Source organism: Equus przewalskii, chromosome 18 (assembly GCF_037783145.1).
Source record: "Equus przewalskii isolate Varuska chromosome 18, EquPr2, whole genome shotgun sequence".
Taxonomy (NCBI): domain Eukaryota; kingdom Metazoa; phylum Chordata; class Mammalia; order Perissodactyla; family Equidae; genus Equus; species Equus przewalskii.
In genome coordinates, this window is record NC_091848.1 from 13,507,209 (window position 1) to 13,795,566 (window position 288,358).

Consider the following 288,358-nt stretch of genomic DNA (forward strand, 5'->3'; position numbering starts at 1 on the left):
CATTAAAATGCTGACCTATGGCAAGGAGGAGAAAATGAATGGGGTGTGGAGATAAAAATACATTAACAAATGAATTAAACAAGAGGGGGTCTTAATGGGCCTTGGGCTGAAGACTGTGATTTACTAAACCCTTTATACTAGAAGTCTAAAACTAAAGTTAAAGAAAAAAAAGCTGGAAAACAAGCCAGACTTTGAAAAGAGAGGGCATATGAAACAGTGACAGAAAAAGAGAAGAGTTGCATCCAATTATACCTCAGACCAGTTTTGAAACAAAGAGGAGTCTGTGATACAGAGAAGGGTTGTTCTGGGCACAAGACCAGGTAGTTGGTTGGGTGAGAGGAGGGTGATTTAAGCTGCCCACCGAGAACTTCCAGATTTTGCCTTCGGCCTTGGGGTCCCTGTATCTTTTTCCAGGGAATGCATCATAATGTAAAGTTTCTTATGAATGAAGAGGGGTTATGAACAAGAGGCTCAGAAAATAATATCTTTATTTTGAGAGACCTTAAAAATAGTACCACTCCTCCTTAACGTCGTTTCTCCTAAATCACCAAGTGTTTGCTGACTAAGTTATCTGGTGCAATTCTGAACCAGTTCTTTGGTCTATTACCTAGAAAGTGAATAGCCAAATGTCATGGGAAAAACTATTTAATTTTAATTTTTTGTAATCTTTCAAATACAATTTTCTTTTTTTTTTTTTTGAGGAAGATTAGCCCTGAGCTAACATCGGCCACCAATCCTCCTCTTTTTCCTGAAGAAGACTGGCCCTAAGTTAACATCTTTGCCCATCTTCCTCTACTTTATATGTGGGTTGCCGCCTCAGCATGGCTGGATGAACGGTGCTAGGTCCACACCTGGGATCTGAATCAGTGAACCCCAGACGGCCAAAGTGGAACATGTGAACTTAACTGCTGCCCCACTGGGCCAGCCCCTCAAATGCAATTTTGACCTGTCATTTAAAGGTTCCATTATCACAGCTTTAACTCTATTTTATATTTTTAAAAAGTGCCTGAGGCTTTACAAATACTAAAGAAAAATTTAGAAATTCACTTCTCACCATATTACTCTAACACAAAACCAACTCATTTCTTTGGGTTCTCTCCCAGCTTTAGGGATTGGCCTGTGAATCCTACATATCATGAACATAGATAGCCATGGGGAAATAGGGCAGAGGGGGTAATTTTTCAATTTAATTTTCCCATAATCTGAATAATACGCTCCACACCGTGATAAGTACTCCAATGTGGAGAACAACAAAAGTTGGAAGATCCCTGTGTTCAGGGAAATTACAAGCTTCTACAACAGATGAGAATTACTACATCATGAAAAATCAGAGGCCCATTCTCGGGGGCGCTGTTGATGGCCCACTGTGTGAGCCCTCAGCTGTACAGGGCAGTAACCCACTTGCAGCCTTGCCCCTGAAAGGCTTCTCTCTGCTTCTCCACTGGTTCTTTCCGCCCCACAGCAGCTTCCTGAACCTGCTTGCAGAGAAGGTCCAGAGTGCTGAGAATTTGACACGCCCAGGGGCAACATGCAACCAACGAGAAATGGAAGTTTGTGAATAAGGACCTCAGCTTCCTGCTCAGAGGCCCCAGCAGGGCTGGGCTGATGTCTTCAGAGGTAACTCCACCTTTAATGTGATCACTGGCTTTGCTCTTCTGGCTTTACCCACCCCCACATGTACTTCCTGAGAACGAGTCCTAATGAAACCACCTGTACCCAAGTCTTTGTCTCCGGGTTTCCTTTGAGGGGGAACCTAAATAAAACATCATCTCAGACAGATTATAGTCAAAAGCCAAGATTTGTAGCAAACAGAATTTTCCTTCCCTAGCACACAACTCTTCCCTCCCCTCCAGCTCCAACGCTGCTTCCCCATTCCCTCGTCGCAGAATAGGCATAACACCCATGCAGTCAGCGCAGGTTCCCACTTGCCTAACTTGTTGCTGGTTGCCCTTGACCATTTGGGAGGCTGGCTGAGAAGGTAGCTGACTTGGTTGACAGCCCTCCAGTAAACCTTGTCCTTTTCATCCTCAATTTAAGTTTGGCCTTCCTAGCTCAGGCAATGACGCAGTCTAGACACTTATATCCCTCCTATAGCTTGACAAGTACCTAGCAATCTGCTGTCTTTCGCTTTTCCTTCCATTATTTCCCTGACTTATTTATTTTCTCCACCAACTATCTGGTATGTATGGTGTACGCTAGGCACTGGGGATGCCCCAGTGCATAAGACAGGCACGGTCCATGCCCTCTCATTGCTTAGAGCTCAGGGTAGTACTTTATTTATTTATTCTTTAATATTTGGATGTCTTTTTCTATTGTGGTAACATTGGTTTATAACATTATATAAATTTCAGGTGTACATCACTATATTTTAATTTCTGTGTAGATTACAACATGTTCACCACCCAAAGACTGATTACACTGCATCATCACGCACATGTGCATAATCACCCCTTTCACCGTCCTCCCTCCCACCTTCCCCTCTGGTAACCACCAATCCAATTTCTGTCACTATGTGTTTGTTTCTTGTTGTTTTTATCTTCTATTTATGAGTGAGATCATGTGGTATTTTAGCAGGCATTATAGAGGGTATGGGAATGTCATGAAAAGGACAGCATGCTGGGGAGGTTCTCAGGAGGAGACGGCACTAATCAGACTTGGGGAGGTCAAAGACATCTCAGCAGAAGACAGATTCCTCTGCCCTCCCTCCACCTTAGAACGTCCACTGGGAAATTATGATCACTTGATTGTCTTCTGGAAGTGTGAAAGGAAGTCCGGACCACGAAGGTGGGCATGGGGTGTGCTGTCCTCTCCATTCAAGATGACCTGACCCACGTTTGGAGAGTGAATGAAAGGCACCTATTGCAGCTAGCGCTGATTTGATAGAAAACACCTACTACGTGCAGGGGCGCTGTGCTTTTACCGGGGTATCCCATTGGCCGTCATGAGTGAGGCCTTGTGTTCGAAGACCTCAGAGACGTTCCTCTGTTCAAGGAGCCCCACTGGTGGCAAGCGGCAGGGCTGAGCTTTTTGGTGAGATCTGTCAAATGCTGAAGCCGGTGCTGTCCCCACTGGCACTTGCTGATAAAGTCCCACACCTAGATCTCATGCACCTGGGAGTTGTAGGTAAGGCTCCAGGGGCTTGAAAAGGGGGTAAAGGGCAGTCTCAGGACCACAGCCATGTCCTGAGCATGGAGTTTGCTTGGCTCCCCAAGCTGCAGAGCCGCAGCTATTGGGCTATTGAATGAGCTGAAACATGAAAGGGGCTTAGAAGAGGCCCTGCCAAGAAAGCCACTAATATTAGCAATTATTATTATTGTTGGTGTTGGTAGTAGTAATAATATTGTTGTCTCCTAGTTCCTACTCTGAGGCAGCAGCATTTATCACACTCCAGTCTTCGCTGTTCTCTTTGCGTGATAAAATTCCCACACGCGCATCCAAATACCTCTTATTTCAGTCATTTTCTTACTTTGAGAATGGAAGTGGCTTTGCCCTCTCCATTCATTAAAACGTGAGCACCGCGAAGGTGGGGCCTGGTCTGACTTGTTCACCAATGCACTCCAGCACACCCACTGGGCCTTGCTCAGTATGGGCTACTGAACAGCATACTGATCTTTTAAAAGAGATTCGCTGCATCACTGTATCATCACATCTCACAGGTGAGAGAGGACCAGGGGCGGCAGGGATGATGTGACTCTGGAACCAACCCTCGTGGGGGCCCACAATCAGGGTGCGGGGGAGGGCTCCTCAGGGACATCTTTCTGTCCCTTGCTTGGCACAGTACACTGGATCTAAAAACTCCATGTGAAGAATGAGGAATCTTGTTTTCAAATAGAGGGACACTACTGATTTCACACTTTTAATTGTTTAATTAATGAATATTTACATTTAAAGAAAAAGTGGTTAAAAGACCAGGCCTAGAAAGCATTGAATGTGAAGAAGGGAATGGATTCATGTATCATTTCCAACCCTTCACAGAAAGCAAATTCAGGGAAACTGAATTTCTTGAGTTCACAGTTCTCATTCTGAATACAAACCCTTACACCGATCCACCCTCATTTATATGACAGTTTAGTTACAAACATTATCAACCATGCTTGCCTGTGAGCGCTCAGCTCCAGAAGCTGGCTTTAGCTGACGACATCTTTTTCCAGAACCAAAAGACATGAGATTTTCATTCCTGAAAGGATGTGAGCTGTTCTTAGAATAAATCCGTTCTAGAATGTTGGGCTCTGGGACAGGAAGACTTGAAAACTCTGTTTGTGGAAGAGATTAAAACTGGCCCAAATCTGTTTGGTTGAGTTACTCTAGATATTCTCTGCTCCCTCTAAAGGAAAAGTCAGCAATCTTTTCTTAAAGATAGTAAATATTTTATGATTTGCAGATCATGTGGTCATGAAGGCATGTAAATGAATGGACATGGCTGTGTTCAAATCAAACTTTATTTACAAAAACAGGAGGCCCAGCCTCAGTTTCGCAAACCCTGCTGTGAAGTTCTGTCCAGAATATCTGAATATTCTGCATGGATGTTCACCACCAAGTACTTAGGTTTTGGGTCAAAGAGAAATGTGCTCTGACACCACCACTTTGGAATGAACTTTTAGTCTAGTTTAGGAGACATGAGTACCTTTGGCCCAGACTATTTTGTGGGAAAATGCAAGTGGAATGTGCATTAGGAAGGCACGATGTTCTATTTCCCAGCGTCAAGCAGAACTAGGATGACGCTCACTTAAGTGCACTTATCTGGAATAAAGGAACCATGACAGCTGCTTGAGAACAGGAAAGAGTAAGGAAGCCCACATTTTGGTTGGATTCCCATCCCAGTCTCTGACTTTAAAATGTAAAAGTTTAAAATGGTTAGTAGGACAAATTTTCACGTATCCCATGCCTGATTTATTTTTATTTTTTAAATTTTTTTCTAAAGATTTTATTTTTTTTCCTTTTTCTCCCCAAAGCCCCCCAGTACATAGTTGTATATTCTTCCTTGTGGGTCCTTCTAGTTGTGGCATGTGGGACGCTGCCTCAGCGTGGTTTGATGAGCAGTGCCATGTCCGTGCCCAGGATTTGAACCAACAAAACACTGGGCCGCCTGCAGTGGAGCACGTGAACATAACCACTCGGCCACGGGGTCAGCCCCTGATTTATTTTTAAGTTAAAAATTTTAAATGGTATAAAGGAAAAGTAAAATAACCTATTAGAACTTAAGCCATAAAATTTTTGGTTCTTTTAACGAATGCTTCCAATTTCAAGTCAAAGCCAGTAATATATCACGTGAATTAAATAGCATTAGCAATCCTATTATGGTCCATGTTCCTCCTTAAAAATAATGCAAATCCACTGGTTCTTCACCTGCAAATTTTGGATAGATGCTAGTGAATCCCTTTTCCAGTGAATTTCCAAATGTAAGAATTTCTTAAGTCCCACGCCTGGTGAAACTCATTTTAATCCTCCAAACTTCTGGTAGTAATTAGTCTCAGAGGATCTTCCAAGGAACTAAATATGTATTCCTAAGCACACTTAAAATCCTGTAGCATTTGCTTTTTGCACAGAAGATAGAAGAGAGGGGCGAGAAGACACGAAGGGTCCTCTTCACCCCTGCCACAGAGGGACACAGGCATCTGAGAACGCTCACGTGCCACACCAGATCAGGGACGTTAAGAAGAACGATTACCTCTGTTAAAAAATAATATTTTGTCAGTCACTTAGAAGTGTGAGTTTAACTGAAGATTTATTGTAGAGGCCTAATTTTGTTTTCTCTGGAAAACTTTTTGTTGTCTCCTAGAATGGTTTACATAATAAGGAGGTCCTTTGGGGGTAGAGGTTGAAGGACTAAGGAACGAGGAGATGTAGAAAGAAGGGCAGGTGCTTCACGCTATATGTAAAACCTGTTCTGCCTGTAGTCTTACATCTGCAAAATGGCTTCTCGACTTGCTGGTTTCACGTGGAAGACTGTCAATTCATGATATATTACAATTTCCCAAGTTATTACATAAGAGATTAACTGCTCATGTTTTTGACTACCAACAAAGTTTTCTTCCAAATCCGCTACTAAAATAATACCAATATTTTGTTTTACAGTATGCCACTCAATTTTCTAATGACCAGCTCTCCCAGCCTCTCTGTGATGCTTTACAGCTGAGATTAGGACCATCCCACCGAAGGGTGAGTCACTGAGTGGACACTTGATCCAGAGCCTGCACCAGATCTGCCGTGTTGAGTGTCCTCCGAAGACCACGCCTGGCCAATGGGAATACCTTTGACAGGCCATGACCACTTTCTGCCCTTCATTTCTTATAATCATAACATTTTTCCTTCTGAAAAACAAAAATTATTACAGAGAGTATCAGAGTGTCAGGTACAGCATTTATAGGCATTTCAAAAGATTATAGGCAATTTGAAACATTAAATAGATTCATAATAGCTTTCCAAGGCTTTGGGTCATTTGCATTTTAAAGTTTATAAATGACATTGCAGTGTTAAAGCTAAATTATCTGAACATCTATTAGGTGGTAACGGTGAGAGAAGGACGAGTAATCAGGCCACACAGTACATTTCTTGTCCACATCCCATGTGATTTTTGCAGAATGCTGCACTATGTAAACTGCTATTGCAAACAGGCAATTATTGCACTGAAGTTTCCATGAAATCCATCCAAGTAAATCTTGCAGCCTCTCATCTTTGCCGATGAGCATCCTGCCTTTGAGAAGATGCAGTAGAAAACACTTGCCACAGAACCGGCAGTGAGATCACTTGTCTGAGTCTGAGACTCCATAAGTTTCTCATTTCATTAGCTCGCTCCTCCACCTCATTTATTCATCCGACAAACAGTCATTGAGCACCTATGTGCCAGGCACTGTCCCAGGCTCTGGGGATACACTGTGAACGAAACACAGGAGAGTCCCTGGCCCGTGGGGCTTACATTCCAGTAAGGCAGACAGGCAAGCACATAATTACACAATACCACAGGGTTCAACACAGCTTGGAGACACCCTGTCTGAAATCTACGTGCTGCCTCTCCTCATTTTTGGGCAGGGATGAAGTGAAAGGAGAGGCCGACAACGGACTGCAGCAATTTCACTAGTCTCAGTTCCATCATCTATAAGTTGGGTGAATTTAAGTGAGTCCTTCAGCCACCCGGGGCCTTAGTTTCCTCATCTACAAAATGGGCAGAGGTTGGATTAAGTGATTATTTTAAGGGAAAGGGCCCTTTCAGCCTCTTATTTTTCATGGTTTTATGGGACCATCTTGCACAAAATCTAGAGCCAGTTTGTTGACCGTTCTATGGTTTAAAAATATTTTTAAAATGAAATGTAAGAAATATAAGAAATCCTTAGTTATCCCACATACACTCAACACTTTAAATGCCAATCTAAACTTCTTTCACAAATAGCAAATGTCTTATTTACAACTGCTGCAGCATGAAGTTATTTTACCATCTTCAGCCATCTGAGAAATAAGTTATTTATTCATAAAAGCATACCCCTTTCCACTGTTGGTTACATAGTCCCACCTCATTTGTGAAACGTTCTCTAGCTGTGAAACCCTCTCCTGGATGTGACACTGTCTCTCTCTTATGAACCCAGATCAGTGACTTCATGCTCCTGTTCAACCGTTTCCACCGGACTATTAGCTCCATGAAAACAGGGATCGGGTCCTCGCTTCTTTGAAGAACAACTCAAATGAGATTCTGTGCAGGTACCCCATAGACGTGTGATCCATGCACCTACACCATGTTTTACGGGCACAGGCCTTTTAGGAACCCACATTAACCCCTCAGGCTGTAAGAATAGTTCTGCTTGGTGAAATCAGAGCCATGGTCTACCAAAGGGCATGTTAACATCCAAAAAGGAAAAACGGGTTTCCAGAACGATTCACAGACTCACACAACGTGAATTCATACATATCCTAACTTCCTTGGAAGCCCTGGTGGAATGTTAATGTATATTTAATAAGGCAAGCAAAGCAGCACATTTTTGCCATCAATTTTCCTTAAAGAAGACAACATAGCTGGAGAGCTGGACGTCAAATAAGGTTAGGTTCACACTTATCAACTCGGTAGGAGTTAGGAAGTCTCTGATGCTCGCGAAAGACAAATCGCATTCACTGGTTTGATTCTGAAATGTGGAAACTCCAATTTCAATCAGTCCAGCAGCTGAGCATGACAGGAAATTCTACAGGACTGTAAGGAATCTTCTTTTCTTATTTGGATCAGATCACTGATACCCTGGGGGTTTCTGAAGGCAGCCTGCTGTGTCTCTGAGTTTTATGGATTTCTGTGTAATCAAATATCCTATGCTTGTTTTCGAATTTGATCAGGTGGACCTATCGAAAGGACACAGCTTGGCAGCGCCTTTGGGGAACACGTGAAACCCCTGCCTCGATAACCGAATTTAATTCCTTCCTGTTGCCCTGTGGTGTCAAGATACATAGCGTCAATGTTATCGGAAGTGCCTAACACAGACTGCTGTGTAGACTAAAGGCTGTCCTGTCCTTTCAATCACCGGAAAGCAATAAGGACCATGTTCTTGGTTGGGCAAACATTATAACTTCAGGACCAGATGGGCAGGAGCATCCCAAGCAACCTTGCAGAAACTTGAAGCAGTGTCGCGACATCTTCTAGGAATAAACAGAGTCTCAAACAGAGTCTGTATGGACACGGGGGCAGGTCCGGCAGACATCAGCCGCACAGAGGAGGGTCAGAGAAGAATAAAGAGGTTCAGACAATTTTCGGCAACCTAGATAACAGTTACAGGTAAGTTCTTGTTAGCAAAGGAAATGCACTTTGGTGTACATCATGGAATCTGGGTAAGTGTGTAAGTTGTTGAACATATGCTGCCAATAAGAACACAGTCCCTTTTTCTCGAGGCTAGGCAGGAGGGATTAGATGTTCAGGGCTGATGTTCAGTGTCCTATATCAGTATGACTGCAGCCCTTCCCAGCCAACCCAAAGGGTCTGTAGGTTGGATACAAAAGTGGATCAGGGCTGGCTTTGGCAGTGAGGGTCTCCACAAAGTCACCGTGCGCAGTGTACTCTTCAGGCGGACGTGCTCGAGCTGCAAACCCAAACAACTCTTAAGTCCAAACCTCTGTGGGCACTATGGCTTCTTTGGTTCCAACAGAAGGCAGTAGGCTTTCTGCAGACAAGAAATAAAATGGGAACTGCACCAAGAACCCACGGATCTTTTTCAGTTCCTCCTCTGCTCTGACGGGATCTTCCTTGGCTAATATGGGTTTGCTTATAAAGTCTCTCAGTTGAATTAAGCTGTGTACTTCGTCATTGGGCAGGCACCGGAACACCTGATTAAAACACAAAGAGGAAACAGACTGATAAGTTTCAAAGAAAACAGACCCCCTTTATGGAAAATACTCATTCCAACATCCAACACCTTTGTTTTATGAAACACATGTTAGTTTTCTGTTATAGCACAGGACTGACTGAAGAGGTGCTTTGCTTATTTGCTACAAAACACTACTAGATTTGCTTCCATCAAAAAAAATTTATAGATAAATCCTTCTATCTGATTGATGCAAGTCATTTATCTCAGGATAAAGTCAGGCTAGTGATAAGGAATTTCACTGATGTTTCTGCACGTTAAGGTTAAGTTTTTGGGTAATATCATCCCTGAATTTCACTGGAGGTTCTGGTTTAAGGGGAAAATTGTACATTATATTTTCTCTAACTTTTTATTTAGAAAAATGTTCATATGTGTACCTTTACTTAAAGTTATCAATTGTACACTTATTTTGCTAACTGAAAATAAGTTTCACACATCACAACACTTCACTTCTGAACACTTCAGCACGTTGTTCTAAGAATGAGGACATGTGCCTGTATAACCACAATCCCATTCTCATCCCTCAGGAGACCAGTTCCATGTCATTTAAGATATGTTCCTCATTCAGATTGATCCTATTATTCCTCAAATGTCTTTTATAGCTGTTATTCCCCCAATCCAAGATCCAAAGTAGGCAGTGCACCGCATTTTAGAAGACTCCATGCACGTGACCTATTTGATCATGGCCTCGAGGTCTCAGTACGAGATAAAGCTACGCAGATAGTTGTCATGTTTCATTAGGAATGATGAATTCTCCGTGCTGGAAGGGGCTCTGGAAGTCATGATGAAGAACACACTCTTACCCAATTTCTGACAGGTGGTTAACACATCCCAGCTTGAATATTTTCTATGATGGAAAGCTGGCTATTTTATGAAGTAAACTTTTCCACTGTCAGACAACTCTTAACTCTTGTAAATTCTTTATCATAACCAATGGATATAACTTACCAGAAGATGCATTTGGCCTCCCTAACAAATGGAGCTGGTTTTAAAACACTTTTCCAAAATTAGAGCTGTGCGACAAAAAACGTATCTCATTATTAATAAGCTTCATTAAAATGATGGATGCCATTTACTATGCACTATGTGCTAAATACATTTAATAGACTATTCTTTTTTGTGTGTCTGTTAGGACGATTGGCCCCCAGCTAATGTCTGTTGCCAATCTTCCTCTTTTTGCTTGAGGAAGGTGGTCCCTGAGCTAACAAACATGCCCATCTTCCTCTACTTTGCATATGGGATGCTGCCACAGCATGGCTTGATGAGCAGTGTGTAGGTCCGCACCCAGGATCCAAACCTGTGAACCCTGGGCCACTGAAGCGCAGCATGTGAACTTGAACTTAACCACTATACCACCAGGCCAGCCCCTAATAGGCTATTCTTTATCCTCATAACCACCCCAGTGAATATCCCTCCCAATTTATAGGAAAGGAAAGAAAGGCTCAGAAAGTCAAGTCACTATACACCATGTTATATCACCAGCAACTGGGTGAGCTGGGTTGAACCCAGGTCTGACATTTTTCAACTCCACCTCTCTTTTCTCTTTGTCACCAGACAGGTACGAAGGCTAGGTAACCACCTGCTGAGGATGCTCATGATGGAATTCCTGAATCAGATGAGAGATCAGAATACCACTAAAGTCTCTTTTAAAACATATCCATGATGCTTTTTGACTCTGTTTTTCAAGGTCTACGAAGAGCTATTTTATTACAACTTGGAGGTGTGTTTGTTTTCTACCTTCGCTAAGAATACTCTGTACCAATAACATGCAGAAATAATGATGTGCTTTTGTGATGTGAGTCAATCAAAAAAAAGGAGGGGGAATATACGAACCTCACCTTATCATAAATCGTAGCATTTCGAGCTGCTGTTGAAACCCACACCTCCTTGAAGAATTTGTCACTCACTGGATCCTGAATGTCTTCACTTGGGTCCGAAAGATAGCCAAGGACAACTCTGAAATACAAGTGCCTCCCAAATGAGTAATCGAGATAAAGCAGTTTGCTGTAGGCATTGTTTCCAATGGTAACAATGATGGGAGTCCATTTATTTATTTATTTTTTAGGAAATCAAAGGAAGCCTTAAAACTAAGTGTGTGTGTGTATATATACACAGGATAGGATTAGCATTCAAAATAAGTGCCAGCAAATGTGCTAAGCCCCTTCCTCAACAACCTTATGAAGAAGCAACTATTATTATCTCCATTTTACAGATATAGGAACTAAGGCACAGAGAGGTTAAGTAACTTCTTCAAGGTCATACAGCTGGTAAGCAGCAGACCTGGGACTCCAACCAGGACCATGTGACTCCCAGAGCTGTCCTCTTAACGTGACTTGATCTTCGCTTCTTCCTCCCTCCCCTGACCCTGGGCCAAGCACTATGCTGAGCTCTAGGGTGCAGAAATAAATGCAAAAGGCATGGAGCCTCTCTGAGTAGTTAAATTTCGTAGGTGAGATCAATAATAAAGAAATAATCACCCTCAGAGGAATTAATGAAAATTCTGATAAATACCAATGTGCTTTAAGACTATGAGATGGGAGTGGTCAGGGAGAATTTTCCTCCCCCCACGTGTTTGCCTAACTCCACCTACCACCTTTCAGGATTCAGTACAAGGTCACTTTTATAGCACCGTTTGTGGCTCCCCCTTCTCCTGTCTCCCACTTCTCCCCATCAATCCTGGGAGACGCGAACATTCTTCCTTTGTTCTCCCACTGTCCTTCATATGAGCTTTGTTTTTATCAGAGCACCTGCAATTCTTTATACACTTTTTGTTTTCAACAAGTCCATATGCCACATCTAACATGTAAATTCTTTGAGAGAACATGACCTGGCTATTCTCATAAACCCAGAATGCCTGGCAGGAAAGAAGTCACATACTAAATGCTGTCTGAATTGATCATATATAAACAAGGGACTAGAAATAACAAGCAACTCTCAAGGAAAGCAAGGCAAGTTTTGGAAGTCATATTTGAAAATTTGAAAATTAGAAAAACCTTGGTACTTATAGAAGGCTTTAGGGTTAAAAAGCATTTCCGCCTTAATCCTGTGAGGTAGATGGTACATGATTCCCATTTTGCAGATGGGAAACTAAAGTTTGGAGACATACTGTGATAGAGTTAGAATTCAAGCTGAGTCCAAAGCCCTTTTCTCATATGCCTCGTCGTTTCAAGGAACCCCGAAAAGGCTTGTGCTACATTGAAAATAGAAGTGGGGAAATAGGCCTTTGAAGGACTTGGCTGTTACACTGAGGGAAACTGGGACATATGGTAGACACCGGAGCAGAGCAGTGACAGCATCCCACTTACATAGTAGAATATGGCGGCTGCATTGAGAATAGACTGTGCAGGGCAAGAGTTGAAACAGGGAGCCCAGTTAGGAGTTACTGCAGTATTCCAGGTGAGAGATGGTGGTGGATGTGGTGGCGCAGAGGAGGGCAGAGCCAACAGGGTTTCCTGATAGAGTAGATAGGGTGTGAGAAAAAGCGAGGCATCAAAAGTGACTGGCAGGGGGTTTGGCTTGAGCAACTAGAAGAATGTAGCTGCCATTAGCCGAGAGGGGGAATTCTGTGGGTTGAGCCAGTTTGTGGGGCAAGACCAAGAATTCAATTTTGTACCTGTTGAGACATCTATGAAACACTCAAGTGGCAATGCAAAGTGGACAGCTGGATAAGTGAGTCTGGAGTTTGGCAGAGAAGGCCTGCTTGGAGATAAAAATTTGAGTGTGTATATACATATATATATATGCATAAAGCCATGTGACTTTAATTGAGTTTACCACAGGAGTGAGCAGAGATAGAGTTGAGGACCCGGTGTTCCTCAACAGTAGGGCAGAGGAGGAGCAGCCGGGAGGCTGGAGAAAAGTGAGGATGTGGCACCTAGAACCATACGCAGTCCGTCAAGGAGAACTGTGTCAGATTCAGATGAGAATGGACCAGTGGATTTAACAGTGTGGAGGTCATTATATTGTCACCCTCCCTGCATTTAAATAAATGTAGATTTACATCACCATTTGTAAAAGCTGCAGAATTTCCCATCATGTGAAATTTCTTTAACCAATTATTTTATTATGACCTTTTGGGTGGTTTCCAGTTTTCCATTATTATGAACAATGCTACAATGAACATAATTTATTCACTACCTATAATACTTTGAATTTCTATGATTATTTCACTAGGATAAATTTTAGAAATAAAATTCCTGAGTTAAGAAATACGCAGAATTTACTTCAAGAAAGGCTGTTCCAACACATACGCTACTAACTATGCATGTTCTCCTCAGTGATTTTCGACATTATCAACTTCTAGAAAAGCTTGGCCTGTTTTATAGGGATAAAAGGGCATCTCATCTCAGTTGTAGGCTGCACTTTTCCTGCTATATAAAAATTCTTTAAAGTAAATGGATCTGGCACCATGGGCTTATGAGGATTCTTAGAGTTTTATAACCACAAAATTCTATTTCCATTTCAAATAATGTCTCCTTCAGTCTACACAGGAATAACTTTTAAGAAGGATTTAAGGGATGATGTTTGCACACAGATGCTGGCTGCCCATTAAGACCAAAGCAAAATTTACTGCACCAAATTTGAAAGACAGTCACGTGATGACAATAAGTCAATTATAATAATACCTTTGATTTGGGTTGGGCCTAACCAGCTAAAAACTGAGCAAAAGGAACATTTCTATAACTTTCTTTTAAATTATAACAAGAAGTGAGGTAATGTGTCCACCAAGTTATCAGTTAAGAGCTTGTGTGTAGAAAAAGTATTTAAATAAGTCTATAGCAGATAATATTTAGTAATAAATTTTCTCTCAGCTTTTTTTTTTTTTTGGAGGAAGATTAGCCCTGAGCTAACTACTGCCAATCCTCCTCTTTTTGCTGAGGAAGACTGGCCCTGAGCTAATATCCATGCCCATCTTCCTCTACTTTATATGTGGGACGCCTACCACACCATGGCTTTTGCCAAGTGGTGTCATGTGCGCACCTGGGATCCGAACCGATGAACCCCGGGCTGCCGAGAAGTGGAACGTGTGCACTTAACTGCTGCGCCACTAGGCCGGCCCGTCTCAGTTTTTTAATTATAAGAAATTTACATTAAAATGCATAGTAAAAAATATGAAGTACTCAGTATTCTTTTGAAGACTAAGATTTGAGAGAAACCTAGTTTGATTTTATGCTGATGTGTATAATGGCAAGTATCCAATGTTTAGTTGTTTATGCATCAGTGGAACTGTAGGAAAACTGCAGAAAATAGTTTTCTGTTCTCTCCATTCCTCATGTCGTTCACTTTAAATGATCCTGAGCTCTTCTTGTGTGGATAATGGTTTCTGTTGAGTGATGGTTACATCGGGAAAGTTTGGATAATTCTCTAGTACTTAATGAACTGTTCGGCACATAGCTGTGACATTTTGTGCAGTACCCTGATGGCTGGTTCTATTTAGAATTGATTTCACATTGAAATGTGTCTCTCTATTTCTCTTTAAAAATAGCCCATATGGAAAAAAGACTGAAGTTGCATTTTTTCAAGGGAGAAAATGGCTGGGCTGTAGGCCACAATATTTATCTTTGAGAACATTTCCTAATAAAAAGAGCTAAAATCCACACAAGGTTTTCCTGACGATTCTTAATACACTGTCTGTGTTTGCCATTGCGGCAAGGTGAAACTGATGGTTCGAGAACAATTGCCTCTTTAAGACAGTTTGAAAGCTGCCAGGAAAAATAAAGGCACCAAAGAAGAAACTTAGCCTGAAATGTATAGAATCAGCAAAAAAAGGTAAAATAAAACTCAAACGATTACTGAAAAACCACCCCCCCAATAATGAAGACCCTAAAGCTTTATTAAAGAACAAAAAAATAATTTGAGTAAATTGAAGCCCATACCTTGTTTTTTAATAAGATGACTCAATATCATAAAGATGTCAATTATTTTTGTATTAATCTATAAATCCACTGTAATCCCAATAAAAAACTAATGAGATAACTTGAATAAATAACTCTAAAGCTCATGGGGAAGAATGAATATTTAGAAGTAGCCAAGATTATTTTGGAGAAGTGTTATGGCAAGAAGTATTATTAAAGTGCCCAGCTACAATAATTAAAATGGTATCATATTGGCAAGCAACTAAACACACTCTGGACAGAACATGAGAGACAGACTAGAGATAAGTCAGGATATATGGCAATTCCGTGTTTCATAAAGAGGCATCGCAGACTAGAGAGGCAAAGAGCGCTGCCTATTGAACAGTTCTGGATCAGTTGGTAGGGTGGGGGGAAAAAGTTAGAGTCCCTACCTCATTCTTACAGTAAAATAAGTTGCAGATGTTAAACGTAAAAAGTAACATCAAATAAGCACTAGAAGAAAATAAAAGTAAATATTGGATCTTGGGCTGGGCAGGCTATTCCACACATACAAGAAAAGGGAAAACTAAGAAAAAATTGATAGATTTGATTAATAAGAATTGAAGTTTCCCCCAAATATTCTAAATATGGTTAAAATGCAATTGACAAATCAGATTTGCAACAAATGTGACAAAGGAATTAGCCTCCTATATATTTAAATTACTTATAAATCGTTAAAAGAAAGTGAAACATTCCAACAAAATGGGTGAAGGACACTAACAAGCTAGGCAATTTACAAAAGAACAATTACATACAGCTAATGAACACATTTTACAAACCTCAAAAATGCAAATTAAAATAATGAAATTCCATTCAAAATCCAACAAATTGGCAAAGATTAAATAAAGTGAAACTCAGTACTAGCAAAGATAGGCGGAATAAGCCCTCGAAAACATTACTAGTGATACAATAAGAAGTTAGAGGGCAAAGGTGACCACAGGCTTCCTTTGACTAGAAATTCCAGAGTTAGGATTTAGTTACGGAAACAATTAAGAAGGTAAACAAAATGCTATCTACAAATACACTCATTTTTTATATTAGTGAAAAATCTGCCATGAGGTACAGTCAGCCCTCTGTATCCACGGTTCCACATCCGCGGATTCAACCAACCAGGGATGGAAAGGTCTAGATGATGGTTGCCCGTACGGAACATGCACAGACAACTTTTTTTCTTGTCATTATTCCCTAAACAAGACAGTCTAAGAACTATTTACACAGCATTTACATTGTATTAGGAGCTATTATAAGTAATCTACAGATGATTTAAGTATACAGGAGGATGTGTAATAGGTTATACGCAAATACTACGCCATTTTATATGAGACTTGAGCATCGCGGATTTGGGTATCCAGGGGGGTCCCGGAATCAACTCCCCTGCATACATCGAGGGAGGACTGTGTTAGTTAAAGGAATTATGGCATACTCCTATGATGAAATACAATGCAGCCACTAAACGTTATAGAAGAACACTTGACAATACAGAAAAGTGTGTGTAACATTGTTTAAATAACAAAGAACTTTGTAGAACTGCAAGATCCTAATTATGTTTTAAACAAAGAAATACAGTATAGTTATATATGTATAGAAAAACAGTTAAATGACGCACATTAAGTGTTAAAATTTTTAGCACTGGGTGGTGGGGTTACAGATGAACTTAATTATCTTATTGCTTTTCTGTGTTTGCCAAATTTTCTACAACAAAAATATGTAATCAGAACCCTCCACCTCTACAGTTATTATACATTTAGAAAGTTACAAAGAAGCTCACCACTTTGAAGAGAATACTTAAGTTGTCATGGAACTGAAAAGATACATTATATTTCTAGTTTACACGAGGAAATATTTGTTGCCTGCTACATGCCCCAGTAGGCAATCAATGGGTTGATTAGTAGGGTATTAATTTCAAACTCTTCTCTACTAAACAAAACAAATGAACGTTAGAAGCTAATTGAAATATCAATCGTTTGAAAAAAAATCTTACCGGCAAAACAATTAGTAACAAAGGCAATAAATACAGCAATAAAAACTGTGAGAAGGTGTTGACAGCCAGATTTGGGGGGATGGATTTGTTGAGCTTCTGGGGCAGAGAGGGCAGAATGAACGTCTCTGGAACTGAAGCTTGTCTTCGCTCTTGAAAGCCGGAGCCTGCACTGCGAGGTATGAGGAGATGGCTCCAGTATTCGCATGGAGCGAAGCGCTCCCTGTGCGCCCACCTCAGGCGAACCAGCGTCCACGAGCTGCAACGCCTGTCTGTGCAGTGCTTTCCCCAAAGAGCTTAGGGCTTCATCAGGGACACCTGCTGCTCTTGCTGTGGAAGCCACAGTGACATCTCACCCTGGCAAATGCAGTTCTAGAACCACATGGTCGGGGGGAGCTCCACGTGTCTGCGAGAGTGACAGCAGATGAGGCAAGAAGCCATCGGGGAGCGGTGAGTGGAGGGACAGGATCTGACTTAAGTTCTAGAAGGATTGCTGAGACTAGACTACAGGGCCTGGGGTGGGGCTACTTGGAGCCCCGCCCTAGAAAGTTCTGTGTAACCCTTAATTCAATGGAGGACTCATTTAGGGCCACACAGCCTTTGATTGCTAGCTCAGTAGCGTTCTCTCAGCTGGACCACAGATTTGTTTAAAACTCACATATTTTGCAGAAGATCAGGAATCTTCCATGTCTGAGAACCGAAATTTCCACAATTAAATTTTAACACCAGTATTCACTGGCATCCTCCTTTCATAATTTTTATTATATCCTTGTGTTTCTGGGACTATTACAATTTTTAAAAATGGACTCATTTTAAAAGACTTAAATCGACACTGGATGGTTTGACCTGGCCAAGCCCTAAATCAATTAGATTTAAAATGCTAGTTTTCTCTATTACACATAAAAATAATAAAAACTACTAAAATAGAAAATGATTGTGTCTCTATAAAGTCATTTTGCACACTACTGGTGATTCACATCCTGTCTTCTGGGAGACACTGCGAGACAAGGAAGAACCTGGGGGTGGCATGTTGCTTAGGGCAAGTGTCTGGGCTGGGTTCCAGCGCCACTGCACAGGAAGCACTAAGAGAGACGCAGCAGGAGGACCCACCTGAAACACTGCAGCCGAAGGCCCTGGGCAAACCGGCCAGCTTGGTACTCCTCTCCATCCATCACTGAAGGGACCGTCTCTGTGTCCTGCACGATGACAGCCATTTCACTGTCCCGCTTTCCCAGCATGCTTCGGTCATTTATGTTAGCAGAGCCTATAAGGAGAAACGGTGAAACTGAACAATCTTCTCATCACGGCAGACACTGTTGGTTGCCCTCCCCGCTCAATTCTTCCTTGGCAACAAAACCCACAGAGTTCAGGTTATCAAGAGATGCTGTGCTTTAGGGAGGCAGGGCCCTCCCTAACCCAGGGGTGCATCTTGATCAGTCTAAGCCAGCCATGGTAATTTCATTATTTTTGCCAGTGATTTTGCCAGGAATGGGCACTTGACATGTTTCTAGCCAGTGTGACATGAAGGAAAGTCTGCTAGGGACTTCTGAGAAACTTTTTCTCCTTCTAATAAAAACAGACACAAGAATGGGATACTATCTCTTCCAGGGTTTGAATATTTTGTATATTTTGAATTTAACAGTTGGATGAGGATTTGATTTCTGGAGCTGCTGCAGCCACTTTGTAACCACTAAGGGACAAACAGACAAATTGAAGATGGCAGAGCAGAAAGAAGAAAGATTCTGGGTCTTTAAGTCACTTAACTAGCCAGCCCTAGACCTTTCTTACCTTCTGTTATGTGAAATAATACATTTTCCTTACTGTTTCACATACTTCTAGCTGAATTTTCTATCTTGTGGCTCAAAAGATTCTAACTGATATAATCATTAAGCAAAAAAGAAAAAAGACATGCTTACCAGTTCAGTTCAGTCAGCTTTTAGACTTAAAAATGAGACTCCATAGACTTTAACTCAAGATCATATAATTTGAATGTCAATATCCAAGAGTACCCTCACAATCAATAGAGTCCACTCTCAAATACGGATCCTCATTAGTGGCTTTGGGTTTTCCATTCTCTTGCCTCACTTGTGTGGCATGCCAACAGCCTCTGTATCAGCTTCCCTCCTGCTATTTTTAAATCTAAATGAGTTGAGAACGTGAAGGGCCTATGAGTTCAACCTGTGCTTTCTGTGCTCCTCTGTCACGTACTCAGAAACCCCATCACGTTTTCTGTGTTAACCACTGCAGAGTCAGGCTTTTGAATCCTTGCATCCTACACACTACACATGGGGCCTGACTGACTTTTTTCTTCTTGTTCCTCTTGCCCTGGTCACACATTTCCCTGCTCCTGCAGATGTGCAGCAGAAGGTCGGGCTGAACAGGAGCACTGGCTACTCTCTGTGTTGGGGACAGTCAGGGTGTAAGGCAACAGCCCCGAGCCCAGGTGGTAGGATGTTGTGCATGAGCAAAAGCTGGCCCTGCCTGAAGATTTGCTGCCATTTGCCACAATACTGTCATGTAGTTATTATCCAAATCTGTGATAACTATGGATGCCAGTGGTGCCTCACAGTGACCCCAGGTGACAGAGACAGGATGCAGCACCTCACAGAAATCTGGGAGCATTATTGGAGTGCTGTAAGGTGGGAACCATGGAAACGCTGTGTTTTGTTAGCAACAAATAGTCCTTTCTACATACGCTTACATTTTGCTTACGCTATAAAATTTGCAGCCATATCTTTGGGCTTGGCAGTTAGCCCAGCATTAATTCGGGCAAAGTTATTTAATCTTTCTCAGCTTTAATTTGATCTTTTACAAACTGAGACCATAATATAGACTTTGTAGTGTTGTTGTGAGACCGTGTGAAGGCACTTCCTCATCTCTACACTGTTCTACCAAGGTGAACGATTATGGGCATAATTAGCAGATCCTTCTTAACTCTCTAATATCTGCACTAGAGAACTCTGCCATATGAAGGGACAATTGGTTGGCAGGTAGAATTTGTATCAAAGAGACCTCCTCTCTGGGTTAATCTCCCCTCACCCCAGGTGTGAGCTGTAAGGAGGCGAAGACAAAGTCCCTCAATGTTGCTTCGTGGCTTCACTGTGCCCAGGGTCCCGGCAGAGGCTGCTCTTGGGCTGGGGTCTGCTCTTCATTATCAGGAAAACTGGGGGTGTGGGCCCCCCTGGAGAGCCCCCTCTACACGCACACACTTTCACACCACTCCCCCAGCCTCCCTCCCATCAAGGCGGGCCCCACACTCCCAGGGGAGGAATACGCTCCTGGCATTTTGAGCTGGAATTCTTAGAGAGAGGGCGAGGTTCTCCTACTTCAGTGACCCATCTAGAGTTACCCGGAGCACTGACTCTCAACGCCTTGGATAAGTGAGCTGGCTGCTATTTAAAAGGAATGTGAAGAAAGGGATGAGAAAATTTCAGATGAATTTAACAAATGAGACCCTGAAGAAGAGATATTGATGGATGCAAATGTTACCTTCATTCCATTGTTAACATTCCCATATTCTGAAAACCAAATTCGGAATAGCAGATATGGTATTACCCCATTTCCATGTAACATATGAGGAAGAAGAGAGAGCAACGTCTCTAGAAAGACACACGCTGGACTGTTAAGAGTGGCCACTGCCCTCTGGCAAAGAAAGGGAGGACAATAGGGGAATTGGGGCCTTTTTCTCTATATGCACCCCTAGAGTTTGAATCGCTTACAACAAATACGCTTTGTATTCAAGAATTACTTTTTATGGAAACTGCAATCCCTTATTATTATTAGAATGTTGCCTTAATAATTTAAAGCCACTTAATTTTTAGAAAATGACCTTTTCTAAGTCTGCTATTAGGGAACTTTTTAAACATTGCAAAATATAGCAAAATACAAAAGAGTATGTGAAAACATAAATGTATAACTTAGGCAATAATAAAATCAACATCACTGAATTCATCACTCCGGCTGAAAAGCAGAACATTGCCACGTCCCAGAAGCCCTCAGGTGTCTTCTGTGCATGTTCTTCCCTCCCCGAAAGAGAGACTTTATAAAGGATTTTGTATTCATCACGCTCTGCATGTTTTCCTAAACAAAAAAGCAGTTTACTTTCGGCTTGTTTTTAATTTGTATAAATGGAATCCTATAGTAGATACTCTTTTGAGATTTGCTTCTTTCACTCAATAGTGTGTCTTTGGGATTTACGTGTGCATAATCGTAATGTATTATTTTTCTTGAGTGAGCACACCAGGACTTCTTGATTCATTCTGCCGGTGATGGATGTTTGGGCTGTTTCCAGAATTCTGCTGTGATGCAAAATTATGCCTACCTAGTTGTGTATGTGTTTCCTGGTGCACAAATGTGGGAGCTGACCTGCGCTCCCTAGGCAGGAGTGGAGGCCCTGCAGTTCCACAGCCTGGCCGATATTTGGATTGTTCAACTTTTAAATTTTTGCCAATTGGTGTTTTTGTTCTTTGTCTTTTTACTATATGAATGAGGATAAACATCTTTCATTTGTTTATGGGCCTCAGGTATGTCCTTTTTGGTGACATTCCTGTATAATTCCTTTGCCCATTTTTCTTTGGATGTTGTCTTTTCTATTGATTTTAGGAGTTCTTTATATGTTTTGAATATTAAGTGTGTTGCAAATATTTTTTTTTCTCCTTGTGGTTTATCTTTTTATTCTCTTTGTAGTATCTTTTTATTTATTTATTTATTTATTTTGGTGAGGAAGATCATCGCTGAGCTAACATCTGTGCGAAGCTTCCTCTGTTTTATGTGGGATGCCGCCACAGCGTGGCTTGATGAGCGGTGCTGGGTCTGCACCCAGGATCTGAACCTGCAAACCCTGGGCCACCGAAGCTGAGCATGCAAACTTAACCATTATGCCACCAGGCCGGCCCTGTAGTAGCTTTTAATGAATGAAGTTTTGAGTTTTGAAATTTTTGAAGTTGGATTTATCTTTGTGGTTTGCGCTTTTTTTAATGTCTTGTTTCAGAAACTGTGGCTCTTTCTGCGGTAGGCAGAATAATGGCCCCCCAAGATGACCACGCCCTAATCCCCAAAGCCTGTGAATGTGTGACATTACACAGCAAAGGGGAATTAAGGCTGCAGCTGGGAATAGGTTGCTGGTCAGCTGACCTTAAAACAGGGAGGGCATCCTGGATTATCCCAGTGGGCCCGGCATAATCACAAGAGTCCTTAAAAGTGAAGGGGATTCAGAGGGAGACGTGATGACAGAAGGATGGGTTAAGGCTTTTGGGAAACTTCAGAGAGATGGAACATTGAACATTGCTGCCTTCAAAGATGGAGGGAGGGGGCCGTGAGCCAAAGAATGTGGGCAGCCTCTAGAAGCCGGAAAAAGCAAGGAAATGGATTCTCCCCTCCAGCCTCCAGAAGGAACACAGCTCCGCTGCCCCCCTGAGTTAGCGCGGTGAGACCCATGGTGGACTTCTAACCTGGACAACTGTTAGGTAATGAGTTCGTGCTGGTTTATGCCACCAAGTTTGTGGTCATTTGGTACAGCAGTAATCGACAGCCAATACCCCAGCTCTACCCTGTTTCAGCTTATTTGTCTTAAAGGAAAACTGATTCCTCTATCGAGCCCGAATGGGCTACTCAGTCCTTTCTATCCACTTGTATTCCCTCTATGTCCAGTTCAAAGTTCTCAGCTCAGACTGCACATGTGCCACACTCAGGAAGCTTTTAACAAATATTGGTGCCAAAACCAAAAACAACCCAAAAAACCTTTATGCCTTGGCCCCAAACCAGACCAATTAATCAGAATTTCTGGAGGTAGGAACTAGGCATTAGTATTGTCCCCCAGTACCACTCGATCCCTTTATCTATCCATTAATCATCCTTTTTTTAAAATCTATTTTAAAGTAAATTGCAGATATGAATAAACTTCCCCCAAACAATATCTCTCTTAAAGCTCCCCAGGCAATTCTAATGCAGCCAGGATGGAGACCCATGGGACTAGATCAAGTGTAATCCCTCTTTGTGGGCAGCCCTTCAACCACAGGCTCCCAGCAGCCACTCTCAAGCCTGCCCTGTAAGCACTGATGCTCATCCCCTCTTCATAGTTTCGCACCTACCCACCCTGGTCAATTGCCTCTGGACCTTCTTGCTCCAGTTGGACAACGTCCAAGCCAACGTTTCTGGTGTTTGTGGAAAGAGTACCTGCCCCCCTCTAGCCCGTGAGCTCCATTGGACAGTGGCACTGTTTGGTTCAGGCTGTGTATCTCCCTATTGCGCTTTGCAGTGGATTAGTGAACACTAAAAAAAAAAAATCATCTCACTTGGTCATCAGGATAGACGTAAACTCTACTTAAAGATAACCTCTTTTAGTTAGGAAAGCAAATAAACGTTAGTTTGGTTAAGTGCCAATATTAAGATGGATTAGAAAACTGGACTTGGTCACCAATTTCACGACCAGCAGGGCCCCCCAGGGCAAGAGATAATTCAAGCTATACATAAAAGAGATCTTCAATGTGAGAAAACAAGCATTTGCTCATGAGGAAAAAGTGAGGATAAACAATTAGTCATTTTTCTTTATGTCAAGTATTCAATAATTCTGGTATAAATTTGCCATGTTAGAAAAATTAATCACAGATTACTTGAACCTCTTTTAAGCTCTCACATACATGCTTAATACCTGAAAAATATTCTCAACCTGACTTCTCACACTCCTCTGTGAGAATGTTAAACATGGTTCTCTGTGCTATGAACTTAAACAGGGCTGATGCGTGAGAGCAACGACAGAGCTGTGTCCCGTAGAGCTTCCACTGAGAGGAAGACAACAAAGAACCCTTGGATTTTTCCATGGAGGAAATCTGTTCTGCCCTTGGGGAAGGAGAAAAAGAAATCCAGTATCTAAAGACTAGCAAGTAAGATCTCTTCATGTTCCCAAGGCCACATCTTCAGTTTCAAGAAAGCGGCTAAGAGTTATGTGCAGAATTGATCAATTATTGCTAGCCTAAATAAACTGTAGTCTTTGAGGATTCAGAGGACTTTCTAGAAAATACGTCAATTAAAAAACTCAACAAAGTCATTTAACTCTTAGCTCTGTTACTGAAAACTACTTTGCATTTATACTTCATGTAAGGTAAAGCTGTCTGAAAGTCAAAATGACCTTTAAAAGGAAAATATTGACATCTGTCAATTTTTACTTCAAGTATTCTGAAATCTTGCTGAAGAGATCAATTTTATTTGGCTTTGTTTGTTTGCTTTTCCATTTCAGTGAACACCAATATTTTTCCCTAAAGAGCTTTGATCCCTACAGAGCAAGAAACAGAAGATACAGGATATTTTTCTTAAAGGCCCTGTGTAAGTATTAAAAGAACGGTGTGTGTGTGTGTGTGTGTGTGTGTGTGTGTGTGCTCGTGTGTATCACCACACTATGGTCTACATATTTTCTGGCTTCAGAACGACTTTTCTTTCTTTTCAAATCATGTTCCAGATAAGACAGTCTCATTACTCCTGGATATGAGATTTTTTTTCCTTTCTCAGTGGAGGATGGAGATGGAAAAGAAACATTTTTCTGCCAAAAAATTTCAAAACACTCCATGACATTTAGTTTCTTAGAGAATCGGGAAGTATCTTATTACAGCTGAGAAACTATATTTTATTTAAAACAGATGAGCGGGATTCCCAATAGTGGGGCGTATCATATCTCTAAGTTAGATCCCTTCACCCTTGTCAACTCATTTGTCTAGCTGGTTATTCTGTTTCTCCTCCTGGCCTTTCAGTGTTCGTATAACGTAATATCAGAAGGCAAAACCATTCAATGATGGGAAATCGAAGCTTTCCGTGTGTATAAAAGAATGAAACTGAACGTCCGCCACTCTGGTCAAGTTGATCCAATCTGGGTAGATTGTATAACCAGTAACTCTCTCCTGGGTCTGTCAGTGGGGAGAGGACTTTGGAGAAACCTACTGTGTATCCTTGACAGGAAAAGACTGCAGATCTTAGTCAAGGGCAACATCATATCATCCCTACACAATTTCCACCTCACCCATCCCCCCAACTAAAGCTGGTCTGCTCTGCACCCTGATTAACAGCATCCAAAACTCCAGGGGAAAAATGGTAAGAATAGAGGCAGCAATATTTTAATATCCTTCCAATTCTGATTCTTGCGTAACTTCAGATCCGTGGTGATGGTTGGGTGGCTGCAGTGCAAGCCATACAACTTACCACCGGGTACTCATTTGAGACACATTTTCCCTCTCCACTTCTCCCCCTCCAATCCTCAAAATCTAGCTACTTGGGTTCAAAATAAAAATAAAGGAACAATAAAGAATTAATGAGAACAGGCACTACTGGATTAAACTGCTGCCTCTGGATACTGTCATTTGCACAATGGCCGCTTAATTGCTCTGTGCCTCTGTTTCTTCATAGATAAAAACAGAGATTAGAAAGGATGGACATAAGCCAAAAAGATTGCTTCAGAAATGTTTTAGATATTGTGTTACTGTCCCTCTGAGCTGCAAAGGCAGCTTGGGAGGAATAGAAAGAAAGATTTTTGCATGAGGTACATCAACTAGCAAGGAACACGATAGACCACGTACTTACCGATAATGACAGTGTTGTCATCAGCAATTAGCAACTTGCTGTGGACATAGATAAGCTCAGTGACTAGGTTTCCTTCAAGCTCTGCGTGTGTTCTAAGACCACAGAATGATATGTAATTTATCCACTGATTGCCAACTGCAAATTGAAAAAGAAGTTACTAAAGTTAATATGACCAAGCTCAATAAAGACACATTGAATTTACTGCTTTTCCAAATAATATATTACTTAAGCAGGTTGCTAAAAATAGATTGTAAATAACGTGTGTGTGTGTGTGTGTGTGTGTGTCTGTGTGTGTATAATTTAAGAATTCCCCTAGGATCTATTTTTGCTATCTGAAGAGTTTTCTACTGTTAATATGGATGAATGTATCTTTTTTTTTTTTTTTTTTGGTTTTGCTGAGGAAGATTCACCCTGAGCTAACATCTGTGCCAATGTTCCTCTATTTTGTATGTGAGTTGCTGCCACAGCATGGCTGCCAACAAGTGATATAGGGCCATGCTGGGGAACTGAACCCGGGCCACCAAAGCTGAGTGTGTTGAACGTAACTGCTAAGCCATGGGGCTGGCCCCTGGATATACATTTTTCTTTTCTTTTTTGTTTTGGTGAGGAAGATTGGCCCTGAGCTAACATCTGATGCCAATCTTCCTCTTTTTGCTTGAGGAAGATTGTCACTGAGCTAACATCTGGGCCAATCTTCCTCTATTTTGTATGTGAGATGCTGCCACAGCATGGCTTAATTAGTGGTGCATAGGTCCACACCCAGGATCCAAACCCATGAACCCTGGGCCACTGAAGCGGAGCACGTGAACTTAACCACTACACTACCAGCCTGGCTCCTGCATTTAAAAAAAAATCATATGGAAGTGCTTTCCATGAAATTGCTTTGCTGAGGCAATCGAAAAATTTATTCACATATGAACGTTTTATTTCAAGGATTTGGTGAGTAACTACTGAAGAGTGATAATTACAGCAGAGCCAGGGTAGATACCCCAAGACTTCAGTGTGACATTTGCATCTATCTTGGTTGACACTTAGCTGTGGTTTAAATCAGATGCAAGATGTGTGCCCAGACGAACAGATGTATGCATGGTTTGCAGCATATCCAGCACAAAGCAGCAGTTAAGTTTTATAGACTCTGGGTAAATAAACATGTTGGCAATTAAATAACACCCCTCCTTCTAAATCATTAAAAGTAGGAAATGAAAAAATCTTGACCCAATCTGACTTTGGAGAATTTTCTTCAGAGCAAGCAATACTGGGTCTGTACTTTAAAATGTATTTTAAATGCCTCTCATCATGTGAGGGTCATTCATGTGATAAGAAGAAACGCATTCCATACCAAGCCAACCCATTATCATCACCCCGGCACGAGTGTTAGTCACAAGATTTTATGGTCCCTCTCCAACACAGCAGTTGTCCTGGACAAGCAAAGTCGGACACCAAGAATAAATGAAGTGGAACCAAAACATCATGAATTCTAATAGAAAGAGAACATAAATCATTTTTTTTCTTTGCGAGAATCTGAAGCATACTAATGGAACCAACAGTAGTTCATGTTCTATTTACTGAAATTTCTGTTTTCTATTTTACTGATGTTTTCTATGTTACTGTCGATATTATTCAGTGTGTCTATTACATTTGGGTATCGTGGAAAGAAATTCATCCATAGTTTATGTACAGAAATTCCCCCGCTGGCAGATAACCCTTACCTTATATATATGAGTGACCTGGTAGCCGTGTCTGCCAAGAGTTGATGTGCTGGTGTACCAATACACCATGTGTAAAAGAAGCAGTGCTAAAAAGTTTCACCTAAATGAGATTTTTTTCAAATCAATTTCTTCCCCATTTGTTAATGTTATACTGGAACGAGGCTCATCGAAAGCACTGTTTCCTCTTTAAAGTCTTCTCTGATCCAGGAGAGAGGAGCATTTCCTCTTCTAAGCCCTTCATGCCCATAAAATTCCTGGAAAATATTTCCAATATGATGCCTAATATATTATTTTACAAACACTTCTTTAATCCTCCATTTCTCCTACTTTGGTGGACGTCTTATCCATCTTTGTATCCTCAGTCCTTGCATAGTGCTAAAAGAAGTTAACAAATGAGTGGATGAATGAATGGAGGTTTCCAAATTATATGCCTTGAGAATCTTGAGGTTTATATAGGCCCCTAAGGATAAATCTCTTGTGAACATTAGTGCATATTATACCCCAAAAGATGAGAAATTCAATACCATAGACTCTTGATGTTTATAAGGAAATTATGTGAAAGCACTTGCTACAGGCTTTTGTTACTTAAAAACTGGTAGCACTTTGTACATGTACATTTCTAATCCTGATTGAATACCTCTAGACCTTGTGGTATATTATACTAAATTGGCTGCTAAAATGCCACAATTCACAAAAGTTATAAAAATGATAAAGAAATGCTTTAAATTAAACACTAAACCCCTGAAGATTGGAGTATCAAGATAATTATACACTAATAGCTGCTGGTTTTCTTTTTGGGAATTTTAACATATTCATAGCAGCAGTTCGGCTATTTCTAAAGAATGGAAACAGGAGAATACTACAGTTCTCTATCCAATTAGAGATTAGCTAGCTCATGTATTTAAAACCCAGCACACAGTTACAAAAACAAAACCAACAATACAACATCATACCTCAAAAGCGGGCATCACGTAATTAATCTGCTCTTCCTTGTTTAGAATATGAACATTTCCCCCCGAGATGTCTGATTTTGACTTGTTCCCAGGGTACGTGGAAATCTTTTCATAAGAGGGCTTAACATAGAAATTACTTCTTGTGTTAAAATCCAATTTTTCCCCTGAATAGGCAAAGACAGGAAAAGGATCCAGAGCCAAAGGATATGCTTCATTATAAGCTCAGGGCATTTCTATGGTTGAGAACGAAATAATAGGCTTGTTCTGACTTTTTATTCCCCTATGCCCTCGCCTTTGCATTTTTTCTAGCCACTAACAGCACTGAATGGCTTTTCTGATTTTGTTTTATCAACATATCTTTTAGAGACTTACTCATTCACTATCATCTTCATTTTAGAAAGTAGAGATAGGGATAATGCTCTAGAAAATCTTACTTGTCCTGGATGCAATTAGCCAACTATTGAAAGCACTTATTATTGCTGATGTACTTGTCTCCTGTCTAAAGTGTTTTAGACTGAGCAGATCATTGTGCAAAATGACTGAACACCCAACACCTATATATATATATTTAATTTAATTTAATTTAATTATTAATTTAAAATTATACAAATGTACTAAAACCTCAATTCATTGTGTGTGTGTGTGAGGAAGATTAGCCCTGAGCTAACATCTGTGCCTGTCTTCCTCTACTTTATATGCGGGATGCCTCCACAGCATGGCTGATGAGTGGAGTAGGTCCGCACCTGGGATCTGAACGTGTGAACCTGGGCCGCTGAAGAGGAGTGCATGAAACTTTAACCACTCAGCCACGAGGCCGGTCCCCTTAATTCATTATTTTTAGAGCTTCCAAATCATTTAAAAATCCATATACCATAAAATTCACTCCTTTACAGTATACAATTTAATGTTTTTTTTAAAAAGTGTATTTACAAAGCTATATAATCACCACCACTCTCTAATTTTCAGATATTTTTATTATCCCCAAAAGAAACGCTATACCCCTCAGGAGTCACTCCCCATTCCACTCTCTCCCCAGAGCCTGGCAATGGCTAATCTATTTTCCTGTCTTACGGATTTACCTATTAAAAACATTTCATAAAAATGGAATTATACAATATGTGCCCTTTTGTGTCTGGCTTCTTTTCACTTAGCATATTTTCAGGGTTCATCCATGGTGTAGCATCTATCAGTACATTGTTTTTTATATCAAAATAACATCCCATTGTATGGATGTACACATTTTGTTACTACATTCATCAGTTAATGGATATTTGTGTTGTTTAACTTCTGGTTATTATGAATAAGGCTGCTATAAACATTCATGTGCAAGTTTTTGTGTGGATATGTTTTCAATTCCCTTGGGTATATACTATGGAGCAGAATTGCTGGGTTATATGGTAATTCTATGTTTAACTTTTGAGGAACTACCAAACTGCTTTCTGAAGAGCCTGCCCCATTTTGAATTCCCAACAGCAATGCATGAGGGTTCCAATATCTCCAAATACTCCTCAATATCTTATTTTTTAAATTATAGCCATCGTAGTGGGTATGAAGTTGTACCTTGTGGTTTTTATTTGAATTTCCCTAATGACTAATGATGTTGAGCATCTTTTCCTGTGCTTATTGGCCATTGTATATCTTCTTTGGAGAGATGTCTATTTAGATCCTTAGCCCATTCTTAAATTGGATTATTCTTTTTATTGTTGATTTTTCAATGTTCTTTATATATTCAGGATACAAATTCCATAACAGATATATGATTTGCAAACATTTCTCCCATTCTGTCACTTTTTCTACTTCCTGTATAGTGTCCATCAGAGCACAAAAGCTTTCATATTTGGTGAAATCCAATTTATCTAGTTTTATATTTTTGTTTTTGGTGTAAAATCCAGGAAACTATTGCTTAATATAAGGTCATAATGATTTATGCCTATTTTTTTTCTGAGGGTTTTATAGTTTCAGCTCTTACATTTAGGTCTTTGATTCATTTTGATTTATTTTTGTATGGTGTGAGGCGGGGGTCCAACTTCATTCTTTTGCATGTGGATATCTAGATATTCCATCACCATTTGTTGAAAAGATTATTCTTTCTCCATTGAATTGTCTTGGAACTTTTGTTGAAATTCAGTTGACCATAATCTTAAGAGTTTATTTCTGGATTCTCAGTTCTATTTGTTTGATCTGTACGTCTAACCTTATATCAGTACCACATTCTCTTTATTATTGTAAGTTTGTAGTAAGTTTTGAAATTGGGAATGTGAGTCCTCCAATTTGTTCTTCTTTTTCAAGATTGCTTTGGCTATTCTAAATGCCTGTGATTCCACATGAATTTTAGGATTGGCTTATCAATTTCTGCTAAAAGGCAGCTGGGAGTTTGATAGGAACTATGTTGAATATGGTGATCGGTTTGGGGGGTACTGTCATCTTAACAACGTTAAGTCTTCCAACCCATGAAAACGGGATGTCTTTCCATTTATTTAGGTCCTCTTTAATTTCTTTCAATGATATTTTATAATTTTTAGTGTAAAAATCTTGCACTACTTTTGTTGTTTATTCCTATTTTACTCTTTTGATGCTATTGTAAATGAAATTGTTCCCTTAATTTCATTTCAACTTACTTATTGCTAGTGTATAGAAATACAATTGATTTTTGTATATTGATCTTGTATCTTGCAACACTGCCGGACTCATACATTCTTTCTATTAGTGTGTGTATGTGTGTGAATTCCTTAGGATTTTCTATAGACAAGATCATGACATCTGTAAAAGAGATGGTTTTGCTCCTCTCTTTTTTATCTTTTATTTCTTTTTCTTGCCTACTTGTCTTGACCAAAACCTCGAGTGCAATGCTGACAAGAGTGGACATCCTCACTTTGTTACTGATCATAGGGAGAACGCTTTCAGTCTTTCACTATTAAATATGATGCTAGCTGTGGTTAATTATAGATGCCCTTTATGAGGTTGTGGAAATTCCTTTCTATTCCTACTTTGTCGAGTATTTTTATCATGAAAGGGTTTTGGATTTTGTCAAATGCATTTCCTGTGTCTAATAATATGACCATGTGGCCTTTGTCCTGTATTCTATTAACATGGTGTATTATGTTGATTGATTTTCAGATGTTAAACTAACCACACATTCCTGGGATAAATCTCATTTTGTCATGGTGTATAATCCTTTATATATTATTGGATTCAGTTTACTGGTATTTCACTGAGCAATTTTGTGTCTATATTCACAAGGAACATTGGTCTGTAGCTTTCTTTTCTTATGATGGCTTTGGTTTTGGTATCAGGGTAATACTGGTCTCATAGAATGAGTCAGGAAGTATTCTCTCCTCCTATATTTTTTTGGGGAAAGATTTGTAAAGAATTGTGGTTCATTCTTCTGTGGATGGTGGAATTCACCAACAAAGCCATCTGAGTCTGGGCTTTTCTTTGTAGAAACATTGTTAATTACTAAATCAATTTCTTTACCAGTTATAAATCTATTCGGAGTTTCAATTTATTCTTGAGTGAGTTTTGGTAGTTTATGTCTTTCTAGGAATTTTCCCATCTTGCCTAGGTTAACTAATTTGTTGGCATATAACTGTTCATAGTATTCTAATATACTCCTTTTTTGGTAATTTGAGTTTTCTCTATTTTTTACTTGGTCAGTCTAGCTAAAGGTTTGTCAATTTTGTTGATCTTTTCAAAGAATCAACTTGTTTTCATTATTTTATTGTTTTTCTCTTCTCTCATTTATTTCCCCTTTAATCTCTATTATTTCCTTCATTCTGCTTTCTTTGAGTTTAATTCACTCTTCCTCTTATAGGTTCTTAAGGTGTAGAATTTGGTTATTGATTTGAGATCTTCCTTTTTTTTTTTTTTTAAGGATTGGCACCTGGGCTAACAACTGTTGCCAATCTTTTTCTTTTTTCTGCTTTATCTCCCCAAACCCCCCGTACACAGTTGTATATCTTAGTTGCAGGTCCTTCTAGTTGTGGGATTCCTTTTTTTTTAATATAGGTGTTTAAGCTATAAATTTCCCTCTGAGCATTGCTTTAGATATGTCTCATAAATTTTGATATGTTGTTTTCATTTGAATTCATCTCAAATATTTTCTAATATCCCTTGCAGTACCTTCTTTGGTTCTTTGGTTATTTAGGAATGTGTTTTTTAATTTCTATCTGTTTGTGAATTTCTAAAATTTCCTTTTATTATTGATCTATAACTTCATTCCATGGTGGCCATCTTTATATGATTTTAATCTCTTTAAATTTATTGAGACTTATTTTATGGCCTACCATATGGTCTGTCCTGGAGAATGTTCCATATGTACTTGAGAATGTCTATTCTGCTGTTATTAGGTGGAGTCTTTCATAGTTGTCCTGTCAGTCAGGTTGGTTTATAGTCTGAAGTCTTCAGTTTCAGTGCTGGTCTTTTGTCTAGCTGTACTATACATTATTGAACACGGGGTATTAAAGACTGTAACCAGGGGCCGGCCCCATGGCCGAGCGGTTAAGTTTGCATGCTCTGCTTTGGTGGCCAGGGTTTCACCTGTTCAGATCCCTGGGTACAGACCTAGCATCATGAAGCCATGCTGAGGTGGCATCCCACATAGCTCAACTAGAAGAACCTACAACTAGAATACACAATTATGGATGGGGGGTTTTGGGAGGAGAAGAAGAAAAAGAGATTGGCAACAGATGTTAGCTCAGGTGCCAATCTTGAAAAAAAAAAGGACCCCAACTATTCTTTTTGAATTAGAATTGTCTATTTCTCTCCTTGGTCCTGTCAGTTTTTGCTTCACGTACTTTGGGATCTGCTGTTAGGTATATATATGTTTAATTTTATATCTTCTTGATAGGTTAAATTTTTTATCATTACATAATATCTTCTCACCAAAATTTCTGACTTAAGGTCTATTTTATCTAATATTGGTATAGCCACTCTAGCTATTTTTTTTCTTATTGTTTGCATAGTATATATTTTTTCATCCTTCTACTTTCAGTCTATTTGTGTCTTGAATCTAGAGTCGCTTCTAGATAGCATATCGTTGGGTCATATTTTTTTTAATTCATTCTATCAATCTCTGCATTTAATTGGAGAGTTTGATCCACTTATATCTTTTCTAATTACTGGTCAGGAAGCACTTATTGCTGCCATTTTGCTGTTTGTTTTCCATGTGTTACACCTTTTTTTGTTCTTCAATTTCTCCATATCTGCCATCTTTTGTGTTAAATATTTTTAATGTATCATTTTAATTCCCTTGTTGTTTCTTTTACTATATTTTAAAAGTTATTTTCTTAGTGGTTTTCCTGGGGATTATAATTAATATCTTAATTTATAACAATCTAGTTTGGATTAATACCGACTTAATTTCAATAGTATGCTAAAACTTTTCCCTTACATAACTCCATTCCCTTCTTCCTCTCTTAGGCTATTATCATCATACAAAATAGATCTTTAAAAATTATATACTCATTAACACAGATTTATAATTATTGCTTTATGCAGCTGTCTTTTCATTTAGATTGGAGAAAAAAGTTACAAACAGAAAATATATCTATGCTGTCTTTTTTATTTACCTGTGTAGTAATCATTATTGGCACTCTATTTCTTCATGAAGACTCAAGTTACCATCCTGTAACCTTTAATTTCTGTCTGAAGGACTCCCTTTAGCATTTCTTGTAGGGCAGGTCTGCTAGCAATAAATTCTCTCAGTTTTTCTTTATCTGGGAATGCCTTAACTTCTCCTTCATTTTTGAAGGATAGTTTTGCCTGATACAGGATTCTTGGTTGACAGTCTTTTCTTTCACTAGTAGTAAAGTTGTTCACTTTAAATACGTCATCACATTGCATTCTGAACTTCATGGTTTCTGATGAAAAACTGGCTGTTAATCTTAACTAGGATCCCTTGTACTTGATGATTTGCTTCTCTCCTGCTGCTTTCAAGGTTCTCTTTTGTCTTTATCTTGTCTTTGTCTTTCAATATTTTGATTATGATGTGTTTTGGTATGGATCTCTTTAAGTTTATCCTACTTAGATTTTGTTGAGCTTCTTGGATGTGTAGATTCATGCTTTTCATCAAATTTGGAAGTTTTCAATTGGTATTTCTTTAAATATTCTATCTGCACTTTTCTCTCTCTCCTCTCCTGGGACTCCCATTATGCATATGTTGGTATGCTTGATGGTGTTTCACAGGTCTCTGAGGCTCTGTTCGTTTTTCATCATTCTTTTTTCTTTCTGTTCCTCAGACTGGATAATCTCAATTGATGTATCTTCAAGTTTCTGGATTCTTCTGCCTGCTCCAATATGCTACTGAGCCCCTCTAATGTATATTTCATTTATTATACTTGTCAACTCCAGAATTTATATTTGATTCCTTTTTTAAAAAAAAATTTATAGAAACTTTTTAAAGAATTCTATTTTTTATATTCTTTATTTGAGGAGACATTGTTTTTATACTTCAGTTATTTAGATATTGTTTAGATATTAGCTCTTTGAACATAGTTAAACCAGCTGTTTTAAAGTCTTTTAAACCATCATACAAGTCAAATTATGACAATTCACTAAGAATTGTCAGAGCACAGAAGCTTGAAGTCCATCTAGCTCCCTCTAGTGACTGCTAGGCTGCTGGTTTTCACAGTGCTGAGGAGCTGGCTTTGAAGACTACTGTGCAACTGAGGAGAGGGGGATGGGTATATGGCGAATTAAAATGCCATAAGGCTTGTTGCTTTTACCAAGATTTTGCTGTCTTTTTGAATAAACACTCTTCAGATTGTTACAAGCCTTTGTATAACTTCCAGACTTCTTAAAAAGTTGATTTTGACAATTTTTGTCAGTGTTTTTGTTGCTTTTACGTGGGAGTGGATTTTTGGAGATCCATACTATTGCCATACCTGTTGATGTCCTAATTCTTCATGTTAAGTGAAAAATATACATACATGGAATGATTAATATTTTCTCCCCACTTTCTATTACATCATCCAGGACACTCCATTTAGAAGATTAGCAGTGTAAAAAAGAATCTTCAAAAAACTCAACTGAGGTTTACAGTATTTCTGAAGGCCATACCACATGGCATCATATGACTGTGATGGCTCCTCCTGACTTTTCCAGACCTCCCTGTGGCAGCTCCATTCTCCTGGTCAGTTGGATTGACACTCAGGATTATCTGATACTTCCCTTACTCTTCTGCTCCCACATGCTCTCAAGTCTTCCTTCACAGTCTTATTCATATATAACCTTTCTTTCCATTACCAATGCACCATTTTCTCTCACCTGCCACCAGTCCCTCTCTACTTTGCTTACCAACAACAAGTGAATCTTCATATAAACACCACTTTGATGAGTTCACTCCAGGAATCAGAGGATTCCATCAACCTTACCTTGTCTTCTTCTGGATAAGATCTAGTCTTTTTAATGTGGCCCTCCAAGTTTCCGAAATCTGGACCCAATCTGAACTGTCTGAACTGGTCAGACAACTTGGATTCTGAATCCAGCTGTCCTGTGAAACCTTCCACACCTATTTTATGGAGTATAGAACATTATTGAGCACCTACTACGTGCTGAACTTAGAGTCAGTTCATGGAGTTATAGGTAAGTAAACCCACAGTTATAATATATTGTAGCTAAGAACTATATAGAAGGATCAATTAAGAAGATATTTGAGAAAGTACCTTTGAAGAATGGCAGAAGTGAAAGGTGTTACTGTGGTTTTTTCTTATTTATTTACCTCCAGTATAATACCCTCAAAGATTTAGTCAAGTGCTACAGTGGCAAAACGATTAGATAATCTGTTTTCTTCCCAAAAATAAGACATTGTTGTGAGAACCCTGGGACTTCTGCACACATAGAAGCCACATAAATACCTCTTGACCTTGTAGTATTTATGTCCTCATCTTTAAAGCAGGGACAATACCTGTGCTGCTCCCTTCCCAGGACTGCGGTGAAGGATCACATGAGAAGACACATGTAGGGTCCTTGCAAAGTGCCTTACAAATCCTACTTACTATCAAAACAATTATTATAAATAAAAATATATTATAAAAGCACTCTCATTTTTTAATCACCCATGCACCTCAAGTCGTGGCGTCTTCATTTGAACATTGGTTTGGGCAATTTAATGAGAATAAGTAACTTGTCTCTATTAAGAAGTTTTTGCACTACCTTTTGAGTCTAGTGTTCTATAATCACACTGTGAAAACATTAATGATTACTGATATGTCATCAAAAACAACCATGGAGGAAAAAAAAAGTAGTTACTTACGTTCTGCTTTTAACTGTCCAAGGATGGAATTTTCTCCTCTGCACATCGTTCTGGACACACATAAGGGAAAGAAACAATTATGGAGGTTTCAAAGGAACCAATTCCAATTGCAATATTTGTGGGGTACAGTCTTAATCCAAGTGAAAACAGAACAAGTGTTTTTATGAGAAGATGCTACATAGATTTTTTAAAAGCTAAAAAACCACACGAATATCACTTGTAATGTTACTGATGGGAGAAGGTAGTTGTTTTGAGTTGGGTAAATGGGAAAGTTATAAAATTGATGTTGGATTTCAGAAAGAGATGCTATTTTTAAAAGATGGGTTATAAATTAACTTTCCCTCTTAGAAAATTTGGTGACAGTAAAGATAAATGTGGAATGCCTCGATAGGTAAGAACACTGACAGAATCACATTACTTCCAGAGGTGAAAAGGGCAAATACTCAGCAGGGTAATTTTGAAATTAAAGAAACTATTATACCTGGGCTATCTCTATAAAGTCGGCAAACCCCTTAGACATGAAAAATACAGTCTCAAATAACTGATTCTGCTAATGATTTTGTTTCTCAAGACTGATAATAGTCAATGAATTATAAAGACCGACAAAAAATTTTATGCTCCATCTGCTTGCTTTATGAAAGTAATTAAAAATACAGTTATGCCAGGAAATGCTGATGTTATTAAAGACGATGCCAGCAAATAGAGATGTTTTTGCATAATAAAAAGTTACAGTTTTGGTTGCTGAACAAAAGCCAAGCATGTTATTTCATTCAGCTGGTTCAAACCCAAGAAAACAGTCATAGAAAATAATTACAATTGACAATATTCCAAAAATAATATTAGAATGGCAAATGAAGTGCATAAAATCCAATTAAACATATGTCAGTGCCTTAAATACTTGAAAAGTTTTGTTTTTCATATTATAAATCAGATAATATTAGAAATGGGCAAGTCTTCAATCCAATGTATGGACCAGAGCACAGCTGAAGTTCTCTCATACTGTAATCAGGCAAAATTACCCCAGAGGAAGCAAAACATCTTTACTTGAAACCGTGGCAGATAGACAGACACAAGCTTCAAAAGTCAGTAAGGAACAAGAGGATTGAAAAAAAAAAAAGATTTCTACAAATGGTGCACTCAAACTGTGCCTGGCAGACCCTCAGATCCTGCAGGGGGTGTCTCTAGGAGGGGACTAAAGCAGGAGGCCATCTAAGCCCCCACCCCCAATTTGACCAAGGCTCTGCTTTACACACCGGGGGTTCTGGGTAAGTTCTCATTTATTCCTCCCCCACTAAAGGGTTTCATCAGAAAGGTGGGAAACTACAGGTGGTTCAGAAAAACAAGGGCTATTAAAAGAGGCTATCCAGGGTCTAGTCCTTGCCTTGACTTAGTAAGAGTGTCTCCTGAGTAGGGATCTTTTGTATCTCAGGTCACAGAGCCTCTAACTGGGAGCTGGATTCATGCCCAGGCCTGTCCACGTACCTCTTCACTCCCACTCTCTTTTCCACTGAGTGACCCAGAGCCAACGTCAGGGAGGCCCTTCCATCGCTTCCCACCCCACCTCTCTACCCTCCCACTAGCTAGTACCTCTCAACCCTCCTCCTAATGCTCTACTGGCCAAGTCTGAGCTTCATGCACCTTTTTGAGTGAATATGGGAACTCTGCTTTTTAGAATATCAAGACTGGGACTTACCATTTTCCCTAAAATTTTAACCGAGAAAACAGAACTAAAATTCCAGAAGGTAGGAGAGAACCTTCATGCTTCATATGCTAGCAGAGGCCATTTTACCAACCTTGTTGAAGGACTGGCTACCCAAAGAATCATAAACAAACGTGCATTTTAAGCGTTTAATTTTTTTTTCTCTACTTACTGCAAAGAATATGGAAAGCTCAATAACTCTTTGGCAGTGTAAAGATAATTTTTAAGTCAATATTATATGTATAGTCCTGATTATATATATATTTAAGATATATACGTACATATATATTAGTTTAAAAGATATATATATGTATTTGTTTAAAAGATATGCATGCATATATATTAAAAATACTATATATGTATATATACATAAGATAAATGTATATATATAAGATATATATGTATATATTTTTTAGAACATATGTATATATAAGTATATATACTAAAGAACTAAAAGATTAGTCTCTTTTTTACTCATACATATTGTATACATGTCAATATATACACATATATATCTAATAAATGGAGATAATGACTTTAGATATATATACAATAGGCAATGATTATATAAGAGAGAATAATATTTTAGTTCTTTTATAGTTGCCATGTGTCCTAGGCCCACCATTTATGATTTTAGTCTCTATTTGAATTTTATCAACTACTAAATAGGCTAAGATTAAAAAGTAAAACAAAGAAAAGTGTTCATCTGTTTAATGCTCCACTGAATAGATGAGGAGACACATTTCCATTCCTTTCACCAGCTTACATGCACGACCGACTGAAAGCTGAAAACAGACGATTTGAGAACTTTGGCACCTGTAGTTGAAGTGCATGATTGCCTGTAGAGCGTTTCCTCCACCCGTTGAAATGTCTCCTTCAAACCCTGGCAGAAGGGGTATCACAACATACACCCGGTACCTCTGGCCTTCCCTGCAAAAGTCAGATGCAGAGAGATTCACCAAAAAAGATAGAGATCAGCTTAACGTGACAGCCAAGCAGTTCACATGGTTTTAGAGATTGAGTGAACGGGTTCCTATAATACCTTCTATCGCATTTCAGGGCTTGGGGGGCGCTGCTGGATTTGAGGCCAGAAGCTGTTATCCAAATAGTTCATAACAACCCGAAAAGTAAGCCGAACTTGGCAGTATAGTGGGTGTTGTACCCACTGTCTCTCTACAGCATAATCCTTCCTAGGACAAAACTCACTGTAAGAAAGCTTTGCTTGAATCCTCTGGAGGTGGGGGGAGGGGGATTGTAACACAGTTTTAAAAAAGATGTTATCATAATAGTTTTAGGTATAACAAGCTGTATCCACAGTACTCGGCTCAGAGCCTGGAGAAGAGCAGGCATTCAGTTAATAATTGTTGAGTAAATGAATTTCCATAGCCTAGATCTAAGGGGCAAAAAGACATACTGGACCCAGTATATGTTGCAATGCAAAGATCATCATTATTTAGAAACTCCGATTCTGCTCTGGAAAGTCTGGTTCAGCTGCAAAATGTTCCCCTGGACTCTCAAGAATTCGGAGCAGCTGACGTTGATTTTCAAGTCCTCTGCATATATAATATAGTATTTCTTGGCTCACTCTCCCAACTTAATAACAACAGCCTTTGGAAGAAAAGCCTTTGAGTTGCCTTTACTACTCAATGATGTAACAAATAGAAGAAGAAAGTGCTGCTCCTTACTTTGATCTGCATTCAGAAAGTGAGAATGTGGAAAACTATGTTCAAACAGTGATCGCCTATTTGGAGGCAAAGCTGTTAAAGTCCTTGTCTCTGTTTACAAGATACGCAGGAAGAAGAGAGAGCCTGGAAACGACTGGCTCCACTGTGGTCAGGGAATCGCACTCGCATATCTGAGAGTCTATATTCATGCAAAGGTGCTGCTACTGGTTAATTTTCAAATCTGATCCTACTTCAACTTTTCATAACATTTATTTTCTAAAGCTCATTTTCCTCTAAACAACTACATTTTTCTTTCTGGTGAATATTATTACTATTCTCTGAGGGGTCAGATTTCATTACTGATGTCTCTGAATGCCAATGTACGTCTCAGTGCACGTGGAAAGTAAGGTTCAGGGCAGAGGGACGGCCCACAGAGTGGAGTCTGGAGGCCTGTGCGCTTAACCGCCGTGCTGAGGACAAGGAATCTGCAGCGGTGGTTGTAATGGCATGCAGTCATCACTAGATGGCAAACGCAGTTTGAGTTGGGAAAAAATTTTTTTTTTACATGTAAACTGTTGAAGATCTCTGTTTGATAAGGGTAAGTGGCTCACATCACTAAATGGCAAACCAGATAGTGGAAAAGCAGAACAGAAAGAACATCTAAGCTATTTCCCCACAGCCAGGATTTAAAAGTCCAAACGAATTAAACCAGACACTTAAAAATTGACATCACTGGGGGCTGGCCCCGTGGCCGGGTGGTTAATTAAGTTCATGCACTCTGCTTTGGCAGCCTGAGGTTCATTGGTTTGGATCCTGGGTGCAGACCTACACACGGCTTGTCAAGCCATACTATGTGGCAGCACCCCACATAGAACTAGAATGACTTACAACTAGGATATACTATGTACTGGGGCTTTGGGGAGGAAAAAAAAATTGATACCATCTGGCCTCAACTGCCTTTCCAGAATCACCTTCAGTATGATCCTCCCAGACCCCTACTCCAGTGACAGGCGACCACTGCCCTTTGCTCAGATGTGCACCCCGCCTCCTGTGGCAGGTTGGCTCATCAGCCCTCTGTGCCTAGAATGCTCATCTCCACCTTGCGGAATCCCACTTCTTCCAGGGCAGTAAATGGCTCCTTCCCTGGTCAAGCCATCCTGGATTTTCCAGTCAAAATTGGTGTACTCCTCCCTCTCACTCCCACGGCACATGGCAGGTATGTCTATTCAGCACTGTTTTTGCTTTACACAATAGTTATATACTCGTCTGCTGCCTGGGCTACGTGATAAGCTCTTTTGAAACACAGGATGTATGTCCACATATCTTTCTATTTTTGCCGGTGCCCAACAGAGGACCCTGGCACACAGTACACGCTGATACTATTTGCTTTGAGAGGATGGGGTCGGGTTGGAAGAATGTTTCTGGGAAGCCTCTGGTAGACATAAGGTTAAGCTGCACAGGACTTTTTTCTTCAAATTAAAATACGCTTTATCCGAATTGTTTTTATTGTGGTAAAATATACCTATATAACATAAAATTTGCCATTTTAGCCATTTTTAGGTGTACCATTCAGTGGTATTAATTACATTCACATGTTGTGCAACCATCATGATATCTATTTCCCAAACTTCTTCATCACTCCAAACAGAAACTGTGATAATTAAGCAATAGCTCCCCCATTTCCCCTCCCTATAACTCCTGATAACCTCTAATCTACTTTCTGTCTCTATGAATTTGCCTCTTCTAGATAGCTCATCTACATGGGATCATACAATATTTGTCCTTATGTGTCAGACTTATTTCACTTAGCATAATGTCTTCAACTTTCTTCCATGTTGTAGCATGTGTCAGAATTTCCTTCACGCTAATGGCTGAATAACATTCCATTGTATGTACAGACCACATTTTGCTTATCGAGTCATCTGTCAATAGGGACTTGGGTTGTTTCCACCTTTTGGCTATTGTAAATAACGCTGCTGTAAACATCAGCATATAGTATCTGTCTGAGTCCCTGTTTTCAGTTCTTTTGGGTGTACACCCAGGAGTGGCATTGCTGGCATATAGTTATTCTATGTTTAGTTTTTTTGAGCAACCACGAAATAAATCACATAGTCTAGTGGGTTATATATACTCATGATACAAAAAAATTCTCTTTCTCTCCTTTGTCTTCAGACCTTGTTTCCCCTCCCTGATGGCAATTCCTGTTATCTTCCATGTTCTTTTAGAAATGAATTAATCTATGAATTTATAAGCATATATACATACTCTCCCCTTCTAACAAATGTTAGAATACTATAGACACTTTTCTGAACATTATTTTTATCATTTACCAGTGTATCCCGGAAATCTTTTGATATCTGCACATAGAGAGTTGCCCATTTTTCAACAACAGCAATATAGTACTCCATCCTACATTCGCACTATAATAATTAAACCAGTTCTCCATTTTTGTGGGCATTTAAATTGTTTCTAGTTTTTAGCTATTTCAAAACAACTATTTCCTATGCATGCTGACCCACATAAGTCATTTTTCAGATTTTTGGAAAAATCATAGAGGTGGTATTGCTGGTATTGTTTGTGGTTCTGTTTGTAAAAGATGGTTCTCTTTTATCCTTGTATTTTATAACAGCAAAAATGACTTCAAAATAGAGACCTCATGTGTAGGATGTTAAGAAATGTCCTATAAAAATCTTACATCTTTAGATAAAACGTTCTTGCAAATCTAGTTTGTAGGAATCAGAATGTCCACATTTTCTTGTCCTTGGGACTCTCTTAGCTCCATATCAAGGCCTTAGCTTTCGTATAAGGCTGCAGTTCCTGAATGTCCTGAATGATGAAATTTTTAAAGGGTGTTCCGCAAATTAGCAGGTACCACTTAGATTTCCACTGCTGTAGAAAAAAGGGCTCTAGAATTTCGAGCCACAAAATTGTCATTAAGTTGAAGCCAATGAAGAGAAAATTCTTTGTGATAGTATGTCTGATCTCCTTCCTTGATCTCATCCCCAGAAGACAACAGTTCTCAGCGGCTGAGGATCCTCGTCTTTTCTGAAACACTGCATCCTCCTAACGTGGGGGTGGGGCAATTATAGCAATCAGCTTAGGGCAGGAACCCGACCCCCTAATGTGCAAAATTATTTATGATCTTAAAAGCAAGATATGAGCTAGTGGGCACCAAGCCATCATGCAGGCAATCGCTTCATCCACTTTAGTTCAGAACAATTTTATAAAATTGCATTCTCAGACTTTTTGTTAAAATAAGTTTTTCTTTCAAAACTCACTAACTCTTATAGCAGTGCTATGTGTGATAGCTAAAAATGGGACATAAATGTCCCATAATAGGGGGATGGTTAACTAAATTATGCGATAGCCACTCAATGGATATAACTTTTTTTGCAGCCATGAAAAATGCCCACCATGATGACTAACAGGCAAAATACTTCCGTGTTAAAATGGCCCTGATGCAAAGTTACAATCACAAGACAATTACAAATGTGGCAGGCTGATACTGTGAAATATTAAATAATTTTTCCCCTTAAATGTGTTAACTCTCCCCACTCTGTAACTGGAGATATGAAGCAGGCATTGCTCTCCGCGGGGCACTCTCACCAAGGAACTAGGAGACAAAGATGTCAACTTTTTAGATTTAGGGGAACCAGATAGAGATCCTTTGAGCTGAGGCAGGAGTATAAAGAAATAAGAGTGAGACTCAGTACAGGGACCCTGTCCTTTACCCTGAAGCTGAATTCCAGGGAGAACATGGCAGACCCTGTCCCCTTTTAAACATGAGGATATGGAGCTATGAGGATCTGAGCCTTGCTTCCAGGGGAACCCCAGAGAAGTGCTAAGTGTAGTCTACCAGCCCACGTGATATGGCAGTGATAGAGAAGTGGCAGAAGGGCAGGGCTGAAAGGAGAAGGCTGAGGCCCCCAAGTTGCAGTAAGCAGATGCCAGAACAGACCCGAGATAGGTCAATACTGAGAGCTGGTGGCCTCTTCCTGTAGGTCCAGGACCCCTTAGCATCTATACCAAGGACGGCGTTGTGTCAGGGAGAGGTGAAGCCAGGTAGCACCCTGACTGAGTCCAGAGCAGAAATAAAGAGAGATCACTGGATTTGGCCACATATATCAGGAAGTGACTAAATTAAATTTCCTTCTATTGTGTGGAAATGGGACTTGAGATAAATCAGGTGAGTTATACAAAAAGGAAATAAGCTACAATTCAATAGAAAAGTAAGTATGCATCTTAATATGGACAAAAAGGAAATAGGAAAATAAAAAGTGAGTTATTTAGGGTGGTGAGAACGTAGGATCTTTAAAATTAGTATTTTTCATTTCTGTAATTGCTGTAATGCTGCCTGTACCTTTAAATCAGAGGACTAATGCACCCTGTAAATGGGTCGTAGCAGTGGCTTCCTGCTACTTTTCCCTCTTCGTTCTTCTCTCCCCCCAAATCTGTGCTCCCCCACCCCCACCCCCTTGGTCCCTCCTCAGCACGGAGAGCAGTCAGAGAGCTCAGAGTGGGGTCTCAGGATCTGTAAGAAGGCCCCAAAGGAGCTCATCGTGCTTCTTCAGTTCTTCAGACGAGACATTTTATTTTTTGAGAATTTGAGATTTGTAGATATATTTCATTGTCGTAAACTTCAAGAGCTGGTATAAATCGTTTCATTGCAGCAGCAAATGCTGCCAGAAGTAAGAAGAATTGTGGTTGGGGCGTGGTGTTTTTGTGGAGAGAACTTTATACGATAGTGGTATCAGTTATGTGAGAGCTGGATCTGCAGCTTCTCAGCGGTTTGGCACATAACCCATTTCATTCTGGGTTTGGCAAATCTTAAAATGCCATAGACCTTTCTGGTCTTCTGTGGTCTCACCTGTAAATGGGGCAGTCGGCTAAAATCATTACTAGTCCACTAGAAATGCTGGCCCCACTAGCAATGACTTTGCGTATTATGTGTGTGACTTTATAGATTATGACGTATTATACATTGTGCACACACACGTAATTTCTCTTGTCGCTGATCTTTTGAAAATGGCAAGCTTTTAAATGTAAGACTGTTCAGGGTTAGCCGAGCATGTTTGACTTAGACTTCACTCCAGACTTGATAACCTTTGGGAGGCATGTCCCTCAGTAGCCCCCAAATAAGATTCTACAAAATCTTTTATTAAACTGGTCCCACTACAACCCAGCTGTTTTCATTCTCATTTTTTTTTAGAGCCGTCTCCCTTCCTTCCTCTTTCTGCCAGGGCACGTGCTCAGGCTCAACGTGATTTGATTGCTGGCCTCTGCCCTGTGCTAACCTTTACATCTATCTGCTGAGATGACCGTTTATATCATTCTGGGCATCAAATGAAAGCAATTAAATGATCTAAATCAGAAGTTCTCCTGCCATGATGTGCTGTCATTTGCTGCCCCAGTGTAACCTCTTCTCCAGGAAACTCATAGAGCTTGGAGGTTATCTCACGCGAGAAAAATGTGAAACCCACAACTGGCATACTTAATTTAAATGGTTTTTATTCAACTGCAGTTTAAATTTCTTTAAGATGGTGCTTCTGAAACATACTCAACATGTCCTCTCAGCTTGGGATACAAATTATAGGATATGGTAATTATAGGATGTGGATTTTTCTTTAAGCCTAAGAAATTTCCATCTTTCAAGCAATTACTTTAAGAAATAAAATGTTCATGTGGCTTTTTTTATTTTAAAATAAAGTATCCCTTGTAGATTTCTGGGAGGCTTAACTAGAACATTTCTACTTCCCCTGAAATGAGGGAAGCTTTGTAGCTGAGTGGTGAACCCAGGCTGAGGGCCTAAAGACACGGTCTGAGTCTCAGCTCCACTCGTCCACAGTCTGTGACTCAGGCAAGTTACCTAAGCTCATGTGGCTTCAGCTGCCTCATCTGAAGAATAGGAATAATTACGCCTCTGCTTCCTAAGGTTGACACGAGAATTGAGCGAAGTAATGCAGACAAAGCGCCTTGGATGTGGAAAAACTCAAAAACTATTCGGTAACATTATTATTCAATTAACAACCAGTGATTTAAATGAGAAAGTGTGCGCACCTTCAAAGCATAATGAAGTAAATAATGCCTGAAATTAAAATAAAACGAAGCGTAACTGAACTCATGTTATGCTTCAGAATACCTTTTATTTGATATTTTGGGGAAGGGTGTTATCCCATCAATAACGGGAAATCCAAAAATTGCTTCCCAGGAGGAGACAGCTATAAATTTCTGGCAGGACACCTCTGGACGGTGTTTTAGTAGTGTGCCTCTACTTGTCACAGGGTGAACAAGTGCCAGCGGTAGGAAGCCAAAGTAAGTTTTTTTAATCCAGCAGTAGCCATCTAATAACTTAAAATAAGGCATGTTAAATATCTCTTTAATTAAAACATTTTTGTTTTTTCTAATTTAGTGTTTTAATTAAAGGATTTTGTTTAAAATTTAATGTTTCTGTTTCTAACATAAATATTAATTAATTCTGAAACAGTGCTTCTTTATCCTCCCTCAGTTTACAATGAGCTAGCATATTTCCAGATGATGGATTTCCTGGGAATAACATAATAATTTCTTACATAAACTGGTACTTTATTTTTTTTTTAAATTGCTTTCACATCCATTCATATGAGCTAGGTAGGGCAGATATTATTTTGTTGGTGAAAAAACAGAGTGTCAGAAAGGCAAACTGATATACAGTTGTCCCTTGGTATCCGTGGGGGATTGCTTACTGATACCCCGTGAGGACCAAAATCCGTGGATACTCAAATCCCTTAGCTGGCCCTCCGTAACCCCGTGTTCCGTGTTGTGCAACCCACAGTTGGCTGAATCCACAGATACGGAACCCATGGATTCAGAGAGCCAACCATAGTCAAAAGGCCACGGACCTCTAGATAACAGAGTTGGAAAGAATCCAGGTTGCCAGACACCTGGTCCACAGCTAATTTTAGATTCCCCAGAGGAGTGTTCCCCATAGCACCCACTTACGGGCGAACCGCACGCACCATCTGGAACCGCTCTACGGTTACAGGGAGAACGAAGAGTTTGAGAAATTTTCAAAATTGTGTATTTTTCAGTGTAGTTTAATAGTGTGTTTTTCAATACAGTTTAATATTAAAATACAGAGGCATTAAATTAACTGCCTATTTTTATTGTATGTGTCAACTTTGTGGTGATTAACAGTGCAAAATGCACTCTCTCACTTCTTGACTTTTTACCAAGGCAGAAAAATTACGCACGTCAAGTTTCCATAAACAAAAATGGTTTCATCCTCAGAAAACATTCATTCATTAAAAACACAGTGTTTTTAAATGTTTTCTACCTGGGTCACTTGTTTCTATTCTGTCTTTTGGCTTATTCAAACATAGTATAAACCAGTTGATTTTGAACTGTGGATTATGATTTCTTCTCCCTGATCTATAGTCAGATTTGAGTTGTCAAAACAGGCTTCAAGTGGGTTGGGAGCTGGTCTCAACTCTAAGACAGGTGTACTTATTAGAGCAGACCTTCTGTTTGTGTAGAGATTTCCAGTTCAGCACGAGATGAACAATATTCTGAGGCTCTAGGTCATGGATCAGAGCAAGGAGGTGATGCAAAAACCTGTTTCTGGGAAGAATTATGGCTATTGAGAGGGAACCAGGAGGAAGTGAGGGGAGCAGAGAACTCGCTTCAGCAAAGTGGTGTGGGGCTGAATTCCAGCAATGGCAGAAAAGGAAGGGCTCAGCCCAGTGGAGGGAGTTGGTAATTTAAAGACTGCCATCTCTGCAGGGTGGGAGGGACCTGGAAGACAGCCTGTGCTCCTTGGTCAAGCCTGGCTGAATGCTGGCTGTCTTTTCCCTCCATCTGCTTTGTGCTACGTTCTATTCTTTTTCCAACAGCCGGAATTATACTTGTTGCTAGGCACGTGACTTTGGTAGGGAAGTTCCGAATCTCAGAAGAGTGGAGAGCAGAGAAGTCAATGAAGGAGGAGAGTGGGGTAAGCTTGGGCATGGCACATCATGGCTTTCTGTGAAAAGTAGAGCCCCACTACAGGCAGCCTGCACGTTGAGTTTTTTAATTCTGCCTTTACCTTTCCTAAGAATACAAGTTAAGAGGACAAGAAATTACTAAGTAAAAATATATTTCACAGTTGCAGTTAACACAGGAGATGAACAATAATGTGGAGATACAGAGGAGGGGAAAAATGTAAAATATGTTTCCAGGATACGTGTGTATATCTACTAAAAGTCTGAAGGCGTGATATACATACTACTTTGAAACGTGACTGTCAAAGAAAGTGAGACTATTCAGAGATCACAGCTAAATGGCACACAGTTAATTTGAAATTTGATGGACTCACTTTCCATTTTCTGCAAAGTAAGCTTGAAATAGCATCTTTAATGTGCTCTGTGAACTTCCAAGCGTGAGATGCAATCTACAACAGATGCGATCTTACCACACTCTCCTACCATGGATCCCTTTTCCCCTTAGGAGCAGCTCATAGGATCACTGGGAAATGTTCAATCAGAAAATATCTTAAAGCCCTAAAACGCTATGATTTTAGAATAAGTCCAAATTTTCAAGGACAAATTAATATACTAAAGAAAAATATTCTTTCAGACTCCCAAACACTTAAAACCAAATCTTACGGGTACCTAATAACCCTCTATTATAGGCAACTAATAACTGGGATGAGCAAAGTAGAGATCGAAGGTATACGAGCTACTCTCCTTCTTAGCTGATCACAGCTCCAAAACTCATGATTCACTGCTCAGCCCAATGAGCTCATTTGTCAACTTAATGTATTTCCGCAACTTATTTCAATTTCATGAAAAAATTATTTTTCTCTTTTGTCAAAAGTGCTTTATAGACAAAGTGGACTCTCTTGCATCAATGAAACGCAAGAGTTGACAGAAAGATAATCCAATGTTGTAAATCAGACATAAATTGGTGCATAGAATTGGGAGAGTGGCAAGGATGCAAGAAATCTCCGTGTGAAGATGTATGTTTAACTGTAAAAAGACTGTTTGTAAGTCATCTCAGAAACAGATCCTATGGTGACTTTATTAAAAAAGAGCATATAAGAAAGCAAAGGATAAAAGCCACCTGTAAAAGCATAGAGCATCATTAATATTTATGGTCATATACACTCTTCTAGGTGAGTACTAAGGACTCTCGGCTATGCTCTGGAGTTACCCGTGGAACATTATAAAATACAGGTGCCAGGGCCCCACTCCAGGAAATTTGATCCAGTAAGCCTGGACTTGAGTCCAGCTCTCTGTATATTTGTAAAGGTCCAGTGGTGATTTTGATGTGAGTAAAGGGTGAGATCCAGTGTACATCCTGCAGGATGTGGTGGGTGCTGTGGTGTGCTACCCAGATGCCCTCACTGCTGGACCAAGACAGCCATTCCCTCAGCTGCTGAGAGTGTTGGCCGCTGAGTACTCGCTCACAGCGAAGTCCTTCTCCAGGAATTGCCCTCTGAATCACCCTCTATAGGCCAAAGGGACCTGCCTCACCCAAGGTCATGCCCATTCCCTGGAGGCAGCCTGCATCCAATGACCAGTCAAGGGGAGGAGGGAAAAACAAAGGCCGATCCTGCTTGTCTCAATTTGGGGCAAATCCTGAAGGGGTCTTTAATCCTAACCGTCAATGAATCAGTTACATAGGGGGAGGCATTGTGCCAGAGGTCCAAAGACTTGGGCTCAAACCTGTTTTTGCCTATTGCTCTTAGTGGCCTAGGCAAGTCACATGACCTCTTGAATGTTGGTTCTTAACTCTAAAAATGGGGACAGCAACAACAACAACAAAATTATATGATCTACTTTCAAGAGTAGTTGTGAAGATTCAGTAAGAGTCTATAAACTGTGAAACATATAAAATGCTGGTAGTTACTGCATAAAATGTTCTTACATCTAAAAATCCCCACATATTATGTGAAAAACAGATATCAAAGTACCACATAACTCTGGAAATCAAAAGTGTTTTGTTTCTTACATTTTATGTTTGGATTAAGTCTAAAGCATTTTGATTTTTGGCAGGGAAAGATTCACCCTGAGCTAACATCTGTTGCCAATCTTCGTCTTCTTTTTCCTCCCCCAAACCCCAGTGCATGGTTGTATATCCTAATTGTGAGTCATTCTAGTTCTTCTACATGAGCTGCCACCACAGCATGGCAACCCACAGACAGGTGGTGTGGTTCCACGCCTGGGAAGCAAAACCGGGCTGCCAAAGTGGTGGGCGCTGAACTTTAACCACTAGGCCATCAGGGCTGGCTCCAAAAAGTGTTTTAATCCCCAAATGTGTATACACTTAACATTCTCCACTGTTCTTGTTCAATGAATTGAAATAATAAAATGTAATGGTTTTGTTTGTTTGTTTCTTTTGCTGCTCTTACACAGAGCTAAAATTAGTCATAAAAAGAAATAGTCCCAGGTGCCAAGACAATTCAGTGGGGAAAGAACAGTTTTCAACAAATGGTTTTGGAACAACTACACATCCACATGCCAAAAAATAAAATTGGACTTCTACATATAAATGAAATTAGACACCATATACAAAACAACAAAATGAATCAAAGGCCTAAGACCTAAAACTACAAAATTCTTAGAAGAAAACAGGGCAAATCTTCATGATCTTAGATTAGGCAGTGATTTTGTGGTTATGACACCAAAGTACAAGCAATAAAAGAAAAAGCAGATAAATTGGACTTCATGAAAATTAAAAACTTTCATGTTTCAAAGGACAACATCTTTCAAGAAAGTAAAAAAGAAAATACACTGAATGGAAGAAAGTATTTGCAAATCATAAATCTGATATGAGACTTGTATCTAGAATATATAAAGAACTCTTACAATTCAACAATAAAAACACAACCTAATTGAAAAATGGGCAAGAGATTTAAACAGACATTCTACAAAGGTAATACTTGATTGGCCAATAAACAAGCAAAAATATACTCAACATCATTTGTCATTAGGGAAATTCAAATCAAAAGCACAATGAGATACCATTTCACATCAACTAGGATGGCTATAATAAGAAAGAGAGGTAATAATAAGAATTGGTGATAATATAACGAAATTGGAGCTCTTATACCCTATGGGAATGTAAAATGGTATAGCTGATTTTGAAAACATCCTGGCAGCTCCTCAAAATGTTAAACATAGAGTCACCCTGTGATCCAGAGCCCCATCCTCAGAGTAATGAAAACATGTTTGCATAAAGACTAGTACAGAATGTTCATAGCACCATTATTCATAGTGGCCAAAAAGTGGAAACAATTCAAATATCTTCCAATTGATGAATGGATAAATAAAATGTGGAATATCCAGATAATGGAATATTACCTGACAATAAAAATAAATGAAATTCTGATACCTTCTATAACTTAGATGAACTTTGAAAACATTAAGCTAAGTGAAAGAAGTCAGTCACAAAAGAACACAGACTGCGTGATTCCATTTATAAAGAAATGCCCAGACTAGGCAAATCTACAGAAAAACCAAGTAGATTAGGGGTCGCCAGGGGCTACAAGCAGGGTAAATGGGTAGTGACTGCTAACAGGTCTGGGGTTTCTTTCTGGGGAGATGAAATGTTCTAAAATTGATTAGGTGATAGTTGTACAACTCTGTGAATATCCTAAAAATCAGTGAATTGTACAGTTTCATGGGTGGATTGTATGGGATGTGAACTCTATCTTAATAAAAGTGCTATTAAAGAAATAATCCCATGAGCTGGAGACATAAGACAGAGGGTAACAAGAATTTAAATATAACCCATGGAAAAATATTACGACTATTTTGCTTTATTTCTAAGTGAACACAGCTCACTGTCTGCGATTAAATAAATCAAATCAAAAATCTAGTGCGTGGGAAAGAGACTGGCCAGGAAAAAATGACTGTGCCTGGAAGAATTCCCTCAAAAATGGACTCAAAAATTCCCAGCAACTGACTCAGACTTCAGGAATCAATAACCTGTTGCTTGCTGAACCAAATTCATGCCTGCTAGGAAAGAGCATTTTCAAAATGGGCTTTCAAAAGCAGTAAGGACACCTCCCCAAATGCCGAAAACGTTACCTGTGAGCTTTCAGTATCCTCTGGGCGATGGCGTCACCTATCTTGTTGAACACGACCTTGTCATCAGCACAGCTTATGAAAAACTGGTTCTATGAGAAATAAAAAGGACAATCATGTATGTCTTGCTTATCTTAGCAGTATGTGTATAAGGAAAATGTGGTATATAACAAAACTACATTGATATTTTAAAAAAACGTTTCGCCTAGCAGACGTTCTGATTACTGAAATGGCTTATGAAACCGATGACACTGAGAAGAGAAGCAGCCGCCCCTCACTCTCATGCCTTTCTAGTAATATCACGTATAACAGCTTAGTCGAGTGGAAGCCTTAACTATTGTGTCATCATGCAAATTCCTTGTAGGTTACATTCTCAGAACGGTAGAAATGTTCCAAATTTAATCAACAGAGAAATTAGTTTTTTTTCAAGTTCACATGTTGTGTAAATGCTTATGATTAAAAATTCTATATTGGCAAACACCCTATCTCATACAAGTTTACTTTTTTAACAGGGTAGATGGCAGAATCCTGGTCTAATTTTCTCCACCCTTCCTCCCTTATTTCCTATTACCGGCTTTTGCCTTATCTCCAATTGTTTGGGTCTCTTATTATTCCTGAATGTCTATTTTAAGGAGCTTCAAATCTCTTCTGTAAGCATGGTGCATGTATATAAATAAACCAATAAAATGGAAAAAGAAATATTTTTATTTCTTTTTTTCTTTAAGTACTTCTGCTATTCTACCTATCTCTAAAATATTCTTCAAAAGTCTTACTAAAAAACAGGGTACAACATTATTATCATAATGGTATAAAAGATTTAGTCGCTGCATAAAGGGATGTTAAATATTAGGAACAAATATTATGACCATTGCATGTCCTATTTATACAAATTGTTATAATACACCTTTAATTTATAAGTATAATCATCACAAAGTAAGCTTTGCTAATCATCTTAAGGTAAAGAGACATATAGGCAATGACTCAAAATGTGGCTGTCATCCCTTTGCAACATTATCACTACTATATGCATTTTTACACGTAAGTGCATAAATCTGTAAACTGCCTCCTGAAGACAAACTTACAGAATGACATGGTGCAGAAACTCATTTGAGAATGTGTTTCCCCTGAGGGCATCAATCAAAATCTCAGCGGCAACCAAAGCAAGTTGTTTTTCTGAATTCATATTACGGAGAAGCCTAGTATTCCTCAGCAGCCATAAACACTCCCTGGCCACATGTCATGACCTTTATGCCTCCTTTTTTGGAGAGAGCAGGGTGAACACTGACCACTGACCTCCGCTAGAGGTGTGTCAACGAGGTTTGTGTTCATAGCTGTGTGCATCAACATGGCATTACTGACCTCATTTAGCACTGTGGTAGCATTAATAAGAAAAACTGACTTAATGCTAGTAAAAAGAGATAAAGCAAAAAGATCCTGGGTAATGGATGAGCCAGCTGTTAACATCTTACATTGTTCTGGTATAATTGTTGAAATTAATAATATTAGTTGTATTAGTATTACTAAGCTCTAGACTTTATTCGGAGTTCACTACTTTTTCCACTAATGTCCTTTTTCTGGTGCAGGGTCCCATCCAGGATACTACATTGTATTTAGCCCATTAATATATATATATTTTTTAGGATTTTATTTTTCCTTTTTCTCTCCAAAGCCCCCCGGTACATAGTTGTATATTTTTCGTTGTGGGTCCTTCTAGTTGTGGCATGTGGGATGCCGCCTCAGCATGGCCTGATGAGCAGTGCCATGTCCGCGCCCAGGATCCGAACCAGCAAAACCCTGGGCTGCCGAAGTGGAGCGTGTGAACTTAACCACTTGGCTACAGGGCCGGCCCCCAGCCCGCTAATATTTTTAATCAGCTTCTCTTTCTCCAGGTTTGTGAAATAAATAAAGCTCCAATTCTTTACTATCTGCCTTTCATGAATGGTCACTGCATGGAAGAGCAGACGGCCAGGACTCAAGGGAAAGGAAAATAGGGCTAGGATGTCCCTCCATACATTTTTAAAAATTTAAGGGGAAAGAAAAGAATAAAATAAGGAAGGGAGAAGTGCTCTAATTTGTTTTTCAATTATCACGACTTATTGTTTTTTCAGGATTTTCAAAGTGCCCTGAGCTAGCTTGATATCTACCTTATAGCACAATTAAGCTTCCCAAACTAAACCCAGTATCCCCAGATTTTCTCCCATCCTCTGAACACAAACTCTGGGATCTGAAAAAGCTTTATAATGAACAGTGTTCACACAGGATTGAAGAAGGTGGTCCCTGCCCTCAATATTCTCCCATCTTCCTTATCCACGTTCTTCTCCTTGCACGCTCCGTACTCCAATATCCCAAACCAGTGGCATCCAGTGGTCTCCATTTTAGCAGCTTACCCCTGTGTGTTCTCTCCTGAAGCAGCACATGCCTTTCACTTAACAACCTCCAAATAAAGCCAAATCAAAACTTACTCATCCATGCTGGGGTATTTCTGGCTAATAATATTGCAGTGAGTTGATACATTTTAATAACAAGGATTTCGGGGACTCCTATTAGAGTCCTGGTTAATGAAAATGCAAAGCAAATGGTATACTGGGGAGGTCAAAATTCAGGTGACCTGAGGTCTCTTCACATCTCAACATACACTAATCTATCCAGCAGGTCCTGAGTTTGGGGACCCTCCAGATGAGGGGAGACTCTGGATGTTCTTTATGGGAAGGCAGGTTGTCACACTAATTTACATGAGCAGGACTTACTTCTATATAGATGTAGTGCTTGCTGTTCTCTATCACATGGACGTAAGCGGTGTGGATGGACTCTTCATGGTACTTGATGCCAGCAGACCAATCAGCAGCAGAGCGGAGCAACTACAAGGAAGCAGCCAGAAATGAACAAACAATGAAGTCGATCCTTTTTCTTCTGAACAAGTGAATGAGTACAGTGGTTTGGGGGTCATGTGTGGACCAAGGGAGAGTAGGTGGGTGGGGAACTGGTCCTTGGACGTAATCCATAAGGAAGCAGTCCAGTTAGAAATCAAGTTCTGAATAGACCTTCTTCCACCCAGGATTATTTTCATGCAAAACTGGAAACCACAAGGTGTGGTTTATACTTGTGTATTCCAGAAGTACCTCTTCTGGTGGCTATGAGTGGGGTGACAATTTGTATTCTTTTTCCATGATGGTTCTGTAAGTACACCAGACAGCCTGTTGTTCTGATGTATGTATTAACGGTTCCACGTCTACTCTCAAAAGTGTCCTGGTTTGAACCATATGATATGGTCACCCTAGCTCTGACTTGATAATGTGATTATTCCTTTTCCCAAAACAATAGACTTATTTAGATATATATAATCTTGATTCTGCCTTTAATTAGCTGTCTGATCCTTGGCATATCTCTTCAACTCTCAACTTTCTCACTCATGCTGGCTCCCTCTATGCACACACCCCCCTGCTCCCGCCTGGATTATGGTAAGAGCTTCCAACTCAGACACTTGAGTATATGGTAAATACACTGACACAGAGTGGGACTGCCTGGGTTCAAGGCTTAGCTCAGACACTTAGTGGCTGTGATCTTGGTCAAGTTTCTTAACCTCTTTGTGTCTCAGATTTCTGTTCTAGAAAATTGAGTATCTACTTTACAGTCTGTAGAGAAGATTAAATGAATTACTCTGAAGTGTGCAGAAGGAGGCCTATTCCCTAGTAAGTGGGATATAAGTGTTTGCTATTATTAATGGGAACATTAGAGGATACACTCGAGCTGTGGTGGATCACGTCAGAGATGCTGCAGAGCAGCCTGTGTCTGTGCACGGGAGGTTGGCCTAGATGACACAGAAACCTTTTTCAACACTAAGAAACCACTGGTTGTCATTTTTTTCAGCATTCTAACTAGTCCTGCAGTACAATGTTGGGTATATAGTAGGTAATCAATAAATACTTATTAATTGATTTTCCTTAAGCAATAGCATTACTATAAAAAACTGATTTGCTATTCCTAATTTCAAATCAATATTGAAACTGTCCCTTAAGGGGTCAACTGAAATTGAAAATAAAAGAATGGCCCCAAATTATTAGGAATATATAAAGTGATCCAATATGTAACCAGTTTTATATCTGTTATATATAAAAGGGCTGGTAAAATTCCTGCTCTAATCAATGACTTTAAAAATTGCATCTATTAGGCTAATGAAACTCAAACTTAGTACTTACTAAAATCATCGACTGTGCCATCCACAAAATGCTATTTCTTTATTCAGTATGAGGTATTTATTACAAAATAGCTTTGAAAGCCTTTATTTAATTTTATCAGATGAGTACGTGCAATGAAATTGGAAAATTTAATTGTGACCAGGAATAGTCAAATATATCAAAAGAAAACTCATAAGAAAAATTTAAATAAATATGATCCACATTCGGAAAATATCTTGATGTCACATCATCTTCAAAGAACTGCATTATCGCTCATCACTAGAAACACAAAGGTCGCACAAATAGAAGTTTCAGTTCTTAGTCCACTCAAACACATGTTGAATTTTTTTTCCTGAGGGGCATAGCCCTGAAAAAGCAGGCTACCTTGAGAAGATTCTGATGGCATACATACTGATCTAATTCTATATAACTCTGGGAACAACGCATAAAATTGCAGAGTATATCGGAAAGATAACTCTGAAGATCTGTTTTACAGTAAATTATAGCACTTACTAGATCTTTCACCTTGAGTAAGTCATTTTAATGTCATGAGGCTCAGTTTCCTCCACTGTACAATCGAGATCTCTCTCTCTCTCTCACATACATACACACACAAACACAGCTGCTGTGAAGAAAAAATTGGCATAACATCACAAACAGCTATGGCATGTGGCACGTAGTAGATATTCGATATATGGAATGTCTACCACCTTTGTAAAAAGTGATAGGCAGGGCAGGCCCAGTGGTGCAGTGGTTAAGTTTGTGCACTCTGCTTCAGCAGCCTGGGGTTCGCTGGTTTGGATCCCCGGTGCGGACCTACGCACCGCTTATCAAGCCATGCTGTGGCAGTGTCCCACATATAAAACAGAGGAAGATGGGCACAGATGTTAGCTCAGGGCCAATCTTCCTCAAGAAAAAGAGGAGGATTGGCAGCAGATGTTAGCTCAGGGCTAATCTTCTCAAAAAAAATAAATAAAAAGTGATGGGCAAAGTTTATGTACCACCTTTGGTGGTAACTTAGTCTTCCCCTCAAATCCAGAAACCTTATACTTTCTTTCCCTTCTCATGCTCAAAATTTGCTCTGCTTCAAAGATTTAACAAACTTGTTCACATAAGATATAAATTAGGAGTGAAAATAGTTTTCAAGTCTAATTGATTCGAAGTGGCTTCCTGGACACCTACATTAAATTCTTGGAACTAGAGGATTCTTGGAACTAAACACACTGGGAAGAAGTCTACGGTTGATGGCCAATGGCTGCCACGAAGGGAAAGCAAGAAGGTCACATGTTTGCTATCTTTCCTGTGAAGGATAATGCTAAATGTTTCCCTTTCTAGAGGTATTTAAATGTTTAAAATAAGTATATTTGTAAGCCAAAAGAAGAGAATTTTATTACCAACCTGAGGGGGAGCATAAGCAAAGTGGAGGGAGCCCCTCTGATGCCTATAAACCCACGGCATGTGGGAGGTCGCCCACCTCCTGAGGGGGCCTCAGCATCATCTATCCCATCTTCTGAGGCCAAATCTATATCATTTCTCACAATGAAAACATTTAATTTTAAAAAGTCAACATTTTTGGCTAAACTTGAAGATATCTTTCAAGCAATAGAGAAAAAAATCACTTGAGATTATTATTCATTTACTATTATTCTAATTAGTTAAAATCTGTCTATCACCACAAGATAAACTGAAAATACGAATTTCCCTTTTGCCCTGCCTCGACCCCTGAACCACCAAACCCTGAGGTACGTACAAATCAAGTCAACTGCTTTAAATATTTGATGGTCTAGAAAGTTTACAAACAGCCACATAAGTCAAACACATTTTGATTGACTTCCTTTTGTTTTAAACTTAAGGTTTACTCTCTCTTTTTTCTTAACTGGCCTGATCAACTTGTCTTGCATTTCTCTTCTAAACCAGTGTAACGGAGACAAGCCCAGACTCCTCCTTACACACACACAAACCTGGTTTATCTTACTGCCCCAAGTATACTGAGAATCAAATCTAACCCACACTTTTCAAACCACAAGTTTGAATACACAATTTTAAAGTATGTTGTAAAGGGCATATTTCTGATTTCATGTTTTAGCCTCAAAATTGTAACTAGAACCAGTCATTTTCCTCTGTACTGTGTCCTATTTTTTAACCTTAAAATACAGCTTTCTCTTTATCCACAAGCCCTAACCCCGTTACATACAGTGGGCCCTCCCAGGGCATCTCCCCCATTTCAGCAGCTCTGTCACCCCCTCCTCCTCTGCCACACGCATTGCTCAGTGCTCAGAAAACTGTGCCTTTTGTCATTTCAACACGTGTTGGTTGACTTGACTCAAAAAATCCACCCTAGAGTTAGGATGAGACCACAGTGGAGTCCTGGGGACATCAGCAACACTCATCTGATAACTGGCGACTTCGAATCCAGCTTTCTCTGCAGATGGGTGTGAGGCTCTATACACCGAATTCACCAAAAAGTTATCAAGCACAGCTGTGTCCCATGCACTTTGCCTTTCACTGGGGATAAAAAGAAAAATAAAAAACAGTCCCTGTGCTCCTAGAGCCTGAGACCCTAGAGAGAGAGACAGACGTGTAGATACCTAATTTATAACTCACTAAGGTGCATGCGGAATCAGGGTTCTTCCTGTTCAGTTGAGTGCTGTGGCTGGCGCAAGCCAGATTTTCACCAGTAGCTATTTCGTCCATTTACCAAACGCACAACGAGCAACTGCTTTATGCCAGGCATTTTGTTAGGTTGGAAGAACACAGAGACAACTAGAGCAAGGGCCTCATCTTCAGAAGCCCGGGGTCTTTTTTTTAGATGTCTTCATCACATGGCCCAAGTGGCACATTAATGTATGAAAGCACATGTTCTAATAGTAGGCGTGGATTATGAATGTGAAAGGAATAAATTTAGTATAACTTGCAGATCCTGCCCAAAGATGCAACAGCAGCCAAATAAGACACAGCAGGGCACTTTGTTAAGATCACGGGCTCTGCTGTCAGTCTGGGTACCAGGCCTAGCTCTGATCTTCACTGCTGTGTGACTCAGGCATGTTACGTAACCTTTCTGTGCCTCAATATCTTCATCTGTAAATGGAGATGATAATAACATCTACTTCACAGCATTGCTGTATCAAATGACTTAATTTATATAAAGCGCTTAGAACAATGCCCGGCCTGAAATAAGTGCTCAAGAAGTGGTAACAATTGTTATTAGTATCATATTATGCACGTACAAGGTTTTCCACTACTGAAAGGCTCTCCAGTGGAGCAGGGAAGATACCAATGCCAAAAGTGTAATTAGAGCCATATCCACTGGTATTTTTTCCTTTTCCAATCCTGAAGTATATCTGAAATGGGCTGTTAAATTTTGCACTGGTTTGAATATTGGCTTTTTACAAAAGGATTGAGAGTCCTGGATTCCAGTTTGGTTTTCTCAGCATCTTCTATATCCTTAAACTCTTTAGTCAACCTTCACTGGCCTCAATTTCCTCAAAAGGGAGACAAAACAGCTGACTTCTCCACGAGACCCTAAAAGCACTGGACACAAAGGCGTATCTACCTCTTTCAGGGTCCCTGACCAGCCTCTGCTTCTTCCCACTAGAGAGGCAGAGACGCCGGGAGACCCCAGCTGGCCTCCAGTCAGGGGGAGCTGGCCTCACGGTGGGCGATATTCTAGGCTCCACGTGCAGGTAGAGCCCATGCTTGCTTGCCCTGTTTCAGCCCCTCGAACGGGAAATTTCCAAAAGGAACTGAAAACCTACTCTCAAACAAAAGTTATTTCTTTGTGACCAATTGATTTCAAATAAATAAATTAATTAAGCATTATGACTGGTTACAAGCATAGGATCACAGCATAATCCTGGTTTGGGCTGCCAGGCCCTCCTCACTAGGTCAAGGTCTCAGCCCAGTAGCCATGACCTCTTGATCTTGACTGGCTTCTCTCTCTGCTCCGCATGTGTGCTACAGGACCCTTCTCTCCTCCCTCTGGTTTCACCCAATGCCCAGGGCTTGCTCTCACGATCTATCCTTACATGTTCACTTTCCTTTGGACTGTGCTCTATCTTCCTCTTCTGTCATCGGCCTCCCTGAACCTTCCACCTCTCCAGCCCCTGCACGCCCAGGGCATCACTTTACATCATTTAGCTTTGCCTTTCTGCTTTGGATTCCAGCACCCTCCTCGTTTTCTTCTGGTCTGCTCTGTGATGCTGGGCTTGCTCCCCATGGCACAGCACTTGTTTTCCAACCTTCTCTGAGGTTCTACTTGGCACAAAGGCTTTCTCTTTGGTGGCCACTTGTCCCCCAAGGACAAGGGTTCACTGCCAGATCCTACCCTCGTGACCAGGCTCCTCCAGTCACGGACGACTTCTGTTTACTGTACTCCTTTGTCTAAGGAGGATGGGCTTATTCTTTCGGATGGAATGAACTAGCCTCCTGGAAAACGCACCTCAAGAAAACCCTTATCAAACCAAAGCAAATATCTGACAGAAATCAAAGGATCCACGTAGCCAGATACAGCAACAGCATGAAGCACTCCACACATGTAATCCTTCCTCATCCACTTCGCATGGTTTATAAACACATTTTGGACACAGAACGAGCTATGCCAGTATAGTCATTTTGTCCACAGAGAATCATAGTTTTTAAAAAATATTTTATCTCATTTTATTTTTTTATTGATATACAAAAAACTGCTCGTATTTACTGTATATAATCTGGTGAGCTTGGACGTATTCATATACCCATGAGAATCACATATATTTTGAGAAGTGTACTTGGGAGAAGAAGGAGAAGCAGAAAGAGAAAACATTTGAAAAGAAAAATGTAAGCATCCTCCATTTGACTCTTGGCTCAAAAATAGAATTTCTCAGCTTTGGAGAAAGTATCCAGTCTCCTGACTTTACATTCTTTCAAAAAGGAAAAAATACACATTCTGCATGTTGACCTAAGCTTAAAAAAAGAGCACAGCTGAACTGTAAGAATGGCTAACAACGTGTTGAGCACTTATTATGAAACTGACGGGTCTACCTTCTTATGGAAGTTTAAGTTTTACTTGAAAGACTGCTGCCACTCTAGCTGTAAACTCAGATCTTCTCGGTTGGCCTTGTTTAGTCAGCAAGGCTAATGGGTATGAACTGCTGAAATCTGACAGTGTGCCAGGAGACAGGACCTGTCTGTGCAGCTCTGCTGGCTCAAAGTCGGGGAAGGGGCTGGCTGGGCTGGCTTACGTTATTCTCATTTGGTCTTGTCATTTTCCTTGGGATGCAGTGTGATGCTGTAATATTGCAAGCAAAACCTGAGGCCCAGGTTCCCAGGGTTGTGGCTGCCAAATGCACCATCTCCAAGATGTTAAATCAAGAGATGGTGATGGGGAGAGACTTCTGTTTGTGGATCCTGAGACTGACACTAATCCAAAGGCACCTGTGGGCAGCTCTTTTGAATTTGAAGTAAATGTGGTTTTCTTTAATAGACAAGGAGATCAAAGATACAACCCCAGTAGAACTATTTCTCTCAGTTTGGTAGGGCTTCTCAGGAATGATTGTCCAAGGAATGGCTTTTCTACTACAAGCTGTCCATTTTAATATAAAGGACTGTTCCTGTGTATTGATTCCATATTGATGCTAATTTGGCATCAGCCATTTTCTTTCACCTGAACAGACATGTCAAATGTCCTCTGTCTTGGTCATTTATCTTAAATAGCAACGATAGCATTTAGGAATCTAGTTTGGTCTTTTCAGGGAGAAAACAAGTTCTTTTATATACTCTGCATAGACAGTTTCCGAACCCTCTTCCCTCCGACCCCCAACCCCACGCCTTTCTTCTGCTATGTCTCCTCGGAGTGCTCTTGGCAGGCTTCTGAGAACGCCCAGCACTGAGGGGAAACAAGCAAGATTATTTTAAAAGTGTCGGTGGAAGCTGCTGAGGTCAGCTCTCAAGTTTGGATGACTTCTTTAGAAGCAGAAATTCTTATTGGTGGGGGCAGGCCTCCACTCTGCCAGCCAGAGCCCCAGTCTCCTTGGCTAGCTGTGTCAACCTCCTGCAAGAGCTGGGCATCATGGCTGGGGTGGAATTACCAGCAGTGTGTGCCCAAGGACGATTGGGCCCAATATTTTTGCTTTGAAAAAATCAAATAATTGGTTTCTCTTCTGCAGATGAAAGAAAAACGTGAATTTTATCTATTATTACTTTATTATGTTAAATGGTCTCTCTCATCATCTCAATAAATATGTGGTATAAAGATTTTGCAGGTTGAACTAGCCTGGTGACCCATCCAGAGAAATGTCAACTTCTTGGTTGCAAGCTTTTGAAAACACTAGGGAAAGCTTGAAGGTTGTAGCTAATATGGATATAATTCAAACTAGTGTACTCTTCTAAGTGATTTGAATGGATTCATTTATTTAACCATCACAACAATGCTATGAGATAGATACTATTATAATCCCAGCCTTATAGATGAAGGAAATGCACAAAGAGGGGTGAAGCAATTTTCTCAAGGTCACACAGCTAGTATGTAGCAAAGCTGGGATTTGAACATGGACTCTGCCTCTTCCCCTTGCTACATTGTATTGCTCCTTTTCAGTTAATTAGGCTGTGGTCTCTATGTTATGAACAATAAACTATGTTAAAAACTCTGTTAAAATCTATGTTAAAAGGAATAAACTTAAGGAAGAACGTTATTAAATTTCTCAACCAATTTGGCTACTGCCACATGATAGCTGAGAGAGTGAAAGATTTGAAAATTTGACAATAAGCCCTTTAAAAATTGAGTAGCCTACTACACAGCCAGGTCCTATCTCCCCACTTCCTTCTGGATTCTCTGGAAAACCAGGAACTGGGCTAGACAACTGCTTTGGCCCTCTAAACACTGAATGCTCATGACTTGAAAACAATAACGTCTGGAACAAGATGAATAATGTTTCAAGCCAGTAAATAATGTGAAGCGAAACAATACTGAGGTCAGAACTTTACGGAAAAGGAGAAATGGAGCAGGGTAATTTCTTTTCTTTTTTTTTTTTTAGCTTCTAGTCATCTCAGACATTCCTGTCTTCAAAAAGATGCACTGTCTGGCTGTGACCGCTTGTTTTCACAACTGGAGTTATTTTGGCAGTTCTAGAAAAACAGCTACTGGCAACTGGCAGGGCCCCAGGTTTTGTGAGGTCTAACCTTTAAACGTTGCGGGGGAGTCCTCTTTAAGAAAAAGAATACTAATTTACAAATATATAATTAGCATACTCCAGAATCCCTGTAACAGCCTATTTACGTGTCTCCTTGCTTTCGTTCTCTTTCTAGTCTAAAAGTTCTTCATATGTATAAACTTTGGTCCCAAAGTATGTTTGTTCAGAGAGATGGAAACAGACAAGCAACAAAATGAGAGATCCTCGGTCAATCAGGCTTGGGAAATTCACATAGCATATTCACTCTTAGTGATTCCTGATATCCATCAGCCTAAGAAAGGCACTAAGAAACCCTGTATCTAAAAAATCTGCAAAAACCTATCTGTCCTTGGAAATCTTTTTTGTGGAATAGCTACTAGCATTTCACGGGCAAAACCCAGTTTGGGAAACTCTCTAGGTTAATCTTCATAAAACATTCCTGTATCATGCTTCTTCCTGCATGAGACACAAACGTCCAGAGCTCACTAATGTCACAGGATCAGGTCTAAATGAACCAGGTCGCACTCCAGGGCAGGCCCAATCTGGCTTCATGCCGGCTAAACCTCATCCACCACCTCTTTGAGAGCAAATGGTTTGCTGCAGTCTGTTCTACCATCATCAGAGCAGGCAGCCTTCTCCCTTGGAGGGGACACTCAGTTCTCTCCCTCTCATTTGCCAAACTCCCACTGCATGCTGGCCCGCACTTTCACACTGGCATCTACTCCTAGACCACACCTTGCGCAGTTAGCCGGACTCATTAACCTCACAGCTTTCTCTCTCCCAGCTAACTATGCTTCCAGAGGCAGAGAACTCCTTTTCTGCCTGCCTCCTCAGCGTCCAAGTGTGCACTGATGACTTCACTGTGCAAACAGATGGCACTTAATAAACATAAGTTGACTGAGTCTTGCTAAACTTCCTTTCAAATCAATTGGGTTTGTAGGTTCCTGAGTCCGGGCTACCTGAACATATCAAGCAATGAACATAAGAGCATATCAGAAGAGATCACTGATCCAGCCCCATCTCCAACACAGCATCCAGCGATGCAGAGAAAGTGAATCAAGGGTGGTATTTTGTAGAGTAGATATACAGAGTATCTGTCTGCCTTAGCAGGGTGGCAGGAGGAGAATATACAAAACAGGCTTTACCAACAGGCATTAGAAGACGTATGTATACACAACACCGGGATAAAACATCATTTGCTGATCATAACAATACACAATTCCCAGCAATACCATTTCAAAAGATGCTTAATTAGCATCTGCTAATTTTGATAAGTTGATCACTGAGTCAATTTTAATGACATCTCAAATGTTAAATTAAATTCCCTTGTTTTCTTAATATCAAGACTAGTTTACCTTACAGCACGGATAGTATTTCCCTCCAAGTAGAATAAAATTAGACAGGTTCATAAAATATTCATTAACTTGCGTATGAAGGCATATTTATCTGCGCCTCTCCGTTTAACTCAGTTGTCTCCTGTAGCCTGGGATGACTAAGTATTTGCTAGAGGTATGTCTCTCAAGTGGTTTACCTTATTGATTGTTCCATTATTTGATCTATGGTCTGAAATATCTTTTTACTTCTTAAGTATACACACCTCTAGCTGAACATAGTACAAAGTAATTGATTTAGGCATTCATTTATATAATCATATTCATTAGAATCCATGTCCAAATTATATAAATCCATATTAGTGATGCCAGTAGCAGACTACTGGAGGTTTACCTAAACCATACTTTTGATGCTGACGCCAATGACTTTGAACAAAAGGCAATGCCAAAGGTGGTCCATCCTAGTTCTGTCCTGCACGATCTCAAGATATTTGATCTGCAGTTGGTAGAGGGAGCAGATTGGGTAACAATGGAGTAGGCTAGGATTTCAAGCTCCACCTCTATCAACAACCAGCTACGTGACCCTGGACAAGTCCCACCGCCCCACGAGGTCTTAATTTTCTTATTTGTAATTTGCGATGGTTGGACTGGATGTGGGAGAATTCTGTGACTCTATTAAGCAAATTCGTTATTCTATTAAAAGAGCCTCTAAAAGGCATTTGGTTAATTAGGAACTAAAATTAGATTGAACTATAACCAGCTTCCTAGATGCTAAGTTTCAGCCACATTCCTGGTGCTTGACTAACATCAGTTCCAGGTTTACTGTGTGTTGTGTTGCTAGGGTCACTCTAGAAGGAATTACAGGACAAGCCTGTCCTTGACTGGCTTTTTCTAAGGACGTGCATTTATTATATTTATAAAGGAGTTTTTTAAAAAGGATAAATTGAATACATTTTAAATAGGAAATACAATACTAAATTTTAAAAGGTCTATTCAGGTCTGCTTTGGAATTGTCCTTATGGAAAAATCTGAAGCCAATGTAATAGGCCCTTAGTCCAACAAGAATAAAATGTTACCCAGTAGCACTTTGTGAGAAAGAAAAGCCAGACTCACCTGTACGTTAGCATGGACAGACCCGGGCACTTGGTATTTCCACTCATGGGCTGTCGTTTGAGATTTTGGAAGCAGAAAAGGATAAGAAAGGGACCGATATTTTGATTTCATAATCTAAAATAGAGAAAAACAGATAAAGAAGACCCAAAGGAGAAAACAGTTCCATTCTTTCCTACTTTGTGATTATAAAAGAAATTCAGGCTCATTTGAAAAAGAAAAAGGTTAACAGTGGATATTTCTAGGCGAAGAGGTAATAGATTATTTTTTTCTTTCTATTAGTGGGCATGCTTTGCTTTATATTTTTAAAGAAAACAAATATAATTTGGAGTTATATAATTGCAAAAATGGGATTATTTTGTAAACTGATTTTCACTATATTGTAGATATCTTGCCACAGCAATATAGCCTTATGTATTATTTTTTAATAACTTCATAGTAAAATGGCATGGAAGAATCATAATTTGTTTAATAAATTCCTATTGAGTTTTTCAGTTATTTCTCATTTTATTTGAATTATTAGTTGCAATATCAAAAGAAATTACCTTATGGGATTACTTCTTTAGCTTAAATACCCAAAACAGATCTTCTGAGTCAAAGGTTGTATACTTTTTAAAAAGCTTTTTGGTATTGTGCCAATTTATCCTCCCAGAAGCAGCATATAAGAGCATCAAAAATCCCAACCCAATTGCAGGCATTAGCAGTTTTTTTCATCTTTGTCAGGGTAGTAGGTTAAAAGTAGTATCTCTTTGTTTATTCATTCATCCTCTCTAAATTTTTGTTAAAAATATTTCCATTATTTCTAAGAGCTTCCACTAAATGTCTATAATGTTATGTAAATGAAAAAAAAGGTGAGACTGTAAGTCGTTGATAAAACTAAATCCTTTCTCCAAATTATCAGGGAGAAAAAAGCTCACCATCATTTCCAGTAAATAAAATAGAACCTTCTAACATCTGGATGATAGGTACTCAACTTAAGAATGTTAGGTCAAATTCTCACGAGTCATGAAGGCGTACTAAATAGAAGACACAATCTGGAGAAAAGAACAATGGCTCCATCTTCTCACACTGCTCACTTTGCTCAGAATCACCTCCCAGAAGCCTGCATCAATATGAACCCAGTGCAGTGCCAGGACTGGAAGGACTCGAAAGCTCGGGCTCTCTCGTCTAAACAGCTCTCTCCCACTACAATCGCCTTCCACGCAACTATTGGCCCAGGCCAGCTTAACCAACACTGAGCATCCCAGATATCTCAAGGGTTAAACCCACAGGCCCCGATCGTAGCATCTATCCCTCAGTGCTCTGAATTGTCCGTGGTGTGAAAGTTCATAAACGTTTTCTTTTGCTTTTGCCCAGAGGCCTGGGCGCTCTGACAACCAGTTACCCAACAGAGATCGGTGGCACCAGCTGTGACCACCACAGCCCCTTCTTGTCAACCCTCTGGGTCTGTCCTCTACCAGGCCTGTCTCTCTTCATGTGGACCGAACCATGATAAAACCATCCATGTACCTTCGTGAAGTTCCAGCGCTGGATAAAGTGACGTGCCACATCACGAGCCGCCTTTCCATGGACCACAGAAGCAATGTCATGCCATGGCATCCGGGGGGTGGAGTACCTGTCGATGAAATCTGCCCAGGTACACCAGGCGGGGATCATCACTAACAGGGACAGAAGCCATTTGACCCCAACTATGACATACAAAAGGAAATGTCCACTCTGTGTATACTTCTTGGCTTGGGTGGAACGATACCTTTACAGCCAAGGGAAACACAGATCTCACATGAGGAACACAGCCCTCCACACGCCTCCCCCACATATGCTTCCATTTCACTGAGTGTGAGATAATCACCAGGCCAGGTGAGACATGAGCTGGGGCCAATTATCTAAGGCTTTGTACTTGATATCATTTTTCTTTTTCATCCTGTTGAAATAACATCAGGCTATGTATGCAGTGCCATCTCTATCTCCTCTTAGACATATAAGCCCAGTGATAATCTGAAAATGTGTCATTTTAATGCTGGAAGATGAAGATGATAAGCAGAAAAGGAGATGATCAAAGGAAGGGTACCACCTTTTGGAGAATTACAGATTATGACCCCAAAAATATGCCTATATGAAACCCAGAGGTTTCAAACAAGTAAAGTCTATTTCATGTTCTTTTATTACTATAACTACAAGGGAAAGTCCTTGAGTATATGACTGAGTCATAGTCTCTAAAGTTTTATTAAATATTCAAAAGATATTAGATCATGCACGTGCATACTTAAGATGCTGACAAGTGAAAGACAAAATATCAGCAGCCTCCCACCACGACGGTACTCACCGGCAAAGGGTTTATCAAGTTGAACCCAGTCTTTGAAGACAAAATTGCAGTAGTCCTTTCCATGCCAGAATCTGGTTTCCCCATGGAGCTCTCCCACTCCCGTCTGTAAACTGCGGATGGAGCCAGTGTCTGCGAACGCAGCAAGACCCGCTCAGAGACTGTGGTTCAGAAGGGCCCAAAGAGGGAGTTCTAACTCTCAAATAGTCAACACCTACGGACTTCTCAACTTTTCTTCTTAGGACGCATAACGAGGGCAGCATGTTTCATTCCATCTGAGGCTGTGGGCTGGCAAGGTTTCACAACCCTCACGAGTTTATTATTAGTGTGTGGTTGAGGTATCACTAGGGTCATCACTTGACAATGAAATTTAACATTCTTATTCTCACCATTTAGCAGAGCACGGGAAGAACGGATCACAGGGTGAACCGTGAATAAAGGACTCGCTAGGAGGGACTCTGAGAGAGCAGGAAAGCAGGATCAGGGAGAGATACAGGAGATGGAGAGGCCCTAAAGAAGTCAGGCCCTTCTCTTTCCCCAGCCAATATGGTGCACACCTAATACAGAGTTCTGTCTTCTGCATCTCAAAAGCCAAAAATCTCAAATTTGTAGACAGCCCATGTTCCAGCCCTGGGATTGACTAGCCCAGTGAGACTGAGCTTCAACTTTTTGGGTCAGAAATCCTTTCCGAGTGAAAGCGGGAATTTGGCCTAGATGACATGTAAGACCTTCTGGGCTCTAATATTCTATATTCCTAAAATCATAAATGACATCAATAAAAATATCTAAAAACAGACAGAAGCTCATGATCACATAGGCGCAGAAGCAGCAACCTACCACAACATTTCACAAAGAGCTTTGCTGGGACCATTATACTTACGGGTAAATACTTCAACTTAGTTTGTACGTTTACGGGATATGCTGACTAAAAGACAGCTAAGCAGGAAGACTAGCAGATCTACAATCACAAACGCAGCGCCTGGCACAAAAGCAGCACTTAACAAATAGACACTGGATGCAGGAATATTTGTTGAATGACTAAACGGTACCACGTGCAGAAGCCCATGAGAGTACCAGACTGGTCCCCTTACCACCACACTGTGCCAGAACTGTCTTTCTAAAATGCAGACTCCTTGCTTAAAAGGCTTCCTGGATCTCCTACTGCCCACAGGGGGTCAAATCCTAAGGGCCTAGTGTCCATATAAGGCTCTTCCCTAACTGGTGCCAATCTCTCTTTCTGGCCTTGTTTTCCCCCACACAACCCAGGCACCATGCGGACCACATTTCTCACTGCATTTTGACAGGCCTGGTCTGTCATGTCTCCGCGCACTTGGCACATTTTTCCTTCTGCCTGGAATGCTCTTCCCTCCCTCTCAGCCTGAACTCCTCATCATCCGTCAAGAGCCAAATTAGCTGTCACCTGCGCTAGAGAGACCTCCCAGGTCCCAGTAGGGAGAGGCAGTCACTATAGTGTTGTAGAACCATTCACAGTTGCACAAGCCAGTGCCTCTGACTCTGTGATACGATTGTGTAAGGATGCTCCCTCCCTGTCCCCTAGCAGTCAAGAGGCTCCCCACACGGCCTGACGTAGCTCCTGGCATTCAGCAGGCACTCAATGAGTATTTGCAGAGCAAAAGTTTTTAAATAATCACCACATACATGGCTAATATTCTACCTCAAACTTAATAATTAACCTTCAAAGCTTATTGCAATTTTCTATGAAAGAAAACTGCCTTAAAGCGCTAAAGATTAACAAAGCTAAGTAACATTAAAATCATAATCTATTGACAGCTCCCAGGGCTTTATTTTCCTACTCGAAGGGACTGAGGCCAAGGCGCCCGCAGGTCTGTGCGCTCACCTATGGGCTCTTTATAGTAAGAACGGCACTTGGTTTTTAAAAAAAAAGAAAAAGAAAGAAAAAACAATTTTTTTTAAAAAAAAGGATGAGATAAATAATGGGTCAAATTCAAATAAATAAATATACGTAATTTGTTTTCATCAATTTAGCAATTCTAAGCTAAACTTTACACATAGACACATACACTTGTTCAAAAATTCACTTTCACCTAATAATCAGTTATGACAAGAAAAACAAAACAAAGCAAATTCTTAGTCTTAAAAATTAGCTTGGCACTAATTGAATTCGACCTGTTCATAATTCAAATTTGTTTTTGTTTTTAGTCAGGGCCTACCCTAATTGAAATAAATCAGGGTCCTCCTCAGAAGAAATGAAATAGGAAGGCAACAGAGCCGAATACTCCAGGTTACCACAATGGCTTGATCGGAACTGCACTGTGAGCAGGGAGAGAGAACTTTTCCCAGCGGCAATGCTGATCAGAGGGGTTCTCACTGGTCTGTACCTGGCTCTCAATTGATTTCATAATTGTTCTTCGTTGTCTTTCGGCCCAGGTCTTTCACATCAATTTTCCACAATCCTCACGCATCAGTGACCCAGACTCTGGCAGCTAAAGTTCATGGAAAGGGTGTCTTCCTGCCCTTCCCCCAGTGTCTCTGGCTTTGCTAGTCCTTTTTTCCTCTTCTTCTGGCCTCCAAGACTGCATTCCCCCACCCTTACTCCAACCCATCCTTCTTGATCTTCTTTCCTAGCTCCTCCTCCCTAACAACGTTTTCTCCAACTTTCTCCTCAATGTACCCCTTATGCCCTGGCTTTTCTTTTGGGCCTCAGATCTACAGCCACTTCCACGCCTCATCTGACCTTGTCTACCTAATTGTCCCACCAGAACTTTAAAGTCACTAGAATCATTATCATCCCCACAAAATCAAGTCTTCCCTGGAGATTTCTGCTTTCTCTTCCTAGTCACTCAAGCTCAAACCTCAGAATTACCTTTGGCTCCTCTCTTTTCTTCACTGTTTTCTCTACCCACCTCCCCATCACCACTTCCCAAATGCTATTGAAATTCTGCTGATTCTTTCTTTAGAAAAAGTTTCTCCCATCCACTTCATTCTTGGGCCCACTGGAACAAGCCAGTCTCTGTGTTTCTAGTGAAACTTAGTAAAACACCATCTTTAATCACCCCATCCCCCCATGTCCATCCCCTCCAAATCCCACCGCCACCTCCCAGGGACTCTCCAACATTTAGCACATGAAGATCAATGTCTCAGCCTGACTTTCAAGGCCCTTCATATATTGGTACAGATATATTCCACCAGCCCAATCTACACAAATGAACTAACCCTTAACCACAATTCCAAGCCCCAAAGCTCTGAAAATCTAAATGTTTTCTCACAGCTCATTTGTTAGCAAAACCTGACCGGAACTGACAAGAGGTTATTATCTTTATCGCACTGGGTAATGCATAAATATAAATGACTTACGTACAGGGTATTTCCTGAATCCTGGAAGGAATATAACATAATATAGAGGATAGGTATTGTATTATCTTCCTAAAATCCAGAATGTTCTAATTTCTGAAACATATCTGACCCCCAGGATTTTGTATAAGGGATGAGAGACCTCTATGTATTTACCACATTCCACACCTACGTGTGAGATGCTGAAATAAATACATCTGACATTTCCCATACCTGGGCCTTAAGATATAACATCTACCCAGAATGTCTGTTTTTCTCCCTTCTTAGTCTCTACCCATTGAATTTCTGCCTATATTCAAGGCCAGTTCCAAAACAGGTCCTCAATGAGTTATATTTGAAAAAATCTTTTGGTTTTTGAAACTATTTGGATTTTGGAGTTGTGGATCAGAGTTTACAGTTGTGGAGGCAGCTTCACTGACAACTCTTGCCCGTAGGGGTATCTCCCCCTGATTAATTGCTAAGGCAATAGGTTAGTAAAATATTAAAACTCATGCTTATCTATCAGATAACAAACTCTTTGACACCAGAAAATGTCTTATACGATTGCATCCCTGAGAACACAGTTTAGAAATGACTTCACCTACTATTCATTATCCCGTATGATTAATATCTAAGTTTGAAACATTTGTCTCGACTAAACTGCCAAAAAATGATTTCCCCCTCAGCCATCTATTTAATCTTGCTTCAAAGGAAAAGATCAGCAAACCATCGCTGAATATGAGAGGAGGAAAATTCAACCTTTTTAAAATAACATAGTATCAAGCAAAGCAATGTGAATTTGAAATTCTCCCTCTTGCAATGTAATTTTGAAAGAAAAAAAATGTGAAGCTTGCTGAGTGATTTTGAATTAAAATATAGACTATAGAAATCTATCATGTCATCAACCACATTTATGATGAACTGATTTGAGGGCAGTTTTTCTACTCAAAAACCCATAGTGATCTTGCACGCACACTCCAGACCAAGTTCTGTACATCACCAGTGAGGTTCACCAGGAGCCCAGGGCACCGTCGCCTCCTGCACGCAAGTGAAATTGACCCCGCAGAGAAGCTAGCCCAGGTCATGTCCTCAGGAAAGCTACTCAAGCAAACATTCAGTTTCACATTTCTAAGGAAGAGTCGCTCTATGCTTAATTTGGAGTTCAAGTCTTATAAGACAATATCAGTCGAAATCATTACATGATTTAAATATAAGGCTGTGCTCTTTAAACTTCCTTTATAATTAATAGTAGAAACTTACTTTTTCTTTTCATCACAAATTCACATGGAACTCCAATACATAAAACACTACAAGAGGGATTGTTCTGGTTGAAGCAGGTACCAATAGAGGTGAGAGGGTCCAGGGCCACCTACTCTGTATCCTCCTCAGAGCCCCTGAGAAACACCAGGGTCCCAGGAACTGACTTTGCAAAGCACTGCTCCAGAAGGACTCAGCTATCCTTTCGCTTCCCTTTTAAAGTAAAGTAATTTGATTTCATACTAAAAAATTAGATTTGCAACTTCACAAAGTTAAGGGAAAGAGTCCTCTGTCTCACATCCCACCTCCAGGGCATCAGCCAGCACTGTCAGCTCCACCTCCAGATGTGTTTAGTACCTGTCTGGTCACTACTTGCCACCTGATCTGCTCTGAAGAATGAGCCTGTAAAATTGTAAGTCAGACCTTGTGGGTCCTTTGCTTAAGACCATCCGATGACTTCCTATCTCGCTCAATAAAAGCCAAAGTTTTGTAACCTACCTCACCCTCTCTGACTTCACCCTATCACTCTCCCTGAGCCCACTCCACTTCACCACATTCCCGAACACACCAACCCCCTCCCGCCTCAGAACCTTTTCTTGCTGTTCCTCCTGGCTGGAGCACCCTCGCCCGACCTCCTCTCATCCTCATTCTTCTCTTCCTTTTGGTCTCTGTTGAAAACTCAGCTCATTAGAGAAGCATTCTCTGACTACTTGATAGAACATAGTAACTCCTACCCTCTGCCCTTCCCCCTTCCCCTGCTCGTTGTTCTCCATGATCATTTTCACCACCTGATACATGGTTTGATGATCTATTTGTATAAACAATTCCCATCCTTACCCTCCAACTAGTTAACTGAATTTCATTTGTTTCGTTCACTATAATCCCAGTACCTAGAACAGTGAGGGGCATATTTAAGAGCTCAATAAGTACTTATTTAATGAAACAAACAAATCATATACATTTATTCTTGTATCCCCACTTACAGCGTTTAATGATTGCACAATTCCAAAAGGAGGATGAACCACTCATTATGTTCTTCACTACTCCCCTCCTCTTGGATGTTCAGATTGTTTACTTTTTCTCTCTCTCTGTCAATAAACAATGCTGCCCTGGACATGTGTCCAGTTTATTAGGGAGGAGTTTCCAGTAGTCCCTGAAAACCACCCACATCGGTATCCTCAGATCACCATCATGGGTGTCACCCCTCTCAGCCTGATGCTGGCCTGAGTTACTTAATGTATTCAGCACCTGGCTTGCTCTTCTTTTCCGCTTGCCCCAATCCTCTTGTCAGCAACACAACCACTCAGTCAAAATTCAGACCCCTCACCTTCATGGTTCGGCAACCTCGTTCCTCCATCTCGTTTTCAACTTTAGTCCTAAAGCAACACACACTGGAATTAAAAGCACTATCTGGACCTCTTTCCAGCTCTTTACCTTTACTATCTGCCCCTGACCTGGCTCTTTTAACTTCCCAGGGGCCTCCAGTTCCCTGTCTGAGGGCGTTAAGCTCTGTCAAGCACAGGAGTTACTCTGAGTTGTCCCTGAATCCACATATGCATCAAGTACTAGCTGTAATGCTAAATAAATAAAATGTCTCCCCATATACGCTATTTTCCACTTTTTAAATGAACATGTCCCCATATACGCTATTCTCCATTTTTTAAATGTATATCAATCTGTTACAATTTATAACATACACGTTTATTTAACAGTTACATTGAAGCTTCAGTTCATTATACATAGCTAACCAGTTTAAAAAATGCAGGGTTCCCAGACTAAAGAACGCTGAGACTCACTGCTCAAGTCCCCCTTAATCTATTAAGTTCAGTTATCTCCTGCCACAAGTGACTCACATCCAGCCATGTCAGCTGGGCTCTAACTCAGTCATCTCCTAGACAGTGGCCTTGGGAATTTAGCTAAAATGTCGTGATGCAGTAATCTGCATTTCTGCTAAATCACAAATCTGAATCATGAGCTGTGGGAGGCTAATAAACTGGAACCCACCAGGCAATTCACTTATCATCTCCACCCCTGAGTTTCCTCGTCTGTAAAACAGAGATAACACCGTTACCTCCAAGCACCACAGGGCTCGGGGCAGTGATGGGCAGACTGCACGCAATAAACGCTGGCCTACGATTTCACTATGGCTGCTGCTGACGACCAGGATGACTTGTCCCTGTATCTGATCTGTTGCCAAATTCCTCTTCATTCCCACCACATTTCAGGCCCTGATTAAATTATTCAAGTACCTAGTTCTTCTTACAAAAGCTTATGAGATTACAATTTCTAATAATACACGTGGTGTGAAAACTGTGCGAACAGAAAGCCAGTCCGGAAACACATTCACTCTGCTCAAGCAGCAAAAGCTGAAGCCTGAGGGGGTTCAGCTGCTTCACAGCCACTTACCAACATCGGGACCAGAGGGCCCCTGCTCAGACTCACTGGAAGAGCGAAAGAGTTTCAAATGGGGTTTTAAACCATGGATTAAACTCTGACGACTTCTACAGTGATTACAATAACCTGGAGAAAGTTGAGAGTGCTTTTTTTACACAGACGTATTACATGTCAAGTTTTCTAAACTGAAAAGCAGGTTCAAACATTTTTAAAACTAGGCAAGTCTATGAAATCAGTCACAAATTCTGTGCAACAGAAAACTGCAGAGCTTTAAGACAAAGTTGAAAAGAACAGTAAATTTACAAGATGTAGAAAATCTGCTGTTTGAGGATAAAAGCTTGATGTATTTCTGGATAGGAAGAGAAATGAAATTCCTTCTATGAAAAGTGTATAAAGTACCCCTAATACTTTTCTTTTTCCTTTATAACTTGGAATTATTTTAGAACTGCTTAGTCATTCTGCTACTGTCAGAAGCATGAATTGTGGTTATGACTACTTGTGTGAACGAAACAATAAATCTGTTCAAAATGGGGCAAAGGAAGCCATGGACTGACATGCTATTGAATAGGACGATATAGCGCCCTTTCAGCACGGCTCGTTTTACTCCATTATAGAAAGACGGGTTTTAAAAACAGGTATATAGTGTGTGGCTATGGAGGAACAGAGTGCAGTCAGGATAAGTTCCAGCAAAGACGATAACTCACTGGAGGTGCTGTCGACGCTGCTGATGCTGTCCACGTTGCGCAGGTGGTGCCTGTGGAGCTGCCTGTAGAGGCTAAATTTGGAGAACTTTCTGGGCTTTCCTATTCCTTTCAGTTTTGAATCCATATCATCACCATTCTTCAGGATGGGCACATTTTTATTAGATTCACTTTTATCTTTGAGTGTTAAAGATTCCAGAGATTCCATTGTTTCAGCCTGAGAAAATCATTAAGAAAATTAAAAAAAGACACTGCATAAGATACTCCGCAATGTGGCCCTTTCATTCCAGTTGAGCTGAGGTGTAAAATTTACACATGATGGAGGCTCCCTAATAATGTGTGAGGTCAGCCACAGGGCAGGGGTGGGTCTTGTGACCTGTTTAAATACAACCAAAGGAATACCAGGCGTTCCATTGTAGTTCCTCCTTTGGTAGGTGACATTCTTGAAATTTCATACCAATTAACCTTTTTATCTAGAATATAATTACACGAATTACATTCGCCCTGGGTCGAGCTGCTGAACTCCCTCTGATAAACATTAAGTGAGCAAAGCTTTTTCTGTCGATTATGTCCCCTGTTACCTATTTACCAAATCTCTGTTCTGCCAGAAAAATCACAACATATCCAGCTGTAAAATAAGCTGGAGGCCAGCAAAACTTTTAATAAGTGTATTCATATTTTGGCAACCACTCGAGTTGAAATAATAAGTACAGGCATACAGATATTTTGGCAGCTCTTGATTTGAAAGGTACTTTGAGAAGTTCTTAACCTCTTGCTTTCAAACAGAATTCCCTAAATGACTCCAGACTGACCTATCCTATTTTTGTACGTCTCTAAGTAGGAAGATTCCAAAAACTTTGGCAGCTACTTGTAAAAGGCTGTTTGTTGTTCTTTAACTTAAAGCCCATTTGCCATACATTTTTGTTTATAAACTTTGGTTTTCCAAATAGGAAATAAATCTTTAAATGGAAACCAGAGGAGCTGACTATGAGATAGCAAATGATATTTTGAATCTGTTTTCTCTTCTTACAAGACTAAGAGATGCAAAGCCACAGACTTGCTGAGTGGTATTTGAAACTAGTTTTGTCTATCTTTGACTCAATGTTCTTGGCCCCTCCAGGGATCCCAACCTCTCATTCAATCAATCAGTCACACTATGAGTACCTACTTATATGAATTGCGTCCCCTTAGCCAGTTCCATAAAGGTGAAATTCACTTACTGTGAGGGAACCCAGAGACAGTCCCACGGGGACACGCTTCACACTGCCCACGTCTGTGAGTCTGTGCTCATCATCATCCCACCTTCCATAGGCCAGGTCGATCCCACCCACAAAGGCCACCGACTGGTCGATGATGACGAGTTTCTCATGATGAGCCCAGAGATACACACTGGATGACACGTGATCCGGGTGCCTCATCACCTTGAGAGAAAAACCCCACATGTAACATGCTTCTTAAAATGTCCTTCATGTTATAACAACAGAGGCCTGCTTTCTCTCCTGAACAGCATTTTCTATAATTCAAATACTAAAATGTGCTATGTACACACCAAAGAAAATCCCCAAACTTCTAGTTTTATTCTCCATATTTAGCAGAGGAAGACTCCTGAGTACTTTTCTTTTTTTGGTGAGGAAGATTGGCCCTGAGCTAACATCTGTTTCCAATCCTCCTCTTTTTGCTGAGGGAGACTGGCCCTGAGCTAACATCTGTGCCAATCTTCCTTTATTTTGTATGTGGGACACCACCACAGCATGGCTTGATGAGCAGTGTGTAGGTCTGTGCTCAGGATCCAAACCCACAAACCCCAGGCCACGAAAGTGGAGCATGTGAACTTAGCCACTACACCCCAGGCTGGCCCCTCCTGTTTACTTTTTAAGCCTTTCTCACCACTCCCTCACCCTCCACACCATGTTTTGGAGCAGCCGCCATTTATCTGGAAGTTTGGCCACGTATTTCTAGAAAAGTCAGCTCAGTGTAACAGCTGATTCCCTTTTCTCCCTAAAAGGATGATGTTATATCTGGTATTATTTTTAAAAACTAAAAATTTTTAACCAACATCTATATCTGGCAAAATTTTTAATAAGTATATTGCTATTTTGGCAGCCATTGTGTTGAAATAGTAAGCATATGGATATAGGCGTATAGATATTTCAGAAGCTCTTGATTTAAAAAGTACTTTGAGAAGTTATTAACCTCCTGCTTTCAAACAGAATTCTTTCTAAATGACCCCAGACTGCCCTATCCTATTTTCGTATGTCTTTAAGTGGACTTAAAAACTTTGGAGACATTTTTTTAATAACACATTTTATTGTAAAATATGCAAACATAAAATGTACCATATTAAGCATTTTTCAGTGTACAGTGCAGTGGCAGTAAGTACATTCATATTGTGCAGCCATCACCACCATCTATCTCCAGAAACCTTCATTTTGCAAAACTGAAACTGTACCCATTAAACAATAACTCTCCATTCCCCCCTCCCCCAACCCCTGGAAACCACCATTCTACTTTCTGTCTTTATGAATTTGACTATTCTAGGTGTCTCATATAAACAGAATCATATAATATTTGTCTTTTTGACTGGCTTATTTCACTCAGAATAATGTCTTCAAGGTTCACCCATGTTTTAGCATGTGTCAGAATTTCCTATCCTTTTAAGATTGAATACTATTCCATGGTATGTATATACCGATCCATTATTGAGAGTGGGATATTAAAATGTCCAACTATTACTGTAGAATTATTTATTTCACCCTTCAATTCTGTCAGTGTTAGCTTTATATATTTTGATGGTCACTATTATGTACGCAATGTTTATAACTGCTATATCTTCATGCCATATTGAACATTTTATTAATATATAATGATCTTTTTTTTTAAAGATTGGCCCTGAGCTAACATCTGTTGCCAATCGTTATTTTTCCTCTCTTCTTCATCTCCCCAAAGCCCCCCAGTACATAGTTGTATATTCTAGTTGTAGGTCCTTCTGGTTCTGCTATGTGGGACGATGCCTCAGCACGGCCTGACGAGCAGTACTAGGTCCACACCCAGGATCCGAACCAGTGAAGCCCTGGGCCCCTGAAGTGGAGCATGTGAACTTAACCACTCAGCCAAAGGCCCAGCCCCTATAATGACCTTTTTTGATTACTGTAACCTTTTTTGATTTAAAGTCTATTTCTATCAGCCCCAGAGATGATAGAGGATGGACCAGCTGGGTGGCCTCTTAGGGCAGCAGATTGCAAAGGACACAAAATGCCTCTGCCAAAGAACTGAGATAGAGAATGCACACTTCCCAGAACCCTCCCAGGGAGCACAGGGTGTGTGGAGAACATGGCTGGTGCCTTTCCCTACACCTTAGGCTCACCTCCCAAATGCACAGATAGATTTTCCCTGTAAGAACTTGAGGGATTTCTTTGACTATAGGAATGGGCTAAGTTTGAAATGTCAGGGAATTGATGCCTCAAGAACAGCTGTTAATCAATGAATTGGTGGATAAATACCTCAGCTTCCTTTCCCTTTGGGGACAGGGACCACTTTGGGTGACCCCAATGCAGTGTCCTAGAGGTCTCTGGGGGATGAAGCCCCAGTTGCCTACAGCAGCACCCTGTCAAGAACTGGCCTCCTCGCTTTCCTTATCTCAGTTCCCAACACCCCTCCCAGGGCTCCCTGGGATCACCTCCCAAATCAACTCTTTGTGCTCAAATCTTCATCTCAATGTCTGCTTCTGAAGGAATCCACTGGATTGGGGTGAACAGCCCAAAGACAGTCACCACACTGCATTCTAAGGAGAGTGATTTTCAGTTTCTTCCAGAGCTTCAGTTTTGCTGGGTGGGTGATGCAGGTTTGGGGCAGAGCTGAACTGCCATGGAGAACAGAGAGCAGAGCTGGCTCACACTGTCCCCAAGGGTCCTTTCTCTTTACCCTCCTGGAACAGCCCAGCTTCACAGCTACAAACATTGAATAGATAGGGACATTGGTTTGGATGGGTGCCAAACTACTCTCCTCCCAAGCCACCCACTATGCTCTGTCCAGCTTTGTGTGACAATCAATAGACTGTTTCTTAGTTACATAACTGCTTCAAAGATTTGGTTGGTACGACATAACCAATGAAACTTAGAAATGAGTTTCAGTTCCAGGACAATCCTAAAGAGGAGCATGGGAACTTGACAGGGGTCTTGAATATTAAAACAATTCTAGGAAGTGTGTTCTTGGCTAAATTATCAGCGTAAGAGAAGCAGAAATGTGAACTCTGCTGACTCCATCAACACTCCATATAGCATTTTGTTCTATTTCTCAGAAGGACACAATGCTATTTATTCAAAATATACATTAGGGAATTCTACAGATTACCAGTGCTCAGAGCAAAACATATCTGAAAAATTAGAGAATAATAAAAAAGAAGCATTGTTCAGCAAGATGAACCTGAATACCTTTATGTTGGGGTGTAGACGCATTAACGTCCTCTTGCTGTATTCACTATTGATCCCAAGAGCAAGTTCCACCTCCTTATAGAGCATTACGAAGATCCTCACCCCCTGTTGCTGTCACGAGAGAAAACACAGGGAGGAATGAGAATGTCTGGAGGGAGGTTATGATTTTCTTTTTCTTCTTTCTGTGCAATTGAACTCTCTAAACTTTCTTCAAGAAACAAGTATAGTGAAATATTTAATGAAAAATACAATACAAAGAGGTGAAATATAAGTGTACATTAAGACACAAATATCAAAAATAAAAGTTTATCTCCCTTCCATTCCTACAACTTGTCATTCCAAGAGAGAGTGTCAAAATTTGACTACTTACAGCTAGAAGGTTGACATTGTAACCTCAACTGCTAAAAGTGGCTGATAGTCTTACACCTTTGAACATTTCCAAACACTTGTCATTGAGGAAAGTTTGGACCTGATCTGTGTTATAGGATTAGTGTTTTTTGTTTGTTTTTATTATCACTGCAATTAGTTGAAACAGCAGTGATTAAAAAAAACTCTGATGCAATAAATTATACTAAATATCCCTTAAATATTTCAGGGATATTTTCATAAAAATTTTTACTTAAAAAAATTATTTGAATGGAAAAAATATTTCTTCATCTTCAAAGATGAATGTGTTGGTTCATACTCTTAACACATGATTAAAACATTAATGTCAGTTTCACTAGCGAAATGAGTTCTTCAGAAGTCAGCCTCGCTAACATTCTAAAATCCCCGAGTTTTAGCAGAAGTGCACAAATTAACATTTATCCAGCCTTAGACCTTGAACCTAAAAGAAAACAGACAAGGCCTTTGTGAGGGTCAAATTAAATCAAAAGTGCCTGGTAAACATTAACATGCTCTACAAATCACGTTTTAAAATTAATATTAACCATCAAAAAGACAATGTCCAATGGCTGGGAGTATAAAAAAGTATTAGCATTTTCTCTTCTGGTTCTGAGTGGTGACAAGGTTTTAGGCTGCGCTAAATTGCCCCACACCTGGATGCCCCTCCCCTTCTCCTTGTCCACTCATAGGGTTCCTCCTCCAAATACAGTTCAGAATGTATCCCGCCAGGAAACTCCATCTTACTTACCCCCACTTCTTACATCGTTTTTTTACTTTTTAGGTTTGCATCCTCAGTATTCCTGTGCAATTTGTAACATTTTAATTTGCATTCTCTACACCCAGAAACTCTGAAAGCATTCTGAAAAATATTGCATATACACTGGATAATATAGCCACACCTAGCCATTTAATATCCTAGAGATAAAAGAGAAGAATTTTTCCACAACACTTTACAGAGTATTAGAGATGCAGGCATATCTAATAAACTATAGTGACAAAGAATAATTTAGTTACAGTTTAAATTAACAGTCCATGGCAATTAGGCATTGTTCATAAAGGAAATTTGGGTCACAAATTTAAGAAGCCCTACTGGGTTGAACACCTCTAATTTATAAGAACTGATTATTTTTGCAATGCTAAAAAATGTGAAATAACATAAGAGTTAATATTTGTAGGTTGCAGGACATAAAACCTTAGACTAAACCAAACACATACACAATTCCCCAATATTGCTCTGCTCTTACTAAGAAGCATGTTTTGGCTCCTACATCCTTATAATAACACATCACTTCAAAATACTAATACTCTATCTTTCTTGGTGTTAGTAATATCTGAAAAGTGTATACATTTTTGGAAGGACACATTAGGTAGACATTCTGGGCTGTATTAAGGAAATCTGAGTACTAGGAGAAGATCCATTCTTGTTCTGAAAAAAATAGGATAAAAAATACATATGTCTCTGTTTAACAGCTGCCTTTGGAACTTGCTTATTATTTATTGTAATTATGCAGTTTTTATTGCAATCAAGTACATAAGGACAGACTTGAGTAAAGAAATAAAGATGTGAAAGTGTAGGCAAGAAGTGAACAGGTTAATTTCTAATGGCCTGTCAGTGAGTGCTCTGCAATGAACCACGGACTGACGCTCTAAATGAAAGCAAGGACATTATTTTATTTTTCTCCTCTATTGTTCAGATTTACTTTGCTGTTTGAAGATTTTAGGATTCAGCACTGAATAATAGTTACAAAAAACAGCCTCCCGTTAAAAGATATGATATAAAGTTTAAAACCCAAAATTTCAACCTAAATTATAGAACATCATGCTGGATATCTTTCATCATAGTTCATTTGCATCAAATGGATGAAATCCTGCTTCTTAGGCTTATGAGGTTATTACTCATGAAGGACAGTAGTTGCAAATTAGGAACTGGCCTAAATCTTGCAATTTTCCATTTACCTGCATAACTAATGGATTTTTGAAATAATAGAGATGTTAATGCTAACGGATTACATAATTACCCTCCATTTATTAACACCTGACATTTTCTTCCATACTGTGTCTTTTCTCATTGAAATAAATAAAGTCTAAAGGAAGTTGAGACTTTTAAGTCTTTTTGCTTAAAGACAAATGACTAATAAGGAAGTAATTAAATAAAAAAATTCATTTTTATGTAGTCTGGTTTACAATTATTTACTTACATCATATCACAATAAACAGTTAATTAGAGACAAGATTTCTGTGACAATAAAGCAATAAGTATCTCTTCTTTTCGTCAAGGTATACAACACTATCATAAACTCTGAACAATAAAGGGCAAAGGAAAAAATGTTCCTTGGGAATGAAGGCATTTGCCACGTCATAATAGTGCAGACTTATACAAAATGTGGGAAATACTTGTGCCAAAGAAAAGCCAAATTAGGGGGAAAAAAAGGAAGGGTGTTAATTCTGTAATTTAAAAAATACGCTTTTGAGGCATCTAATATTTTACCAATACCTTTTAGTAGGGGGAAGGGGAAATTACCTTCTCCTTAGAGAGGAAAAAGAAGATTATTAATAGGGGAAGTAGGAAAATGAATGGCCAAGAGCAGACTGCGCAATGCCTTGTTTCTTATCTCTGCTGACCTCAACCAACCCGAAGGTTCCAGAGAATACACTTCATGAAACCTGAATCCCATAATTTCAAAAAGATGAAAGTTCCGTCCTCTTTTCTACTTACTTTTTAATCAAGTAGAGCAGACACAATACTATAAACAGCAGGAATTTTTAGGAGCTTTACATATGCAAAATACATGTGAAAACAACGAAAACAAAAATTTTTATAGTTGTTTTATAGTTTGTTTCTGAGTTAGCTTTTTCTTTGATTGTTCAAAGTACTATGACCAAAACATTTTCTAAAGGCAGCCAAGTCTGTCCACTGCCTCAGGGTAGTTTAGTTTACACAACCCCAGGATAATCATTAATTTTACCATTTGTCAAGGACTTCCCCAGGGGGTGTAATCTTTTAAGAAAATGAAAAGTTAAGGACAAAAAGAAACCATATCCCCACCATTTAAAAGCAGGCAGCATTGAGATGTAAGAGCACAAATGCTTATGCCCTCCCCTTTTTTTTTTTTACCAGTTTTGTTTAAAGCACAGTGTTCAAGTTCGAAGACCCTCTCTCCTCTTCCCCACCATGCCCTTCTAGCCCACTACTTTGATAAGAATCCATTTGATTCTTCTGCATGAAGATGTGATGGTTCACCTTGTTTGACAAACCAGGACGTCTTTCCCTCCTCTTGGTCACTGACTGCAACTCTAGAATGTGCCTTGTGGTCCAGGACAGAAAGAAACTAACCTGATGACAAAACCTCCCCCTGAGAACCTAAACCTTTTCCTGTAAGTCTCCAGGTGGCTGCACTGGATGATTCCTTTGGTGCAAGTCTCATCAGAAATATCACCCATTTCTACGGTGGGTATATACAAATTGGGTACAGGATACAGTTACCACAACTATGATGCAATTTATCTCACCTCTTAGTGAAGTAAATGCAGAACTGTGGAAAACCTGGGATGCTCATTTGAATTATAAACAGTCTGCCTCTCAAGTTTGGCTTACATTGTTTTAAATGATGGCACTGCACATCAGAAGGCCGAAGAAACAGGAAAATATCAACTTGGTTATTACTAGAGAAACAAAATATTGTACTTTTTCCCTAAGAGATGTTTGCCTATATCTTGGCTATGGGGCAGAGACACTAAATTCCTCCCCCCAAATCTACATAATCAGATAGAAGAAAAAAATCATTCATTGTAATCACCCTTGTGGACCTCTGGGACCCATTAATGCAAGAATAAATGTTATTTTCAATCCAGTACTTTGTGAAGCTAGTGGCTTTCAGAAACTAAATTATTTATGCGAAGCAGTGTTTATGAGTATATGAAATGTCGATTTGGAATGATCCGGGTGTTAAAAATTTATGACCAAAATAATAATATGGTGTAGCAAGATTAGGGAGGAGCAATTCTGCTAAATGTACCACTGAGAAATTAATATTTAATAGTATTACTATTTCCTTAGGAAATTTTAAAAAAATCATTATGTGCAATTTAAAAATTACAAGTTTCAGGAAGTGGATGAAATTGAAACGAAGTGCCATGGTGTTCACCTGGGACCTCATCAGGGTTCCTGGGCCACAAAAGCAAAGAGAAGCCACACTAGTGCTCAAAAAGGCAGTTGGACAGGGACGCTGAGGGGAACAAACAAGCACGTGCAGCTCACATGGGGTACAGGGAGGGCCTGCAGGATCTTCCTCCTGAGCCCTGGCATTAACCAGTTTTCTCGAGTTTTCTTAGGTGTCCTGTAGACACCTCATACTCAAGGGAGCTAAAATTGAGCTCTCCAAATCTGAATTCTCCCTACTTCCTCCCACTACCAGATTCTCCTTCCCAACACACCATTTGGATCAGACCATCCCTCCTCCACCGAGCCCCCTCCCCCAGAGTCTTCCCCACTGTCTTCCATAAAGTCAAACCCCTGGCTTGGCTCTCAAAGCCTCCCCACCCCAGCAGCAGCCTGCCTTTCCAGCCTGATCCCCATCCTTCCTCTGCTGAACCCGGGGGTAATCAACCTTGTCACCATCCTGTGACTGACAAAGCTTTCCAAATTCCTGCTTCCAGTACGTCTCCCTACCACATTTCCTACACCTAGAAACTTCTTTTTAAACTTTTGCCCATCCTAAATGCCCTAAATTCCTCATGCTGGGAGGCTTCCCTACCAGACCTATGCAGTGCCTTCCCTCCTGCCTTTCAAGCTATATCCAGATTTGTCTCTGGACCCAGTTGACTTGTGTAGGTTGTTTTTGTGGGTGTTTTTGGTGAGGAAGATTAGCCCTGAGCTAACATCCATGCCAATCTTCCTCTATTTTGTATGTGGGACGCCTCCACAGCATAGCTGATGAGTGGAGTAGATGCACACCTGTGATCTGACCCCATGAACTTGGGCCACAGAAGCAGAGCACACGGAACTTTAACCACTCGCCCAGGGGGTTGGCTCTGACTTGTGTAGATTTTTAAGCTTCTATAGGTCAAGAATAATGTCTTTTATTCATCTACATCCCCATTTTATTAGCCAAGTGCCCTATAAATAGTAGATATTCAACAAATACATGTTGATTGAAACCTAAAACAGTAAAGTATCGGATAAGTACCACGAGAAGAGGATTTACTATTATGACCAATGATTGCTAAGCAAGGCTGGAAAAGCTTACTAAACTGGAATCTTGAGAAGTGAGGACAGTGACATTTCACAGAGAGAAACAAAGAGAAAGTCATAACCCATTCAATACCTAGAAAGCAGTTTGTAAGGCTAGGACTGAGCCCAGGATGTGAGTCCTTCAGAAAGCTCTCCACGGGCAGGGATGGAATCCTATTTATACACATGGCATCTTCAGTAATTAGCGTAGTACCCAGCTCATAGGAGACGTCGGGTAACTATGTGCTGAATTATTCAATGAATATGCAAATAATGCTTTTCAGGCCCATAATTTCCAATTTTGTGAATGGAATTCTGTTGAGACAACAAATTAGACTAGCCACAAAAATGATACTGTTTGGCACGACAAGTGTCTGAAATAAAGATGATCAACTTCTTTTGCCTTCAATACTAGCAGTAAGGTCTGACTACATCTATGGATATCTGTGAAAATCCTAAAGTGAAGGGATGGGGAAAAGACATTGAAATGAGGGTACAGGTGAGGGGGGAAAAGGGTTAAGAATGCTGAGGATGGAAAAGAAAAAATGACTGATGGCCTGTGAGAAATAGAAAAGTCCCACCCCCAATTACTTAGGATCTACAAATTCTGCTAGAGTGTTTAATGATAGAATAAAAAAGATGAAGGCAGTTTCAAATAATAGTAAAAAGGATAGCACTCCCTAATTTGGACATGGTTAATAACAAATTCAGATCTATTCTAATTCAACCTAATTTAACTTGGTTGAGAGCCAACTATATAAAAATAATTTTGTTAGAAATATGAATGTAAAGTAGTTGTTAGTGAACCTGTATTGCTACAGTTATCTACTTTTTATAATAAAAAGAACACACTCAATGCTCACCTAGAATCTACAGGGTCAACTGCCCACGAAACAATTTCACATTATTACCCTAAACTGTCCCCAAACTGGAACCAAACACCACCAATTCTTAATGTCCCTCCTCTTTGATATTCTGCCACATCAGCTTGGCCCCATCTGACTGAAATCATTCTACAGATGACTTTGTCTTTTGCTCAAATGACAGAATAATGAATAAAATGAAATGCTATGTTTCATTTCATCATTTATTATTCAATGATGAAATTTTATTACAATTTTTTCCTATAAAACTTACTGCCCATAACTGATTAAGGAACAAAAATGAGAGTTGCTAATATAGTCCATGCTGTGAGTTAGGCTAAAATATTTATGTACTCAAGAGTAACAAGAAAAAAATCGGAATCAAATGAACTTGAAAACAGTACGTATTCTAGTTCTTGTCAAACTCTAAAGAAAAATGTTATGAGTATGTATGAAGGGCTTTGAAAAAGAAAAGTCACTTCAGAGGCAATAAACATTTAAAAAATCATATCAGCATTTCTTTGGAAAGTACATACTGCTTTTCGTTTAAGTACGTAGTCCAACCTCCACCGATTTCCTTCAACCACTGGGCGTTTCAGGAAGATTTCTGGGCTCAACCTGAAATCAGGAAACCAAGATTCCAAGTAACTAAAACAAAATATCAAGCTCTAATTGTGTCATAGGAAGCAAAGGCAATTTAAGCCCAAATGCCATCCTCCTCCTCCACTGTGGCGGGTCATCCAAAGTTCTGCTATGGGTCCATGGACAACTTCCTACGGGAGCAAGAGCATCTATCCACACAAAAGCCAATCTAGATTTCGCTCGCTCTCTCTTACTCACATAGGCAACACACACACGCATGCAGATACTGTTGAATGCCCAGCCAACAGCCATTCTCTTCCTTCGCCTTCCTTGCTGTCAGAGCCTACCTCCCACTATAGAGTCTGCATGTTCTAAATACTTGCTCTCCCAGACTCCTGTGCAGCTAGAGCGTGAGGTGACACAACCTGGACAATGAGATATATGAGGAGGTACATGAGGGATTAATGGGAAAGTTTTTCCTCCTTGATGAGAGAGACACACACACAAAACAGGAAAAGCAGCTCTAGGACAGATGTTGTATGGGGATTTGATGCTTAGAGCAGTGCAGCCACATTGAAATTCTAAGGGGAAGACCAGAAGCCTGAAATCACGGAACTACTCCACCATCTCTAGGATTGCTTCACTTTGAATCCTCATTAAATGAGACAAATAAATCCTCATTGTTAAAATCACCTTTAGATGAGCATTCTGTTACTCCAAGGAAAAAGTGTTCTAATTGATAAGCATAAACCTTGACTTCCTATACCAAAGAGTGGTGTCCATGGAAGCTGGGCTTTCTGAGCAGGGAAGAAGGCAAGTTCGCTGAGAGATGATTATTCACTGTGAGAATGGAGCCCTGGGCTCTTCTCTTCAGCAGTGCTGCAGGCAGCTAAGAGTACAGTAAACTCACTTTTTCCCTTAGAGTTGAGTTCTAAAGTCAGTGTCTGAGTTAAATCTGTACGTGATACAACTCCTCTGGAATGAGGAAAAACAAAGAAAAGATGAACAAAAAAAAAAACCACTTCATCTGCTGAAATGCTAGGCCTAGAAGGGCAGGAGTAGACTGCACAAGGATTAAAGCCTCATAGAACACTGGACCGGAATCTTGCCTTGCCAGAGAGCCGTGTAAGCAGGTGAAAACAACAGGGTTTTAAGGAGCTGAAGAGATTAAAAGAAATAATTTTATGCTCTATTTCATTCAGTTAAAGAAAATACAAACCCAGAGATAAAGTATCTAAAGGAAACACATATTGGGTAAGATAAATCAGTTAATAGACAAATGGAGGTGTACGTACAGTAGAAATACTTGCATATTTAATTCAGAGTAGGAAACAATTCAAAGGTAATCTATGTCCAAACAAACAAAAAATGCAGCAATTGCTAGGAAAAGATCTGAGATGAATTAAAAAGAGGCCTGTTTTAAGTAGAAAAGTGCATCACTGTGCACCACTAATTCACTGAAGGTAGGAGATATCTAACAACATGTATATACTTGCAGTTTTTTGATGTACATGTTAATTAGGGACTCAGAGGGCTTAGTTTTGGGGCTACGTTTAATTCTATACTCTGCAATTAAGGCTTTATTGTCCTTTATTTACTACAATCATTGTGTACTCCGTATGCAGAGTATTCTGCTAGAGACTTCAGAGGATCATAAGGGAGCTCTCACAGAACCCTCGATTTTGAGGATAATGCATAAAAAAATAAAAGACTGATAATCACGCTATAAACAAAGTGTAAACAATGGTAAAGGGAGAGCAGCTATGACTCACAAGCATCATTATGTCAGGATCTTTACTAAGTAATTATTAGATAAGCAAAGTTCAAAAGAATTGTATAATACTGCTTTTCATTGGGTCTGGGACATCAATGATTGTAAGATGCATCATTCCTGTGTATATCACTAAGAAAGAAAAAATGATGACAGTTATAACTCTAAGATGTTATTGAGTGTAAGATGCATCTTGATTTCAGAGACGTTAAAATGTGCTTTTAAGTAAATGTTCCTCTTAGAAGATTTTATAGCTTTATATGCTTATATAAGAAGACAAAGTTTAATATCAATGATAAGAGCTTCCATCTTAAGAAGATAGAGAAAAGAACAAATTAAACCCAAGGTAAGAAGAAGGAAGGGAATAATAGATAAGAGTGGAACTCAATGCAATATAAAATAGGAAAGCAATAGAGAAAACTCAATGAAACAAAGAGCTAGCTCTTTGAAAAGATTAACAAAACTGATAAACTTCTAGCTAGATTAAAGAAGAAAAAGGGAGTTTGATTATTTTAGATTCCTCATGTAAGTGGCGTCCTTCTATGTCTGGCGTCCTTCACTGAGTATAATGCCCTCCAGGTTCATCCATGTTGTTGTAAATGGCAGGATTTCCTTTTTTTTTAAAGGCTGATCAATATTCCATTGAATGTTAATAACACATTTTCCTAATCCATCCGTCCCTTGACAGGTATTTAGGTTGATCCCATGTCTTTGAATAATCTGCACTGAACATGGGAATGCAGACAACTCTTTGACATCCTGATTTCAATTCATTTGGACATATATCCAGAAGTGGGTCTGCCAGATCATATGGTAGTTCTATTTTTAATTTTTTGTGGAACTTGTATACTGTTTTCCATGTTGACTGCACCAATTTATATTCTCACCAACATTGGTTCCTTGAATGGTGGTTACCACGGGCAGAGGGGAGGAGGAAACAGGGAGGTCTTGGTCAAAGAGTGCAAAGTTTCAGTTATGCAAGATGATCAAGTCCTAGAGATCTAGTGTACAGCACAGTGCCTATGGTTAACAATACTATATTGTATACTTAAAAATTTGCTAAGAGGATAGATCTTATGTTAAATGTTCTTTTCACAAAAAATGAAAATAAAAATAAATAAAAAGAATGGGAAGGGGCCAGCCCAGTGGTGCAGCGGTTAAGTTTGCATGTTCCGCTTTGGTGGCCTGGGGTTCGCTGGTTCGGATCCCAGGTGCGAACCTGTGCACAGCTTGTCAAGCCATGCTGTGGCAGGAGTCCCACATATAAAGTAGAGGAAGATGGGCACAGATGTTAGCTCAGGGCCAGTCTTCCTCAGCAAAAAGAGGAGGGTGGGGGGCAGATGTTAGCTCAGGACTAATGTTCCTCAAAAAAAAAAGGATGGGAAGAAACTTTTGGAGGTGATGGATATGTTTATAGCATTGATTGTGGTAACAATTCTACAGGCATACACTTATCTCCAAACTCATCAAGTTGTATACATGAAATATGTACAGCTTTTTGTATGTCAATCATACCTCAATAAAACAGTTTTTTAAAAAAAGATTAAATAAACACATAGTCATAGTAAAAAATATAAAATATAATCTCAGATGGAGAAATGCATAATTTTATATATGCTATTACATCAACTTTGTAAAAAAATGTATGCTTGTACACAAGTACTGGAAGATAAAAAATAAAAATGTGATAACTTGGTTAAAAAAAAGAAAAAAGAGAAGCAAAAGTTATCAATATGAAAAAAATGAAAGAAAGACACTGCAAGGCCTGCAGACATTAAAATAACATTAAATGGATAATAAAAGAATATTACAAATAACACTCTATGAATAATTATGACAATTTAGATAAAATGGACAACTCCCTTGAAAAAAATGTTACCAAATGGAAGCAAAAAGAAATCAAAACTCTAGCCCTATATCTATTAAAAATATTAATTCATAATTTAAAACTTTGTCACAAAAAAACCCCCTACAGATCCCAACAACTTTATAGGCAATCCTACCCAAACTCAGGAAAGAAAGGAGGGGGAACACTGACTATCTCATTTAATGAGGCCACCATTATCTCAACCAAAACCAAAGACAATCCACGAAAAGAAAAAGTTAAGAACAATATCCCTTACCATCAGAGGTAAAAGTCTTTACCAAAACCCCACAACTTATAAAAAGGATCATAGATCAGGACAGAGCGGGGTTATCCTAAGATGCAAGGTTGGTTTAAAAGTTGAAAATCAATCAATGCAATTCACCACATTAACAAAAAAAGAAAAAAAATATGATCATTTCAATAAATATAGAAAAAAATTTTGACAAAATTCAACACCCATTCACGATAAAAATTCTCAATAAATTATAAGAAGAAAGGAATTTCCTCAGAGTAATAAAGGCACCTATAAAAAAATATACCCAAAGCATAATAATAAAAGACTGAATGCTTTTCTCCTACTACTGAGAACAAGGCAAAGATGTCCATTCTCTCACTTCTATCGAACATTTTACTGATGATCCTAGCCAACGCAATAAGGAAATAAAATAAAACAAAATAAAATAAAATAAAATAAAAAGCACACAGATTGGAAAGGGAAAAGTAAAACTATCATTATTCACAAATCACATAATCATCTATGGAGAAAATCCTAAGGCATCTATAAAAAAGCTACTAGCACTAATAAGTGAATTAGGCAAGGTTGCAGTGCATAACGTCAATATAAATAATCAATTGCATTTCTATATGCTGGCGGTGAACAATTGGAACATGAATTTTAAAAAATACCAATTACAACAACATAAAAAAAACATGAATAACTTAGGGATAAATTTAACAAATATGTGCAAGACTTGTATATGGAAAGTACAAACAGTGCTGAGAAAAATAAGATCTAAATAAATGGAGAGATATACAGTGTTCATGAACTGGAAGACTTGATATTGAGCAAGAAGAACAGAATTTGATGTACCATGTAAACAGTGATGATTTTAGCTTTTTCTCCCCCTCTGATTCCTCAGCCTGGAGAGAGATCCTGGAAATGAGCATTGACACTGGTAGAAAGAACACCAGGGTAAGTTCTCTAGTTCAGGCTTGAGGAGAAAGAGTGGGATCTTCTGACAGCAATAGAGGTGGCAGCGAGGGACCCGCAAGCACCAAAAACTCCGAGGAAGTGGAACTTTCCTCTCCAACTGGAAGAGCTGTGGTTCCAAGAGGCCGATGTAAATATCCATTGTTTGGTTCTGTACAGAAGTGTCATTGCAGAAAGTGTGGCAGAGCAGGGTAAGTAAAGAGCTACCTTTCTAGCTAGAGGACTAAAAAGGGAAGCCACAGTGAACCCAAAAGTAGTGGGGAGATCATGGAGAGGGTGGAGCTCAGGAAAGCAACCCTATGAAGTTGTTTATGAGCTTCTAACTCACTCCCAAGTTGCCCATGTGTTGATATGATCCTAAATATCATACCAAAGAGTATGAGAACTGAAATAAGTAGATCACTGCCCAAACTGGCCACTTGGTGGAGCACATGGGGGATAGATCTGAACAGCACTGCCAAGGCTTTGAAAACAAAAGTGACATTGAAAACACACAGATAGAAGATTAGTTGGAAATTTGTGCATGAACCCAAATGGGCCAATTGCCTGCTAAAGCAAAAATATCAACATTCTCCATAAGATTTAAACAAGATCCAGAGTCCTAATATTCAAAACTTCCAGAATACAAAGGAATATTATTTGGCATACAAAGAATCAGAAAAGTCTCAACTTGTAGGAAAGATGTTCAAAAGATGCTAACGCCAAAATGAGATAGATGTCAGAATTAGTTACCTTAATTCTTTGTCAGATATTACAAAAATGTTTCAACAAGTAATGGTGGACACTGTTAAAACAAATGGAAAGACAGAAAGGAAGAACCAAAGAGAAATTTTCAAACTGAAAAATACAACTACAAAAAACAAACTCTCACTGGACAGGCTCGATTCAGAATGGAGGCAACAAAGGAAAGAATCAGTGAACTTAAGGATACCTAAATAGAATTTATCCAATCTGAGTAACAAAGAGAAGACTGAAAAATAATGAACAGAGCCTCGGAGACCTGTGGGACAATACCAAAAGAGACTACTTGTGTCATTGGAGACTCAGAAGGAGAGGAGAGAGAGAGAAATGCAGAAAAAAAGTTTGAAGAAATAATGGCTGAAAAATTCTCAAATTTGATGAATGACATAAACCTACAGATTCAAGAAGCTCAGTGAACCCCAAACAGGATAAACTGAAACATCATAATCAAACCATTGAAACTAAAGACAGAGAGAAAATGTTGAAAGCACTCAGGAGAAAAACAGTGCATAATTTAGAGAGGAACAGTAATTCAAATGGCTGTGAATTTCTCATCAGGAACCATGGAGGCCAGCATGAAGTGGAACATCTTGTAACTAGAATGTGTAAAGTTCTCTTACAACTCAACAAGAAGAAGATCCAATAAAAAAAGAGGGGAAAAAAGATGTGAAAGTGTTTCAAAAAAAGCTAAACAAATGTCCAAAAATCACAGGAAAATATGCTTAACATGAAAAGATGTTGCTAATGCAAATTAAAACTACAGTGAAATACTCCTACATACCCTTTGGAATGGCTAACATTTAAAAAGACTGACAATATCAAGCGCTAGTAATGATGAGGAGAAACAGGAACTCTCATACGTTGCTGGTGGGACTGTAAAAAACAACCACTTTGGAAATCAGATTGACAGTTTCTTAAAAAGTTAACCAGGGTCAGCCCCAATGGCCTAGTGGTTAAAGTTCAGTGCTTTCTGCTTTGGTGGCCCAGGTTCGGTTCTTGGGCGTGGAACCATATCACTTGTCTGTTAGTGGCCATGCTGTGGTGGTGGCTCACATAAAAAAGAGGAAGATTTTTATTTTTTATAAAAAAGAGGCAACAGACATTAGCTCAGGGCAAATCTTCCTCAGCATAAAAAAACACAAAAAAGTTAACCATACATTTAGCTCTTAGTGTTGACATAATATAGTAACTGAAATCAACTTTCTAAGACAACGATTGGCAAACTGTGATGCACAAGCCAAATCTGGCCCACAGCCTGTTTTAGTATGGCCCACGAACTAGGAATGGCTGTTACATATTTGAGGGTTTTTTTTGAGGAAGATTAGCCCTGAGCTAACTGCTGCCAATCCTCCTCTTTTTGCTGAGGAAGACTGCTCCTGAGCTAACATCTGTGCCCATCTTCCTCTACTTTATATATGGGATGCCTGCCACAGCATGGCTGGCCAAGCAGTGCCACGTCTGTACCCAGGATCCGAACTGGTGAACCCTGGGCCGCCGAAGTGGAATGTGCGTACTTAACCACTGCACCACGGGGCCAGCCCCTACACTTTTAATGTTATTTAAAAAAAAAACAAAGAAGAATATGCATCAGAGACTATCTATGACCTGAAAAGCCTCAAACATTTACTATCTGGCCCTTTATAGAAAAAGTTTGCCAATCTTGTTAAAGTTCGTGGTTTTCGAATTTTTTGGATCATAATCCACAGAAATGCATTATACATCCATCCCAATACCTCCATCCGTCCATCCATTTACTACTGAAAGAAAAACTTCACAAAATAACCCTTACTAACACTTAAGTTGCACCTTGCCTTTCTCATTTCTTTCCTTTTCCTATCCTATCCCATTCTTTAAAAAAATTCTGATCATAACCCAATAAATCATTTTAATAAATAATTACTAAAGAGTCTCAACCCACCATTTGAAAAACACTCATAACATTAAAATCAACTTGAATGTGTCCTCTCACTTAGAACAGTCTTAGCTTGGGAGCCTGTCAATAATGCAACGTTGATTTTGTTTTTTATTTTACAGCCTTTGTCTCCAGCCCAGTTTCTTACCTGGTTCTCTTCCTTTTATAAACTCCCCCTTTCAAAATCTTTGTTTACTGTTTTTCTTCTTTATTCTGCAGTTTTATTAATCCTGTCTATCTCTGACGGGTTTAAGGCACAGACTCAGTACAGAGGCTGGGACAGACCCCACCCACACCCACCCCCGACAGGCCAGGCAGAGAACCAGTCTGGGCCAAGACTCAGCACACTTGCTCCACATCCCTGCCGGCCAGAGGTCATCAGAATCACCACCGTCAGGGAGAGGCTGAGCTAAACCACACTCTGGACCCTTCCTAAGTTACAGCAATTTAGCAACGGAGCTGGAAGGCACATCTTGGTGTCCTCGTTTTAGGACTTACTCCCAAGAACATCGGATAGTTAGCTCGTAGGTGACGAGAAACAGCACCAAGCACAGAAAAGATATAAAACAAGCGTTCTGCTGGTTGATCCACATAAACAAATGAAGAATGCTGACTCCTCTTGATGTAGAAACACTCCTTTGGATACCTTCAACTTCTAGCTAGGATTTACTCTTTATCTTAGTTTTCAGATAATCTGGGCTGTTTTAACAAATCATTACGTCTTCTAACTTGACCTTAGAATTTACCTCTTCAGAAAATTTCTCCTGACTATACCTACCCAAATCTGATTACTACTTTATCCAGCACCTTAAGAAAATTCAATCTGCACTTAAAAGAACCTCAGAGTACAAAGGAACTCCAGACACCATGCAGCGCAGCCGGCTCCTCTGAGAGGACCCGTGACATGTGGGTGCTGGGGCAGACACGCCTGGAGCCAAGGCAGCACCAGCACACGCCCACTGTGTGACCACGGCAGTTTCCTAACCTGCCTCGTTGAGTCTCAGTTATCTCATCTGCAACACAGTCCCTGGCATCTAGTAAGAATTCAACAAATCGTAGCTCTTACTGTTAATGTTACTTCGATGATGCCTTAGAAACTACCCCTTAGAAAGGTTAACATGACTTGCCCCAAGTTAGTAATAGTCAGGCTCTTAAGGTGGTCAGAGAAGAGACTCTCACAGTTTCTCTCCTGGATCACAACCATAACTAGCTAAATGGTCTCTATAACTACTGTTCAATTCATTTTCTACACTATTACCCAAACGGTCCCTTTTAGAAAACAAACTTGATTAAAATTCCCATGCTTAAAATTTTTCAGTGGTTCCCAGTGTTCACAGGATTAAGTGCAAACCCCTTAGCAGCTTACCCAGTGCCCTGCACAATTTGAGCCTAACCCATCTTTTGAGTGTCATCTCCACCCACCAACCCAAAGGATGCTATGGTTAAGCTGTACAAACCTCGACCATCCTCCAAAATTGCTGCGTTCTCTTGCACTTCTATGCCTTGGTCCTGGCTATCCCTCTGCCTGAAACACTCACCTGTCTGTATCTGGTCAACTCCACCACCCATGGCCTAAGCCAGCGTCTCTTCAGTGAAGCATCCACAGCTTCTGCAGGCTCAGTCACTGCCCCTTCCTCTGTGCGCCCTCCATGCCTTCTGCTATCTTGATCCTCATCACTGAGTTTTCCCCAATCCATTGTTTTACATACGATTTCTCAACTCTGTATCATTCCAGGGTAGGGGCTGCGTCTCATTCATCTTTATACACATGGCCTAGTTCAGTATGTGTCCAGAGTGAGTGCTCACTAAATAGCTCTGGAATAAATTACAAATGAACTGAATAAATTACAAGTAAATTAATGAACAAATAGAGCCAAGCATTTCTAGGTCCCAAGTTGTTTCTCATTTCACTCTGCCTGCCTTTGCTTGCATACTAATTGCTTTAGAAACATATTAATACAGTTTTCACTTAAGTATATGATGTCTCTTGAATTAGATGAGAAGCTTCTAAAGGGCATGTTCATCCTCTAACTATGCTTTTCACTCTCTCACTTCCAACATATCAGGGTTTGGTTAAATTTCTGAATGCTCCCTTTTGCAATATACTTGCATGACAAGATTTGTCTTCACTTGTCATGAGGGAAGATACCGAGAAGGTTTTATTTCAGAGTGTTGTAATAAGATGTTATCTTAGTGCAGTCACGAAAAAGAAATAATCTCCTGATTCAGTTTCTTGTTGACAGGAGAAGAGAAAACATTCAGGGTTCCATCTCTTTAGATGTTTAAGTGACAGTCTGTACTTTACTGTTCAGAACCTTCAAAAGAGATATTATTTTCTTGCATAAAACACGAAAAGATGGGCTCAATGGAAAAACTATTTTCAGCCTCTTTCATGTCTTTGTCCAATTTTCAGAAATATTTTTAAAGGAATATAGTACTACTGTGAGCTTGAATTTACTATCCTAAGTGTTTAAAAGTATTCAACCTAAGAAATAGCTCCTAAGTATGAAACTTTCTCTAATTCCTGGTTAACTGACTGAAGAGACAAAATTTGGCAAGAATATAAAGGCCAAGCATAAGCTCCTCCACAAACATGAGAATAAAAAGGTTCTCAGACATGCTGACCGTCACACACTTTATCTATTGACTAGATCAATGATTCTCAACCAAGAGCAACTTTGCCCCCTCAGGGCACATTTAGCAGTGTCTGAAGACATTTTGGTTATCACAACTGGGAACTTGCTATTGGCATCGAGGGGGCAAAAGCCAGGGATGCTGATTGTGCTAAACATCCCACAATGTACAGAACAACACCCCCCACCTGCCCCCTGCCCCATAACAAAGAATTATCTGGCCCAAAATGTCAGTAGTGCCCAGGTTGGGAAAGCGTGCCCTAGATTTATAGATTCCCACATCACTGAGGCAAAATAGTAGAAGAAGATGAGCTCACATTCCTAATTACTCTCTCCTCCCTGCAAAATCTAGAATTAGGAGGAAATAAATTATGATGATATTTTCACAGTTCATACATAAGGTAGCATTTGGAAGGAAAGAGGATAGGAAAAAATAAGGGGCATTTCAAGCAACTAAGTTCTTAGAAGGAAAATACATTTTAGACATTTTCATTTCCACTGTAGACAACGTTGGCTTCTGCAATGGGTTTCAACCGTCCAGGCAGATGGGTAATTGGAACTAAAGTCAGACTATAAAGCCTATACCGACTCCAGGAGGAAATTTCCCAAGAGCTAAATGAGTTTTAGATATGAGAATTCCAGTGGCTTTAACAAGCATTATAACTCTCATGGACGTTTTTAAAGGGGATCAGAAAGTTGAAACCTGATAGCTCTCCATAAAAGCTGACCAGGCCTGGGCATTACCAAGGACATTTTAATAGCAATAGGCAAATGGAATTATTTCAACTTCAAAGAGACAACTCAGAAGAAGTATATTCACCATACCTGGTGACAGACGTAACAAAAAGAGGAAAGACGCCCAAGAAAGATTATGTTCCCTTACCTCTACAACTACATTTGCTTTGCAACGTAATCTTTATTAAAATGAATACTTAGGTATCTGCTTCCAAATGGAAAGACAAAAACAAAATGGTTCAAGCTAAACATGTTAAGAATATATTTGGATGCCAAGTTTTTTGAAAAGACGTTTCACTGGAGGCTATTACAATTAATTGGTTGAGACTTTGGCCAAGCTCTCTGTGGGTACTGCCGGTTTTCACAATGTACGGTTCTGGAACAGCACGACGATGTTGTATATTTCTAAACATAGAAACCTCCAGACAAAGTCCCCGTGGAAAAATACTAACCACCAATCTGTGATAAAAATCTCTTCTTTGGCCTCTTCCATTGCATTGGCCACATCTTCAAAATATCCTTTGGCATTAACATACCTGAAAGACAAGTTTTTCATTTCGTTTTTTTTTTTTTCACAACAACAAAAATAAGTAAAATAAATATATCCTTTTGTAGAGCAAAACATGGAAGCCACTGCCTAGAGCCTCCTCATAATCACCAGTTTGCTTTGTGTAACTACAAAACAAGAATTGAAAATCCCACCTTCCATTTGCTATGTAGGGAGGACTGTCAGTAAAAGAAATAAGAAACTAGATGCTTCTCTGCTTAGAGAACAATAAATTAATTGGTCTCAGCATCATACGGGGTCAGACGAATTCTCCTACCCTGCTGAACTCACACATGGTTGCTCTTCTGAGACTAAAACCAGACCAGTTTCCAATTCATGGAAAACAGGCTAAGCATGATTTTATTTACAAGAAATATCTAGCAAGTAAATTCTCTTTCCTCAATTGTGGCTAATGACTTAAATAAACCTTCCATTTGCATCAGTAAGAAAATGTGTAGCCACAACTAGAAGGACCCACAACTAAAAATATACAACTATGTGCCGGGGGGCTTTGGGAGAAAAAAGGAAAAAATAATAATAATTTAAAAAATGTGTAAAGTTGACTTTTAAAATCAAACTTCAAAATCTAAAGCTAGCTACCCAAAGCTTGATGTAAAAAAAATCTTAAAAACAAAAATTGGAAAACTAACCTATGCTCAGATATAGTCCTACAAAGAGAGGCTCTTTTCAAAGATAATGCATAATATCTCTTTACAGCTTTGAACATTGATTCCAGGTGAATTTAGACCACAATAATATGAAAAGCCACAACTGCTTTGACAGTCTCAAAGCAAACAGATCTTACCATTTCGCTAAAGTGTTCTCTTGGATAGCAGCGTATGACCCAAATCGATGCTCTCTGAGAAAGTTGGTGGCGTGTTTCTGGATGAATTCTTCTATAGCGCCTGCCCACCACCGAGCATGTCTATAGCTATTGCATTTTAAAATAAGTGTCCTTCAAAGAAAAGCCAAATGTGGGAAAGAATGGTCACTCTGTGTTCAGTTTCCTCAAACAACTTTAGAGATTAAACATGCCTTGCTTTGTTTCGATACTCTAGCAAACAAGAGTTGAAAAATTTAGGCAAAGAGTATCTTACTGATATCAAAAAGAAGACTTCTAAAAATTTTTGGCAAGATTTAAAAATATATTTAATGCAGCAAAAATAAATTTTCGGGTTATTTATTCACTCATTCACTCATGCAAACATGTGTGAAGGTACTTACCGTAGGCCTAGAGCTGTGCTAGGCTGTGAGGAGGACACTGAAAGATAAGTGGAGGTCCTGCGTCTAAGGGTTAGTTAGAGAGTTGTTGGCTCCAGTAGAGGATATATTCCTTAGTACCGCCTGGTGTCCATTCCCTCAGCTTCTGAAACATCATCCTGACTGTGTTTTAGGGGAGCGAGCCCTCCCTTTTCTGAGTCCACCAAAGCCGAGCACAATGGCGTATTCCAGCCCCATGACCCCAAAGACTGGTTCCGGGATCTGTTACGGCAACCAGTGAGAATTGTGGCCTGATTTCTACGGCCCTCCAGAAAACCGAAATGCAGTACCAGGAGGAAGGTGTAATGGCAGCATCTTTGCATTTTTAACAACTGATCTTGAACCTTCTACCGTCAGAGAAGATCAGGAAGTTCTGAATCTTTTTACACACACACACAGGCAAATGTATATTAGTAAGCGTATATATATATATATATATATATATATATACATATCTCTGTCAGTCAATGTGAGTAAAGAAAGAAATGTATATATTTGTATACATGAGGCTGAACTTTATAGAAACAAATGTAATGTATATATAGAGAAATAGACATACATACTGCATAACTACAATCTTCCAGAAGGAAACATATATCAACACACACACACTCACTAATAAAATCTACAGTAAATGTACACTTGAGTATTCTTTCAAGGTATCTTTCTTAAAATCTGTGTGTAAACAGAATTTTTGTAAATCAAATCACTTTGTAAGTATTTTGTTAATTAAAGGATATCAATTTATAAAGTAAAATTTATTTTTTAAAAATGGGAACTATCACTCCTTAATTTATCTTTTTGGTAAATTGGTATTATTGAGTAGTCAATTTTATTAAAATAGGCGTATATCAACACAGAGAATGGTTTATTCTGACTGCTGCAAATAGGATATCCTATTCTTAAAAATATATACAAGGAAAAAGTAGTTTCGTTACTTTTGATTGAGGATGAGTTCTAAATGACAACTGTCTAACATTTAAATTATTTCACCTCCTTCTTCACTTAAGGTTGGGAGAAAAACTTTGTTTTTAAGAGATTTTTGTAGGAACTCTTTTAAAAATATTTGAAATTTCTACCTTGAAAGATTATCAATTCGGAGTCCATATTTCGTCTCTGTGTCTTTCCTCCCCACCTTAATTCTGAATTCTTTATCTACCAGCAGGACGGAGGCAATAGCACCGCTGTCTGGCTTCATATACAATAAAAAGGAATCTTTCACTATCAACCACCTGTAAGAAGATAATAATTATTTTTAAAGGTGTATTGAATTACTGAAACAAAAAGAACAAATTAAGACAAGTCTGAGGTAAACACTCTTAGCAGGTGATAGACATAATTTTATTTTTTACAGGGGAGATTTATTTTTTAAAAATCACTATGAAACAAACAAATAAAAATCCAAAATCTTTCTATTATGTTTTTCTAAGAAGTACTGGCACCAAGCAATTCAAAATAACTCAAACACTAACGGCAAAGCCTGGAAGAACGTCCCTGGTATCGGCAGGTAGCACTTGTGGGAGGTAGAGAAGGCCCCCCAGCTGGTGGAAGAATGGAATGAGCTGCTGTTTGCTAAAATAAACTCTCATAAAAGAGGCAAGTAAGTCTTTCAGTAAGTAAAATCCCCCCTTAAAAAATCCAGGAAGCATCTAACAAGCCACATCATCTGTTGTTCATTTCAAATTATGTGTGGTTTTAAGGACCATTAATAAATGGCACTCAATGGGATATGGCCTCTCAAAAGGATATTTCCATTCAATTCAATCTATATTTATAAGCTTCCTAATGGAAAAGTACAGTGATAAGCGAGGACTTAGGGCAGAGCTGGAAATAGCACAAAGATAAATCACACATCTTCTCAAAGGAGCTCACTAGGCTGGTGGGGCACAAACAATGACTCTAGGTTGAATGGGATAGGTACTAGAAGGGAAAAGCAAAGAGTGATGGGTGGAAGGAGGAAGGAGTCCTTAGCTCTGACTAAGAGAACGAGCTAGTGACAGTCTCCCGGAGAGGTGGTGTCTGGCGAGGCCAGGAAGGATCCCATCAAGCGGAACCTCGTACTTGGGAGGTCAAGGTGCACATCCCACGGGGAGGGAAGAGTCAGCAGAGGCCCTACGGTGTGGAAATGCTGCATGTGTTGGGAGAAAGGTTAGTGAGGCCAGGTCTCAGGGACTGTAGTTAGGCAAAACGGGCAAAGGCCACATCGAGGAGGGTCTGAAGGCCATGCACAGGACGCTGAGTTTCTATCACAGAACCAGTATTTCTCAAACTTGCCTGATCATCAGAATCTCTTGAAATGCTTCTTAAAAATAATAGACTCCTAGGCCCCACCACGGATTCATTAAAAAGGGCTGACAATCTGTGTTTTTAACAAAAAAACAAAGTTGTTTACTAATTAAGGGAATCCTCGTGCCCTGGTAAGGTAATAGAAGGATAATATCATTGGAACAATGTTTTAGAAACAAACGTAGGAAGGAGAAAGGGGGATGTTGTGTGGCAGGTTAGCAGGCTACTGCAATAATATAGAACAGCTCTTCTCACACTTTACTGTGAACATGCATCATCTGGGATCCTGTTAAAATGCGGACTCTGCATTTCTAACAAGCTCACGGGCCATGCTCACGCTAGGACCACACTTTGAGCAGAAAGGATGTCGATGTTAGGCATGACATTGACAGTGGGAACACAAAGGGGGAAAGGATGGGATCAACTTAAAGTGAATACAAATGCCAGCTCTGTGATGCTGCATCTAACACCACATATTCAGATTCACCTGCGACTGTGTAGTGATGAAATGCATGAGCTGATAACTGAATACAGTAACAATGGGCATCTTCCATCACATATTAGATAAAATGAAGCACTTGATTGGATAGGTAAGGCCAGAACACCTGAACATAAGTTAAGTAATACTGTAAATGTAACATAAGAAGTCAGCATTTAAAAGAAATCCATAATAAATCTGTACTGAAATTGCTAGCCGCATTATGTTTTAGTGGCTTTATAATTTGGGATTTAATGTAGACAAATCCACATTGATTTCTACACAGTTCCATTTCATTCATTTGTTTTTCAAAATATAGGCTGTCTCCTTCCCAGTAAAAGGGAATGGGATGGATTTAGGATAAGTTACAGGAAAGGACATACATGTGATATAGTTAATAAAGGGAAAACATCCAGGTCACAGAAAGCAAACACTGAACCGCCACACTAATATAACTATGGTGCTGGTATGCCAATGTGAGTCTGAGTTCCTGGTTTTTCTTATCAAATGAATAAATTAAAGAAATAAAGAGGTCTCCCCCCAAAAAAAACTAAATTCCAAAGGAAATTTCTCATTTAGGACCTAACATAAGGCAACTGAACGATATAATGGATAACAGTCTCAATAATTTTCAGCAAATGCAGAAATCACACATTTTATAAGAATTCTCCTAACACTGCTTAAGATAAATGCCAAGGCCACGACATCAAATGGTAACTCAGTGATTCTGATGCGGCTGAGTTTTGAGTCCAGACATGTAGCTGCCTGTTGATAAAACTCAGGCTAAAGGCTAAAAGAGATCAGATGGATGAGATATCTGCTAAAGGTCCTTCTTTAGCTGCAGTCCCTTCTCCCAGCTTGGCTTTTGATGCAAGCTAGAGAGCCGACGGCGTGGCACGGGCCCAGAGCACTATGTGTGCTATGTTCCTGACTGGGAAGGAGGCATAGGTTTTTAAAACCACAGCTGGCAGGTTTACCAATCTGAGAATAAAGTCAAACATAGCAGACTTGTGAACTTGACTGCCTAGAAGTCAAGGATACCTGAATGGTGTCAGAGCCAGCGCTGGCCAGAGCTCCATACCAGAGACAACAGTGTGGGATGACAATGGGATGACCCCTACCCAGGTGTACCAGCTCCCATCATTGCCATTACAAAGCAAATCTCAGCGAGGCTCCTGAGAGCACAGCTCGTTGCATAACCACCAGGGCCAAGGGCTGCAAAACATGTCCTCAGGAAGAGGCCACCAGGCACCAATGTGCACATGTGCCCTGCACCAGGACACCTGCTGAAGGAGGGCTGCACCATCGTCAGGAATTGGCACTTTCTCTCATTCACAGAGAGATTCCAAATAGGCCCTAAACAGCCTTGTTCAGCAATGAAATGATATGGCTGGGTGTGTTGCACGGTCAGGGCACTGCTCAACTCTGGGGGTGCCATTCACGTGGCATCCTAATGAATGGTTCTCCCCTGCCCCTCCGAGATGTGGCAGCCTGGAAATTCAGAATTGTTTAGTAGTGACAGTTGGATTTTGAAAGCTGAATGCAAAAGATAATGGTTTCTGTTTTGACAATGATGAGTTGTTCTCTCTAATAGTCATTAGATAGGGTAAATTGATTCTTGGCCTTTATTTAAAGCTCCTCTTAATTATGCCATTCATTAGAACTCTTCTGATTTCTTCCTTTCTCTCTTTTGTCAATAGTTTTTTTTTCTTTAACAGGAGGATATGTATCAAGAAAGGAATCCAATGCATCAACCAGCCTTCCGGGAGTCGGCACCAGCTACACAGGAATTAAGCATCTGCCTTCAAGTCAGCTCCCTGGGCTCCAATCCAGCTCTGCTACTTGCCCCACTGTGTGAATCTGGGCAACTGAGCCTGAGGGCTAAATCTAGACAATGAGGGTAACAGCAATGCCCAGCTCAGAAGAGTTTGTGAGGATTAACTGAGATGATTCATGTACATGTCTTAGCACGGTGCCTGGCACCAATAAATAGGAGCTGTTATGAATATTCTTGTTCTAAACAAGGTGAGACTACGGTCTGTTCTAACGAGATGCTTCCAGCACATGAGCCCACATGAGCTGGCCATCACATTCTCAGCCTCATCTCCTACTGTTATCTCCCATCACCTTGGCCTGGCTGTGCCTCAGTCTTGCCAAACTTGTTCTTTGGGCCTCTATGTTTCCTATTCCTCTGCCTACTAATTGTTTTTTCCAAATCCTCCTATGGGTGGTCCCTTCCTGTCAGTCAACATTCTGCTTAAACGTCCCTCCCCAGAGAGGTCCTCCCTGGCTACCAGATCTAAAAAAGCTGTCCCCACACCCCTCACCCTCCACTCCATCATGTTTAGTTTCTTCATAGCATTTATCACTGGCTAGAAGTATTTTTTTGCTTGCTTGTCGTCTGTCTCCTTCACTAGAAAGTAAGACCCATGAGAGCAGGGAGTGTGTCTGTCATGTCCACTGGCATCTTCCTAGAGCCTGGAATAATCTGTAGCAGCCCAGAGCAAGCTAACAGGCAAAGCAACCCTCTCTCCTAAATGATGGTACACGATGGGTCCCAGAGAGTAAGTGAAATCATTTAGGCATCGTCACTGTCTACCAATTTAAATTCTTGGTATAGCTTGTCAAAATTGCCTTTAGCGAAGCTATTTTAAAGTGGAGTTGGAGGCCTTTCCAGAGAAACTGCTTTGCTGTCTTGAACCTCGGACTGGGCCAAAACGGCAACTGTTTTACAAGCAATTGTTTGAGAAGTCAGCAGGAGAACAGACACCACGAAGACTGAGGATCATAGACTTTCTGAAGATAGAATCAATAGTCAATCAATGTTTAGCCAAGACTAGCTCTCTGCCTGCAACTCCAATTAAAATTCTTTGTAATACAACCTCTCTTCTTTGCCTTTAAAAGCCCCGACATTTACTCCCTAGGGGGGCAATATTTGGGTTCCCACCTGAATCTGTGGCCCCGAAATAGCAATTTTTTGATCCCAAATAAACACTTTGCCTCTTAAACTGGTTTCTGTTTTTGTACGTTGACATATGGTGCCAGAAAGTGGGACATGGAGCGATCTCACCTTTGCAGACCAGCATCCCCTGGAAACGGGTTTCATACCCTGTGTGTGCTCATCCACTTCCATGGACAACTCACTCCTCTGATCATGGGACCTTTCAGGCTTGAACCTCCCTCCCTTTTGGTGAGGTCTTTGCCTTTCTTTGGGATTCTGGGGCAATAGCCCAATCTGGGGTCAAGTGACCAGGAGACGAGTGTCTCTTAGCCGGCTCACAGCTATCGCCATCTGGAAAGGTTTCTCTGTTTAAGTTGGCTACAGTTGTTGCCATTTGAGGTTGTGTTCCCTATCTGGTGAGTACTCAAATCCTGTCTTTTGTATTGTTTGTCCAAACAGCTGTTTGGGCCAGTGGGCCAGAAGCACAGGGAATAACCTGGGGCTTGCAACTGGCACCTCTTTGTCTGATCATGCTTTAACATGGGAATTTCATCTTCTAAAAGTTCCCAACCTCCCTTGGGAACTCCACTTGGGTTTATATTTAAGAACTATGGTCCTTCTTCCTGTAAATTTTTGTTCCGGTGGACCAAAAATACAAAAGATGATCTGAAATTACAGTGGCCACTTTGGGGCTCTTTTGAGCTTCCAAAACTTGTCTTTTTTGCACACTAGACTTGAGAACTGCAGATTTAAGACCAGAACTACGATCTTTAATTTCTAAAGAATCAAGCGTGCCACCTTCTAGCACACTTGCTTAAAAACTATGGTCCCAGAAGCTGTTAAATATTTACAAAGAATAGCAAAATCTTACTAAGCTTGTTTCATGCCCTGAGAGCTTGGATTAGTAAATATCAGGTTGGGGGCCCCAAAATATGTTGAATAGAAATGTGGGTTGCACCCATTTTCAGCCAAATATTGCTGGGCAGAAATGAAGGTTAAATTCCGTTGGTGGCTAGGGTCCTAGCAAACCGCTGCCAGCCTCAGGGGAATTACATTGGCCATTAGAAGGAACACTCCAATGGGATAAGATCATTCAAGAAGTGCACGTAAAAACAAAGGCTTCCAAATTCCAAAATAGCCTTATTGAAAGTTTCATTACAAAAAGCTAATGAAACATTAAGATATAAGAGGTACCTAAAAGAAAAGACTATACAAAAGTCTGTTAAGTTAATGGCTTTACAGACACCCCTATCTACCTTTGAAGGAGGGCCCTGTATGGGCCCCTCCCAGAGTTAATGAGACTCTGAGAGATTTTCTGGTAAACTGCTAGGTTTTTCCCTTAAATGGTCAAAGGGAAACTAAAATTAAAAATTAATGGAGCTGTTTAGTGCTGCCATAAACATTTCCTGTTTGTCCTGGCTGAAACCTGATATTTGAAAGGATTTTGTAACTTATGATCAGAAATTTGGCCAAATTAGAAGCTGATACCCAGTGCCTGGCAGAAAATCTTTTTTCTAAGCTTTCCCTCTACTAAGCTAAAATAAAACTATGTAGTGAAAGAAACAAATTAAGGATAATGTAATTGGATGGCTATGTCAGTCCTTGATAAGAAACTTACGTCCCCTGTTTATCTCAGAAAACTTGTAACCTCCCAAGGAACTGTTATCTAGACTATCCCTGATTCCTAAGAGTGAAGGAAAAAAAAGGAAGAAAGAAGATTTTGGAGATATAGACTGCTATGGAGGCACCCTTGCCCAAAAATCTGAGGAATATTTTAAAAACAGAGGCTATAAGATCTCTGTTTTCGTCTCATGTATGTGTCTATTATGTATGTTATAAATACATGATATTTTTCTACCTCCAGATGGTATTGTCAAGACTAGTTGATAAGAGAGCTCTATTTAATTGGCTTAAAAACAAACAAGTGCTATGTAAAATCTCAAAAGAAATAGACCAGAAACTAACCCAAATGTTTTTCCAGTCAATAGATAAAGAATCATCTTTGGTAAATAAAAGCTCATTTGAGTTTGTTGGTTTGATTGAAATAGGCAAGTCATCAGAGTTATCAGCAATGGACATGATACAGACATGCAGCCTTTATTCCACCTGGGTTTATTAGTCAAATGAGCTCATGTTATCTCTGTTACAAAACTTGTCAGCTATAAAAACAAAAGATTAGAATGATCGCTGACTTTGTCTAATGTCTCATGAAGTTTTTGTAGGCAATCTAAACATAGTTATTGGGAACAAGAGAACTAAATAGATGTAAGCAAGATAAAAGTTTTTAGGTGAACTTTTTTGTTATGGAATATGTACTTAAAAATAATTTCAAAACCTTTTGGTAACTTGAAAGCTTAGAATTAAGGTTTCTTTCTAAATTAAGTAAAATGATAAAAATTTATTGAGTATCTAGATGATTTTCAAATAAGATAAAATATTAGACATGAATAACTAAACATAGGTTTATCTACCTTTTCTTCTCATTAAAGATGTTTGGGTATATTAGTAAACACGTCTTGTGCCACATTAAAAAAATCTTATGTGGGCCATCCCCAGTAGCCTGGTCGTTAAGTTTGATGTGCTCTACTTTGGTGGCCCAGGTTCAGTTCCCCAGCACAGAACTACACTGCTGGTCAGTGGCCATGCTGTGGTGGTGGCCCACATACAAGATAGAGGAAGATTTGCAAGAGATGTTAGCTCAGGGCAAATCTTTCTCAAGCAAAAACAAGAGGAGGATTTGTGACAGATGTTAGAGTAAATCTTCCTCAGGAAAAAAAAAATTTATGGTATGAGAAAATATGTTTTCAGTAAAGAAGGTATAAGGAATGGAGATTTTTTGTTGTTGTTGTTTTCCTAAGAAAGTAAATTTGTCCCAAAGTAAAATGTTATGTGAAAGAGGAAAGGACAAACATTGAATGTTAAAAAGAAAGTTATAGAAAATTTGTGGAAGAGGAACCATAAGAAGAGTTTTATGCATGGTCAAGTTGGCTAAGATTGGAATAAATTTAATTAAGTAAATGAGTTTTAATATCAAAAGTTAACTGGGGCAAAATTAGAATTTGGTTTTCTCTCTCTCTTTTTAAAAAAATTTTTTAAGGAAGATTAGCCCTGAGCTAACATCCATTGTCAATCCTCCTCTTTTTGCTCAGGAAGACTGGCCCTGAGCTAACATCCGTGCCCGTCTCCCTCTACTTTATAAGTAGGATGCCTGCCACAGCATGGCCTGAGAAGCGGTGTGTAGGTCTGCACCTGGGATCCGAACTGGTGAACCCCAGGCCACTGAAGCAGAACTTGAGAACTTAACTGCTGTGCCACTGGGCTGGCCCCTGGTTTTCTCTCTCTTAAAAGGACAGATTTTTTTCTACTCTTGATAAAGAGATTCTGAAAGGTTTTTTCTTTATTTTTAAGTCAGTCTATCTAAAAGGCAAGGATGCTATATTTTGTCAAAATAATTGCCTATGTTCAAAAAGCTGAGGTCTCTGGGCCAGCCCAGTGGCATAGTGTTTAAGTTCATGTGCTCCACTTCAGTGGCCCAGGATTCGCAGGTTCGGATCCTGGGCGCAGACCTAGCACCGCTCGTCAAGCCATGCTATGGCAGTGTCCCACATAAAGTAGAGAAAGATTGGCACAGTTGTTAGCTCAGCAACAATCTTCCTTAAGCAAAAAGAGTAAGATTGGCAACAGATGTTAGCTCAGGGCCAATCTTTCTCCGCCCCCCACAAAAAAAAGAAAGAAAAAAAAGCTGAGGTCTCTCTATTAAGAGAGTTAAGGTTTTTTAACTGTTTAACTCTCTGTGTTTGCCTTTAACATCTTCTGTTGTCACTTTGGTTAAATGGATAACCAAGTATTGTTTCACAGTGACCTATAATCTTATTTGACCAAGTGTTTTAAAACCTTTTGATATTTTTGACAAACTTCCCAAAATTAAAATCCTTCATAAAATCTTTTTTTTTTTGACCTGAAGTAACTGAGAATTTCCAGTGGGCCCTAGGACTTATCAAAGAATTTGTTCTCTCTTCTTATAAAAAGGGAAATATTAAACTAACTAGTTTATTTGATATGTTAAATTACATGGGAAGCATTGTCAAATAAGTGATGCTAAATCTCCTTTTTGGATCTCCTTGTAGTCACATGCTATTAATATAAATGTTGTAAAAATTGTATGAAATTTTTAAAAATCTGGTATGTCCTGGTATAATGTTATCAGTCATAATTCTAGTTATCTTAAAATGCTGTATGTCACAGAAATAACCAAATTCCTTTGTCAATTGCATTGAAATCAAATCTTTAACCATGCCATTTTAAGTCTTTTGTCATTTACAGACAGTTATTTGTTTTACTCTATGATGCTTTTGCAAATATGCTTCATCTTCAGTCAGATTCATGGAAAGGCTTGTGACACGCTAGAATACAGGCTTCTGATAAACTCTCAGATCATAAAGCTGAGCTGCATAATAAATTACAGAACTCTAACGGACAGACTGATGGCTTCATAGAACTGCCAGCAAAAGGTCCAGAACAAATATTAGTCACATGGGACTACACAAACCGAGGCGGGTGCTCGAATGTTTTGTTTTCACAGATTTACAGAAATCTCTTCTCTTAGGCTATCAACAATTTGGTAAGATATACCTTTGTGAACAAAGCTGAAACATTTACTTTTTCTTTCTACCTGATCCCTCTAGAATTCAGAAACCCTCAGGAACTGCCTCCTGGTTCAGGTCCATTCACCAATTTGGACTCAGAGTTTTGTTTATTATTATAGGAATTCTCACTATTGTAAAACTTTGCCTCTTCTGCATAGCTCGATGTTATAAAAACACCACTCAGATAATGGTCCCTCAGTGCTTTAAAATGATTGCTAAGGCTTAGGAGCCATCACCTGAGAAACGTCAAGGAACTACAGACACTATTTGCCCTTAAAGGAACTTGACGGTAAGGCTTTCCTCTGCCCTGGTCCTCTTGCTGTTCAAATGTGGCTGAAGACTCTTAAGGAAACCACTTTCCCTCCTACGTGGACACGATGTACCAGCAGTGAGCCTTCCTGGTGATGAGGGACCAAAAATGCTTTGATGGCTGCTCAGCAATGCTTTCTAACAGTCGATCAGCAATGTTTTCAAATGGTTGATCAGAATGCTTTCAAAGAAGGGTCTCAATCAAAAGGGAGAAACGTCAAAATTGACTAGAGTGGAGCCATTTTAAAATGGAGTTGGAGCCGGCTTTCCAGAGACACTGCCTTGCTGTCTTGAACCTTGGACTGGGCCAAGCCTATGGACTGGGCCAAACCAGCCATTGTTTTATGAGTAATTGTTTTGAGAAGTCAGCAGGAGAAGGAACATCTTAGTCACAAAGACAGAGCATTGTGGACTTTCTGAAGATAGAATCAATAGTCAATGTTTAGTCAAGACTAGCTCTCTGCCTCCAGCTCCAATTAAAACTCTTTGTAATACAACCTTCCTTCTGTGCCTTTAAAGACCCCTGACTTTTACTCGCTAGTGGGACACCATTTGGGTTTTTCTACCTGAATCTGTGCTCCCCAAATTGCAATTCTTTGATCCCAAATAAACGCTTTACTCTTAAACTGGTTTCTGTTTTTGCAAGTTGACAAGTTCATGGTTGAGTAAAGTAAATGCAATATTTATTCCTTAAAATCTATACTTCTCTTTTTCTATTAAGATATTATTTAAGAAACTTATCATCTAGTCCGCAAACAAGTACAGAGACCCTGCTCAATAGACGTGCTGTTTAAGCAGACATTTAAATTGTGGGAAGAAATGTTTACTCTGTTTGCCTTTGTTTTTCTTTTGACTTGTCCCTGAGACAAGATCATTACGAGACTCGACTGAAAGTTTGATTGCCCTGTTTGCCTTATGTCAATTCATCAATATGGAATAAATAAGAAAGTAATCAATGTTTTTTTATGGGTACGAAAATAAAAAAGGGTTATAAAGGAGTGTCGTCCTCAAAAGTAACTCCTGTTTAAGATATCAATAGCCTTCTAGTATGGGAAACCTTCTAAACTAATTTTGTCAGCTATATCCTATCATCTTTATTTGGTACTGATATTTTATACCCCACAAATGTGACTCACGAAACACTATTAATGTGGAGCCAAGACTCCAATCTTTACGGGAAGATTTACACAATTTAAAATGATGACACATTCAATTGTAGGGAGGAGTCTAACTTTTTAGATTGTCCTGGTTGAAGCCTGGTTTAATGCAGAGTTTAAAAAGAGAGGGAGGTATGTTTCTTTTATATAACAGCCTTCCCCCATCTTTTCTGGCTGCCCCTTCTCATAGAGGTTACAGCTCACACGTCAGTCCCTCGACTCCTGGGCTAAAGTCACCGTCTCCAGTCCTCAGGTCCCTCATCATCCCATTGCCTTCTTTTTCCTTCCAGGCTCTGATCACCTCCTGCGCTGACGTCGTTTACATTGCCTGTCAGTGTCGCCGTTGCCGGCACCCCTCTCACAGGGCTCCTTGAGGGCAGGGACTTTCCCTGCTCACTGGTTTTCCCAGCAGCTAAAACACAACCTGGTAAACCTCAGGCACTCAATAAATGAGCAGACCAGACAAAGGCTTCCATTTCTTGAGTAGATGTCTTAGATTGGGTTGCCCCAGAAGTTAACTCTGAGACAAGGATGTAAATGAAAGTAATTTTTAAAGGGGCTTATACGGGAGCTTATTAGGAGCCCCAGTGGGGAAAGAAGGGCAGGAAGAGCAGGAAGGGAGGCATCAAGGATGTGTTTTCAAGCCCTTTATTGTGGGCAGTTGGGCTGCAAATCTGCTGGGGATCTCCAGGAGACAGTGTAGAGCTTGATGCAGGGTCACCCTCCCCACAGAGCGAAGGGGCTGGACTCCTGCCAGCTCTCAGTTGATGGCGGCTCCTGGGGGCTAGGAACACTTTCAGTTTGCCCTGCACACAGGCAGCCCAGAGTAAGTCTTCAGTCAAAGACTTGCACGCGCTTGCAGTTTGAAACCTTGTGGTTGGCATGTAGCAGCCACCTCAGGTAAAGCTGATGGCTGGGGGTTGTGGTCAGGAGGAATCTGCACCAGGGTCCCAGTGGGCTGGGAGGACCAGCCTCCCAGAGAGGCACGATGTGGGGCTGGAAGCAGGGGCCAGGGCAGGCTAGCTTATCCTCCATTCCTCTCCTAGCTTGGCATTCGGTCTGTCTTCCCAAGGATTCTGCACAATTGGGCTAGGAGAGGGTGGGAACATACCTCAAGTGGGAGTCTCTGAATTTCCTGTGATGTTACTTACACGCCAGGTTTATGGGGACACTTATGTAAGTTATAGCAGTTTATTTGAAAACAAATATTTTCTAGTGTATTATTTCCCTATTTATTTCAGTAAAATTGTCTTTTTGTAACACAGAAATTTTCAACTTTCTCTAGTCTAATCTCTTGATTTTTTCCTTGTAATTTCTTTTATCCTTTCAACACCCAGAAAATAAGAGCCCAACTTAATGGTACTTTTTGCTGGTGTTGTATCTTAAATATGTTTAAAGGTACATCAAAGTTTAGAGTTTATATATTTTTAAGACACACATAGCTCAGTTTCATGCTTAAACATGAGCTCATACATCTTTTTCAAGGTTGGGGAAACAATATATATTCTTAATATTTTTCAAAATTCCAGTAAATTATTATTGTGACAAATAGCTATTGTCTATTACATTCAAAACATTGTGATAAATGCTTTAAGGACAGAAATAAGAATCAGATGAGAATACCACGTCACCAGGAGTCTTTCGTTGGGTAGGACATAGGATATGAATTAAAGTTCTCTGTCTATATCACACTTACCATAATGTACATCCTCACACACGTAAGTCTAAAATTATCATCTATCAAGTCAGACAAATTTTTCTTTTTTTAGTTTATTCTTTTAAGTGTACAGTTCAGTGGTTTTAATTTTGCAAAGTTGTACACCATCACCACTAACATCTAATTCCAGAATATTTTCACCACCCAAAAAGGAACCCCAGATCCACTAGAGCCACTTCCCATTCTCCTCTCCCCTCAGCCCCTGGAAACTACTCATGTACTCTGTCTACAGATTTGTTTATTCTGGACATTCATATGAATGGAATCATATAATATGCAGCCTTTTGTGTTTGGATTTTTTTACTTAGCTCCATGTTTTCAAGGATCATTCATGATATAGCAGGTATTGTTACTTCAAATCCTTTTTTTTCATTTAAAATTAAAAAAATTTTAAACTTTTAAATTTAATTTTCAGATAAATTCACATACCGTAAGCTTACCCTTTGAAAGTGTATAATTTCAGTGGTTTCTAATATACTCACGAAGTTGTGCAACAAGATATTTTCATAAACCCAGAAAGAAACCCCATACCCATTAGTAGTCTTCATTTCTTTTCATGGCCAAATAATATTCCACTGTATAGGTACACTACAATTTGTTCAACCACTCATCAGTTGATGGACATTGGGGTTGTTTATACTTTTTGGCTCTTCTAAATAATGCTGCTATGAACATCCACATATACATTTTGGGACAGATGTATTTTTCTCTTGGGTAAATACCTAGGGAGTGGAACTGCTGGGGCATATGGTAACTCCATGTTTAACATTTTGAGGAACTGTCACATTGTCTTCCAAAGCGGCTGTACCATTTTACATCTCCACCAACAGGGTATGAGGGTTCCAATTTCTCTATATCCTTGGCAATGTTTGTTAATGTCTATCTTTTTTTATTATAGCCACTTGTGGGTGTAAAGTTGTATCTCACTGTGTTTTGGATTTATATTTCCCTAATGACTAGTGATGTTGAGCATATTTACTTCTGCTTATTGGTCATTTGTGTATGTTATTTTGCTGGCCAATTTCTGAGGCCTATGGCCCACTGGGCTTTTACATATGTAATATAATTTGTACAGTCTGCCTACAAATCCAGGTTTGAATTAGGATGTTTAAATGGATGCTCAAACTTAGAACTTAAAATAATTTAAAATCTGTAGTGCTATGACTTTCAAGGGATTTATAATTATTATTGAAAACTAGTATGTAAAAATTCCCCCAACATCCAGTTTATTAAAATAAACACACAGAACTCCTAAGTCCTACCTTTTTGACCATCGGTAGCAGGCTCTTCCCTGACCACAGCAGTTCAAGCCTGGTATCCTGTGTCCCCCTGATCTCTTCATTATCATACCTTCTCTGAAAGAGATATCAAGTTAACCCATGATGTTCAAATTTCCAGCTCACACTTAGCTGATAACAGTCTTGCAACTTGGGACTAAATAAACTGTTTTATTCTCACATGATTTTCCTCCCCACTCTTTCCTCCTTCACCTTCAAATAGCTCAATGTCATATTTGCCAGGCTGAGTACTCCAGTAGCTAATCTTTAAAAACATCTGGACAGGTGTAGACCTGTTGGCATTGGGGGCAGCATAACTCTATTGTACACACTGCAGGTCCTTAAGCATCCTGGCTTCTGGCTCTAAATGCTGAGCATTCTTTCCAGTCATTGCGACAGCCTGAAGAAGACCCCACACACTGCCAAATGCCCGCAGGGGACTGGTTCAGCTGCTGTTGAGACCACCGGAGGTGCTCACCCACAGATTCCTGGGCATTTCTGCATCCTTTCACCTACAGTTCTAGGACCACGTCATGCCAAAGGAAGGAGAGCAAAGCTACTAGCTTTTTTTTTTTTTTGAGGAAGATTAGCCCTGAGCTAACTGCTGCCAATTCTCCTCTTTTTGCTGAGAAAGACTGGCCTTAAGCTAACATCCATGCCCATCTTCCTCTACTTTATATGTGAGACGCCTACCATAGCATGGCTTGCCAAGCAGGCCACGTCCGCACCCGGGATCCGAACCGGCGAACCCCGGGCCACCAAGAAGTGGAATGTGTGTACTTTTAACCGCTACACCACCGGGCTGGCCCTGCTACTAGCTTTGAAAAGACAAACATCTTGATTTTGAAAGATGTGAAAAGAAGGAACAATAATAATGGCTACACAAAAGAAAAATTTAAAACAACTATCAACAGTACTCTTTACTAAAAAAGTTAAGCTCTTTATAACATCAGGCTCTCATATTGCAAAAGAAAATAATCATTAAGTAAATTTCAATCTTGTTACATAACATAAATTTTACACAGTATTATTTTTAGTCATGGAAATGAGTGATAAACAGCTAACTTTTATAAGTGATTAGAAGAGGGATCTTGTACAGTTAATTTTTTTAAATTGAGATATAATTGACATATAACATTATATTAGTTTCAGGTGTACAACATATTGTTTCAGTATTTGTATATATTGGTAAATGATCATCACAATAAGTCTAGTTAACATCCACCACCACATGTTACAAATTCTCATTTCTTGTGATGAAAAACTTTTTTTTTTTTATTTTTATTTTTTTCGGATGTCCATCATATTTCAAATTCTGGATACATTACATCATGTTCACCTCCTGAACACTAATTATAGTGCGTCCCCTCACATGTGACCCTAATCACCCCTTTTGCCCTCCCCACCCTTCCCCAATGGTAACCACCAGTCCAATCTCCAATGCTATGTGTTTATTTTTTTTGTCGTTTTTATCTTCTACTTGTGAGTGAGATCATATGGTATTTGACTTTCTCCCTCTGACTTATTTCACTCAGCATAATACCCTCAAGGTCCATCCATGTTGTCACAAATGGCTGGATTTCATCATTTCTTATGGCTGAGTAGTAGTCCATCATGTGATGAAAAACTTTTAAGATCTACTCTCTTAGCAACTTTCAAATATACAGTGTTGTATATTTGATTTTTAATGCATTCTCCCACACATCATATTTGCTGCCTGTATTAAACATTCCTACTGTTGGGTTAGAGAAAATCTGTGCTGTAAGCACGTAAGAAAGAGCGTGGAGCAGTTGCTCCCTTTGTTTAATGTAGCAAAATACTCTGTTTTGTATAAATAGATCCCCTCAGTTACCCTGTTGGAGAGAAAAGCAGCTGGCAGTGAAGCCAGGCGAGCTCCATCACCATGGCACACCGACAAATCAAAAGATAATGTTTATCAGCTTTCACATTTCTCTTTAAAGAGCCAACGCTGGAACTTACATGCCCTTTGGTCCCAGATCATGGATGAAAGACAGCTGGCTTATATCAAGGAATTCAGTCTGAAAAGAGGCCAAAAACCCATAGTTTAGAAAGTCAGAAAAAAAAGAGAGAAATTTATACATTCAAAAAACCACATATTAGGTACTGCTATGTGTAAACACGTCTGGGGTACTCTACAGACCACACAGATCATTAACAATCGCATTGCCCTGAAAGAGTACAGATTAGAAGAATATCCATAATTAAAACACAACCAAGAAAGTGACCTGTGCTCTAAGATGTAGAGATAAAATGCTCAAGAAGGTCATGCAGAGAGAATGTACTCCCAAAATTCTTTTGTGTTTGTTTTGTTGTTGGGGAAGGGGGATTGTGTCATATATACAAAACAAATAATAAAAGATTGTGTGAAGGGAGTGACTTTGGTGCCAGGTTTTGGAAGACGCTCTAGACTTGGCACGTGGAAATGGGAGGCAAAGGGGGAAATAGACTAGGAGAGGTATAAGAAGCTCGTGGGATGTACAGTTGGGTTAGAGTGAGCACGATGAAGGCGAGTCATGGAAAACGAAATGGCAAGTAGGTCGAGGGGAGATAGGGAGGTCTTTGAACTTCAGGAATACCAGAATATTCTAACACAAACTAAGATAATATTATGTAATTATAATATAAAAATAATTCTATTTTTAGTGAGTAGAAAGGAAGAAGTTTAGGCCTACCTTCACCGTATAGATTACAAGAAGATTAAAATCTATAAATATTATAATAGCAACATCAATGGCTAACATTTACTGAATGCTTAATATCTGTTGGCCCTGTACTAAGCATTTTTCATGCATTATCTCAAACCTCTTTGAAATAGGTGTTATTTTTTATGTTGTCAGAAGAAGAAACTGAGATTTAGAGCAGGAGTAGGCAAACCATCTCTGCAAAGAGTCACACAGTAATTATTTTAAGCTTTGTGGACCATAACAGTTAAACCACTGTAGCATGAAAGCAGCCAGACACAGTAAGTAAGTGAATAAGAGTGGCTGTATTCTAATAAAACTTTATGCATACTAAAACATGAATTTAATATAATTTTTATGTCATGAAATATTCTTCTTCTTTTGATTTTTTTCAATCCTTGAAAAATGTAAAAGCTATTCTTAGCTCCCAGACCATATGAAAACAGGCAGTGGGGTGGATTTGGTTTGTGGGCTATAGTTGACCAACCCTTGTTTTAGAGAAGTTAAGTAAATTCCCCGAGATCACATAATTAGCATGGAGTAGATTCAGAGTCAGGTCAGACCAGTCGGTATCCTCAAAACTAAGCTGCAAAAGCAAAAAGTCATTCAACATTTATCTTACTTACATCGAGCAAGTTTATTCTAGCTGGGTGAGCCCTAGATGAACCGAGAGGCATAGAGGGGAAAACCAACGAACGTGATGTAATTCTCAGCATACGCAGGAGTTTTACCTCATGTATCCCTTGAAACAACTAGACTTAGATATTATTTTGCTCCCAATTTAAAGAATTTTCTTTAAAAGCAGCTACAGTAAGCCCAGATCTGCCAATGGCTGTAGACCATGTCAATAACAGGTTTGATAGAAAAATCAAAGACAAAAAAGACATGTTCCTGGTGTCAGGAAGCAGAGGGGAGACCAGACATAGAAAACACTCCACATCAACAAAGTTCTGTGGGAAGAACCCTAACAGTTACGGGTGAAAGTAGTTACAGAGTTACAGAGGGAGAGCAACCACTGCCTAGCTGAGGAGACATCTCAGAGGAAATGGAATTTCCTCTGGCCTTGTCAATGGGATTCACGAAATGAAACATAACAGTTTTAAAGTTCTGTATATGTGATTGGAAATGTCTAATATTAACAATGTAAAAAAAATTACAAATCTCTCAGAGCTGTCAGTCCTTATGAGGGCCAACTAAATGCTTGCATTTCTTTCTTAGGGTTACTTGAGGAAGTATTTAAAATTCAAAAGGACTTAAGAACTCCAAATCAAGCACAGCCTCACATAGCATTTTTTATAAGAATTTTAAAATCCAAAGTCTTTACACTTCATTTCTTGTATAAAACATGGCAATTCAGTACCATGCATTCTTGATCTGATTTGTGGAAATGCTTTCTAACTGGAAAATGCATAGGCTATTAGAAGTGACAGTGCACACTTTGAGCCACAGAATCCAAAATATTTTAAAATCCGAAGCTACAACTGCTCATTTTATCTCTAGGAAGCAGAGAGAAAATGTCAATCCTAGTTTACACTGGAAGAAACCACTACAGAGGTGTAACTAGTTTATGCAAAGTCACAGAACAAGCGAATGAAAGAACAGGAAATGAAAAGCAAACATCAAGGAAATCCCTTATCTAATACCTGGATATTTTTTCATTCACATAGCTCTTATCATCAAATAGTTGACAACAGAAATATTCTTTGAAATAATTCAGAAATTATAACTTTAGAATATCGTAACAAACTTGCAAAATGTAAGAATTTCACCTAAACAAAAAAGTATATGTCAGCAATGCAGAAAATTTTAAATTGTGTATTAATATGAAATTTAAATTTATCCTAATGGTTTAGTTAAAAATTGAGTAAAGAGAGACTTAAAGAAAGAACTAGCCCTATTATACGGAAAAAAGATCTCTGGCAATAAATCTTCTAATACAGATTTATGGGATTGAAGGTAAATGTGCCAAGGTCAATTTGGAAGCAAACCTAAATAATACAATTAAAATTTAACAAAGATGGGCTGGCCCCGTGGCCAAGTGGTTAAGTTCTCGTGCTCCGCTGCAGGTGGCCCAGTGTTTCGTTGGTTCGAGTCCTGGGCGGGGACGTGGCACTGCTCATCAAACCACACTGAGGTGGCGTCCCACATGCGACAACTAGAAGGACCCACAACGAAGAATATACAACTATGTACCAGGGGGCTTTGGGGAGAAAAAGGAAAAAAATAAATAAAAAGAATAAATTTAACAAAAATGTGCTGTCCAAACTTCCCAGTGATAAGAATTCCATTCTCCATTCAGGCAGATGATTCTTAGGAATAAAAATTTAATGATCAATTTAGCCTGACAATATTCCACAGGGCTTATTGATCTCTTGAATAATGTTCTAGTCAATATCTTTTTTTGTTTTTTTTTCCAAAGGAACTTGTGAAAAGTACAACTAAATGTTAGGGAAATAGGGAAGCAAAGCGCTCCCATGCCAAGAGACAAGCAACACACCCTAGGGGTAACAACAAACGCTGGAAGTTACTTGACAATCACATACACACTGCTTCTCTACTCCATCTCTGTATTAGAAGAGAAGGGGGATGTTCAGAGGCCCCTTTATTCCTGAGGTAGCAAAAATTCAAGCAAGTGGCCAAGTAGGAAATTCTCGGCAGCAAGGAAGACAAGAGTGTGGGGTTCGGCAGTGCCCTTGCAGTGGGGGTAGGAGGTGGGCTCAGATGCTCCAAGAAAGGCTGCCTTCCAGGTAAAACCGTTAACACAGCTCCAGAGAGAAGAGGAGACATCTAACCTGTGGAGGAAACCAAGTGGCTGGAGCAAGGCCCATGGACCTCCCAAGTCTAAGACTCAATCGTAAAAATGACAACACTTCCCTTAATTTGCAGATGCAGCTGTTTAAACCAGGACAGCTTTTCCCTTTTGGCATGGAAACACTGTGTGCATCTTTATTAATCTTTACCCACTCTTCCCCTCAAGCTAAAGTTATTCATTCTACAAAACAAGGGAGAGGTGAACTCAGTATTATTGATCTGTCAGTGGGTTGTTTATCTTCACATTCCTTATCTCCAAGAAGGTGATTTCAAACTAATCACCATCTTGGGTAAGGAATCTGAGATACAGATGACACATGATTTACGTGAAATTAGCAATATCATCCCATCAGCTTGGGGCCCTCCTCTTGGAAATTATGCATTTTGGTTCATTTCTAGATTTTAATCTTCAATCAGAAAAACAAGGACATTTACTTTTCCTACTGACTCCTCCTTTAAATTCCCTAGAAGATAAGCATTTTCCAGTTAGGAATAAAAATGCCCAACTAGTGGGTTCGGTACTATAGCCAGCGTGAATACACTTCAGAACACAAAAGGAATCTTGTTGGAGATTTTACGTTATTGTACAATTGAATAAATATTATCTTTTTTTCTTTTATGTATTTATGCCTTAAGGAAAGGGCAAATACATTTATCTTCATTCTACAAGTGAGTAAAGAAAATGGAATGAATTACTAATAATCTCTAAGGGAACTGGCTGATGCTGAATTCACTAAAACACTAGGAAGCTTTGCTTTTCAGAACCTCACGGAGGGAAAAAGGAATAAAAATAAAAGAAGTCTTCATAATCTTGGAGGAAAAGGTTGTTTAAATACTAACGCAACCAATGACCATGTAAAAGTATGAAGAAAGAGTTGTCCATGTCTAATTTCAATGAAATTTTATTGAAATTAGGGACATGATCCTATTGGACCCCTTGACCTATGATCCATGATCCTATTGGCTTAAGGATCCAATTTAAGTTACATTGGGTTTATTTTACCCTTATAAAAATGTGTGATTATATAAAAATAACTTTTAATATGCTTTTAGCAACCAGGAGTTTTAATATTTCTCACAATTACTAAAGAGGAGACATAGATTCAATCTAATTTCACAAATATGAAGCTTGTAAATCTAGTTTCTAGGCCAGATCACATTTAGTATGAAAGGAAGAGAATGTTAGAGAACTAAAGTAGATCAAGCTGTATCCCATGCTTGAATCATTACGGAGAATTCTGCTGTTGAGGGGAATAATCCAAGTAGCCATCAAAAATGACAAGTAACACATAGCCAGCTATAACCAGTTTTTCCTATCCAAAGGAAATGTTTAGAAGACATTCTGTAACTTCTAAATACAATACGGCTCAACTTTGGAAAGATTTTTATGATTGGAAAAGAAATTACAATGAACATTTAAAAAAATGTAAACATTCTTTAACCAACATTAGAATCCAAAATGTAGTAACGCACAGAGAAAGAGAAGACTGAACTCAACAAGCACTGTTCTAGAGCCAAAAGTAATAGTAAAAGTAAAGTCACGGGCCGGTAGAAAAGTAAAAGACGTGGAAAATTACTGCATACTGGTACAAACACACATTTAAATAATTCTCTATTACAGCACATCTGATTTCAGAGAACACAAGAGGAGGCAGCATTTTTAGTAATAATAGCAGTAATATCCTTATTCATGAAGTTCTTTCAAAGACGCACATTCCTGAATCCTAGAAGAGGAGAAATCCTTCCCACCATCCTTCTCGACATCCTTTGATTGGACCCAAAGTGCTGCTTTCCCAGGAAAACTCTTCTCCAGGATTATGAAACCACAGAAGCTCCTTCAGCTCCATGGAACATCACAGTGCAAGATGCTGAAGGGGGGCTGTGGCCAGCCCCGGCTCAGTTGTGTATAAAGAGGACTAGCTGGGTGCCTGCTCCAGCCTCCAAATAATATGCTGGTAGGCAGCAAGCAAGCAGCAAGCCACCAAAAAATTCCAAGGAGTCAAGGCATTCTTGCTTCTTCTCCTAAATACACAGAGGGCTTACCTCTTTGTTTACATGTTTATGTGATGCCTGCCATTCTCTAAACTAGAGGCCAAATCATAACCTCGTCCACTCTTCAGTTCTGCACATACACCATATACATACACTCAACCCCACAGCAACACGGTTTATACACACACAGACACAAAAATACAATAATCCAGTGCATTCTCAGTTATCTGGACCTCTGGATAATTGAAGGCTAACCCTTTAAAAACATCCTCTCTCCAGGGCCTCTAAGATGGCAGAGCTCATAGTTTTCTGACTCCTTCTGCAAAGGTCACTCCCTCCTGCTTGCTGGCTGTGTGCCTCCCAGCTGCTTCTAAGCCCCATCACCTCTTCTCACTTTTCTCTGATTTCCCAAGAGATTTTTCTCTCCCTAGTTTTTCCCAAGCTTCTCACTTTCACATGAAAAAACAGGCCTTTTATAGGCATCACAGGCCAATCAGATGGCAATCACAGCATGCTCTTTATAATCTGCGAGCATTCAACTCTGCCCAACTGTTTTCATCACTTACCACTCAATGTTTTTTCTTCATGGTTAGAAATGCTTTTTAGCATTATTCTGGAAGCCTCATTCTGCAAGAAGCAGGTTGATTTCTAGATAATCTAGCCTTAGCAGCATCTCGTGTTCATTTAAATCTATTGCTATGGACATATTGTTATAGTCAATATTTTAAAAATAGTATCACCATAAATTGGATCCTTGCTGTCAAATCAATTTTCTATTCATTTCATTTATTTTAACTCCAAGAGTAATGCAGAAGTGGATACAAGAACTTGTGCTAATAAAATGATTCAAAATTTAGCTGACAGTTTACGATTTTATAAATTACTTCGAAATTTAAATCACTGAATAGTACTTACTGTTGCATGATAGTTTCTGTACATGGGCATTTTTAGTAACTTTGTCAAGTAATCTTCCAGTTGTTTCTGTAATGCAAATATTTCAGATAAGAGATATTGTCATACTCATAGAAAAATTTAAACAGCAACAAAGATGTCATCATCATTCCATCTTAACTTCTATAAGTTATTCAGTTATTTCTTAATCTTACCACTAGACAGGAATCCGGAATAGAATCGATGAGGTATTTCCATACTTCTCTTGAACCATTATTTAAATCTCTTCTTGCTATGTAACTTTCCACCTTATTACGTTTTTACAAACTGCTGACAAGGCTCAAACTGTATATTCTTTCAATCTTCCATAGTTACTAACACAGGACCTGGGCATAGTAGGTGGCTTTAAAGCATTTGTTGATTTTTATCAAAAATCTAAATTTCCTCAATTCTAAGAGTGAATTTACCGGAAGATATACTACAATTTTTTAACAGCTGTTCAGAGAAAAAGAGGAGGAAGGTTTAAAAAAGAGACTTTCTAGTAAGTTGTACCCTGATTTCAAATATGTTAAAATGTGGGCGGGGGAATGTCAATCACATTGACTAGGATACATGCTGACGCACTAGGTATTGAAGCCGGAGTTAATCATTTTCAACTGGACTCATATATGTACACATAGTAACCTAAAACTGCAGAATTTTATGTGTCTATGTATCTTGGAAAATATTTATTCCAGACCTCCAAAAAGAGTTTAAACAAGATGATAACTACGAAGGAGAAATCAAGTACATTCAGAACATAAAAGTCTCAGATTACAAAACAGAACTCACACTTTCTTAATTTTCTAGTAAAACAAAAAATCAATCTTCTGCCCTATGCAGCACTATACACTCAAACAGAGCAGGCAGGAGCGCCCCAGCTCCTGAGCTTTCTGTCCTACTGTTGTACACGTCTGTACTCTGTCCTACTCTTCTAGACCCTCGCGGCCCCATCTATAGTTGGGACTGAGATTGTATACACATTTAGGACAAGCTCCTCCAAACACTGAAACAAACATATGGAAATAGATGACTTTAAAAGAGTAGCTCTCAACACCCTCAATGATGAGCTCAATGTTGACCCACAACAAGCCCCAAGAGGCTCCTGCAGGGAGTCAGATTCTTCACACCGACACTCCTAACACAGACGGCTCTTCCTCTTCCAGGAAAATGCAGCCTCCCCAGGGCCAGAATGGCTTGGGGAAGAAGGGGCTACCTGACTCATTCCAGAGAAGCTAAACCAGCCTGGGTGATGGATTAGCGGGTGAGAGAAGGTGCAGCCAGGCCCACCTCACCTCTCAGTAGATGCCCTGTTTCTACCGAGCTGCAAAATCATGTTCAGAACAACAGAACAGTGTGAGGACTTACCCTTCTGCTAAAGAATTGTTCTTCTCTGACCATGTTTTCAGATGAACGGGGCAAACTTGGCATGTCTCGAGGCTCTTCTTTGACATTCTGTCTTCTAAATGTGTGTCTAAAACACATACACACACACAATGCAAACATTTATTAGATTATTCTTTGAACCATGACTCCTGTAATACCTTTCATGAGACAGCTTATTTTTAGAAGAGTCTATTTAATAGAACATATCCATCAACAATGGACTAGTTAACCCATAATATGAATGAAATACTCTTTCCACCCAACTTGTTTACTGGGATAACCTTATAATTAATTCTGAAACAGTTACCTCCTGGTGGGAATGGGGATTCGGATGAAGGCTTTGTACTTGAGCAGCTCTCTGTGAAATTCTTGAAAGTGCTTGAATTTCCGCTTAACTTGCCATTTAAATTCTCCATGTGTTAATTCAATAGTATAAAGATTGGCACTTGGTACCTACAGTGATAAATAAAAGTGGGTGTTATTTTAGATACAACAAAAATGCTAAAATCTCTCAATGAACAACAGCTAATTAACAAGTAACATACAAGTACCCTTAAATCCAACCTACTTATTTTGTACAAGTACATAAGCAACATGTTTTCAAAAACAACTGATTAAAGAAATAATATTCTCCTAAACGTTCACCTTATAACATACATAAGACAAACTCTGAGTCACACCAAAGACAAACACCCACAAATCATATTCTTCCAAATACACATACACACACACAAACACGCACTCACACATGCATGCACACACCTGAAACAAGAAACCAGGTAAAGGAGACAATGAGTGAAGGCCCTAATTAGCCATCAGGGTGTTGTCCAAAAGTATGAGCAGTGAACAGACAATTGGAGGGGGTGAAACGGAAGCTGGAGGAAACGGATTCCAGGAGCACCATCTTAGCCCACTTCCTGCCCTTCACAAATGACGTCAACGCTTTCTCCTTCTGAAACGCATTCCAAAGTCCATCCTATCTACAACATCGCCCTGCCCTGAAGCACCACCAGTGACCAGGATGATTAGAGGGAAAGAAGCAAAAGATCTTCCCACATGCAACATATTTTCCCCAACTACTTAACCAAAATGAATCTCCATTTTAAAATGTTTAAACACTTCTTATGAAAATGCAAATACATCTTGGTGACTAGTGAACTATTTCAATCAGAAGAGCTAACAGACCTGGTGGATGGGAGTTTTGAGATGGTAGAAGGGGTGAGAAGATGGAGGGATCTTTATAAAGCACAAGAGGTCTTGAAGGAAGCTACCACGGGGTGTGTTGCAGGGGTGGGGTACAGGCACTCTGGACACCTGGAGGACACGGGCCCCTACCAAGAGATCTAGGCACTATAAGTGTTGGGGGTGGGAGAGAGTAAATGTCTCCTACTCTGCTGGCTTATCCAGGCTCTGGTGTCAGCATCCCCATGGGTGATTCCTGGCCTGCTGCCATTCATTCCTGACGTTTGGCATATTTGACAGACTTCTAAAGCGTGGCCACTCTGTGTACATGTAGTATATAAAACATGTGCATGAGAATCAATGCAACTTGTACTCTTAAATCTGGAATCTAACCCCATCCCTAGTAAACATTCAAATCCAGCACTTGCTTTGCTTCTAGTTAGGATTCATGACACTTACTCCAACCAGAAGTTGAAGGAACCCAGTTCTGGGGTCAATACAGTTATGCATCACTTAACGACAGGGATACATTCTGAGAAATGTGTCTTTAGGCAATTTCATCATTATGTGAACATCATAGAGCGTACTTACACAAACCTAGGTGGTGTAGCCTAGAATACCTCTAGGATGCATGGACCTAGTCTCTGGTCAAGGGACACAGCCAAGCCAGGGTGACCCCAGTCTCGTATCTGGGCTCTCCGTTGTCTGAGTCCTGCCAGAGGAGAAAGGCAAGGGAGCCCCCAGGGCAGAGACAGGGTGGAGGGGGTGCGAGGAGGAGCTAGAGTAGCAAGTGGAGGATCTCCAGCCTGGGAGGGCAGGGGATAACATCTATCTCACCTGCTGTCATCAGAGCGCCTGCCATCAGCTGGCACATCAACACAATCATCAGAAAAAGGGTCCTTTTTATTCACCTGGAATCACATTCAAACTGCATGAATTCAGGTCATCTTTCTTAGTAAACTAAACTCTAAGGAGGAGGCAGATGATCCTTAGCCTTCTCACACAGATAAAGATAGAGAACCAGGGCCAGCCCCAGTAGCCTAGTGGTTAAGTTAGGTGCGCTCTGCTTTGGCAGCCTGGGTTCAGCTCCTGGGTGTGGACCTACACCACTCGTCTGTCAGTCGCTGTGCTGTGGCAGCAGCTCATATTTAAAAAAAAAAAAAAGAGGAAGATTGGCAACAGACGTTAGCTCAGTGCAAATCTTTCTGAGCAAAATAAATAAATAAAACAGAACTGAACCAAACTCAGGTGGTTAACAGAAGAGTATGAGCAAGGAGAAGTCCCTGGTTTGGTGGCTTGAATATTTATCTTCATGTATAACTTTAGGAGATACCTAATAATAATAATACATAGTATTAGACAGCATATACTTGCATAATACAATATATAATATACTTACATAATACAAGTATAATGCTATGTATTATTACTATTAACTCCTCATAACAAACCTATAAGGTAGGCACTATTGTATCCATTATTCAGATGAGGAAGCTGGGAGGTCAGTAACTTGCTAGAGATTCCAAAGCAAAGACAAGAATTAAATCATGCAGTCTGGCTCTGGAGTCTGTGCATTTAACCCCCACATGTTATCACCTCTCAATCCAAAAGCTGGTAGGCAAAATAAGAAGGCAAATGTCATCTAAGAGACGCTTCCGGGTGTTGGCACTCAGTGGCGTATCAGAGAGACACGGACCTAACTCAGAGGAAGATCCTAAAGAGAAGCTGGACACCAAGCCAGTCAGGACAGAGCACCAACGAAACCATCAGGACCAAGGCAGCACGTGCCAGCCTCCAAAGACAAGCAGGAAGGGAAGGCAAAGCCTGCCCCCAGCTGAAAGGTTATTCTATTCCTCCCCTGGGACAGGAGTCAATGGTGGCCATACTCTGCCATGGACACAGCTTAACCTGAAGGGACAAAGGCCCACCAACCTGAAGCAAAGTTCTCTACCCATGAGACTTGACAAGTGCAAAATCCAGGCAGTAACAGAGCAAACGCAGCTACCCTGACAGTCTCTTCCAGTCCAATGGCTTCAAAGAGTGTAGCTTTCCTTGAGCAAAACATGTTGCTTGCCCCACCTTTCAGTGCTCAAAGAGAAAAAGTGAACGGGACCTAAAGGATGGGGTACTAGAAACAAGTCAGAGAGGCGGGTATGCCAGCAGAATCCTCTCAGCAGGACTTTTAGGGAATGGCACTGGCCAATCCAGCATCCTGGCTTTTTTTCTTTCAAGAGCGAGATAGCATCATTCTTTTCTTGCTGAACAGGCATTAGGAAATCTAAACTTTTCCTTGGCCAGTACCTGGCATTCTAGGTAGAATGGCGATACCCTAGGAATCCACGCTAAATGGAAGACTGGAGAGAGAGGCGGCCCAGGAGAGGCACTTTGTAATTCATTAAACTTACAAATGGCCTTAAACGTGTTTTTTAAAGAAAGCATTTTCGAGAATGGGGAAAGAGGTGTAAGAGGAAGAAAGACTAAATGGGAAGGAAGCAAAAACTTGAGAGGAGACAAGGACTTGGAAGTGATAAGCAGATGAACAAAAAGCTCAAAACAGTCATAGCTAGGAGGAAGGAAAACGGAGGATCCTGTCTTAATTAGTATATATCGACAAATTCAAGGCAAGTCCACAAACGCTCTGACCCTCGTTGTAGACGTAAAGCGCTCCACTTCCAGAACTCGGGCTTGTATCGGACAGCCGGACAGATACGTCTGTATATCAGGCTCCTTGAATCCTTGAGTGTTATAAACGGCAGAGAAAGGGATGCACACTAAAAAATAAATAAGTAAATAAAGTTATCGCAAGAAAACAATGATATTGCAAGAATACATGATATTAGCATAACTTGCTTTTCACGGGCATCTCTTTCTAAGAATCGTTAACATGCTACAATGAGGAAACAGATAATGAAATGGTCTCAGCACAGCGTTAGGACAACAGCAAGGAAGATCAACCATTAGCAGGTTATTTCAGATCTTGCTCTGCCAGGAAACCCCGATAAACTCTCTCCTCCGCGCTCAGACCATCAGTCATACCTTCCTGTATCTTGGGATCGCCAGGAAACACTTCGCAATCCACCTCCTCCCCCTCAAAGTGGAGCTCCCGCGTGTCCAGATTTTCTATCAAATTACTCATGTCGGCAGCGATTTTCCGCAGTGCCGAGGTATTTAGTCTCGGCTCATTCTTCAGTGACATGTTGGCTTTGGATGGGGTAAAAGCCAAGAGCCTGGGAAAGGAGAAAAGGGTCACAAGGACTTATTATTTTGGTTCCATAAAACCCTATCCTACAATTTGAAATCGGGCTTAGACATAGCATATGGAAACAAGTCAACCAGCTCTGTGTGAGCCCCAGTTATTGCAAACAACCTTTTCATTTATTTTCCTGTTTAACATTTAAATGATTCCTAGCTTGTAAATTAAATTGGAGACAGGTACTTAATCGTAAACAAGGAAGAAAAAACCCACCTCATTGAATAAATGCCAACATACCTCTCATCCAATTTTATTAATTTGGATAAGTGAGGAGAGTCTCAAGGGAGATTGGTTTGGGAGTGGTTATTCAGAGAAAAGGAATTGATTCTTAACTCTAACAAATACATGGAAAGAAAGAATATAATGAAATAACTAACTTTAAATATTTTAACTAAAAAATTTAGGGCATTTTACAATAATTTCAATATGCAGATTTAAAAATATTTTAATGATAGCATAATCTTTCTACATTCCCTCCATAGGTGACATCCCAAGCAAAGTGTATATGATTCTTTTGAGACGTGAAGTTTTGCCATAACTTTATGTTAGTTATAATGATATACGTGTCTTGAAAGGAAATTGATTAGTATACCTATTCCAAAAGATACCACAGGTGCCAGAGTTATACTTCTCTCCTTTTTTAAGAAAACCGATTCTATTTCATTCTGACATTTAATAACACAGGTCGTTGCACATCAGTACCCAGGGAAGAAGAGTTCATATAGATTTTATTTTTCATTTAAAATACCGAGATTTAAGCCTTGAGCGCTGTCATCAGAGTTGGATGAAAAATCTGTAGTGCCTGAAATAATCTGTTATAACTAAGCCCTAGAACAGGGGCATTTTTATACCAGTAACCCCCCTACACGTTCACTTATTACTGCAAATCACAAGCATTTACTGAGCATCCACCATTCAATCCTTGTGAAAGGCAATGAGTGAATATGTAAAGATGAAAAAGGCTGGTCCCAGTGATTAAGGAGCGCCTGATGTGGGTGAGGAAAATTAGCTACCTAGCTCCAAGTTCATCTCTGGCCTCCTCCAAAGTCTTGGCCTTCCTAAGAAGGGCATGTGCTGAGTGGAAGACGCGTAGCCGTGTGGAACGCTAAGAGAGCCTGAGGCAAACCTGGGCAGCCCTTACTGTAACTCAACAAGTCTCTAAAAGCCACACTACTGAGTCTGATAGAGAAAGATCTTGTTTGGAAATTCAAAGATGGGGGTAGACAAGGGTGGTCCTGGTTTGGCTAGAGATATATAATTAACATAACTAAGTTTGCTGTGAACTATGTAATCAGTCGTGCTCTTTCTCCATGTTGGCTGTAAGGAAGCTTGAAGCCAAATTTGTGGCCCGCTATTAGCAAAATATAAGACTATACTTGCCTACACCACTTCCCTTCAATTTTCTCTCTCGATTCTAATTTATATTCTAATAAGAGTTAACACGCACTGACTGCTTAGCATGTACCCAGCCTGGTGATAATCCTTTATACACGGTATCACATTTATCATCAATAATAAATCTATGAAGGCTTGTTATTTCTACTTTGAAGATGACGAAGGTTTGTCATCCCCTCTTTATGGATAAAGAAACTGAGGCACGGAGAGATTAGGTACTTTGACCAATACTTGGGACAATCAGCCAAGGTCACATAGGTAGTAAGTGGTGGAGACGGGATTTGAACCTAGGTCTCTCTAACTCAAAAGCCGATGTTCTCAACCCTGGTTTTATCTGGCTGTTGATTTTTATTTTTTTTTTATTTTTTTTATTTTTTTTAATTTTTTTCCTTTGTCTCCCCAAAGGTACATAGTTGTATATTCTTCGTTGTGGGTTCCTCTAGTTGTGGTATGTGGGACGCTGCCTCAGCGTGGTTTGATGAGCAGTGTCAAGTCCGCGCCCAGGATTCGAACCAACGAAACACTGGGCCGCCTGCAGCGGAGCGCGTGAACTTAACCACTCGGCCACGGGGCCAGCCCCTGGCTGTTGATTTTTTATAGATATGTAAGTGCCTCTGGAATAGATGAAAGTTTTTAATATAAACAAGTGCCCTGAGGAGCTGACTCAAGTGGAAAGAATCAGAAGTGAATTCTTTTTGCAGCTCAGCACCACAGGATGAAGCCATTTAAACTCTCAGGGCCTTAGTTTCCTTCTCCATAAATTAAGGAGGTTGAAATATTTCATCTCTAGGGTCCCTTTAACACAAAAACCCTACTGTATATAAAGACGCTTATAAGACAATTAATTTAATTCTTCTCCTATCCCAAGAAATTAACCCAAGTAGTTTTTTTATATGAATATGAGAAACAGGTGCAGAATGTTTTCTAAACTGGATAATTTAATCAAGGTCTATTCAGCCACCATTGAGGGCCCATCTGTTGCCTCTAGTCACAATTAAAATATTTATTTCCTTCCCTCTCAATTCAACAAACACTTATTAGATGCCAACCATGAGCCAGGTTTTGCTTTATTTAAAACATAAAGTAATGAAAAACTTAGAGGAAATGAGACAAGGAAAAACAAGTAAGAAATCACATCATATCATGGCTACCTGTGAATTTGTAAAGCCTTTAGGTATTTTCTATTGATTAAACAGGCTTATGGTTAACTTTGCCAACTTTCTTAGCATAGCAAAGATTAACAAGGGTTACTCCAAATGACTTTCCTTTGGACAGAGTGTTAATGTTAAAAAATGCATGGTAAATTTAAGATCTACAGAGCCCAGGGTAATTTACACACCATAAGAAAACTGGAATAAATAGTACCGAGTTACTGGATCAAGCTAAAATAAATATCTTATTTCAGATAGAGAGAAAAGCAGCATATAAACTTGCGAAAAACCTAAGGAAGAATGAGAAAAAAAACCAGAAAGGAATCCTCTTATTTATCCTCAAGTGTTTACCATGTGCTAAGCACAATTTTAGCACAGTTGTGTTATTTTATACTCACAATGATCCTATCTGGTATTTGCGATTATTCTGAAAGATTTTAGTTAAGCAACTAAAAGTCCAACTCAAGTAAAAGTTAAGTCCAAGGTCACTCAACCTGGGTCAATGTTGAGTTTATAAAGCAGATTTGTCTGGTTCTGAAATCTCACGAACTTAGTTATAGAGGTTCATAATTATTGATTTTATTTTATGGGCTTGAATGTCTATAAATTTATCTTTTATATGAAGTTTCAGTTCCGTAACAATAAAAGATGTTCTCTACTTTAATCAGCAAACCTCAGAAGGGATCCTACTAGCCCCACAGCCATTGCAATTACGAAACCAATGTATCTGACAGCCTCCTGAATTTCTTCTTAGCCTTTTATTTTTATGGTTCACAATATTTTACAAGATCATGTGGAATTTCAGTGGACACAAAGGGCTTGAAGATTTGTTGGTGATTTTGTGAAGACTTTGCTATTTAATAACAGAAAATGAACCAAATGATTTGTCCATCACTGCCTTCACTTATGTCCGTGGTTGCTTTGTGATGACAGTTCACCCAACAATCATATTCCTGGTTTCATTCTTGAATAGTAAGCTGTAACGCCACCTACACTTCTATGTCGTCAAATCTTCTTTTATTAACTCATGTTTTCTTTCATCTAAAATCATCTATATTGGTGGGTGAGCAGCTGCCACAGCTACAGCCCATCTTAACCAGCAACGGCATAAGGCCTTCAGTGTTTACACTTGAGATAACGTAATTGATTTTGTTACCTCCTTGTATAATTACACTGCAAGATCATTATCTCTCTTGGTACCAAGTAGAGATGGTGCCCATGGAGCGATAACAGCAACTGTGTTTTATTTCTGTTTGCATCTGTATCCGGGAAGCAAATAGTGCTTTTTTTCTCTCTGATAATGAATACTAGAATTAAAAATCTTTGCAGGGAATATTTACCTCCAGTAATTCAGTGATGAGATCAAAGAAATTAAGAGTTTTCTTCTGATCTTAATTTTCAACACGATTAAGAAGTAGAACATCAAAGGGAGCAGATAGTTTCCTTTCCAGATAAACATTTATCAACTATAACTATTAGTATTAAAATAAATATTAACTTAGCTAATATTTGCTGAATATGTACTATACACCAGGCACGTACAAGATTAATTGCACCATCTCACTGAATCCTCACAACAAGCTCAGGAGCTGCGGCCCATTGTTACCCCCATTTTTAAGATGAGAAGCTTAGCAAGGGTGGGCAACTTGCCCAGGGCCACATCGCTGGGAAACGATGGAGCTGGACCCGCCCCTGCCTGATCTGACTTCAAAGTCCAGCTACTTAACCAGACAGAGGTGGGACTAGGGGTGGCAGGAGGGATGGACACTGGAAGACTTGTACTCCTGACGTTACACACTCTTAGAACAAAACAATTCACAAAGGAACAATAACAACGAAAGCTCAACATTCATTCCGTGAAGATAACCGTGATTTACTCCTTGCTTCCTTTCTAACAACAGGCAAAATTCCCCCATGTTTTTTCAGTACGTTATTTGTGCTTACCAAGAGAAATAAATGCAATGAATTTCTGAACAAAAATCATATCATAATGTATGAATGTGAAATGAATTATAATTAGATCATTTAAAACTAAACAGTCACAGGGATTTCTTGTTTTCCCATTTTTCTTTATGGTGAAATTAATTGGCGGATCGACACTACATAACCTCCCAGAACACATTACACAGCAATGATTTGTACAGAACTGACTTGATACTTCCTGAAACGCAAAAATCATCAATGTGGATTCAAGTACTAAATTCAATCTCTAGTGACACAGTAAGCCTTGGATAAATATGTTTTGAGTTTAACTGACTTTGAATAAAGTAAACGATATTATCATATTTTACATTCCAGACTATATATTTTGAGAAAATAACATATCAAAAAACTAACTCTTGATGGTTACATGGATCTTCGAATTTTTTAAAAGGAACATCAGTTGCCCAAATGTCAATGGAGGGCTTATTATGAGCCTAGGACAGATAATTAAATGTCAGTGGTGCGGGGGACAGGTCTGATGACCTAGGTTCATTTTATCCTTATCACTGTAACCTGGCAACTAACAGCCTCCAGGGTTTCAGCATCTCCTCTATAAATGGAAACAGTACCACCTACACTTCCTACCTTAGGAAGCTGTGCCAGGCCAGTGTGACAATGCACATACATCTACAGATGAAGGGAATCTAGGTCACTGATACTATCTTTAAATCTATTAGAAGAGTACCCATAAAAAAATAATCTTAGGAGAGTTTCTTTCATCTCAGCACTTTTGGGGCTGACAGGCTAGGAAATTCCCTACCTCTCATCTCTTATTTAGCTCCCCAAACTAACACACCACGAGCAGCTGCCTTCGTGGCTGGGCTACTCTAAGAATGGGGCTCTCCCATTCAACCAGTCTGAATCCTGGACTCAACTACAGCAGCTGTGGAGAAACCAGTAAGCCTTCCCCGGCAAAACCAATCACCAAAGGCATTAACCAGTCAGACCCACTGAATGCCCTTCCTTTTCCTTGCACGTCTGCCTGGCCTCAGCGCCTCCTCTCCCCAGCTGGTTACACACTACTCTCTTTACACCCTCATAGCACTGTGCACTTGTGTCCACTGCAGTGGCTCCTGTTCCCTTTTGGGTCCAGTCCCCTTTGTGACTTTGATAAAACCTATGAATTCCCAGCCCCCGGAAAAAATAAACAGATGCTCATGCCAAGTATTTTGCACATATTTTCATAGGTTCATGGACGTCTGTTCAAGACCCTTAGGCTAAGAAGCCCTGTCCACGGAGCTGCAATCATACGCTGATGTGCTGACGTGTCCATCTTCCCACTCCTGAGGGCAGGAGGCAGGGAGATGAGAGCCGTGACTGTTCACCACCGACAGCTTGCTGAGCACCTGCTCAATAAATATTTGTTAATTAAATGACTGATTCAGTGAGCTGTCTACAGAGAAACCTGACTGCTCCAGGTTATCTGGTGAATGCCACAAGGAGACATCACTTCCCTCACATACCACAGATACGCTCAGATGTCAAGGCCTTCCGACTGAAAGGACCCCTGAGAGGAGTATACCATGCAAGAAATAGATAGGCTGCTGAAGTCATAGCAACTAAGACAGCAACCTGGTCGCGAAGCTTCCTGTGTGGTCTTCTCTCTGAGGTGTCAAGATTGGAGACGACAGTGCTCAATAAGCTGGACTCCCTCTGTCTACAGAACAGGAATTGGAAACCATGTTCTCTCTCTTTCCCCTAGCTAAAAGCAAAAACAAATCCACAATTACATGAAGTAACTTTTAGCATGAAAATCACTTTGTGGTTCTCATGGTTTTCCCTGAATCCTTTGACCTCCTTGCATCGCCTCAGTTCTCTGCCGTGAGTTTTCTTAGTCACTTCCTTCGACATGGCCTAGGGTTAAATGTTAACCTCTTTGTAGTAGTACCAGCTTCTTCTAGTTCATCTCAGTCGTATCTTTGAATTCAACAGATGTTTTATTTCTGAGGCAAACACGAGTGCTACGGGAAATTGATATCTACTGCAAATACAGGTGGATAGGAAAATATTACCTGTCATTTACTGAGTGCCGTCTCTGGGCCAAGCACTCAAGGCACATTACATGTATCACTTCTAATCCTCACAACAATCTCATTGAGAATCAAGGATGTGGAGTCACAGCAGCTGACCCAGCCTGTGCAGTGGTCAGTGGTGGGGCTGGTCCCAGTGCAGGGGACACCCTGATGGCTCCGTCCCACCTGCCTCCCTTGGCCTCTGCACTGGCTCAGTGGAGATTCCCGTCACCTCCACTCTCACCTCTTCTCCAAACGCCACCAGCCATCCTGGCTTCCTCCTGGCTGAGGGCAGGGCTTCAGTACACCCGCCATGGTCTAGCCTGGCAGGAGCTAACACGGCTCCAGCACCTTGGCTCCACCCATCTCTGGCCAGACCCACAGAAGCAGTGGCTCATCCTGAGCCTTCTGAAGTCAGAGAAAATGCTGCCCCAGGGGCTGGAACCTGGCTTCCTCAGGAGTTATGTGTGTGTGTGTGTGGGGGGGGGGGGGCAGGGGGCATGAGGAAGCAAGCTGTACCGCCTGTGAGAATAGGGTGTGGAGGAGCTGGGAGATGCACGCCTCTCCCTCTCCTCCTCACCTGACTGTGCTGAGCATGGTGTACCACTAAGCCAATCAGGAAGCTGTCCTATGTGACCAAGCAGCTGGCTGATATCTGGGAAGCCGCAGCTAGCCAGGTAACGCACCCCCTCGTATGCTTCCCTGCCTCTCTTCTCTTCTCCCGTCTCTTTCGCTGCCCCCAGTAAAGACTACCTTACGTCAGGCTCTAGGATCCAGGAAACTTGGGCTAGGATCACGCTGGAACCAGCATGAAACTCTGAAGCATCCTGCCTCCTGCAGAAATCCACTCTGTGCTCAAGTTAACAGTAACAATAAAAAGAAAACTTGCATAGTGCTTTCTGAGTGCCAGGCAGTGATCCAGGTGCTTTGCATGCATTAACTGAACCTGCCCTCACAACAGCCCTGCAAGAGGATCCTGTTCTCATCCCCCTTTTTATACACAAGGAAACTGAGGACACAGACAGGTTAAGTGACTTGCTCAAGGTCACACAGCAACCTGATGGGAGTCAACTGCCTGCACAGTTTGCTCCTGGGTTTTTGCCTTGACTAAGCTGGACAAAGTCACTTGAGGACTCAGTTTCCTCATCTAAAAACTGAAATTCATAAGCAGTGGTCTGTATTTAGGACTTTTCAACAGACACACTACTATAAGAAAAGCTCCTCTTTCAGCATTGGAGAAAACAACATATTCTAAGTGACCCCAAACAGGAGAGAAAAACTTACCCCAAATGCCAAGGGTATGTAGATGAGGATTCTGAGCCAACATGTAAGTCAGCTTTGCCCCTGCCTCTGTGAATGACGATGTGCACACGAATATTTGTATTTGAAGACAGGGGACGGCCTCTCTTGATTCCAAAGTTTGTTAATAAGTTTATTAGGTGTGATGAGTGAGAGACTTTGTACAACCACTGGATTGACTTAAATCAATAAAGATCCCAAAGGGAAAATGCTTCTTTATAAAAAGAAGGGTAATTAACGTTGCTAAAAACTGTGGGAAGACTTCTAAAAACAACATCCTTCGATGTTAAATGAATACTCACTTTTTTTATGGCCAAGAATAGAACAGCACGCGGTTGTGATGGGTCTCTGAGTGAGGGAGCTAACTGCACGTGAATTTATAGGAACAGTTTATTCTGCTGACAAACGATGCTAAGTAAAGTGATATAAACATTTTTCTCACTACAGGAGACTTAGCCCACCAACGATTGAGTGGGTGAACAGTATATGAACAAAACACATATTTTTTCCATGATAGAGTTAATCTCTATTACAATGACTTTAGGAGGGGCCAGCCCTGTGGCAGAGTGGTTAAGTTTGTGTGCTCCACTTCAGTAGCCCAGGGTTTGTGGGTCCAGATCCCAGGTGCAGACCTACACACCACTCATCAAGCCATGCTGTGGCGGGACCCCACATAGAAGAACTAGAATGACCCACAACTAGGACTGGGATTTTGGGGAGAAAAAAAAGGGGGAGATTGGTAACAGATGTTAGCTCTGTGCCAATCTTCCTCATACACACACAAAAAAGCATAAATGAAAAAATGACTCCAGGAAGAATTTTGTTTCACTGGCTCAGAATATTAAATAAAGATTTTTTTATTGAATATAATGTTGCTTTTTGATAAGAACACATGTTGATCAAGAAGCTATTAATTCAAGGGTTTTAATATAATCACTTCTACTATGGTTGCCTCTTTTTCTTAAAACAGATCTTTGCGTCTACGGTGGCAGCCCCATTTAGCTAGAAGAACTTACGTGCCCTCATACAGACTTTGTTTATCATTAAAATTCTTTCCAGCTGTCTAAAATTCTACGATTCTTTTTTTTTTTTTCACTTCCCTCCAAAGGATTGGGCAAAGAGCCTCTGTTAGTGTGAGTTTAGGCAGCATGGAGAGTGTTTTCAAGGATAATCCATGAATTTCACCTATGAGAAGAATGAAGCTGGCAAACGCACTTGGATAAACTCCTCCAGACGTTCTCCTGTGCTAATGAGCTCTCAGATTTTCTCATGACTCCTGGCAAACAGAGCAAAGCCTTATCCATTTATATACCCACAAAAAATGTTTTTGAGGCAGCAGAGTATCATGGAGGGTATGTGATTTTGAGCCAAAAAGTTTGAATTCTGTCTCTCCTTATGCTGAAACAAGTTACTTATAGCTCTTTAAGTCTCAAATTCCTAATGTATAAAGTGGAGATAATACTATTCAAGTAAGGAATTGTAAGAATTAAATGATATAAAGTGAGTGGCTAACAACTTGGTCTATAGTGGATGCTGAAGTAATGTTAGTTGCTCCCACACCCTCAGCTATTCTAGGAGCTACTAGACCTCTCCCCAAAGTCCATATAGCTATACAAGAGCTCGGTTCCCTCCTGAATACAGGGATTAGCAGCCTGAGTTGTATCCTGGGGATGTTCTGGAGTTGCCCACTATAAAAAACACTGCTACAAACATCTAGAAACAACATGGATTCAACTAACGTAGATGCCCCTTTCCCACTAGAGACACAGAATTGCTGAATAAATTGTAATCGCTTTTGAAAAGACTCAGTCAAGGATAAAAGCAGAGGCAGCAGCAACAAAAACAATAATGAAGGAAAGTCTCCAGTTTCCAAGAATGATGAACCAAATTAAAGGTAGGTGAGTTTACTGGCACTGAAGCTGAAGGGGCTCCGAGGGTTTTGATCTTGGATAAAGGACCTGTGATTACTTTTCTGTGGCCATGTGATTGTTAGGAGACATGATCCCAGGACTGTGGGGGGCAGGGGCCTAGAATTGAGACTCCTACAAAAACCCTAAAGCCTCAAAGAGCTACACTCTCTGTTTAAAAGAGATTAGAAGAAGTCTATCCAGCAGCCCTGAAAAGCAACTGCGTGGAATTGTGGTAACTACAAAATGAGAAACTTTATATAAAAATTATCCGGATGACAACATCCGGCTTTCAGTAATGGAGGTTTAACTCCTATTAGATCAGCCATCCCATAGAAATGACTATAAATTCTGGACAAAATATAAAAAATAACTGCCTGTAGGGGCCGGCCTGGTGGCGCAGCGGTTAAGTGCACACGTTCCACTTCTCGGTGGCCCAGGGTTCGCCGGTTCGGGTCCCAGGTGCGGACATGGCACCACTTGGCATGCCATGCTGTGGTAGGCGTCCCACATATAAAGTAGAGGAAGATGGGCACAGATGTTAGTTCAAGGCCAGTCTTCCTCAGCAAAAAAGAGGAGGACCGGCAGTAGTTAGCTCAGGGCTAATCTTCCTCAAATAAATAAATAAATAAATAATTTCCAATGAAAATAAACATTTTAAAAAAAATACCTGCCTGTAGAACAACTGAAAGGAAGCAGAAACTGGAAGGGAATCAACATTTGGACGAAAGGAATGGCACTGTTTTTGTCTATGGGCAGGCTCAATCAGATAGAAAATCCATCACCTTACTGGCTTGAAGAAACAGAGAACAGGTTTCATGGCAATCACAACAGCTGAAAAGTGAAGTGTGAAATCCTGGAAAGGAGAAAGCTACACACGGGGAGCACCAAATTCTGCAGAGTCTGACCCTTGAACCATGCAGGCATGGGGCATGCTCCAAAGCAACTCAGACGGTACTAAAACGACTTCAGCAGAGATTTCCGCTGCTGCCCACCACAGGAAATACAGAGTCTGGAGTAGGAGTCCACCCTAATTAACTGCCTACTCATAAAAATAAAAACAAAAACAAACAGCAAAACTCTTGAAAGGAACATAACTGAATCCAGAATCTCTGCCATATATGTTACGATGTCACATAAAATTATTAGACATAGAAGAAACAGAAAAATGTGATCTGTTCTGAAGAGAAAATGCTTCAGGGTCTCAATGGAGAGCCACCCTGCAACACTGAAATTAGCTGAGAAGGACAAGGATTTTAAAGCAATTATTATAACATGCTCAAGGATGTGAAGGAAAATATGTTTCTGATGAATGAAAATCTCAGTAGAAAAAAAGAAAAATTCACAGGATGGGCTTAACATCAAAAAGACAATGACAGAAAGAGTCAGTGAACTTGAAGACAGATCAATAGAAATGATCCAATCTGAAGAACAGACAAAGGGGAAGAAAGATTTCTAAAAATTGAACAGAGTCTTAGTGACCTATACAATAATATCAAAAGATCTCACATTCATGTGAGTCCCAGAAGAACAGGCTAGTGAGAAAATGAGGCAGAAAAAAATATTTGAGGAAATAATGGCAAAAAAATTTATCTAATTTACTGAAATAAATTTACAGATTGAAGAAGTCTGGTGAATCCCAAGCTGGAATAAATACAAAGAAAATCACACCTAGACACAGTAAAGTCAAGCTGCTCAAGTATAAAGAAAGAAAATCTTAAAAGCAGCCAGAGAAAAATGACTTATTACATTCAGGAGAACCATAGTAATGACCATTACACTCTCATGAGAAACAAACAAAGGCCATAAAATAGTGAAACAACATCCACAAGCTCAATAAATATGGAACTGAATAAATGATTATGTTCCTTTCCCCAAACTAATCTACTAATTCAAATTCCAAAGAATTTCTCACAAAACTTGACAATATGATCCTAAAATTCATAACAGAAAAGAACTAAGAACAAGCAGATAAGACTTGTCCAACCAGATATCAAGAATTATTAGAGGGGCCGGCCCCGTGGCCAAGTGGTTAAGTTTGTGTGCTCCGCTTCGGCGGCTCTGGGTTTCACTGGTTTGGGTCCTGGGCGTGGACCTAGTACCACTCATCAAGCCATGCTGAGGCGGCGTCCCACATAGCAGAACTAGAAGGACCCACAACTAGAATACAATATGTATGGGGGACTTTGGGGAGAAGAAGAAGAAGAAAAAGGAATTATCATAATGTTGGAGAAATTAAAACAGTACAGTATTGGCACAGAAACAGACAGACAAGTAGAACCAAATAGAGACCCCAAAACAAACCTATGCATGTATGGGTTCTTCGTGTATGACAAAAGTGGCGTGAAAAAAATTTAGTGAAGAAAGAATGAACTCTTCAACAAACAATGCTGGGACTGCTGGAAATTCATGAAGAAATATACAACCAAATTAGTTCTCTAGCCACAGTTCCCATAGGAATAATTTCCATGTGGATTAAAGTCCTAAGTATGAATAACAAAAATTTAAACCTTTACAATAAAATATAGAAATACGTCTTTATGACCTCAAGGTCAGGAAGGAATCTTAACAAAACATAAAAAGCACGAACCATAAAGGGAAAGCTAATAAATTCAACAACACTAAAATTTAAAACTTCTCTTAGGCAAATAGCAAAATTAAATGACAAGCCCAGATGTGAAGAAGACACACATAGAATACATAAAGAACTCCTAAACTAAATACATAAGAAAAAGATCTAAAACTCAAGAGAAAATAGGTCAGGGGTATATATATATAGGCAATTCACAAAAGACAAACTCTAAATTCCCAGTAAACCTTTACCATGCTTAACCTTTCCACTAATCAGGGAAGTCATATTAAAACAACAAAAATATTTTTTCAAATCCATCGGATTGGTAACATTTTTGCAAGTCTGAAATGAAATGTATCAGTGAAGTAATGAAATTCTCTTAGTAGAAGTGTGGGTCGAAATAATCTTTTTTTTTGAGGAGGATTAGCCCTGAGCTAACTGCTGTTAATCCTCCTCTTTTCTCTGAGGAAGACTGGCCCTGAGCTAACATCCGTGCCTATCTTCCTCTACTTTATATGTGGGATGCCTACCACAGCATGGCGTGCCAAGCGGTGCCATGTCCGCACCTGGGATCCGAACCAGCGACCCCAGGCCACCAAAGCAGAACGTGCGCACTTAACTGCTGCGCCACCAGGCCGGCCCCCCGAAATAATCTTTTGGTATGCAATTTAATAGTATCTAATAAACTCGAAGATGGTGTAACCTACTGCCCATCAATTCTTCCTCTAAGCTTATTCACAGAGACACTCATCCGTGGGGGTATAAGAGAACAGATATACGAATGGGCACTGAAGCACTGTTCACAGTAAAGGAAACTGGACAACCAAAACGTCTATTTATCAGAGAATGGATAAATGAATTATGCTTTCAATGAAATATTATACAGCAGAAAAAATAAGTGAATCAGAACTACATGTATCAACACGAATAAATCTCAACACAAACTTTAGTGAAAAAAAGCCAGCTTTTGTTTAGAATTAAAAAAAAGAACAATCCTGTATGTTGCCTATTAACATAAACATACACAGAAGTATAATACACAAAGCAATCAAAGAAATAATATACAACAACGTCAGAAGAGTGGTTACCTTTAGGCAAAGAGGGTGGGAAAGAATGCAATTAAGAAGGGATACAAAGAGGACAACATACCAGTAACATCTTCTTTCTCTCTTATTTGGAATCAGAAGGATACAAGTCTAAATGATAAAATTTGTTCAATCTAGATGCTATAGGTACATAGGGTTTTTAAAAATTTCCTAAATATTCATCTCTATTTTTAAAATATTTCATTTAAAACAAATAATAATAAAAAAAAACTCTTACCAAATATAAATGACATTTTAGTAATGTCCTTAAATCCAATCCTGGTTAATGACCTTTGCATTCCTTGCAAACCAATAAAATTCACTATTCTTTCTAAATTCAGCAGATCCTGGTGACCCCCAATGGGGCAATATGCGAGGTCCTTCGAAGTGTCTTGCCCCCCACTGTCCCTCACCCACCCTTGGAAAAGCATATGTATTTGCAGACTCCAACCGATTCCCCTTGCAGTCAACAGTTGGCCTACACAAATGATGACTATGCTTGAGGATTAGTTCAACATCCAGTAAAAAGATGAAGTTAAATGGGGTCATACAGGAACTGAAAGTAAATCTGGCCTCTTGAGGTGAATAAATTAACTCTCCAAGTAGGGCCATGATGCTCCATGGCTCTTCTTTACAAAGTGGGGGTTTCCACTATGAATGGTAGTGATGCTCAGGTAAGAGAAAAACAGTCATCAAAACCGAAGTTATATTTGCTTTTGCCTTCCTGGAGGAGCTATTAAAATTGCTTCATTTAAACTTTTAAAACGAGAAAGCCCTAATGTAGCCGTTTGAAAATTTCCCCTCCTTAGCACCAGGTAATCTAACTCTTCAAATCAGAAAGTCCCTTTCTGTATTCTAAGAGTCCAAGCATTTAAAATATAATGAAACATTTCACAAATTCCTCAAAAAATATGGAAGTACAGATAAAAAGAAATATTCTTAAAATTATAACCAATACATAGCATTTTACTTCTAACACATTCTCCTATACTTGATCTTATTGGATCTTCAGAACACTCTATAAAGGAGGTATTATTGTCGTCTCCACTGCAGAGGTGAGTAAACTGAGGCTCAAAGAGGAGAGGAGAGGGGCCCTGGGCCGGGTCATTCAGGTATAGTGTGCAGTGGGGCCAGGGTTCAAACCCGAATCCTAGTGAAATGAAGAACAGCATATATTTCAGACTGAAAACAGATATGCAGCCTCCTAACTTGGGAAACACCAGAGCCACTGGCCCAACCACCACCTGATTCTAGTTGAGAAGCCGCGTAAGTGGAGTCGAATGGCTACCTGAGTTTGAATTTCCATTCCACCACTTACTAGCTGTGTAAACCTGGTCAAGTAACTTAACCTTTATGTGCCTCAATTTCCCAATCTATAAAATGGGGAGAGTAATAACGCCTACCTTACTGGCTTGTTGTGAGGATTACATTAGCTGACACACAAAATGCTGAAAATAATACCTGGCCCAAAGTAAGTGCCATGTACATGTTAGCTGCTATTACTATAAACTGGCCTTCTTACTTTTAGAAAGGAAAACAAGGTAAATAATGAAGCTGACAAGTTTCTCAAGACTGTAAGAAATAATACTTGTGAGACCACTGCCCTATTTAAATTCTACTAGCAGTAGCAGTTTTCAGTAAGCCATTTGGAAAAACAGTGAGTATTTTGGGATTTCCTTAAGCAAAATAAGTACAAATCTCCCTCTCTTTCAATAACTTTCTTAGATTTCTTCCTTCATAGATTTGTTCCTTTCACACTTCTTGATTTAAGACTCAGTTTCCCCCTAGATCTATTATTATAATATTTATAATGCTCACAAAAGTATTTATATTATGAACTTACCATCCCTCTATTACATAGTTTTACTTGTAAAGTATTTATAGGAAATTCTTACCAACCTTATAATATATCACAGTACTATTTATATATACATCCTAGTACACAGAAAATGACAACCAACCATCACATATTATTTCAAGATTTCATACTGATTAGTTCACTCTTTCATCATCATGATCAATAGAGTCACTTCTACACAGGTAAGTAGAAGGATACCTGTTAAGATGCTTTCCTTGGCTCAAAAACCTAAAAAGTTGGCTCTCTGGAGTCTCCCTGCCCCCTGCCACCTACACATACACACACACACCCCCACACCCACACACACAGCTAGACCACACCCAAGTCCACTATTCAAGGCACTTTCCAATGTGGCCTCAAAATGCCTTTACAGCCCAACCTCCTACTCAAGCTATACTCATTCACTACTGTCTGGTCAAGCTGGTCCGAGGGATGGAGCCTGAGTTTGACCAGGCCTCTGGATCCAGCTGCCAATTCACAGGAAATACAGAGGATGGGGGACACGTTGAACAGCACCATGATGATGCCATCAGCAAAGCCCAGGCCTGGGTTCTTCAACAGAAAAATTAGAAGGAAACGAAAAGCATACAAGGGAACCTGTAGATTAAGAGCGGCTCAAAATACATCTCAAACGAGAAAATGATAAAACAGGCAAGATTAAACGCTAGTGTCTAGGGATGAGCACTCAGGTGATAAAACTATGAAGAAACACAAGGACAGCAATTGCTTTGGGGATCAGAGGGTTGGCACTCAGATGGGGCATGTGGGACCAGCTTCTGGAGTGGCTGCACAGGTCTGCTTCTTTACCTGAGTAGCAGTTCCATGAGAGTTCAATTTATAATTATGCGCCAAGGTGTACAGTTGGCCCTGGTCCTTCCCCAACCCATGCTCCTTCTCCTGTCACTTTAAATACCCCCACCTCCACTTCTCGGCCTGAGGACAACTTCCACACCCCCTCTCACTAAACCTTTCCTGGCTCTCCCCCACCCATCTCCCAAAGGCACAGGTAACATCTCCCTTGACTAAGCTTCACGCCACTTGGTTTCTAAGTCTTTAGTGGCACTCATATCTCAGAGCTTTGCGGGCATGCCTCATGTCCTCTGTCATATTATAAACTCTGGGGGACAGGAAGCTGGGTCATCCCCACAGATGTACATAGTAAGCATTCAAAACTCTTTGCTGGGTAAAAAAAATACTAGTCAATCAAAAATTAGATGAGAACTTTGAATCCACTGGGTTTGAATCCACCTTGTCACCAGATCCCCACCTTCAACCCCCAATCCATCCTTACTCACTCCTTTGGCTTATCTGCAACCAATGTACAGACCTTGAGTGGCCACCTGGGTTAAGAACAGGGCCTCTTAATCCTGGCTCTGCCATTTATCAGTCTTGCAACTAGTAACCTCTTGCTTTACTTGCAGTACTCTGGGCCTTTCTGAGCCTCAGTATTCTCATCTGTAGAATAAGGCTAATCATATCTAATATGATGGGAGAATACTACATATAAAGTACTTAACCTAGTACCTGATGTAAAGAACTCAATACATAGTAGTATAAATACCACTGTTACTATGAGTATCATTAACAGGAAAGGCCCATAATCAAACATTGATACTCTAGCCAAGTGAAGTGAAAAAGTAAAACCTGGTAACAGACATGTTTGCTAAAAGCCAACAAATTGTGGAAAGTAAAAAACTCAGTGCATTTGTCATTCCTTTGGTCTCCATCATACAAATCCAACTTTTTTTGCTAAAGTGAAGTTATCTCTTGGCGACTCTTTCACTCTTACTGAGCTATGAGCTCCTTGGGGACCCAGGTGACAATGCATTGAACTTGTGTCCAGACTCTCAATCCCCTTCCATGGCTAGCATCGCCATGTGATCACAGTCCACTCTCTCCTCTGAGCCAGGATACAGCCTCCTAATTCTTCTAACCTCTGCACGTCGTTAAGCTCCATGCCATCCCTGAGAGAAATCAAGTCTGGTCTCTCTCCCATCTTTAGCATTTGCTGGGAAGAAATGAATTGAATGAAGAAAGTGAATTACACCATCAATGGGCACTATTTTCCTCTGTGTGTATTTAAGTGTGTGAGTGTGTGATGTGTGTGTGTGTGTGTGTGTGTGTGTGTGTGTGTGTATCTGAGAAGAAACAGAAGCTAACGCAATCCAATCCATTTAACCCATCTGGCACATGTATTTGGTGGCAGACACTGGGTAAGAATTGAGGATACAATCTTTAGACTGATGAAACCGATAGATGCAAACCTGGTCAGTAACATCTATTACACCTGATGGTCTCAGTATTCATTTGGCCCAACCCCCTTCAATGCGCTGAGAAGACAGAAGCCCTGGCTCACACAGAGAAAGCAGGGACAAGACTAGAACTCAGGCCACTTTTGTCACTGCATGCTCACACAAGTCTGTTTCAGGGGCAGATTCTTTCTGGATAATGCAGCATTGAACCCCATCCAAATTGGGTAAGAAGGACGACCAGACAGGCAGGATAAACCGCTTTTGTCTCAGCTGCAGCCAGACTCTGCTCAGCAGGTGTGGACGGGCTGCCAGCCTCACTGGGAAAAAACTAGTTTGGTCCTTGTTCAAGACGCCACCGCTCCCATGAAAGTCGTCAAGAACAGAGCTGTTCTAGTGACACCTGTTCTGGTCACTAGAACTGTTCTAGTGACACCTGACTCTGCAACATCCCTGAGCATCAGAAGCCCACGGATTACATCAATGCTAACAAGACATGGCAAACGGCAAGACAGGCTGCCAAACCCAGCGAACTGGAGAGAGGCAGCATGTGCCAGCCAGACTGGCAAGACATCTCGCTTTCCAGTCCTGCTGTTGGTGGGGTTTCTCCAGCAGTTCAGCAGTCATTCACTCAGCAGGTATTTATTGAGCAACCACAACGTGCTGAGTACCACACAGGGTGCTGGGAATACAAAATATTTACTGTGATAAGAGGGGCTTTGGGGAAAGAACTGTCTCATTATTCCTCATCTTACCCTATGTATTTGCCTCATTCTGCACCAAGACCCCCGAAGACAGCCCCTTCTCCCACCTCCCCTATCTCCCACCTGCGCTTCTTTCCAACCCTCCTCTCATAGCCCCATTAATCAACTCCCTTATCAACCTCTCCTGCTTGCTTGGATTTTTCCTATTAGCATTTAAAACATTCTCAAGCATCTCAATTACATGTATGTTCCCCTCTATCTATCACTTCTTTCTCACTGTGACTTCATAGTCAAGATTTTGAAGGTATTGTACTTCCTGCTCAGCTGGACTGAACCAAACATGCCCCATGCTCTCTGACCTCTCGGCCTTCCAACAGGCTTCTCCTCTGCAGCTTTGCCTTCCTCCAATTTCCTTCTCTGCCTGATTAACTCCTATCATTCATTCGGACTTGTCTCAGGTACCACCTCCTCCAGGAAGCCTCCCCTGACCTCCCAGCTGGTTTAGATGCCTCTCCTCAGTGCTTTAACTACATCTAGATGAGTCCATGGAGAACAGTCTTTTCTACAGCCTCTGTCTGCTCTAGAAGACTCTGAGTTCCCTGAAGGGAGAGTTCATCTCTAGATCCTGTCTGTTGTGTCTACTGGGCTCTCAGTGACTGTGGACCAAACAAGGAAAGATTGAATATGAATAAGACTTAGAACAGCTCACAGTATTGGCAAAACAGAGAACAACAGTTATAGTGCTTTCCAGATTCCAAAGCATTTTTCACATATACATCTTATTTGATTTTCCTAATAATCCTCAGGGTAAACAGTATTATTTTTAGCCGTCTTTTCAGCTAAAGCAGCAATGATTCAAAATGAATAAGAACCTAACCGGAGTCATACTGTGTAAGTGGCAGGTCTGAGGCTCAAATTATGACCCCTGAACTTCACATTCTCTGCTGTCTACATTCCCTATAAACTACTGCCTTCATATTCAGATGTACACAATAGTCTATAAACTCTCCTCATCAAAACCTGACACCTGGAAACTAGTCGGCTTGCCTCGTGCCTAACCAAACTACTTATTAAAGAGAACATAAATGGATTGTTTAATTTTAGCAAAAGAAGTAAATCTAGAAAAGGAGACAATACAACCAGAAAAATAGACACATCACTTCTACCGTCCTTTGGTGGGATGGATGAACATAAATGATTAGTGGCATCACATCCTCCCCCAAAACCTGGAAAAAATCTTAAATTTAGGGCTTATGATGAAATGGCTACAGATCTGCCCTGTGACTTACTCATTATGAAAACCAGGAAGTCATCACACTATGGGGTAGAACAGAGCGAAGGCAACATGTGTCCAAGAAGCTTTGATAGCCGGCAACTACTGCATCTCCGACAAGCTGTGAAGTCTCCCTCATCCCCTTCCAGGCCTCATGCCCTGTGCATCCAGCTGAGAGCACACGATCCACAACTCTAACTCCTCTCCTGCTGAAAATCTCTACTCGCTTGTCCCATTGTCCTTCTGTTGCAGTCATCTAGAAAAACCCAATCCTGGGCCAATCCAACTACCTGCCTTCTTGGCCCCTCCCCAAAGTTTCTAAACATGGGTGCAGAAAAAGCATTCAGCTGCATGGACTAGTGTTTACAGACTCCGACCTCACCTGAGCCTATCCAGCTATCTCATTCCCTTTTCAAGGCCAACTTTTTAAGCTATGTATTTGCTCCTTAGGTTTCATCACTCCTCCCTCATTCTTCAACCCACTGCAACTGGCCTCCACCTCTACACTCCACCAGGTTTCACCAAGTTCATAACCTCCTGCATACTATGCAGTCCAGAGGACTCCTCCCCATTCTTATCTCACCTAACCTTTCTGTTACATAGCCCTAACTTCATTCTCCTTAAGAGTCTCTTGGCTTCATGTTCCTACACCCTCCTAGTTGGCATCCTCCCTCTCTGGCCACTGAGATGGAATCTTTTTTGAGGCTGTTCTTCTTCTGTTCAACATTTATATGCTAGTATTCTTCAGGGTCCTAGAATCATTCTTTCCCACTCGACCCAACTCTCACTCATTTTAATGGTTACAGTACATGCTGGTGTTTCCTTTCCTTGATGTTTCTATGGTTCCCAGGTGATATCCACCATTGAGTCCATTCCTTTCCACTTGGTCTCTGTCTCCCCTGGATGACTGGGGACTCCCTGACGGCAGAGGCCATCTCTGTATTCCCGGTCACTCATGTCTACCAGGCTCTCAGTAACTGTCTCCAGTCTTGTTCTTTTTCCTATGCTTGAGATCAATATATCCAACTGCCTATGAACTTCCCCATCAGGTGAACTTAATATGCTCAAAAAAGAATTCATCATCTTCCAAATCCCAAAACATTTTCTCTTCCTTTGTTTCCTTCCTGAATGAATTGGAAACATCATCTGCCCAGCTGCATAAACCAAATCCTGGAACTCATCCTTGCAATTCTCTTTCCCTAACTCTCCCTATCCAATCAACTAAGTCCTGCCAAACCCTACAAGTCTCTTCAGTCTGACCACTATATTTTATCTCCATAACCATGGCAGGTTTTAGGAAGTGAAAAATGGTGCAGTGCAGCTGGGCACAGGGTACAGGGCAGGTGATGTTAAGGCATTTAGATTTTATACCAAAGCCTCCACCCACCACATCCCATTCCCTGATTTTGATGCTGGAGGTCTGGAGCTAAAAAGCATTCAATAACAATAAGTTGGGACTGCCCCAAAGAGGATTTTGTAGGATAAGTAACATCACTCTCAATTGGTTATTTTTTTTTTTTATTACCCGGCTGAACAATGGTGCTCTTTCACAAATAAAAAAAGATACTGGGCTAAACAGAAAACTGGCTCTGCTCTTCTTATAAAGTTACTGCAGTGCACAATGATTTCCAGATGAATTTCAGCTGTGTAAACTAACACCCTAATGGGACCATCAGAGTTCAGTTCTGTCACATTTGAGACACAATGCAATATTTAAGGTAAACAGGCTAAACTGGATGTGTGTGGATGGAGAGGTTTAGGGGGAAGGAAGGAGGGAGGAGTAATGAGAAACAGACCAGGCTCAGTGAGACATGCGCATAGTTGACAGATTATTGATTCATCCTTAAAACAGCACTCATGAAAACTTAATAAAAAGCCACAATGTAATCAGGAAGTGCTTTAAGTTGGGAGCTTCTGAGAATTCACTGTTAAGGCAGCTATATCTGCCCAAACTGTAAGTAGTAGTAAAATTCATTAAAGGAATGGTAATATGGAGGGGTTTGGACAGACAGAGTTGAAAGAGAAAAGAAAAACTTACTGGCAAAAATCTGTCAAGACAATTCTATAAATGTACTAAAAACCTTTGAATTGTACACCTTAAATGAGTGAATTTTATGGTTTGTGAATTATATCCCAATGAAGCTATTTTTGTAAAAATCTGGAAAGACACAGGAATAATAAGCAGAGTCGTAAAAATCAATCAACATACATCAATACTCAAAGAAAGAGCCGGCAATCTTCCTTGATTCTACAGAGGAATAACCAGCAGCCAAAATCACTTTCACATTTCTTATGACTAAAATAAACAAATTGCTACTATAACCAAAAATATGAGGGAAAAAGACATTGTCGAAACACTCAAAGAAAGCAATCTGTCAATGCCGACACTGAATATTGCTTTAATTCCACTGTTTTCACTATTTTAAGACTCTGCTCAGCAAGATTATGATGTTTTCACAAACACAACAGTCACATTGGGGAGTTTCCATCAAACAAGAATCTTTTTAAAAAATTACAAAATATGTATCACAAAAAGAACTATTTTAAACTCAGAAAAAGCATGCAAAGGGCCAGCCCAGTAGTGTAATAGTTAAGTTCACACACTCCACTTTGGTGGCCTGGATTCACAGGTTTGGATCCCAGATGCAGACTTATGCACTTCTCACTGGGCCATGCTGTGGCAGCATCCCACATACAAAATAAAGGAAGATGGGTAGCTCAGCCACAATGTTCCTCAAGCAAAAAGAGGAAGATCAGCAACAGGTGTTAGCTCAGGGCTAGTCTTCCTCACAAAAAAAAAGAAAAGAGAAAGCACACAAGTCTCAGTAACTAGAGAAACAATTAGGTAAAGAAATGATAAATTCTGGTCAGTGGTCATTTCCTTTTCAAGACAGGATTCCAAAGAAAGGTACAAAAGATGAGTGAAAAGTAGGAATACTGAGCTCCTCACATGTGTCTGTGCTGGGTGCTTGTTGGAAAAGAGGCAGGGTGCAAATTTTTCAGTCTGTATTAGAAAAACAAGTTAGTTCATGCAAAGACGGTCCTTTTGAAATCACTTTAAAAGGTAGATGCCGAAATGGAAGGCAGGTGTATGCTCAGAATTTGATCCACCGGAACAGAAATTGATTATACCTATCCTTTCACATCGCTCAGTTCCGGTTGATCAGAAAAACAATTCAGCCGATAAGATACAAAACAAAAACCTATCCTTTAATTTCTATCCTCAGAGATAACTCAAGCATACCCAATGAACCAAACATAACTCACTTTTGGTTTTAAAAGTTAGGACATGTTGAATCCACTGTGACTCAGAGCATGGGTTTCACTTAATTAAAGTTGTTTAAAACCAGGTTTGCTTTAACATGACTACACATCATAAGAAACAGCCCATGAGCATATGGAAAGAATTAGGCAGGAAGGGTACTGGTCTTGGAGTTACAAGTTTAAATCTAATCTTAAATAAATCTCCAGGGACTTCCAAATAAACCAATTCAATCTCTGTTGAAATTAAAGTGTTGCGTTTTAATCTTTACATACCTATCTTAACATTGCAGGTATGTAGTAGGTGTTCAATAAATGCTTTCTGAATTATTACTACTAATAGCTAACATTTAGCAAGCACTTACTAAATACTTTATATGCATTGTATCATTTAATCATCACAACCTTATAAAGGAGTTTTTCATATTATCTGCACATCACAAATTCAGAAACTGAGGTTTAGAGAGACTAGTAATGTGCCCATGTGACTCAACTGCTGGGTGGCAGAGAGGACTGTGGGGCCCGAGGTTCTTAATCAGTGTGCCCTGCTGCCTCTCTGAACCCAGCTGGGGACCTGGCAAAGTCATGACGGTCATCAATGAACACATGAGGCGCTTCCATTTAATGTTTGTTTTATCGCTCGCCTTTCCCACCACCTGTCTCCCCGGGAAGCACTGACAGTAAAAACCTTGAGATCCGTCTTACTCAAAGTGTGGTCTGTAGACCCGGAGCACAGGCATCACCCCGAAGCTTGCTGGAAATGCAGAATCTTGGCCACATCCCAGAAACAGGATGTGCATTTTCACAAGATATCCAGGTGATTCATAGGGACAGTAGTTTGAAAGGCAGTGGTTTCGACCAGCTCCAAAATGATACTTATTTTAATGACAGGAGGGAAGAAGGTCTGAGAAGGAAAATATCACAGAAGTGTTATACTCGGGGAGAACAAAACCAGCTTGCTGTGGCTGTATCAGGACCTTAATTCACCTGGATAATGGCACACAGATATTTATAAAGGACCTATAAAGATCCCTAGGGAACTGATGATGGAGGCAACGTCTGAATCCATAGGGAGTATATCATTAGTTCCACTACCTTCTAAAAATTTCCAAACCTGTGACTTTAGAAGTACTATCAGCTAGCAAATAAAAATACATTTAGGAGCCAGCCCTGATGGCCTAGTGGTTAAAGTTTGGTGTGCTCTGCTTCAGTGGCCAGGGTTCAGTTCCTGGGCACAAAACCACACCACTAGCTGTCAGTAGCCACACCGTGGCAGCAGCTCACATGGAAGAAATAGAAGGCCTACAACTGGAATATATAACTAGGTACTAGGGCTTTGGGGAAGGGGAAAAAAAAAAGAGAGGAAGATTAGCAAAAGATGTTAGATCATGGTGAATCTTCCCCAGCAAAAAAAAAAAAAAAAAAAAAAATTATGTATAAAAAAATACATTGTCTTTGGCAAATACTGAATGATTCATCAGGCAAAGAGTTGAGCTGTGCCGTGGACTGATAATACTCAAGAGCTGTATGATATTACCATCTTCATTCACCACCCAGGAGGCACATCTTATGGAGGTAAATTTATCCTTTTTAATATTAACACATTTTTTGAGCACAAGTCAACTTAAATTTGAGTTTAAACTTGATATAATTTGAATTATTTCAATATGGTTTATGATTTTCTCTTTATGTGGCACACCTCTATTTTTAGACAGAAAGTGGCCTATATTTGTAGCCAAGTACAGGACAGTAACTGTCCTCTCACAAGAGGTATGAGGATGTTGGGCTATGAGTCAGAGTCCAAAGAAGCACCTGATGAATGTAATTGTTACTCAATATTTCTTACCTGTTTAAACAGAGTTATAAAACCCCAATAACTTCACATATAAAAGCTATCCACATAACTAAAAGTGGTCTTAGTAGGTGAGGTGTATATTTGACTTTTTTCTTTACTCCCAGTTTTAAAATAAAAAATACAGTATATTTATCTCCTAGTCACAAATCTATACTTCCCGAAGCTAAGAAGTGGACATTCTTTCTCTTCAGTTTTATCCTTTTTGTCGTTTGAAATCTACCAGGCAGTTTCTTTTCCTTAAAACCTTCAACTATACACTCTCGACACTTTCTACTTCCTCCCTGTCTTCATCTAGGGAGAACTAGAACACTCAGAATGGATTTTTTGCTAATTAATCATCCAGATATGCAAGACAGCCCTCCTTCAACCACAGTGGATCTATAGAAAGAACTGCTTTTAATTCTCAACCCACTTAGTCTGTTACTGTCATGAATCATCCTCCGGATTCATCAGAGATTTTTTAATAAATTACATCAATAACCCATGGTTTTACAATAAAGGAAAAGGAGGGAGGTGACCATGCTCAAAGTCAGAGGGCAAGTGGGAGCAGAGAAGAGTTGAGGGCAGTGGGGCCCCCGAGGATTCTGACTCAGAACCGAGTCCAGAGGCCACAACAACAGGGAGGCACATATTAACTACGAAGGAGCACTGAGGGAGTAACCCACAGGCCTGAGTCAGCCTAGGATGGGGATTCAGGGGTCCCCAGGAATCCCAGAAGAGCATCAAATGCATGAGTTTCCCGCAACAGACTCAAATTCCCAATCTGAATGAGAGCCAGGACTGAATTGTATTAAAAACTTATAACAATTGTGCTAACCCAACCTCACTGCTGGTGGCATTGTTAATGAATACGCCACTTTCAGACATAATTTAGACATGAGTTTGTAGAGCCTCAAAAACATGTATTCCCTTGGATTTGGTAACCACACTCTAAAAATATGGAGAAAGGGACATACAGAAGGTTGTTCACTGCCAAGGACAAACGTAGACATCTGCATTTAGGTTTAAACACACTCACAAGTACAGGCCAGGGTTGCCTGGATTGACAGGTATTTTGGGAGAAAGCCCTGGAAATCCGGGATGAACCAACTTCACTTTGGGGCTTCTTGGGATGGAGTAGCGTGGACGGTGGGAGCACACCCAGCAGTCAGCAGAGCTGGGTCTGCTCCTGGTTCTCCCTTCTGCAGACTGTGCCAGTTACTGCAGTACCTTAAGCTTGACCTCCTCACCTGTAGACTGAAGACACCACATTTCCTTCATTCTAAGATGTCCTTTCTCTGCTCCTTCCCCCAAAACACACACATTTTAACTTTTCTGAAGCTGGCATGAGACTATTCCATGTTATGTCTGCATTTAATGTGATGGTATTTTCCTTCCTCTATTTTCCCTGAAAAGCTGAAATTTAATTGATGGTGCATCTCGCCATTAACAGTGTCTTAGAATCAAGGAAATACAATAGTAATACTGACCCCATTATTGTTGTGAAGATTAAATTGGATAACATATATAAGGCACTAAGGTACTTTGTCATATTGCCTTGAAAATAGTAACTGCCCCCCCAAAATGGCACATGTTACTATTATTAATTTCTAAGAGCAGATGCCCTCTTGGGCTGCATTGTCAGAAGAACAGTATCCAGAAAAGCAGTCAATGATCCTAGCCTGCCTGTCAGTCTACACTGGAAGTGCTGTGTTCATTCTGCGGGCCACAGAACAACAAAGGCACACCGTGGACAGTCAGAGAATAGAGCCAGGTTGGAGAAGTCTGAAAAACATGATATAACCAGAAACGGTTGGAAGAATCTGGAGTTTTTAGGCTGAACAAAAATGAGATGCCTCTCACACATACCAAGACCTACGGGTGGAGCAGATGTTTCCTCTGCAGTTCCAGGGGACAGAGCTGGAAGACAAGGCTGGCTACTCTAGAGAGGCCCACGTCGCTTCAGCATAAAGAAGAACGTTCTAACACTTTGAGCTCTCTAGGAATAAAGAGCCCTAGGAAATGGAGAGCTTCCTAAAACAGGAAGTGTGCCTGGATGGCCCCCTGTCAGCACTCTCCAGAAAAGCCTCGTTCTTGGTCTCAGAGGCTACAACCTGTGTCCACTCTAACTCTAGAACTCCACGCCTGCCTCTTCCTCCTCCAGACCTAGACCAGACCTCTGGGACCACTCCCAGCAGAAGTGGCGCCGCTCGGCCTCCACCAGCACGGGCTCCACCGTCTAGAGAAAAGCTACTACAACACTGGGAAAAAGTGAAAGGAGAAGAAGATGGATTCACTGGGGTGTCTGGTATTGTAACAAATCACGTGGGAGGCAAGGACTCCATTTGGATGGAGAAGACAAATTCAAACTCAGGTAGCAAGAGGCAGCATCTCCCAGAACCACGGAGTGGAGAAGTATGAATCTAGCCCTCAGAGTCGGCACCTTGTAAGTACTGAGACTCTCAGAAAATACTACCAGTGCCTGACCTACTCCAGGTAGACTGTTTCAGTTGGGCCCTAATGAGCCCATTTAAGATGCGGACCAGTTTTATGAATTACAGCAAACTCTTGGTGAGACCCACATTCTTTCCTTCAGATGCGGGCCCAGCTCCCTTATTGCCCCAGTTACATACTTTTTCTTAAATTAACCCTCTATCCATGCTTTAAGGAAAAACCCCATCCATACTCTTTGAAAGATTGCTAAGATCTCACATTAAAACAGAAGCATAACTTCAGACTATCTCTTCTTATCAACATTTATTTGAACACTGGGTTTAAGCTTACTGTGAACTCAGTGATTCAACTACATTGTCATGTTACAATCATTTTATCTAAATCTCTCTGAGCAAAGGCAGTGGGTATCAAGCTTGCCCAACAAATAAGCACCTTGCTTACATCAGGTGATTAGTGGATGCTTTTACCAGGTGAAATGAATGGCACAATAAACAACTGAAAGGCCTTCACAGTCTTATTCCCCAGATGACGCTACTTTTGGTCCAAGAGGTTGTGGCTTTTAGGTCATCTGCCTCAGCACTCAGTCAACGTTTACATACATATCTTTTGTCCAAAGACATTTCTCATAACTGATACCTCTGTAAAACCAGGTATAGGTAGGAATCCATGTGAGGTAAGATCAAAATTCTCTCTTCCATCGTATTGAGCAATTACCACGTCAGGTACTGGGATGGGGTTTAGGAGCACAAAGGTCAACAGCTCTGTCAAGGGCTCATAGTCCAGGAGGAGGAGACAGGCTTTTAACAGCTAATTCTCAGAGTGTGAGGAGAAGTGCAGTGGGAGCCCAGAGGAGGAAGAGCTCAATCTGGGGGTTGGGGGAGGTTACTGCTGGGGAGGTACACTGTAAAGAAGTCTTGAAGACCAGATAGGAGTTCACTGAGCATACTCGAAAGAAAGCACATTCCAGGAAAAAGTAACAGTTACAGTATGTTGGACTATGTAATCTGCAGAACAATAAAAAATAACCCTGCACGTTTGAGCAAGAGAGCAAGGCAGGGTGAGGGCCATGATAATGGTTTTCAGACATCTGGGGGTCTATCTGATTAGGGGTTTGCTTCTCCATGGAGAAGGTGACTTATGAGAATCAAGGGCAGGGAGATATCGACAAGAGTGTACATTTCAGTTTAACATGTATAAGAACATTCTGAAAAATAGAACTATTAACAAGAAAACTGGTTGAGAAGGAAAGTTTACATTATAATTATATAATTTTGGGGTCAGTTTGGGCTCTAATTCTAGCTTAACCCTTGGTAAGCACCTAATATATAGTAGTTATATTGCTATATATAGCCTACAACAATCTCATATTAATGGGTATGTACTCCCGTATAGTTTTTTAATTTAAATATTGAATATTTTTATTTGAATCTGGAATATGACAACTCCAGAAAACAAAAATAAGCCACTTAATCTAATAAATAAGTGACAACACTGAGTTCACTTGGTCTTAATCTCATACTTTAGGACACTGTTGAGAAGAAAGGGCCCACACAATAACCAGGCCATGTTCGTCTAAGTGGTCTTTGAGCATCAAATTAAAATTTCCAGCTTTGTCACCTAATGTGTGATTCTATTCATATGTAATGTGCGGATTTGGCAAATCCAGAGAGGCAGAAAGTAGAATAGCGGCCTAGGGCTGCGGGAAGAAAAGATGGAGGGAAGGGAGAGTGGGTAAAGGTTTCATCTGGGTGATGAAAATGTTCTAAAATTACATTATGGTGATGGTTACACAACTCTGTAAATACCCTAAAAACCATTGAATTGTACACTTTAAAGGGCTCAACTTTGTGATATGTAAATTACTCTGTATCAATAAAGCTTTTAAAAAGCAATTCCCAGGGTTCAGAATCAATTGCTATCTCGTCCTTGTGGCTGCTCTCTTCCAGAATAAACATGGAAACCAGATGTGCTTTAAACAAGCCTGTACCCAAGAACAAAATGTTCCAACAACAATGACGAGTCTAAAGACCACGTCTGTGAAGTTGGTAAGTTTTCCTTGGAAGCAGTAAAGGGCCTTCAGCCTCTTTCTCAAATGTCATTAGGTACGAACTGAATACTATTAGTTTTTTATTTTTACCAACACAGGAAAAACAGAAACATAATTTCATTCATCATTACTAAAACGTTTTTAAATGGACGGAATGGAAAATACAAATAGTAGCAACGAACGAGTCAAAAGACATCAAAAGGCTCCAACTGAGCGTATTAGAACTTTGTGGCCTTGGGGACTCCATCATTCTGGGCTTCATCCGTAAAATGAGGAGGGGGAAGAATACGGTCAGCTGCTCTAAAATTCTCTTCCATCTTCATTATTCCAGTTCAATCATCTCTTCTAAGAACTGTCTCAGTATGCTGACTTGTCCTTTTGGAAACATCATCAACTTCTCTTAGAACAAGGAAGCGTTATCAAGACACGCTGAAATCCATGAAAGTGTCTTTCCTGGTCTGACATTTCAAGGATTTAAGTGAGCCTTCTCCCCTCATCCCTTATTAAATAAACTATCTATCTTATAACTTGATGAGCTATAACATCTGACTAAAATTTTACCCCTCATGTATAAAAATCAAAAGGCAGTTTCTTAAATTAATGCGTAAATGCAGCAAAATAATTGTTTTTCAAAGTAAAACTATTCTCTCCTTTATAAAAATTGATCTTGTCTCAACTCTAACCTAATCTGTTTTAATTTGTAATATGAAAATAATAAATTCTTCTTAAAGAAATTTTAAATTTACAAACTGTTTGAGGAAATTAAAATCATTCTTAGAACCACCACCTTAGATTGCGGATATGTTAATTTACTATTAAATTTTGGTATATCTTGTTCTCATTTTATTTCTCTTCATGAGTCATTTTTATTTTTTCAAATACATATAAAGTAATCATGTTTAAAAATATTAATATGCAGGGGCTGGCCCCATGGCCAAGTGGTTAAGTTCATGCGCTCCGCTTCGGCGACCCAGGGTTTCGCGGGTTCGGATCCTGGGCGCAGACATGGCACCACTCATCAGGCCACGCTGAGACGGTGTCCCACATAGCACAACCAGAGGCACTCACAACTAGAATATACAACTATGTACGGGGCAGGGGAGGGGGAAGAGGCGGAGGAGAAGAAGAAGAAGAAAGAAGATTGGTAACAGATGTTAGCTCAGGTGCCAATCTTCAAAAACAAAATTAATATGCAGAAAAGTATAAGGAGAAAATATAAGCTACCAGAAATTCCCACCTTCAAAATAATCCATCAACTCTTATTAACTTAAGGTGACCATCCTTCCTGCTGGCTCCCTAAATATAACACACACAGAGATAGATATATTTTAAACGTGGCAAAGCATCTGATGTACAAATAGTTTGATATCCAGTGTTTTAACTTCTAGGTCTATCATGACCATTTCCTCCTATAACAACTTTTCATAAATAAAGTTGTAATAGTTGCATAATGGCCCATCATATAATTTTCTTCTACTATGATACGTTTTATTTCCAACTTTTCACAAAAAATTATGCTTCGGCTAGTATTTTTCTATTTAAGGCTTTTACACTCCTGCTTGAACAATTCCAACCTATTGCCCTATTCCTTCTGTGATTTCTTTTATTGGTTGTAGGAAGAGAAAGTGCTTCCCCATCCAAAGATCAGAATTTATATTGACTTTTTTCTTTCCTTTTTTTTCTAACTTAGCTCCTTAATCTATGGGCTAGATTTTTATATATAGTTAAAGATTCCAAACTTCTGTATAGAACTCACGTGTTTAGGTTTTGACCAAATCTAGAATAAGCTATTTACCCAACATTTTCAAATGTACATTTATGTTTTTAAAGGAAATACATGTCTCATATTCTTGGCCTTCCACTAAGCCTCAAGAAGCCTTCAGGACTGACGAAAGACCCAGAATTCTGATTATCAGCAGGAAATCACACTGGGCAAGAATGAAGAGGACACTCACACAGGCCAAATTAAAGCTAAACAATGAGAAGGTGCAAGTTCTTAGCCTTAGTGGTTTCATTATTTTAGCCTTAAAAAGTCTCAAAAGTTCCAAGATGAGCTTATGCAATCAAAAGACAGCTTTTAATGCTGTGAGCTTATTTTCCACTGGTCTTGTTTACTGACCATAGGCAACCTCTATATCCTGCCATTGGTCACCAGGTTCTTGCCATTGGTCACGAGCAGAACAGGTGAGACAGCACAGCACAAATTCACTCCCCACCCAGTAGAAAAAGAACACAAAGGACATGCCTTATTGGTTGACAGTGGGTCAACAGAAGCATCTTTCAGTATGAAGAGCAGCACAGACATCAGTGTTTACATGGTTGCTTCTCATTCATAATAAATATTGGATTATATTGCCCAAGAACATCAACTTACCATATCAATTTTCCCACCACAGCACCCCTCTGAGGCACAATACTGTTCATGCTGCTTCCTAGCTGCTAGGACTTGGGACAAATTACAAAACCTTCCTGGGACAGTTTCCCCCACAGTAAATTGGGGGTAATAAAGACAACCGACCTTTTAGGGTTGTTGCGAGGATTAAATAAGAGGCTTAGAATAGGGACAGCCCTTAGGAAATGCTTCTTGAGTGTTAGGTATTATTATTATTATTATTATTATTATTATTTCTACTACCTCTACTACTCCTGCCATGACTACTATTACCATCACCCCCAGAAATGCCAGAAGGTCAAACTTAAATTGGGTTCTTCAGATGGAAAGACGGGACTGGGGAGGTCTGTGGTCAGATCCGCCTGGGAGTAAAATCCGTGCTCAGCCTCTGCAATCCCTTTGGGAAGTTAGTATTTACTGTCATTACTAACAGTGAATTTCTGGGGTGGGTGACATCATAGACTACTCCCCTTTCTGTCCCCACTTTCTGATACATAATCACAAGACCCATGCTCATCGGCGCCGTCAGTGAGCACGTTAAGTGCAGGAAGAACCCGGGGGGATGGATAGGCATGAAAAAGCAGGGGTGGCACTGTTCACGGTAGCCATTACATGAATCTGCAAAGGCCAGAAACTGCAGATCGAGTCGACACCTCCCAAAACAGGCACCGCGAAGACCAAGACTATGAACCAGAACGAACAATCTGGGGTGTGAAGGGGACTGGCCAACAGGTGAAAAATTTTCAAGGTTCAGCAGCCAGAAAACCCACTTTTAACATCACAATTACTCCTAGTTCTTCATTTCTTTCCTCACAGTCCTGATCTTCTACTGCCATTTAATTTTCCCGATGTTTCGGGTGGGCCAGTTCATGCTGAAATAGTTTGCCTAAGGACTTGTCTCCAACTTTGAAACTCAGGTTCACTTTAAAAGAAAAAAAGAATCACATGCTTCTGGATCATCAGCTAGGTTCTTAAGCCATCTGGATAGCATGGAAAGCATGTTGGATAAAAATTAATCAGCTCAAAGCTTAACTCAAAATTAGATGGTATGGAATGAGAAAAATGCTTGTCCCTACTTGGTTTTAGCCAAAAGGCAGAGATGCAACAAAACTAAACCAGTCCAGCAAGATGAGAACGAGAACCGCAATGCCACGTGTTCCAAAGCGAGACTCAGGAATAAGACTTATCCCAAAATTACAGATTTTGAGCACGCTACTGTACAGTCTTCTTTTTCTCCCCAGGTTTGGAGGAAATTTATTTTAATAAATGTTCTCGGGAAAATCCTAAATCCTGGTTTTTAGGGACTTTCCCCTCTTATTCTATCCTCCGCCACATCATTTATCTCTGTTTCTAATCCATGGTATTTTGTTTTGTTGCCATCTCTTGAAGAAAAGGCTGTGAAGTACTTGGGAACACAGAAACTGAGATCTACCAGACGTAAACGGGCTTTATGTGGGCTTTTTAAGACTTTGATCTGTGCCAATTAAACACAAACAAGTAATCAATGAGTAAGACGTGTTGACACTGTTCTTTAAAATCCCCAGGCAGCTATAATCAGATTGACAAAAGCGTTCCTCTAAATTTTAAATTAACAGCATTTAGTAATTGATAATAGCACATATATATTTGGTAATAGCATATATTAAGCAAGTCATAGGACCCTTTGCTTTTTCCTGGAAAGCTGAAATGACCTCATGGATTTGCTGTTAAAGAAAACATTTGCATAGACGGGGCAGTAACACAGCTGTACAACTGTGGGGGGATAAAGTAGTCAAATTCGTAAGCCTGAACGGCAGGCAGCCATAACTTCACAACTTCAGCCTCAGCCACAGAGATGGGAACCCAGATCCTTAAAGTTTAGCAAATCACCTCAAAGATTTTTTTTTTTAACTACCTATTTCTGTCTCCTTTCTCCCTCAGTTCTATTTTTTTAAACAGAGGGCGAGAAAAGATTCTTTCCGAAACATTGTATTTCTGGGCAGGAAAAAAAAAAGAGGAGAATCAAATGGCAACAACAGAAGCATATTAGCATATTTTAAAACACTAGTATGTTCCCTTGAACTGAAGCACCCTTAAAGTAACATAAAAGCAAGAATATTTCATAAAGTGTTGCAAACATCAAAACATCAAATTGAACTACTATTCTTAGGGAACAACTTAGCGCTGAATTGCCTTGGTGACAAATTAACAAAAGTAAAATTGTTCTCTAGATCTTTAGGTTATGAAATTAAGGAAGATATTCTCTAGTTAATTTTATTGACTTAATTTCATCTTATTACTATTAGCCATACTTTTATGTTTTACAAGGTACACTCCGTTTTTACAGTCATATTTACTCCTAGCGTGATCTCAGATTTTGAGGAATCGCTTAAGAATAAAAACAGTGACGACTAAGGAGGGGATTCAGTTCAGTTGGATCCACTTGCCCCTCTGCCCACATCAATTGTGATGCAGGCATTTTATGAGACATTCTAGAAAAATGCCAGACTTTTCGAAAATGAAAATGACATTCTGGTTCATCGTAGCTGTAAGGAGTAGGCCCAAGAGAAAACCGTGCACGAGGCGAGCACGCACGAGTGTGAGGGACAACACCACTAGCTGGAGGGCAACACACGGCTGCCTAATGTCCAAAAAGTCCAAAACCACCTGGGTATAAAATCAGAGTTACGCCTAGAAGATTCAGTGGGAGGACAGAGAGAAAGTAATTCTGAAGAAGGAACTGAAAATGCTTACAAGCAAGTACAAATCTCTAAACACAAATCCAACACATTTCTGCTTGGCTTCCACTGGCATGTAACATTGTCAAACAGTGCATATATTATAAAGAGAATCATAACCCCCCAAACCTCGATAGGATCAACGAACTCGCATTATTTTCTAAAAGAATGCAGCAACAGAACAAATGCAATGCCGACTGTCATATCATCGCCCCGCGAGCACAGAAAGGAAATCTGACACATGCAGCAGAAAGTTCAAAATGTCATTTACTAACCTGGAGCCCCTGGGAAAGGAGTCGCTTCATATTGCTTTAAAGAAAGAATCCTCGCTATGAAACTAATCTCCAAAGCAGCTGATAGCCGAGAGGGGGGGAGAAAGTGACTACCCTGAGAACGCACAGACACAGGGAAAGCAGTCTGTTCCCAAGCCCCGTCTTTGGCCGGCTCCCTAAAGGCAACTCAAGTCATGGCCAAGCCCACAAAGCACTTGAGCCTATAAGCTGTAGTAATGAACTTGAAACCACTCCCCGTATGTTAAATAGACACTGGGCTGCTGTGAGAAATAAAACCCACAGACAGAATGACCTAAGGCTTCAGGCTTCATTTTTGTACTTGCTACCCAAGAAAACTATAACACACAATCTTAAACAGAACTCGCGCTCCCTTCTCTCCCCCGAGACACTGTATTACAGTGACATTCATTTTAAACAAGAGGAATACAGCCTGCCCTCCATCAGGGCCACAAGATGTTTTATACTGTTTTATAAAACTAACCTGGTGCCCCTGTGAAAGTAGTCGCTTCATTTTATATTGTTTTAAGCTGTTGTCTGAGTTGCGTGGTGCTGGTGGACATCCAGCACAGCAATTTCACATTGCCTAAGAAGGACACATGAAATTATTGTTTCTTAGAATCAAAGTCACATACTACCACTATTCTCAGATTTTTTTCTTTGGATAGCATTAAATAAGCCTAAAACCTCCCTCATCAATAAAGTCTAAAAATTAATTTACATTCAAGGGGGAAATTGATCAAAGAATTCTTTAACTTCTGATTCTGACTTGGTGTACATATATCTGAAAATCACTCATAATTCAGTTTCACCATCTATATTTAGGTTATATTTGTAAGGTAAAGATTTTTTTGTCATTTTGTAGTGTTTTATAGTTTAAAATGGAACTTAATATGACTCAGTATGGTTTCAAAGTAAGAAATTTATTTTTCATTCTAGAAAAATGTATTTAATAATTTCCCTAAAGCATTGATATCCAAAAACAGTCAATAATGTTCCAGCAAACTGCTTAAGAAAGAATAAGAACCCGTGCTCTGCTTTTTAACGTAGTGTGTTCCCAGTATACCCATTTTTTTCCTAGTTTTCAACTCCAAAAGCAGTTTCAATTCTAATGGCTTGTTTCCATGATTTCTATTTTATTTAAATAAGACATAATGGTCAAGGTTATCTAACTATTGTTTCTTCTAAGCCATAAAATCAAACCAAATATTCCAAGGAAAACTTGACTCCCTTGTTGCTGAATAGATTTATGTGTATTTCTGGTAAAATTCAAGTTACTCAAAACTGATGAAACAGAAGTCACTAGCTTATTAGCTCAACAAGATCAGACATGAAAAACCTGGAGACTCCCTCCTGCCTCCCCACCCACGCCCAGGTCAGGGCGCCACAGTTTACCATGGGGTCACTTTAGAATGAGGGGGGCAAGACAGTCACCTATGTCAGTGAGAAAACTAGCGTCAAGGCATGTGGCTCACGCCTTAAAAAGGAGCCAGTACCCCACCTGGTGGCAAAACCAAGAAAAGTCTGGAAGAGTTAAACCTCAGGCAATATTACTATGTACCTTGATGTTGGAAGTAAAATAAAAAGGAAGAGAAGGATCAGTTACAAGAGCACACAAATGTCACATACAATGTGTGGTAAGGATCATGAAAAATTCTTTCCCACAAGAGCAAAATATTCCTAGAGGATAAGAGAATGCTTATCCAAAAATAAAGTAATTACATTCCAAACCATCTCTTTTATGTAGATCTGGCTTGCAAACATATCTGATGATTTGCATTCTCAGAGAAATCCTCTGATAAATAGTATTGATCTCTCCTTTACCCAAAGAGCTGCAAGAAAAATTCCTGCGAGGTCAACATAATCTCTGAAATGGAAAAAATACAGATAAATCCCCAATTCAACTAGCTGACTACTGGTGGGACGATGTCTCCAGCATTCTGTTAAAAGGCTGTATCCCCAAGATTCTTCCTACCTTTCTGTTAAAAAAGCATTTCCTTTTGTCTCATATAAATTATTTCTGCTAAAATCGACGTCCGATATCAACCTCAATGAAGCAGAAGCACAGTTAAATATTGTGTTTCAAATTATACTACAGTCTAATAAAACTCCAGCAAAAATAAAAGTATAGTAGGATGGTGACTTTTAAATGAGCCCACACTACTGAAGCTAAAACTAATAATAATAGCTAATATTTAAGCTCTTACTTATGAGCTAGGCATGGTTCTGAAGTGCTTTGCAAGTATTAACTCATTTAAATCCCACCACTCTCTTATTAATAGTAGTTTTAAGGATGAGCAAACCAAGGCACCTAAGGGGTAAGTACCTTGCCAAGATCAAACAGCCAATTAGGCTCTGGAGTCAGTGCTCTTAACCAGGCACTTTAATAATTCTGTCCTTCTGAGTGCACAGCACTTGTGAAAGCCTGCCAGACTCTGGTCAAACACAATGGGCGTGGAAATGGTTGGACAACAACTGCTCTGTGGACAGTCCTCATAGTGACGCAGGCTGAGAAAGGCTTTCCAGTGAAGCAGCCACAGAATTGAGACCTGAAGGCGACATGGCAGGTAAGGGATCCCCAGGCAGAGGGCGCCATGGGGAGCAGGCCATTGGAAGGACCACAGGGAGCTTGGGGAGGCTGAGGGAGCTGCGGAAGAAAATGCCGCGAGGGAGGCAGGAGTCTTCTGATGTCACATCGTGGAGGCAAAGAGGCGTCATCAAAAGATTTTAAACCAGAAAGTGACTAGATGTGCATGTTGGAAAGATAAAGAAGGAAGAATCAGGCCTTGTAGGGTGAGTAGCAATTTAGAAGACATTCCAGGTAAAGTGAAGGGCAGACCAGTGCTTTAAAACTCACAAGCTTACATCTTCACCAACTTTGTCAAGGAGGCTGGGGCGGTAATCCTGGCAGCAGGGGTGCTCGCTAGTCCCCTTGCTCAAGCTAGGTTTGGGGTCTGAGCCATGTGTGGGCTGTGAGTGCCATCTACAGAGCTGGGAACACAGGAGGAAGAGCAGGCTGGCGGGAGGAGCAAGGGTAGGAAGGCCAAGCCGAGGAGCTGGCTTTCGGAGGCCGAGTGTGAGGTCCTGTGGGCCGCCATGGTGGATGTGTAGGGGGCTGCGGGAGATCCAGGTGTGGCGTTCCAATCCCCTGCCGGGATGGGAGGTCCACACATCGAGAGTCACTGCACACACAGGGAGACTGAAGCTGGGGGGCAGCAGCAGGTGCAATGAGTTTGCCCCTGAAGATCACACAGCATAAGAGGAAAGGGTGACGTTTTAAGGCAAGGGGTTTCTGACGATCTCAGACAGAATTCACGACATGGGTGGGGAAAAATTTCATTTTAATTTTTACTAAGCTCTAACTGAAATTCTTCATTTCCTTCTATTACAAATGTAGGCAACAACCCACAGTAGAATTAGACATATCTGTGACTTGTCACGTGTAGAAACCAAAGCTATCTTCATATCACAACACAGTTATTGCACATATCTCAAAGTATCGTTTCCACTCATCGCTACTTCAAAACTACAGTAGTTATCAGACCTGCCACTAGCTCTTGGTACATAATGCATTAATAAAGGACATGTATTACAATATTACAATATTACATTTTTGGGAGTATATTGATAACTGTATATCGGTATAATCGGTTTCCTTTGTAATCCTATGCATTCTAATTTTGTGCATTTAAATTTATACATTTAGTTTTATGTATTAAGCATTATTCTGAAAAGGGATCCATTAGCTTCTCTAGACTGCCAAAGAAGTCCCGTGGCACACACACCAAAGTAAAGAACATCTAATTAAACGGGAAAAACCACAGGAAGACACTTTCAAAAGGCACTCAGGAAAGGGAGGACCTAGTGTGAGACGATCCAGGATTCAAACCCAGGACTTCTGACTTGTGTTCTTTCCTCCACCAACTCCACACCCTAAAATGACACAAAGAGTAACCCCTTCATTTGTGTTAACACAGTGCTTTCACATGTATCAGCTCATTGGCTCATCACACAGACCCCGAGTAGGAAAAGGCAGGCAACCCCAACTGGTCTGAAACCTCAGAGGAGCTGCAGCCCAGAAGACACAGCTCTCCAGCCAGGCCCTGGGGTGGAACGTGGCATCTGCCACCGGACTCTATGGAGCCGTGGTCATGAGCACAGGCAGCCCTTCCCGGTCACCACATTAGCCAGCGCCTGATCGGGGAGGAAGGCGCAGTGGCTTCCCTTCTCTTCCGGCTTCCATTTGCAGGCAGGGCTAACAATTTATTTGGATTCTTTGCTCAAAGCTCTTTTATTTAGTTCTGATTGGTGATCCAGGGTGACTGACAAAATTTACAATATTTCAACTGTTTAATTTTCCTTTGGTTATAACCAGAACAGAAGCCTGTACTTAAGCAATTAGTTTGAAATTAGATAGACATGCTGGAACAAGGCGCTCTCTGTTCTCGCCTTGCTGTGCCCACCAACTGGTGTTCATGATTTAATCTGTGACGCGTGTTGCCAGGGCTGCGTTAGCGACAATGTTGCCTATTGTCTTCCCATCCTTTCCCTATTCGGCTTCATGTGCCATGGCTCATATCTATATTTTATTTTGTTTTATTTTGCTTCTCTTATTCTTACAGGGTCATTTTCTTACTTACCACAAATTGCTCTGAAATCTAATCTGACCCTCCAAAGGTCACGACATTTTGTACCTTGGTAAACAAAAAACTTAAGATGCACGTGCAGACACCCTTTGAGGTTACTGCAAATTTACTCAAAATTATATCATGAAAGCAAATTTTATCTCATGGTTGGCTAGATAACCTATCTTTTTTGTTTATCACAGATTACTTTGTCCCCTTCTCACATAAGCTTGCTTTCTTTTTACATGATAATGAGAATGTGGCTTTATATGATTGACATAATATGTTCTTCTGAAAAACAAGTTGAGTATTTGTTAATATGCATGTTAAAATGTAAATTATTATGTTTATAGACTGGCCTTTCATTTCTATGTTTCTCTATTCTTTTCTTTCTTCTTTTAATAAGGAGCCATAGTGAAAATTGTCATTTGCCCTCTGGTCACAGCCACCTAAAAACTAGAGTGAGAATTCTTGTGGGTGAAAAAGAAAGGTCACGGTTGGTTTCCGGGCCCCCAGAATGGAAGAATGAGGCCCTCCTGCTACCGCCTCTTGGTGGACATGTGCACACATGGACCCAGCCCAACCCTCCACCGGGTGTGCAGCCGAGGGTAACGCCCCGGCCACCTGCAACGCAGAGGGAGAAGGCACGGAACTTGGCAGCAACAAGCCCGTGAGACGTCAGCTTCTTTCCTCACCTCCCAGAAGCACTTTCTTCTTTTCTTGCCCAATGTAAGGAAGGAAGGGCTTTCTGTCACCCTGGCAGTTCCTGTAGCCTGAAGCCACTTGCGTTCATGCCCACCTTGTTTTCTTTGCATCGCTCTCAAGCTGCTGCCTCACAAGCCCTCTCCTTTCAGCCAAACTGGTTTATTCCATTTTTCAAACCTCCCTAGTTTTTCCCCCTTTTTGGGTTTGTGCCACTGCCCCACCACAATGCCCCTCCCCCTCATAGCCAGGAAAGGATTAAAATCCTCTCCAGCATTTCAAGGGGCAGCCCAAACCCACATCCTTCACAAAGCCTTCTCAGACCACCCTGGTTTAAAAAAATTTGCTTTCATTTCTCACACCTAGAACAAGCAGCAGCAGCAAATGTATTCGACAACTAATTATGCCTGATGACGTGTCTATTGTTCTCTGGACGGGTTATTTAAAGATTCTGTGGCATTTCATTTTTCATGTACTTACATCTTTTTCCTTCAACTAAGTTATCAATAACTGTGGGTCACAAGTTATACCTCTGAAATCGACCATTGTAAAAAGCATATAACAGGCAAATTCCACCTTACCCAGCATTCATATCTATTTGTGGATGGATTTGAAGAGATTGAAATCATTTAAATATATTTAATAGTAACTACAATAACAACAGCCAACACCATCACCACAATATCTTATTACACCCAATATCTTACTGACATTCCCATCTGCCCTAGGAGGTAGGTGCCATTATTGTCTCCATTTCTCAGATGAAGAAAATGGGGCCAGCAATGTTAACTTGTCCACAGTCATTTATTCAACATATATTTACTGAGCAGCTACTATGTGACAGGCATTGTTAACAGCATTAATGATTCAAAGCAGAAAGGCCCTAGCTGCAAGGAGATTATATTCCACTAGGGAAGACAGATTATCAACAAATAAAACAAATAAATACCAAACCAGATGATGCTAAGTGCTAAGAAGAAAACCAAAGCAGAGTAAGGGACTGGAGAGCGATGGGGTGGGGGACACACTCCTTAGATATGGCGGTCAGAAAAGGCCTCTCTGGGGAGCCAACACTTAAGCAGAGATCTGAATGAAGGAAGGTAACAAGCCCTGTCATTTTCTTGGAAAACGATTCCAGGCAGAAGAAAGAAATCGCAAAGGCCCTGAGGTCAAAACAAGCTTGAAGTGTTCAAGAATGACAAAAAGGCCAATGTAGTCAGTGTTGTGAAAGCAGGGAGGTCTGATCATATAAGGCCTTGCAAACCATCGCACAGGTTTTTTTTCCCCTAAATATAATGGAAAGGCCCTGGAAGGTTTTAATCAGGGGAGTGAAACGCTGTGACATCTTAAAAGATCATTCCAGTTTTATAGCTAAAGAACAGACTGAGAGAAAGCAGATTACTTAGGAGACTACTGCAGTAAACCAGCTGGGAGATGATGGTGGCTTGGATCAGAGTGACGGCTGAGAAGAGGACAGATCTAAGATATATTGTGAAGACACAGCTAAGAGGATTTTCTAATGCGAGTTGTGATGCAGGGTGTGAAAGAAAAGATGTCAAGGAAAATTGTAAGACTGGTGTATGAGTAACAGGGAGAAGGTTCCAATTACTGAGCTGGGGAACACGGTGGGTGGTGGGGAGAAGGAGGAACAGCACGTTTCAGGCGCAGATCAGGAGTTCCACTTTGGATGGGTTTAAGTTTGAGATACCTTTTAGATACCCAAATGAAGATCAGTAGGAAGTTGGATATATAAGTCTAGGGTTTAGGACTGAGATATAAAATAGCTTTAAACATTGTAGTTGGCTTTAGACAACATATTTACACCATGAGACTGACTGAGAATGGATAAAGGACAGAAGTCTGAGGCTCAGGGCCCTCTACATCTAAACATCAGGAAGAAGAGAAGGATCCAGCAAACGAGGCCAAAAAAGAGCTGCCAGCGAGATAGGAGAAAACCAGGAGAATATGGTGAGACAGAAGCCAGGTGAATAAAGGGCTTCAAGGATAGAGTGATCAGTTATGTGAAAGGCAGCTGAGAGACGAAAAAGAGGAAGACGGAACTATCATTGGACGCAGCAACGTGGAGGTCGCGGCTGACCTAGACAAGGGTGGTTTCAGGGGAATTTTGGACACAAACACCTACATGGAGCGGGTTCAAATGAGAATGTGACTACAAGACATTGCTGAGAGAAATGAAAGACCTAAATAAGTGGATATATCATGTTTCCGATTAAAAGATTAAATATTGTTAAGATACTGGTTCTTCACAAACTGATCTATAGATTAAATAATCCCAATCGTAATCATGTCATCAGGCTTTTTTCTGTAGAAATTGACAAGCTGATTCTAAAATGTGTGTAGAAATGCAAATAACCTAGAATAGCCAAAACAACCGTAAAAAATAAGACCAAAGTTGGACGATTCACACTACCTGACTTTAAGACTTTGACTACTAAGTCTGCAGTAATCAAGACCGTCTGATACTGGCACGGGATCAACAAATAGATCAATGAGACAGAACAGAGAGCTCAGAAACAGACCCCCACACATGGTCATTTGAATTTTCACAGGTTGACAGAGAAATTCAATAGAGAAAAAAAAGGCTTTACAACAAATGATATTAAAACAACTAAATATCTATATGGCAAAAAATAAATAAATAAATGTTGACCCCCAACCTCACACCATACACAAAAATTAATTTGAGATGGATCATAGACCTAAATGTAAAAGCTAAAACTATAAAGCTTTTAGATACGACATAGAAAGCAAGAAACATAAAAGGAAGAAAATTAGACTTAATCAAAGTTAAAAATTTCTGCTCATCAAAAAGATACTATTAAGAAATTAAACAGGTAAATCACAGCCTGAGAGAAAATATATGCAAATCATATATCTGACAGAGGACTGATATCTAGGATACAATTCAATAAAAAGAGAGCAAAAGTTTTGACTGGACGCTTCACAGAGGAAGATAAACTAATGATCAATAAGCACATGAAAAAGTGTTTAATGTTAATATTCATCAGAGAAATTTAAATAAAAAGCACAATGAGATATCACTATATACCCACGAGAACAGATAAACATTAAAAAAACTGACAAAAGCAAATGCTGGCAAGGATGCAGAGCAATCAGAACTCTCACATACTGTTGTCAGAGCGTAAAACAATACAACCATTTTAGAAAAAGTTCTAGAAGTTTCTTATAAAACTAAACATAGACTCAGCCTATGTCCCGATAATTTCACTCCTAAGTAAATAGCCAAAAGCAGAGAAAATAGATATCCACAAAAAGACTTTTGTGTTTGTTCACGGCAAGTTTAGTCATAATAGCCTCAAACTGGGAAGAGCCCAGGTATTCATCAGCAGGAAAAGGAATAAACTGTCGTACCGGCACACAATGGAATAATACTTAGCGATAGCAAGGCATGAATTACTACCACACACAATATGGATGAGTCCCAAAAACATTACGCTGAGTGAAAGAACTTTCACAACAGAGTACATACTGTGTGATTCAATTTTGATAATCTTCTAGAATAGGTAAAAACAGTATATGGTGGGGAAAAATCAAAACAGTGGTTGCCTCTGGCAGGAGGTGGGAGGCTGGGCTGGGGATTGACCAGGAAGGAGCACGAGGGAACTTTTGGCGGCAATGGTCACGTGCCACACCTTGAGAAGGGATGGACTGCAGAGGTGGTCCATGCCATTTGTCAGAACTCTGAATGATTCACTTAAGATTTGTGCATTTCAGCCTATATAAATGTTACTTCAAAAGAGAAAAGAACATAAGCAAATACTGAAGTCTAATTAATAGTATGTACACTGAAGTGTTTAGGAGAGAAAGCACTGATGCCTGCAACTTAGTTTAAAATGTCTCCAAAACATAAGGTGGGCTGATGAAAGATAGAGGGATGGATAGATAGAAAGATATGTGTTAAAGAAAACAGAATATTACTTCTAGAGGCTGGGTGGTGGTTATATGGGTGTTCACTTTAAAATTCTTTCAACTTTTCTTTACGGTTGAAAATGTTCATATGATAATGTTGGCCGGCGGGGGAGGAGAGTATAAGGTAAGGAATTGGAGACAGCGAGAACAGACAACTAATTCAAAGAGTTTTGCTTTAAAGAGGAACAGAGGGGCAGGCCCCGCGGCCGAGTGGTTAAGTTCGCGCGCTCCGCTTCTGCAGCCCAGGGTTTCACCGGTTCGGATCCTGGGCGAGGACGGGCACCACTCATTAGGCCATGCTAATGCAGCGTCCCACATGCCACAACTGGAAAGACCCACAACTATAATATACAATTATGTACTGGGGGCATTTGGGGAGAAAAAGCAGGAAAAAGAAAAGAAGATTGGCAACAGTCATTAGCTCAAGTGCCAATCTTTAAAAAAAAAAAAGGCGGGGGGGGGGGGAGGGAACAGAGAGGTGGGGCAAAGCTGCTGGGAGACAAAGGATTAAGGCAGCTATTTGTAAAGAAGTGAGACATTACAGAATGTTTGAATAAGAATGATCCGGTAGAAAGAGAAACTTTGGTGAAGCTAGTAAGATACTGTAGAAGCTGAGTTCTGAACAGGCAAGAGCAGAGGATCTGGTGGGTTGGGGTGAGGTGGACACCACCCCAACCGAAGACACACAGTTCATCCACCGCAAAGAGTGGGGTTGAGAGGACACAATTATGGGTGAATGCAGGAGGATCTAGTAGTGGGGAGACGAGGTGCTTCTCTTCTGACTGCTTCTAGTTTCCCATGGAAATAAGCAAGTTCATTAGCTGAGAGAGAGGCAGGAGGGGATGTTGAGGTGTGAGCAAAGAGGTGAAGGTGTGAAATAGCACGTGGGAGGACAACAGAATGAATTTACTCGGGAATGTGGTAGGGTTGCCATAAAGTGTTGAGTGGAGGGAGTGAGTGATCAATGTAATGTAATCAGAGCTCTGTGTGTGTTTGCGTGTCTGTGTGTCTGTGTGTGTGTTTTCCAGGTATGCTCAGCTGTTCAGAGGAAATGCAGAGTTATACCCGTATAACTCTGATTTTTAACCAGGGCTGAGTTTTGCAGGAGAGTAAGAGAGAGGGAGAGAGGCAACACAGCAGTGGACCGTGGAATATAAGGCGAGTAGACAGGGAAAGTCAGAATACACGGGTCATTGATGGTAACAGAGTCAAAGGACTGGAGTAAAATCGTGGATCTGGTGATATTAGGAGCGAGCAGAAAAGATGGTGGACGGTGGAGCTGGGATCTGAACGCAGATGGCTGACTCCTAAGTCCACCTTCCTCACTGCACACTCGCCAGCATTTCCAGCACTTCCAGCCTCTATAATTCTCTGTGTTTGGACAATCCATGTACCAGTAAGACTCAAGGGCGTTATTTGCCTTCATGTCCTTAAAAGTAATTTTTATAGAAGTGTTCTTTACTTTCATGAAATGGGAAATATAAGACATAATGAGTTGGTGTGATTTTTCATCAGACAAATTGGCTACAAGAGGAAAATGTATTGTCTTGTCTCTGAACACACCCCTTTTGGTCTTCTATTTCCCACTCCTAAAGAGAACATGTTGCTACTCAGAACAAATCAAATACCACATCAGGAGAATCTGAAGAAACTAGACTCAAAGTAATTATTTCAAGAGAATTTATTTTAAAAACATTTAAGCATTAAGTCAGCTCACTCTCAAAAACATCCAAAACCTAGTACTCTTCCAGGCATTTGGGATTTCAGGAAGACTGCTAAATGGGTATTGAAGAAACCGTTCTAAGGCACCACACTCTCCCGGGCATTTAAGTACTCCAGGAAGAAGTCCAGATTCCCTTGCCTGGCTTTCTGCTGTTCAGGTCCCGTCCTTGACCACCGCCCTGCACACACATCACGTCCCAGGCATGTGAACTCCACCATTCCTCCACAAGACCCCTCCTGCCTCATCTCTGACCTTTTGCTCTTGCTGTTCCCTCCACCTGGGCCATCCCTTCCACCTGCCCAATCTCTGCCCATGCACATCGTCTTATCCTTCAGGCTCCAGCTCAAACACAGACTCCAAGTCAAAGAGTGACCACACTCCTCTGGAACTGCCAAAGCTGCATCTGCGCCTCTTAGACGTCTACCGAGTTGTGTAGGGTATCATAGTTATTAGGTACCTACAGAATCTCCCCCTTAGAAAGAACCATTTAATATTTCAATCTGGAACTCTCCATGATTTACCTTTGTATTGCACTCAGAATGCCTCACACAGTGTCTGGCATAATAGTTAATCAGTAAACAGCTGTTGACAGTACAAATACATTTAGAGGGACTCATAAAGAAAAGCTGAACACAATGGAAGGCGTGCCTATTCTACGCTAAGCATTCTATGTCTAATACTAAGATATCTCATGCAGAGACTCAGACCTTATTATCGTGATGTATTACCAAATTATCCTTTATAAACTTTACCCCAATGTAAATGCCCATCATGAGATTCTAGCAATTTATGTATATGCCTTACCTGTATAACAGCATTGTCCAATAGAAATTACAGTGTGAGTCATAAGCAGGAGATACATACGTAATTCAAAATCTTCCAGTAGCCACATTAAAAAGTAAAATGCAGGTGCCAGCCTAGTGACATAGTGGTTAAGTTTGTGCACTCTGCTTCAGCACCCCAGGGTTTGCAGGTTCACAGGTTCAGATCCCAGGTGCAGACCTAGCGCTGCTTGTCCAGCCATGCTGTGGTGGCATCCCACATAAAACAGAAGAAGATTGGCACAGATGTTAGCTCAGTGACAATCTTCCTCAAGCAAAAAAAAACCAGGAAGATTGGCAATAGATGCTATCTCAGGGCCAGTCTTCCTCACACACACACACAAAAAGTAAAAAGAAACAAGTGAAATAATTTAACGAAATTTTATTTAACCTAATTTATCCAAATACTTGTAATTTCAACATGTGATCCATATAAAAATCATTAATCAGATATTTTACATTTGTTTTGTACTCAGTCGTAGAAATCCAGCGTGTATTTTACACTTAAAGCGCATTTCAGTTTGGACTGGCCACATTTCCAGTGTTCGATAGCCATGTATGTCCATAACAAACTGGACAGCACCGGTCTAGAATGTCCTTAAGGGCAGAGGCTGCTGCTTTCAGGCTTACACTCTCCACAGTGATGACCCATTCAGTGAGATGAATGCCACAAGCTTGTAAAACCAAGAGTGTCAAAGCACCAAGGACAGTGCTAGCTGCACAGCAAGGCTTCAAAAGCCACTGCCTCCCTTTCCTTCACATGCAACAGTCCCTCAATCAATGCTTCTGGGACTGAACTCCCAAGGTGGAAATGGTGCTACAGAATTAAGACCGTCAGGCTCCCTTTATTCTGCTCTGTACTCTCCAAGGAGCCTTGTGGCCTTAATGTGGTTTCACAGCAGATTTTCCTTGTAAAAGAATATTTTACCCACCATTAAACTATCCAGACTACTTGGAAATAATAACTTCTCAGAATAAATAAAACAGTATCCTGTTTTTCGTCAGTTCCCAGTGGGTCTGACTTCTAACAAATGCGTGGGGTTCTGGATTAATTAATGAAAGTGGATTTTTTGAAGCTACAAAGCTGAATAAAAGACTCAAGAAGTTGGATCCAAGGAGCAGCCACTCCTGAGCCCACTTGGAAATGGCTTATCAGAGCAATCTTCTATCCCAGAGCCCTGTCTGTCCAGATCCTCCATCACAGCATCCTGTCTGCCCAGATCCCCGTACCAGGGTCCTGTCTGCTCAGATCCTCCATCCCAGAATCCTGCCTGCCCAGATCCTCCATGACAGAGGCCTGTCTGCCCAGATATCCCATCCCAGCATCCTGTCTGCCCAGATCCTCCATCCCAGGGTCCTGTCTGCCCAGATCCTCCATCCCAGGGTCTTGTCTGCCCAGATCCTCCATCCCAGGGTCTTGTCTGCCCAGATCCTCCATCCTAGGGTCCTGTCTGCCCAGATCTCCCATCCCAGGGTCTTGTCTGCCCAGATCCTCCATCCCAGGGTCCTGTCTGCCCAGATCTCCCATCCCAGGGTCCTGTCTGCCCAGATCCTCCATCCCAGGGTCTTGTCTGCCCAGATCCTCCATCCCAGCATGCTGTCTACCCAGATCTCCCATCCCAGGGTCCTGTCTGCCCAGATCCTCCATTCCAGGGTCCTGTCTGCCCAGATCTCCCATCCCAGGGTCCTGTCTGCCCAGATCCTCCATCCCAGGGTCTTGTCTGCCCAGATCCTCCATCCCAGCATGCTGTCTACCCAGATCTCCCATCCCAGGGTCCTGTCTGCCCGGATCTCCCATCCCAGGGTCCTGTCTGCCCAGATCGCCCATCCCAGGGTCCTGTCTGCCCAGATCTCCCATCCCAGCATCCTGTCTGCCCAGATCTCCCATCCCGCAGTCCTGTCTGTCCAGATCCTCCATCCCAGCATCCTGTCTTCCGAGAGCCTCCATCTCAGAGTTTTGTCTGCCGAGATCCTTCATCACAGAGTCCTGTCTTCCAGAGTCAGGGGCTAATAACCTAAGCTGTTACTTGGGCCTCCAATTCTCACGGAATTGGAATAGGGTAAAGAATTAAGAACTCTAAAAATATTTAACATAATTGAATATTATTTGAGAATTGAAAAGGCATTTCAGAATCTCTTACGCCTCAAAGCAACATTATAATCATAAATTTACACTGGATGGTACAACAAAAATTGTAATTTGAATGCTCATGTTGTTCAAGCTCCTGTGTTGTTTGATTACATACTCAAAATGCAAATGAGTAAGTCTATTATATGTATTATATATATAATATACACAATACAATATCTCTGCCTGACAAAATTTCAATGAGAATAGGTAACATGGGAATTTCCCGACCAATTCTCATCTCTCATGCAAACGTTCTAGCCAAGCAAATACATTTTACAACACATGCAATGCCTTGTAGTTATGTCTGATACTAATTAACTCCCTTTACTAATAGGTCGTCACCACTTTAAAACTTCCAGTCTCTGTCCACCCATTCTTTGTTAGTTCCTTGTACATTCACTCAATTCATCCAGCCAGCCATTCATCAAACAAATATTTATTGAGTGCATGTGTCCAGCAGAGTGCTAAGCACCCAGCACACAACAGAGAATGAGAAAAGATGGTCTGGGCCCTGGGGAAGCTTATAGTTGAATTCTCTTGCCATTCACTGTTCGTTCTACTTTTCTACCTCTAGCCTCCCTCTGCGATCCCCAAGGCTGCGTGCCTTGTGCAGAAGTACCCCCTAACAAACAGGAACCTGGCTACGGTTTTACTGACTCTGCACAGTAAATCAGTCTGTCTGTTGCATTTCCTTCCTGAGCATATGGTCATCTGGGTTCAACACAGACCTACTTTCTGGACTGGTTCTGTTGAAATGGTCTGTCGGCACTGAGTATTCTTCCCCTTTTTTCTGAGATCAAATTACTTTCCCTTGGCAATTGCTTCCGTGTTTTCATTAAATAAATACCTGGGTGCCCCCAAGTGGCTGATGCTTCTCTCACACTGCAAGAGCTGGCTGTACCAAAGGCAGCACCCAAGAAAAAACTCCCAACCATAATATTAACCTAAGAGAAAATGCGATGGATTTATGCACCAGAAAGGAATCTAAAGTATGTTTGCGTATGTTATAACTCACTTAGATGTTGACATGCCCAGAAAATAAAATTAAGGACATTTTTTTCCCTGTCTAGTGTTCATGGCATTTAGCGTTCGTAGTTTGGAGTGGAGGGTGCGGGAGCTATAAACACAGCAGGTTGATGCAGGTGAAGGGCAGACGCTTCCTATGAAGCAGCAAGTACATTGTGCCTTGATCCTCATTTGAGTAAAGGGAATATCTTTTCTCTGATAATCTAATGAAATTCAGATAATACAAGAATTAACTTGGTTTAAAAAAAGGAAGAAAAAGATTTTTTTAAAAAACTGTTATGATTGTCAGCCTCAAGAACAAAATGAACCTTTGTGTTTGTGAGTGCACCTGCATTTCTCTTTGTAAGGACTGGAAGGAGGAGATAGGGACCCGTAAACTGATGAGATGGGTGACAGAGAGAAACAGGATTTCCAGTTGACTGACTGCCAAGAAAACCAAGCCAGGTTCACAGGCTAACACCAGGGCGGGGTATGGATGAATTCTTCCTTAGGGCGTAGGAAGCCTGGATCACTCATACAACTGGATTCGTCCAGTTAGTACATCCATAAACCTAACAGCTCGCCTCTGGTTCTCTAATAGCCTGTCTCTCATTAGCTCCTCAAATAAAAAAAAAGACAAAAACAATACAGCAACAAATAAAATAGCAAGCTTTTATTACACATTCTTTGAATTGTTCTAAAAACTTTTCTTGTCTCCTAAACACTGACCCAGAAAAGGACTGTCAAGATGATGACGAAACTCAGTTCAGTCCTACACAAAAGAGCTTCGACGCCTTTGCTGATCCGAGGTTTTCCATGTCTGTAAAAACTCCTCATTGCCAAAGACAGCTTAAGAAGACAAAGAGAGCACTTAGACTTCTGTCTATATACTTCTATTGCCAAGTCCAATGGTCTGTGCTTAAGTTCTCTGCTGCCATTACAGGGGTTGGTTTACGTTTGTTAATGAGATTGCCTATTTGAATTTTATGCCTTCATTCCAATGTCTACTGAATACCTACTATCTGCTATGCACTCTGCTAGGCACTGAGGATCCAAGGGTGAATAAGACAGATGCTGTTCTCAGAAAACTGGAAAACTCTTAGAGGAGGCAGCCTATGTGGCCCAACACAAAAGCACCCTGTGCACTAACAGAGCTGTGCGTGAAAGTGCTGTGCAAACAAGGAGGGTGGCAGGAGTGATTTAGCAGGCAGTGAAAATGGGTGGCCAGGAAAGACTTCAGAGAGGTATAGGGTGCTTCTATCTGTAAGTGGACAAGGGAGCAAGGGCATCTGATTCAAAGAGCCCCAAAGCAGGAGAGCACATGGCATGCTCTGGCACTGAGAATTCCTACAGAGAAAAGAGAGAGGGAGGGAGGGAGGGAGGAAGAGAGGGAGAGAGAGAAGGAGAGAGGATGAGTGTATGTATATTGGGGAGACTGGAAATGAGGTTGAAAACCAAGTGACTGCCACACTGAAAAGGGGACTTGCTGTGGTCTTGATGAGGATTATTTTAGGCTGGTTACTTTTAAAAACTGCAGATGAGAAGGAGGCTCTGAGGAGTGGAATTTGCTTGCCCTTTGATGAGAGAGAGACATTTGCATTTGTGAAGGAAGTCTCCATCTGTGGGGGTGTCTCCCTCTTTGCACTAGGAGGAAGGGGGGATGACCTTATCTCTAGAAACTCTTAATGGGGAAGGCAAGGACTTAAGTTGTTTACTGTCTGGTAACCTCATGTAACTGACCCCTCCTCCCCCCACCAACATCCTCCTTTGTCTTTAGCTGAAGATAATATTTAAGGTGGTGGCTTCTGCCATTTACTTAATATGGTCTGATTCTTATCTAAAGTTATAGGACCACCCAATAACCAGACCCCACCTGCCCTGATACCATTTTAACAACTTTTTTTACATATTCTTTCCTTTGTCTTGTAAAGAGATAACTCACATACCTATGCCTTAAATTTAGCCCTACTCTCAACCCATGTTTGCAGCAGCTGCAGCAGCAGCTCCTCCTGCCCACGGGTCCTGTCCCCATGCTGGCAGCAGTTCTGACTGCCCATGGGTCCTGTCCCCATGCCGGCAGCAGCTCTGACTGCCCATGGGTCCTGTCCCCATGCTATTCCACATTATTCTCTAAATAAAAGAGCACTACTGCCAGACCTTGAGAGTCCAAGAAATCTTTCTTTCAACTCTTCAGCTCGCCAACCCCACATCAGTCTGAATGTTTGTGTCCCCCCAAAATTCACATGTTGAAATCTTAACCTCCAAAGATGATGGTATTACGAGGTGGGACCTTTGGGAGGTGCTTAAATCATATAGGTAGAGCCCTCATGAATGGGATTAGTGACTTATAACAGACCCAAGAGAGCTCCCTAGCCCTTCTCAACCTTGGGAGGACATAGTGAGAAGGCGTGGCTATGAACCAGGAAGAAGGGACTCACCAGAAGGTGACCATGCTGGCACCTTGATCTTGGACTTCCAGCCTCCAGAACTGTGACCAATAAATTTCTGTTGCGTATAAACTACCCAGTCAGTGGTATGTTGTTATAGCTGCCTGAACAGACTGAGACAGGTCTTGAATGACATGCCAAAGAGTTTTAGATCCAAACTTTGGCGACAGGAAGCAAAGAAGGGTTTAAGCTATACAATAACATAATCCAAAATATGTTTTAGAAAGATCACTGTAAACCTGGAGGCAGAGAATGGACATTGTTCCAGTCTTCCACAAGCTAAGAGCCCACTGGGACAGTGGCCAGAGTGGGAATGGAAAGGAGGCCTTGAGGAAGAACTTAGTAACCAGCTGAGTTAGAAGGCAGGGCGGCAAGAGAGTCAAGGATGACCACATTTCTTACTTAACCAAGGAGGTGTGGGCCACCCCATTGCCAGGTGAGGGCAAAGCCTCAAGGGGGGCGGGAGGCAGGGTGTCATGACACCAACTTCAAGAGGATGGGCGGGTAAGTCAGCAGGCTGTAGCAATGGACCAGCTTAACACTGCAACGAGAGCAGTGGGTTAGGAAATTTCAGGGTCATGGGTGATCTTCCCCGGGGCAGTTTCAGGAGACGAGGGGACCGACGTACATTAGGAGGCCACAGCTCCTGGAGCCTCTTTCAAACAGGATGGCAGCAAAGGCAAGGAAAGCAGGAAATAAGCAGAGCCAAGAGAAGGTCTGGACACATGGCAGAGACTTGGGCATTCTGTAAATTGAAGGGAAAGATTTAATAGTGATGAAATGGTTTCGTAACTGAGAGTGGGGGTCCCACAGGAAATCCCATAGAAGAGAGAAAAACACACCTACAAGATCTCCCAAGCAGTCTGAGATAGATAAGAGGCAAGGGGGAAGGAAATATTTGGAGTTAAGAGGATTCGAGGGAGTTCATGCCTGCAGCCTATTTTCTTGGAAAGAAAGAAGCAAATTCATTTATTGAGAGAGGGGTGGAAGTTTATTTGCTGCCTACTATGTGCCAGGCATTGTTCCAGGCTCTGTGAATACAAAAGAGAACAGACAAACCTCCTGCTCAGAGGAAGCTGACATTCTAAGTGAGGTCCTAACCAAGGCTGGGAAGGATGTATTTTAAATTGGGCCAATTAGCAAAGTCCAAGCTGTTTTCAGCTTCGTTCTGAGGTCTAGGAACAGAAAAGGTAAGGTGGATTCAAATTTCAGTTGGTAGTTTTGCAATGAAAAACCAGGCTCACCCAATTATCATCCACAAATAAATATACACCAGAAGTCTGCAGTATTTATTAAGAAACTTAATTGCTGCTTGCATAAGGAACTACATAAACAGAATTCTATAATTGGCACCTTTTTTTAGATCCTTCATTCACGCACACAGCAAATCTTTATTGGCACTATGTGCTAGACATGGTACTAGACAAAACAAAATATCTGCTCTCATGGGGTTTTCATTTTAACAGGGCAGGGGCTGCAACAAGTATATAACATGGAGCTCGGAAGAAACAGAAAGCAGAGCAAAGTGATGGAGCAGGGCAGGGTTCTATTGCATTTTATTTACTTTTTTTGGGGTGAGGATTGGCCCTGAGCTAACATCTGTGCCAATCTTCCTCTATTTTTTATATGTGGGACACTGCCACAGCATGGCTTGATGAGTGGTGCATAGGTCTGGGCCCAGGATCCGGGCCAGCAAACCCCGTCCTGCTGAAGTGGAATGCTTAAACTTAACCTCTGTGCCACCGGGCTAGCCCCAACAGGGTTCTATTTTAGAGAGATGGTCAGGGAAGACCTCTCTGATAGGAGATATTTAAGTAAAGATCTGTAGGAAGTAAGGATGCAAACCACTCTGCAGTGGAAAACTTCAGTTCACAGCTCACTAACTGCATTGACATTCATTGCACTTACAACCTGTATCTACTTCTTATAAGAGCTAAGCAATTTCGCCCCGATCTGCTGTGAAACCAACCCCTAAGAAGACCCGAGTCGCTCATGGAATGTTCCTGTGTGTTCTCAAAACCGTCTCTACAGGTGTGGTCTCTGCCCTCCTGCAAATCCACAGTTATGGGACCCACACACACAGTGTCTGCTAGCTCCAGGGGCTTCACACCTCCTGAGCTTACAGTCAAGATGGCACCATGAAGGCCAACAGAATGACTTTAGCAATCTCTCACCTGACCACCTTTGCCAAGGTTTCTGAGAAAAGCTCATTAGACTTGGAACTGCCAGTGCCTGGCACTGAGTGTGGCGTAAAGTGAAGGGTCAATAAACACCTGCTGAAAGATGAGTGAAAGCCCCGATGTTGAATTATTCTCTGGGAATCATATACTTAAATCTGGTAGAAAATCCCATAATGAAGACCTTATGTGTATTCTCCTCACAAAATTAATACCAAACATTTGCAGTTCTGCCCTCACCAAAAGTCACCAATTTCTCTTTTCAAGTGAATTTAAATCAGACAACAGAACTGAGTTTTTCAAATTCTTCACTTATCTTAAAACATACATGTCTATGTTTAATATAAAAGAATATAGAAGTTCTGGAATTAGTGGTGATCAATGCACAACTTTGTGAATATACTAAAAATCACTGAATTATACACTCTAAAAAGATGAACTTTACGGGGTGTGAATTATATCTCAATAAAGCTGTTATTTAAAAAAAGAATATAGAGAATCACTTCAATAAAAGATTAATGAGCATCTGCGTTTCAGCAGTAAAAACAGATTTGCAATGCTACTAATTTTTACTTTAATTACAAAAGCTATTATTGGTTTTAATAAATAATGAAAGGGTCTATTTGTATCTTTGTACCCAGAAGACAAAAAAGGCACAAATGAGAAAAAATACATTGTACCATTAAAAAATTGGACATCTTACCATTCTTTTTAAAAACAAATTTTAAGTTCTGCTAGCTCTGATGGGTTCACAATGGTTGACAAGCCTCAAAGCTCTTTACTTGCTTAATGGAAACATCAAGAATAACACCTTAACTATGATAAAGAGAGAGATAAAACAAAGCAGAAAAAAAATCATTAAAATTTGCAATTACTACCAAGGTCTCATTTAGCTACCAGTTGTAACATCAGTCCACCTTCGGCCAGAATATCAGAAATGAAGAAACACAGATTTGTTTTTATCCTATGTCTCTGGGAGATAACTAAATAATAGCATACCATGGCTCTGGAACCAGTCAACTTGGCTAGGCTGAACTACACTCCCCAGAATTCCCTCTCTTGTATGTTTCCAGTGAGGGTTGGCTACAAGGGATATTCTCTCCTGGGAGTGGGAGTAAAGAAGGGAGGGAGCAGCCATCATGCAGCATACACACACCTTTCTCTAGTTATTCAATCAAATAGTAATCTAGTGCTGCTGTGAAGGGATTTTGCAAACATAATTAAGGTATCTAATCAGTTGACTTTAATTAGTCAATTATACCTAGTGGGACCCATGTAATCAGTTGAATGCCCTTTAAAAGAGGACTGAAACCTTCCCTGAATTCAGAGACTCCAAGCTCTAGCTCCTGCGCTTGGAGTTCCAGCCTGCTCCTGACAGTCTCTTCTTCAGTGCTTGAATTTCAAAACCTACGGATTTCAAGCATGCTTAGCCAGACCCATAACTGAGTAAGCTGATTCCTTATTAAAAAAATCCCTTAATCCATATAGCCTACTAGCCCTACGTCTATGGTAACCCTGACTGATTCATGTTGGAGCTGCTGCTGCTAAAACACAGAGGAAGACCTCTCGGCATAGAATCATCCAGAAAGACACTAAAGAATCTCACTCTTGCATGAGCTCTCTGCCAATCTCTTGCAATAACGACCAGGAGAACAGAAGATTGTAGGGTAATTAATTTTTCAAAAAATGAGATTTATAATAATTGAGAGATAGGGAGTGAATTAAGCACAACGCCTGCAGCTAGGCGTGGCTATGTGCCTAAACTCTGGCTGATGAGATGGAAGTAGGAGGGTGGGAATTCTGAGACAGATCCTTAAAAGGAAGATGGCCTGCCCTTCTTCCCTCTTCATTCTCTGCCTGTAACATAAGGAAGATGTTTGGAGCTCCACATATCCTGGAGGTAGCTGACCGGAGAGCTGAGAGAGCCAGACGATTCCTGGAGCTCTCATGCCTGCCCCCAACTGCCGCCATCCAGACCACTTTTACATGAGAAATAAAGCCACTCTCTGGGTCTCTGATACTTATAGCTAAATACAATATTAACTCATATAAGGACTGTTTTCTCCAGTTTTCCTATCCCCTTAGCAGTAGACGAACACATTATAAAGAATAGCTATATTTAATTTCACTGCTCTGTACAGGGGGACACATTAAGTGTTTAAGAGGATTAGAGCAGAGAGTCACAGTGAAAGCCCACTTTTATTTCTCCATGCTTCTATGCTCTGGCAAAAGAATAAGAGAAAAGTTTTCACAATCTGCCATAAATGCCTTCACAAATCCGCTAACTTTAATTCCCATGGAATAGATTACTTATGGCGAGGCTGTAGTCACATCCAAATTCGCTTATTTGACAGATCTGTACTGTAGAAAACTCACTCCACCATCTGTTTATTAGGCCCTGTCTTTTCATGTTGGAGTCCTCTGATTTCTCCCAAACCAACAACCCTGGGACATGTCTAGGGGATATTTTTTGCTACATGCAAACTACATGGTCATTCCACAGCCTAGAATTCAGTTCAGTAGCCCTGGGCTTTCTGGATGTGCGTGAATGTAACCACCAAGAGTGGCACACACTTTGGGCAGTGACCTTGCCAGCTTGAGCTCTCCTGTGTCACTCTATCATGGTGAAAAACTGCCTGACACACCAGGCAGCTGACAACTGTGGGAGAAAAAAATATCAGGCCCGTGACCAAGGGGAAAATAAAGTGATTAAGATGGAAAACACAGCAAGAAACATCAAACAGGAAAAAGTTGACATTTCCCAAAACTTCAGCTTAAAGTAAATTTGTTTTCTCCTCGCACTGACTACAAAAGGCTGGATCAAAGGATTAACGTGGTACACAAGTGTCAGATGCCTTCCTGACGGGTCGTTGATGACACCGCAGAATCTTTGACTCCTTTTTTCAGAGGGAAAAAGGGAGGCGAGGTGGAACATAATCATAACTCTGAATAGATAAACTTGAGAAGCTTAAGTATAAACACAATGAGCCAAACTGTCCCAGTATGAGCCACACTTGTGCCTCAGCTCCTTTGTTTGTGCTATTTCCTTCCTTTCAGGGTTCCCTGAACCTTCCTCTCTGTCTAGTTCTTGGGCTCCTAACCCCTGACACCATCCCTCAAACACTGGTCCTTGGGGTTCTGAGCTCTAGCTGGTCTACCTGTCGACTCTGTCTTTCTACATCCTCATGGGGAGGAGGTGTCATAGACACTCATGGGTTCACCAGCTTACTACTCCCATTACCACCATTCCTTTCCTCCCTTTCTCCAGAATGCCTAGAACCCACTGAACTGTTTCACAGGCACCCATTTTATCAAGTTCAAAACTGAACATGATTAAACTTCTCTGCCTCATATCTCAATTCCATCCTTTTCCCTTTCCCACACTCAGTCACACATGTGCCACCCTCCATATTCCACACCTCCGTTATTGGCCCCACCAGGTACCCAGGGGCCACTTCCACTCTTTTATCTACTCCACCTTATTTTTCTACTAAGAGTAGTGGGGGAGCAGACAACCCCAAAGTGAAATCCATGTTCTCGGAGTGCAGATGGATCGGGGGCCTCCTGGCCTTCAGACATTCATGTGCACCAGCTGGTCTGCAGGAGGAGAAGGGGGCCTTCAGACAGATAGACCTCTGTGACTTCCAGGAGCCAAACCAGGAGAAGGAAGAGGGGCTGTTCCCCTGCCCTGCTCCAGACTGGCCAAGGCTGCTGCACTGAGCAGCTGCAGGAAGAAATGGAGACAGCTGTCTTCCTCTTGCCTCTGTGAGTCACAAAAAAACAACCCCAACAACTTCAGGCTCCTGGACGCAAATTTCTGCAGGGCACATTCCAGTCTCCAACACCTTTCTAGAGCCAGATTTGCAAACTTGGGAAAGCGAGGCCCTGCATGAACCTTCCTTGGCACAGACCCCATTCTCCAGGAGGGCACCCGCGGGTGTGGGGCCTCATCCTCAAATCCCTTTGGTGCGCGGTCATCAACAAGGAAGCCAAAGCAGAAGACTGCAGAGGCCGTGGGGCTCTGCAAGCACATGCAAGACTGCAGGAGTACCTGGGGGAGGTTTTTATTAAATGTCCTCCATGGCCACGTTTGAACACAAACCACCGGCATTTGCATCATCTCTGTTAACCTGACTTCCTGTGAGCCCTCATGCTGGCAGGGTCTGAAGGCACTTCCTAAGTCTGTCTGCTACTTTCCCCCCAAACTACAGCTCAGATTCTTTTTCCCTACACCCTCCTTCAAAACATTTCTACAGATTGCTACCAAAGTGAGCTCCTAAAAATATGACTCCAGCAGTGTGCTGGGCTGGCTCATCCCAGCTCCTAAGAACTGATGGGTAAATTTTCAGGAATTTTATGAATCAGTTGTTAAACGTATCACTTATTAAAAATTAAATTATATAAACTTACAATGAAATCAATTATATTAAGCCCAAGGTAATAAATACTCAAAATTTATCATTTCTTTATTACTTTAGTGCATTTTACTAATATCCATGCTTTTCAAGTTACTTAGGTCTATTTTACCTGCCTGTGGAAAGACTGTATAATGTTACACAATTGCACATCTCTTCCCAAACCCCTGTAACTTGAAATCAGCCATAATGGGAGAATGACACATGGAAATTGACAAACCCAACAAATCATAGCTTGATTTTGGTTTTGTTGGTTGTTTAGGCTTAAGAAAGTGATGGAGAAGATGTTAATTAAATGTGTGGCACCTGTAGTAGTTATGTCGCAAATAAAAACAAAAAGTTGAGGAAATACTCTTCTAGTCCCATCTACTTCATAAAGAAGATGCATAATGAACAAGTGAAGTTCTGGGATATGCCTTCACTGTTTCACTTTCATCTTACTCCATGCCGTAATAGAAAACATCGACTACCTTCTTTTGTCAGTTGTAATCATAGGTTGGCTACAGACACAAGAATTCAGCAAAAACCAACAGAAACCTGACAGAGTCAATTATAAGTCAATAAGACTTTACGACAAAGAGTATTGTCTGTTTTATCATTATTTGTAAATTGTATAGTACACATCCCTTATATCAGTAAAATTTATTTTACGTATATATATATATATATATACACACACACACACACATACACATTTATTTGGAGAGCTGGTGGTTAAACATTTACCAGCACATCACTGTATAAACCTGATTAGGTGGTTCCTTTGTTCAAAAATCTCAACAGCTCCCCGTACCGGCCACCTTTTAAGCACTCCTTCAAACCCTGTCAAACTCACCTGGTATTCCTGCCATTGCAATGGCAGCCGGTTCCATGAAGAATGCAGCCAGCTTCACACAAGTGCGACCTGACCGGGCATCTTTAGCCCAGGCTCCTCTGATGCTGCTCCACGTGGCGCCCATGGCAACCTGCCTGGCAGTCAGACATGCCCATCTGAAAAGGTGGGGCTGCCTTTAATCAATGGGAGACGAGAAATATGGATAAAACGTCTCCCTTTTTTCTCCAGGGGAACTGTACTGAGACGCATGTCATAAGACTTCTCCTGACAAGATCCCTCAGAATCAAGCCATCAGTTGCCTACAGCAACAGCCAACTCAATAACGCCTCCTTCCCCGTGTGACTCTCCCTGGTCCTTCACTCCTGCTCCCTAATGGCATTCCCAGTTAAACTACCTGGCACAAGACTCTCCCACAGGACAGAGTCCAAGCTCCTTATCTTAGCAGAAACGGCCCTTGAAACTGGGCCTCTATCTCCCTCTCCTGCTTCAACTCCTAGCACGTCACACCCTGGTCACCAAGAACACACATACGCCTTCCCATCTCTGATGCTTTGCTCATGCTGTTCCCTCTGTTTGGAATGCTCCCCAAAAGGTTGTGGGGAGAGGTATAAAAATCCATAATTGACTATAACCACAACCTTACAAATAAGGAAATTGAGGCCCAGAGTAGAAAGGTCTGGCCCAAGGTTTCCAATGGCTAATTTAAGACAGAGTTGAACACTCTCCTACTTTATATGGGCTTCTGCTTCTGGTTCCTAAAGTGTCCTTGAAGATCTCTATTCTAGTCCAGAGGGTCTACTGAACTAAACGTTCCCTCTTTCTACCTCCCGAGATACACAGATTTCCATTTCTCTTTAAACTATTACTTTTTATTGCCTCAGCCATTTTGTCTCTCCCCGAAGAACAGCTATTAATTGACTTTTACTCAATGACTCAATCTGATTCCTCAAACATTTGCAGGCCACTTTATACAAGCACTTATAATGAGTGCAGTGAGGAAGACAAAGTGAGTAAGACATATTCTTTACTTAGAAGGAGTTTATAATCCTGTGAGGAAGACAGACTTGCGCACCAATATATCAACACGTGGTGCTATTATTACAATGGGAGGGAAAAGACAAAGAGCTTTAAAATATCTGCTACACTTATTTAAATACATACATAGAATATATATCCGAGAAATGTTCACATGCATAGCATATAAAATGGAAGGAAGAGCAAGGTGACATACTAAGAAAACTATAAGCAAAACGAAGAAGAGCTGGAAAAGAAGGCTATTTACAGATGTAAATATTTCAGAACTAACGATTAACCCACATCAATCAGTCAACAAATGTATGAGTGCCTGTTATAGATCAGCCCTTTACTTTTTGTACAAATATATTCTATAATATTTCAGACAAGCAACAGCCCTCAAAACATTGATTGCAATCATACAAAAAGAGACCTTTAAGAAGATCTGGTCCAGTCCCCTCCTAAAAAAATCAAAGCCCCAAGAAGTTTGTCTTCTTACCCAATCTATTTCCCCTGAGGGAGCCAGCCACATTATTCTTTCCCAACCACTCAGACTTGAATCCTCGGTCTCCCTTGCCTTTTCCCTGTCCCTCATCTTCCGGAACCAATCAACCACCAAATCTGTGGCTTCTGCGCAGACCCATCACACAACTCTATCCCTCCCACTTCACGCTCTTCTTCAGCTCATCCCTGCTTGCGGATTAGGCTGCCCCAATAATTCCTAACTGTCTCTCCTGAAATCACTCTTTCTCTTCCCAAGCCATGCATCACAATGCCATCGTTGCCCTTCTGAAGCCTGGCTCTGATCCTGCTCTTCCACGGCTGCCAATATCCAAAAACCAAGAGCATGCTTACTTTAACTTTCCAGCTCTCTCATTCACAATTCCATCTGTTCCTGGCTGTTCCTTCCCCCACACCCACCCTCCTCTCCACCAACTAGACCACATCCCTACTCCCATACACATTCTGCACTCTTGCCCCCATCAGGAGACTGGGATGGTGCCATCCCCCAAAATGCCCTACCTGTCCAGGCGTTATCCACTTGTCAAGATCCCGTATAACCTCTCCCTCTTCCATTAGGGCTTCCCAGATCTCCGGTTGTTCATTAGTCTTTTGACCCACTTCTCCACACCCTCTTTCCCACTGCACATTACTTGTACTTATTTCACAGCATTTAATCTTTGAATTGTGGTTACTGATGTGTCAGCCAAACCACTAGATCAGTGGTTCTCAAATCATAGTCCCCAAACCAGCAGCATCAGCATCATCTGGGAACTTGTTAGAAACGCAAATTCTCCGCCCAGGCCTGACCTACTGAATCGGGAAGTCTAGGGTGAGGCCCAGCACTCCGTGTTCCGCTGAGCCCTCCAGGGGAGTCCGATGCTCACTGGAGCGTGAGAACCACTGTACTAGATGGTAAATCCCCCGGGGGCAGTGACGAGGCTAAGGTTAATTCATCTCAGCTTCAGAGGCAGGGCCTGAAACAGAGAAGAGTCCAAGGGGAATTTCCGGAAATAAAGTGCCCAGACTCACAGTAAGTTAATTGCAGAAACAAAACCAAAACTCACATTATCCTGAATATCTGACCAGAGTTCTTTCCAGCACATCCACAGTTTCTAATAGTGAATTTAGACCATTTAAATTCATGCATAAACACCTATGTGGAGTAGAAAATACACTTAAATTACCTACTAATGACAAATTGTACAATTAACAAATCAGGTCATTTTCCATCTGTGACTTCAAAAAGATAAATTAGCTTAGTACCAAGAAGATTTACTTAGAGATGCCCTTTTTGTATGAAAGGAGAGACTCTACAGAAACTGAAGAATAATCAGCCACTGAATGTGTATTCTTCAACACAGGATTCACTGTTAAAAAGTAAATTATGCCCACAGGGGCCGGCCCGGTAGCACGGCGGTTAAGTTCACACATTCCACTTCGGTGGCCCAGGGTTTGCCAATTCGGATCCCGGGTACGGACATGGCACCACTTGTCAAGCCATGCTGTGGCAGGCGTCCCACATATAAAGTAGAGGAAGATGTGAGCTCAGGGCCAGTCTTCCTCAGCAAAATGGAGAGGATTGGTGGCAGATGTTAGCTTAAGGCTAATCTTCCTCAAAAAAAAAAAGGTAAATTATGCTCACAGAACAGGTTTAGAGTCAAACTCAGACAGTTGTCTTTTTAAAAACATATTATAAATACACTTAAATATATATATTATACTATGTATAATATATTATATAACATATATTATATTGTGTATAATAATGTAAGTGAGCAAAAGTGAGGCCATCTTGTTTTGTTAAATGGCCCCAGACCCTCCTCTGTGTGACTACTCACTGCTCTGCACGTAATTTTAAAAAATTCACATGCCCTCCTGATTTATGGCCCCCACTTATGTATGTATTCCGCTGTAGCCTGATAAATTAAAACTTTGTTCTATGAGTTTCTAAGAACAGGCTGACCACAGGTGGGAAACACACCTACAAGGTATCTATCACAGCTGACAGAAGAATGGAACAATGTGATGCCTGCAGCCAGTCACACTCAGAGACCAACATCCCCGGACCCAGTCCTCACTCTCATTTGCCCTACATAACTAACTGCCTCAAGATTCTGAAATCCTTGAACATGAGTTTTGGAGACATTAGTCCCCATCTTCCAATTAACTGGCTAATCGAATTAAACCTCCTTTCTCGATCTCTAACTCATGGTTAATTGGGTCAGATTGAGGCGAGCAGAGTGAGCCCATTGCTTGGTACCGATAACACAAATGTATATATACCCGCACACCCACCCCTAGGAGGGTATTCTAATTATCTGACGTACTGCTAATGGTGTAAAGTATTATACAAACTGTAAAAAATTAAATATCTATATTTACCTAGGAGGATATTTTAATTATCTAACATGGTGTTACTAGTGATTGTTTAAAGCAGGTGAGACTATGGATATTTTACCATTTATTCTTTTTACTTGTCTATATTTTCTAATTTTTCTATAGTGAGCAGTGGTGCTTTTTAAAAAGAAAAAGCAATAAAAGAAATTTCATTTTAATTTTAAAAAACTCATGCCATATTGTGTATGTCTTTCTTTTGAATGCATTTTTTTTTAAGTAAGCAGCTTTTGACCAAAAGATACGCAAATATCCTAACAATGTGAAAAAAAGCTGGCATGTACTGATGTGAATTAGTTTTTAAATTTCTCACTTATTTATTTTGGGCCTCCTATTTAAAATTGACTGAAGGTGGCTAAACTCTTTGAGGGTTTATTCTTTTTCTCTCAATCTTTAGAATCTTTTAGAGGCTTATGACTCTGTAAGTGCCATTCGTCCTTATTAAGTTTCATGATGGCTGTCATATGAGAATAATTTTCAAACTCATTTTCCACTTTTTCATGTCTCATTTGTAAAACCATACATACAATGTAAGCATCACTGATCCTTAAAATGTGAATCCTAAAGAAACTTTAAAGGGAAGGAAAAAGTTCTCAGGCCACCGCATCCAGGTAACACTCGCCCAGACTTCAGTAAGATTGTCCTATTGGATAATCAGCAATGGTAGGAAAGTGTTTTGGACAAGATCAAATTAGACTGATTAAAATGCTGTGGGATGCAACATAGAGCTAAATGGTAAGGGTGTGAATTACGACCACTTAAACATCCTCTACTAACGTACTTCTAAACCCATTTTTGCAGCATTAAGCAATGAATTTACACTTTGAAGAAAACCAAGCCTCTGTTTTGGAAAACAATGTCTCCAGGCCCACCTTCCGAGCAGAAGAGGCTCCACGGTGGCTGCTGATACCAGAGGCTAATTCAGGGACAAAGATCCTCAGCTGAGGGGTCACCATCCTCTGCCCCCGAGCTGTGATACCCCTCTTGATCCACACCAGCTCTGGGGGCTGTGGTGAGCAGGACCCCAAGGCCAAAGAAGCCCAGGCCTTATCTGAAGCAATGCCTCTCCCTCCCTGCCCTAGACCCAGCTTGGTTTGTGCGCCATGACAAAAGAGAAATTCTAGTCATCATTTGTGGTCAGTCCTGCTCACCGAACATAAGCTTATTTTCAATTATGGACAAATTTCACAGCCTCCCTGAGTCGTTAGCCCTAGGAAATCAGAGTGTAGAGAAGCTTTTACTGTATAGAAGTCATCAGATGAAGGACCTATGGCTTAGTGAATAAACAAAGAAATGGAGAAAAAAATCCTGGGTGGAATCAGGAGACCATCAAGGTGGGCATTGGTTTGATGAGAAAGAATGAGTATTGAATGTTTGCTCTGGTTGTGTTAAAATAATTCTAATTCTAGTCAATTAAGTGAAGAGCTTATCCCTCATGCTTAACTTGTGCAATTACCACGAAATACAATAATGACTTCTCAACACGTTCTAATTAACACTGTTACCCTTTATTTAATTGCAACAGTAAACTCTTCAGACCTGTCTAGCCACATCCCAAGGTCCAGCCCTGGGCATATTACCTGATCCTCCTGTGAGCTAACCACAGAGCTCAGTTTACTTGACCACTTAGGAAGTCAGCCATGCTAGGATGGGCCTCGAATTCCTTACAGGAGGACTGAGTCCTTAATGGGGCATCCTATTATTAGGGCTGCGTGAGTAACCCATTGCATACTAAACCACTAACCAACACCTGATTCAGAAGCGTCTTTCCAGCCCAATTAGCCAGGTCATCTGGTCTTCAAGTATAACTGTCTGCCCACAACTTCAATAAAAAAAAGAGGGATGTGCCTGCAGCTAAAACTAGTCTCTGAAGTACTTGTGTGTGTGTGAACTGGCACAGAAACAAGAACACCTAAGAGCACTAGATTTTAGAACAAAATAACTAACGAAATACAAAAGAAAATCAACAACATTAAGAGAAGTAAAGAAATGAAATATCTTTAGGGTGTTTTCCCTCTATTTTAAGCCAGATTAATAAGTATGTTAGGATCAATTAGATAGTAGACTTTTAGATGTTTTTTTTTAGAAAGGTGGAATATAAGTTTACATACAGTTTATTTAATTGTATTCTTTTTTCTTTTTTTTTTTTTTTTTTTGCTGAGGGAGATTCGCCCTGAGCTAACATCTGCTGCCAATCTTCCTCTATTTTGTGTGTGAGCCACCACCACAGCATGGCCACTGACAGAGGAAGGGTGTAGGTCCACACCCAGGAACCAAACCCAGGCCACTGAAGTGGAGCACACCAAATTTAACCACTGGACCACTGGGGCTGGCCCTAATTATATTCTTTAGTGGAGAAAAAAATTGCACAGAGGAGATTCATTTTAGAAAACAGATAGCATGGACGACTGATGTGAGGGTTCCTGTGACAAGCCTACCTTTCTTCCAGCAATAAGAACAAGAAGAGCACAGTGAGTAGCATTTTCAAAGTTTCTATTGTATTTAAGGAAAATTTGAAGAAAAAAAGAGAAGGCCCAAAATTATTCCTAAACCTTGTATGTTATTACACTTCCTATGGAGCTGTGGGAAGACAGATGACTATGAATCTCTCTACAGGTGAGCTGGGCAATAATTCAAAGTACTGAATGCAAACTCAGGATACAATAGGGAAAAAAATGCCTTTTGGTCTCTGCCACTCCAAAAACAATTTAAATGCTTACATTTTAACTTGATTTCTGCAATAAATAAAGAAAAACATAATTAAATACTAACTGGTAATTTGCTTTTAACTGCCCCCACAGAATAATAAATAGGATGTTTAAAGGAAAAAAGGGAAAAAAGGAGGAAAGATTAAAAATATATACGAACAATAGTTTTCTAACACTTTTAAACAACAGAATTTTCTGTTCAAATAAAGTCTTTAAAAAGCCAAATGTAAGTAAATAACATGGTGTTGGATTATAACCCAAAGTATAAGATAAATATCCATGAGTCCACACTGATATAAATAAATAACTGAATAAATAAATAAATGGGGATGAAAAACCAAATCTCCCACGCAGAAGATTTCCAAACAATTTATACAGCTAACATCCTTCTCAGGAGGTAACTCCCCAGTGTGACAGCAGGGGCTGTGGCATGTGACTTCCCGCCAAAGAGTACAGTATTGAGAGGGGGAGAAAGAGTAACTTTACAGTGGAGAAGCGTCACAAACACCACCTCAGCTAGGTGGTCAAAGTCAATATCAACAGTGATAAGCCATGTTGATGGTACGTGTGTATCCTCAATATAACGCGATGAGATTCTACTTTATCTCTGTGCTCTTCCTCTCAAAACCCATAATCCCAGTTTAATCATGAGCAAAACATCATAAAAGTTCTAACTGAGCACCATTCTACAAAATACCCAACCAACACCCCTTTAAACAGTCAAAGTCATCAAAAACTTGGAAAGCCTGAGAAACTATTATAGCAGCTTTTCTGTAAATCTAAAACAAACAGTTTATTTTTAAAAAGGCAAATATACAAAATCATGGCTTTTTAATGAGGTGCTCTTGTTGAAAGTGAAGGTTAGAGAAACTCCAGAACTCTACTCTCTACATCCCTGGCCCCAGCCCCTGCTCCAATCCTGAAACACAGAGCAGTTTGAAAATCACCATCAAAAGAAACTGGAGCATGTCATCATTACAAAATACCAGCCATTTCAGGCAGCCGGGCGGGACTCGACTGCACAATTCAGTCCTACCTTCAGCCGACTGCGCTAGGCCAGAAGCTCTAAGACGTGGCCAGAACCCCATTGTAGCCTCGATAACACATGCTGAGTGCTCTGTTGGCACCAAAAGACTCTGCCTGATAAATTCTCCAACACCAGCATGAGCAGGGACTGTCGCAGACAGAGGGGGATAGCTTTCACTGCCAAACCTATTGGCCTTTCTGGCAACAGATCTGCAAAAATTACTTCACCATCAGTCAAGGCTATTCCGTGTCCTCCAGTGAGATCACACAGGACGGACAGCTCCAGCATGCCTTTCTGGCCGCCTGGTGCCTTACAGAGTGATGCACACCCCCCAGCCCCCATCACTCCGCCAAAAACCACCCCGGGTACAATTCAAAAGAGAGAAAACAAGAGTTTCCCAAAATCCATTAGGTTTATTTTACATTACTTTCATGTTTAATTGATCCATCCTATCAGAGATTATTCACCCACAGGATGAATAGGGGCAGCTGAATCAACTCCTTATGAGCTCTCTGAAAATGAGAGGTGATATTCACATAGAAAGCTACAGATTTTATTTCCTATGGTCAAGAGCAGCCCTTGTTCCAAATGGCAGTAATATCCCAGCAGTGAATCACCGTCATGAACATGGTAATGTGTGTAGGGTCAGGAAAGAATGATTAGGGACAAGATGAGTCACTCGAGAACCCAGGGTTCACAGGAACGTCATAAACTTATAGAGCAATTCAGAGAGGCGTTCACCTAACAAGTAACCAGGGAGCACCACGTGCCAGGCTAGTCCTTGCTCTCAAGGAGCTTACATTCTCATGTAGAAAACTCAGTCTTCAAGAAAACAAGACATGAAGACAGCGATGAGTGTTGGGATGAAAATAACCCACAGTAAAGGCTAGGACGGATGAGGCTGTGGGCACAGCAATGCAGACTGAGCTGGGAGGCAGCCTGCTAGTTAGGGAAAGTCTTTCCAGGAAGGTGATATTTGATTGAACTTTGCGTCACTGACCAAAAATGTCAAAAAGATGCAAGTCATGCAAAGACTTAGGAGAAGGGTGTTCCAGACAGAGGGAACAATGCAAAGGACCTAAAATGGAACCAAGCTTGGTGTCTTCTAGAAACAGAATCCTCCTGACAATCCCCAGAGATGAGCGACTGTAGTCAGAGGGGTGCAACCTGAGGCTAATGTGGAAATAAACCCAGCACACCTGCCTCCCATGTTAGTCTCCAAGCACCACATAGAGCTGTCTCCTTAGGTACGAGTCTAGGTGCCAAGAGAACTGAGCTCGGGAACCAGGCCCCGCTACGAGGAACAGGTTCCCGGGCAAAGAGCCCCACCTCTGAATGCTAAGTTTCACAGGATGAGAATTCGCGGCCAAACATAAAAATCAAGGCTCCATGCAATGTGTCCAGGGCCCAGCAGCCCAACTGACCTGACACTAAACAGGGCACACAAGGCATCAGGGCTGGGCAGCAAGGGGCCAAGGGAGGGACCAGCAGGTGCATGAGACGATCATCAAAATCCCAAGGGAACTTACAAAAAAGTACATGGAGTACCCACTACCCCAAGAATCCCAATTGAGTAGGCATGTGACAGAACCTGGGAATCTGAATTTAAATAAGTTTCAGGTGAGTTTGTTCAGTCAGCCCTCAGAATTACTGTGGTTGGGGGAGAGGGCAAGCTCTTTGGGGCAGGGGGAGCTAGAGTCAGGAGAATCCTATCTCTATAAAAGAATAGACTCAAGGGTTAAATTGAATGCAGTGGAGATCTAAAATGTTTGGAACCAATCATAACTGCACCAGCTAATAGGAAAAGACAGATAGGGACACTGCAATTGTGTTTCTTTCCCTCCAACCACATTTCCAAATTCAGAACCACTGTGACAGCTGAAAGAAAAGAGCTGGGCAAATCTCGTTGGTAACAGTGAGAAATAAGGAGCAAGTGAAGAAGCTCTGATGTCCCATTGGGGTAAAGGCATTGGTGTGCTGACAAGTGCTTATCAAGCAGCTGGGGGCAAGGGAGAAGCCCTAACTAGAGTGTTTGCCAATTTCCGGGGTGTAAATATCCCCACCATGGCTGATTTCAAACTCCCGGCACGTCACTGAAGATGCAGTTGGACAATAGGTGTGCTGTAGCTATAGCATTTTTTTTTTTAAGATTTTATTTTTTTTTTCCTTTTTCTCCCAAAGCCCCCCAGTATATAGTTGTATATTCTTTGTTGTGGGTCCTTCTGGTTGTGGCATGTGGGACGCTGCCTCAGCGTGGTTTGATGAGCAGTGCCATGTCGGCGCCCAGGATTCGAACCAACGAAACACTGGGCCGCCTGCAGCGGAGCGTGCGAACTTAACCGCTCGGCCATGGGGCCAGCCCCGTAGCTATAGTATTTTTATCATACAGAAACAACAGATGTAAATAACTTCAGGAGCACAGATAGCAGTAAATTTAGTAAAATAATTAGCGAGTGATGACTGGTGGTATTTATGACCTTTGTTTTTGACATAATTTGTTTAATGTGAGCTTAAAACCTAAACTTTTAGATAACTTAAGTTTTAATAATGGCGTGTTTAACAATCAGCTCACGAAATTCCTGATCTTTTACAAATCAGCTCACAGTCTGCGTCAGTTCCAGCACCCCGCTGGCAAGAGCTGAACAGTCCACTGGCTCGCCTCGCCTCTCCCCTTTCTACGCCTTAGTCTTCTCTTCCCTACAATAAGGGTATGGCGATGCCTTCACGTCTGCTCCTAGGAGCCTTAGGGTTCCAGCAGCTGAGGGGCAGCTGGTGCCAGGAGGTGGGCAGAGAGGGGACATGGGATAAAGCAGCTGGCTCACTGTCCCCATCTAGGAATTGTCAAGAAGGATGGCTCTGCTTTGGGGTGGCTTACATACTAGGATTTCACAGAACTCATTCAGAAAAGTGGTTCTCGGGAGTAGGGGTGGGGAACAGTGACCACGGTTTTTTTTTTTAAAGTGTGAAAACTGTTGGTCTAGGTTATTGACGAATAGTCTACACTTCCACCCACGGTTGGTGTGGACATGCATTATCCACACTCCTACGGAGCTGGTAGCGCCAGTGATGCCTTCCTCCCGTTTAACGTGAAGCTAAAGAATGTGATGGGGGCTGTTTTCCCAGCACAGCATGAGCTAGTTCAGTCTTACTTGAGAGCACACTCTGTTCTTCTGAATTCTAGATACATTTTTAAAATACACCTCTATACATACACTCATTGGCAAACAGCAGTGAATCATGCTTCTCCTACAAGTTCCATAGCTCGGGGGTTAGAGCAGTGGTCTTGTAAACGAATCATGCCTCTCCTATAAAATGATATGCTATGCTGGTGAACTAAGAAAAATCAAATTTCCTAGCTAACGTCAAAACACACACCCTAAAAGTGTAATTACCAAAGGCATATAGTTCATTCTCTCTGGTTGTAACCAACCTTGTTGCCACAAGTCTTCCCTCTGCTTCCCATCACTGGGGTCTCGTGGAATCCCATTCTCACTCAAGAATTCCTCCCAAGCAAAGGTCATCTCTCTGTCCTCCATACTCCCAAAGGGCCACGTCTCCACGTCTACTCTAGCAGCAGTTCCAGTTTGCTAGGTTATTTATGGGTGTCGCTCCTGCCGGCTTTGGGGTGGAGAGAGGAGGGCAAGGTGTAAAAGAGGGGAACCTAACATTTATGGCATCATTTTTGTTCCCGGCTCTACGCTAAACACTTTGCGGCATTGTTTCCCGCAGTCCCGCAACAATTCTGGGAGATAGGCACTATTTTTATCCTCATTTTACAAATGGAAAAACCAAGGCATAGAAGGACTTTTAAGTTACTTGTCTCAGGCCACATGGCGCTAGAGTCCTCAGGATCTGAATCCAAGCTCTCTGGCTCCTAGGCCCAGGCCTGGAGTCATCATTCCCCTCAGTGAGGACCTTGTGGGGCCCAGCTGTGCCATACAAGCCTCACACATACTGCCCCATCGCCCTGCATTTCCAGCCACGACAGTGGCAGCGTGGGGCTGGGATTCAGGTGGGGTAACGGTTAGGGTCAGTCTTTGCTCCAAATGCCTAGAGCATTGAAATATTTACCATCTATAATATCCCAACGGGTGGGTTTTGCCCTTAGGATAATGGGATTCTGGCTGGATTTCCCCCCCCCCTTTTTTGCTTTTAAATCTTTTTGACGTCACAATCATGTTAGTACCAAAAATATACTGCATCCTCAAATCCTAGACCCTTACCTTAGCTAATATGTTTTTATTCCAAAGTGGGATAATGGTAAGATGTAAAAAACAATACCTAAAATTCATCTTCTATTTATTTTTTTTTTCTACTCTTAGCTCCTTTATTCAAATTTCCCACTTTTGGTTCTGCATAGTCATACCACCACTCCCTCATCCCTCTGGAATTGTTTTCCTGCTCCCAGCCATGGAACCCCCCCTCCCAATCCATTGCTACCTCCCCAGTCTCCTGATTTCAAAGGACTCCTCCACCAGAACTTGGGTGGCGAATACTGCAGGAAAGGCCATTGAAATGAGTACGGCTGCCAACCGCAATGCCACAGACTGTCCACTCCGCATCCACGAATTTATTTGTAAGAATAGTTAAGCGACACAGAGGAGCAAATAAATAAGTAAAATATTAACATAAAGCCGCCTTTTCTGCAAATATCTATATATTTTGAATAAAACTAATCACATCATCTTCCTTCATCCATTAAAAGCATCCTTTCATTCAGCTCACACCTACGGTACACTACAATGGACACTGGAGACACGAAAATGACAAAAACACAGTCTGTGACCTCAAGGACCATACCCTCTCGAAGGGAAGACAGATGATAAAATAATTGTAAACCTGGAGATTCTAACATCACGCTATCTATAAAAGCCATCATATGAAGGTGGTATAAATGAAAACAGACTAGGTTGGTATGAAGATCCCAGGCAGGCGCTAAGAGCTCCCTGGTATCTCCTTGTCCCTAAGCTTTGTTGATTAGCAATGGTTTTAAGCAACGCTAAGAACACTTCAAGATAAACCAAAGGAAAGATAATTTTCAACTGCATTTGGCATTTCAAAGGGCATTAAGAGGCAACCCGCTGAAACTCAGCCCTGTATGAAGAACTGACAAAGCTTTTAGCACCCTGTCCTTCTATGGGTCCTCTTCTATTTCCTCCTCTCTCTGCATTTGCTTCTCCCTCCCTTCCCACCGCTGTCCTTTTCCCATGTTTATTCCTTAGTCTCCTTCATCCAAATGTACTGTCTATAAAAGCCCACTTTGAAAACAATCATTCTTGAATACTGAACTTTGATTTCCCTGTTCTTTTTTTTTTTGGTGAGGAAAATTGGCCCTGAGCTAACATCTGTTGCCAATCTTCCTCCTTTTGCTTAAAGAAGATTGTCACTGAGCTAACATCTATGCCAATCTTCCTCCATTTCGTATGTTGGATGCTATCTCAGCATGGCTTGATGAGCAGTGCGTAGGTCCGTGCCCAGGATCCGAACCCATGAACCCTGGGCCGCTGAAGTGGGGTGTGCGAACTTAACCACTACACCACCAGGCCGGCCCCCTGATTTTCCTGTTCTTAAATTAATATAAAGTTTGCCAGTTTATGCCCTTAGAAGTTTCTTTCTCTCTCTCAACAAAAGAATCGACTAAATAAAGTTATTTTTATTTCCATGTTGCTCTTGGCTGATTTTCTTTTGTGCGTCAGAAGCTTTCAAAAGGTTCCTAACTCTAGATCCAAAAAGCTCAAAAAATGATTGAGTACAGAATAAAATATTCCCCTCATCCAGAGAGGAGCCCAGGGTCACAGGCAGTACCAGCAACTGGGGACGGAATCTGGGATTCTGGAGCCCTAAGCAGCAAGACCTTCCATGGCCCCACTCAGCCACAAGCTTCTGCTCTGTCCACCTTTGACATAACCCCGGCCTTTACTTAGCAGACTGGCTCCAGGATGGTCATAACGATTATTAAAATAGGGAAGCGTTTCCCCTCCGACTGGCTAATACTGCCCCCGCAAATACACAGCCCAGCCTCCCCAGACCCTCCCAGGGTCCCAACCTCCTCACAATCAAGAGGTACAACTTGGCCCAGTAGATGCTCTCCAGGACCCTGTCCCACAGCTCCCAGCCCGGGACATAACCACACTCCACCTGAATTTCCTCTTCTAAAAATAAGGGAGTTGAACTGACGTCTGAGTTGCACTCTAATTCCAATTACGCCAAATCATTTATCCCTAAGGACAAGGACAAGATAAGAGTATAACAACGTGCAAAAAGTTCATGTGTTAGGAGGGTGGAATTTCAGGTTATATTTTTCTGGAGAGTGAGCAATACCAAACCTCTGGGCTCAGGCTGCCTGGGATGGAACCCCAGCTCTGCCACGTGCTAGCTGTATGCTCTTGGCGTGCCTCAAATTCCCTCATCTATAAAATGAGGATGAGACAATTCCCTACTTCACAGGGCCCTTCTGAGGATTAAATAAGTTCATATTTGCAAAATGCTTAGAATAATGCCTGGCGCACAGAAAGCGCCATGTAAGTCTTGATTAAATAAATAAACCATTTTATTCTGTCGCTGTGATGTTTGTTCAATAAGTCCAAAAATTAAGAAAGTTTCACAACAGAAAGAAAAAAAACCTGTGACACTGTGAAACGCTTATATAACATACACTGTTGTTTAATAACCCAGCACAAAAACATCTGGGGTCCAGATTTTACGCTGCACTGTGAATTTAGAAAAACTAAGACATTGGAATGCCTTCCCATTGTAGTATAAGATATCATTTGTACGATTCCTTTTTTCTTTTCTTTTCTTTCCTTTTTTTTTTTTTTTTTTTTTGCTGAGGAAGATTCACCCTGAGCTAACATCCATTACCAATCTTCCTCTTTTTTCTTTTTCAATGTGGGCTGCTGCCACAGCATGGCTGCTAACAGACAAGTGGTGTAGGTCCATGCCGGGGATCTGAACCTGGGTCACTGAAGCAGAGCCTACCAAACTTAACCACTAGGCCACCAGGCCTGGCCTACGATTCCTTTTCTAATCAGAAAAATCACAGGCTTATGAGAAATTCAGGTTACCAGTTTCTCACTTTAACCCTGTAACAACATTCAACCACACCCTGAAGGAGAATATATTTTATTTTGTGGTGCTAAGACTTCAAAGATTGTAAACATAAAACCAGGCCTTGCACAGCTACCCTTGTCTCACGAACACAATGACTCATGCTAACTGCGAGTTTAAAGGGCCATATCCTATGTGTTGGTGCCTCCATCATCAATCTTTAGTAAACACCTGGAGTGGAGAGGAAATTGCTACACCCAGCAGCTAGTTGGATCAAAACTGCTCTTAGTTACTAAAAAGCTGCCATAACCTGAGCCCAAGCATAATTTAGATGGGTGCTACCCCTCTGCTAAAGGAGACAGAACTACTGGAATTTTCTGTTAGATATTAAGGAGAGGGAATTATCAACAACTCCCTTATCTGTCTTTCCCTCTTGATACCTAAACCTCACAATGTCTTTATATACAAATGTAAACAGCTCACAAGCTGATCCTCAGATGTTAATGTATTAGACCTTTACTGATAGAGATAAGATTTACAGCCTGGCTGTGGCTTTTCACCCTTCTTTAAAAGTACACTTCTCTAAAGCTATGAGAAGGAACTCAAACCCTGCTTCGTGAGGAAACTAAAGCCTGCAACATAATCATTATCACTGAAATGTTATTAAAACCCTCTGAGAAAGATGAAAAGAGTCTCGAGGAGGGATGGTGGTGATGGAAGCACAACAATGTGAAAGTACTTAATGCCACTGAGCCGTATGCTTAAAAATGGATAAGACGGGAAATTTTGGCTGCATTTTACCACAATAAAGATAAAATAAAGTAACTTTAAAAAACTCTGTAAGAATTCAAGGTAAATGATTTTTTAACAAATAATTTTTAATTAAGAAACACACACTTTGGAATCAGACGACTTCCAAGGAGCAGGGTCCCCCACCACCTAGTTATAAATAAATCAATAAACCTAAGTGAGCCTTATACAGCACTTATCACCATGGTTCATAAATATTCTGACACCTGGGACATACATGGTAAGGACACATCTTCCTCAAAGCCTTAACTACTCACACTTTTTATACGGATCGTAAGTTACACTGGATCCTGAGAAGACAGACTAGGAACTCATATAATTAGTTAAAAGGTCCCCAAACAACGTTTAAAGGCTGTGTATAAATTCAAGCTAAAAGCTTGTGTACAAATTCACTTGTATGTATGTTACAGAACATTTAATACGGAAAGAGATCCTTACCCAAAGAAACAGTGTGTAAACGTGGTGTCTGTTAACAGTTTAAGCTGTAGATTCTTTTCACCTTTTACACTTCCATTGTACCACCAATAATTATCCCATTTAACACATCACAGAGGTCTCTGGGTACCTAGTCTCCCAGAGGCCCTCGGAAGGCCCACAAAGGGTCTTCTAAACCGAAATTAGCAGGCCTGGCAGACAAAGTTGACGGAATTCTCCATTCCGGGGAAAGACCCAAGGATGGCCAAACGCAGAAGCCCTGTGGACCTTAAGAATCTACTTGCATTTAGTACTTCCCCGAGGAAGTCACGAAGTCAATAACCCGAGACTAGGAGAAGGAGCAAATATAGGCGTGGCGTCACTCTGGACTGCGTCCACGGCTGTTCTGAAGGGCGTCACCAAATCCTACAGAAGGCTTGGAGCACCGCGCTCCTGGATCTGACACCAAGGTCCCAAATATTTTGAGCTGGAGCGAGAAAAACAAGCCCCTTCACACACGCCCCGCTCCTGGCCCCCGTGCCCCTTGCCCCGCCTCGGAGTCATCACCTCGTGGGCGCCACAGCGAGCAGCTGTGTGGCCACACGCCCAGGACGCTGCATCTGGCCAGCTGGGCTCTAAGCCTCGGAACGCAGCACTTCCTGGTTGGTCCGGGATGCTGGTGCCATCGCGCCCGCCATCCCTGTCATCCCACAGCGCCCGCGAACTCCAGGCGCGCGAAATGACCCGGGGGCACCAGACGCACTACACCGGGGACCCCACGGCGGGGTGGGCGGCTCATCCTGCAGAGGACGCCTCCAACCTCGGCCTGGAGCCGGTGCGGCTCGACGCTCCTGGCAGCCGCTGGCCTGGCAGAAGTGCGCGCCGAAGTTAGCGTGGACTCTGCAGGAATGGGGCCCGAAGGCGCGCATCGGGGACCTCGACGGCCCCAGGGCGCTGGCGCCCACCGCCCACGCTTCTGCCAAAGTCGCGTCCCCGTTGGGCGGGGAGCGGCCAGCTGCCCCGGGTCGGCCGGCGTGGGGAGGACGGAGTCCGAGGGCAGCGGAAACCGGCTCCGGCGGGCGCCGGGGGCGCAGCGCGGCTCCTACCTGTAGGGCGACGGCGGCCGCGGGCACCTGCGCGCTGGCGGCAGCTGCTCGGGCTCGGGCGCAGCTGGCACAGCTGGCGCGGGAGGAGGGGAGGAGGGGAGAAGGGGAGGAGGGAGGGCCGGAGGGGCACCGCGCCGTGCCGCCGCCCGGAACTCGGCGCCCGGATTCGCCCTGGCGGGGCAGGGGAGGGGCGAGGCGGGGCCAGGGCCGGGGCATCGCGGCGCGGGCAGGCGGCCCGGCGGAGCAGCAGGGCTCCGGCGGCCGGGCCTGTCTCCTGGTTCCCGTTTCTTATTGTCCCTTGTCCCAAGTTTCATAACTCAACCGCATCAACCTAGGGAATGTTCCCTAGCACTATTATTATTCCTGTTATCAGGTACTCCTGAGCCGCCAGGTGCCTAGGCACTGTTCCAGGAGCCCTGCCTACATTATCGCATCCTTGTTTATTGCAGCTGCTAACTGCGATTGGCCCATTTTGCAAGTAGGGGAACAGGATCCAAAAAAGTGAAATAACTTGCCTGAGGTGACACAATTAAGAAGTAGGAGCTTTGCTGACATCATCTATAAACCTTCTGCCAGCTCCCTGGCGAAGGTGTTATCGCTAATTGGCAAGTAAGGAAACTGAGACTCAGAAAAGCGAAGTAACCAGCCTAAGGTCACCCACCTTACAGCGCAGGAGACTGACTGGGATCTGTGTCTTGATGCCTTTAAAGCTCAAGCTGGGTATAATTCAGAAATCTTAGCATAAAATAATAAATTGGGAGTAAAACATGGAAAATTCCCATTCCACCCAAGGAACTGTCCAAATACAGCAATTTGGATGTTTGTAGTCCACTTAGAATAAAGCCTTAAGAAAAAGAGAACCAGTTGTCATGTGGCTTGACTAGCAGCCCTTTGGGAATATGGCTTTGGCTATAGGCCAGCTCCAGCCTCATTACACAATGCAGCATTCTGCCAAAGCTGAAGACGCATGGCCTCTGCATACACCCAACTGTTAATAACAACGGCCACTTTAAAGTGCTTAGTGGATATTGCACAGCCAAGACTTGCCGGCTTACATCACGTCTTCCTGCACGCATGGAACTACATGAAATGGAAACTGTAATATTCCAATCCAAAGTAGGGGAGGAGAGGTGAAATGAGAGTCTGGAACTCTTTTCCTGAATCCTATGGTTGCTCAGCCCTCTGCAGACTGCATTTTTCTGTTTTGAGCACATCTTTTCCTAATGATAGAAGAGTCACATAGCCATCACTCTTTCCTTGTTGACAGAAATGTTGATGTCTTTTGAATCCTATGATACTGACAGCTTTTTACAATTAAACACGTGGCCCTCTGAGCAAACAGTATTGCCTAAGAGGAGTTTGGCAAGTGTAAGACAAGCATGTTACTGAAAGGCGGCGAACCCGTTCCTCCCCTTCTCTCTCAAGTTTTATTAGTCACAGATGATTTGATAAGTATTATACACAGAAGGAACTGCACTCTTCCAAGCTGGTCTTTGGAAATTATAATGCTTTTGACTGAAAAGCAGCAGGCTGTAATTTGCATCCCAAATCCTAAGTAGCATCATTAAAACATTTGGCACTAACCTACAACAATAGGTCTTTCTATTAACTATGATTAGAAATAAAATAATGTAAGTGCCCTCACGATAATTGAATTTCTGCTTTCCTGAGTTAGAGGAACAAAGTAGAAAAAGGCCACATGTTGTTTATAGAGATAACCTTAAGCTGTGGACTGTCAAAGAAAAGTGTTAGATATAGTCTGATACTGTATGTAATTATTTCTGTTTTCCTGAGAGATTTTCTGATTGTTGGTTGTTGTGGCTGTTTTACCAAATCTTGCATATCGTCAGAGATGTCAAGAAAAAATGACTATGAAATCTTCTTGTATATCCATCTGGATACACATTTGACATTTTTATCAGATAAGTGGTATTCTAAATCTTCTTTAATTTTTGTCTTTTCTTCTTGGTATAAAAGTAACATGCTCATTTTTATAATTTTTACATTTATATTTTATAAAATATACAATATTTTATATTATACATTATAAAATAAATATAATAATTATATATTATAAAATAAGAATATTTTTGTATTTTATAAAAATACAAAGTTTTGGAGACCACAGAAAACAATTTTTCTTAAATTGAAATCACCTATAATTCCCCCACACACACCCAGTGTTAACGTTTTGCTATATTTTCTTTTCGTTTGTTTTTTACATAAATAAAGGTTTGTTACAAAATTAACACGATTTAGAATCCTGCTTATCTCATGGAATATTTATAAATATCTTATTTATAAATTTTTAAATAGCATTTTTTACTAAATTTTTTAAAGATAATTTTTAATGGTTGAAGAATATTCCAATCATTTATTTATCTATGGCTTTTAGGATGTTTCCAGACTGTTTGGCAGTTTATAAATCGTGCTGGAATGAACACTGTGGATAGCAATCTTTGTTGAGATCTCTAAATTCTTAGGACAGAGTTTTAAAAATAGAACTACTGGACCAACATTTATAAACATTTTTGAAGCTCTATGAGATACCGCAAAACTACCTTCCAATATTAAGTACTAACTTGCTTATAATTTGAAAATGTGATGGATTAAAAATCATATCTTGTTTAATCAGCATTTCTTCAATAATCAATAACAAACTACTTTTTCATGTTTATTGATTATTTGTACTATTTACTGAGAAAGATCTATTCATGTCCATTGCCTTTTTTTCTATATATTATTGCTGTTCTTGTTAATTTGCATTAATACTTTTAATAGAAATATATTATTTATATATCATATTTCTAGAATACTGTATAAAATCTAATAAACAATAATATATACATTATTTCTAGACTACTCTATGAAATTTGCATATCAGTGTGGCCCACCAGATTTTCCTCATAGTATTTTTTCCGTGTACGCTGCTGTTCAGACCATCTGGGTCATTTTGGGACGCACAGCATCCATCATCTTTTCTGACAGTTTCATTTTCTTATAGAGAATTACCTCTCCCTAAATGTGTACGGTCTTGGTAAGAGGGCAATTTGGGGCAGCAGTTTCCAAGGCAAAGGGCTGCTCCTTCCTCACTGTTCCCACCACCGCGCCTTACCCCAGAGGCCAGGTGCACGGGATCTCAAGGAACCAGGGAGCCGGGGATGTTTGGGGTTGGACTCACCGAGCAGAGGCAGTAGCAGCCCCAGCAGCAGCTTGGCCCTGGCCAGGGTGACCCGGTCAGAGACAATTTCTCACTTCCTGATTTGTTTGTTTAACCTTCTGGCGCTTCCTTGGTATCTGCTGTTCCCGGCCTTGTCTCCCCGCCGTGCCTTGAGTCTGTGAGCCCCTGGTGCCCTTCTTCAGATAGCAAGAGTCTGCGTCTATTGCTTGCCCCCAGTCACCCTCACCGACATGACCTGTGTGACTTGTGTGTCATCGAGTCCACCTCACAGTCCCCTGGTTAGCAAGCATTCACTTCATTCACTCATTCATAAAGGTTTAATTATTGATCCTAATTAACTAGCCACAGCGCACATGCTACTCTGGAAACAAGAGCACAGGGCTAGATGTTTTATCCTTGGTCACCTGCTGACATAAATCACCTCAGCCATCCTAACAGAGACAGAATGAAAGATGACAACAGTGTGATTCTCAAGGCTTGAAAAAAAATACACGACAGTGGCTAGGACCAAAAATCTCAAGAGAGAATGAGGAACAGACATTGCCAAGGTATACAGAAGCACTGTATCTCTATATCTTCTTTTTAGCTTCCTGTGGACCATTCATGTGTTTCCTAATTTTTTCCCACAACGGTCAGCTTGTGGGCTGTCTACCATATGACACTTTAAAAAGGGGCGGTGCTGATGCTTACAGCCCCAATAAAACACCAGAGATGAATCTTCTCGGCTACCCTGAGCCAGTCCCTGTGAAGCATTTCCATAGCGAAGAGGCCACAGTGATCCAACACCCCCAGCAGTCATTAAATACATCAAATAACTTATTTAGAATCTCTCTATATTTTCAATGTTTACATACCTTGTAAAATTGTATTCATTTTCATGCATTTGTACGTATATACAAAGTAGCTTGATTATTAAATAAGAAAACATGCAAAAGCATTTAAAAGAGTGAATATTTGTTTAGAAAAAAATTGTGTGTCAATTGTTTGCTACAATTATATTAAAGTAACTAAAAGTAACTGTTCTCAGTTTCCCAAAAAATCCATAAGTTGCACAGTAGAAAATGATCTCAGGAACCTATAAGAAAGAAAAATGAACATTTTTTTCAAAGCTGAAGTATTTTATCCAGACATATTTATGTATTTTCAACTTTTAGACTTACAATCAAGTTTCAGTGTTCCTTAATTCATACACTGTGAAAGCCACCCACATTACAGGAGCTGGTTTAGCAGCTGAGGACACCGCAAGAACAGAACAGAGGAAGCCTCTGCTTTTCTGTCGGAGAACAGACCTGAACTATGTAGGAGGTGATGGGTATTATGAAGAAATATAAACGAGGGTAAAGGAAAAGACCAGGGCTTCCAGAGCGGGGCTGAGGGAAGTTGGCAGAGAAGACTTCTCTGATAAGGTGACGCTGGAGCAGAAGAAAAGGCACAAGGCTTGTAGAAGTCTAGGGAAGCATCCAGACAGAGGGACTAGGAAGTACGAAGGCCATGAAGTAGAAATGTGTTTGGTGTTTTCAAGGCAGAGTAAGAGGCAAAGGTGAATACAGTGGGGAAAGCAAGGAGAAAAGTGCGGAAATGGAGTCCGGGGATGCGAGTGCGGGTGGGGGTAGGGGTGGGGGGCGAAGGGGGAGCAAGTTCCGGAAAGGAAGGAGTTTGAACTTAATGTTAATTGATATGGAAAGCTTTGGGCCAAAGAATGTTGTAATCTGACTTTTGTTTTAGAAGGACCACACGGACTGCTATATGGAGGGTAGATTGCCTGCGAGAGAGGGTAGAAGCGCAAAGACGAAGCAACCCAGCAAGGATGGACTGGAGCGCTAGTCCCGGAGGGGTTGGAAGTGGTCGGATTCTGCATCTTGGTATAGATAGGAAAGAAACCAATATTCAGGAAAACCAACTATTCAGGGTGAGCCTTATTTGGCAGGGGCATTAGTTATTCTCTGCTGATACAGAGTTCGTGGAGAGGTGAATTAGTGAGGGCATCAGTGGGGCCCAATCAGTTGCATTAGTGTTGCATTTTTTTCTCTTCAGCTAGGCAAACGTTCAATTTGTTTATGAACTGTTAGTTTGAATTGCTGCAATTTTGTGGTGTAGAACTCAGTTCCACCTTCCTTACATCAGTTTCAGCACCATACATATTTCCATTTCAAAAGTAAGGATGGGGCAGCCTGATGGCGAAGTGGTTAAGTTCGTGCGCTCCACTTTGGCGACTCGGGGTTGGCAGGCCCGGATCCCCAGTGCGGACCTCCGCACTGCTTATCAAGCCATGCTGAGGCAGCATCCCACATACAAAATAGAGGAAGAAGAGGACAGATTGGTTAGCTCAGGACCAATCTTCCTCAGCAAAAAGAGGATTGGTGGCAGATGTGAGTTCAGGGCTAATCTTCCTCACCAAAAAAACAAAAAAGCACAAATTTCTTTTCCATCAAGTTTTGACTCAGCCTTCATCTAAATAAACATACAACCAATTCACCTTTTCAGATCATAACTTCAGCACTGGTTGACATCAGATATTACATCTGTCATCTCAAAAGTTTCTAGCTCCGGACTCCATTACGCATTAGCATTCTTTGCGTTTCCAAGTAAAATGTTTCTACAAACATTTGTTTGGTTTTACACTTTCCTGGTTCAGTTTGGATTTAGAAAGTCATGTTTGTTTATACCAGCAAATGTTCTTACTTAGAATAGAAGAAGAGAAATAGAAGGGCCTATTATAAAAGGTTTCTTAATGATAGTAGAATGGTGAAACTCCCCAGGGTGAGAGTCACTTGGAGCCCTGCCCATGTGCCTTCTAATCTTTTAGAACCTCCAGAGAATTATGGAAGTGTTTTCTTGGCAAACATTTGCTAACAGCTAAGGGGGTTGGAAAACATTTTCATTTCTCTGCATCATTTTTCATTTTGCAGTAGAAAGGTCATCCTGTGGACACTCACACTACATTGTAGCTGGTACAGGTTTTCACACTTGTACAATCTGTCACATTAAAGATGTATTTGCAAACTCATGGCTTAGGCTAGTTTCTAAGACCAGTCAAGCCATCCCTACCTTCCCACCCCAGATATAGCAAAAGCATCTCTCAGGAACCTCTCCGCTTCAGCTGAGCTCAGCGTGTTCCCAGGAGAACTCCCCTCTAAGGACAAAGTGGAAAAAAGAAAAAACATGTATGTATATTTATTTATTTATTTAGTGGTACAATCTATTTGACGTCTATGCTAACTTTGAATTACAGACCCTCTGCCCAAAGATGTAAGTTCACTATCCTTATAACAACAGATATTCAGGGACTAACTTCCGGAATTACAGATCCTTAACATTAAAATGCAATGAAAAAGACCTTTGTTTATCATCAAGAATACTTTGCAATTCTTTACTCATATCATATTCACTGCTGGGAATCTCCACAGACCCATAAGCTCCCAAATCCTCTGGAGCAGTTGAATTTAGGATATCCAGAATTTTACAGATTTCAGAAAACTCATATAGCATCTATTATGTGACACCCCCAGTGAGGCCTGGGGCAGCACCCCATCATTAAATACCCTTGTACGTCTGCAAAAGAGGTGAGAATCGGCACACTGCATGGAAAAATAAAGAATGTAAATAGCCTCAAATCAATTCAGGTCAAGTTTTGCTGCCAAATACATAATGAACAGGACTTTTGGTTTCCAGAGCTTTTTGATTTTTCACCTGTGGGTAGGGCATCCTGACCTGAATTAAGACAGAATTGAGTAGATCTTGCCAACAAGGAGAAACACTTTAAAAGCCTTTTCCTACCCCCACCAATTCACTCAATATCTTAGAGAACAATATTTTTTTTACCAAACAATCAGAGGTATTGCATTTTTATATTTTTAACAATTTTATTTAACAAGAAAATTCAAAACTGTTTGAGAGTCATTTTGAGGAAGATCTTTCAAATGAATTAGAAATGTCTATTTCCAGGCTTTTTAAAGTGGGCAGATATGAGCATTCTTAGAGGTGACACGTAGCTTCTGAAGTCAATCAGTTAAGAAAGAAACACTCTTGGGCCAGCCCCTTTGGCCTAGTGGTTAAGTTTGGCACTCTCCACTTTGGCGGCCTGGTCTTATTCCCCAGTGTGGACCTATACCAGTTGTCTGTCAGTGGCCATGCTGTGGCAGCAACTCACATACAAAAAGAGGAAAATCGGCAGCTGATGTTAACTTAGGGCAAATCTTTCTCAGCAAAAAAAAAAAAGAAAGAAGCATTTCCAAAGATCTGCTTTCAGAATGCTCTCCCTTTAGCCCAAGTTTCCTTCAAAAGCAGAAACTCTCCTACTTGTTATTAAAGTAATACTTTTATTTTGAAGGGACAGAGTTAATTATTTTAAAATTCTGCTTTACTATCATAGAATTGATAGGCACTTGTTATCACAGAAAAGACAGAATGTGGAACACTAGTGTTTTTAGAAAATAAGAAGGTGTGGTTCCTTTAAATTTGATAACTCCAAAATGTAATCAGCCATGATAAAACAGGGGACCATGTCTGTGATACAAAATGTTCTCATCATCTCTATGCAAAAATTCTAAACAAAATTTTGGCAACCAGAATTCAGCAATTCATCAAAAGAATCATACATCAGGATCAGGTGGGATTCATACCAGGGACACAGGGATGGTTCAACATCTGCAAATCAATCAACGTGATACACCACATCAACAAACTGAGGAATAAAAACCACATGATCATCTCAATAGATGCAGAGAAGGCATTTGACAAGATCCAACAGCCATTTATGATAAAAACTCTGAACAAAATGGGCACAGAAGGAAACTACCTCAACATAATAAAGGCCATATACGACAAACCCATAGCCAACGTCATACTCAATGGGCAAAAACTGAACCCCATCCCCCTGAAAACAGGAATGAGACAAGGATGCCCTCTATCACCACTCTTATTTAACATAGTACTGGAGGTCCTGGCCAGAGCAATCAGGCAAGAAAAAGGAATAAAAGGAATCCAAATAGGGAGGGAAGAAGTGAAACTCTCGCTGTTTGCAGACAACATGATCTTATATATAGAAAACTCCAAAGAATCCATTGGAAAACTGTTAGAAGTAATCAACAACTACAGTAAAGTTGCAGGGTATAAAATCAATTTGCATAAATCAGTAGCATTTCTATACTCCAGTAATGAACCAACAGAAAAAGAACTCAAGAATACAATACCATTCACAATTGCAACAAAAAGAATAAAATACCTTGGGGTAAATTTAACTAAGGAAGTGAAGGACCTATATAATGAAAATTAAAAGGCCTTTCTGAGAGAATTGGATGACAACATAAGGAGATGGAAAGACATTCCATGTACATGGATTGGAAGAATAAACATAGTTAAAATGTCCATTCTACCAAAAGCAATCTACAGATTCAATGCCATCCCAATCAGAATCCCAATGACATTCTTTACAGAATTAGAACAAAGAATCCTAAAATTCATATGGGGCAACCAAAGACCCCGAATTTCTAAAGCAATCCTGAGAAAAAAGAACAAAACGGGAGGCCTCACAATCCCTGACTTCAAAACATACTACAAAGCTACAGTAATCAAAACAGCATGGTACTGGTACAAAAACAGGTGGGCAGATCAATGGAACAGAATTGAAAGCCCAGAAATAAAACCACACATCTATGGACAGCTTATCTTTGACAAAGGAGCTGAGGGCATACAATGGAGAAAAGAAAGTCTTTTCAACAAATGGTGCTGGGAAAACTGGAAAGCCACATGTAAAAGAATGAAAATTGACCATTCTTTTTCACCATTCACCAAAATAAACTCAAAATGGATCAAAGACCTAAAGGTGAGACCTGAAACCATAAGGCTCCTGGAAGAAAACGTAGGCAGTACACTCTTTGACATCAGTATTAAAAGGATCTTTTCGGACACCATGCCTTCTCAGAGAAGGGAAACAATAGAAAGAATAAACAAATGGGACCTCATCAGATTAAAGAGCTTCTTCAAGGCAAATGAAAACAGGATTGAAACAAAAAAACAACCCACTAACTGGGAAAAAATATTTGCAAGTCATATATCTGACAAAGGCTTAATATCCTTAATATATAAAGAACTCTCACAACTCAACCACAAAACATCAAACAACCCAATCAAAAAATGGGCTGGAGACATGAACAGACATTTCTCCAAAGAAGATATACTGATGGCCAATAGGCACATGAAAAGATGCTCATCATCGGTGATCATCAGGGAAATGCAAATCAAAACTACACTAAGATATCACCTTACACCCGTTAGAATGACAAAAATATCTAAAACTAATAGCAACAAATGTTGGAGAGGTTGCGGAGAAAAAGGAACCCTCATACACTGCTGGTGGGAATGCAAACTGGTGCAGCCACTATGGAAAACAGTATGGAGATTCCTCAAAAAACTAAAAATAGAACTACCATACGATCCAGCCATCCCACTACTGGGTATTTATCCAAAGAACCTGAAGTCAGCAATCCCAAAAGTCCTGTGCACCCCAATGTTTATTGCAGCACTGTTTACAATAGCCAAGACGTGGAAGCAACCTAAGTGCCCATCCCCAGACGAATGGATAAAGAAGATGTGGTACATATATACAATGGAATACTACTCAGCTGCAAAACAGAACAAAATCATTCCATTTGCAATAACATGGATGGACCTTGAGAGAATTATGTTAAGTGAAATAAGCCAGCAAGAGAAAGATAATCTGTGTATGACTCCACTCATATGAGGAATTTAAAACTATGGACCAAGAACAGTTTAGTGGATACCAGGGGAAAGGTGGGGTGGGGGGTGGGCACAAAGGGTGAAGTGGTGCACCTACAACATGACTGACAAACATTAATGAACAATTGAAATTTCACAAGATTGTAACCTATCAATAACTCAATAAAAAAAAATGTTATCATCTCTAACAAGAACAGTGAATAATTTACTAGAGTTTAAAGTTCTGACTTTTACACTGTTATCTCTATCAATGACATCTTGTAGCAATTCGTACACTTTTGGCTTCACCTTCTTTGCTACGAGAGCTTATTGCCTCTGAATAACGCAGTGAATGCATTTATTTTTGAAGCTGTCTCTGTATCTTCAGCTCAGAATCCAAATTTTATTCCAGTCAAACCAGCTTTTCCACCAGTGGTTTCATGGACACAATTTTTCCATAAAACATTGTTTTTGTTGTGGAATTCGTATACACTGGGAATATATTTTTCTCCTTTAGTACATCGTTCCTTTATTCAGTAACTCTCAACCCTATCAAAACAACACATCCTTTTTGTTATAACATGTCTTTCATTATCTTGAAATGGGATTAAGTCATAATTTCAAAAAAGTACATATAATGTATTGACAATAAAGGAAAAATAAAAGAAAGTAAATTATGGTGAAATAGAATCTCTCTCAATATGCAAAATTCTCACTAATCACACCAGAAGACATCATGCAGGGGTCAGTTGTTCGTACTACCTATAATGATTTTTTTTTTTTAAAGATTTTATTTTTTTCCTTTTTCTCCCCAAAGCCCCTGGTACATAGTTGTATATTCTTCGTTGTGGGTTCTTCTAGTTGTGGCATGTGGGACGACGCCTCAGCGTGGCTTGATGAGCAGCGCCATGCCCGCACCCAGGATCCGAACCAACGAAACACTGGGCCGCCTGCAGCGGAGCGCGCGAACTTAACCACTCGGCCACGGGGCCAGCCCCCTATAATGATTTTTTTTTAAGGCAAATTTTCATCTAATTGTTGTCTATACCATTGCTTCTCAAATTTCAAATCAAATATAAGTCACCTGTGGCTGTTCTTAAAATGTGGATTCTGGGGCCGGCCTGGTGGCGCAGCGGTTAAGTTCACACGTTCTGCTTCTTGGTGGCCTGGGGTTCACTGGTTCAGATCCCGGGTGCAGACATGGCACCACTTGGCAAAAGCCACGCTGCGGTAGGCGTCCCACATAGAAAGCAGAGGAAGATGGGCATGGATGTTAGCTCAGGGCCAGTCTTCCTCAGCAAAAAGAGGACGATTGGCAGCAGTTAGCTCAAGGCTAATCTTCTTCTTCTTCAAAAAAAAAGTGGATTCTGATTTCACAGGTCTGGGGTTGGCATTTCCAGCAAGCTCAGAAGTGATTCCCATGCTGCTGGTCTGCTCAAAGCTGGACGCTGAGTAGTGAGGGATCGACACCATTTCTTTATATGGACACTGGAACATGACAGTTCCAACTGTCGGCTCTTGAAGATGTTGCCATCTGCGACATCATTTTCCAAATAGCCTCAAATCAATTTAGTCACATTTTGCTGCCAAGTGAGTTATGAATAATCAGTCCATGATTGTTGAATGAATAAGAGTTGGTGAACAACTCTTAGCAAAATTCCAAATAAATAAAGTACAATTTTCCCTCAATTTGTACACTGGTGACATTCTCCAAAAATGCAATGTATATGAAAAGGATGCAAACAATATTTTGAATTTATATGTAAACCAGAATTACATTCCAGGCTCAGATAATTAGCACGTTTTTCACTTACATGAATGTCCAGTAAGACCTTTGGCAGTTGTGTGGGACAAGGGACAATTCTTCAATGTGCAAGATCATCACACACATATCGGACTCCCAGCATCCCGGCCTCCACTCACTAAATGCCAGTATGTGCCCCCAATCTCTGTGTTGATCAAAACTACACCCCCCCATTTCCAAAATGTGCCAGTTGGCCGGCGCAACCTCTGCTAGTTGCCACTGCTTAAATGAAATGCAAAAACTACCTCTAGTATTTAATTAAAGCAGAATCCAGCACAAGCCCAGACAGATTAGAAGCTTCCGTTCTTTCCTCCAACTGTATAGCAAGCTTCCCACGCTGTGTAATTTGTTTTAACATTCGTTTCTTAAATTCTTCCTCGACGTGTCTTATGTATCTTCCAGAATTATTTCCTGATGTTTGGTTGCCATATTGTTTTCCTCACATTGTTTTAATTACTTTTCCTTCAAGAAAAATTTGACGGGGGTTACCCACATCTACCAAAATATTTTATTAAAACAATTTCTTTCTTATTTTTAAAAGTAAAAATAAATTAAAATTTGATATTTTCTCCCTACCCTGCAGGGAATCGTAAAATCACTTATTTCCTTTGAGCTGTACAGTGTAATATTTGCTCTTAGCAATTCTGATTTATAGGTAATAAACAGAAATAAATTCTAATCAGGGCATATCTTACATTAATTCTATTCTTTTGGTAAGCCACTATAAAACAGTTTCTATGGTCTTGAACCCTATGCAAATAGGTTGATTAATACATAATATATAAAATCAAGGAATCTTTTCTCATAACTTTGTTTACAATAGAGAGCTTACAAAAATCTGTTAGGCTAGAACTTAAGAGAAATTGACTTTTGTAGTGAATGTTGAAATGCAATTTAGGTTCGATATTTGTGAATGAATAATATACTAATTTATTTGCTTTTATTATTTTTTCCTTTGGGTTTTGTTTTCGTTCAATTCAGCTAGCTGTACGCCAATTACAGCATATACATAGTAAGCAATGCAAATTTGCAGTTTTACACAAATTACATATGTATCACCCAATTTTGCATAGAAATATTGAAGACAACAAGGAATAAGTTAAAATCTGTTCAAAGAAGTAAAGAGAATAGAAAGACTGAATCTTGAACTCTGTAAATTAAGAAACCATACACTTGTCTGGGCTACAGGCGCCAAAGGGAGGGGATAAAGGTAAAAAGAGAGAAAGATAAAGAAGTGACAGTTGTTTGGGGAGTAAATTGTAAATTACCTGGCTAGCTAGAGACTCTGGATAATGTTCTCCTGTCACAGATGACCAGACTGCGGCCCACAAGCAAGACAAAATGGCAACATCCCCAGCAATTCTCATTCTGGTAAAAAGATGTCACCATTCTGTCTTGCTTGTGGACCACAGTTTGGTCGTCTGTGACAGGAAAACAAGTTACTGATATGCCTTCCTCACAATTTCTTTGCAATGAAAAGATCTGCTGTTCGGGATTGAATTCTGACCCATGAGAAGAACTGGTTGGTAAAATAAGAATGAGGAAAATCTTGGCAGAAAGTGTCTATTTTTTTTTCCTTTTTTTTATCGTGGTGAAATATACATAACATAAAAATTACTATCTTACCTATTTTTTTTAAAGATTGGCACCTAAGCTAACAACTATTGCCAATCTTTTTTTTTCTTTTTCTCCCCAAATCCCCCCCTCCCCCGTACATAGTTGTATGTTTTAGTCACAAGTCCTTCTAGTTGGGCACGTGGGATGCCGCCTCAGTGTGGCCTGACAAGTGGTGCCATGTCCGCACCCGGGATCCGAACCAGTGAAACCCTGGGCCACCCAAGTGGAGAGCGCAAACTTAACCACTCGGCCAGCCCCTATCTTAACTATTTTTATGTGCATAGTTCAGTGGTATTAAATACATTCACACTGTTGTACACCCACCACTACCATCGATCCCCAGAACTCTTTTCATCTCGTGAAACTGAAACTCTACACATGTTAAACAATACCGCACCTTTCTCTCCTACCCCCATCTGCTGGCAACCACCATTAAACTTTTTGACTTTATGATTTTGACTACACTAAGCACCTCATATAAGTGGAATCATAGAGTATTTGTCTCTTTGTGTCTGGCCTATTTCACTTAGCATAATGTCCTAAATGTTCATCCATATTGTAGCATGTTGCAGAATTTCCTTCCTTTTTAAGATTTAATAATAGTCCATTGTGTATATTTACCACATTTTGCTTATCTATTCATCACTCAACGGCCACTTGAATTGCTTCCATGTTTTAGCTATTGTGAATAATGCTGCTATGAACATGAGTGTACAAATATCTCTCTGAGACCTTGCTTTCAATTCTTCCGGGTATGTACTTAGAGGTGGGATTGCCAGATCATATGGTAATTTGACTTTTAATTTTTTGAAGAATCACCATACTGTTTTCCACAGCAGTTGTATTATTTCATATTTCTACCAACAGTGCACAAGGGTTCTAGTTTCTCCACATCTTTGCCAACACTTGTTATTTTCTGTTTTTTTGATAGTAGCTATCCTAATGAGTGTGAGGTGGTATCTCATTGAAGTTTTGATTTTCATTTCCCTAATGATTAGTGATGTTGGGCATCTTTTTATGTGCTTATTGGCCACTTATATATCTTTGTCCTGCTTGGGACCCCTCTTAGTCATAATCCGTTTAGTTTGCTGCTGAATTCTGTTTGCTAGTACTTTGTTGAGGATTTTTTGTATCAACGTTCATAAGACATATTGGTCTGTAGTTTTCTCTTGTTGTGTCTTTGGCTTTGGTATCAGAGTAATGCTAGCCTCATAAAATGAGTTAGGAAGGGTTCCCTCCTCTTTCTTTTTTGGAAAAGTTTGAGAAGGGTTGTCATTAGTTCTTCTTTAAATGTTTGGTAGAATTCACCAGTAAAACCATCGGGTCCCAGGACTTTTCTTTGCAGGAGATTTTTGATTACTGATTCAATCTCCTTATTAGTTATAGGTCTGTTCATTTTTTCCATTTCTTTGTGATTTAGTCTTGGTAGGTTTTGTGTTTCTAGGAATTTGTCCATTTCATCGAGGTTATCCAATTTTCTGGCATTCAATTGTTTGTAATACTCTCATTTTTTTTCATTTCTGTACACTGATGTAATGGCCCCACTTTCATCTCTGATTTTAGTAAATTGAGTCTTCTCTCCTTTTTTCTTAGTCCATCTAGCTAAAAGTTTCGTCAATTTTGTTGATCTTTTCGAAGAGCCAACTTCTCATTTAGTTGATTTGCTCTATTGTGTTTCTATTTTCTGTTTCACTTACCTCTGCTCTAATCTTTATTATTTCCTCCCTTCTGCTAGCTTTGGGTTTAGTTTGTTCTTCTTTTCCTAGTTCCTTAAGTTGTAAAGTTAGGTTGTTGATTTGAGTTCAGAAAGCGTCTGGTTTTTTTCTTAGCATTTGCAACAGCTAAAATGGGAACCCTGAGCCTACTCACAGACAAACTCTAAACATTAGAAAAGCAGGATTCAAGAAACATTTAGAGAACCTTTGACATGATTACACAGCAAGACACTCTTCAAGGAATGTTCTTGGAGTTTCTTGCCCTCTGAAGTCCAGATAGAAAAGATGGAAAGAGGGAACCGGACTGGCCGAGGGGTTGGGTGGGACTGTTGCAAGTGCTGCAGAGCTGGGAAGCCCTATTTGAGCTTTGAGGTTGCATTGGAGAAGAAGCAAAAGCACAAGACTGACATATAAGCAAACCAGAGAGCCCAGTTAAAGGGGCTTAGGGGAGGGCCAGAACTCCAGTATTGGTATAGCAAGGGGTGTCAAGTTTGAAACAAGGAATAGCAGACTACAACAGACAGATGGTGGGGAATGGGAGATTGGGTGACTGTGTCAGGGCTAAATTTTAAAACCCTATTGAAGTTTACTTATTGCTTTCTCTTTCACAGCCAGTTTCTCCCCAAAGCTTTTTCAAGAACTAAAAGCAGAGACATAAGCCCCTCCCCATCTCGATGTACCCTCAGAACAGAAAGAAGGAGGTAGGGAGTGACAAGTAGCTCACTTTGTGTGGTGGGTGTTAAGGGACCCTCGGGATGAAAGAACAACTGGGACAGCTTTTCTGGGCTCACCAACAGATGAGCAGACAGTAGGGAAACTCCTCCTGGTGTCCCAAGGTGGAAGCTTGGGGTACTTGAGGGGGCTTGCTCAAGGTTTTTAATCTCTCTGTTGGGTGTGGTCTGACATGTGAAGCCACACGCTGCCTGTTGTCAGAGCCTCCCGATTCTGGAGATAGAGGCTCTCCGCTCTTCATTCACCAGAACCTCCCATCCCACCTTCTGCATGCTCTGGGTCCTGGCTTGGCAAACGGATTGTGCTTGGTGTTATAGATCTGGGTCCCATCTAAGCCCATAACTTATTCTTAACATTCTTAGAATATCTGCAACTGCCCCATACAAATAATATTTCCATTAATTAAACAAATGTTTATTAATTGCTGCCTGTTTTTTTTTACCTTGTTAATTTTGCATGTAATCCATACTCATAAACAGGAGGGCCACAAACATTTCTAAACTGAAGATGCAACCATTTCAAAGAGTTATTGGCCAAAAGAGGGGTAAGCTTGAATGATCTGAAGATTGTTCCCCAAATCCCAGAGTGGCCTCCTTCCAGCAGGCTGCACTGGATGGAGCTGCATTACAGGAGTGCCAGACAAGTGTTATTGTTCTGTGAGTGTTTCAGGATGTTTGTTCAGGGGGCAACAAACACATAAGAAAGCTCCAGAGGCAGCTTAGTATTGGAAGCTGATGAGGCAAAGGGGACAAAACACAGCACATGAGAGGAGGAATGACTGGTGCATTTGCAGTTGGGGAGCTGGCCAAGAATACCAGGGACAAGAGGCGAGGTTGGAGTCAATTGGCTTGAAGTGTTAAGAGTTTTCTGGTGTGGAGTTATTTTCATGCAGGTGCAAACTGTAGTTCCTGATGGTATCGGAGGCCTCTGTGTTAGAAGGCTGTAGTGGGTTTTGTCAAATGTTATGAGAACAAAATAGATCAAGGTGTGACTTGTGCCTAGTCAACTTCCTTACCCTTGTTTTTTTGCGATCTGTAAGGAGAATGGATAGGAAGGAACTGGGCCAGAGAGGTAAATATAAAAGAGGGGAGAACCCAGGCAGAGAGGCTAATCTGATCCACATAATAAAGACCTAAGAGAGAGGGAGGAAGACAGAGGAAGAAACTATGAGTGGGGAATGGGGTAGAGGGAAAGTGTTAGAGAGTATGTCCAAGAGGATCCGATGTGGCTGCACGGAGGGTCTTGAGCTGTGTGTTGTTGGAGGTATGAACTGGATCCCCTTTTTTGGTCTTTGTGATATATATAAATATCAGAAATCTTCTAAATTACTATTTGTGGTTATTGGACTATGATTCTTTGACCATGACTTGTGAACTGAGCCACATAGAGCCCCAGCATTTATTAGGGTTTCATAATTTCTGTGAAAAAGTTACTATAGTGGGAATTCCATAGAGAGGCAAGAGGAAGACATAAGTTAGACCTATATATCTTTTATTCCATGCAGAAATTAGTAAGATTCTTTAGTGACTTCAGGGTATTTGACCTCTAAGGATATTATTTTCAAACTAGTTGAGAAAAGGGTTTGCTTGTAATTTGGGGGCACATAAAAGAAAACAAACAGAAAAATGAGCTACACAGTCAGTATGCAAAAGAAAATTTAAAATGGCAAATAAATGAAAAAGTACTTAATAAGCTCACTGGGAGCGTACAAATATAAAAAATCAAGCACAATAAGTAGTTGAAACTTGTGTGCTCCTGAGGAGGAAAAGATGTACAGAACCAAAAGAGCACTCTAACAACGTGGTTTGAGCAGATGTTGAGCCGCCAGGCACCAAGAGGAGTGAAGGCGTAGGGATTCAGAGCAGTGGGAGAGGAGGAGCTTCAAGGGTGGAGCCTTGGCAGGGTGGACGGGAAGTAGATTTCCAGCTGTGGGCAGGGTGGCAGCTTTTTACTTTGGCAGAGACCAAGCAGGTGCATTGGCAAAGCCTTGAGTTCACAAAGATGCAGAGACTCTCCAATATATATATATATGTTGGAGAGGGTATGTTGGGGGGCAAATGGTGATGCTTTTACTTGGGCCTCAAATTCATTCCGTGTGTGTAGAGTTTTGAGCTAATGAAAGTGGAGCTATCTGCTCCTCTGATACTACTTGGGGCCATTGAAGAGAGGGCTGTGTCAAGTGGGACAAAGCCTTGGCCACAGAAGGCCATAACTCATAAGACAATTGTCCTTTGGATTCCACTGGATATCAACAGGGACACCAGGGCAATGACTTGGCGACCAAGTGGCCGCCTGGTGCAGATGGCTGGCTGAGGCTGTATTCCTTGATCTTGGGCTGCTCCTGGTTGTGATAACGCCAAGTCTATACCTCAGCCTTCCTTGATTTCCTCTGGCCTGTTTCAAGAAGACTCACTCTACAGGTACACATGCAGACATTTCTACTCTACAGTTAGCCTTGAGCTTTTGACCTTAAAGGTCAAAATTCTCTCCCCTCTTTTTTTTTTCTGGTTTTGTTGTACCCATATCCCCTCAAAATGCAAGGTGACTCCTGCCCAACTGTTTGAGCTGTAGAAGAGAAGAGAGTAACAGTGGAGGGGATTAAGTAAGGTGCATGTATGGAGAGGAGAGAGTGTCAGGGAGATAGGGAAGAAGCAAGCTGAGAGGAAACTAACCGCTGTTCACAGTGGTCAGTGGTGAGATTTTATGTGACTTCTGTTTTCTTCTTTATTCATTTATTTTAAAAACCTGTTTACAAAGAGGCACTTATAACTTTTTTTATTTTGGTGAGGAAGATTGTCGCTGACCTAACATCTGTGCCGATCTTTCTCCATTTTATATGTGCAACACCACCACAGCATGGCTTGATGAGTGGCACATAGGTCCGTGCCCGGGATCCAAACCTGCAAACCCCAGACTGCCAAAGCAGGGCACAAACTTAACCACTATGCCCCAGGGCCAGCCCCCACTTAGGACTTTTATAAACAGAAAACTACTTGTGAATGTGATTATTTTTCACATGATGATGAGGAAGAATCACAACGAGCAGGCAGGAGTTTCCTAGTCATTAGTTATCATAATCAAGCGTGATGTACTATTTGGACAGAACTACTGGGCTGGTAAATCAGGAGAATACGTACGTATACAAGGTATTTCTGATTATTTGACTGTGTGGAACCAAAATTGATTGAGTAATCATATTCCAAAAGTGTTTATTATAATGTGTGATTATCAACCTGGAGCAATGCCTTCTGCAGACTGCCACAGGGTTCCATGTAGCTTCATCTGATAACTTAGATGGAAATAATGAATTTGTGTTTATTAAGTTTGCAGGTAGAAACTGACGGAAAATATTCAAAGCAAGGTTCACAATGATTTCAGTAGAACAGGGGAGAGGGTTAAAGTTACCAAGAAGTTAAACAGCGAAGTGTGTATAGTTTGACAAATCAACTCCACATCTATGGATGCGAGATAAGCCGGTGTGGGTTTAACAAGAGCTGATGCAATGGAAGACCCGAGAACTTTAGAGAACTTTAGTTGACTGCAAGCTCCGTGAGATCTAAGAGCATGGCCCCCCTGGCCCAGCTAAAGCTACTGTGATGTTAGGCAGTGACATAAAAATGTCACACCTGGAACAAGGAAGGGAATATTTCCCCATTCTCTGATTAGATTAGAACCTTTATTACTGGTATATTTGTGCTTTATGGGCCCTCTTGCATTGAATGCAGGGGGGATCAGGTGGGGGGTGGAGTATGCCTCAAACCAGAGAATTTTGGAGACATTCCCCAGCACCACTGGTGTAATACTGTAGCCGCCCGTGTCCTTGAAGGTCACACACTTCTCTGGACCCGATACTTAGATCAGCTAAAGAGCAGATACGTTATGCAATTTCCCTAACTTGTAACTTCCTCCCCCATGAAAGTATTTGAGAAAAAATGTTGCATAAGGACTTTCAAAAATTGTTAGAGCTAAGCTTGTTTCTGAAGTCCAGGCCACGGCTGAATTTGAGATTGATTGACAGAAGAAGTTTTCTACTTTCATTTGCTAAAGCCATGAACTGGGATTTGATCCTCAGCAAAGGAGGTGTTTTTTGCAATATTTCCTGGGAAAGGAGCTTGCTGGCTGGCTTGATTGACATTGTTTGACTGTTTGCCCAAAAGTCTTATGTTGGCGTCTAGAGATGCTCTCCAATTTAGTCATCTCATTATGAAATTGGCCTTGTATTTAACTACGAATAATTATAACCAAGTAGATAAAAACTTCTTACAGGCAGGAAACATGTGTCTTTTAGGATTTTCATTTCCAGACCTTTTCTTTAATCCTTTTAAAATTTCTTTCTTTCTTCTCTTTATTTATTTATTTATGTTTTTTGAGGAAGATCAGCCCTGAGCTAATATCTGCTGCCCATCCTCCTCTTTTTACTGAGGAAGACTGGCCCTGAGCTAACATCTGCTGCCCATCCTCCTCTTTTTGCTGAGGAAGACTGGCCCTGAGCTAACATCTGTGCCCATCTTCCTCTGCTTTCTATGTGGGATGCCTACCACAGCACGGCTTGCCAAGCAGCGCCATGTCCACATCCGGGATTCTAACTGGTGAATCCGGGGGCCAACAAAGCGGAACCTGCAAACTTAACTGCTGTGCCACCAGGCCGGCCCCCTCTTTCTTTCTTTCTTTCTTTCTTTTTCTCTCTTTCTTTCCCTCCCTCTTCTCTCTCTCTCTTGCTTTCTTTCTTCTTTCCCTTCCTTCCTTCCTTCCTTTACTCCTTCCGCCTCCCTCCCTCCCTCTTTTTCCCTGTCTCATTCCTCCCTTTCCTCCTATCTTCTATAGAGTCAAATAGTACTAAGCACAAAATAGTTGATGACTGATAGCAATAGCCCCAATCTTTACATAACTGAGAGGCCCCAGGTCAGCCCAAACTGTTGCGAATTCAGACAAGATTAGGGAGGTTCCAGGGCCAGCTGTATTTGTTTGAGGCTGAGGAGTCCCGTGGGGAAGAAACGTCCTGCCAAGGAAGGAAAGTCAAGGTTGTGGCCTGGTCCAAAGATACCGGGCCAGACTATACGGCGACCATCTGCCAAGGACACAGCAGCGGGCATCCCCGCGGCAGCTGGATGGAGGTGCAGGGCTCAGGGCCACCTAGAGGCAGCTGGAGGAAATGAGCGTGGGAGCCCGCGGTGCGGGAAGAGCAGACTCCCAGAGAGAGACGGGAGACATCTCCTGTAGCATTGTCGGACGCTGTCCCAATGCTGCAGGCAGAGGGAAAGACAGGGAAAATGGTGTGGCTTAGGGAATCAGAGTTCTTGTGTGTTTTGAAACATTTTGAGGAAAATCTGAAGAGAAAACTGAGGTGTTTCAAAGAGCACATCCCCTTATCATTTATCATGAGGAAATGCTGATAAAAGGAATCACCTCATTTGTGCTATAGGAGTGTCCTCTGTCCACCAACATCACATTTAGGTCAGAGAGGACCCTCTGATCTCTCATTTCAAAGTTACTCTAATGTGGTTGTTCAAAAGGAAGGCTTTGCTCACTAAAAATGCACCCCTAAAAACGTTGAAAATCTCTCCTCTAAGGAAATAGAGCACAAGGTTTGCTCAACAGAAATAATTACATTTTTAAAAACATAATTCAATCTATGTTGTAAATACTTCTTGCATTTGACCAAAGTATATGTGCTCTTCAAAAATGTCTTCCTCATAATTGCTGCTCTTTAACTCAGAATTAACAAGAAAAAGGTACGCAGATTTGGGGGAAATTTTTTTTTTTTTTGAGGAAGATTAGCCCTGAGCTAACTACTGCCAATCCTTCCCTTTTTGCTGAGGAAGACTGGCCCTGAGCTAACATCCATGCTCATCTTCCTCTACTTTCTATGTGGGACGCCTACCACAGCATGGCGTTTGCCAAGTGGTGCCATGTCCACACCCAGGATCCTAACCGGCAAACCCTGGGCCGCTGAGAAGCGGAATGTGCGAACTTAACTGCTGCGCCACTGGGCCGGCCCCAGATTTGGGGGAAATTTTTATTGCTATTGTTATTATTATAAACCCTTAAAATGAATTCATCCCAGTGTGTGTGGCAGTAGCTGGTTATAAGCAAACACTTCTTATTTCTAACTTTAATAATGCTGGATTTTAATAAGCTTTTTAGTAGCAGCTTTAATAATATGGCCTGCCCTCACCACTAAATTTTCTGATTTGTGGATATTAGATCTGTCCATCAGCAAGCACACGCCCAGGCTTCAGCTTGGGCCAGCTCTGACTCTGCTGTGGCCATTAAAAGCCTGTGGTTTATCGTTGGTCCAGAAATACGTATTGTTGGATTCTATGATGTTTTCTAGTTTTTTTTCTTTATTTCCCTATATTAAGAAAGGAGAAAAAACATAAATCGCATGTGGCCTGAAATGAACATCTTCTGGTGATGGTGACTTGTGTTAAGTGTGCCTAGCTTTGCTTCTGGTACACAGAACATGTGCCCATTTCAATATTTACAAAATGTATTATTAGGAAATGTAGAATAATAAAACATGAAATGAGGCAAAAGGGTAGGAATTTGGCTTTTATTTTGCTTTTGCTAGAGAGATTTTGTCTCAATCTTGGGACAAACTTGAAAAATAGAGGTTGTTAAGCTAGACTGGAAACAATTCTTAAGCATGAGCAGGACCCATATTGACCTCTTTGGAATTATGCAAATGAAACCTGCTTGGAGGATAGAAAGGGATGGAAGAGATTAGCAGATGACTTTAGAAGAACCCATACAGTAGTATATTTTTTAAAAAACTGATCAATTTAGCAGTAGGAAAAATGATTTGTGATTTGTGTTTGCATGTCTGTGTGCACATAAATGATAAGTCTATTTTCATAGGTCTTACTATTTCTTACCCCCTAGACGTACGCCTGTAGACTCACATATAAATGGTCTGTAGAGAAAGGAGTCTGACTAAATATGGCAGAAACTTCCTCAGTGCCTACCACTTTGTGCTTCTCCTTCCTGCCATTCACTAACATTGATTTCCAGGGGGCCGGCCCAGTGGCGCAGTGGTTAAGTGCACACGTTCTGCTTCAGCAGCCCGGGGTCCGCTGGTTTGGATCCCGGGTGCGGACATGGCACCGCTTGGGAAGCCATGCTGTGGCAGGCATCCCACATGTAAAGTGGAGGAAGATGGGCATGGATGTTAGCTCAGGGCCAGTCTTCCTCAGCAAAAAGAGGAAGATTGGCAGTGGAGGTTAGCTCAGGGCTAACCTTCCTCAAAAAAACAAAACAAAACATTGATTTCCAAAATGTATTCTTTGAAAAATTCTTCTCCCACTCCCCTTTATAGGAAACAGACAATTCTCTTGACATATAAACACCTCTTACCCCAAGTTTACAAGAACATGGATCAGCAGTTTGACCTATCACTTTTGAAAAGCTGTCCATCTTTAACATGAAGGATAACAAAGGAAGTGCAAACATAATAGTGGGTAACGTCTTTACATTATCATTGAGGCTGTAAGCGGAAGGGAAAGGAGAATCTCTGTGAAGAGAAAACTGGGAGAAAAAGTAGAGTTCGCTCTGTTATTAAATATCCTAAGATACGGCATAAAAACCACATAGCACGGTTTTATCCTCAAAGGATGTGAAGGAAATAAAATCTTCAGAAACGGAGGGCTGTGTTTGTGCCAGGGACAGAGCTGAAAAGGACATTTTGTAAGAAAGTCAAACTTCAGCCAGCTATTACTTAGTTTTTTCAGCCCAAGGCCAAAACTCTAAAAATTATGAGAAACTCCTCTTTAAGACTAGATCAAAGGGTTTGGATTATGGCTCCTAGCAGCTAACTCTGCAGAACTATTTCTCCGTACTCACCTCCCTGATGTGATTGCAATGCTTCCTCCCTGGGCTTCAGTCTTCCACTTTCCTTTCTGCGAAAAACCGAGGACCGTTATTAGCATCGTTACCTGATTATTGGTATTACAAATAGCTATTAGCAAATAACCAAAACTGAAAACAATCACATGTTTAGCAACAATCATTTTGTTACACATATCCGGAAGATTTTAAACTCAGCGGTAGGTGATTATGAGAAATGTGACATGTAGAACTTGAACTTTTATGCTGAGCTTATACCAAATGTGTCCAAGTTGAAAGAACTGAGGAATGATGTTGAAGATTCGCACTTAATAGCTGAATTTTATGCCCTTTAAAACTTAAAGGTGAACTGAAAATTTGCCCTCTTCCTACCCTGTAAACTTCTTGAAGCATGACCCTTTTCTCCCTATGGTATTATCACTCCAACTTTGAACAACTGCACTGAGTAATGACTCGTCTGTCACTAGAGGGGGTTAAAGCATTTCCGTCCTCTCTTGCCGTGGGCAAGGAAAGGTTCTAGAAAGTTGTCCTTTCTCCCACTTGGAATGTGTGGGAGTCTGAAACCCCAAATAGAACAGTGCTACACTTTTTTTTTCTTATTTTGTTTTTCTATAAACAAACTTTATCTGTGGCCTTGTAGCAGACAGTCAGTTCCAGGAAACACACAACTAACAATGTCATTCCCCTTGTATTGCACATAATATAAAAACAGAGTTTAAGTAAATATTTGAATTAGGACAATTTGAAAAATTTAACTTTGGAGTAGCCTTTCCCTGGTATGTATTGATCTCTTCTTTCCAGAGTGGCTGTTGCTTTGGATTCAGTATGCCATGCCCGCGCCATTTAAATGAAGCTAGTTCAATGTAATGTAATATACTAGCAGAGCATCATCTTAAAAACTCAGCATTTGCAGATGGGAACTCAAATGAGGAGGGTCTGCTCCTGTTGCATATCAAAGAAAAGCTCGTCTACAGATAGCAGTAGAGCAACCCCTAGTGCTAAATGCAGATATAGCAGAAGATCATCAGTTGCAACCGGCTTATTACATTTCAGGTTAATGTTGCAATTGGATGGCTCTTTTTCTTGGTATTTTAACCGTGGAATTATTCTGTGAAATGACAAGCGTGGACTGGCCAATCTCTAAGGTCGTTTTCAACTTTGTCTGTGATCCTCCAGTTGGGTTATGACTGCGTACCTTTTGTTCTCATTGCCCCACATTCTTTTTAGGGAGCTTGTCTGTTAGATAAAGGAGGCTTGCTTAGGCCGGCTTTTATCTTCTATGTCAATTAGTTTTGTGTGGATTGTGAGGAAGAAGTAGAAAGGCTTATGTACGGGACAATGTGCTGGGGAAGTCCCAAGAAACGCCCTTTTCTCCTCTTAAAAAAAAAAGAAGAAAAGAAAAACCAGAACAGGATATCTGCATTGGTGAAAAGGGAAAGGAAAGTATGGGCCTTTGTATACAAAAATGATATCAACATCTGCTAATAGTAGGTGATGTTTATGCTCTGCCACCCAACTCTTTATGTCATAAGGACACACTTAGTTTATATCAATTCTCCTGTCTCAGAAAAGATCACAGATCATCTGTATGGAAATACAATAGGAGCGTAAGTTTGCATAGCCAAATTCTCTCACGTAAAACTTTTAACATCTTTATTTCATGTTTCTACAGATTAGGGGGAAATACTTATTATCTATGGAAAGTGCTTAGATAAAGAAGTAGATAAAACTTTGAATATGCAGAGATACATAAAAACCATTAAATCAAGTAGATGACCATGAACACAAACTGCTTTAAAAGTTGGCATCACGAGCGGATTAAAAAGGAGCACATCAGAGCTTTCTCCCAGCGGCGGAAGTTCTTGCTGGACTCTCACGAGGTTAGTCTGTGACCTTGTGTCTTCCTCAGTTTGACACAGAGTCATGTGGCAATAGGTCACGTGCTAGGATAGCAAGGCCAAAACAATCCCAGGATGGGTGACTTCAGGGCCCCTCTCCCATGTATCTAGATGTGAATATACATCTACATATATGTGTAAGTGAACACGTATTTACGGTGCAGTCTCACAGCTGGTGAGCTAACCTGGAAGACCTTCCTTGTGTTTCCGTGTGGATTTTCACGGGGAAGGGATGGAGCGATTTAAGGTAACAAGATATTAAATGTTTCTAAGCGAAGGCCTGAAGAGCGGGCTTTCATAGCAAAATGGGCTAGATAAACTAGCAATTGTGCTAAGCAGTGACCTCATGAATTCATTCACTTACTCATTCATCAATACTTCCTAAGCATCTGCTACAGGCAAGGCGTTGTTCTTGGCTCTGCGATATAGCAGAGAATGAAACACAGTCCTTGCCTTCACAGAACTTTCATTCTAGTTGGGAAGACACATAGTAAACAAATGAGCCAAGAGCTACGAAAAATAAAGCCAGGTAGTAATAAGTAAGCTCAGAAAAGGGATGGAGAGAGACTGATGAGGGAAGGTCTGTGATGAGAGGCCCTTCGAGCAGAGCCCTGGGTGAGGGGAGAGAGGGAACCAAATTGTTTGCAGCACCCTTAGTTCACCTTGCTTTCCTATGCGTGTTACAATGTAGGGAAAATGGAGACTCCTCATATTTTAACCACTGCTTAGAAAACACAAGAGTAAGGACTCTGTTTCCTGATCAATCAGAAATGGGTTTAGAAAGGTTCATGCAACCTAGTCCATCTTGTCCGGGGGACAGGCATTGGCCTTGGAGTTCTCTGCCACGTCCAGACCCTCACTGAGTTCTCCGCTCTCCATTCATCCACACCAGGAACGCCATGCCTACAAACGTGACCAGCTCCCTCCCAGCTTTTCATCCCTTTTCAAGAAGCTGGGAGAGAAGAGTCATTCAGTCTTACGTTCCTTCGATCCTTGCTCTTCTCGGCCTTGGCTGTGTTTATTGACAAGTTTCAGTTATTTTATGACGCAGTTACCAGAGCTGGGCTCAGATCACCAATTTGTTACGCAGGCTCCGTTCATCATCCAGCTGGTGGATGCTGGCTCGTGGTTGCTGCCTATTTGTGTGCCATGAGGGACAAAGAGAGGCCTCCTCAGAGGAGCTCCAGATGAAACCTCTCCAGCAAGGATCCAACTGGCCGACACACAGTGTGCAGAGCTTGTTACGTGCCCATTGCTTTCACCAGATACAGGGGGATCCAGCTGGCGGTTGAGCCCTCAAGGAGATAACATTCTTACTGATAAAGGCTTCTTAGGGCCAGGCCACGCAGGCACATTTGCTCCTTTGGGATTTGTTTTAAGTCGTGCAATCCTAGATATGGAAGGAGTCTTAGGAATTATCTAGTCTAACCTCCACATGTTGCTGAGAAGAACACCAAGATTATGAGAGGTTTTCCTTTACTCAAGGTCTCTTTCTACTGTCCCAGGCTGCTCCTCATCTTTTTCTTTAGTTTTAGCCCACACCCCCTCCAGGAGCCATTCAGGAACATTCTCCCAGTCCACCTCCCCACTGAGGGCAAGAGCCCACACATGAAGCCCTGAAAAATGGAAAATTAGCCCCAGCATTCCTATCCTCTAGACAGGGATGGTGAGATTTTTACACCAATACACAGAACTGCAACTTTGGTTTTAGTTCTCCCTTTTGTCTTAAGTTTTAAAAAAGAAATAGCAAGAAATCTCTTTGTTCAGTTCTCTTTTTTTGTTGTTTTGTAACTGGGAGTAGAATGAGCAGTTTGTAGAGAAAAACAAAAATTAGAAACTTCAAAGTCAGGCATTCCTGGCTTCAAAACCAGGATTTGACACGAATTAGTTATGTCTCCTTCCTTATTTAACATCTGGGGACCTCAGTTTTGTCATCTGTAGAGTGGAAATAATAATGACAACTGTAGAGGGCCTGAGTGAACACACCCTCACCGTTCCTCCCTCCCTTGCCTTTTACGTGGGTATAACTGGATCAAAAAGTGTGTTTACTTTCTCACTGAACAATTTGACTCTTTCCTTTTTCAAAAGTGCCAAGAGAAGGGACTAAATGAGTGTACATTTCCTGTTTAAGAGGACTTAGAGGTTTGTCCCTAAAAGCAACTTTAAAAACAAGCCTAATCTGAGAACATTTCAGGATACTTAACTTCTTCTTTCTCATTCTGCTTTTTTACCCTCTCTCTTTATTTCCCTTTTGTCTTCCCTACAAACATCTTTTGTAAAATGTACACGAATGGCCCACGCTTCCGTCGCTCCTCTGTCCTGGAATCAACTCTGTGCAACCAAGGCTTTGGATCTGTGAGTGACGCAAGAAGCTGCTTTTGGCTTCAGGAATGTTTTCCTCTATGTTCTGACTCCTCTCTTGTTGTCCTTCTTTCCTCTCCATCTCTTCTCCACCTCTCTTCCCCAGACACCCCCACTGTTCCTCTTTTCCTGTTTTCTTAGGTTCTTCCCCTCTCCTTCGTGGCCAAATCGCCAATCAGTCAGGGTCACCGTCACAATCACGGTTCTATCTATGGCTGCTCTATCTCCGTGATAAAACAAGATAGGAGCAGCCTTTCCAAAAGACAGCCCATCTCCACAGTAGCCTGTGGGAGGCTGCCTGGCAAGGTCAAGTCTGCCAATAAGAGCATTTCCTTACAGCTGCAAGGCTTGGGGGAGCCAACCAACAGCTAGCTGCACAAGTTTGCCGGTGACACATTGAAGTTGTTTTGCTTTGCAAAAACATGGGAAAATTCTGATAGATTCCACATGATTTCAAAACACATTTCAGGGTCAGATATACAAAGGGCAGATAAAATCTGAATTAGGTAAATGCAAGTTGATGCACGAATCTCTATTTAGGTCCAAACATCCTGCAGATTGGAATGCTTTATATTTGACAGTTCCCAGTTGGGGATGGGAAAAATTGAACTTTGCTCTCCTTATACCTTGGGGTATAAGGTATACCATTCTGAGAAGACAGGGTTCACACGAAGTTAAAGTCGAACGGCTAGTAAAAAGGGAAATGTGCATTATGAATGAGCATTGGAAAGAGTTTTAAACCAGTTAAGAAACCGGAAAATTTGGAAAGACAAAAAAGCATATAGAAGATATCCATCCTTGTGGGGGCCGCCCCGTGATTAAGTTTGTGTGTCCTGCTTCGGGGGCCCAGGGTTCAGATCCTGGGCGTGGACATGGCACCGCTCATTAGGCCATGTTGAGGTGGCGTCCCACATGCCACAACTAGAAGGATCCACAACTGAAATATTACAACTATGTACTGAGGGGATTTGGGTAGGAAAAAAAAATAGCAGGGAAAAAAAAAGAAGATTAGCAACAGTTGTTAGCTCAGGTGCCAATCTTTAAAAAAAAAAAAGAAGGGGCCAGCCCAGTGGCCAAGTGGTTAAGTTCGTGTGCTCCGCTGCATGCGGCCCAGTGTTTCGTTGGTTGGAATCCTGGGCGCGGACATGGCACTGCTTGTCAAGCCACGCTGAGGCGGCATCCCACATGCCACAACTAGAAGGACCCACAATGAAGAATATACAACTATGTACCGGGGGGCTTTGGGGAGACAAAGGAAAAAATAAAATCTTTAAAAAAAAAAAGAAGATATCCATCCTTGTGTCTACGTGAGAGGTAAATCTTCAGAGTATAGCCTAACACGCCTGTTCCATTGCTCCCACTCTAGGAAGACAGGTTCTGGCTCGGGGCTGACGGGGCACAGAGCATTCTTTCCACTATGACCTACATTCGTGAATGTTCTCAAGGATTATTGAGCCAGCATGGCTGTATATCTGCGTAAAAGTTAGGCCTTTCATTTTATGCAGTTAATAAAGCTAAATCTTTTTATTCCTTTTGTTCTCCCACTTTTTAATTTGAAATTTTCAAACCTACAGAAAAGCTGGAAGAAAGCATAAAGAACACTAACTTACCTAGTTTCACAGGAGGACATTCTCTCATCCGACTCTAACGCCATTCATACTCCCATGACACTTAACATTGATAGACTAGGATGACCTAACATAAACTCCATGTTTAAATTCCACCCCCAATTGTCCCAGTAACCTTTTTATTATCTTTCATGACGTAAATAATTTTGAAGCATCCAGGCTAGTGCTTTGTAAAATGTTCCTGTAATCTGAGTTTGTCTGGTTGTTTCTTTGCCGTTAGATTCACACGACATAGGGGATGGTGTGTGCTTCCATTGCACCACAGCAGGAGGCTATGATGTCAGTCTGTCCCGATAATGGCAATACAGTTTGACCACTTGGTTAAGAAGGGGACTGTCATATTTTCCAGCATAAAGGTGTCCTTTTCCCTTGTGCTTGAATCAGTTGCTGGGGTAGCAGAGCATTGATTTTCTAATTTTCTCATTCTTTTTGTCTAAGTCAGATGAAACCCTCTGTCTCAAACCCAGGTCTTTCTGATCCCAAAGCTCGTGCTCTTTCTGCTGCCAGAGCCACCTCTTTGTGTGTAAGCAAATGAAGCTAGTCATTTGTTGGGAAAATACAGAATTTTAATTTCATCTCTTGTTTATGGCTCTGTTTTCTTTTATCTTGCAAAAATGGACCACTTCTGTAGCTTTGAAAACTACTTTTAAAAAACCCCAAGATTGGGGCCGGCCTGGTGGCCGAGTGGTTGGGTTCATGCGCTCCACTTCGGCGGCCCGGGGTTTTGCTGGTTCGGTTCCTGGACATGGACTTGGCACCACTCATCAGGCCATGCTGAGGCGCATCCCACATAGCACAACCAGAGGCACTCACAACTAGAATATACAACTATATACTGGGGGGCTTTGGGGAGAAGTAGAAGAAGAAAAACAAAGAGAAGATTGACAACAGATGTTAACTCAGGGCCAATCGTTAAAAAACCCCCAAGATTATAGCACACACAGAGCTGTCATTTCTAGGGCTCACATGTATCTACAGAGGGAGAGAATGTCCAAATCAGCTCCTTGCCCTCAGCATCACTGACATGAGTCCACCTCTTTGGGGGTCCAGAGTACTTTTTTTTTTCTTTCCTTTTGTTTTCCAGGGGGTGGGTGGGCGAGTGTTAGAATCAAAACATCAATTTGTTTGGGTGTTTTTTTTTTTATATATAGTGGCAAAACTGGATTGAAGAGTTTAGTGGAACGTCTCCATTCTTCCCTGAGCCAAGATGGTGGGATCCTCCTGGGTGAGGGGGAAGGCAAAGTCTGCAAAGATCTTGACTCCACCACCTCCCCTGGGGATTATATACCCGCCTTCCGGTAACTTTGTGCCAAATGGGAGGAGGGGCCCTGGAGGGCGCAGGCGCCCTGGGAGCCTGGCTGGCTGCTGAGCATCAGGAACACAGAGACTTGGTGCATCTGAGAGGAAGCCCAGGCCAGGAGCAGAACAACATTTTCTCTTTTCTCCCAGTAGCTGCCCTCCCCGAAATGCTCCTGGCTGTAAGGAAATGAGTGTGGAAAGATTCCTGCTGAAAGTGCAACCAGGAAAGCCCACAGACAGAACTCTCTAGCTCTATCTCTGTCCCTTCTCTTTGTTTTATTAAGTGACAACAACAGTTCTTCTAATCACTAAGAAATTCATGTTTGCAAGTCACACTGGCAGTGTCAGGGTTAGTGAGTCAGGGTTACAAAGACTGAGAGAGCCCCTCAAATTAAAACAAAAAATATTCTCTTTCTTTGCCCTCTTTGTACTGTTTAATGTGACTATTTCAACAGTCTTTATTTTCCAAACATGCAAACAGGAGAGAGTGATCTGACCCACAGTGTATTGACATACCATGTAGCTATAACCTTGAGATAAAAAGTAAAGGAAAAAGTCAAAACAGCTCAAACCAAAAGCTAACACAAACAAGTCTTTCTCCAGGCCAGACCCCTTCCCTCTGTGAGAGGGAACACACTGGTGTTGATAGACACACGTAGGACTACCCGAGGGCAGACCCACGGAGCCCCAAGTCCATAGCTGGAAAGTCTGATCTATTAATTAATTAATTCGACAAACGTGTACTAAGTATCCACTCTGGGCCAGACACAATTCTAGGTGTTGGGGATGGCTTATGCATCTTGGGACTGTCTAAGACTTGCAAGACCTCTGCCCTTGTGGAACGTAGCTCGTGGCATTAGAAAAAAACAGTCAGAGAATATACCCCCACAGTATCGAGGGGAGACGGGAAATAAGCGCTCTAGCAGAAAGCCTGAGCTGGTTTCCTGGATTCTGTATATCCAGGAACGCAACTGCTTCAAAATCTGGGTCACACTGTGGAATGGCTATTAAAGACGGAAAGACAGAAAAAAGCAGAGAATCAGACAGGAGCTTCTCTCCTCACCATACATGGGAAGGTCGTTTGGGAGCTATTACCAAATTGATCAGGAAGAGTCAAACCTAGTGTTTTATAAGATGATGGATGAAAGCAACAGTAATGACTGTGCCTCCATCCTGTGCTGAAAGAAACCCAAAGATGGGACATCCCAGCGTAATAACAGGTAACTAACCAAGCATCTTTGCTGTGCAGACCTCAGTGCTGAGCACTGACATATATTGGCTCATTTATCTCACCATCTGGTGAGATAAACACTAATTTTACTCCCATTTCTCATATGAAGAAACAGACCTAGAAAGTTAAATAACTTGCCTTTGCCCAAGGACGCAGACTTGGTAGACAGCGGAACTAGAACAGGATTCTAGCTCAGTCTGACACCAAAATCCATGTTCTAAACCACCGCATTTCTATCCATAAGATTATTTTTCATCATTTTATTTCAGGAAAAAGGAGTTAATATTGAACAGGAAAATTATTCGGATGGCTTCAGAAAACGCTTGTATTTTCAAGGTATTATCTTGGAAGACACTGCCACACATCCTAGCAGTCAAAAGCAAATACCACCGCTTTCTCAAATTCATGAGAGATTAAGAGATGAAGTTTTGCAATCGTTTCATGTACATAAATTTGACCTCTAAAATTTGAATTACAATTCAAGAGTTATTAGAGATCAGTATTTTATTCAACCAATAAATTACTCTTCAAAGTTTATTTTACAAGTGCATACATTTCCATCTTTGCACTTTACTTGATAATTGAATTATGTAATAAGAAGATAATTAGGATGAAGCCAGTTCCGTGAAGACAATGCAGAACTCCACAAAGCAGTTTATGCCTAATTGGGGTTGAATCCATATCAAAAGTTCAAAAATAGTTGTAGTAGAATTGAACTTTGAACCAGGGGGAGAGGTCTTGTTTTTGCTTCAAATCATATAATGTAATGAAATGTAATGAAAAGTGATCAGAGTGCTTATTTTTACTTTGTTTTGTGGGAAATTGTGCTGGGAATGTGGATCTATTGTGCACAAAGGATGTTGGCTTTATGCTGGAACCACCAGGCAGGTTGAGTTGAGAAACAATTAGCTCGGTCAGCAAGCCTTTGAATCTGATTAAGCCAGGAAGTGGTCACTCCCCACGACGGGGCAGAATGAAGGGAATGGAGGCGGTAACCCAAAAAGAGGAATGATTTCTTCCTGGCTCTCTCTCTCTGAAGTAAACTAGTATTAGAATTTATTGTATCAAATTTATGTCAAGGATTGTAACATTTTATTATCCTTGGTGAAACAAATAGAAGCTTGTTTCCAAGTAGATCAAACAGTCCCCGTGTGTCATGGCTACTGTCTCTAAGAAACTTCTGTTTATGAAGGCCTGACATGCCCTCGTGTTTTGGTAACAAAACATCTTTGAGATCGAGGATTCAAGTCACAGAGGAAAATTCGGAGCCTATACCCAGCTGCTGGCTGGATTCTCGTTCCCCTGGGAGCTCTCAGTGTATTCTCTGGAGTGATCGCTTTCTTCCCAGTCTTTTCTTACAAGCTTTGGTTCACGGGATGGAGTGTCTGGATTGCCTATCTCATCCGGAATGCAGCTTTGGTAGGAAAATACTTTATTCCATGTGCTGAGAGTAAAGGAAGGAGGGAGGGAAAGAGGAAACAGAATAACATGTCCTTTTTAAGTTTCCAACGTGAAGAAGTCAAAATTCTACAGAAAATCAGAATTTACCTTAGAACATTGATTTCTATGAGTTGCCTCTTAAATATAGGATTTTTCTTAATATTATTTTATATCTACTGAATTTATTGTATACTATAATGAAATGTTCAAGAAATTCTTAACAAGCTATTTTATTTTAGTCTTCTCACCTTGATATTCTGAAAAATTGGAATTTATCTTTTAAAATTTGAATTTGGAAAAAATACATAAACCATGAAAAATAGTTTAAAAATGGAGAACAAAGTAAAATAAGTTTCAGACTAACCCTTTCATTAGAAACATCAAGGTGTGTCTATGTCCCCTGAAGATTTGCAAGCCCAAATTATAAGTCCTCCCACCTTTTTCTTTGCACGCAACTCTTTGAACTGAAACTAATTCAAGAGGTTGGGTGATGGACTTCACTAACTTCACAGCTCACCAGGCAAGCGTGCGTGTGCCAAGGACAAGATGGCATCAAGTAGGTGTTCCATGTCTACTGGTTCACAGATGAAGGATTGACTGGCACCGCAGCTCCCTGGGTCAGCTCTCCTGGGTCTAGCCTTGTGAGTAGGTGTCTTCCGTGATGGTACGATTTATGATTTAAGGTGATGTGATTTGTAGACGCCCGCTGGCACAACAATTCCTTCTCTCACTGTTTCCCATGATGCCTGACATTCACACTGGAGAGTAGACAACTTGATTTTAAAGTCTTTTGATCTTAAGAAATTTTCTATTAAAATGTAACCACTCTTGGGAGAGGCAACATTTTAAGTCTTTGGAAAACCCAAAATTTAACTTGGATATTACCTAAAAGTGAAACCCTAGGAAATATAATTTTAATCTGTTTATTAGATAGATATGTGCTGATAACCTACTACATACTTGAGTTAAAATGGAGAATAAAACAAGTTCTTGATTTTGAAGGAACTCATTCTAGTGGGGTTTAATGACGTGTGTAGATGGGGGAAAGTAAGATGGTGGGGATGTGGAACTGAACAAGGAGACCATTTGATTTTGTTTTTCTTTTTTTATTCTTTTTTAATACATTCTTTTACATGTACCAACGCAGTCTTGATCTGCTTTTTTCCTCTTCTCCTGCCTGAAACCATACGTTCATTCACAGGAATATTTATTAAACATCTACTAGAATGCAGAGATGGCAGTGACATTTACTCCAGTGGCTTCCAAACTTTTTGTTGATGACTCAGAGTAAGAAAAACATTTTACATCAGGACCTGGAGTGTACATAAACTCATCTATATATTTCTCTCTAGGTAAATGGATACCCATTGATATAGCATATAACTAGATCTATATTACAAAAGCTTCACAAAACAATATTTAACCTTCAGTGTGAAATGAATTCTATTTTCTATCCTAATTAATATTTTTAAAAAATCTGACTTTGCAACTGACCCAAAGTTTAACAAAACTGTAAGTATAGCCCTATCTTGCATCCCTTCCTTATAACTCTTTGCCTATCCCTGTGGAGTCTATCATAATACATTCAACAGATATTGGTGATTTGATTAGGATTACAAATTATTGAATATAGGCTCGTTCAACATCAAATATCTGTTTTATCAATGAGGCCCAGAGAAATGATATGATGTGTCTCCAGCATGTAGCTAGCTGGTGGCTATTTGATTTTTGTTGTTGTTGTTGTTGTTGAGAAAGATTGGCCCTGAGCTAACACCTGTGCCCATCTTCCTCTATTTTATATGTGGGACGCCTGCCACAGCATGGCTTGATAAGCAGCGGGTAGGTCCATGCCTGGGACTCGAACAAGCGGACCCCAGGCCACCAAAGCAGAGTGTGCCAACTTAACTGCTACGCCACAGGACTGGCCCCTGGTGGCTATTTGATTTGGAGAGTGACCGCATGAGGAAGTGAAGTCAGAGAGGTAGAAGCTGGAGAGGTGGGGACCCGTGTTCAAGTCCCGACTTTGACGTTCTCGGTATGTGGTCAAGAGCAGGACCCTCACTCAGCCAGTTCCTCATTGCCTTTTCCTGGAAAATGGGGCATTTTACAGGTAAAGAACGCCCCTGTGAAACCGTCTAACCCTAAATTGCTCAGTGAGAATGAACGCAATTTGAACAAAGATTGTATAGTAAAGAGCTCTGACAATTTAAAATTTAAGCCCTGCACAAGTGCTAGTTAATTCCATGCCTTTCAGTTGTGCCCTACTCTCTGTCCAAGCCCTTTGTTCTTAATCCCTTGCCGTCTGCTCACTCTCCTGTCCCATTCCCTGACGACCTGCTGAGTTCTCCATCCTGTTATGTCCTGGACCTCATCTCCTAACCACTCTTCCCTTAGCTCATTTCTTTCTCATCACACCGGCTCCTTGTTATTTTCAAATATGCCAAGGTGTGTTTCTGCCTCAGGGCCTTTGCACTGCTTGTTCTCTGCCTGAAGCCTCTTCCCATACATGGCTTGTTCCCTAAGCTCCTTCAATTCTATGAACAAATGTCACTTTCTCAGTGACACTTTCCCTCATTACCCTTATCACACTATTTAAAATTGCAAATCTCTCCCTGACTGGCATTCCCAATCTCTCATGTGTGGCTCTATGCTTTCCCCCATAGCCCTTATCACCATCCAACATACTAAATAATTTACTTATTTATTGTTTGTTTGTCCCCTTCCCCCAAAATGAATATCATACCAGGGTAGGGATTTTTTTTCTGTTTTGCTTTCTGCTGCATCTCCAGCACGTGGAACAGAGAGAGTCAATAAATATTGTTGAATAAGAGAAGGAGTCCCATGACCTCCATTCTGGTGGTACAGAATTCCCTGCAAAGTTGAACTCTGATTAGGTTGCAAGGATTAAAGGTCAAGCTGGTATTTGTACTAAAACAGGAAAAAATCCTCCTGAGAAGGAAAGCAATAAGAATGCTCACTCTTTCAATAATGTGTAAATTTGGAACAACGTGATTTTTTTCCTAGCGAGTTTCCTAGCGAACCACAGCTCTGTTTGATCAGGGTCAACTTCAAAAGGTCTCTGACTCACTCCACAACCTTCCTTGCCAGTCACTTCTCAACTTGCCTGCAAATTGTATCTCCCTCTGATGGAAAGATAATTTGTACTTTTCAATCAGATTGACATTTCCTTTTGCAAATGACTCCCTATCTCCTTTGAGACTTGTAAGAGACAGATTTTTACAAGCGATACAGTACTTTGTATTCGTTCTGTGCCTTTCATTCAAGGCTTTCTAAATTCTTCACAATTATTGGTCCTCAGACTCTCCTAGCTCTATTCTGACAGCCGCACGATAAGCAGTTTTCCTAGAATTTCTGAACTAGGTTATTTAAAGGCATCAGCTGCTAGAAAGTATGCAGCAAGGAGATCATAGTGCCCTAAGGACTGAGCTCTACTTTAATCCTGGAAAGCCTGGCTTGTAGATCAAGCTCTGATGAAGAGACTCAAGCACAGTGAGTTTAGGGACCTGGAGCCGGGAGGGTCAGTGACTGGGCCAGCGGTGGCAGCTGTGCTGCATCCAGAGCCCGGCTTGGAGACAGGAAGTTGGGAGAAAGGCAGGACCAGGCCTATCCATGCGAGTCCCAGTTTCCTCTTCTGTTAGAGAAGGGACTTCATCGCACCATAGCTCAGGTCTCTTAGAGCTTCAACAGTCCTGGGGTTTGCAACCACCTGATGGTGAATTTTCCACTTAGATATCCTGAGATTCTTTAAGCTTAGCTTGTGCAAAAAAATTAATCAGTTGACCACCAAAAGCAATTATTTCTTCGCCTGACTTGCCTGTCTTTGAACCCAATTTCAAAGCCTGGAGTGACTTTTGACCCAGTCGTTTCCTCTAAACTAGTGTTTCCCAAGTTGTAACGTGCGTACAAATAACCCGGGGTTGGTGTTAAAATGCAGACTGGATGGGTAAGTCTGGAGCGAGGCTGAGATGCTGCAGGTCTGACACTTCCCAAGAGATGCTGATGCTGCTGGGCCTTAGGACTGTGCTTCGGGCAGCCATGCCCTCAGCCAGCCACCCCACCACACCTAGTCAGTTGCCAAGGAGCTTTGATTTTCTCTAAGAGGCACATCCCTACACATTCCTTCCTTTTCTCTCTGTAAACCCCATCACCACCCTTAGCACTTCCCACCCCCACCCAACTTTTATGCCTAGATAAGTTTGATAGCCAAACAGCGAGAATCTATCCATCAGGGGCTTATAAAAATCAATCTATTGCACTTACAAAACATGAGCAGAATAGAATAGAGAATATTAGAATGTATCACACATAATAAGGGTAATATTATTTTGGTTATATATAAAGATACTTATAACTTGGCCATGATGTAAAATATATTTCTTACTGTGGGTAGATGTTAAAAAAAAAAAAATGTTTGGAGACTTTATTGCCCAAAGTCCAGATGTGTTAGTTTGAATTTTGAGGCCCTCCTCAACCTGGCTTCACATGGCTTTCAAGCCTGATTTTATGCTCTTCTCAGTCAAGAACCTACCCTCCCACTGGTCTGGGTTCCTCATTCACTGGTCCCGAAGAGTGACTGCCATTCCTCTCTGCCATCTCCCATTGAAATCACATCCATCCTTCAAACTCTTTTTAGATCCTATTTCCCCCATGGTGCCTCTATCAATTATTATTTCCCCCAGAAGTGGTATCTGGTCACTGAGCTCTGCTCACATAAAAAGCACTCACTCTTTCTTCTTCTTCTTCTTTTTGGTGAGGAAGATGGGCCCTGAGCTAACATCTGTGCCCATCTTCCTCTATTTTATATGTAGGACACCTGCCACATCGTGGCTTGATAAATGGTACATGGGTCTGTGCCCAGGATCCAAACCCACGAACACCAGGCCACCAAAGCGGAGTGTGCAAAGTTAACCACTACACCATCCAACACTCACTCTTCTTGCCTAAGTTTTTGGACATTCTTATAAGTGCACTTTCACATCTGGAGTGTCAGTTCCATGGAGAGTTGGAACCACTCTTTATAGAATTATTACTTGGTGAGCTTGCCCATCTCATTTAGCCTCTCTGGTCTCACTTAAAAAGTAGGAGAAGCTCTACATAATGGGGTCATTTATTATGAGGAGTAAATGAGTTAACACGGGTAGGGTTTACTATGGTGCCTGGCACAGAGTAAGCGCTCAGCAAAAGTTAACTGTTATTAGCATTAGTGTGTCTGCGCACTACCTGTCACATCCCTTGTTCCTAGTGGACCCACAATAGATGTTTGTAAGTGAACAAATCAGCCCGTATTTAAATGATTCCTCTGAAAGTTTCTATTTCTGCTGTGACTGCTCCCGCTTCCTTCAATTCATCTCCTTCTGGGAACCGCATCCTTTACTTGGGCAATTTAAAGATTTAATGGGAGGGCTCACAATGATCACGTAAGCAGATGCGAGCAGCAACTGTTGCAAAACCCAAGTAAGGTCCCTGGAGCTGCCCGGAGAGCAAGTCAATGGGCTGTCAAGAAGAGCTGAGGGAGCAGAGTGCAGGACGGGCCGCTCTGTCCGGCCTCACAAGCTGGCTGCCCTGCTCTGCCCAGCTCTCCATCTCTCAGACGCTCCCTCTGTCCCACTTCCTTCTCCCGCTTGAATTCCTCAGATCTCTTCCTTTTTTATTCTTTCACCCTTCCCTATCTAAAAACAAAATTTAAAAGAAGAAATGACAGGAAGAGAAGAGGCAGGCTGTGACTATTGGTGTGGAAGAAGGCCCCCCGTAAAGACGGGTGTGCTCGGCCCCCCGGGCCACCGTCCCCAGGGTGGATTTAACAAGTCACTGAATGGCATTCGTACACCAGCCTACTCCATGAACCATCTTTTTCAAAGTTTTGTGTAAACAAAGCAAAATTCAAGCTGGCAGCTACAACAGAAATAACAGGCCACTGCAATTCGGCAGCATTTTTTAACTTTTGAAAGGAAAGGAGCGGTTCATGCCAAAGCAGTTACAGCAACCTGGAATCTAAGCATCTGATAATGTCAGCTATCTACTTGAAGTCAAACCGGCAGAGCGGTGGCTCCATGGCCTTTTATCTCTTCGCTTAGCTGTTTCTCTCTCACAGAAGAGTGACGTGTCCAGTGAGCATTTTGCCTCTGAAGGCGTACACTGGCCCCAGGCTTAGCATCAGTCTTGATAATTCTCCTGTTTTGTTGCACTATTTGTGCTGGCTCAACCTCCATAGGGTCCCTTGGAAGCTTTGCTCTTGCAGAATCAAGCCAACCTCTTTGACTACAGATGGTTCTGTTTTTATCCATGGGAGTTTTACGGTATGGCGATGCCAAGTCTGGAATTTCAGGCTTAGCTACATGAGAAGCTTTGTGTGAGTGTACGTGTGTGTGCTTTTTTCCCTCTCTCTCAAATTCTCTAAATCCAACATTCAAAATAAAATATGCCAGGAAAATGAAAAGCTAGGTCTCAAAACAATAAATATGCCAGACCCGGAGCTACAAAAGCAGCATACCACAAAACCATATTGGTAAAAGCTCTGATTTTTTTCTCCCCTTAAATTTGTTGATACTATACGTGCAGTCATGTTTATTTCTCTGTCGAAAACCTAAATTATAACTATTTTTAGTTCTGTCCTCATTCTATATCTTATTTCAGGCACCTCTCTTCCTGGGTTTCTCTCTCAACCTCAAAACATTCCTTGACTAGGAACAAATGATTTATGGGTTGGGAATAAACGATTTTCAGGCTCAATGACCACAAAGGTCTCTTTCATCAGACCCAGTGCCGAATCAAAGATGAGCCCAGAATTTTTTTTTTCCGTTATCTATTGCTCAATTCTGGTGACACCATTCCCTCCTTTGTTTAGCTATTTGGGGCCTTTTTCCTTCAATGGAGACTATAAAGAACTCTCTTTTGAAAAGCTGGACACCACTGCACCCAGAACAATAAATGCCTCATCATGCATTCATTCTAATGATAATCTTCGTTACTTGAGAAACCAGGATCACGTATTTGTGTCCCACCAGCAGGCTGGCTGCAGGAGCTCAAAAGAAAGCAAGTAGTAAAAGATAATGCTGCCGCTCGGAGTGTTTCCAGGGTTCTGTGACACATTTCCATTCTGGTCCCTCCCATTTGAAATTTTAGCAATTTGTGAGAAAGATGCACAATAGACAATTAATCAAAATAAAACATATGGCAAGGGTTATAAAGCCAAGCTTTTATTGCAGTGACACCTTACAGTAGTGAAGGTTATAATTGTGATGGCAAAGGCAACACAGAAAATCAAAAAACGTGCTTGTCTCAAGCATGTCTTTATGACACTGATGGCTTGTTTTCCTCATTGTCATCACCGGTGAGCAGGAGATCAGCGCCATAAATCCATTTAGCCATTTGCTGTTTCTTCTAGTTCCCGATAAAGTTGTCAAACTGTAAGACAGATTGAACTCTTCCCTGAGGTACATTTTATCATGGTTGTTATTTTTCCATCTTCCTTTTGTAGGCTGTCACTACCAGTAAACTCCTACTGTTGGCTCACAAACAGCGGACCCAGAGATACCTGGTAAATGGACAGATATCGAGTAGGATGGTAGAATGGGTCTGAAGGTCAAATCTCTACTGTGTCAGGATGGAACACAGAGAATGCCACTTTCAATTATAATTGAATTCTGTCTGATCACTGCCATCCTGTGATGGATTTCAGTAATAAACTAGGTTTTAGATGAACATTTGTTATCTGATTCCTGCTCCAAACATTTTCTGCCTGTTCCTGTGATGATCGTATTTGAGTATTGTAATTTGGGGAGGACAGAACCAGTGTTACTGCTGCTGAATTTCATTTTGAAAAAATGGATCTGTAGGCTCCTCTGTTTTTAATAATGCATTTTCAAGTCTCAGCTCCTCAATTTGGGATCTCCTTCCGAGCTCTCTGTTACCTCTCCCCCTGAAAAAGAATGAAAAGTCTATGATGTCTTGCATTTCAACAGTATAGAGCCAAGGAATCCTGTGATACAGACAGTCTACCTTGATCTGATTATGGATCTTGTTCCCATGGCTACAGCACTGCCCCTCAAACTCTAACATATGTGTGAATCACTGGGGATCTGGTTAAAATGCAGATTCTAGTTCAGAAGATCTGGGTGAGGTCTGAGATTGTACATATATATTTTTTGTTTTTATTATTATTATTATTTTATTGTGGTAACAGTGGTTTATAGCATTAAATAAGTTTCAGGTATACATCATTATATTTCTATTTCTATGTAGATTACATCATGTTCTCCTCTCAAAGAGTAATTACAATCCATCACCATAACACATGTGCCTAATCACCCCTTTTGCCCTCCTCCCTTCTCTCTTCCCCTCTGGTAACCACCAATCCAATCTCTGTCTCTGCTTGTTTGTTGTTGTTTTTATATTCTATTTACGAGTAAGAGTATACAGTATTTCACTTTCTCCCTCTGACTTATTTCACTTAGCGTAATACCCTCAAGGTCCATCCATGTTGTCACCAATGGCAAGATTTCATCTTTTTTATGGCTGAGTAGTATTCCATTGTGTATATATACCACATCTTCTTTATCCATTCGTCCCTTGATGGACACCTAGGTTGCTTCCAAGTCTTAGCTATTGTGAATAATGCTACGATGAACATAGGGGTGCATGTATCTTTACACATTCGTGTTTTGAAGTTCTTTGGATAAATACCCAGCAGTGGAATAGCTGGATCATATGGTAGGTCTAGTCTTAATTTTCTGAGGAAACTCCATACTGTTTTCCATAGCAGCTGCACCAGTTTGCATTCCCACCAGCAGTATATGACTGTTCCCTTCTCTCCACCTCCTCTCCAACACTTATTGTTTCCTGTCTTGTTAATTATAGCCATTCTGACTGGAGTGAGATGATATCTCATTGTAGATTTGATTTGCATTTCTCTCATAGTTAATGATGTTGAACATCTTTTCATGTGCCTGTTGGCCATCTGTGTATTTTCTTTGGAGAAATCTCTGTTCAGATCTTTTGCTCATTTTTTAATTGGGTTGTTGGTTTTTTTGCTGGTGAGATGTATTAGTTCTTTGTATATTTTGGATATCAACCCCTTATCTGATATACGGTTTGCAAATATCTTCTCCCAATTGTTAGGTTGTCTTTTCATTCTGTTGATGGTTTCCTTTGCTGTACAGAGCTTTTTAGTTTGATGTAGTCCCATTTGTTTATTTTTTCTATTGTTTCCCTTGCCCGGTCAGACACTGCATTTGAAAAAACGTTGCTAAAATCAATGTCAGAGAGCATACTGCCTATGTTTTCTTCTAGGAGTTTCATGGTTTCAGGTCTTACATTCAGGTCTTTAATCCATTTTGAGTTGATTTTTGTGCATGGTGTAAGATAATGGTCTACTTTCATTCTTTTGCTTGTCTTCAATTTCTTTCAACAATGTTTTATAGGTTTCAGTGTTCACCTCTTTGGTTAAGTATATTCCTAGGTATTTTATTCTTTTTGCCGCAATTGTAAATGGGATTGTGTTTTTAATTTCTCTTTCTGCTACTTCATTGTCAGTGTATAGAAATGCAACTGAATTTTGTATGTTGATTTTGTATCCTTCAAGTTTACCATATTCATTTATTATTTCTAAAAGCTTTTTGATGGATTGTTTAGGATTTTCTATATATAAAACCATGTCATCTGCAAATAGTGACAGTTTCACTCCTTCCTTTCCAATTTGGATCCCTTTTATTTCTTTTTCTTGCCTGATTGCTCTGGCTAGGACTTCCAATACTATGTTAAATAAGAGTAGGGAAAGTGGACATCCTTGTCTGGTTCCTGTTCTTAGAGGGATAGCTTTCAGTTTTTCTTCATTGAGAATGATATTAGCTGTGGGTTTGTCATATATGGCCTTTATTATGTTGAGGTACTTTCCTTCTATACCCACTTTATTCAGAGTTTTTATCATAAGTGGACGCTGGATCTTGCCAAATGCTTTCTCTGCATCTATTGAGATGATCATGTGACTTTTATTATTTATTTTGTTAATGTGGTGTATCACGTTGATAGATTTGCAGATGTTGAACCATCCCTGCATCCCTGGAATGAAACCCGCTTGATCATGATGTATGATCTTTTTAATGTATTGTTGTATTCGATTTGCTGGTATTTTGTTGAGGATCTTTGCAACGATGTTCATCAGTGATATTTGCCTGTAATTTTCTTTTTTTGTGTTGTCCTTGTCTGGTTTTGGTATCAGGATAATGTTGGCTTCATAGAATGAGTTAGGAAGCTTCCCCTCCTCTTCAATTTTTTGGAAGAGTTTGAGAAGGATAGGCATTAAATCTTCTTTGAATGTTTGGCAGAATTCACCAGGGAAGCCATCTGGTCCTGGACTTTTATTTTCTGGGAGGTTTTTGATTACTGTTTTAATCTCTTACTGGTGAGTGGTCTATTCAAATTCTCTATTTCTTCTTGATTCGGTTTTGGAAGATTGTATGATTCTAAGAATTTATACATTCCTTCTAGATTATCCAGTTTATTGGCATATAGCTTTTTGTAGTATTTGCTTATAATCTTTTGCATTTCTGAGGTGTCCATTGTAATTTCTCCTCTTTCATTCCTGATTTTATTTATTTGAGACTTCTCTCTTTTTTTCTTGGTGAGTCTAGGTAAAAGTTTGTCAATTTGTTTATCTCTTCAAAGAACCAACTCTCAGTTTCATTGAATTTTTTTTGTTTACTTTTTTTTTTTTTTTTTTGGTGAGGAAGATTGGCCCTGAGCTAACATCCAAGCCAATCTTCCTCTATTTTGTATGTAGGACACTGCCACAGCATGGCTTGATGAATGGTGTGCAGGTCCGTGCCCAGGATCCAAACCTGTGAACCCCAGGCCACTGAAGCAGAGCATGCAAACTTAACCAGGCCAGCCCCTTTCTCTTATTTTTTAGTCTCTATTTCATTTATTTCTGATATGATTTTTATTATTTCCTTCCTTCTACTGACTTTGGGCTTTGTTCTTATTTTTCCAGTTCCTTTAGGTACATTGTTAGATTGTTTATGTGAGATTTTCTTGTTTGTTGAGGTAGGCTTGTATTGCTATAAAGTGCCCTCTTAGAACCTCTTTTGCTGTATCTCGTATATTTTGGCATGTCGTATTTTCATTTTCATTTGTCTTCAGGTATTTTTTTATTTCTCCTTTGATTTCTTCATTGACCCAATCATTGTTCAGTAGCATTTTGTTTAATCTCCCCATATTTGTGGCTTTTCTGATTTTCTTGCTGTAGTTGATTCCTAGTTTCATACTGCTGTGGTCAGAAAAGATGTGTGGTATTATTTCAGTCCTCTTAAAATTATTGAGACTTGTTTTATGTCCTAATAGGTGATCAATCTTGGGTAATGTTCCGTGTGCATTTGAAAAGAATGTGTACCCTGCAGTTTTTGGATGGAATGTCCTATATATATCTACTAAATCCATCTGGTTCAATGTGTCATTTAAGGCCAATGTTTCCTTATTGATCTTCTGTTTGGATGATCTAGCCATTGGTGTAAGTGGAGTGTTAAAGTCCCCTACTATTATTGTGTTGCTCTCTCTTTCTCTTTTTATGCCTATTAATATTTGCTTTATATATTTAGGTGCTCCTATGTTGAGTGCATAGATATTTACAAGTGCTGTATCCTCTTGTTGGATTGTTCCCTTTATCACTATGTAGTGCCCTTCTTTGTCTCTTGTTACAGTTTTTGTTTTAAAGTCTATTTTGTCTCATATAAGTATTGCTACCCCCACTTTCTTTTCATTGCCATTTGCATGGAGTGTCTTTTTCCATCCTTTCACTTTCAGTGTGTGAGTGTCTTTAGGTCTAGAGTATCTCTCTTGTGTGCAGCATTTACACAGGTCTTGTTTTTTCACCCAGTCGGCCACCCTATGCCTTTTTATTGGAGAATTTAGTCCATTGACATTTAAGGTAGCTATAGATAAGAATGTACTTATTGCCGCTTTTTTTCTTTTTTTCTGGGTGTTCTAGTAGTTCTTCTCTGTTCCTTTCTTCTTCTCTTGCTCTCTTCCCTTGTGGTTTGATGGCTTTCTTTAGTATTATGTTTGAGTTCCTTTCTCTTAATTTCTTGTGTGTTTATTATAGGTTTCTTATTTATGATTACCATGAGATTCGTCTATAATAACCCACATACATAGCAATCTTTATAAAGTTGATGGTCTCTTTAGTTTAATCTCTTGCTATAAGCTCTACTCTTTCACTCCCCTCCTCCCACATTTTATGTTTTTGATATCATATCTAACCTCTTTTTTTGTGCACGGTGTATCCACCACCGGCTCATCATGGAAATAGATAATTTAGTACTTTGTCTTTTGACCTTCTTATTAGCTTCATACATGATTCTTCTCCTACCTTCACTGTGTGTTTGCCTTACCAGTGATTTTATTTTATTTTTTGGATAATTTTCTTATTCTTATTTGTGGTCTTCTCTTTTCCACTTAAATAAGTCCCTTTAGCATTTCTTGTAAGGCTGGTTTTTTGGTGATAAACTCCTTCAGTTTTTGCTTGTCTGGGGAACTCTTTATGGCTCCTTCCATTCTGAATCATAAACTTGCCAGAAAGAGTATTCTTGGCTGTTGGTTTTTTCTTTTCAGCACTTTAAATATATCACGCCACTCCCTTCTAGCTTGTAGGATTTCTGCTGAGAAGTCATCTGATAGCCTTATGGGGTTTCCTTTGTATGTAACTTGTTCCATTTTTCTTGCAGCTTTTAGGATTCTCTCTTTATCTTTAATTCTTGACATTTTAATTATAATGTGTCTTGGTGTGGATCTTTTTGGGTTTATCTTGTTTGGTGCTCTCTGTGCTTCCTGCACCCGGATGTCTGTTTCCTTCCTTAGGTTAGGAAAGTTTTCAGCTATTATTTCTTAAAATAGATTCTCTGCTCCTTTGTCTTTCTCTTCTCTGTCTGGGATACCTATAGTATTGATGTTAATGTGCATGATATTGTCCCGGAAGTCCCTTAGACTGTTCTCATTCTTTTTTTTTTTTTTTTTTTTGAGGAAGATTAGCCCTGAGCTAACATCTCTGCCAATCCTCTTCTTTTTGCTGAGGAGGATTGGCCCTGAGCTAACATCTGTGCCCATCTTCCTCTGTTTTATATGTGGGACGCCTGCCATAGCATGACTTGACAAGTGGTGCACAGGTCCACACCCAGGATCCAAACTGGTGAACCCCGGGCTGCTGAAGTGGAACATGAGAACTTAACTGCTATGCCACCAGGCCAGCCCCTTGTCCTCATTCTTTATAATTCTTTTTTCTTTTATCTGTTAAGCTGGGGTGGTTTCCTATAGTCTCTCATCCAGCTCACTGATATTCATTCTTCTGTATCACCTACTCTGCTGTTGAGTCCTCTGGTGACTTTTTCATTTCCAGTATTGTATTCTTCATTTCTGATTGGTTCTTTTTTATATTTTCCAATTCTTTGTTGAAGTTCTCACTAAGCTCATCCATTCTTCTCCCAAGATCAGTGAGCATCTTTATGAATATTAGTTTGTACTCTTTGTCAGGTAGATCATTAATCTCTGTTTTGTTTAGTTCTTTTTCTGGGGTTTTCTCCTGTTTCCTTATTTGGAATGTATTCCTTTGTCTCCTCATTTTGCCTCTTTCTCTGTGTGCATATCTACATATTAGGTAGGTCAGCTATGTCTCCTGATCTTGGAGAAGTGGTGTAATGAGGCCCAGGAGTGTGCTTCCCTCTTGGCACCAGTTCCAAATATTCCAGGAGTGTCCCCTCTGTGGGCTACATGTGTCCTTCTGTTTTGACAGGGTTGCTCTTACTGCAGGTCTTGGGGAGGCTAAGCTGTCCCCCTGGCCATTTGGTTGTAATGCTCAGTTGCATGTAGCTGCTCTGGTCCCTTCAGTTGCTTTATCAGGCATGGGAATCCCAGCACAGTTGGCTGCAAGATCTAATAGCACATTCTTGTTGCAGTTTTTCTGTTAAGTGAGTAGGCCCCCAGCATGGCTGGTTGGTAGGCTCAGGGCTTACAATTGCTGTAGACCTCTGGCCCACAAGGCTCTTGTCAGCTTTCTCAGGATTGCAGGTGAGTGGATCTGGCCCCAAACATGGAGTACATAACTGTTTCAGACTTTGGAAGGTGGGGCCAATCCGCTATGTGGCTGTTTGAGAAGCACAAGTCTTCTGAAGCTAACAAGCCCCCTGCCCTCAGGGCCACATACTCCATCAACACAATCCTGTCAACACAGTCTTGCTCCAGGCACACACCCTAACTCACTGAAGGGAACCCAGTTGCCCCACTGCAGAGGCCTCACACACTCCACCAGTGCAGACCCACCCCTCATGCATGGCCTTCACCACAGAGGTGGATCCACTCACCTGGCTGCAGAGGTTCCAGGTACCCTGCCTATGAGGGCCCACAGGTTGCCCAAGGGCTTGCTGTTGGATGGGGCCAGTCCCTAAGGAGTACTGCGTGCCCTGGCTGAGCTGGATTAAATCAGTGCTCTAGTAGGTGGAGAAGACCCCTGGGCTAACAGGCCAGGGAAAGAACTCCACTGACATCTGCCAGTGTCTGTGTCAGCACACCTGCACTAGGTCACAATAATGGCTGCTGCCAGTGTCTCAGCATCTGGGGAGGTGGTCTCAGTCTGAGTCTCACCTCTCATCAAGATGTGCCCAGAGCCTATCAGGTGGGTCTCTTTTCACCAAAGAATGGTGCATCTTTCTTTCTGGCGATTTTAGGTTGCCTTTGAAAACAGGTGAATTTGTGTGTGGGCCCTTTAAAGGCAGAGTTTTCTTCCCCTTATGTCTGATATCTTCTCTGGGGTTATTCCCTATTGTAGTTAATAGCCAGCAAGCCAGGTATTATGACTCCTGTCTTGGTTGCTGAGTTCAAGACCTGCATGTTGTGGTAATGCTCCCTGCTCAGGTCCCCACTCCTCCAGGGAAGGCTGCATATCTTGAGATTGCTCCCCACTGGCAGTGAAGCACTGAGGCTAGAAGGTGGCATTTTTCTCTCCAAAAAGGAATTTTTGCCTCTTCCACCTCAGTCAGCACTGTCCCATGTTGTGGAGGTTCTTTGTATCTGGTTTTCAGTTCTCTCTCAGGGATGATTGTTCCAAGAGTAGCTGTAAATTTGTTGTGTCCATGGGAAGAGGTGAGTTCCCAGTCCACCTACACCACCATCCTGACACCATCCCTCTGAGATTCTACATGTCTAACAACTCCCAGGGGATGTTAGTGCTCCTGAACCATGGATCACACTCCGATTAGCAAGGTCCTAGGATAAGGCAGGGGTTCTGTCTATTCCTCTTTGTTTTTCCCACTCCAGACATGTTCTAATACATGACAGGAGATAAAAATAAATGTTTGTGGAATGAATTGATTTTGTTTTGGCCCCAGTTGGCTGATATATTATTCTCCCATAGTGAAGATTCAAGAGGAGAACACAAGAACCTAAAAAGAAGGTTGTCATCCACTTTTTCATTTCCCAGTCAGAGGGAATAATACCCAGTTTCTCTTTCTTTCTTCACATTGCTGAGAAGCTTTTGAAAAATCTGGTACCCAAAGTAACAATTTGTTTCTGCTTTATTTTCAGTGGGAGGCTAGTTTCACCTTTGTGATTCTGAGCATTATGGGATGTCCACTTCATTTTGCAGTAGCCTTGGAATCTGCTCTCCTTGGTCCCTATTGCTTCTACTCATTTTCAGGGATTGCAGGGACCAATTACCTTGGCTATGCAGTTGCCTTTCCTTTTCCGTATGCAAAATTCCCATCAGTTTGTGTGGACCCACCACACTATGAAGACTACCACCTGATGCTCCAAGCTTTCAACCTGTGCCTGAGCTTTGTCATGCTCTGTGTGTCCCTGACAGCTCTCTTCAACCTTTCTGCAAGACTTATCAAGAATGGACACATAAATGTAAGCTTCCAGAAAGGAGGAGTCAGTTCTTGTTCTATCCTGAATGCTAAAAGTCTGGTGTATTAGTATTTCATCTATCTCTCTTATTTACCACTTATGTACCCTGTATAACCATGCTAGCCAGTGTCTGGCACATCATAGATGCTAGTTAGTGTCTGGCACATCATAGGTGCTCAATAATTGTTTTTGAATGAATAGATGAATGGAAATATGTTGATGTGATAACTGAAGGTATAACTGTAGGTAGCAGCAGCCAATTTTTATCTCAACCCACAATTTAAAAAACTACTAATAGAGACAAATGCTATGAGATCTTTGTGGAAACTGAAAGCAGCATCTTTAATTTTTTTGTATGTGTGTGAGGAAGATTGGCCCTGAGCTAACATCAGTTGCCAATCTTCCTCTTTTTTTTTTCCTCCCCAAAGCCATAGTGTATAGTTGTATATCCTAGTTGTAAGTCCTTCTATTTCTTCTATGTCAGACTCCACCACAGCGTGGCTTGATGAGTGGTGTGTAGGTCTTCGCCCAGGATCCAAACCAGTGAACCCTGCGCCACCAAAACAGAACGCATGAGCTTAACCACTATGCCACCAGCCAGCCCCACTAATATTTTTAATATTAGTCAAATATGGATACCTTAATTTAGCTTCTATCCCATGAACTCAGAAAGATACACATGCTCTTTGGCTAGAAAAGACATAGAAGAAATTCGCCCACTCTTTCTACTCCTATCCCAGCAGAGAAGCTGTTGTAGGCCAACATCAAATTTAACTTTCTAATATTTTCCAGGACGATCAGTAATATTAATGATATGATAATAATAGAAATAGGAACTGAAAGTTTACTATGTGTCAGTGTATTTTCCCATTTTACAGATAGTAAACTGAGGCTAAAGAGTTTATGTAACTTGCCCAAGATCGCACAGCTAGTGAGTAGTAGGGCCGGATTCAGAAGCCACATTCTCTTAATCAGGCCAGATTTATCCCAGACCTCCTCCTCCTCCACCTTGCAGCCTCTCTTCCTCTGCTGACCATTAAGATGTATGGCTCCTGCCTCTAGGAGGATTATAACAGGGTCACTGGGGGAAGAACACAAGTGATTTCTGATTCCGAATTACTATGGCTGACATTGGGTCACTCCTTTGTGGGTTGAAGAGCCTCCCTCTGGAAAGAGATATTTCCCCCTGCAAACTCTTATACAGGCTTTATGATTCAAATCAGTATTATTTTAGGGTCAAGTGAATTTGTGTAATGCTAGCCAATTTTTTTTTCCAGTTTGATCCTATCAACACCAGCCAGTAAAGCCGGAAGACAAGAATTTGGCATTCTCAATGCCTTTTGTGGTCAATCTTGTCCTCTTCAACTTCTACATAAGTCTGCAAAGGAAATCCTGTACATTCATTCTTAGAAACAGAGTTGACTTTACAAGGAGGCTCGCCGAGAGTTGAGACAGGCAGATGAAAATTACCTCCCCCACTATATTGCCAGGGCATCTAGAAGTTTAATATTTGAGATTTTGCTCTTGTGGTGAGCATCCCAACTTCCTAGAGCTCTTTGTTAAAAGGATCACATGCCTAGGAGAAGCAGACATTGAAATGCTGGGAGCCATAACCCTTTAGCACGGATGGTTAATCAGTTGCCTGCTGTCATCTTAGGTATCACACCCATCAAATCTGGGCTTAGAGTAGGATAGGGGCGGGAAGAAGAAAATGAAAAAATACATGCAGAACTTGGTAAGCCAGCCCCATGAAGACCCAACAGTGAGGCCACCTAAAATGCCTGGGGAGAGAGAAATTTAACTGAAAACATAGCAAAGTTCTCCAACTTCAAAACTGCCTTTGCTCACCTTGCTCAGAATCAGTGTCTTGGTATGCAATTTCAAAGCCAAGTACAGGACCCAACACAACTACAGCATATCTCTCAAAGTAGACCAATGATATCAGAATCACCCAGGATTCTTGTTAAACCAGACTTCTGGATCCAATTTAAGACCATTCCTGCTATGTCAGAAACTCTGGGGTGGGAGGCAAGGAATGTGCATTTTTAACACATGGACTCAAGAGATGCTGCTGAAAATTCTCTTCCTAGCACAAGATTTTCTTAGTGTCCCTTCTGGACAGAATCTCAGTTTTCCCATCTGCATAAAATACAGCACTGGCTTGGGCAAGTGTTCTAGACAAATTTAATAAGCAGGATGGCTTTAGTGAGCGTTTTTGGATGACTTGACACCACTTAATGGTGACTAAGGATGAGTGGCTGACATAATGGGATATGATGTTTTGCCTTTATAAAACACCACTGCCCCCAGCCCACGAGGAATACATGAGGCCTGAGTAAACCACTGTTACCGTGTAGAAAATCTCCGCTATATTAGAGACAATCTCCAGCAGTGAGATAAATGTATTATTTATCAAAATTCTAGAAAACACACAACTTTCTTAGAAGGAAAGTTGGATCATTTGTTGGGATACAGAATTCTACACAGTGATTCTCCATTTGATGAACTTCCACATGGTTATGTTGTTAGATTCCCTATGTGCTGAAGGAGATGAGGAATATTTTAAGAATTTTATTTAAAACTATAGTAAATATTGTAAAATATGCTGCTGATTCACACTTCTTTCACATATAAACAAAACACCAAAAATGCTTTTAAACGCTTCACTTTTAAGTGTCTGCCTAAAAATTAAAATTCTCTTAGGTAAATATAGTACATAGCAGGAAACTCAAGAACTATGAAAATTTGTAAAAAGAAAAAAGTGACAGTTTGAAGAAAGATCCTACAGAAATTGTAGTTGTATAAGAAAATCAATTTTTTTCAGATTCATATGTAACAGTCAACATTTTGATGGAAAATACTCACTTTTAAGAGTTTTCTCTGTAAGCTCAAAAATGTGTTTTCAGAAACGAATCAAGCATTCCCTTGGGAATCACCACATTCATTATTTCTTTCCTCCCTGTGCCTTTTCGTCTTAGTAGAGTTGAAAGCATTTTGTGTCCCAGTCAGCTTGAGCCACTAGAACAAGATACCATAGACTGGATCGCTTAACCACCACACAGTTCTCTCTCCCAGTTCTGGAGGCTGGACGTCCGACATCAAGGTGCCAGCATGGTTGATTTTTGGTGAGGCCTCCTTTCCTGGCTGTGCATGGCCTTTCCTTTCTCACTATGTACTCAAACGCCTGCTCCCAGAGAGAGGGGGATCTCTCTCTCCTCTTCTCATAAGGGCACTAATCCCATCATGGGGGCCCTACCCTCACGACCTCATGTAAACTTAAACTCCCAAATGATTCACCTCCAAATACCATCGCAGTGGGATTAGGGCTTCAATATATGGATTTGGGGCGGGGCGGGGGGTACACAAACACTTGATAACATCTTGTCTAAGGTCACACAGTGATGCTGTATGAGCCTGCAGTCAATTGTACCCAACCAAAACCACAGCGAGAAATGTTTGAAAAAGGCACAAAATGTTCAATGATTTTGATAAACACTCACAAATGCATCATATATGAGTGCTACCGATTGAATGTTTGTGTCCCCTCAAATTCGTGTTGAAGACCTTAGCCCCCACTGTGATAGTATTAAGAAGTGGGGCCTCTGGGAGGTAATCAGGTTTAGATGTGGTCAGAAAGGTAGAGCCCCCAGGATGAGATTAGTGCCCTTATAAGAAGATGAAGAGACTGGAGCTCTCTCTCTCTCCACCATGTGAGGATATAGCAAGAAGGTGGCCATCTACAAGCTAGGAAGAGAGCTCGCGCCAGACACTGAATCTGCCAGCACCTTGATCTTGGACTCCCAGCCTCCAGAACTATGAGAGATAAATACTTGTTGTTTAAGCCACCCTGTCTAGGGTAGTCTGTTATAGCAGCCCAAGCTGACTAAGGTAGTGAGCCCTTCCAAATTTCAAAGGCCTCATGGGAGGGGGTGGAACTAAGAAAGGAATAAGCCCCTTGCTCGTGTGGCTCCATGCAACTCACTGAAGTGACCTTGTCAGCTTAGGACTCAGTGCAGGGGGCAAACGAGCGCAACACAGAATTAAGTCAAGAAACTAAAATGCAAAACAACCATAGCTGGAATTGTCTACATTCTTGGTCCAGTAAGTAATAAAGTGATGGGAAAGGAAAGAATTGGGACGCCAGACGTGCTGCAGCTGTCCCCTGCAGCTACTCTGCTCCTCCTCCATAGAATGGAATGGCTCCATTTGTTTTCCTTTCATTATTCATTGTTATGTTTGGGGTTTTTTTTAATGAAAGGGGGAAAGAAAATATTTTCCCCCTTTTCATGTGATACAGTGGTTTTGTTTTTTTTTCAGTGAATCGAGAACTATTTGCTTCCCATAAAAGATGCAGGTGAACCTTTCAAATGAAGTTCGAAAACACATGGGGACAGAATATTCATCAGTGGGGGACCCTCTTCCTCCAAATGGAGGACAAATTGGCAGCAACATACTGGCTGCAAATGTTCCCCGCTGCCTCATTAGCAATATAAGTGTGGTCTCCCCCCACTTTTTTTTTTGCTTGAGGAAGATTCGCCCTGAGCTAATATTTGTGCCAATCTGCCTCAATTTTGTATGGGGGTTGCCAACACCGTATGGCTGAGGATTGGCGTAGGTCCATGCCCAGGATTTGAACCCAGGCTGCCAAAGCGGAGTGCGCAGAACTTAACCACGACACTATGGGGCTGGTCTTAATATAAGTGTGTTTTGAAACAAATTTATCTGTGACTCTCATCCTAAAGGTTTGAGGCCTCACGTTAGGCTATAGTAAGATTTTTCTGGTACTTCGGGGAGCTAAATCCCCTTGGGCTGAACTCAGTTAGGACTCAAGCAGAACCACGCAACTGTAAGAATCCACAGTATTTCTTCCTCACAGATTTCATTATGTGGTCTCCTCAAATTGATCAGTGAAAAATCAGAATCTAGAAACATAATCACAATTCAGGGCATTACCATGCCTGTTATCTCATTATTTTTCTGGAAAAATACTATCAGTCCATTAAGCTGGATAATAGAAGAATTATTGTGGGTGCTATTTATTGGGCAGCTCCTATTGGTCAGGAGCTTTTCCCTCCTTATTCCTCACGACGCTTCGAATCTCGTTATTTCCATTTCATAGATAAGGAAGTTGGGATGGCCACGTGGAATCAGGATCCACTCCCAGGTCTCCAGGGATTTGGCACCCAGGCACCTTGCCACCGGGCCACACCTCCTTAAGGGTGTATGTCCAGTCCTACGTCCTCCCAGCGACCTTGCATAGTCATGCTTTTCGTGCACAATCTTTCTTATGTTTCTCACAGACAAAAAGTAACTCATATGTTAGAAATGGAAGATATTTTTTCCGGGATATTTCCATTTCATTTAATCAATGAGACCACACCAAAGGTGATGGGCAACTTCCTAAAAGAAGAGGTGGGACTTAAGTGTCTATTGCAATGTATTAAAATCAACTTGATATTTTGTCAGAGAGGGGGCAATAGGTGGGGAGGGGTTAGTTACTTGAGAACTGCTTTTTATCAACTTTTGCTTTGTAAATTATTGTCAACATATTTTCCTTTTGACATGCAGTCAATTTAGTCTTTTAATATGAAAAATCCTAGTAAATTTTTTTCTTTGCTCCTTCCTCTTTTTTTCTTTTTTCTTTTTTTTTAAGATTGACACCTGAGCTAACATCTGTTGCCAATCTTTTCTTCTTCCTCCCCCTCCCCCTCCTCCTCCTCCTCCTCCTCCTTTTTCTTCTTCTTCTCCCCAAAGCCCCCCCGGTGCGTAGCTGTACATTCTAGTTGTAAGTGCCTCTGGTTGTGCTATGTGGGACGCCACCTCAGCATGGCCTGATGAGTGGTGCCATGTCCACACCCAGGATCTGAACTGGCAAAACCCTGGGCCGCCGAAGTGGAGCACACGAGCTGAACCACTTGGCCACGGGGCCAGCCCCCCGCTCCTTCCTCCTAATCCAAAATGTTACTATTATAAATATATTTTAAAACAAATTTTAAACATTATATTTAAAACAAAGACATTTTTGTTTTATAAAAGGGCAGAAATTTGAATAGAAATCAGAAGACTCCATTCTCTATAATCACATAAGTTCAGTTTTCTTTGTTGAAAATGACTATTTCAGAATGATTATAATGGTGTTAATATGTGAGTACAAAACCTCTTAGGAAAGTAACAATGTTGGTTGTTTACTTTAAATTTTATTAATGTAAGAAGAGAATACTTGATGGCTATTATTGGATGCCTGAGTTCACTTCCCTTAGGAAAGAAGGGAGAGAAACAGAGGATGTAATTAGGGTGGAACACAATGAGGGTTGGAGAGGGTGGAAGGACACAATGACACTTCCCTCCCAGGCCAGCCCTAAGAGCCAGCAGGGACTGTGGACAAGGCAGCAGTTCAACCCTGCACACATCAGTAGTTGTGCACTTGAGTTTCCTCATCTCTAAGACCACAGGGCTTGGCCAGCCAGCCTCCAAAGACCTTTCCAGAGCTTTGTCAGTCTGTGATTTTGAAACAGAACTTGATTCCATTTGAGAAGATTAACAATCAGAAACGAGGAATGTCAGCAGCAATGGCTGGCTCTTTACCTGTCCTACACCACACAGATGTGTTGCTGGGGTACACCACACAGCCTTACCACTCTAGCTCAAGAAATAACATATGCCAGCAATAGTACTCACACATGACAGTAGGAAAGTTGTCACAGATTCACAAATTATTTTAACCACTTTAGAAAAACGCCTATCTTTGTTCAATATTCAATCTGTCATATCAAACCCACCAGAATTATCTTGCTGGCCGTCTTAAAAAACTTACCATTATATTATTGAATAAATAAAGAACTTATAACTAGTTTATTTGCAAAAAGATTATTTTAAAATGTTTTTCTTCTCTTACATCATATAATTAACCTAGTGTCATGGATGAAAAGGAATGCTGCTAGTTAAGGCAATAGAATTACGAGGTGCTGAATGGTAAGTAGTACCTATTTGATAAGAGGAGTATCTTCTGTTCACTCCTATATGGCTTTTCTCTTGTCACGTGTCAAGGAGTAGGAACCAAAGCCCTAAGTACAATAGTCCTTATTTATACTTGCTCCTCAACATTCATTGAGTGTACATTATGTGCCAGCTTCATGCTAAAGGCTAAAGGGTAGCGACAGAATGATGAGCAAGACACATTCTGGTCCTCTGTTGACTTATAGGGACTGAGGGGAAATGAGACTGGCACCAGGAGGACCAAGAGCCCAGAGGAGGAAAACAAGATCTGAATTAGGGTGATAGTGAGCAGGGAGAAGAGGTGAAACATTTGAAAGATATTTAGGAGGTAGAATCAACAGGACTTTAGTAACAGTTAGTATGTGGAACAAGAGAGGAGCCTGGAAGATGCAAAGGGATTTCTTGACCATGAGAAACAAGACACAGTGACTGGATTTAATGTGTGAGTCCAGTTCTTGTCACTTAGGGTAAATATTCAGTTTCAAATCTCATCGTTAATAAAAAGCCATTGTAAGAACATAATAGAAGAAATCAGATGACTTCTGCCTGAGATTCTGACCAATGGGGTACTGAAACTTGCCACTGGACACTCCATGGCTTAAGCTGGTCATTTATTAAATATAAATGATGTCTTCTTTTGAGTTCATAATAAACTCAAGTGCTGAAGGCCATGGGCTATAAAACAGTTTTAATCTAGACTATGTTTATTTAACAACTTGTCTCTTCTTTTCTTCTACTGAATCTCCCACGGCACAGATTGCCCATGAAGGACCTGTAAATAGCCAAGCCAAATGGATTGTTTTCAATCCACATCTTCCTTGACCTCTCTACAGCCTTTGAAACTTTTGACCACTTTCTCCATGAAATCCTCTCCCCTCTGACTTCCATGCACCAGTCACTTTGGTTCTCTTCCTTTCCATGGCTTCTCCCCCTCAGTCTCCTCTGAAGGCTCCTTTGCTCTGCTCAACCCTTAAAGACTGGTGACCTCACTTACCACTTTGGGGCTGATGCCTCTCACCTCCATATCTGTAGCCCAGTCTTCTCTCCTTCCCTAATGAGCTCTACATCTATTCTTCTGGATGTCCCTCAGACACATCAAACTCAAGACGGTCATCATGAAGCTGGTCATCTCCTTGTCCTCAACACCTGCTCTTCTTCCTGTATCTTCAGCTCATTTGCCAGCACTCATGACACTCAGGACAAACTTGAGACTTGGAGTCATCCTTGACTCCTTGCACCTGAGTTGATCACTATATCCTGACAATGCTACCTCTTAAATATTTCTCCACTGTGTCCCCTTTCTCTGTGCCAACTGTGATGATCCTGGTTCAGCCCCTCCATTTTCTCTTACTCAGACTCCTTTGCTCCCAGCCTTGTCTTTCTTAAGAAATGTCCTCCAAGCAAGCTCTAGAATGAGCTCTTTAATATTCAAATCTGCTCTTATTTCTCTCCTGCTTTAAATTCTTCTGCGGCTCCCCTTCACACTAAGGGTACAGCCAAGCTCCTCTGCATGGCACCCATGTGTATTCAGCTCCTCCCCAAGAATGTGTGAGTTCCTCGAGAACAGGGACTATCTGAGGTGAGCAGGAGAGGTGGGACTGGGAGTTTGGGAGTTAGAAGAGCAGCAGAGTAGCTGCTGAGGATGTTATTTTTAGTCTTCCTAGCCATAGCTAAAATCTTACCTAAACCCTACAGCAGGAGTATTTCAAGTTTAAAAACAATTCACATGTTGTAGGGGAATTTACTATGGTCATGGAATCCAAGAAGAATCTCCAGGAAGGAATACAGAGAGAAAGTAAATTTGAATTTCCATACCAACGAGCAGTGGTTTATTGAAGAATTGTTTTCAGCATTATTTTTGACATATGGAGAACCAGATGTGCCCAGGTACTTTTGAAGTGAGACAGTTTGAGGTGTAATTGTTTCCTTTATCACCTACCATTTGAGCAGCCTTGAGTAAATCAATATTGAGCCTCTCTGAGCCCAAGGTTCCTCCTTTACAAAATGGAGATAACGCCTACCTCACATGTTGCAAAATGAAGTGACATAATTACTATTAAGAGCCTTCAACTGGGCACGGCCCTTGACAGGTGCTCATGAAAAGTTGCTACTTTCCCCTCACTTCTAATCGAATTTAAATTCTTGACTCTTCATCAAAGATTTCAGAAAGTGCCCTTTAACTTTCTGTTAATTTTTGAAAAGCCCCCAAGCAAAACCAGACAAAACAAACAGCAAACGACCAAAAGAAAGATTCAACAGAGAGATTTCCCACTTCCTTAGCCAGCCCCTGCCCACAAAAGTAATGGTTCTTCCTGACTGTTTTATGCTTATTCCAGATATTTTATTATACATATATTTCTTTTTTATATCTCTCTGCCATCCCCCTCCACCAGTATCACCAATTTTGTTCTTTCTGGTGATTCCTCTTAAATCCTGAAGTGGGAGCATGATTCTGCTACTTGAGTCATCCTTCACTGGGTTCCTGGGACATAAAAAAGGCAAAATTAAATGTCAGAAGTGACACTCTATTTTCTTTGATAAATTGTAGAAATAAACACTACTTTATTTTTTTTTTCTTCCTAGGGTCAAAAGAATGGACGATAAGTTTGAAGCAATGTTCCTCTTAAATTGTTTATATTTGTGGCCATTATTTTGAAACATTTGCAAAAAAATTTTGATCTTTAAACTTTTTCCCTTGGTGTTCTTATAAAATAAAAATTGAAATGATCATACATTTTGGCCTGTTTTGATTGTTAACTTTGTGTTTTCTGATTTATATGTTATGATGTAAAAACTGGAAGTATGTCACTGTAGTTATAGAATTTTAAAATCTGAAATATAAATTGGCAGTGAGTGACTGTTTTGTTTAAATTCCTCTTGTTCCCTGTGCAGTGTTTCATTAAGCTCTAATTTCATATTACCCCAATTAAGGACATGTTTTCTCAGCCTTTCTTCATTGCCATTACCAAAGTGACTCAATCTTCAAGGCATAATTAAAACGTTGAATTCTGACCACAGTGAGAAGGGTCTCCTGCAGGGAGAGTGTGGCCCTCCCTCCTGGCCTCTCTGAAGCTTGCCTTTGGCACTCATGACAAACAGTTGAATAGTTAGAAAGACTTTAGGCTAACTTTTCATCAAATGTCCCAAGATCTATACGCCCCTGACAGCTCAACGATTCCCAGACCCTCTAAGAGAATTCAATGATAGTATACATGTAAAGCTCATAGCAGAAAGTCTAACATACCTTGAGCACTCAAAAAGAATGCCTCGTGTTATTGATTCATTCAACACGTTTATTAGACGCTTTTGACTATAAGTCTACATAAAGTCCATCCTTTTGAGAAAGGAGAAGTACAGAATAAAAATTTTGGACATACCACTTTAGACGTAGCAGTGTTAAATACCTTAATTTTACAAACATATGATATTCAGAGAGGCTAAATGACATGTTCAAGGACACACAGCACAATGGTTGGTGTCTGGAAGTCCTGTAGGTGCCTCTCAATCCTCAGCTCCTCAATCAACACATGTTTATGTGTCACTTAATGCAGCAATAAGATGTCTATTCCTGGACCTGACGATTACATGAGCAGGGACTTTAAATTTATCAGTATACTGTCTGAATTAATTTTAATATTATTTGAGCATGCCCACCCAGGATTAGGCACTCTGGCCATTTATTTACTTACTTACATTTGCTTTCTTCTTTATATCCCACTCTGTTCTGAAAGGATTTAAGGTGGCTGTTGGGCATTCTTTCAAGAGTTGAGTTCCGGTCGCTGTGGCACCAGATGCAGGACCAGTGAGGTCCAGCACAGTGTTGCTCCCCGGAACTTAAGCAAGAGGCTCTCGGCAAAACATGCACAATTCTGAGGATCCCAAACGAATGTGTTACATGAAGAGTGCAATGCCAAGTGCTTCGGGTTAACTGGAATCCCACGTATAATGCGTTAAAAAGTATGCTTAGATAGCAAGAAACATGTGGGTTATTTCTTGCCCTCGCGCTCACAAAGAAACGAGCAGACATTTTGCTATGCCCTTGCCTGGGAGGACTAAATGGTTAAGGTTCTCCATCATGAGTCAAAAAATTCTGCTTTACAGACCGGAAGGAATAAGCCACCTTTGCTTTAAACAGGCGGTTTCCAGTTTTGTGTGGCTGCTGATATTACTGGACTAGTGACAGAGGCCAAGGCAGGAAAATAGGCTGCGTTACTAATAACTCTTTGAATGTGGACACATCAGCTTGTGGGAAGGAAACTATTTAAAATGGGGCTTAGGGAAAGGGAAAAAAAATCCCCTTTCCCCATATGAGATTCTTCCACGGTGCTGTCATGCAATCTTGAAAACCTCCATAGAACAGTAGATCACTCTCATTGGATATATGCAAATTATCTGAGACTCAGTGGTTTCCTGCCAGGGAAAAACTTATAATAACAGAGCAAGAATGCAATCCGAGCCGTTGCTCTCTGAAACCCCTGAAAGAACAGAGTCGTTCTTGACAGGGCAATTTCAGCCCTTGACATTCCAGGAAATAGCTTAATAATGTCATTTAGGCTGGGGTTGTAACCAATCCTGAGACATGGAGACACAGATGCAGTATGTAAGTCTTAAAATATCAGTTCAGGGGCCATTCTTCATTTTCACACAGAGTTTAACAACAAAAACCACCAGCACAACAAAAACCAAGCAAGGCATCCTAATTAAATTTAACATTATCCCCACTAATTAAACCCAATAGAGGAAAAGGAAGGGCTCTGCCAAGAAATTACAGACGTATCCTGAAGACCATTTCCTTCCCCTTTAGTTTCCTTGGTACTGGGTCCATGCCACATCCAGGATGTGACACCCAAACAAAACTGTGTTTTGATCATTAATATACATGCAGCAGTTAACCCCATCCCCGAGCCTCAAAGGCCTTTGTGTGACACACTGGCCTTTACATTTCAATGTGTTTCATTTTCTCTGGGTGCAGTACAGCTGAAAAAGGTTATAGGACTCAGGTTAAAAGTCAGGAAATGGATCAGAGCCCCACACTATGACATCATTTTCTTGCAATGCAATGAAGCAATGACATTTCCTGCAGGAAAAATGATTAGAGCTGACAGGCAGCCCCAGTCAGCTGCAGTGTTTGCAGTGGAAGGTGTCAGGCCTGCCGCCCTCCGTCTCCTGCCTCCCTCCCTTCTCTTCCTTGGCTGGGGATTCTCAGAGGTCAGAGAGAGAGAGAGCCAGGTCACTTCCATCTTGTGACAGTCCTAACATATTTAAAATCAAGGTGTGCTAGAACTTAGTGGAATGTTTTTAATTGGTAAAGCAGTTAACACTTTAAGACCAGAAAATGTAATTTTGCATTTACAAATAGTTTGCAGATTTATTTTTAAAGTGACATGTAGGCAGAGCCACCAGGGATGATTATGCAGGTTGGCCAAAGAGAAGAGCAGGGATTAAAATGTGGCTCACCCTCTGACTGCCAATCCATGCTTGCTGACGCAGGGCTGTACCTGCCTTATTTGGATTTACGCAGAAGTCTTACGACCAGTGATGGGTGCTCTTGTAATGGGACGTAGGTTTAAGTTGAATGATGAACCAGTCTTCTGCTTTCAATCCTGGGTGTCCCTGTAACTGTGTAGCCTGTTTTGGGGGTACCTCCAAAAGCGTAAATTTGAAGACCTGCCTGATTGTGAGTTTGGGGCCAAATGAGGCTCCTGGCATGGTCACCCCAGGACATAGGGAGCCTGTTTAGGATTTACAAAGAGGTGCTGCCAATGAGCCAACACAGGCTGTGTGAGGTTCATGGCTTGGTGAGTAGGAGCTCTGGGCTAAGGTTCAGCCTGCCCAGGTGCTTTGGGATGCAAATTATTTAACTATAGTGGCAGTATTAGACCTTCATATGGTGAATCCTGATCTGGACGCCGCTGCAGGCGGATCTGGCTCAGCCCTTAAGACCAATTTAGAGACCTGAATCAAGGCAAGATGAGTTTAAGGGCTCAGGCCAAAACACTGGGACTCCACATCAAACCACCCTTGCTTCTCCATCTGTGGCTTTGTGACTGGGTTCTTGCCTCATACCTGGGTACTGGTGGCTAGGTGCCTGGTGACGGCTGCCTGGGACTAAGTGTCTGTTCCCTTGCGTTACCATTACCATGCCCCATCTGGAGACCTCAGGTCTGCCCCATAAACCACAGAGTGAGGAGTCCAGGGTTAGAACTTTCCGTCATTTTTCTTCTACTTGTCTTCCTGCTTTGATCCTCCTAGGAGTGAGCAGAATCCACAGTCTGGAATCTGCAATGACTGCAGATATGACGGAAGAAAGCGGCTTCCTGATGCTTCTTTTGTCCATTTCAAAACAAAATTCATACTAGGTCACTTTTCCATCAGTGGAGGAGAGTGAGCAGGAGTGAGATGTTTCTACTACAAAAAAGTCAAACCATTATGACTTCAGATATGTGAAATCCTAGTGTCCATGATGGATTTATACACAGAAGCAATGTTTCTAGATAGTGTGCTCGGTTCGCCAGACAGACTTAAGCTTTCTACGGCAGTTGAGTGGATAGGTGTGGCGGAAGCTCCCGGGCACAGTTTAGCCAGCATTCACAAATCAGGAGCGCTCCTGTCAATCATGGCACAGTAACTGGATGGGCCTTGCGGTGACAAATATGCTATCCCTGGAAAAATTAGCAAATATCTGAAGGGCTTTATCCATTTCTCCAGGATGAGTCAAAACACAAGCAGAGTTGTCACACCTCTCCTTCATGGTCCTGTGGGTGGGTGTTGTCTCAAATGTGTGGGTCTTCATGAGTGAGTCACTGTTTCCCAGGTCTGTCAAAAGTTTCAGTGGTTACAGGTCTAGGAAGCATAACAAGCCCAGAAAGAAGTATAGAACTTTAAATTATGGGCAAGAATGTAAAATGTCTGAAATTTTATTTCGGGGTTTCATTACTCTGCCAATTTTGCATTCTTATACTATCTAATCACTCCCTTTTAAGGACTGAAAAGGAATTTATTTTACATTTGGTATATTTGTATAGTCACAAGTTCCGGAGCCTGTATTTTTCACCATTTGAGTAAACTTTCCTCTTGCCCATACATGTTGAAAGTGTCATTTCACTTAAATACACAGATCAGACTTGTTTAAGACTCTACCCTTTCACCTCGCTCTAGGCGAGGAGAAAGATCAAAGCTGCCTGTATTTTTAGGGATGACCCCTTCTTTGTTCCGAACACTTCTCACATCTCCTGTTTGTAGAAGCTTCTGCAAAGACTGAATTGTTTTTCTATTCTGTAAATCTACTTCTCATAAACAAGGCCCTCATGGCCCATTTGGCTGGGAAGAGGGAGTTTACCCATGTGGATAGATTCTTTACTTTATGATGCTTTTTTAAAATCATGATATTAAAACATATTTTTAGTAGAAAGAATTGTCAGAATTAGATTTTTTAAAACGACGTTTGTAATTATATGATATAAGACTGATATGCAACAACTAAAAAACTCATCAGTTACCAATTCTGCCATGAAATAACCAAATGACTGAAAGTTTTTATGTATTTTCTTTTTACTTTAAAGTGACCCTAATTCATTTATTAACTCATTAATTCTTTTTGGATGAAGTAGAATATAAAATAAATGATGATATTATTTCACTTAATTTATTTATTATTGATTAAGAATATGCAGAGTGCTCGCCAGGGGACAAGATGCAATGAACTGGGAAATGAAATCTCCTATCCACAAAACAGAGATGACACAGAAATAAACACCACGAGGAAGTCTGAACGGGTTCAATACCTACCAGCCTGAGGACTGAAAAGCAAGTCATTTCACCTTTTTGGGTGTTAATTTTCTCATCTATAAAATGAAGGAGGCAAAATGAGTTGTAAGGTCCATTTAGCTCTAAAATTCTGGGACTAAAAGAAATACATGCCAGCGTTAAAAGCAAATGTAAAGTGCACAAACCCTCACATGCTTTGTTTGGCAAATATCCCGGGGAAAATAAGCTCAAATTTGAATTATGACCACAGATAGGGAGATGGCCACTATTACAGATACAGCAAACAACAGGAGGAAAAATCTGGAGTTTGGCCGTAAATTGGAGAAAATATCTAAGTGGAATGGACAGACTTGGCGGGAGGGAGTCAGAGCAGAGAGCTGTAAAGCAGGATTGGGCTGAGTGCACTGCAAGGCTCAGATCAATCAATCAACACGGATTTTATTCTACTCAGGTTACTTTAAGGATTCTTAAAGGGACGCCTGAGATAACACGGCCAAGGATTATAAGCCATGCTAAGTATAGTAGACTGCAAAAATATCCTAGCATCCAGCTCTATAAGACTCGTGGAGGAAGGGCGTCTGTAAGCAGAGAGGGCTTAGAAAATATTTTAAGAATGCTCTGAGGTTCAGCTTCAAAGAGTGGGTCCTGGCTGAGGATTGTGAAGAAACAGCAGCTATAGACAGCCAGAGGATGATAACCCAAATAGAGTTATTCTCTTTAAGCAGAGAATTGGACAACGACCACTTGGGAGGGGTGGTTACCAAACTGTTGCAAAGAATCACTTGGGCTGTAAACCAAGAAAGAATCTTCACGTGTCTTCAAGACACAAATGACATTTTGGTGTAGTAGAAAGATTTCCCACGCGACTTCTTTCTCAGAGACAGAAAAGTACATGAGACCCTGGAAGGCTATGTTTTCTTCCACAACAAGAACTGGGTGAAGCCCACGCATTGCCCTTTTTGCCTTGCTTGCAAGGAAGCTGAAAATAGAATTTAGATTCAATTTCAGGACTTACATTTAAATATCTAACCCTCTTTTTTTAAATGTTTAACTTCTCATTTGATCTTTTGCTCTTCATAATTTTGCTGTATTACTATCCTTCATTCATTCATTCATTCATTTCACATATTCTTTATTAAGCATTTACTATGTGCCAGGCAGGCCCATCCAGTCTTTTGGAGGGCAGGTAGAATGTGGCTCTGGCCTGGCAGACGCGAGACTCTGTCTCTGGCTTTGCTGTGTTTAGGTCTAAGGCTTGATGTTTATATTTGGGATACAGTTCAAGCATTTTCCAGATGAACAAGGGTTCTGGGGCATATAGCTGGTTTTCCTAATAACTCATCGCAACCTCATCTCGTTTAAGAGTGGATTATTCCCCTGGGGGTCTTTGATCCTACAGCTGCAGACATTCTGGCACCAGGGAGACTTAGAAGTCAAGGCTCCAGGATGCAGAGAGGTCAGTGAAATCAGGGGACATCTCAGCAACTGCCGAGAACCCATGGGGGTGAGCACTATGGCTTCCAGGATGGATGGATGATGTCACTTGTGGTATAAATAAGTGTGCGCTTGCTAAGCTCTGACTGGGATCCAACAGGTGTGTTTCAGAACGGTGCCGTTCGGAAGAGACTCTCTGAGGAAAGACAGTCAATAAGCTTTGTGCTTCCTTTAATTGATGAAGCCTCCTTTTTTATGTCGGGCTCTCAAAAACTGAGCATCGTGGGGTGCGAAGGCAAGAGTATAAACTTGAACCTCAGTTCCCTCATCTATAGAATAAATGAACTGGACTCACTAGTCTTCTAGCCCCTTCTAGCTCTAATCATCTGTCATTTTATGACTATCAATTCTGCTCCCAGCCTTTTGGCTCCACCTCTCCGCACAGATTGTCATCATTAGCATCCTCTGCAAAAATATCAAAAAACAACATGCAAATAGGTACATTGGGAACCCCTGAATAATGGCAACACTGAAGGACAAGAGTGAGACGTACTTAAGGATTGCTGAGTTGTAGCAAAGACTTGCTAAATGTGGTTACTTTTCAGGATAGATCATTGTCTTCATGATATATCTAAATCCATGGCAAACTGTATTCACACAGAGTTTTAATATGTATGTATATATATGCACCCATATTCACATATTGCTTAGCACAGTGATGTGTATATAATAAATGTGAAAACAATCTGGACAATTTTTGAACTTAGAAAGTAGTTTATAAGCATTTTTACTTCATATCAGTTATTTATATATAAAGCAAATATCTGAGAGTATAAAAGACACAAATACAGGACAGACACAATTCCTGCCCCAAAGAATTATAATTTAGTGAAAGTGCTTCAAAATGTAACCGGGGGTTGGCCCCGTGACCAAGTGGTTAAGTTTGCGTGCTCCACTTGGCGGCCCAGGGTTTCACCGGTTCGAATCCTAGGCATGGACATGGCACCACTGATCGGGCCATGCTGTGGCGGCATCCCACATGCCACAACAAGAAGGACCCACAACTAAAACACACAACTATGTACCGGGGGGCTTTGGGGAGAAATAAAGAAAAATAAAATCTTTAAACTGAAAAAAAAAATACATAACCAGCATTGTGTGCAAAACATTTTTATAGGTTCAGTGATGTTTAAAATACGTGCATAGGAAAGCTACAAGGTTATTTACAGTGAAATATCAGTATTGGGTACTACCCACTGTGCTAAATGCTGAGTGTACGGAAAAGGTAGCAAAGGTCCCTGCACTTTATAGCCCTATATTCTGATCCAAATGATACATATTCATTCATTCATTCATTCATTCATTCTGCAAACAACTATTGAATGCTTACTATGGGAAAGCACTGTCTGTGATAGGCACTCTTGGCAGCAGAAGCATGATTTCTTAATGGTCCTGTCTTCAAGGATCTTAAAATTTAGTGGGAGTGAGGAAACAGCTAACAAAGCAGAATGGAAAAGAAGTATTAGTAAACTGCCCCAGAGAGCACTGCAAGGCAAGAGTAATTATGCCCAGGGATTGTGAAAGGCTTCATCATAGAAGTGGCCCCTCAGCAAGTCTTGGGAAGATGAAAAGATTTTAATGGTGGAAACCAAGAGGAAAGTCATCACAGAAAGAGAGGTCAGTGAGAACAGCAGCACAGAGGCATGCCTGCTCTCGGAATAGCAAGTAGACTGGTGTGGCTGGAGCATGGAATCCAAAAGGGGCAGGGGGCAATGAGGCCAGGAAGTTAGCGTGGAGCCAGCACATGGAGGGCCTCCAATACTGTGTTAAACCTACTTACTCTATTCAGCGAGCAGTAGAGAGCGAGTAGAAGTTGTAAGGACAAGAACAAATAGGAGGCTGGGTACGTATTCAATATCGAACATGTAACTTCTCAAATGAATGACTGTTAAGGAGCAATCAAGTCGAGTAGAAAGAGAGTCTTCTAAATTAGGAGACTTAGGAGCGACAGGGCAACAAGAGAAAGTCTTGTGTGGGATGTATTGCCACCCTTCACCCAGCCGACTCTAACACATTCTTTAGATCTCAAAGTGAACATTCCTTCCTCACGGGAGCCTCTCTGCACCTTGACTGAATGAGGTCTCTTTGCTGCGGAACTGAGGAGATCCTTGTCCCTTTCTTCAAAGCACTGAGCGGAGTTTGTAATTATCTACCTACCTGCATTTGATCACTGTGTGTGTCCTTCATTGGACTCTAAGCGCCACACGGCCAGGGATCATGTTCCTGTTTTGCCCTTCAGTTTTACTATAGGCTACCCAATATGTCTGACCCAGAGTAGGGACTAAAATACTTGATGAAAGAAAGGAAAAAAGACGGAAGGACAGAAGGCAGGAAAGAAAGAGAGAAAGAGAGAGAGAGAGAGGAAGGGAGGAAGTGAGGAATGGACGAAGGGAGAAAGGAAGAAAGGAAAGGAGGGAGGGAGGAAGGAAGGAAGAAAGGAAAGAAGGAAAAAAGGAAGGGAGGAAGGAAGAAAGAAAGGAAGGAAGGAGGAAAGAAAGGAAGAAAAGAAGAGAGAAGGGAAGATAGGAAGAGAGAAAGAAAGAAAGATGGAAATGGACACACAGGTGGAGAAAAATAATGAGAAATAATCTTTGGGACCTTATAAGTAGGTGTGGTGGTTTAAAAACGCGTCTACAAAATTCTTTGACATTGCTCTCATCAAAAGGTGGGATCTATATCATTTCCCTTGAATCTGGGCAGCCTTGTGATGAACAGCACCCAGCGAAGATGATGGTGTGTAACTTCCAAGGCTAGGTTGGAACCACTTCGTTCTCCTGGTACGCTGGCTCTGGGAGCAGCCATCTCTCAGGCAAGAAGTTTGACCACCTTGAGACCACCATGCTGGAGAAGCCACCATCCTGGACAAGTCAGGTGCATGTGTCCCAGACAATGGACTGACCTCATCTCTTGCCAAGAAATGTGAGTGAAGTTGTCTTGAACCCTCCAGACCATCTCATCCACCAGCTGAGCACCTTTGAGAGACCTTAGTAATTACCCCAAGGAACAAAAGAATTGTCCAGCTGAGCCCTGCCCGAATATCTAACCCACAGAATCCATTTACACCCTAAAATGGTGGTTGTTTTATCTTGGTAAATTTGGGATAATTTGTTACATAGCAATAGTAACTGGGACATCAACCAAAGTCTCAATAGAATCCAGCCCAATAACCCCCATAAAGGCTGAGGAAGCTGAGATCCAGAGAGATCAGCTACTTTAGCCATGGTTATAAATTGGTAGCAGTAAAGCAAGGCCCAGGAAGCAGTCTTCTGACACCCAGGCCATTGCCTTTTTCTTTCTAACATATGATAATGCATTAAGAACATTTCTGTATAATTATATGCAGGGTCCAAAGAACAACTCTTTGACATGCCACGATTTTATCCCCATTGATGCTTTATTCCCAGTGATAATTAAATGGATTAGTCAAACTCCTTGACACATAAACAAAAAGTGAACGGTGGCCTTACATGTGTGGAGCTTACAAATGCTGTAGATAATTTGGACATTTGAATGAACTACCTCCCAATTAGAGGAAGAAGCATGCTCAAGTGTACAAAACACACTAACATTTCTCCTTAAGTTTGTGGCTTTCAAATTCTTAGCTGACTAGGTTTGCAAGGCTGTCAGTTCCAAATTTGCTGAAAGATCTTTTCTGCTAAAAGAAAAATGCGGCCTCTATTAATATCAACCTATTCCTCCTCGGAACACTTGCTCACTGGTGATTTATTATGGACAAGCTGCTTCCTGCTTCTTTTGAAAGTTAGATTTTTTTTTTTTTAATTCTGCAAATGGAGGAGGAATGCCTCATCTCTTGTCCCCAGGGCAATTTAATTAAGGCTAACCTTCAGGAGAGAGTTTGGGTATTTACAACTCACCAATTGATGCTGCCCAATACCACACAAAAGAGAGAAGGGTCTTGCTGCTGTGTCTGATGTCAGTTGGGAAATAATCCAAAAACAAATAAGGAAGAGCAGCTCAGGCAGCAAGTGGGGCAAAAGATTCCTTTAGATTTTGGAACTTTGCAATTATATCATACAGAGGGAAAATTTTTCCCTTAAAAAGATCAAAGATATTAATTATCCTTTTGTTAGTGGCAATGTCATTATTTTTTTAAAAGACTCCATCTGAGGAAAACAGCAACTAAATAATCTGATGCATGTGCTCTCCATAACTCTATCGCAAAGAAAATTATGTACGCTGATGACTCAAAAGTTAATGTTTATCTTATTACATTTTTTCTGTTCCTACAGTGAAACCCAACAAAAATCTAAGGAAAGACAAAAGTTGCAGGCAATTCTATTCAGAATTTCTCATTATCACAGCTTCACAGATTTTTGCAAATATAAATTTCATGAGAACCCCACTCCTGATGTAGAAGGCACCTGTGGAGAGTGTCTGTAGGTGACGTTATATATTAGGACTCTCTCAGTTTCAAATGGCAGAACACCCAAGTCAAACCAGTTTTAACAAAAAGTAGGATTGATTGGCTTACAGAATAGGAAAGTACAGACTTAGAACTTGCTGCAGTCACTGCTAGAAGAGGTGGCACTTTGGGGCTGAGCTTCTTCCTCCAGACTGTCTCTCTGTCTCTTCGCTCTCTTTGCCTCAGGGTTGGCACATTTCTCAGGCAGCCTAAACCCACGTAACGGAAAAGATGGCCACTGGCAGCTCTCAGCTTACATTGGGCCAGCTTCCAAGCCCAGCAGAAGAATTCTGATCGCTCCCGACACAGTCCTGGGGCTGATTCTGTCTAGTCCCTCTGAAGTCACATGCCTACCCCTGTGGAATTCGCCTTGGTCACATCTATAAGGTACTGAGAAAGTATTCTAGAAATTACTGAGAGTTGTAGTTATATTTTAACGTGATTTATTTTTAACTAAAACCTTTGCCCTAAAGAAAGTGTATAATGTGGCATGCCAAATTATACAGCTAAGCTTTCCAGAAACTCTGCCTTTCTCTTAAGCTATTTTCCCATACATACCTCACCTTCTTTTCAATCCCAAACTTCCCAAAAGCATAATCTACATTTGCTTATTTCCTTTTCTTTCCAGAATCCTGCAGTCTAATCCCACTTCTTTACTGAAGTGGCTTTCCCAAACATCTCTCATCACCTCTCAACAGCCAAATCCAGTGGTGTCAGGGGTTTTTTTGTTTTGGCTTTTTTTTTTTTTTTTTGTGCTGAGGAAGATTAGCCCAAAGCTAACATCTGTGCCCATCTTCCTCCACTTTGTGTGTGGGTTGCTGCCACATGGCTGACAAGTGGTGTAGGTTGGCACCTGGGATCCCAACCCACAAACCCTGAAGCAGAGGGCATCCAATGGCATCTTTTTGAGCTTCCTCCTGCTTGTCCTCCTGGCAGCATCGGACACTCTGAACTGTTCTCCTTTTTCTGAGATCTCTCTATTCCTGCAGCTTGTGTTCCTTCTTTGTCTCTGATAGATTTTTCTTGGTTTCTTTACTGACTTCTGTTGTGTTCATCATGCTCTCTAAATGTAGATGCCCTCCAAACTTCAGTCTTCAGTCTTCTTTTCTTCTAACTTTGTAGTCTTTCATCAGGAAACCTTATCCAGTTCCATGGCCTTAACTGTCTCATCTGATGTTGACTTTAGGATCTATGTCTAGTATTCTCTCTGTTCTTAGGTGCTAGACAATAATTTTTGAGTATTCCTCTACACTTGGATGTCTGTCTTAGTCCATGTGGGCCACCATAATAGAATACCATACATTTGGTGGCTTATAGACAACAGTTCTGGAGGCTGAGATGTCCAAGATCAAGGCACCAGCAGATTCGGTGTCTAGTGAAGACCTGCTTCCTGATTCATAGACAGCTGTCTTCTCACTGTGTCCACACATGGCAGAAAGCATGAAGGAGCTCTCTGGGGTCTCTTTTATAAAGGCACTAATCCCATTCAGGAGGGCTCCAGTATCATGACCTAATTACCTCCCAAAGGCCCCACCTCCTAATCCCATCACTTTGGGCATTAGAATTTCAACATATGAATTTGGGGGAGGACACAAACATTCAGTCTATAGCAATGTTCTTTTATCATCTTAAATTCGGCATTTTCAGAAAAAAATTTATTAATTTGCCCCATGTTGTCCTCTGTGCCCTATGAAATAGCACCACATTCTTCCAGTCATTCCAAGAAAGTGGGATAATTTCCACCATTCACTCTCACTTCGTATCCAATTGGACCTCCAAAGACATCAGTCTCCACTTTTCTATCCCCACTGCCACTGTCTAGTGCAGACTTTCATCCGCTCTTCCCTGACTATGACAATAACTTTTCGACTTCTTATTTATTTTATCTAAACCATTTGACTGAAAATACATGTTCAATACTTTCAAAATTGTTTATTCTATCCCAAGCTGTAAGTCCAAAATACTTAATTTTCAAGGCTTTCTTTTACTAAACTCAATCCTTCTTGTTAACCTCATTTCCCACATGTTCATTTTAGACATTCTCCGGTTGAGCTCACCCACCCTTCCACATCTCTGCTCATGTTCCTTCAGTCTCAACAGTGTTCTTTCTTCACCTATGGAGATGCTACTCATCCTTTAAGATCCGCCTGTGGTAGACAACGGCATGTTCATCAAATATTTCTAGTTCTCCTCCTGCTAAACACATGGTGGATTGCACTCTTCCCACCCCTTTGCATCTAGCAGAGTCACGTGGCTTGCTTCGGCCAATGAAATAAGTGGCATATGTCACTTCTGGGCAGAAGCTTTACAGCTTTTGGCTGTTTTTCTTTTCTTCTCTTTTCTTTTTGTCCACTAAAGTGGTTAGCAGTGTTCCGGATAGTGGTTACTCTTACAGTTTAGAGTAAACATGTCAGAGACGAGAGCTCCAACTCAAGCAATGATGGACAAGTAGCATGAGCAAGAAATAAATCTAGGTTGTCTTCATGTAATAAAAGGTCTGACTCCATTTTTTGAGGTTGGACTGCTAACATCTTGAAGGCCTCACCCTTCCCTCTTCCCTTACGTCCCACATGTGCACAGGCTGATAAAAACCTTGGGTGCTCCTTTCTTTGATGCTGGTGGGAGGTTCAAACCATGCAAACCCCTTCTCTCGTGAAGGAACATACTCTGGCTCACTCTCTACCTGCCATAAAATTCTCAGGCTAGTCTCTCTTCTTGCTCTCTCAAGCCGAGTTTAGATCAGCTTGGAAGGCCGTGCGGACTCTCCCCAGAAAGCTTCACTATGTAACGAACCTTCTCATATCACCTTGGGATTTGGGTGACATTGTTAGTCTTAACATCTGAACCAAATTGGGGGTGAGGGGGTCCATTCTACTTCTGAGAGATAGCCATAATAGTTTGTGATTTGGGGGTTTGGTTACCTTTGGAGAGATAATAAGTGGGGTGCTAAAAAAGTGCTATGTCGGGGCTGGCCCCGTGGCCGAGTGGTTAAGTTCGCGCGCTCCGCTGCAGGCGGCCCAGTGTTTCATTAGTTCGAATCCTGGGCGCGGACATGGCACTGCTCATCAGACCACGCTGATGCAGCGTCCCACATGCCACAACTAGAAGAACCCACAACGAAGAATACACAACTATGTACCGGGGGGCTTTGGGGAGAAAAAGGAAAAAATAAAATCTTAAAAAAAAAAAAAAAAAAAAAAGTGCTATGTCTCTATCTGGGTGTTCATTACATGGGGTTTTCACTTTGCAAAAATGAATTGATCTCTACACTTATGATTTATACACTTTTTTACATGTATGTTATGCTTCAGTAAAAAGAGTATTGTTAAAAATTTATTGGGTGTATCCTTAAATAATCCCAACCTTCTCTTCTTTATCACCATCTGAGTATATTTATTGAAACAAGGTAGCGTGCAAGTATGCATGTTGATGATGAGATGGGATTTAGTGATAAAAGAAGAAAACAGACATTTAAAAGAAAGCTAATTATTAAGCAAGACAAAATGATATAAATTCTAAATAGAAACACAAGCAATATTCCCTTATAATTGTAGAGGAGAATATCAGGCAAAGCTTCAGAAAGAAAGTGGCATTTTTAGAAGTCAGGGTAGGTGAGGTTATGCTGCATAACCACTATCTCGATTTATGTTACCATTAGCATCAGTAAGTCTTGCCTGTCTTTGAATTTCATATAAATAAAATCTTATGGTATGATTCTTTTGTGTCTAGCTTCTCTCACTCAGCATTTATGAGATTCTCCAACTTACATTTACAAGATTCATCCATTTTGCTGTACACATTGTAATACATTCCTTTTTATTGCTCCAGAGTATGCCAGAATGGATATACCCACAGTTCATTTCTCCATTTTCCTGTTGATGGTCAATGGGTTATTCTTAGTTTTTGTTTATTATAAATAATGCTGCTATGAACATGTCTTTTGTAAACATATGAGTGCATTTCTACTATGTATATACTTGGGAGTGAAATCATTTGGCATAGGATGCCAAACTGTTGTCTGGAGTGACTGTACCAACTTACATTTCTACCAGCAGTGTGTTACTCTACATCTTTGTCAGCTTGTGGTATTGTCAGAACTCTTCATTTTAGCCTTCTAGTCAGGGTATAGTGGAATCACATTTGTATTTCCCTGGTGGCCAGTAATATTTATTGGCCATTTGAGTAACTTCCTTGTGACATCTTTGCTCTAGCCTTTTGCACATTTTTCTGCGGGATTGTCTGTTTCATTTCTATTGATTTATAGAAGTTCTTTAAATATTCTGGCTATGAGTCATTTCTGAGTTCTACGCATTGCAAATATGTTCTTCTATTTTGTGACTTGCCTTTTTTTTTAATCTTAATGGTGCCTTTTGATGACAGAAGCTCTTAATTTTACTAAAGTCCAATATGACAATCTTTTCCTTTATTGTTAGTATTTTTTGAGCCCTGTTTAGGAAATAGTTTTCTACTCCAAAGTCACAAATATATTTTCTTGTGCTATTTTCTAGAAGCATTATTGTTTTTCCTTTCACATTTAGTATTATAATCCATCTGGTATTGAGTTTTTAGTAGAGCGTGAGGTAGGGGGTCAAGATTCATTTTTCACACATATATATCCGTATATGTATGTACATTGAGTGCCAGTGTAATCTGATCCATTAAGTACACTAATTTCACAAATCTCAACTTCCAATAACCCATAACTTGGTTATTGTTTTATTCTTGAGGTTCCTAAACCACTGATTGTGAGGTGGCAGCCTCTGTTGAAAACTTCTCATGGTTTCCTGAAATCATTTTATTGGTGGAGGGTGAGGAGAGCCCATTATCCCTCCTATCACTAGTCCTAGAGATTGGCAGGCTGGCACTTCCTCCCTAACCAGCAATTTCCAGGCTTTGAGGAAATAATAATTTCTGTCCACCAAAATAAAGAATCTCTGTCCTCTCTCGATCCTTTCAGCCCACCAGCATACGTATATTCTTTACCATAAATTAAGTTTATTCTTAATTACCCAAATTAAGTTTCATTTTCTTCCACAGTATTTTGTGGACATATTCTCTTTTCTTGAGTTTATGAGTTCCGGGACTCTGCAAAGAGCGAGTGCTCAGGAGCTAGTGGACCACAGCCTATCAGAAAGAGCAGCTGGATGCAGCTCGTGGAAAGGCCAAGGACCTACCTCTGGATAAAACTGTGCAGGCTCTGGTTCCAGTTCTATTTCCCATGAGTGGTGTGACCACACACAATCCCCTTCACTGTCCTAAGCTCAGTCTCATTCATCTGTCAGGATGACAATACCCTAGTATTACCATGGGCTTTGTATTAGTATTATCATAGGGTTGTTATGTAGAGTATTACATGCAAAGTGGTTGTCTCATTGCCTCTCATATAAATCACATCTCATAAATGTCACCTGTTATTATCTTCTGCTATTAACGCAGAAGCCCCACTGACTAATCCTTATCCTAGAGGCCTTCCATAAAAGAACGTTGAAACTGATACAAGGAGGTGAAAATGCTGGTTTTTGTTAGTGTTCACATAGTCAAATGCCACACCATAAGTCCTCAGGCTTCTTCCTCACAGTCCAAAGACATGCTTTGAAAAAAGGAGAAACATCTCCTATGTCAACCTTTTTCCAGAGATAGGCAGAGCGAGACAAATAGGTCATAAACATGCCAGCTGTGAAATGAAGAAGAAATGTGTTCTATAGTTACATTCTCCTTGTATTATCATAGTGACATTGCTTTGGGGTGTCACTTCCAAAATGACTTTTTCCTCTGACTCTAAACCTCCTGGGGCACTAAAGTCCTCTCTAATTGAATAGCCCTCTCTAATTGAATGTAGGGGAAACAAGGCATAATTATAGGCATAAAAAATAAGTCAATATTGAGATTGTAAAGTCGGTCAGACTTTGATGTAGTAACAGGGTTTGGAGGCCGTATTTCTAAAGACTTGGTTTTGTGCAGACATAAGGTGAATGCAGCTATCAGAGGGCTAAAGACAACTGCTTTTACTTTTTTTTTCCACATAAATTCTAAGAATTACTGACAGCTTATTTAACTAAGGAAGTCAAAAAGTCTCTTCTCAGAGAATGAAGCAGATTGGCTACTTTGAATAAGAGCACTTCTCTCTTCTCTAGAAGTAACTTTTAGATGACCTTGTGGTTTGCTTGATTTGATCGTTTTTCCTCGAAATATATCAGGGTTCCCAACACCTACTTGGTGAGTAGTTTCAAAGATAAGGCCAAGAATATCTGAGCTGCGGAAACTTTACTAAGTATGCAAATCTCTCTTCCTTCTAGAACATTTCTTAATATACAGAGAAGCAGAGGAAGGATAAGAGTAATTCTTCATCCAACTTCTCCAGAGTGCCACCCGAGACGGGATTCCTTTAAAGCCTGGTCAAGGCAATTCTTGGCTAGTGGGCTTGAAGTGGGTGGGATTTCTTAGTTCTGTTTGGCCTGTGGGACAAGAGTTTAAACATTGACAGGGTCTCAATATGATGCTTCATCAATGGTGTTTAAGTGAGAGGCATACAACCCTGTTCCACATGCAGATGAGCAACAAACTGAAAACTGGGCACACGAGACCTGAGGTAGCAAATGTCTTGAGTAAAACTCCATCTTGTTGACAGTTGCACTTCTCCAGCTGCAGTCCATCTCCTGGTGAGGGAAACCAATCACCACAGAAGAGGCCTACCCAGAACCAAATAGCATCCCAAGATGGCTTCCTTTGGTTGTGTACAAAGAAGCATCTATGATTCACCTAGATGCATCTAGAGAAGAAAAAAATCTACGGTTCCAAGTCATTCCAGGTCACTCACTGAGTACAGGACAGGAGTGATAAGCCAGTAGGATAGGGTCCTGGTGTTGGCCTCTGGAAACTGAGAGCAGATGAGAGCCAGTCACCTTCATCAATACGCTCCACTCAACATGGGCAGTTTGAGCCCATCCCCCTACTCCTCTCAATGCATAACATTATCTCAAAGAAAATAGAAAGCATATTGCCTAAAAAGCATTTAGTGAAGGAGAGCTTTATTGTTAGCTTTTAAATTGAAGTTTTGACTATTTGGCTACTGTGCTGAAAAGTCCCGTTGTAGCTTTCTATGCACCGCTATACCACAAAACGAAAATTCTTCATTTACTAAGTTACTTAAAACTTCTTCACTCAGTCTTGTTTTGTTAAACTATCGTCTAATCTTTTAACAAATAAAAACCACAAAGCAACTACTACTACCATCCTACAAATCAGGGGCTAATGGATAGCTCCAGGATTATATTTTCCTTCAAAATTAAAAGGGAAACATGGATAACATTTGTCACTCAGGAATTGCGGAGCATTAATACTGGAGCAGTCCTAGTAACTTACTATTAAATTTCAGGCAAGCCACTTAACCTCTTTGCCCTTTCTCCATCTGGAAACTCGGAAGATAAGCAGTCCACATCAACAATGCTGTTTTAAAGGCAAACTGGTAAAAGATTGGAAAGCACTTTACAAATATTCAGTGCTCCGTAATTACAGCTTGTTGTGACAAACTCTATTTTCAGACCTGTCCAGGATACAAAAGAATACTCCTTGATTTCTCATCTAAGTTGAGCGGTATGATCTGAACAAAAATACAGCAGGAAGGATAATTAGTTCTAAGTAGATCTTTGATTACCGTGAAAAATGGTGCTTCTGCAGAGAAACTTGAAGAAGGAAATTTTGATATATTGAGGTGGGATGTGAAAGCACAAAGAATGCTACTCTAGCAACTGATTTCTTTCTTTCCTCTTGGCCAGTTCAACAACAGTTCTCAAAAATTCTCTTTCGTTAAAACATATAACTTGAAATGGCTGCTCCAGCTAGGGTGGATACTTTGCCTGTTAAATGCAAGGCATTGCTATAAGAGCAGTTTTATTAACCTCAGCCCGAAGTCTCACAAATTTGAACCTTGGAGGAATTCAGCTCTCCATAAAGCAAAATTTCCTGCTTATGAAGATTGTTAAACCTTGTTGTTCTTTTACACAACCAGGTGATCTTGAAAAACATGTTATTTTCTCAACTGTTTAATCAATCAATCAAAAACTTATTGACTATCTATTAGAATGTGTTAAGCATCTATGTAGGACACAATTTTTAAAAAAGATAGTAGCTCTTGCTCTTAAGAGCTCGGATTCTAATTGGACAGATAAGACGTACACGTGAGAGGAGATAAGTGGCACCACCAGGCTGTCGTTGACATGGGCCAAATGGCCAGTTCAAATAGTAAGTGGGAGACCAAGGGGGCAGACTGCCCTGGGCTGGGGTGGCCAGGGAAGGCTTCTGAGGACAAGCAGGATAAGCACTGGATCTCAGTGTACTGGGGGCGGGCAGTGGGGGAGGGGTTGAAGAGAACTAATTTAGAGATGACTAGATGAAGTAAATGAAATGAAGATTAAAATACAAGTCAATGTACCCGTCCTCTTCTCTTCTCCTCCTCTTCCTCCTCCTCTCTTCTCTCCCCCCGCCCCAAGCACACATAATATATAAGGGGAGAAAGTGCTCAGAGGTAAGTATGCCATACTTTTTGGCGTTTAAATATGAAACAGATTTCTGTAGTCTTTACTTTTCCTCCTTTGTCTCTCTCCTTCCTTCTTTCCTTTCTCCCTCCTTCTCTTCCCTCTTTCCCTTAGCCCTAGTCTGCTGAGGAGCTGGAGGACGGGTCACTTTCAACTGTCCGGGAACACTATGAAAAAATGTAGACTTTTTGGGCCTGCTTCTGAGGAATTCCAAGGCGTCTAGGGCTCAGAACCACAGCATCCTATCCACAAAGCCACTTAGTTCATGCTCCTCTGAAACAAGCCTGACGCTGAACCATTGCAACAACTAGCATGACTTTCTGGCCCGCTCTTAATATGGCTTTGATGCTGTTAGAAGAAAATACCTCTGGGGACCCTTCAACTTACTGTGTTCAGAAATTGGATCTAAGTCTGTCAGATTGTGATTGATTTTTTTACCATTCATTGTTTGTATTCAATGAGTTATTACGTATCAGTGAAGTATTTTGGTAAAATGCTGATAGCACCAGTTTGAAGACTGAATTTCCTACTCAAAAGCAGGCTGCAGGTCAGCAAGAACTAGCTGCCCACATTGTAGTGTCTTCCCCGATTCTGTGCAGTGGACATCAAAGAAGAGCAGGAGAGGAGGCGAAAAGGAAGGAGAGAAGGTCTTTAATTAAGGGCTCCCCTAGGAAATTATCCGAGAAGTGAGCTGAGGTGCCAAAGAGCCCATATTGGTTATTTTAGATTCCTGTTATATTATGCTTACAAATAACAGCCAAGTCAGCTTGCTGGGCATTTAAATAAAGGGACAGTAGTTTGGGTTTTCCAGGTTCGACTGTCTCATAAGTTGTAGCATGCTCTTTTCATTCCAAAGAAAACAAATTACTTAGACTTGACTGACCATATGATATTCTGTCTAACCATTTTCCCCTTCGCCATAAACACAGTCGTGCACACACTCACACACACACACACACACACGCACAGACCACAACCACCGCACATTATATGTACAGGAGATTCTAATTTAGAAAATGAAGAAACTAATACTCACTCCCAGAATCACAAAGAACCAGAATTCACCAAACAATAGATAAGTCACTTTTCATAATCATTCCATTATAATAATCGTGTTTTTTTTTAAAGATTGGCACCTGGGCTAACAACTGTTGGCAATCTTTTTTTTTTTTTCTGCTTTATCTCCCCAAACCCCCCCTGTACACAGTTGTATATCTTAGTTGCAGGTCATGCTAGTTGTGGGATGTGGGACGCTACCTCAACGTGGCCCGAACGAGCGGTGCCATGTCGCGCCCAGGATCTGAACCCTGGGCCGCTGCAGCGGAGCGCGTGAACTTAACCACTCAGCCACGGAGCTGGCCCCAATCATGTTTTTAATGTAAGAGTTTTTCACAAACTATATCCTTTGCTCCATAAGCAAAGCATTTCGACCCTCGAAGTGGGTCATTGTATCTTTGAGGTCAGTTTACAAACTGGCATAACCCTGGAGAAAAGTTCTGAACAAAACTCAGTGGTGTACAGAAGCCTTTAAAATGGAATTTTAGCCATTTGGATTTGTGACATTTGGGGAAAAAGTCTATTAAAATCTAGAATTAGGCCTGGTAATTTTCATAAAAAACTAAGGACGTTATTATAAATTAACATTTCTCTCTAACCATTAATTTACTGGAATTCTCAATTTTTAGTCTTTTAGAAAAATTCGACACACGAAACTGAAATAGAAAAGTCAAGAGATTGCTGATTAGATCAAGCAGGATTAAGGAATACTTTTCGTTTTAAAAGCCCAGTCAAAAATAATTTATATTGAAAAACTTTCCTCGTTATGTTACTGCTGAAGAATAAAAATGGTCAACATGTCCATTTGTATATCAATCTTTTCTTCAATGTGCTTATTTGCCCGGGAATTATACTCATCATCTTACTGCAAGAGATTGAGATTCTCTGTACATCGAAAGAGCTTGTAAAACTGTCTTTTCTTTTTCTTTCTTTCTTTTCTGATTTTTTTTATGAGACAACTGTCCTAAAACGCCTAAAGCAAAGGGGGTTACTGATGTTTTCCAGGACTGTAATTGCAAGAACAGCTTTATCTCCTGGGCAGACAGACACTACACAAATGTTTGGTTTACTCCGTATCACATAGTTAACAAGGTTCTTAGAGGTTCAAGGAAAACAGATTGTAAGACTTTGCCAGGGGGACTTAGCATTCTAGAGGAAAAAAACCCTGATAATTCTGAAGACATTGAAATTTTAAAATAACCTCAACTTAGACATAATCCTACGGGAAAAGGTAGAGTGGGAATTTTTAGAAAAGATGAGAATAAATGTAAATGGCAAGGAAAGAGGTTTTGCTTTTTAACTCTGATTCAATAAGTACAATCATCTTAGAAGGCAACCTATGCATTGTAATTGCCCTCATTCCTGACCTAACCGTCCAATCTTACTATTGCAAATTGTTTAAACTTTAGGAAAACTGATGAAAATAGCTCTTTCATCTGACTTGCATATCTCAGTTAAATGCTAAGTATATCTTTCAGCTAAGCTTGAAAAATGCAGCTCATCTGTGAGCTGTGCAGGCTCTTTTCCACACTGTGTCCTTGCACTGCCACCAGGAAAAGACATAATGAAGCGTCTTAACATGCTCATCATGAGCGTACGACCCGCCTGCTTTTACTGACTTACCAATGGGCTTTGTTTGTGAGGAAGTTACAAGAGTGACATTTATAGCTCTCCAGGCAAATGAGAGCAAAAAGAAGAGGATCTGAATCTTAAAGCTGTTTACCAGCTGCTGGAAAAGGTCGGCTTTGGGCACCAAGAATCATACAAAATCCACAGGTATTAGAGCTGTCCCTTCTCCTTTTTCTCATGTCAAGCTGTAAAACACAAAAAAACGACGCAAGAGCTGCAAAATATTGCCAAACTAAATTGAGCCATGAGGAAGAAATTACATGTACTTCTGTGAGAAATGGAGTCTTGGAAGACCAGTTCTTTGCTCAGATCTCATGAGTTAAATTGCTTAAAAGCGGACATTGTGGTTATGGTTCCCGCCATGTGGTGTTTGCTGACTTCTCACTGGATATCCTAAAACACTTAAGCCTAAAGAGTTTGGGATGTCTTTGGGGGCCATAATTGGGAAAGAACAAGTTTATCTTTGTGGGAGACGCAGGACACAACAAAAATGTTGGAGTCCTCCTCTCTTCCTTGACAAGGAGCTTATCAAACAGTTCTCAAGCAAATTGTATGGGAAAGTAAACAATTTCACAGGGAAGAATTATTGTGGTTTAGAATTCTAAGGCTAGAGGCTTCAGTCAGGTGACACTTGAGGTTTATAGGGAATTGAAGGCAAGTTGGAACGTAGTTCATCAAAAGTCAGTGAGGTACAGGTGATATACCCTGACGTGGGACTTGCAGGGAGAGGCCAAGACATATCAAATGTGGGGATTTGCTACACATGGTAGGGGGGTAAACATTCCAGGCAAATGGAAGAGAGATGGAAGGAGCGATCAGCAGATATCTAGAAAGGAATTTTCTAACCCAAGGACTATTCTTTAGGTTGGCACATTTTCTCTTACATTAATGAGACTCCTTGGGCCATAAGTACTTAGAGGGGATAGTCAGAATAGTAGAATTTTCAAACTGGCAGGAACATAGAGATATGCGTAAACTACACGTGGATCATCTTGTCTCTGCTTAAAATCCTCCAGGGGCTTCCCACTGCTCCTCAAATGAAACCCATGGCCTGGCTCCCCAGGCCTACATGTCCCTGCCACTCGGCTCCACGGGGCAGCCTCTCCGGCCTCACCTGCCTCTACTCTCCCCAGGACTCCCTCTGCTCTCCACCCTTCTGCTCATCTAACTTGCCAGGCTCTGGGCCTCTGTCCATCAAGCTGCTTTGGACTGACCGCTCATTCTTCTCCCCTCCGATGGACCCACCATCATTTGTAATTTTTTCATTTAGTTGTTTATTTGTTTTTGGTCTACTTCTGCTATGCAATAAACTTTATAAACTCAAAGACCATGTCTGTAGTGTTCTCTGTTTCATCATCAGGATTTATCGCACCACCTAGCTGGCAAGTGCTGTACAAAAATTTGTTATACAAATGAAGGCACTGAGGTCAAAAGAGGTAAAATAATTTCCTGGAGTTCCCCCAAATCATTAATAGCAGAACTGCGCTGAACACTCAGGTTTCCTGAGAAATCCTGGTTTCCAAGGGTAGTTGAAATATTCTCAGGTAAGAGTTGTCATTGACATTTATACAGGAGTTGCGTCTTCAGCTGACATTTATGCTTTTGGAGAGATCATTCGAGAGAAGAAGTATCGAAGATGAGACTGAAACTGGCTGCTCTAGGGGCGTCAGCAGAGTGAACTGG

At 40.8% G+C, this 288,358-nt stretch overlaps 2 protein-coding genes and 2 long non-coding RNA genes across 8 annotated transcripts; 3 read left to right on the plus strand and 1 right to left on the minus strand.

The window, feature by feature from the left end:
• Positions 1–3,843: 3,843 nt before the first annotated feature.
• Positions 3,844–205,687, minus strand: PLD1 (phospholipase D1). 5 transcript variants are annotated; one of them, XM_008512879.2, is made up of 27 exons: positions 205,406–205,687; positions 128,850–129,040; positions 128,457–128,584; positions 124,939–125,084; positions 124,614–124,719; positions 123,231–123,296; positions 116,791–116,849; positions 114,796–114,888; positions 101,079–101,231; positions 99,545–99,694; positions 98,645–98,728; positions 87,278–87,359; positions 80,265–80,375; positions 77,055–77,255; positions 75,838–76,051; positions 75,146–75,259; positions 68,174–68,302; positions 67,360–67,478; positions 65,854–65,967; positions 54,837–54,947; positions 52,093–52,181; positions 39,198–39,311; positions 36,683–36,732; positions 25,770–25,904; positions 18,315–18,468; positions 11,171–11,288; positions 3,844–9,294 (listed from the first exon to the last, which is right to left on the minus strand). In XM_008512879.2, exons 2-27 carry the CDS (start codon positions 129,007–129,009, stop codon positions 9,070–9,072), a joined length of 3,225 nt encoding a protein of 1,074 aa, XP_008511101.1. In that variant the 5' UTR covers positions 129,010–129,040; positions 205,406–205,687; the 3' UTR covers positions 3,844–9,069. The 5 variants fall into 5 exon arrangements, with proteins under 5 accessions (XP_008511101.1, XP_008511099.1, XP_008511103.1 ...); XM_008512877.2 differs by lacking the exon at positions 205,406–205,687 and adding an exon at positions 163,535–163,739; XM_008512881.2 differs by lacking the exon at positions 75,146–75,259.
• On the plus strand, positions 166,011–171,179 carry LOC139077096 (uncharacterized). Its single transcript, XR_011529325.1, has 2 exons — positions 166,011–166,116; positions 168,581–171,179. It is a non-coding gene; the product is annotated as an uncharacterized lncRNA (long non-coding RNA).
• A 25,104-nt stretch (positions 205,688–230,791) lies between the features above and the next one.
• TMEM212 (transmembrane protein 212) lies at positions 230,792–254,978 on the plus strand. The gene is made up of 5 exons (XM_070582946.1): positions 230,792–230,893; positions 237,700–237,766; positions 238,665–238,849; positions 246,369–246,428; positions 254,456–254,978. Exons 1-5 carry the CDS (start codon positions 230,792–230,794, stop codon positions 254,843–254,845), a joined length of 804 nt encoding a protein of 267 aa, XP_070439047.1. The 3' UTR covers positions 254,846–254,978.
• Positions 254,979–263,507: 8,529 nt separating this feature from the next.
• On the plus strand, positions 263,508–264,506 carry LOC139076991 (uncharacterized). Its single transcript, XR_011529079.1, has 2 exons — positions 263,508–263,659; positions 264,356–264,506. It is a non-coding gene; the product is annotated as an uncharacterized lncRNA (long non-coding RNA).
• Positions 264,507–288,358: the final 23,852 nt, after the last annotated feature.

Excerpts from the sequence above, each read along its gene's own strand:
- PLD1 (XM_008512879.2), bottom strand. The coding sequence starts at position 129,009 with ATGTCACTGAAGAATGAGCCGAGACTAAATACCTCGGCACTGCGGAAA. Across the intron at positions 124,720-124,938 it reads ATCCCCATTCCCACCAGGAG|ACACACATTTAGAAGACAGA; the intron begins GTAACTGTTTCA and ends TATGTGTTTTAG. Across the intron at positions 77,256-80,264 it reads GTCTACACCCCAACATAAAG|GTGATGAGGCACCCGGATCA; the intron begins GTATTCAGGTTC and ends TTTTCTCTCAAG.
- TMEM212 (XM_070582946.1), top strand. The coding sequence starts at position 230,792 with ATGAACACAAACTGCTTTAAAAGTTGGCATCACGAGCGGATTAAAAAG. Across the intron at positions 237,767-238,664 it reads AAAACGCTTGTATTTTCAAG|ATCGAGGATTCAAGTCACAG; the intron begins GTATTATCTTGG and ends AACATCTTTGAG. Across the intron at positions 238,850-246,368 it reads TCATCCGGAATGCAGCTTTG|GCTGTCACTACCAGTAAACT; the intron begins GTAGGAAAATAC and ends TTCCTTTTGTAG.